At 48.9% G+C, this 216,041-nt stretch overlaps 9 protein-coding genes and 2 long non-coding RNA genes across 33 annotated transcripts; 3 read left to right on the top strand and 8 right to left on the bottom strand.

Moving 5' to 3' along the window:
- The first annotated feature begins 12,804 nt into the window (after positions 1-12,804).
- On the top strand, positions 12,805-33,668 carry RBPMS2 (RNA binding protein, mRNA processing factor 2). 4 transcript variants are annotated; one of them, XR_002118752.2, is made up of 9 exons: positions 12,807-13,144; positions 20,513-20,590; positions 21,257-21,295; positions 21,817-21,879; positions 22,632-22,782; positions 23,197-23,345; positions 25,863-26,025; positions 32,185-32,254; positions 32,478-33,668. XR_002118752.2 is itself a non-coding variant. In XM_010717154.3 (8 exons), the coding sequence occupies exons 1-7, from the start codon at positions 13,085-13,087 to the stop codon at positions 32,245-32,247; spliced, it is 603 nt and encodes a 200-aa protein (XP_010715456.1). In that variant the 5' UTR covers positions 12,807-13,084; the 3' UTR covers positions 32,248-32,254; positions 32,478-33,668. The 4 variants fall into 4 exon arrangements, 2 of the variants coding, with proteins under 2 accessions (XP_085089949.1, XP_010715456.1); XR_014885812.1 differs by having other exon boundaries at positions 25,863-26,030; XM_010717154.3 differs by lacking the exon at positions 25,863-26,025.
- Positions 33,669-37,069: 3,401 nt separating this feature from the next.
- On the bottom strand, positions 37,070-42,589 carry LOC146543521 (uncharacterized). The gene is made up of 3 exons (XR_014885951.1): positions 42,469-42,589; positions 39,459-39,681; positions 37,070-39,377 (listed from the first exon to the last, which is right to left on the bottom strand). It is a non-coding gene; the product is annotated as an uncharacterized LOC146543521 (long non-coding RNA).
- Positions 42,590-46,864: 4,275 nt separating this feature from the next.
- Positions 46,865-49,425, bottom strand: LOC109369559 (uncharacterized). Its single transcript, XR_004161004.2, has 2 exons — positions 49,063-49,425; positions 46,865-47,351 (listed from the first exon to the last, which is right to left on the bottom strand). It is a non-coding gene; the product is annotated as an uncharacterized LOC109369559 (long non-coding RNA).
- SORD (sorbitol dehydrogenase) lies at positions 48,319-65,038 on the top strand. Its single transcript, XM_085233503.1, has 9 exons — positions 48,319-48,677; positions 52,069-52,102; positions 52,806-52,970; positions 54,448-54,607; positions 56,477-56,595; positions 57,035-57,100; positions 62,763-62,938; positions 63,353-63,474; positions 64,083-65,038. Exons 1-9 carry the CDS (start codon positions 48,618-48,620, stop codon positions 64,246-64,248), a joined length of 1,068 nt encoding a protein of 355 aa, XP_085089629.1. The 5' UTR covers positions 48,319-48,617; the 3' UTR covers positions 64,249-65,038.
- Positions 65,039-65,423: 385 nt separating this feature from the next.
- Positions 65,424-92,504, bottom strand: DUOX2 (dual oxidase 2). 3 transcript variants are annotated; one of them, XM_019619299.3, is made up of 34 exons: positions 92,314-92,504; positions 82,802-82,893; positions 82,116-82,196; positions 81,062-81,226; positions 80,117-80,304; positions 78,944-79,145; positions 78,312-78,478; positions 78,179-78,239; positions 77,982-78,078; positions 77,764-77,851; positions 76,979-77,078; positions 76,551-76,714; positions 76,190-76,353; positions 75,902-76,020; positions 75,086-75,223; positions 74,870-74,983; positions 73,847-74,049; positions 73,550-73,735; positions 72,955-73,180; positions 72,228-72,321; positions 71,825-72,000; positions 71,581-71,647; positions 71,177-71,269; positions 70,222-70,400; positions 69,202-69,432; positions 68,935-69,034; positions 68,759-68,808; positions 68,550-68,677; positions 68,220-68,373; positions 67,426-67,658; positions 66,932-67,090; positions 66,614-66,769; positions 66,405-66,533; positions 65,424-66,156 (listed from the first exon to the last, which is right to left on the bottom strand). In XM_019619299.3, the coding sequence occupies exons 2-34, from the start codon at positions 82,863-82,865 to the stop codon at positions 66,034-66,036; spliced, it is 4,599 nt and encodes a 1,532-aa protein (XP_019474844.1). In that variant the 5' UTR covers positions 82,866-82,893; positions 92,314-92,504; the 3' UTR covers positions 65,424-66,033. The 3 variants fall into 3 exon arrangements, with proteins under 3 accessions (XP_019474844.1, XP_085089628.1, XP_010715457.1); XM_085233502.1 differs by lacking the exon at positions 92,314-92,504 and adding an exon at positions 86,925-87,173; XM_010717155.4 differs by lacking the exon at positions 92,314-92,504 and adding an exon at positions 85,428-85,449.
- Positions 87,000-99,233, top strand: DUOXA2 (dual oxidase maturation factor 2). Of its 3 annotated transcripts, XM_085233505.1 has the most exons (9): positions 87,000-87,066; positions 88,165-88,255; positions 89,496-89,794; positions 89,934-89,991; positions 92,685-92,819; positions 93,013-93,226; positions 96,177-96,231; positions 97,332-97,546; positions 97,997-98,194. In XM_085233505.1, exons 3-9 carry the CDS (start codon positions 89,648-89,650, stop codon positions 98,052-98,054), a joined length of 882 nt encoding a protein of 293 aa, XP_085089631.1. In that variant the 5' UTR covers positions 87,000-87,066; positions 88,165-88,255; positions 89,496-89,647; the 3' UTR covers positions 98,055-98,194. The 3 variants fall into 3 exon arrangements, with proteins under 3 accessions (XP_085089631.1, XP_085089630.1, XP_010715459.1); XM_085233504.1 differs by lacking the exon at positions 96,177-96,231 and having other exon boundaries at positions 87,003-87,066; positions 97,997-99,233; XM_010717157.4 differs by lacking the exon at positions 96,177-96,231 and having other exon boundaries at positions 87,050-87,190; positions 97,997-99,233.
- Positions 99,234-100,372: 1,139 nt separating this feature from the next.
- Positions 100,373-106,975, bottom strand: LOC100538640 (dual oxidase maturation factor 1). Its single transcript, XM_085233507.1, has 6 exons — positions 105,024-106,975; positions 104,153-104,210; positions 103,335-103,469; positions 102,985-103,198; positions 102,089-102,303; positions 100,373-101,449 (listed from the first exon to the last, which is right to left on the bottom strand). Exons 1-6 carry the CDS (start codon positions 105,168-105,170, stop codon positions 101,235-101,237), a joined length of 984 nt encoding a protein of 327 aa, XP_085089633.1. The 5' UTR covers positions 105,171-106,975; the 3' UTR covers positions 100,373-101,234.
- A 5,667-nt stretch (positions 106,976-112,642) lies between these two features.
- On the bottom strand, positions 112,643-115,954 carry NMB (neuromedin B). Of its 6 annotated transcripts, XR_002118754.2 has the most exons (5): positions 115,767-115,954; positions 115,104-115,306; positions 114,241-114,344; positions 114,003-114,091; positions 112,643-112,920 (listed from the first exon to the last, which is right to left on the bottom strand). XR_002118754.2 is itself a non-coding variant. In XM_003209298.5 (3 exons), exons 1-3 carry the CDS (start codon positions 115,900-115,902, stop codon positions 112,873-112,875), a joined length of 387 nt encoding a protein of 128 aa, XP_003209346.1. In that variant the 5' UTR covers positions 115,903-115,953; the 3' UTR covers positions 112,643-112,872. The 6 variants fall into 6 exon arrangements, 1 of the variants encoding a protein (XP_003209346.1); XR_014885940.1 differs by having other exon boundaries at positions 114,003-114,344; XR_014885939.1 differs by having other exon boundaries at positions 114,241-115,306; positions 115,767-115,953.
- A 10,359-nt stretch (positions 115,955-126,313) lies between these two features.
- Positions 126,314-135,687, bottom strand: SEC11A (SEC11 homolog A, signal peptidase complex subunit). The gene is made up of 6 exons (XM_085233846.1): positions 135,530-135,687; positions 135,338-135,447; positions 132,638-132,787; positions 128,188-128,307; positions 126,760-126,817; positions 126,314-126,606 (listed from the first exon to the last, which is right to left on the bottom strand). The coding sequence occupies exons 1-6, from the start codon at positions 135,578-135,580 to the stop codon at positions 126,556-126,558; spliced, it is 540 nt and encodes a 179-aa protein (XP_085089972.1). The 5' UTR covers positions 135,581-135,687; the 3' UTR covers positions 126,314-126,555.
- A 583-nt stretch (positions 135,688-136,270) lies between these two features.
- Positions 136,271-171,140, bottom strand: ZNF592 (zinc finger protein 592). Of its 3 annotated transcripts, XR_014885813.1 has the most exons (11): positions 171,010-171,140; positions 170,126-170,237; positions 164,148-166,495; positions 153,095-153,273; positions 149,223-149,399; positions 148,249-148,408; positions 144,115-144,393; positions 142,688-142,800; positions 140,367-140,508; positions 139,360-139,495; positions 137,926-138,072 (listed from the first exon to the last, which is right to left on the bottom strand). XR_014885813.1 is itself a non-coding variant. In XM_085233826.1 (10 exons), exons 3-10 carry the CDS (start codon positions 166,485-166,487, stop codon positions 137,548-137,550), a joined length of 3,909 nt encoding a protein of 1,302 aa, XP_085089952.1. In that variant the 5' UTR covers positions 166,488-166,495; positions 170,126-170,237; positions 171,010-171,137; the 3' UTR covers positions 136,271-137,547. The 3 variants fall into 3 exon arrangements, 2 of the variants coding, with proteins under 2 accessions (XP_085089952.1, XP_085089953.1); XM_085233826.1 differs by lacking the exon at positions 140,367-140,508 and having other exon boundaries at positions 136,271-138,072; positions 171,010-171,137; XM_085233827.1 differs by lacking the exons at positions 137,926-138,072; positions 139,360-139,495; positions 140,367-140,508 and adding an exon at positions 140,515-141,158.
- A 13,676-nt stretch (positions 171,141-184,816) lies between these two features.
- LOC104912747 (mucosa-associated lymphoid tissue lymphoma translocation protein 1-like) lies at positions 184,817-211,244 on the bottom strand. 9 transcript variants are annotated; one of them, XM_085233834.1, is made up of 16 exons: positions 210,274-210,334; positions 210,036-210,124; positions 209,186-209,304; positions 208,726-208,879; positions 207,814-208,034; positions 206,479-206,575; positions 203,316-203,342; positions 202,313-202,516; positions 197,402-197,579; positions 193,972-194,046; positions 193,232-193,359; positions 192,832-192,963; positions 192,539-192,690; positions 188,113-188,238; positions 187,463-187,577; positions 186,575-186,711 (listed from the first exon to the last, which is right to left on the bottom strand). In XM_085233834.1, the coding sequence occupies exons 2-15, from the start codon at positions 210,043-210,045 to the stop codon at positions 187,467-187,469; spliced, it is 1,734 nt and encodes a 577-aa protein (XP_085089960.1). In that variant the 5' UTR covers positions 210,046-210,124; positions 210,274-210,334; the 3' UTR covers positions 186,575-186,711; positions 187,463-187,466. The 9 variants fall into 9 exon arrangements, with proteins under 9 accessions (XP_085089957.1, XP_085089956.1, XP_085089958.1 ...); XM_085233831.1 differs by lacking the exons at positions 187,463-187,577; positions 210,274-210,334 and adding an exon at positions 211,099-211,244 and having other exon boundaries at positions 184,817-186,711; XM_085233830.1 differs by lacking the exon at positions 187,463-187,577 and having other exon boundaries at positions 184,817-186,711.
- Between the last annotated feature and the right edge of the window lie 4,797 nt (positions 211,245-216,041).

Below are 216,041 nucleotides of genomic sequence, written 5' to 3'. Positions count from 1 at the left end.
CATTCTGTGGGGTTTTTTTAAGGCGTTATTTAAATTACTTGTTAATTAAAATTAAAATTAAAATTAAAATTAAAAAGAATGCTAATTAAAATTGCATTCTTTATTTGAAACAGCCCCAGAAATCTCTGTTGGGCCTGCAGAGAGTAAGAAACCTCTTGTATTCTGGAGGGATAAAGTCTGTATTTCTTAGGTAGACTCCTTTTAAGGTAGATGATGAGCAGCTCTGGATTTTCACCTTGCAGAGAAGACCACAGACCCTTTCTGGGGCTGTCAGCGTGCAGAGCAAGCTGTAGTGCGTGTAACCCCGTGGGAGGCAGGAACATGCATGAAAAGGTTTTGGGGGAAGACCTCCACCTGCTGACAGTGCTCTGCCCAATGCAGCCCAGGACACCACTCACTACCTTGTCCCAAAGGCACATCACTGGACCTCGGTGTCCCCAGCACCCCGGTGTCCCCAGCACCCCGGGGCCATTTCTGCTTCCATCTGGGTGCCCCAGCACAGCTTTGGAGTTGTTCCTTCCCGGCAGGACTTCCCATTGCTCTTTGGTGAACTCTGTGATGTTACTGTTGCCCATTTCTCCATTTTTTGCCTTGTAGAGATGTCTGGGATGGTGCTGGGGGCTCCCCTGCCCACGTCCGCCTGACGTGCAGCTCCTGCCCCGCTGTGTGTGAGCGCTCTCCCTGGCGGGTTCTCTGCAGGGGTGTGTGCTGCACATTGTTTTCCAGCATTGTTAGGAGAGCAATGGGAATCTGGTGTGGATTTCTTAGCTTGGAACACATTCAGATGCCAAAACGTTTCATGCTGATTACCTAGCAGTTCTCCTTGTTCCAGGGAAGTGTTGTTTGAACAAAGCTTTGCACTGAAGAATGGAGAGAGGAAATAAAAGGAGGGGGAAGGAGGAAAAAGGCCTCCCAGGCTCTGCACAGCTTTGTTCCGCGTCAAAGACTCAAACACCTTTGTGGTGCAGGTGCATCAGGCACCAATGAGGAAACCGAAAGATTCTTCTTCAAGAGCCATGTCTGCAGTTATTCCCAGTGCCCTTGTCCTCCTGAGCATCCTGCAGTCCTTGGGGCTATGACTGCAAGCACTGACAAAACCCGAGCTTGGGAAAAATCTAAATATTTCCCAAGGAAGAACTTCAGGAAATACCCATCAAACAGCTGAGCAGGGGATTCCTGAGCAGGTTTCCTGTGCTTCTTTGAAATGCTGATAAAAAGCTTCGTGAGATACCTGCACGGAGGAATTTCCCAAACTGGGCACTGGGAGCTTCACACCACAGTGCACACATGGTGCTGGAGCTCCCACATGTGCTTGGCGTTTGGATAGTGATGTTAGACCTGCTGGAAACTGCGTAATGAAGTAATTATGGACTGCTAGCTGGTAGAAGGACACTGTGTGCTGTTGAAAGGACTCGTGAAGTTGCTCCAAGGGGCAGATGTCACTTGGATCCTTTGGATCCCAGCTCGTGTTTGCCTCTGCATGTCCTCAGCATGCAAACAGGGCTGAGGAAGCACCCTGTCTCTTCCTGTCCCTGGATGCAGGGATGGCAGCAGCATTGTGAGGGACCGGCAGCACCAAGATCTGCCTCCTGGTGTGACCCCAGGACGTGGCTTTGGGACAGAGCCAACATGCAGCCAGGCACCCTGCAATGCAGCAGGGTCATGGGATCCAGCCCTGGTGGTGGCAACGTGCAATCCTGCACATCTTCACTGAAATTTGGGTGCCCAGCCATCACTGCAGCACCTGTACACATCTGAGCTGGTGCTGGCTGCCAACTGAAGGGGTGGGCTCTTAGCGACTGGCAAAATATCCCGTGTGCTTTCCTTTTTTTTTTTTTTTTTTTTTTTTAATTACACTTGGAGCCTCTTCTGAACACTAAAACCTAAAAAATATTTGGGAACATATTAAAGTGCCACTTTTGGATCTCCCAGACTTTCTTTGCTTGTTTTTGAAGGAAGCTATTTACAAAGTCCTGCTTTTGGGTCCTTCCTTCCCCAGATCTCTGCTGGGCACTGCTGGTGCCTCCATCCCACCACGGGAGCCTTGGGCTGGGAACATAGCAGTGCCTGCCGCTGGGGAGGTAACGCCACGAACCAGCCTGTGCATCTCGCAGCCTCTAAAATATTTCCAAACCTTGTAAAACAAAACCCTTTCCAAACCAGCCCCTCGCAGTCCTTCCTGTCTCACAAAACCGCACCAATCTCCAGCCAGAGCGAGCCTTGGGGCTGCCCTGCTTCACGCACCCCGTCGCTTTTGTCCCTGCCTCGCATCTCCCCGCAGCCGGCTTCCGACGCCTCGCCTCACTCCCGCAGGCTGAGAGCAGCGTGGATTTCCTTCCAGCGTGACGGTTGGGGTCACTCTTTCCCAACGAGCGCTTTCCTCCCGGTGCAATCAGCTCAGCATCGCGTCCTGCTGACGCCCAGCCAGGATTTCAGGCTTTTGGGACTGCCTTCCCTGGGAAAAAAAAAAAAAAAAAAAAAAGTTATATCTTTGATTTTAAATAGCGGAAGCACGCGGGAGTACACTTTTTCATGTGGGTTCAGAAGTTTGCTAAAACATTCTAGGAGCTGCCTGGATTTCCATGAATCTGGATCCAGTGAGGGAGCTGTGATCTGTTTGCTGTGCAGCACTGTGCAGCTCACAAGGGCTGGATCCGTCTCCTTGCCTCCCACTGTGGCCTTTGTCACTGTCCCCTCCTGGGCACCCCAAAACCAGGGGAAAACTGCCTGCCACCTCCCTAGCTCTCTCCCCATCCTTTTGCTCTTCTCAGCCCCTTCCACCGTGCCCTTCACCCCATAACACCTCCCTGCTACAGCCCAGCCCAGCCAGGGAGAGGATTTGGTGCTGCTGCACTGTCAGCTCAGCCTTGGATCACCCTAAGACCAGGCTTGGTCCCATCCCTGGCAGCCGAGGGGATGGAGTCTGTGGGTCAGAGCATCCTTGGGGGTCTGGCTAAACTGTTATCCTGTGTGAAAGCCACCACAGGGCAGGCGAAACCACAGGGGAACTTCCTGACCCCACGGAAGAGGTGGAGGGAAAGTGGGGAGATGCCAGCGATGGGAACCGATAGCACGAGAAGGGGTCTGTGTGAAGCCCGATGTATTTTCCTGTGTTGCATGTCATGTCAGACCTGGAGATCCCATCCTCTGTGTGCTGAGAAAAGCTACCTGCGCTTATTTCCCTCCCCAGGTGAAGAGTTGCAGTGTTATCCATTAACCCGAGTTAGTCTTGTAACCATAGTGCTTGGCTGAATATTGCTTGAGGCCACGAACCTGAGCCTCGGGTCCCACTTTCCTGCAGCATTTTGGGGGCAAGCAGGACTGCGTGGGTCCTGGATGGATTCCTAGGGGCGACTGAGCCCCAGTGTGAGGACTTGGGGGCTGCACTGTGATTGATTTGGGACGTGGGACTGCTTCAGTGCTGAATGCTGTTGGCTTTTGGGGATGTAGCAGCACAACCTGGGGGAGCTCATAGTGCAGGGGACACATGAACACCCCAGTTGTCCCCACTTCGCCCTACCTGCTGCTGGCAAAGCCGCCCTTCCTTCTGCCTGGCCAAGCGGCCCAAACCAGACCCCGTTTAATTCAGCAAGTCATGAATTCATAATGCTTATTTACCACGCAGAGCCATGAATATTTGATGGCTCACTGAGGAAAAGCGGAGGGGCTGGCACGGAGCGTGGCTGGTACCGAAACAGGGATGGAAGGATGCAGCATCCCCCAACTGAGCCCTGCAAAGCTGGGCAGGCAGGGGCTGCAGTGCCGGGCCAGCAGCTGGAAGATGTCAGCTCGAGGGAGTCGGGCGCGGAGGGGGAACCACAGGCTGGAAGGGATGGAGGGGAATTCGGAGAGCGTGGGGGGCTCGGGCATCTCCAAGCTGTTGCAGCTGGCTGAGCCTGATGGGATGTGACGGCTCCAGCCGGGCGTGCAGCCACACTTGGGCTTGTCCTCGGGTCCTCGTCCCCATCGTGGGTGACGTGGCCCAAGGATGCTCCAGCAGCCCCCACCGTGTCGATAAGGCGGCCCTGAGCCAGCAGGGCTGCGATAGCACCCACTCCTCGAGTGACGTGTGGCTCCTCCCGCAATGCTAACACAAGCCAGGCCAGCCCAAGTGACAGGACAACCCTTTTAGGGTAGCAAGGACCCTGCTGGCTGGTGCTTTTATCTGTCCCTGGGGAATGCAGTGGCTGCACTGACAGCCATGCTGCCTGCCCTAGATTTTGCTGTTGGGGCCCCAAACCCATGCCTGTGGTCTCAGGGATCACACCAGACCTGGAAGAGAAACTGCAGGGATCTTCCCTAAGGGGGTGACCCAATGAACTTACAGCCCTTTTTTGGCTATGGTAATGGGAACAGCACAGAGCTGATTGGACCACAGCAGGAATTAAAGCCATTCTGGGGAGCAGAGAGAACATTCCGTGCTGTCTGAGAGACATTAGGGTACCAGCCTGTGTTGGGGTGCAGCATCTCAGTGCCCACAGCCCTTTGCATGCCCTCTACACTTCTCACTGGGGACGTGACTCCATTCGCACTGGTGGGGCTGCTATTGGGGCTGCAGCTTAGGGGATTTGAGAGCATGGCAGGCTCAAGCAGCTCTGCTGTGATTTACGACTGCAAATGTTGAGGAGCCTCCTGCAAAGGCCACGCTTCCTCCTGGCGCAGTGAGGACAGAGCAGATCGAGCCCAACTTCAGCGGGGTGACAATGTAGGAACAGAGGGACAGAGGTCAGGTGGGGCTGGTTTCAGTCCTCAGCACAGAGCTCTGAGCTCCCCAAATCAGGTGCATGCAGCACCAGGATGTGTCCCAGTGTCTGCCTTCACGCTGGTGCTGTTTCCCCTCACCCCCTCTCCCCAGCTGTAGTATTTCAGAAGGATTTGGGGATCAGCAAAGGGCATAACGGCGGCTTTGGCTTCTCCTGTTCAAGCATAATGCTGCTTGTTATTCTGATCAGCAGAATCTATCTATCAGCAGTTTTGACCAAATAAGTCAAGAGCATGGAAAGATCTCTGAGCAGCTTCTTGCCCCTCACTGCCAAGCCTGGGCCAGGGATGAGAGCCGTGTCCCCTCTGCTCAGCACGGGGAGTGGGGACAAAGGAGGATGTGCCCAGCACTACCCTTGTCTTGCCCCACTGCTCTGGGGGCTCTTCCTCCACCTCCTTGCTCCAGGAGTTAAAACCTTCCCTCCAGCCTGGCACTGCAGATGGAAAGTTTATATTTAGCCTTTTGTTTTTGCCAGCATCCCCCTTGAATTTAAATATCTCTGCCCCGTCCCTGGTGGTGACCCCGGATGTATTTATAGAGAGCTATCGTGTCCGTGCTCTGCGCTGAGCAAACCCAGCTCGCGCCATGCTCTCACAGCAGCGGCCTTTCCGAGGAGACCTCGAGGGCAGGAGGGAAGCAGCGGGGAGTCATTGCTTGGGGGCTGCTAGCTGGAGCAGTGCCAGGCTGCGGGGCTTCCTTGGGGGTGGGCACAGAGGGGCTGCTCCGACATAATCTGCTGTGTGAATTGCCATCATTAGGTTTCGGGGTGCGCGCTGCCAGCTGCATTTCTCTCAGGGCTGCCGTTTCATGTGTCCCCCTCTCTCCTTGTGAGTCATGTAGGGGAAACGTGCCACTGCTGTGAGCAGCACCCAAGGGTTAACCAGGAGCCCGCTGCCACCTCTCTCCCCCCAGCTCCCCCGCGGTGCCCGGCTCCGCTCTCACCCCGGAGGTCTGCACCGCTGCCGGCCTCCCTCCCATCCCAGCTCTTGACTATTTAAGGCAAATCTCCTCACCGGATTTTAAACAAAACCCGGCTCCTTTCACTCTCCTCGTTTTAAATAACTCGCCTGGCGTAAACATAACGAGGCACGAGCCTATAAATCAGCCGTTCCCAGGGCTCGCCTGGCAGGGCGCGTGCGTGCAAGGGGCTCGCTGGACCCCTGAGCTCTGGGTCTCAACCAGGGGCTTTTAGGGTTCCTTGGGGTGTAGGAAGAGAGATAACGGGGCTCCAGAGTGGGGAGGCGGCCATGTGGAAGCTGATGAGTTTATGGGGTTGCCAGCATTAGGGTAGAAAAACAAAGGTTGCAAAACAGTTTCCATCATAGCCCCTCACTTATGCTGAGGCTGGAATTTTCCAGGCCATATTCTCTTCCTGAAGATGGATTAGTCCTGGGAAGTTGGCATGTAAACACTTTTGGGTGGGAAGAAGGGGAAATGCAAGGTTGGAGCTGATGGGGAGCTGTGGATTGGGAGCAACCAGAGGGGTGGTGGGGATCTGTTACAATTACAGCTCTTGAAAGTGCTCACAGCATCTGCGATCAGTGATGCAATGGGTGTTTGCAGGAATGTGGGATGTGGGGAAATGCCTGGAACGCAGGCACCAGCACAGCAAGCAGTACAGGGTCAGTCCCATCAGCTGAAGCGATCGGTGCTCAGTGTTTATGTGCTGTGGTCAAAGCAGAGCAGAAGTAATTGCAGCTCATCTAGGAATCATCCTATGATATAACTCTTAGTTTTCTGCGGTTTCCAAGCTGTGCCAAGCATTAATCGTGAGCTGAGCTCCTTCGTGCTGGGTGTCCAACATACCGACATAAGCGGGTTCATCTAAACAGTCCAGTTTAAACAAGTCTGGCATTTCTGGGATGAAGGATTGGAAAGATGGATGGTTTGGTTTGCTGCCAAAGCTTGAAACACTGAGGGAGAGACTTGGGGTGCCCTGGGGACAGAGATGGGGATGTTCCCCTGATCTTGTTGGGAACACCCTGGCTTTGGCCAAGACATGGAGCCCACAAAAGCCCTGTAGCCGTGGCAAACATCTTCTGCACAGGGATGGCAATGGCACTGGTGGGAAGGTGCTGCCGTAGCGTTGGCTTTCCTGACTCCGGGAGGCCACCCACTCCAGCAGGATTGATAAAGCAGCTTCTTCTGAGGTGGTCATGCTTCATTTAGCTCTCATCCTCCCCTGACTCACTAATCCCTCGTTATCCACATGACAGAGGAGCAGCAAATAGCCCTTGGTGGGAGCGTCGGCTCCAGGAGGAGGGCAAGGTTCTGCACGGGGAATGGGAGGCTGGAGCTGTGAGGTCAAATCCATCAGTTCTGAATGTGCTTGGTGGGCTGATATCTCCCTCAGGACGGGGTGTAGAAAGTAGAGTGTGATTATTGAAGTGTCTTCAGCGATGCTCAGCATCCCCCAGCCCAACAAGACCTTACAGAACAGCAGCAAGGAGGAAAGCTGCGAGGGGGCTCCTCCCCTACCCTAGAGGCCACCAGCGGCATGTACACTGAGTTCAGGGATCCCATAGGAGCACCAAGAATCCTAAGGAAGGACATAATGAACAGAAAAGAGCTGATGAAGGGCTTTTCCAGGCCAGTGCTGCTGAGAAAGCACTGCATCCAGGCTGGAGCAGCAGCCATCCTGCATGCCCCATCCCATGAACCACGGAGCACTGTGGTGCCTGGGGAGCTGAGCGATGCCGCGTGCGCTGGGGCTGCTCGCTTGGGTTTTTGGCCATGTTTTGCAAGTCAGAAGGTCGTGTGTACATTGGCTGTGTTGCCAAGGATTCATCCACAACAAGTCCTTTTGTTTTGTTTTCCAAGGTCTCCAGCACATAAAAGGGCTGGATGTTAATTCCCTGCATGAACACGGGCTCTCTTTTTTTCTTGGAAGAGCTCTGGTTGTGCTTTCTGGGATGACCAGGGGACATATCACACGGCCCTTGCAGCTGCTTAATGGCAAATTTTGGGAGCGCTTCAGCTTTCTGTATGCTCCATGTATGCTCTGTTGGTTAGGGATGAAGGTGATGTAAGAGGATGGAGGACTGGAACTGATGGTCAGAGTTGGACCTGCTGCTGGGACATGCTCCATCCGCTGCGTCTCAAGGGCAGGGAGGGATCCTGATTCAAAGGTCCCAGCATGGTGACACCCAGCATGCTGACACCCAGCATGCTCCAACACACGAGGACAGCATGACACGGTGACACCTCCAGTGGCTCAGGTTGAGCCCTGTCCTGTCCCTCTGCTCCACATGAGCTGGAAGTGGCACAAGTGCCAGAGCTGGGCACAGGGAGGGCTGTCTCTGGGACCTTTCATAAGTAACCACAGGAAAGATTCCTGCTGCTTTATTCGCCCATAATTAATATGACAGTGCAAGCAATACATTATTCAACTAGCAGGATAGCAGTGTTGTTACTGCGCTGCACAAGCTCGGAAGTACACCGATTTTTTTGTGTGTATTTCATCTTCAAGGCAAAAAAAAAGAAAAAGAAGAGCTTTGGGGCAGACTAAAGCCAGATGAATTTCTTAGGTGAATAAACCGCAAAAGCCACGCAGTGTTTTGCACCGGGGGACTGCAGGCATGCTGCATCTGCAGTCCGTCAGGGAAAAGCCTGCGGGCTCGTTGTTTGTGCTCCTGGCTCCGGGAAGGCACTTCTGTTTGGTGCATTTTTTATTCAGATTTCCTAAACTTGAGCTCTCCTCACCCCTTTTTGGTCCGAAGCCCACTGGGCGGCTGTGGGACGTCACGGGGCGCGGCGAGCAGGGAATGGCCCCGGCTCTCAGCTCCGGCAGCGCTGCCAGGAGCCGCTCCGAAATGCCCATAAAAGCCGCTTTGCAGCGATCTGGTGCGTCTGAGCAAGCATTTGCACACACCTCCGAGCCCCTGTCTGTCTCAGTTAGCTTCAGCACGTCTCATGGGGCAAGGCAGAGCCGAAGAAGACGGGCAATGACGTGCGGGAAGGAATTAAAGTTTGAAAGCGCTCGGAGTAGCTGCTGCAGGCATGTGATGTCAGACGAGCCCTGGTGTCTCCCCATTGTGCTTTATGGGACACCCCAAATCCTGCGCTGTTAGAGCTGTCTGCATCCCGTCTTTTGCTACCCAGCTCCCCTCAAATCCCAGCCATCCTTGGTGCTGATTTTCCTCTTTAGTAGTGCCCCGGAGTCACTGGGATGCTGCAGGGAGGAGTACAATACCTGCACCTTGCTGATACCAAGCACCCCGAGCGCTGCCTTTGCACATCCTTCTGTTGCTCTGGAGCCTTTGTGTCACTTACAATGACCTTGAATCCAACAGGATTTGGGTCTCCGAAGGGGCAAGGCACTTTTGCTTATTGGCTTTGTGATGCTGGGTGCTCTGAGCCTCAGTTTTTCCATCTGTAAAATGGGTGTCACCATGATATATACATATTTTTTTTTATGTACTAGCTTGGGAAAGGAGATTCAGGGTTAACAGACCTGAAGAACCCTCAGGAATGGAACTTCTGGCATTCTCACAAACCCAGCTGCAGATGTGAAATGCCCATGTGTCAATACCTACGACGTGGAGGACTTGTGGGAGTGTGGCCACATGGTGCTCAGACCAAGCTGTGCAGAGAGCTGGGAGCTGCTCTTCAACTTTGTCACCACTGCCTGGGGACAGAGAGGTGGAAAGGGCTGTGGGACTGGGGTGAGTGCTGTGAGATGGAGATGGGAATGGGGGGTGGAGAAACTGCAAGAGGGTCACCAAGGACCTGGGCTGGGGTTGTTTGGCCAAACAGAGGTCCAAGGAGTCCATTAGCACTTACAGCTCCTAGACAAGTAGAAAGATAGTGGAGCTACGTGTCCTTCGGTAGGGGCAGATGAAATAAAGTGGGATTGTGGCCATAGATGGTGGCTTGCATGGCTGGGCTGGGTGTTAGGGAAGACTTCTTCCCTGCAGGAAGGTGGGAACCTGGAGAGGTGGTGGGGCTCCATGCCTGGGGGTTCTCGAGCCAGGACTGGCCTCATCCATCCTTGCTTACACTCTTACTGTGAGCAATATGTTGGATGGAAGGCTCTGGAGGTCCCTGCCCACTAACACCATATAACGCTATAATGGGTCTCCAGATGTTTGAATGTTGATCGATACTGAAAACAGCACCTAAACCCCAAAACGTCCTGCAGCTGCTGGCCAGAAAGATTTCTGAGAGCTGATGTGAAGTCCTGTAAACTGCCATTGGTGACTCCAGCAGTGCTTGCTCAGTGGTTTTGGAGATATGAGACTTCCCAGACAAGAGTGGGAGGAGGAGAAATTGGTGTTGGCGGTGAGCAGAGGAAAATCCATGTTGTGCCTGGAGGATGCACACTTTCCCATCACCGTCCCCCAAACACTTTGGAAATGACACGGGAACGTCCTCTCTGCTCTGGGACAAGTGCCAAGGCTCAGCTTCCAGATAAGCAGTGAGAAACAGCAAAACAGTACAGCACCTCCTCCAAAGTGCAGCCTGCATGTAGCTAGTTGGGGCTAGCAGGGATGCAAGGAAGCCCCTGCGACAGCCCTATGATCCCCAAAGGAAACTCTGCCTCCCTGCAGGCAGGTGGCTCTATGTTTTGTCTTGCAGACCCTTTTGGGTGCTGTCAGTGCTTGCAGCAAGCCAAGTGAGGTTTGTACCCACGTAGGAGATGGGAACGTGGATAAAAATGTTTGGGGAGAGGACCTCCACCTGCTGACAGTGCTCTGCCCAATGCAGCCCAGGACACCATTCACTACCTTGTCCCAAGGGCACACTGCTGGCCACGGTCTCCTTGGTGTCCCCAGTACCCCGGAGCCATTTCTGATTCCAGCTGGGTGCCTCAGCACGGCCTTGGGGGTTGTTCCTTCCCAGCTGCAGGACTGTGTGCTTCTTGCTGAACTCCATCAGGTTTCACCTTGATTTCTCAGCTGATTGCAACCTGTTTTTCACTAAAGTACTTAAGAAATACCTCCCCAGGACCTGCTCAGTGGTTATGAACACCTGACAGCCTTCACTCCCAAACCAGGCTGCAGAGGAGGATGCTGTTGGATGGGAGATGCTTTGTGGTGAAGAGTGCTGCTGTGAAAACATACTACATGGAGAAACTTGGTTTGAACCAAGGTCACCCTCTCAGATGCTGCAGCTAAAGCCACTCACTTCTGTGTGGAAGCAGGGACTGCAATACAGCCCAAAGAAAAAGCCCTCACTCTGAATCTCTGCTGGCATCACATTTTCACAGTTCTCTCCTATTTCTTCTCTGACTCCCACCTCATTGTGTCCTCTGCTTGCCATGGGCTCCATGTCTTCCTGATGCCCTCACACTGAGTTGCTGGAGGCTGGAAAAGCCCTTGTCCCACTGTGGCCCTGGCGCTGGGGTCAGGCTGGAGGCTCTTCTCTGAGTTTGCCAGGGCTGAGGTATCCCTGGTGTGAAAGATCTCAAGAAAATCAAACCACCCCCACCCCCATAAAACAACATTTAAAATAAGGTATTTGGTTTCTTAGTTAAAAAGTGCTTTTTCTTTTTCCCTTCCCAGAGGACAACAACCTGGCAGGGACTGGGCTCTCTGGCTTAGCAGCTCGTTATGCAGCCTTAGAAAAACAGCTGCCTTGCCACCATCCATATGAGAACCCAATGTGCAAATCCTCCATGCTGCGCACACACAGCCACAGCTGCTGCAGCCCCAACCTAGAAAGCAGGGTAATGCAATGCCAGTGCTCCCCTCACCTTATAGCTCCTGCAAAGACATGGTCAAGCTTTGCTTAATTTTGGGATCCACCTTAGTGCTGGTGCTGGATCCAGAGCTCCCTGGTCATACCAGAGTGGCTGAGTCCAGGGCAATTTGTTCCTAATATGAGCAGGTGGAGAAGCAGATTGGGATAGGGCTTGAGTAGGGCACCAAACCCAGGTGTGAGCGAAGGAGTCAGCTGTGATCACCCCCAGCCTCACTCACTTCATGACATACATGTGGGCAAAACGTCCCTGACCTACTGCAGATGTCCTGCTCATGGACTGAGTCCCATTTCAAACGGAAGTTTGGCTGTGTTGGGACAGCATGGTCTGAAGAGGAAGGAATGGGTCGTGGTGGGGAGATGGCCATGGGGGACGGGTCAAGGAGGAGATGCATGTGACTCACAGCATCCCCCCAAGGGCAGTCCCTGAGTTGGAGAGGGAAGGGAGTTGATGGCCATCAAAGACCCGCAGAGTGATCAAGGGACAGAAGCAGCTTCCCCATGAGGAGAAGCTGAGATCTGGGACTTCAGCCTGGGAAAGAGGAAGTGAAGGGCTGGGGGCACACATTGCCTTTCCAGCTTGGGGTGCCAGTTGGACCACGATGTTTTCCCTCTCTTTCACCCAACCTTGGGGCTGAGCAGGTAGACAGCACTGAGTATGATACCAGCTCAGATCCCACCGCCTATTTCATCGGGATGGGGCCAGTCCATGGAGCCGTGTGGACACGGAGAAGGGCAGAAAGTGGACACAGGGCTGCTCTCCCAGGGAACGAGGGGCTGCTGCCTTGGGGGATGCAGGAATGCTGCTCTGAAGGATGCAGGGATGCAGTTTTGAGGGATATGGGGATGTTGCTCAGAAAGATATGGGGATAACATTCCAGGGGATGAAGGGATACTGTTCTGAAGGATATGGGGATAACATTTTGGGGAATGAAGGGATGCTTTTCTGGGGGATATGGGGCTGCTGCCCTGGTGTACAGAGGCCACATCCGGAGCCCCAAGGGCTGAGGTGCAGCTTTCAGCGGGGGGTTTCGGCATTGCTGCCGCAGGGCTGTTGGGCTGCAGCCCTGAGGTTCCTGGAGCCCTCGGGGAGCCCACAGGAATCGCCCCCCGCTCTGTGGCCGCCGATCCCTTTAAGAAAGTTGAAGCCCGAAAGTTCACCAAAGTTGAGAAAGTTTTTCGTGGAAAGGGAGAGAAGAGAGAAAAAAAAAAAAAAAAAAAAGCACACACAAAAACCCCCCAAACCCACACGCATTAAAAAAAAATAAAACCCAACCCCACATCCCTCTGCCCCCCCGCGGGGGCGGGCCGGGCCGGGATTGGCGGCGGGCGGCCCGGGGGCGGCTCCGGGCGGGTGGGGCGGGGGCGGGCGGGTCCCGGCCCCGCTGCTCCGTGCGCGGCGGCGGCGGCACCGGGAGCGGCACCGGGAGCGGCGGGGGCCCCGCAGCTGCGGCTCGTTGCGCTCCGCTCCGCCCGGTTCTTAACGGCGGAGCCGAACCCCCCTCCCGGGACACCGCATGTGAGCCGGGAGGGCAGCTCCGCACCGCGCACCGGCACCGCACGGCACCCGCTCCCCGCTCGGAGCTGCTGTTTCACTCGCCTTCACACCCCCCGACCCCCACCATGAGTAACCTCAATAAGGACACCGAGCACACCAACGGCGGAGGAAACGTTGAGGAGGAGGTGGGAGCTCGTGGGACGCGTTGGGGAACGCGTTTTGGAGTACCGAGAGCCAGGCGTCGGGGCTCCTGAAGCACCGGAGTGCGGCACGTCGGGGCTTTGGGGTCCCGGGAGCAGGGACCTGGAGCGCCGAGGGCCCTGCGTCCAGGGAACCGGGGCTGTTGGGGTTTTGGAGTGCTGGAGACCCACGGTATCGAGGCTCAGGAGCCTTAAGAGCAGGGATGCAGAGCACTGAGGACCCGAGGGTTCCAGAGTCCTGAGAGCTGCAGCATTGAAGCCTCACGGTGTTGAGGCTCTGGAGCTGTGGGAGTGATGAGCCAAGGCGCTAGGGAGTTGGGACTTCTGGGGCTCTGGAGCTCTGTTAGTGGGGATCCAGAGCAGTGGAGACTCGAGGCAGCGAGGCTCAGGAGCACTGGGGACTTGGTGCCTTGAGGTTTGGAGCCCCAGGAGCTGTGACCTGAGATATCTGGGGTTCAGAGCATAGGGAATCAGGGGTTATGAAGGCTGCAGCACTGAAGACACAGAGTAAGAACGGGATTGGGATGCTGATGCATCTTTGGGCTGCAGAGCTGAGGTCCAGCTGTAAAAGCTGTAGGGCTGGGATGTCGGGAGTCCAGCACTGCAGCACAGTGTGCATTGGCATTATCCAAGGCTGGAAGTCTGACTACTGGCTGCAGTGTGGTGAGCTCTGGGTGATTTTGTAGTCTCATGAGTCAAGGACCTCATTCCCCTGGGGTTGGAGCGACTAGGCTCTGACGTCCAGATGCCAATATAGGTGATAGGGATAAACTTAAACTGTAGTGATGGCGGCTGCGCCAACAACCTAGCTGGGGCTGTGTGCCACCCTAGCCCCTATCCCCATCCTTTAGATGGTCATCATGAGACAGAGCACATGATGGGAGGGCTCCTGAGCGTCCCTGTGCTGCGGCCCACAGAACCATCCCATGACCCTTGGGGTGGTGGTGGTGCAGCAGGGTCACCTGCCCTCCTCCATCTTGGAGGAAAACGCAGCGTTTTGCTGCAGTCCTCCACGCCTGGCCCTGGGGAGCAGGAGATGCTCAGCCCCCTCCCCTCGCCCTCCTCCAGCACGCCGTGCGCTCATACCGCCGCAACATGGCGCCCGGGCTGGCTGCCCGCCGCCCACTGGGGCCGTACGGTCCCTGTGCGCCAGCTGCCTCTGGGCCAGCGTGTCCTCCATCCTGGGGACCTGGCTAATGGGGTGGAATGGATGGGCAGGTGTCGGCTGCGGTGTTCCTTCTGCTGTGCTGAGCGAAGCTGAGGTGACGCGATGTCACTCCGCTGGGAACGTGTCCCACCTCGGTGGGCGGCACTGGGAGGACGGCGGGTACTGGGGGCCGTGTGCTGTTTTCTGGGTGCGGGGAGGCTCAGCACCAGGGGGTTCCATGGGCTGTGAGTGCAGAGCTGCAGCTGTGTGCTCCAGTTATCTGCTGGCTGCTGTGGTGCTGCACCCTTATGGCGTTTGGGCAGTTCGGAGAGTGCGTTGCCTCCAGCATGATGCTCATTACCTGGAAAATGGGGCTCAAGGTCCGTGCCATGGGGTGCGGGGCTGGCTGAGTGACAGAGGTGTCCCCTACTCTGCACTGCACGCAGGGAGAGGGATGGCCCAGCCTACACTCTTAGATGTGCTGCATGGTGGTGGCTGGGGATGCTTGGAGGTGATTCTGGGGCCAGTGGGATGTCCCCATCCTGACTGCTTGGGTTCTGTAGTGGTCCTCTGTAGGACCCCACACAGGGCTGTTTTACCCAGCTGAGCAGGAGCTGTGCTTCTCTGCTGAGGATCCTGATGGTGGCGTGGGGACCAGGAATGACCTCATGTTCAGGGGACTTTGCCACATCCCAGCCAACCCAAATTCAAACTTTCACCCAGAGCTCCCATTGCTGGGTGTCAGTTCACTCCCCATTAGCAGTAGTTACGTTTAATTACTGAACTGAACTGTTCAACCCCAATGCAAGCAGGAAGGGTGCGCTGGGATATCTTCCTAAGCTGCGCAGAGAATAACACCAGATCCTAGAGCTGTAAATACCTTTTCTGCTTTTCACCTTCCTCCATGAGCCTACTTTGCTGCTTCCCTGAAGGGCACTGCGTGCCCCAGATATGGCGATCCGAAGCTCCCAAAATGAGCCTTTCCCTTTATCTAATCTTCAAGCCCCCACATCTCGCAGCCCCTTCCTGCCCAGTGACATGCTGAGCACAGGAATGCCTCTTACTCCTCTCTGGGTCGCTAATGGGAATGTTAAACAAACAGGGCCGACTGTCAGCCCCTGCTGTTCCTCACCAGACACCTCCCCAAAGCCGATCCCTCCCTACTTCTGCTATCTTCTGTTTAGTTTTCCAGGCAGCCGCCGATCTGCGTGACAGCACCCATCCTGAGGGGCACTGCTGGGTGCTGTGCACTCTCCTTGCTTTCTCCAGCAGCCCAAGGAGCTTGCTTGCTTACCATGCACCTTGTGGGTCCGTCCCATTGATGCAGAGGTGTTGGTCCTGCTCTGGTTGGGATTTGGAAGCCTGATGTTAAACCTTCCTCCCCCAGGAGGACACTGGAAAGGTCCTGGGAACTGCTGTGTTCCCAGGCTTCCTCTATCAATGGGGCTGCTCTTACCAGAGGGATGGGATGTGGGAGTCTGTCTCCTGGTGGCCCTTTAAATACACCCTAAGGAATGGCTTCCTTCTCCTTCCTTGCTTGTTCAAATCTATGTTTCTTAGACACCAATCTGAGTTGCTTTGAGCATCAGTATTCCAGCTGGTCTCCATGACACGAAAACTGTTCTTCCTTCTTGCCTGCTGGTCTAGTAAACAAGACCTGGCTTTGAAAGTGAGTTTCTCTCCTTGGCTAGCCACAGGAGCTATAGAACAGAGCTTTCCATAATGGAAAATGGTTTTAAGTGGTGCATGGTAAAGCTCTGAAGGACCCAAATCTAAGGCTTCCTTGCCAAGATGGATAAAATAGGAAGGATAGTCAGAGCATCTGGAATGCAGCTCTGAGAACTCCCGGCATTGCTAGAGGAATTGGCATTGTGTGAAGCCAAGTGTGACTCTTTGGATCTGGTAGAGAAAGCTTTTGGAGCAAGAAGATATTTTTGGGATTGTAGGTCTTGGCCATGTTAATCTTTGAGTCATGAAGATTGAGTGGTGGGATCACAGAGCTTCTGCCTGTCCTGGCTCTGAGTGCCCAGAGTAAAGGCTTCAGCTCAAAGCCTTCTCAGAGTGAGAGAGTGCTCAGCACCTTCTCTGTAGGAGCACTGTGCCCTATCTGGGAGCAAGGAGCCTTTTCCTGTCTGGGTATTGACCTCTGCTATGTGCCCTATAGGAGCAGATGTTGTCACTGTGAACACAGAGGCATGGTGTACGTGTGAGACCTTGGCTTCCCTTTGTGGTCAAAGCTGTTGTTCTGGGAGCTTGGCTCCCCATGCTCTCCTTGGGGGAGGATGGGCTTGCATCTGCCCTGCCCCTATCCTCTGGGCTGTACTGTGTGTGTGGGGTCTTGTGGGGAAGAGTGCCATGTGGTGCAGAGGGGAATTGTGGCTTGGTGCTGCTTAAAGTTGGCACTTAGGGTCTGTTTTTGTGTAGCACTGCGCTGTAGTTCTGTCTTGCCAGGAACTGGTCTAATGCAATGGTGGTTCAGTCTTGTGGTTGCTTGGCATCCTATCAGCGTCCTCAAAGGTGTGACTTGAAGTGACACTCATAACTAGTGTTACAGCAGAGAGCTGCTGCAAGCTTTCAGCTTGCCATTGCCTGGCTCGTGACCTTGGATGCAGATGAGGACCCGAGAGGATGGCATACCTGGGGAGGGTCCTGCAGCCAAACCCACATCCTACGCTCAGGGCAGAAATAGTAGGTGGGAACTCATCTCCCACCAGAGCAACAGCTGTGAAGCTGCCCCACTGGGATAAAAACTAGCAGAGCTTCCTCTGCCCCAGCCATGTCCTATTCTTGGGTGCTGCCCTGTTGTGCCAGGGCTTATCGGCACCCATGTGCTTCCTGCTGCTCCAGGCAGCTGCTGGTACCTCTCCCTCCTTCCCCCTTTGCTTGAGCTCCTTCCTGCCCCGACCACAGGAGCAAAAGCCCTGTAGGCCATCTGGAGTGGCCCCATTGGGTTTTTAGCTCAGGCAGTGGTGTTCCTGAGCCTTTCCTTCTCTGCAGCCACACTTTGCATACTTGGCTCCTCGCCTTTCCCATCCATGCCTTATAAGTCCTGGCTCCCGGGACTGCCTGCAGCCTTGCTGCATTCCAGCAGCCTCGTGTCAAGTGGCTGCATCCCGAGAGCTCTGATCTTTGGGGCACTGGGTGCCCAAGCAGAGTGCTAATGGGATGTGTTCCCATGGGAGCAGCTGTGGGGGCTATGGCGTGGCGGGACCCTTTGGGGACAGGTAGTGAACCTGACTGTGTAGAGCAGGGACCTGACTGACTTCGTAGGGTCTCAGCTTTGTGAGAGCAGGGGAGTAGGAAATGGATATCAAAGCTGCGTCCTACAAAAGGGGAGGCTGTGCCTTGTTCACTTGTGGGAGGATTCAGAGCAATCTCTTGACGAAAGCCTGGAGACCTCCCAGAGCAGCCTCGCAGGAGATGTGTGCTTGTGCCTTTGCATTTTTGACATAACTTGACCCTTGCCGAGCTGCAGGGCAGTATCTACGTGTTCTTATGACTCCCCTTCAAGCTTATATGAAGCAAATGTGGCCAGGAGATGTGGACCTGAAGCTTTGGTGCTGAGAACCCGGCTGTGCTCACACCAGATATCTCTTCTGGGGCGCGCAGCAGTGTAAGAAAGGCTTCAGAGCCACTGAGGATCGCAGCACTAATGGCTTCGTCCTTGTCCCTCCCTGCTTCTGCGTGGGAAGCTATGCTGGGATCCTCCCTCTTCAAGCGATGGCCTAGATGGTCCTGTCCATCCTGGCACAAATCCTGTTTTCCATGGCTCTCCTCCATCTCTGCCGGGTGTTTGCACCAGGGACATCCCCAGAGGGGGCTGGGACAGGGAAGGGAATATATACATCATCTATATAACTTTTTTTTTCTTGTCTTGTGGCTTTTTTAGCTGCCTCTGCGGGGAAGCTGAATGTTTAAGTGGATCTGGTGCTGAGTGGCAGGGAATTGAACTGGGGCAAATTGATGAAGGCAGAAGAGTGGAGGTCCTGGTGGTCTCTTGAAGGGTTTAAGGTTCTTGGAGAGCCCTGCAGAAGTTAACCCACTGGAAGATGCTTTCCCAGACCCCTTACTGTTTCTCTTCTATAATTGCTCTTTTTGTATGTAGGAGGTTGGCCTAAGGTCCCACCTCCTCCCCTAACAAGTTCTTCTGAGCCAGGACCTTTCTTAGTCTGTCTCATGCTCCTTGGGCACATACTGTTTGGAGATTCTGGCTGGTGGCACTGGGGATTGCCCAGGCTTTCTTGGGGTGATGCCTGTCCTTGCCAGCTGCTGTGGGTTGTCTGGAATCCCTATTTCTCGATCTGTGTGTTGTGACAAACTGTACTGGAGGCCAAGGGAAGCTTTTAAGCTTTGGAATAATGTCTCCTGTTCCTGTCCAGATGAGGACAGCATTAGGGGCTTGTTCCCTCTGACAAAGAGCTTTCCTGGACACCTGCATTGCTCTGTTCAGGCTGTTGTAAGGGCTTTGGGTAGCTGACTTTCTCCCTCCCCAAGCAATGGCATATCTTCCATTCTGTCATGCCTGTCGCAAGGACTTACTGAGCTGCACATCACGGGACCATTTAGAAACCCAACAGGGATGCAGATTTCTATCTGCTTGGAAGAAACATCCATTTCTGGGGCCTGAGCGCACTCAAATCCTGAAATATTGAAAAGGGATGGTGCTTTCACGTGGCTCAGGCACATGTGCCATTGCACTCCGTGCAATGTTTCCCTGCAAGAAATGGCTGTGTGTCTTCTGGGAATGCACAGCAGCCGTTCCACATAGCCCATGCTGAAGCCTGAAGTTGTCAAGGTGCTGGCTTCTGGCTGCCACTGCTTGCTCAGCTTGGACGTAAGATGGTTCTGGAGTGATGTGCTGTGGCATCAAATGAGGTGCTGGGCTTGGTGGGGAGGACATGAGGAGAGAATAAGGATGCTCAGTGCTTGTGTCCCATATATGCTGGCCTAGAGAAGGGCTCTGCATCCTAAAGGGGGTGGCAGCAGCCCACTGAGGTGCTCGCTGGGTGCTGGCAGTCCTTGATCCCTCCACATGAAGGGAATGAGGAGCAGAGCATCCAGGAATTTGTGATTTATGCCCATCCTATAGGGTTTAAGGTACCCCCTGAGCTGATGCGAAAAATCTCTCTGACCTGAGAGAGGAACGTGGGGGGGGCACTTGTTCCCTAATGGAAAGCAACAGAAACATTGTGTTTCTTCTCACTTGAGTGGGAAGAGAGATTTAATGAGGTGTCAGGTGCAACCCACTTTTCCTGAGGAAGGGGAGATGGCCAAGCAAGGCTAAAGTGTGGGTTCAGAATGCTTATGCCATGGAAGTGTGATAGGGATGTAAACTCCAGCCTGGAAGTGGGCTAGGAGATGGGCTCTGTGCTCCTGGTCCTGCTGTGTGTCCTTCCTAAGTGTATCTGGTATGATTTGGTGCCAGTGGGCATTTGGGTGTCCATGCTGTCCTTCTGTACTTCCAGTGTTCCATAGGCATGTTTGGGATTGGTTCAATGGGCGCCATGCTCAGGTGACTTGAAAGCAGTGAGTGAAGATTTCCATCTTGTTTCTAGAACCTTTTTTTTCTGTCTTCCCGTGCTTCTCACTCCTGGTCAAGCTGAGCTTGTTTTCTCCCAGTCCTTTTCAATGATGACTAGTGTTTTGGTGACCTCTGTAGCACATAACTTCCCATTCTAGCTCTATGATGACTTACAAGAAATCTTGGCAACTTCATCACTCTGCTTCCTATGGAAATAGGCTGGCAGCCAGCATCTCCCAGTGCAGGGAGAAGGTGGCTGTGATGGTCTTGCTGCTCAGCAGTGTTCTTCCCAGCCTTTAGCACTGGTTCATATTCCTAGCTATTTGTGTGCATTCTACCACTGTCTGTTGAAGTCATCTTCTGGTGTTGTGTTTGTGCTTCTGCGAAGGCATTTGGATTTGTTTGACTGTGGGGCTGCTGTCCATACCCTATTCAACCCAAGATCTTCTCCTGGAGCCTGAATCTTTTGTGAAGGTCTAAATCCCACTGTGGGAAGGAGAAAAGGCCTGACTGCATCTTGTCCAGGACAACACTCCTCTAACACAGGGAAGTGTTAGTGCCTGCAAGGCCACCATTGGTGCAGGATGTCCTAATCCCACTGTGCCTTGCTTCTGAACTGTGCTCTGTATTCCTACTGCAGTACTAAATATTTCCTTTCAGTAGACCTCGTTGACCTCTTTCCTAGGTACGGACACTGTTTGTCAGTGGCCTTCCTGTGGACATCAAACCCAGAGAGCTCTACCTACTCTTCCGACCATTCAAGGTAAGGAAGTCTTTGTGTTTTGTCTTTAGTGGAAAAGATGCTATCTTGTGGCCAGCCTTGCAGCAAAGCTCTCTGGTGGCAGGGAGCAAGAATGAAGTGAGGAGTTAAGCCTTCTGTTAAAACTTTGGGGAACCTGGGAGGTCTGGTCCTAATGTCTTGGAAGTCTTTCTGTAGTCTGCAGCATGTGTTGAGAGGAGGTTGGCTTTAAGCATTTAGGTAAGCTTGATGTACCTGGGCTAGGACGCATGTACTGATTAAATAATGTGGTACACATAAGTCAACCTGCTGTTGCTTCCATCTAGCTGTGGTGCAGGAAGAGGGCACGAGTGGCTCATCAAAATGAGCCTCTTCCCAAGAGCTCTCGTGTTCCTCACTTGAGCAGGATGCTCATCTTTTAATAGCTTGGCAAAGAGCTAGATTTCTTCCCAGAGAGGCAGAATAGGCTAGTTGAGATGGGATGCCTTCTCTGCTTTGTGATTGTCTTCTCTTTAGGTGGGAAAGAGTAAACTGGCAGCCTTAGAGATGGGTTAATAGATCTCCCTCTGCAAAGCCTGTCTTGTGTAGGGTTTGGTGCTGCAGGAGCTCCTGGAGCTGTTGCATCATGGCCAAGTTTTAGCTTGGCTCCTTCAGGAACCTGACGCTGTCTTGCTTTCTTCTCTTCTCTAGGGCTATGAAGGGTCACTGATCAAGCTAACATCAAAGCAGGTACCTTCTTTTTCTAGAGTTTGGGTATTTCTCCCTTCTGCTCGATGGGAAGTGGGAACAGATGCCATTTCACTATGTGCAGCATCACGTAGGCAGCTGGGTTCTGCTCATTGTGCCTGTCCTGGTAGCTGGAAGCTCTCAGTGTATGCTGGATGTCTCCTTATTGCCTGAGACTGGCTGGGGGTCATGGATGCTGGATAACAACAGGTCCTTCAGCCCTGCACCAGAGGTCCTGAGTCCCATTCTAGCAGCAGGTCTGCTTGTGGGCAAGGAGCACCTTTGCCAGAGGCTTTCAGGATGAGAAGTGCCTGCTATGTAGGAATAACGAAACTTTGGTGTGCTGGGAGAGGATAGAGCAGGAGTTAATGATCCAAGGCCCTTCAAGCTCTGCTTTGAAGGCACAATACAACTTTGCTTGGCCTCTTCTGCTTGCTGTTAGCTATCTGGAATAGAAAGGATGGCAGGGTAGGTAGTGGATCTAAAAGATATTTCTAAACTGAAATCATTGTTGTTTCTTGTAGCCAGTTGGTTTCGTGACCTTTGACAGCCGGGCTGGTGCTGAAGCAGCAAAGAATGCCTTAAATGTGAGTACTGTAGGTACTGGGAGGGCTGGGGGCCATACACACTGCTGTCACTTGGTCTGAGCACAAGTGATACTTGGCTTGTCCCTAGCATAGGAAGAGCCAAGGAGTCCCAGCCGTGCCCTCAAATGTGGTAGTTAACTGGTCATGCGGTTTCCCAGAAGCCAAGCAGGAGAGCTGGTCATATTTAAGGGTGCCATTAGTCTGGGTAAGTCCTTGTCCTGGCCTCTGACCTGCTAGGAGCTCTGCTGCCAGATGGAACCTGCTCCAGAAAGATGCAGTGTAGGGGAAGCAGCCTTCCCATGCTGCTGCTCCTGTGGCCAGAGCTGTCTGGTACAGCTGTCAGGTAACAGAATACATTTGCAGCACTTCTGACCTGCTGCAGAGCTCGCCTTGAGTCTCAGGGTGTGTGCTCATCCAACCCAGGCTGGTATAGGTGTAGAAGCACCACAGATAGGAAGCTCCAGAGCAGACAGAGCATCTTAGCTCCAACAGATGGATATTTCCTGACTACTGCCAGTAGCTGTCAGTGCTTTGCTGGCTGGTGAACTGCACATAAAGAGCAAAGCTGTGTCCCTTAATGTGGAAGCAGTGGGTCTTAGGTCAGCTAAATGGGGAAACGTAAGCATGAGGTGACAAACTGGGTATGTGACTGCAGAGTGATGGCCCTTGTTGGGTTTGTTACGTGAATAGCTGCAGGCAGCGCTGGGACAGGAAACCTCTCTGAGAGACTCCTTTGCTTTCTTCTGTCACAGGGCATCCGCTTTGACCCAGAGAACCCTCAGACCTTGCGGTTAGAGTTTGCTAAAGCCAACACAAAGATGGCCAAGAGCAAGCTGATGGCCACACCAAACCCCACCAATATCCACCCTGCCCTGGGCGCACACTTCATTGCACGGGACCCCTGTGAGTAAGCTGGGATGCAGCTTGAGGGCCAGCCTGGGAGGTACCTGGCACTGGGAATGCTGGTGGCAGGGCTTGGTGCAGCTGAGCCTACAGCCAGGGTGGGAAGGAAATCTGTGTCTTCTGGCTGATATCTGCCAGCAGGTGGGGGTTGCAGGAGAACAGCAGGCATCTGCTAAGGCTTCTGACCAACTCTGGAAGTGCTGAGGAAGCAGAGTGGTACCACTAAGGGCTTTAAATTATCTCTAGGTGCAAAGCAAGAAGGGACAGTGCAGTGCTGTGCCGTGCAGCCTTGGCATGCTTTGGTGATGTTCCTCTTAAGCCTCAGAGTTTTAACTTGGGAAATGCGGAGCCTGTCCCTGAAAGCAGGCAGTTGGTCCAGCTCTGAGCTCGCTGTCTCCTTGTCTCTTTGTCCAGATGACCTGACTGGAGCGGCTCTAATCCCGGCATCCCCAGAAGCATGGGCTCCCTACCCACTGTACACCACGGAGCTCACCCCCGCCATCCCCCATGCCGCCTTCACGTACCCAGCGGCTGCTGCTGCGGCCGCTGCTCTTCACGCTCAGGTGAGTCTCTCCCTTTGGCCCCTGCCGAGAGAGTCCTTCCCCTGGTGCTTCCTCCCTCGGGTCTCTGCTCGGCTGGTTCTCCCCTGGCCTCTGCACCTTGCTCCTGGGCAGAGCTCTTCCTGCTGCTCCAGGCCCTGTGCGGGCTGCAGGGCGAGTGGTGGAGCTGCTGGGTATGGAATAAATGGGAGACACGAGTGCAATTGAAGCTCTGCTGCTCCCCGACCCTGCAGCCCCAGCTTGTCTCATGGGTTGGGGGAAGGGAAGGGTTGGGGTGAGTGCTCAGCTTTTGTCTGGCATTGGTCCCCATTGCCAGAGAAGCTTTTTGTGTGTCTGCAGGGAGGATGTGCTACGTGCCAGCAACTATGACTATGAAACATGCTCCTTGAAGCAAAGGTGTTGGACCCTGTGGGTGCAGTGCAGCCACTTGCCATAGGCTATGGAGGTGCTGGTGGTGCATACTGCTGCCTGCTGTTGCAGGGGCTGTGCTCCCTGACAGCTGCAGGCATAGGGATACCTCTACTCGTCTGATACTGGAATCACAGTACGTGAAAGCATGATTTTCTTCTGAGGCCACCAACCCCTGCTAAGCATAACCACCCCCAAAATGACAAATGCAAAAAGAAAGCTGAAGTACAGGTTAGATCTGAATTCCATGTGAAAGTGCTTGTTTTGGAGCACTTGTGTAGGAGACCTACCCTACTTGATGTCACCAAGGGCTCTGCCTGCTTCACCTTCTGCTCCCATAGTAGTGGGGGGGCCAGGGCAGTGGGGCCCTTGGCTTTGTTCCCAGAGCATCAGGACCTAACTGCTTGGCTCTGCTTTTCCCTGCTTAGCCTGGGAGGAAGAAGAGCAATGTCCCATCCCCTTACCCACCTGGCTAACAGCTGAGTTGGCCCTTCAGCCTCTTCTTGCTCCTCCAAGTGTTTTGACCATAGCTGAATGGCTTCAAGCCAAGCTTGTGTCCAGATGCGATATAGAGGAGATGCAAGCTCCTCGCCTGCACAGACTTGTCCTCTGCTGCTTTTGTCCTGCTGGTGACCTAGCATTGGGCTGATGCTCCTGCAGGGTAGTTCTAGTGTTTCTAGTTCTGGTGTTCTAGGTACGCTGACCCTTCACTGGGTTACTTCCAATTTGAGAGTTGTGTGATGTTCTTCAGGAGTTAGTGATGGTGCCCACAGTTACAGGAGCATCTGAATGTGCTCCTGGGCAGCCCAGGAGAGCAGATGTCTGTGCTTCCCTTGTGTAGGGTGGTGGAGCCAAGGGCTGTTGCTGCCCCTAGTAGTAAGAACCAGGAATGCCCTCTCCATCCTGGCTGGGACTGCTGAAGAGTGTGGAACCATTACTGTGGTTCCTTCAAGGATGATCATCAGTGACTGTACAGGGACCCAGAGCAGCAGGATCAGACACCAGGACTTTATGGTGTGTAGGGTGGACAGAAGAAAAACTGCTCTCCCAGAATAAAGGAAGCCTTCAGTCAGATTCTCTCCATCTGGGTTTTTAGTTTAAGCCCTCCAGCTGGTAGGCTACTTGTGCTGGACAGGCAGCTTAACTCTCGGAGGACTTGTAGCCTGGAGAGAGACTCTGGCTCCAGAGAGATACTGGGAGGACATGGGATGCCCTGCCCAAGCAAGTCCCTAATGGGTGATGTTCCCATAAGCCATGGGAAGTCAGTGTGTCTCTTCTGAGCTGTGGCTCTGCTGAAGAAGAGTGGCTGGGCTGGCTGAGCAGTTACAGCTGCTCCTTGCTGCATTGTGCTTGAGTTGGCTGTGATCTCACAGGGAGACATTCTAGTGCAGCATACATTACCAATAAAGTTTTATGGGGTTAAACATTACTGAAGTTGGCAGCTTGGAGCTGCCTGATCTCTGGCTGGAGCCCTTTTCCTTGCAGAGCTGAGGCAGGGTGGAGTTAAGGCAGTGAGAGGTGACTTTTGCTCTCAAACTGGGCTAAAAGCTGTAACCTTGGTTTTGGTGTGCTGAGCCCTCATTCTCACTGGTAGGCTTGGCGGTGGTGGACACGCGAGCTGTTCTCTAGGACAGCGGTAGCTCCTCCTCCTGGGATTCTTCTTGGCTGGAGGATGTTCATAGGGATGGCTGTAGCAGCTCCACGAGCCATCAGCACTGCAGGGAGCATGTAGCTGAACGGACACCTTGGTGCAAAAGGTTAAAGCTTGAAGCACTCAGTCTCACAGCCCTGTGTTCAAGCCTGGTAGAAAGTAGGTGAGTAGGTGTCTGTCATGCTAGAGGGCTGGCAGGAGATGACAGGAGGCTGGTCTGACCTCAGCTCATTTGCCAGAAGCTCTCAGTGAGCCACTTGCAGAAGAGCAGGGTGACTGCTGAGCTGCTGTGCCATGGAGATGGGGTCCCTCCAGGCACCAGGCTGCCATAGGTGTGACTGTGACCTGAGCCGGCACTGCTAAAAGCCTCTACGTGTGGGGGATTCCACTGACTTTAAGACTGTCCCATGTGCCTTCCCTCCCTCCCACCCTCTCTCAAATCCCTCCTTTGATGTCCCTAGTGAACTCCAGCCATGATGCCAGCGCAGGCTAGCCCTGAAGCTCAGAGCTGTCCCTGGAGATGGGACACCCTAGTGATGCCTTATTGCAGCTAGTGGAGTGGCTGTGCTACAGCTCCATTCCTAGAAGTGTTAAGCATGACGGCAGCCCCGTTTGGAAAGACTGGTAAGGTAACCATCTCTCCTCCAAGATGCACCATGGGATTTGCAAGCTTCTGCCCATCTCTGTAGCCCATACTTCCTTGCCCACCCAGTGCATGGGCCTCACGCTACCCACCCACCAGAGCCTGGGGAATGAGATACCAGGCTTTCTTTCTAACCCACATCTCCAACTTGGCAGCACATGACATGGCGCACACAGCATGGCACCATCTTACATCAACTCCTCCCAGCTGAGCCAGGCTTGGCCAGGTCCTGCTGGTGGGAGGGGAGCAGCCCGGTTGAGCTGGGGCAGGGATGACCCTGCCACTTGGTGTGACAGAAACCTGGTTTCTCCCCATCCACAACCCTTCAAGGGTGACCAGAAATACACCTTGACCTCACTCCTAGCACACAATGGGGGAGGTGAGTGACGTGATAGCGATAGCACACAACTAAATTCTACCGGGCACGTTTAGACAACAGCACTTGGCGGTCACTTTATTCCAGAATTGCATATCGGGACAGACCCTGCCCTTAGTCATGGGTCTAAACTCACCTCTTTCTCTCCAGTTACTGGAAATGGAGCAAGTTCCTGCCTGGAGCTTGTCTTCTCTTTGCGGCCTGAAACCACAGCCAGGCTGCGGCTCTTGTGAGCTGTACTGAAGGGCATCTGACTGGGATGGAAGGGAGCAGTGTAGGAGACTGGGAGGTTGGGAAGAGGGAATGTGGGAGAATGGTTGCTATGTTCAGCTCTAAGCGAATAATTGAGTCTAGGATCGCTGCTTCTTGTGGTGGGTAGTGATACTGGGGAGAGAAATCATCAAAGATGGGGGCCCAGGTCTGCCTTTGTCCTTGGAAGACTCTGGGGTGCACAGATGTGCTGAGTTGGGAAGAGGGGGAATTGGTACAAGGATGGAAACCAGGATACAGTTTGTCTTGAGCCCTTTAGACGCGATGAAATGTTTCAACTAGCATCTGTGTGATTGAGTTGGACTGCATTGTGCCTCTGCTGTGAAACCGTGTGTTCTCTAAGCTAGGCTTTGGGTGTGCAGTAGGAGACAATGGGGCTCCTATCATGCTATCAGTGCACCTCTGTAAAGAGATGCTTCCAAGATGCCTCTGCACCCCTGAGGGCTGGACTTTCTTTGGGAATTGGGTAGAGGAGTGGATGAAGCTGGTGGTAGTCACTATATGGTACATGTAGGAGACCAGGCTGAGTAGCCAGGACCTAGAAGGCTGTGGCTGATGCTCCCAAGGCAGGGAGCAGATCATGGAATGGAAGCTTCCAGCTGCCATCTTGGTGGGTTGGCTGCCCAAGGTGCCCCCACAGTCTCCAGGCTGTTGTTAGCAGCAGAAACATGGTTTGAAGGGGCATCCTTTGGTGGAGAGGGGGTGAGGGCAGGATTCTGAATCTGGGATCAGCCAAGGGAGTGGAAGGAGCAGTCAAGCTCTGCTTCACGGTAAAGGCCAGCAGGACTCAAAGGCTTCCCAACACCAAGCTGAGGCAGAGCCCATCGATGGAAGGGGAGGTCAGTGTTCTGCCTAATTCTCCAACCTTTCCTTCTGGTGAGCTGCCTGAGCTTGCTTGAGACAGGCTGGATGTCTTTGAGCTGTGGAGTGGCTGGACATAAGGCTGGTGCCTACAGCTGTGACCTGCAGCTGGCCCTAAATAACTGGGAGTGCAGGGTGGGCTCAGATGCTATGTTCCCCTTCAAGAACTTGCCTCCTGTTGGGATGCTGCTGTTTGCTGGGGTGGGATCAGCTGGATGCCACTAACCTGGTAGTCTTGGAGCAGTGGACAGCCCAATGACCTGTAGGACCATGAGGATTCTGGCTCTGTGCAGCACTGAGTTTTGGCACAGCCTTGGGGTTCCATCTGCAAGATCTCCTGCACATCACATTGTGGTGGCTGATGGACCTTCCTGGGGTGGGAGGCTGGAAACAGCAGACTTGTGTGTTGTTGTAACTTGTTGCCTGTTCACTGGAGCTGTCACGTAAGACTCATCAGGATTTCAGGGCATATGTCCTTAGAAGTGTGAAGCATTCTCCAAGACTTCCATGTGGTGTTTGCCCAAGCTCCAGTAGCTTAGTGCTGGCACAGGCTGACCAAGGCAAACTCTCCCCAAGTGAGCTGTTTCTTGCTAGCAGAAAAAAGCAGATGTGAGATGCTCTCTGCTCCTTGGGGAGCACCCATTCTCCCAGCATCACTGGATGAGTGACTTGGACCAAGATGCCATCAGCAGCAACTTCCCACCTACAAGGTCTGTGAGCTGCCTCGAAGCTGAATGGTTCAAGGCACTGGATGCTTCCCAAAGTCCTCCTTCTGAGCAGTGGGAATGGATACAATCTTCTTCTGCGTGCTTACAGCATAGGATGTGCTGCTTTCTAGCTGGCTAGGGACTGCTTGCTTCAGCTCCACTGAGATCTCCTTGGTGCTGGGCTGAGCTACTTAGGTCTTGCACATTGTGCAAGGGTTTGCCTGTTTGCCTTCTCAGCTCAGGGCCCTGGAAGCAGGAGGCACAAGTGAGATGTTCTCAGTACCAGCAGCAGACATGTATCTAGAGAGTGCTGCTGGGTGATGGTAGTGCTTGTAGTATGCCTTCCTGTCTGACCTTTCCTGCTGTGGGTGTTGCTGCCATCTGCTGTGTTTCCAGCTTTGGAACATCCTGCTGGGGTCTTAACAGCTCCCAGAAACACAACAAAGGGCTGATTTGTCCTGCCCTGTATAGTAGGGAGGGCATTCTGACAGCAGGGAGGTAGCAGGACTTCCATACAGAAGGCAAGCAAGAAAAATGCAAGTTGACATCGGACTCCTTTCCAGCTGTGAGCTAATACAGCTCCAGAAGCAATGGTGTGTCTTCCAGTAAAAGCCTCTCTTGCTCTGCTTTCCCATCCCAGTTTTGGATAGCCCCATCCACTCTTTCTCCGCTCCCATCCTTGATGGTTGTATTGGCAGGACCTGCTGCCTTGCAGCCCACTAGAGACAGCCCTGCAGATCCTCCTGCCTAGCTGCATTCCTTCCAGGCAGCTCCAAGAGCAGCCTGCTCCCAGTGCCTGGGAAAAGCAAGGCATTTTGAGGGATGTTAAGATAATAATAGAAACTGGCATTGTCAAGGCTCTGTTTTCTTAAAGAGCATGTCAGCTTGGCTAGATGATCCCATTCTTCAGGAGGAAGATGGGATTTCTGTTGGCAAACAAAGGTGCTAGAAGCTTTGGAGTGCACATCTGGGGCAGAAGGTGGCTCCTGTGAGAAGAAGAGTTTGGGGACGTGGCTGGAGGCTGGGCTGGGTGCACGTGCCCCACTGCCTTGCCTGCTCACGCCAAGGACTGGATGCGTGGGATGGCGGCCGCTGCTGGGTTAAGAGCGTGGCCTTGTGAAGGAAGGGGGAGTTTCCTGTTGCTTCAGGGCAGGAGGAAACTGCTTCCAGCTGTCGAGGGGAGGGGTGCTGGATGGGGAGATGTGGCTGTGCTGAGCAAGCACCTCCCAGCTGTAGGGTTTGGATAGCTGGGATCCAGCCGCTCTGCATAGCTGATGGAACTGGCAGGGCTCTCCCTGTGGGAAGCATCAAAAGAAGGATCTCTGCTCTCCAGCTCTGCCTTGGGGCTGTTCAGTTTCTGGCTTCCCAGGTCTTGTGCTGGTGGAAGGAGGATGTGGCTGTCACAGGCAGCTGTGTTTTCTGGGAGGTGTGACCTTGGTGTCCCTTCCTGGCAGGAGGCTGCTGTCTCAAGGTCCTGGCACTTGCTGTCTGTGTTTTCATTATGAAGCCTCTGGCCTTTCTATCAGGTGACAGACCTCTCCTCCTTCCAGGGGCAAAGGAAGTAGGGTTAGAACAGGGATGTATTTAGCTTGGAGTACAGTGCTGAGGCCATCACTGGCTCTCAGTAAATGAGTTTTCAGCTCTGTCTTCTCTGAAGACCTGTGGGTGTCCTGTGGAGGTCTCGTGCATGGTAAGGACTGCCAGATGACTTTGCAGCAGGACTGCTGCTGCATGTATGACCCAATGTACTATAGAGCAGTGTGCGAGGTGCTTAGAGAACAGCCATCCATTGTTTCCTGGCATTGCCAGCTGCTATCTCACCCCAGAGTAGCCTTCCTGGTGGCTTAAATTTGAAGGGACCAGAGCGTTCTCTTCCCCACGCTGAACACCCCCAGCTCCTCAGCCCATCTCCATAGCAGAGGTGCTGCAGCCCTCGCAGCATCTCCGTGCCCTCCTCTGCCCCGCTCCAGCAGCTCCGCACCCTTCCTGTGCTGGGGGCCCCAGGCCTGGACGCAGCGCTGCAGCTGGGGCCTCACGAGGGCAGAGCAGAGGGGACAGTCCCCTCCCTGCCCGCTGCCACCCCTCTGTTGGTGCAGCCCAAGATGCCGTTGGCTTTCCGGGCCCCAGATGGACACTGCTGCCTCGTGCGTGGCTTTTCAGCCACCGCAGCCACCAAGTCCTTCTCCGCAGTGCTGCTCTCATGAGATCTTCTCACATCTGTGCTCATAGCTGGGATTGCCCCGACCCAAGTGCAGCACCCTCACTTGGCCTTGTTGAACCTCACTGGGTTCACATGGTCCCACTCTGTGAGCCCTTCCTTCTGTCGTATCCACTGTAGCATTCAGCTCAGTGCCATCAGCAAACTCCATGCCATCATCTGTGTTGCTGATGAAGATGCAAACAGCACCAGTTCTGAGACTAGACCCCTAGGGGACACCACTCATCACTAACTGGCTGCAACCACCCAACTTATTCCTTATCCACTGAATATGCCAGCCATCAAATCCATCTCTCTCCAACTTAAAGATGAGGATGTGGGGCAGGACCATGCCTAATGCCATGCAGAAGTCCAGATGGATGACATCTATTGCCTTCCCCTTGTCCTCCAATGATGTCTTGCCATCACAGAAGGCCACCATCTGGGTCAGGTTTGACCTGCCCTTAGCGAAGCCATGCTGGCTGTGTAGGATCACCTCTTCTGCTTGCATATGCCTTAACATTTCTTCCAGAAGGATTTGTTCCTTGACCTTCCTTGGCACAGAGGTGAAGCTCGCTGGCATGTAGTTCTCCAGATCTTTCTTTCTTCCTTCCTCACTTTCTTATAACTGGGAGTGATTCTCTCTTTCACCGGGGACTTCACCTGACAGCAGCAGCTTCTCAAATATGATGGAGAGCAACCTGGCATGTCTACTGCCTGCTTACAGCCTATGGCAAGGCCAGATGTTGATCATCGATGACATGACAGTAGTAGATAGCCACCTCCAAGTTGGATGAACCATGAAGCCTCTACTACCAAAGCGTTCATTTTAGTAGCTGTGTCTCTTTCTTCACTCCAAATGGGGCTCGCATTCAGGAAAACCTTGCCTGTTGTCCCTGTATAGCGCTTGATTTGGTTACCGTTCCTACATCTGCTTGTTTGTTCCTTCCTCGTGACAGAGCAGCACTGGGTGGTAGAGGTGTTTGGGGAAGCCTCCAAGTCCTGCTGGCTCATAGCTCTGCTGCTTGTCTCCATGGTATGGTTTGCCCCGAACCTCTTCTAATGGTTGTGTTAGTTTTTTAAAAAGCTCTTTGGGTCTTTTTTGTGTTGAAAGAGGTAGATTTTACTTGAGTCAAGTGGAAGAATTCTGGTTTAAGTGTGTTGGATTGTGGTGTCTCTTTTGTTGGCTGAGGGCAGACTGGCCACCATCTAGTAGTGATGGCTGCCTGGTGTGAGCCTCCTCTGCCCTGCCTGAGCCTGAATGGAGGAAAAGCTGTAAATATGGGATGTCTGGGAGAGTGTGAGTGTGACTGGGGGATCAGTTCCTCTTTCTATGCACCTCCAAAGTGACAAGCTTCACACACAGCCTGGATGGTGTTGGTCAATGTATTGTAGTGAGCTGGGTGTAAATTTCAATGCTGTCTGCTGGTTATGGAACGTACTTGGGATGGTGAGACAAGCCCTGGGATGGGGAGCTAGCTCCCTTCAGGTGTGTGGGATCCTTCTGCCCTTCTTAAGGGAGGACCTGTCCTGGTGAGCCTCAATCTGTACGCGCACCAGCCACCAGGGCTGGGTGGTGCCAGCACTTAGAGCGCTACTTTGGAGTATGTCCTGGTGCCTCCTTTCCAGTACTGGAGCTATCTCTGCTCACAGGTGGCCTAAAGGAGCTGGGCTCTGGTTGAAATAATCCTGGATCATGGACCTCTGGCGTGGCTTTCTTTTTTTCCAGATGCGCTGGTATCCTCCTTCTGAAGCTACCCAGCAAGGATGGAAGTCTCGTCAATTTTGTTAGTTTGTTAGTAAGTAACTAATTACTCCTGGAGCCTTGTCTTGTCTGTCCTTGGGCTCCCTGAGCTCCTGCGGGGGGAAGGATGGGAGCTGTTACCCACCCCATACACCTCATGTAGGATAAGGTTGGCTTTGCTTGGTGGGCAGTGGAATCAGATCCACCTTGGTGGGCACAGGGAGAGCAGGGTGGGCCACAGATCCTACCAGCCCTGCTCACTGTCCTCTTTTCCGCAGCATCTCTCCTGGGCTCCTGTTCCTCCTCCCTGCCTCTCCATGGAGGGACGTGCCAGGGATGATGGCTCCCACCTCTCACTTTGGTTTGCGGCCAGCGGACAAAGCGCCCGGCCCCGGCGCATCCCCCTCCGGACTGTGAAGCCGCCGCACACCGCCTCCATCCCTCCGTCCCTCCATCCATCTGTCCGTGCTGAGCTTTACCATCCGGCTGCGCCGACACCCGGCGAGGGCTCGGTCCTGAGCTCGGCTGAAGGAAACGAAAGGCAAATCGGGTTTTGCATGTTTTCTGGCATGAATTAAAACACTTAACTTGTGTATGTGTGAGTGTAAGTTTGTTTGTTCTAGCGTTTGTGTAACCGTTAGCAACAGGTCCTACAGACTGATCCATCGAGGTTTTCATCTTGCGTCGGTGAAGACTTGGCTCTGAGAAATACGAACTGTCCTTGCCTCACCCCTTCCCCACCTCTGCCCTCCCCCTTCCCAGTACAACCAGAAGAATTTGAAAAATGTTTTTTTCTTTTTCCTTTTTTTTTTTTTTTTTTTTTCCCCCCCTTTCCTCCAAGTACGATGCACTGGGTTTCTGTTCTCATCCATCCTCCGGTTTTAAAATCAGGGTTATTATATATATTTTTTTTTTTTTCAGACTTCTATATATAGAAAGGCTGTAAGCTATCTAACCTCTTTTATTTTTCTTCCCCTCTTTTTCCACATCCCTCTGATTGGAGAGAATCCAGTCCTGCCAAATAATCAGCCATCCTTATGGGAATACCGAACAAAAAAAAAAGTATGAGTATTTTTGTACCATGTGTAATAAGGAAATATTTATGCATCATAAAGAATTTCTTGTGTGTTTGTGTGCAATTAATTATTATTATTATTATTATTAAAAGAGAAATTGTAATCCTGTAAGATAAGTTAATGTTTAGTTAAAAGCTTGAAAAGAGAAGGGTTGTCTTCTGTACTAATGATTCAGTTAGGCATCGTAAATGAGAAATTGTGCAATTTTTGTTTTAGCATCTTATTGCTTGGTATTGAAGTGCTTTAAGTATTATATGACCATGGCTGTCTCGCTTGTAGTAAAAGATTTGAGAATAAGTTGCTCTATACTTGCTGATCCTATGAGAATGTGAAACTGGATAATATATGAAATGCAACAAAAGAAAAAAAATATATACCCAGAGGCTGCTGTGACTCTGCTGCTGTGTGCTGTGTTCTTGTGGGGCTGGAGGTGGCATGGGGCACCCCCCTGAGGAGGACGTGGGGCTCTTTGCCAGGAAGGCTCTCTGCTTTTGGGTGTTTTTCTTCCCTCCCCCCCACCTCCCCTGGGCCTGGGGTGGCCTCACATCCGTGCCAGCGCTGCTCCTTGTGCAGCAGACATGTCCATAGAAGGCAAAACGTGCTGGAGCTGCAGCGTGGCCCAGGTCCTTCATGGCTGCATGAGCAAGCAGCTGCAATACCCTCATCTATGCCTGCCCGTCCACCCCAGTACTGCGCCCTTGGGTGCTGCGTGTCCCATGGGGGTGGTGGTCTGGGCACAGCCAAGGGTTTGGGTCACCCTACATTCCCTATGGTGTGGGGTGAGAGCTGGCATAGGGTACAGCGGTGGGGCTGTGGGTCCTCTCCTTCCTGCCTGCTGTTCACTGAAGCAGAAACACCTCTGAGAGCATCCCCAGTGACGGGAGCGTGTGAGGTTTTAAATTATGGAGGAGAGCTTTTTTTGTTGTTGTTTAAAAAAACAACAACAACAAAACAAAAAAGAGGGCTTTAGCACATGCATTAACATGGCCAGGCGATGAATAATTGATGCTCAGCTCTATTAAGCTTTTACACCGGGAGCGGGCGCAGTGGAGCTGAAGTAGGTCACGTCTGCACTGAGGGTCCCTGCTGTTCCCCCAACCCAGTGCCACTGTGAGCAGCTGTAGTATAAAGGGTGCAGAGCCACGGTCCTGCTTTGACCCTGACCACCTCTGAGGGCTGATCATCACCATGCAAAGGGACTCCTGGGGGCAGGGAATGGCTGTGGGTGAGGTACCTATGTATCCATACGTCTATATTAACCATATATCTATCCAGTCATCCGTATCTACCAATAGATTTGTGTGTGTCTGTCTGTATATATGTACATCTCTCCTTGTAGGTGTCTGTAGATACATCTATTTCTAGAGGTACATCTGTAACTATATAGATATCTATGTACACGTCTATATCTATACATAGATATCTGTAGATAGATATGGATCCCAGCCCCTGTTTGGACAGGTTGGGCATGCAGCAAACAAGGGAAGCCAGCAGGAAACCCAGGTGCCAAAGTCAGTCCCTGCTTGAAATGGGAGTTGAAGGCCAGAAGACAAAGTGTTTAATGCCTGTCTTTCCCCAGGACCAGCTGGAGCACGGAGCTCAGAGATCTGGGCATCCCGTGAAGGCGAGGCTCCTTTGGTCCCACCAGGACCTTTGCAGGATCTGGGACCTTCATCCTATGCTTGCTTATGAAAGCAGTGCAGACAGCTTCTGCAGATGATTGAAATGGTTCCTGCAAAGCCCAGCAGCTTCCATCTGCTGGCCTGCGGCGGCAGCGCAGGCAGAAGGGCCTCTGCTGTGGCTCTCCCTCCCCAGAGCATCCCTTCTCTCTCAGGCTGAAGTCTTCCGTGGTTGAAGACGTGACCTCAGGCTGGAGGACAATTGTTGTGCATCTCCGAGGAGAGGACGGGTGGCTCCAACTTGAGCTCTGTGTTGCTTTTCCCAGTCCTGCTGGTGACCTCCTTTCCTCTGCAGAAAGGCCCTACCCAGGTGGCTGCCTGCAAAGCCAAACTCCATAGGAGTTTATACTGATCAGACCTCAGCAAATCCCTCTGATTTGCTATTATTCCCAGCTTCTGAAATGATTCCCCAATTCCACCTTCAGGCATTGGAAGCAGCAACCCAATATTCCAAAGAGGGAGCACAGAAAGACACAGGTGACATATAAAAGACACAGGTGTGATCCAAGTGTGTAGGGACAATTGCACCCTGCACAACAGGTGGAAGTTATTATATGGGGGAACTACCTCAGGTCAGAGCCTCAGGAAATAGAGGCTGCTCTGAACGAGGAAGCTCTTGCAGTATGCTTTCAGATGGACTGCACAGTACAGTGGGAAAGCCAGGAGGTGGCATCCAAGACCTGAGCACACAGATCCAGAATGGTTTCCCAAGCAGCAGCTTAGGAAGAGGTTACAGCTGGGGATAGCAGATGAAACACATCTGGATTTTGCTCTGCACCTTTCTCTTCACATTGGGAAAGGCACTTCAGACAAAGTCATTCTGTGTTAAGTTACTGGAGGGAGATCCCATTTTTTCATCAGCTATAGCATGCCCACAGAAAGACCCCACTGAATCCCAATGGGCTTGCTAAGAGGGTCTGGGCTTCCAGCAAGAGAGAATGAGGAGTGTGATGCTAACCATCCTGATATGGTATGGGTGAGGAAGCTACCAGCCTACAACAGTGTTGGGATGATGCAGCAGATGGCACTAGGAGACCAGCTCAGGAAGATCTGAGTTAGTCAGAATGCCTGGAGGGAGATGAAGCTATCTCTGGAATCGTAGAATCATAGAAATCATTAGGTTTGGAAAAGACCTCTAAGATCATCTAGTCCAACCATCCACCCACCACCAATACCGCCCACTAACCATGTCCCTCAATGCCACATCTACACATTTCTTGAACACTGCAGGGATGGTGACTCCACCACCTCCTTGGGCAGCCTGTGCAAATATCAGCCCAGTACAGACCCTAGAGCCACTGGGCAGGAGGCCCATTATTTCCTACACTCTCTGGGCACAGCAGACTGACTCTAAAGCTTTATCTGGTGGGCTTCATGCCACCATGATAGACACACTCCTTATAGCATCCTCTGGCTCCCAGGAGGGAGTGGAAACCTACTGGGAACCAAATCTCCCTGCCGCTTGCCCAAGAAAGAGAAGAGAAAGTGGAAGGAAATGAGTAAGCTTAGAGGGTTTGGGGTAGAAACATCTTGCGAATGGCCAGGAAGAGGTCACTCAGCCTACACATGGCACTGTTGATAGATGCCAGCTGATTCACTTGCTCTGGGAACAGGTTCTGGTGCTGCAGTTCGAAGCATCATTGTTAGCCAAAATCAACAAAAGCAGCACTGCTTCCACGTGCTTGGCTCGATAGGGCATCTAATGGTTTGATAGACACCCTGATAAGCACATCACTGCCTCCACCTACAAATGGAACAAAGTTATTCCTCAAGAAATAATGCATTTGTCACCCTCACCACCACCACCCTGCACCCCATAGCTGAGTCTCTATGGGGATGTTAATGAACAAAAGTATCTCCAATCCCAAGAGCTCATTTCTGCAAGGAAAACATTCCCAAGTAAATTACTGACGACAGGCCATGACTATCCTATTTCTGAATCAATCCTTGTGTTTGTGTCCCATCCACATCAAAATGCTGACAAGGACAAAAGGGGAAAATCTTATTACATTTTAATTTCATCGCCATATTTTAGGTTACCCTTCTGGTGGGCTGGGAATCAGTAATGGAATACTGATTTTCCATGGAAATTACCAGTTGTAACAACATCCTCTCTTTTATAAGTGTGGCTTTGGGGCAGCCAGGAGGAACTAGAGTAAACAATTTCTCTCGTGCAGACCAGCCTCAATGTGGTAGTATCTTTCTGAAATGCAAACTCTGGATTTTTTAACAGCTGCATCTTAAAATGGCCATCTCTTGGCTTGAGCCAAGTGCTGTGACATGGACATCTTGTGCCTCTAAAAAAGGCCTACTTGGAAATCCCAGGGACCACTGTCCTTGTTGTCTAAAAATATATTTGCCGTGGTTGAAGAATTAAAGATACCTTGGGAGGAAGCATGGAGTTCCCGTGATGGATTTAGTTTTATTAAACAGACACAGGAGAACCTATATCTTAAAAAAAAAACCTGGTCCCTTAAAAACTAATCCCTACTGAGAAAGGGGGGAATTTCCAGTTGGATATAAGTGAAAAAGATGACAGTGAGCTGCTGGACAGGGAGCAAAGTAATAGAGTGAGATTTCTAACCTTGAAGACTTTCAGTGCATGGCTGGAGAAGCTCTTGGGCACCCCATCTTAACTTGGAGCAGGAGGGTGGGTTAAGCCTTTCAGCCCTCACACTTTCTCTGATTCTTGCAATTTATGTGGACGTTGAATAGAAGAAGGGATATATCTGCTTAAGAAATTCACTCTGGCCACATTCAGTAGGAAGAGTCACTTATCACTTAATGCAAATAGCCAAACTTCTTTTTAACAGATCTTATTTCTTAGTGTTTGCTTCTCATCATGTGTACCCTTAAGAAAGCACTGTGCAAATGAAAAATGGAAGCTAGCAGCTTTTCGAAGGGTTTATGTTCTTAAAAAAAGATCATTACACATGCACACATCAACCCAAAGCCAGTAAGTACCTTTGGTGTCCAAGGAAAATATTCTGTGGTTAAGAGAAAGGTGATCTCCCGCAGATATTTGTTTGCATGTCAGATCAGAGTAAAGCTGCCATGCACGTGAGGATCTGATGTCATCCCAGTAGAATTTTTTTCATGGACAATAATGTATGTTGTTTCAGGCCCCTATTAAAATGTGTTTTAACCCTGTGGGGAAAAAATGATGTCAGCTGTCTTAAATCATTTTAATAATATTCTTTTAGGAAATCGTTAATATAGAGTGTATATCAGCACTGATGCTTTTGTGACCAGGATTGCTGGGAGCAAAGCCTGGGCTAAAGAACAAATCAGTGCTGTTGCACAGGAAAACAAGTAGAGAAATGCTACATGGGCAATCTGTTGCTAAATAAGTTCATTAAACTAATCCTGTAAAAAGACAAATATAGAAAAGTAAAAGCAAAAGCACTGAATGCATTTTCTTCATTATGTGCTGAAATCAAATTTCTCCTAATAATTGCACAAGGATCTCAAGCAGAGAGAAGAAGCTGAACTGGTTGCTCTGGCACGTTGCACAAGACCCAGGTCACACTCAACACACAGAAGTGGCTACTACAGATATCTTTCAGTGGAAAACCCATGAAACTAAAGGACTGGGTTTCATTTGCCCCAGAGGAGCACTGTGAGTGTTGCAGGTGATTCAGCGCGTTTCTGTGTCGCGTTGCCCAGCAGGTGGCCCAAAACAACCATTCATTTTCAGGCCAGCAAAAACAAGAGGCAACCCAGTCCAGCTTGAAGTAACACAAAGAAAATAAACCGCAAAGAAAACACAAAATCTCTGCTCCTGTCTTGGAGAGAAGCATCTCCTCCACCCATGGAGTCACACTGTGCCTTTCCCTTTGAGTCATATTTGCCCGCAGCAAAACTTGAATCCTCCTGTCTTCCTCAGCTGAAGTCTTTTGTATTCTTCCAGCAGTGGGGAGGGCCCTAGGCTGATTCATGGCTCTGAGATCTCATTTTCTTCCAACACAGCAGCTCATTTGCATTCTGAGATCCTTCCTCGCCTTGCCCCTTGCTCCTCCAGAAGCACATGGTTTCCCTTCCCCATCAGCTGCTTCCCAGCTAAGAAGCACAACCCTGGATATGTCTGTGTTCATCTGTTTAGGCAAGAAGCATTAGTGCATGAAGTCTTGAACGGAAAACAAAGCTTGTCCTGTGGCATTCCAGGTCCTATTGTTTGTGAAATCCTTTTTTATTGCCTGTTGCAATCTTCTTCCATCCCTCAGCTGGTGAACAGTATGCAGGGATCCAAATCTTCAAGTGGGGGTTCAGGGAGTGGAATCCTTCCCAGTGTTAGAGAAATGCAAGATCGAGACCTTCTGATGAGGCTGAATGTGTACAAGTCTATGAAGCTGGACATCGTGAAGGAACTGCTGTGGTCGTCAGGCCGCTCTCCATCATATCTGTCAGGAGAAGCCCCCAGTATCTGGAAAAAGGGAAATATTACTCCCATTTAGAAGAAAGAGAGGAAGAAAGATTTAGGGAACTATAGATCAGTGACACTCACCTCTGTGCCTGGGAAGATCATGGAACAGGTCCTCCTGGAAGACATGTTGAGGCGCATATGAGAAGAACAGGTGATTCAAGTCAGCCAGCACAGCTTCACCAAGGGAACGTTGTGCCTTACCCAGTCAGTGTCCTTCTGTGATGGCATCAGTGGAGAAAGGGAGGGCAACTGATGTGGTCTACCTGGACTTGTGCAAATCCACATCCATACACCACAACCTCATCTATAAATTGGAAAGATATGAACTATTCAGTGGGTAAGGAATTGGTTGGATGGTCGCAGCCAGAATGCTGGGGTCAATGGCTCAATGTCCAGCTGGAGGTGGTGACGAGCAGTGTCCCCCAGGGGTCCATCTCAGGATCTTCATCATCTTCATCATCTTCATCACTCTTCAGCATCTTCATCAGTGACACAGATGATGGGATTGAGTGCATCAGCAATTTGCTGATGACACCAACCTGAGCAGTGCAGTTGATACAACACAAGGAAGGGACACCATCTAGAGGGACCTGCACAGGCTTGAAAAGTGGTCACACATAACTAATGAGGTTCAACAAGGCCATGTGCTACACTTGGGTCATGGGTCCCCAGCACAAGAAAGATGTGGAACTGTTGGACTGTGTTCAGAGAAGTGCCACCAAGATAATCAGAGAGGTGAAGCATCTCTCCTATGAAGAAAGGCTGGGGGAGTTGGGGGTGTTCAGCCCAGAGAAGAGAAGGCTCCAGGAAGACATCATTGTGTCTTCCCATACTTAAAAGCAGCTTATAATTAGAAGGGAGACAGACTTTTTACACATTCTGATAGTGATAAGGGGAAATGGTTGTAAACTAAAAGAGGGGAGATTTAGATTTGATATTAGGAGGAAATTTTTCACTCAGAGAGTGGAGAGGCACTGGAACAGGTTGCTCAGAGCTGTGGATACCCCATCTCTGAAGATATTCAAGGCCAGGTTGGCTGGGGCCCTGGGCAGCCTTGATCTGGTGCCTGATTTAGAGGATGGCAGAGCAGCTGGAACTAGATGACCTATAATGTTCCTTCCAACCCAAGCCATTCTGTGATTCTGTGAAATCCAAGTGGATTCCTGGCAGGGAAATTAAAAAACATTTTTCTACACTAGAAAAAAAGAAATATATCTCAAGTTACAATTCTTTCAGAGGCTCACTGCAGGTTTTTAAAGCCAATTGCCAAAAGCAGCAGGAGCCACTGGCAATGTCATGAAGAATACAAAGCAGGATAGCTGAATCCAGACGTGCTTATTTTGGCTGAGATTTTAATCCTACTGTACTCGGGTCGAAAACTACATTTTCTCTGTCACCGATATTCATCCCAAAGAACATGAAAGGGCATTTCTAATCAGTACTACAAAACAAAAAACAAAAAACAAAAAACAAACAAACAAAAAAACAAAAAACAAAAAACCGGACAACATAATGTCAAAATATCAGAAAAGTACATTTCCCCCTAGATTATGGTCAGAGTTTTCTTCCCCTCCTGCATGGCTAATGTTATGAGAGTGCAGAAATTAGCAGGTCTAGCAAAGGAGTTGCATGGCCATGTCAAAATGGGTTGGCAATGCAAACTGTTAGTGATGATTAGCTTTTTAATGGCTGTGTCCATCAGTATGCTTGTGAGAAAGAGGTAATGATTGCTAGTTTGCTAGTTACAGTTACAGTGGTGATAAGCAGAGGTGGACTCTGTCACGATGGCCCACAGCCTTGCAAAAAGACGTGCCCAGAATTTAATTAGGAAACAGCAGCAACTTCCAACTCAGTCACTGCTTTAGAAGACAAGGAAATACATGAGTGAGCCAATTCTGAAATCTTCTAGTGTGTAAGCTATTTTGGAAGGATGAAGGGAATGAACAGGTCATATGTGGCATCCTAAAGCCCAACCAGTTACAAACAGCCTGCAAGTTAGAGCCAGATCCTTCTGGCCTCTTTCCATCTTTGCATCCAGGGATGTAAAAATTGGCCATCTGCCAAGGGTTAAAAGAGCAGTCTCCATCCTGTGTCATCAATCCATCACACAAGTTCTTTGCTAGGTTTCTCAAGCATCACCCTATTTCTTTCTAGGCCCTGGGCTTCTACTTCTTGCCAAGACATGCTGAAATTCTGAGTCGACTAAACCACTCAGGTGGATTTCAGATTTCCCAGCATCTCATGGGTATGCCTATGGGTGTAACCTAGAAGAGATCACTGTCCAGCTAAAGGGAATCAAAATAGCAAGGTTGGAACTGAAAAAGGACATGATGTGAAAGATGAGAATAAGCAAATCACACAGTGTTCTGTGTTGTCTGGGGGAAGCCTTGTAGATGGATGCCGTTGGATTGACCTCCAGGGCAAGGCTGGGAGTAGGATGCATCACCCTCCTTGTGTAGGAGTTCAGTTATGCAGCAGCAGAGGAGTCATAACCTATGGGTGCCTTCTGCCACTGAGAGGAATTTGGTAGCCCACACACTGCAAAAAGCTGAGCATTCATCAGTTAGAGTCTCACTTGCTTTACGATGTGTGCAGAAGGACTACCTTGTTTTCCAGCTTGTAATCCCATATCCTCTCCGGCTCTCTGCACTGCGGACCTTTAACATCCTAGCGTGCTAGGCTTTCCTTCCCAGCTCAATTCAGGCTGGTTTTCCTATGCTCAGTCTCCTCCTCCAGAAGCTGCTTTTCCATTGCACTCCTGAAGGAATGCCATTTGTACAGGGACCATGAGCTTGTTCTTCCAGCCACACCCAACTTTCAGTTGTTTGGCCCAAAAATGACGCTCCAGATCATGCCAGATTCTTATGGTATCAAGGTGAGTATGCAAGTCCTACATAACTTTCATGAAAGTAAATGTGTAGCCCTTGTCTGGAGCATAGGTTACAACCACTGCAGCCCACCCTAATCGTTAATGTAGCATTTGGTTAATCTTTTTCCTCCCTGGGAGAAGAGCAGAGAACTACAAGAATGTCTTTCTCCTGAAATTAACACCTGAAATTAACAGGTTGGAAAACCTTCCTGGAATACTTACTTTGCTGCTGGGCTCTCTACGTTTCCTGAAACACCACTGAAAAGGGAGTTGCTGTGCTGCCTGGATGTGGGAAAGGATGAAGAGGTAGAAGTGCCAGAACTCACAGGTTGAGTTAAAGACAGTTTACCAGGTAAATCAAAGCCACATTGTGCAAGCAAAGGAATTCATACACCACTTCCCATTGGTTGGCAGGTGTTCAGACCCAACGCTGGGCAGTATCCAGCTCTCTGCTCCTGGGGATGTTCATTGCACAGGCCACTTAGATTCCCCTCATCTGCTCACACTGCAGAGCTTATTTCTTTCCTCATCACCGTTTCCCTGGACATTTACCCAAGTGTACTCTGAATTTGTTTTGTTGATGTCTCAACCTATTTTGCCCATATGGCCAAAATATGGGTGTTCCACTGGGGCCAATACTTACTGTCCTGCTCATACTGGTCTCAGAACATGGATCCCCATGACAGATTATAAAGAAGAGCTTCACCTCTTGGGAAGAGGAAGTTATTCAGATCCTGTGAGATCCAGAATTCATTTCTAGCCCTGGGTGGCTGAATTTATTGCACATAGGTCACTTTGTTTAAGAAGATGTAACGTTAAAAAAAACTTTCCAGACAAATCTTGAGAGGCAGGGCAATAAACTGATACCTAGCTTCCCAGATGCGCTTGGTATTTTTATTTCCCTCTGTTTCCTCACCTATGTGGTTTGCAACTAATTCCACAGTACTTTGTTATATGAGACATGTTTAAATATGTGATTTTTTTAAAAATAGAATTTCTTTGTAATGGCATCATACTTCACCATGACTAGTGAAGGCATAGATTAGATGTAACTGCAAACCAAAGCAAACAATTGCCTCTGGCCCGGGGCCACTGGTGCTAAGGAAGGCCAGGTTCTTGCAGGGAGACACTGTGATGAATGGCCCAGAATGAGGAAGATACAAAATGCAAAATCTGCTCCCACAAACAGCCAATCTTGAAGTATTGATCCCTGATGATAAATACCTTGACTTTTTGTGTAGCCTGGATTCTCAGTGGAGAACGTGCTAACTTCCTTATACGTTATCCAAGTTCCATTGCTGTTCCTTACCACACTTACTATCTTCAGCACAGCATGGCCGAGGGTCTGCTCCTTGCCTTCAAAGCCTCCTTGTAGCTATTCCTTCTCTGAGTACTACTCTGAGTACTACTCTGCATCTCTCATCAAGCCATGTTTCTTTGGTGGTCTCATGTCCCGTACCTCCACTCCACTTGCTTGGAGCTTTCTGCTCCACCAGCCAGTCCTCAGAAATGAAAGCACTCACCCTAAAACCAGCCTCATCTCTCCTGCATGGATCATACTCAATTGCCTATGAAGACTTAATGACGATTTCAGAAAGGTTTGTGCCATGAGGATGGGAAAAGTTCTGAAAAGCATACAGGCAGCTTCTGCATCCTTTCACCATCAAAAGTCCCTTCTTAGGCAAAAAGATGATGACACAAACAGCCCAAAACTTAGGCTGTTGACTGTACTGCCAAGCCTGTGCCAAGCTGTTTCTCTCTGGGTACCTCCAAGTACCACATGGTGAGTCTCAAACCATTTGGGTGCCAATGGTATAAGAAAAGAAGTAGAAGATACTGAGGAAAGGTGCACAATAATCATGCTTATAGAGACACGTAGCTTCAGGGTGGTACACAAAGAAAGAGATGCACAAGAGAAGGAAAGGAATGTCATTGACTGCTTGGTTTTGGCTGTGCTTATGGAAGCAGGACTTTGAGTAAATCCTTCCAGAGGACATTGGACAGATTGGTCAACTGCAAAGTCCAGCAGAGGGTCACTAACATGGTTAAGGCTGGAGAACATGGCATATGAAGAAATGCTGAAGCAGCTGGGCTTGTTTCACCTGGAAAAGAGAAGGTTTCTGGGGAATGTTATTGCTGCCTTCAGTTACGAAGAGGCTGAATATAGAGAAGATAGAACCAGACTCTTCTCACTTCAGAGGTGCTCATAGAAAACACAACAAGTGATTGTTTGCTGAAATTGCACTAGAGACACACCAGTTGGACTTAAGGAATGAAGCACATGCACAGTGTAGCCATGGGACAGGCACAAAGATATGTTAAGGGATCATCAGCCACGAGGACATCACCAACCAGACTGGATAAGGCTTTGATCAACCTGATTAGGTTAACTCCACAGTTAACCCTGACTTAGACAGGAGCTGGAGAGAAGAACCACAGTTGGCCCCTCTAGGTTACATCAGTCGGTCTGTCATTGTATGATGCTAACTTCTGACACTGGCACTTCTTTGCCCCACTTCATCTTAATTCAGTAAACAAGACTCAGAAAGTTGTTACTCTGATGCATTGCAGAGGAGGATCTGGACAGAGGCCACTGGGTTCATAGGGCACGAACAACTTGACCACTCAATCTTGCAGGGTTAATATCAGAATTGAATTCATGCAGGAATTTCAGTAGGGGATTGTGTGGCCATAGCATGTGAGGGATCATGGATTAAACATTTGCCAATTAATCCAGGTGACTCTCCTGGATAAAGACTTGTAGCCCTAGAGTCACATTCTGAACAAGGCTCCCACCCTTAGCTCCCACACATGGTATTGAGGTGGGGGTCAATGGCTAGAGGAGACTTGGCATTTTCCTGTGTGAAAAAAATGACTGTGAAGTCAGTAAAACTGTACTTCAGAAAGGAGATTGGAGCAGTGAGTCACATACCTACCCATGTTGTTGCATGGGATTGATGTGACAATGTCAGAGCAAGCAAAGAAGCGGTACAAGAGTCTTTGAAATGCACTAGCGAACAGATCATGCCGTTTAGAAAGCTGTTTTGTAACTGCAGATGTCCCAAGAACATTTTGTTCTTCTAAGGTACTGAGAGCAGAGCCTGGGGTTTAAACCCCTCCTTAAACGTACCTGAGCCAGTACTTCAGCCACCAGGCACTGATGTAAATGCAGACAGATTTGCCACCACCCAGCAAATCTGGGTGAAGAGAGGTGTTTCTGGATACATGATGCAGGAGTTAGCTGTGAAGTAAAGTAGAGCTTCTCTGGGTTGCAGCCCTGCCTTGGACCCTTACATGCCACCAAATTACCTTGAGTGACTTCTGGGCAGTTTGGCCTCTGAGTCACTCACACTACTGTGTACACGGGCTTGCAGTACTCCAGGAAATGGCATAAAAAGAGTGGACAAATACCCCACTGTCAACAGAGGTTGGTGGTAAGTTCTGTATTTCTCAGACTAAACATGGAAACAAGGGACAGGATAGCCGCAGTGAGCAACACAAAAAGTACAGCCATCCCTCCCTGGACAAGAGGAAGTGCATGCCTCCACGCTCTTGAATATCTGATAAAAGATCTTCGGATGACTTTATCACAAGCAGATTGTGAATGATTAACTAAGCATCACTGTTGTGGGGAATATTAAATAAAATACAAATTGATGGGAGGATCCAAAGTGTGATACCCTTTAAGCATGAACAAGGAAGTGAGCAGATGAGGATTGATTCCAAAGAAACCATAAATTTAAGCTATGCAAATAACCACCAGTTTAGGAGATTTCTTATTAACTGAATTATGGAATCAATGGAGAAGGCAGAGTGAGTGGTGGCACGTAGGCACAGGGATAGACGAATATCCTGACTCAGAACAGAATGATGCAAAAAGTGATAACCTGCAATCACAAAGTCTCCCACAGTCTTGATGCAGTGAGATAAAACTATCCAAGGTCTTGATTGTGACCTTATGGCTCAGATGTTGTCACGGAAATCCCTTTCTCCAGGATGGAGGACAAGTATTTTCATGCTTTTTTAAAATACTTGTTTTTTGAAATGTTGTCTAAGATACTGGTGGATCTGAACACGTGTTTTAGCATTTTCTTCTCTAATCAGACAGAAATAGAATTGTTAGGCTGACATGTGCAAGAAGCTTGAGAGGAATCCTGTTGAGCATGACTGCACCTCCCAGGGAAACATGGAGATCTCTTCTGGGGTAAATAATAAGGGAAATGAAAGAAACTGCATTGAGTGTAAAACCTGCTTGAGTTGAAATGGTCCAGAAGGGTGTTTCAGAACTTGCAAAGAAGAAAAATGCATGCTGAGTTTGCCTGATAGAAGTAAACTGATTCACGGTCATGTCAGCAAGGCACCTATCCTCTCACCTAGTAGGGGAACAACAATCCCCATCATCGACTTTTTAGGTAAAAATATTTTTGTTGAGCTGATGTAAAGTGAAGCTGCTCTGGCAATACAGACTGTTTTGCACTATAAACTTAGAATTATGACATGACCTTCATAGTACTGCTACTACCATGCTTGAGGGAAATATGCGTACCCGTTGTGGTCAGAAGTCGTCGATGCCTACCAGCTTTCAACAAAAAAAAAAAGAAACAAAGAAACAACCAAGTCCTAAGTAGTTTTTATTTGGAGCTTGCTTTGGTTGGTGGTCAGAAGTTTGCCAGGTAGCAGTGAAAGGCAAATAACGAGAAATAGACCATGACATGAGCTTCAAAGCTTCTTTTAAACCAGGATTTCAGAGGAACTTTATAGCAGCTGGCCAAGACCTTGTGATATTTAAGGATTAGACCCACACTGGACAGCAAGTACTGTCAGAGAAAATACAGATGGAAAACATGAAGTGGAATCAGAAAAAAGCTGAAAAGAGGAGAGGAAAACGAAGCTGGAGTGCTGACAGCCATGGCAGGGAGGGGTGGAAGAGCTAAAGGGACGGGTTCTGCTTCAACAAAAAGCTGTTTGTCTGCACCAGCGCTGCCAAGGAACTGCCTTCCTTCACATCCTGCAGTGGGGCAGGGAGCAGAAGCTGTCCAGCCACATGGCTGTGCTGGCAAAGGGCATCGCTGCACCTTGAGAAGAGCCAGCACCACCAGTTCCTGCTGGAAGAAAAGAACAAACTTTCAGTCTGCTGGGTTATTCAAAGCACAGCTTAGGCTGCATGGAAATCATTAGCATCCCCAGACGTGCTTAATTCTGGGCAACTCCACTTACTCAGGGTTTTCCTTGAAAATCAGTGGGTAGAATCATAGAATCTCCAAAGTTGGAAAATATCTCCGAGATCATCCAGGCCAACTGTCCACCTACCGCCCGTATTTCCCCACTAACTCATGTCCCTCAGTACAACAGCTAAACATTTCTTGAACACACCATGGCCTGTGCTGGAGCACAGCTTGAAGGCTGGCTACAACATGTCCCAAAAAGGAGCCACAAGCAGGTGCCTCCAGCAAATAAGCACATTTAGGAGAAGACAGCCACTCACTGTCTTTCTGCAGTTTGCAGAAGTGCAAATACTGGGGCTTCATCAAGGGAGGAGTACTGCTGTGTAAACGCTGAGTAACACGTCCTGTCACGGCTTCCCTTGCACACGCTGCTTCCCCTGCCCCTGTAACCACAGGTCAGCTCCACTGATTCCACCCTGCCTCCAACAAACATCGCTGGGAACAACAGATACAGCTGACCCCGATGCAGAAACGTGTCAGCCCTTGCCTGCCTGCCAGGTAAAAAAAGGAAAGGAAGTTCAGAGGTACTCCCATTCATGCAAGCAAACAAATGCAGCAGGAAGAAGTAACAACATGAGGAGTTCACGGTATTTTTAAATGGTTCTGGCAACGCTGCACAACACATCCCGACTGGTTTGTTTTGTTTTTCAAAGGCAGAGTTTTTAAAGGCAGCCCAAGTTCGAAAACTCTCAGCTTCGGGCTGCTTGGGAACACTGGTGTGAATGATCCGGAGATCTCAGCCTGCAAAGGGTCTCAGACAGAACACACCCCTGCCTCCTCCAGGGCCTGAAATATCGAGCTCTTCCCTGGAGCCCATCTCCCCGCGGGGAAGCGGTGCGCAGACGCCGTGTGGCCGCAAGGCCCCAGGCCTGCCGCCCGCTGCCCGCACCGCGCGGCAGACGTTGCCGCGTTTACGTTGCGCTGAGCGAAGAGCGGGGACGGGGCCCGCAGTCCCCAGCCGGCCGCCCCCGGCTCCGCGGGCACCGTGAGGCCGGAGCGGGGCTGTCCGGCGGTGGGCCGGGCCGCTGCGGGGCCAGGGGGAGCGGGGCCTGCGGGGCGGCGCCGGGCCGGCCGGGGGCAGAGGGCGGCCCCGCGGCGGGGGGAGGCTTCGCCGTCGGCCCTTGGACCCGAGAGTAAAGCCGAGCCATGGCGGCGCCGGGGCAGAACCTGGCCGTGGTAGTGCACCGAGCTGGGGACCTGCGGCTGGTACGGGCCGGGGGTAGCGGGGGGAGCGGGAGGCAGACGGGAGAGCCGCGCCGCCGGCTGGGGTCGCCGAGAAAAGGCGTTCCCGGAAAGCGGCGGGTGCGGCTTAATGGTCGCTTAATGGCTGGGACGGAGCGCTGAGAGGGGCCGGCCGGGCCACGTGCGTCTGTCGGTCTGCCGCTGCGGTGCCGGCTTTCGAGCGGCGCCTCAAACCCGGCCGTGCCGGCCTCGTGCCGGGCGGCTGTCTGCGCTACGGGCCCGGCGGGAGAGCCGGCACCACTGGGCGGCCGTCGGACCTGCGGGACGTGCCGGGCTGGGATCGCGGCGGCGGTGCGGGCCGTTCCCGCACCGCACACGAGGCGCACGCCGAAGGCCGAGCTGCGCTCACCTGGTGTGAGTCCTGCGTGGCTCCCCGCCAGCTCGGCCCCATTGCGGCCACCGCCGCGAACGCAGACTGCCGCCCCACGTGAAAGGCCCTGGTGAGGAGCAGGCCGGTCCCTGTGGTTCAAAAGCACGTTCCCAGGGGCCTGTCGTTCAGGAAAAAGTGCACGAGGCTCGGGACAGCGGATGCCGGCTCATCCCATTTGTATTGCCGGTTTCCAATCCCACGGGCTGAAAGGGATCTGGGGGTCCTGGTAGATAGCAGCTGGACGTGAGGCAGCACTGTGGCCTCGCAGCCCAGGAAGCCAGCTCTATCTTGGCTGCATCCAAAGCAGCACAGCCAGCAGGGCGAGGGGATCTGCTCCTCTGCCGTGAGACCTCACCTGAGTGACAGGTCTACATCCGGATGGGGAGTCCTCAGCACAGGAGAGATATGGGGCTGTTGGAGAGTGTCCAGAGGAGGGCCACAGAAATGATCCAAGGGATGGAACACCCCCGTATGAGGACAGGCTGAAAGCTGGGGTTGTGCAGCATGGAGAAGAGTAGGCTGCAAGGTGACCTGCTAGCGGCCTTCAGTACCTAAAGGGGCTGTAAGGAAGAAGGGGACAGACTCTTTAGCAGGGTCTGTTGTAATAGGATGGGCGGAAATGGTTTCAAACTGCAAGAGGGGTGGATGTAAGGAGAAAGTGTTTTACAATAAGGATAGTGAGGTGCTGGAACGGGTTGCCCCATGCAAGTCCTCACCAGGGCCTTTCACGTGGGGCGGCAGTCTGGGCTCACGGCAATGGCCGCAATGGGGCCGAGCTGGCTGGGAGCCACACAGGACTCACACCAGGTGAGCGCCGCTCGGCCTTCGGCATGTGCCTCGTGTGCTGTGGTGGATGCTCTGTCCCAGGAGATACTCAAGGTCAGGCTGGACGGAGCTCTGAGCCCCTGATCTAGCTGTTCGTTGCAGGGGGGCTGGACTTCTGTATTTCTTTGCCCCAGTGCTCTCGTTGCAGTGCCCCACTGGTCATATTAAGAGTTTGAACAGGAAACTGAGCTTTTATGTGCATTATTGATGGGTAAAGTTAGGTGATATAATTCCCATGATAACCACAACCGTATTAACCTGTCTGCCATAGGGAGACTCACTGTGAATTCAGATTCTATGTTACATGAAAATTTATTGGCATATTTTTGTTAATTCTTCTTTCAATCTCGTACAGTTAGAGCAGCCTCCCATTTTCTGCCACTTTGAGGTAAACTGGTTTGTATCCTTCCTCTCTTAATATATCTTCTTTCACAGAAGAAAGTGTTGCATTTGCTTCACAGCCTCAGTCAGACCTATTGCTGTCTCTGGACTTCAGCACTGGACAGAACATCTGTCTAGAAATGTGGAGTCTTGGGTCATTATGTTTTTAACAAATCAAGCTGGAGGATTAGTTTTCCATTAAAGCATTTGTCATTTGACACAGCTGTTACTGAAAAGAAAAGGGAAAAAAAAATAGGTGTTTTTCTTTGGGCTAAGGAATCCCACCTACGCAATTTCAGCTGAAAATTGGCTTTGTTTTTATCTCTAGCCATTGACTAGAGACTGTCTGATTCCTTTGGGATAGCTGAGGCAGTCTGTACCTCTGATGTGTTACCAGACTGCACACATTAGACATTTTTTACATTAGGGCTTATGTCTAGATCAACTTCTTTAAAAACAGATGTTCTGTGCTGTGTCCTTGGTGGGACAGAGCTGCATCCCTCCCAAAATAAATGCCTTGCATTGACAGTTTCAGTCAGTGGACTTACACCACGCTTCACATTGCACTTCTATCCTGCTTCCCTTTGCCTCGCCCCACTGCATGTTCCCCAGCTCCCAGTTGTGATGCAGTACCCCTGTAATCAGCCTACAGGTTTGCGACCAGGGTTGTACAGATGAGCTTCAGGATTTCCATATCTGTTTTTGCACTCGTTAAATTTCATTTTGCTGCTGGAATTTTCTAGAAAATTTCCTTTTTTAAATTGAATTCGGAGATCTTTCATTGCTAACTAGATACTGAAGGCACTCTTGCAAAAAGATACTACCAGAGGTAAGCACTGCAAGGGGCAAACACCACCTGTGGGCTCACTGTTCTCTGATGTCCATCAAATGTTTCCTAGTAGCTGCTGTATTTAAACAGGAGCTCTGGGAACGGGAGATCTGCTCAGAGGACTCGTGCCCAGTCTTGACCTGTGGGCAAAGGGCTCTAGAGTGCATGAAAATTTGAGCAGCATGTGTGTTCTGCAGAGAGCAAGGTTAGCACAGCTTTGGTGAGGACTTCCTTAGAAGTGTGATCCTAGAGGTGGGCTTTTGGTGGATTTCTTATTGTTAATAGGAAAACAAATGTAACCTTCTCCCCTTTACTTTCTGAACATTGAGAAGAAATCTATGGCAGAGCATCTTTAGAGGTTCATGTGCCTTTTCTGTGTTCCTTGACCCCAAACTTCAGAGATGTTTGGAAGCACAGTGTGCAGGGGAGCAACATTGCATCATTCCATCTCAATGTTGTAAGATCCAACAAAATTCTTCCTTTGTCTTCTGGAGTATCTGGGAGAGATCAGTGAAGGCAGAAAGCTTGCAGACCATTTGGGAGGAAGGATGGCCTGTGGCCAACAGCCAGCACTTTGTGATGACTTTCAGAAGCCTGCACTTACTAGTCATATCATAAAGAGGAGTTCATGCCAATTGCAAGAAGAGAATGTGACTTTAAACGTGATTTACAGTGGCATTTACAAGTGATTTACACATTTAGTTATTGCTCTGTAGTAGGAATATTTTCTTTATAGTATAATCATAGAATCACAGAATCCTTGGAATTGGAAGGGACCTTTAAAGGTCATGTAGTCCAATTCCGTAAGGTGAACAGGGACATCCACAGCTCCATCCATTGCTCAGAGCCCTGTCCACCATGACCTTGAGTGTCTCCAGGAACAGGGCATCCACCACATCTCTGGGCAACAAGCACCTGAGTCTCTCTTGTCTTTTTCTGTTTGTCCACAGGAAGACCGTCCGATCCCAGAACCGGGTCCCAATGGTAGGTCTGGAGATGGCTGGTTCTGCCTGCCTCCTTTGTTGCTGTTTTCTTTTCTCATTCTCTTTTGTCACTCCATGATACTATAAATACTGTATGTATACTGTACAGCTAAGAAAGTATAAAATAATCTAAAAAAAGAACCTGCAGCTGAAATGGATAATGCTGTGTTCCCCTTTGAAAAGAAGAGTTGGAGCAGACACAGAAGTATCCAAGTATCTGGCGCTTTTTTGCATCCTATTTCATGTATTTCACATTACACTGCTCTTTGGACGGGCCAGAAGGTCTTACCAAATAGTAACAGGCTAGGTGTATGGGCTCATGGGAATTTGATTCACTGCTCTCTCCAGGGCTGAAATTATACCTTAGGCAGAAGGAGAAATTAAATGTTCTTGCTCTTTTGTGTTTGCTCCAGAAGTCAGCATGCCCCTCTTAGGTTGTATTAGCTTTCATTGACAGGGATCTCACCCTTTTTTAAGCTTTCCTGAGATGAAAATCCTTGTGTAGTTTTACATTTCAGCATGTCTCGTGAATGTGCCATCTGTCCTTAAAGCGTGTTGTGGCACATTTATTTAATTCCAGCAAATCTGGATATTTCAGAGCTGGTTTGACTGTGGTCATGGGACACAGAGACAATGATTGCGTCTCTTCCAGTGATAGAAAAGGTAAGTTTTTCTGCATGGAACCTTTTGTCCCTTTCTGGCAGAGGTCCTCCTGCGGATGCATTCTGTTGGGATCTGTGGTTCTGACGTTCACTACTGGCAGCATGGTCGAATTGGAGATTTTGTCGTGAAGGACCCCATGGTGTTGGGGCACGAAGCTTCCGGAACTGTCATCAAAGTGGGAGCGGGAGTGACACATCTGAAACCAGGTGATTAGAATCAAGTCTGTCTTTTGAGTTTTTTGTTTTCAATTCCTGAGAGTGCATTGATAACAGGCTGTGCTTTTCCATTGCAGTAATGCATCTGCTTTTATGAGTTGTGGGTCACCCTCCTCTAAAAATGCCACAGTGCTGTGCATCGCCCAACTTGACTGCAATGGTTTATGTTTTTCCTAGGAATATCTTGGTACCTTGTGTTACCTTGATCTGCTCTGTTTTAGTGCAGGTCATAATGCATGCTGATAAAAGATATCTTTAGAGAAAGCTGGAGAAGGCTTCCGAAACTACATGCATTACTCTTGCCAACAACCTGCTGTTAATGTTTCTTCAATATGTGTGTACATGAAGGAGCAAGTGGCCTCCTGCAATGGAGAGGGACATTGAAACAACTGTACGAGGTCTCATGTTGTGACCTCGGCAGTTTGCAGAAATGTCCTAGAAAATGGACTTAGCAGCAAACTTTGCCATTTGCTGATGACTGAGAGATAAGCAGAGTGGAGAGGACAAGAGGGAGGTAGCAGGGTGCCTGGGTGATGGGATGCAGATAAAATTCAGTGCAGATGAAGGAGGAAGAGAAATTGCTGTGGGTTGTGAAATGCAGAGAAACTGCATGCAGCCTAATTATCCCCAAAACTGAATGTAATGGGAGCCTGGGAGAACATTCAGCATATCCTGCCCCTCTCTTCCCTGGGCATTCCCTGCGTTCCATATCACAGCCATCACAGTGGGCTAGAACAGATCTTTGTTGTAATCCTTCCTTTCATTAGTCACTGTACCTGGTTAAGAGACTTTTGGTGGAGAGCTGAGAGAATTTAGCACCGACTGGCTTTCTCTGCCAAATAAAAAGAACTGTCTTCTGCCCCTTGTGTACTTGTAACATGGTCCCACCATTTTTTTCCCTTAGTCCATCCTGCCTTGTAAGTACATTTAAGTAATAATTTTTTGTTCTGCAGCACGTGTCTGTCCAGCCACCCAGACTATGCTGTCATTATCATCAAGCTATCTCTGTTCTCTGATATGTCCTGGTTGTCACCTTTGCACCTTGAATTACTTTCCAGCTTGATGACCAGCAGAGCTTTCCTGCTTTGTCTTAATTATTTCTTACTCTGATTGCTACAGATTTTGAATGAGATCTGATCAGTGTGGGACTGCTTAGGCTGAGGGCTGTCTTTTCATCTGTCGAGGCTGAATGCAGCTGGAGAGAGGTTTATATGTGACTGAGGCTCCATCTACTCTGAGGCTGTGCCTCTGAAACATCAGCTCTTTTCATCTAACTGTGAAGGTCTTGGTGAGGAGGCCTCTTTGAAGGAAGTGTTGGGAACTTGCCTGCTATGAGCAGTGTAATCTTTTTCAGCTAACATATGTCCCTCACGCTTCTACCGTGCCAGGGTTTCATGCTGTTCTGAGCTACCCATACTATGTGCCCACCTTTCCGTCTGAGTAACACACTCTGCTTTCACCCTGGCAGGTGATCGTGTGGCCATCGAGCCTGGTGTCCCAAGAGAAACAGATGACTTCTGCAAAACTGGCCGCTACAACCTGTCTCCAACCATCTTCTTCTGTGCAACACCTCCTGACGATGGGAACCTGTGCCGCTACTACAAGCACAGTGCCAGCTACTGCTACAAGTCAGTCCTGCACTCTGCAGAGAAACTTATGCTCCCTGCAGGGGGGTTAGGTGAAGCAATCACCCTTGGCCCTTTCGAGTATCACAGTGAGCGCTCTTTACTTGAACACAACAGGTTTTGTTGCTTTCTGATCCACGAATAGCGTGTAAAGGCTGGGACAGCAGCCACTTTGCCAAGGGTTTATCAGGCAGGTGTAGCTGTCCCCTCTGGCGCCAGACATCAACAGACGTTTCCTGCACATTTCCTACAATATCACTGCTGTTGTACCCTATAATTATTTCCTTTTCCTGCTTGCTCCCTGCTCTTGGAGCCTTTTCTGTTGTCCTTTTATATCCTTACCTTCTTACAGCTGTGCCTGCAGGTCTTTGATTCCAGTATTATTGCTGCTTTTCAGGAAGCACATCAATTGCTGACACTTTGCTCTGGCATTTGAAACAAAGACACCCCTGTTATAGCAGGGGTTTCTTTCTCAATCTGTGTGAAGCATGGACTTCCCCAGAGTTGATCTTTGGTGTCTGCAGAGGAAGCATTCAGGATAAATCGTTCTGAAGGAGACATCTGAATGCTTTTACTTCTCATGAGTGTCCTCAGGCAGGAAGGTCCTTTCAAATGGATCCCAAGCAGCTGCTAGCAGAATGAGATGCTGCTCTGTATGGACCTAACTTCTTGCTGTACAGACTTACTATCATTGATTTTCCGTTTCATTAAAATAACGTTTTCTGACGATATAAGTTCTTGCTGGGGAGATTGGCTGTTTTTTTTGTATTTATCTTATGTTAGGGAGAGGTCTGCTGTTTTCCCCAGTTTGAATATCTGGGGATGTTGCTTTGGTTAATTAATTTTTTTTTTGTTTAAACTATGAAACACAGCCTGGTTCTCCTGGGTTCAGATCAGCAGTGCCTTGGCCATGTGATGCAGAGGAGATTCCCTGGCGTGAAGTTGCTCTGTCAGCACAGATTTGCCAAGAAGAGCTGGTGGCAGAGCTCAGTGGGCATTTGCACATTTGGGCAATTATTGTCAGTCTTTCTGCAGGATGTGATGCCAGACTTTCAGGCATCCAAACTCTTGGAGTCAGCCCTTTGATGCCTCCTGGAGATAAGAGACATAGAGATGTCTTACAGCTGCCTTCCCACAACTGTCATTTCCGTTGCTTTGTCTTCATGGTGGCCTGGCTGAGCTCTGACCTTGAGCTTCCCAGTGCTGTCCCAGCACCTGCTGTCTGAGAGGCCACACTGGTGACTTTCTGAAAGTCTGGGATTTGTTTCTGTCAGCAGCACAGAAGGGATTCACCCTCCTTCTGCTTTTTTTTTTCCCAACAGTTTTGGTATCTGCCTAACGCTTCTGTTTCTGTCCAAAACGTGTTTGATACCCTCTGTAAACATCTGTCCTGTCTTCAGGGACCAGTCCACTTCATGCATCATATCCCGGGCATGATAAAGAGACTTGCTTCTGACTGCCTTTGCTTTCTGTGGAATCGCCATTGGCTTGTGCTAGGTAGCAAGGTGTTTCCTGAAGCATGGAGGAACTGGACTAGATGGTCTTTGAAGGTCCCTGTCATCTCAAAAGATTCCATGATTCTATGGAGCTACATGACTTGACCTAGATGAGGGGTCTGGGACTTCACTGATGGGTCCCAGGTGTAGGGCAACCTACAGATGGTGTGGATAAGTTTGTGGGTCTCTGTGTTGGTACTTAGGCAATACAGCCTCTTGAAATGCTTTTCAGTCCTGCATTTCTCATTTGAGAATGTACTTTGCAGTGGTTAATTAGACCCATGTTTAATCTTCAAGTATCACTTGAAGTGATCGCTTTCCTCGTCACTCTCATAAACATCCGTGGTTACCAGTGCCCTGTGTCTGACTCTTGCAGGCTTCCAGATAACATCACCTTTGAAGAAGGGGCCCTTATTGAGCCACTTTCAGTGGGAATCCACGCCTGCAGAAGAGCAGGAGTCACTCTGGGAAGCAAAGTCTTTGTAAGTGGCTCAGGTATGGTAGAACATCCTCAGTCCCTGGGTTCTCTGCCAACAGTGGCACAGAGGGGGATGGGCAGGGTGTAGGCTATGCTTCTAGACTCAGATGTAAGTGTGGGTCACTGGAGAGTTTTGGCAGTGCCAGGGGAGACCTTCAGGCTGTCCTTGCCCCTGCTGCACTATAGAGCTGCACGCTGGGAAGCTGGAATGCAAAGTACAAGGCACACTGTGCCAGCCAGTTCAAGGGAGCAAAGGACTGGGTAATGTTTTCATTGCAAAGTCCCTCGTGTAGCAGTAGCTGCCCTCCACATCTGCTCTTGCTGTGCTGAGATTGTGATGATGCTGTGATCTGAGAACTGCCCACCTGGTAGCACAGACAGAGTCCAGCTCTGGGCACACTCAAATCCTGCAGCTGGTGCTGACAGTTGTAAATTTTTCCTGCCCTTTGTACCTAGGACCAATTGGCCTTGTGAATGTGATTATAGCCAAGGTGATGGGTGCAGCAGCAGTGATAGTTACAGGTAAGTCTTTTCAATCCTTAGAAGCATGCTTTTTTCACGTGATACAACAAAAATGTCTAGTTCCTTGCTATAACTTCAAGGTCACTGCTTGGACACTTCGTGCGTGTCCCTGAATGCACTTGTAGTGTGCCTTTTTGGAGGGACTCCTAATCTTATTCTCCAGAACAGACAGGCTGGATCGCTGGGCTGAAGCCGGTGGAATGAGGTTCAACAGGACCAAGTGCCAGGTCCTGCACTTTGGCCACAGCAGCTCCAGGCAACACTGCAGGCTTGGGGCAGAGTGGCTGGAAGACTGTAGAGGAAGCAGACCTGGGTGTATTGGTCGGTGTTTGGCTGAACACGAGCCAACAGTGTGCCCAGATGGCCAAGAAGACCAATGGCATCCTGGCTTGGGTCAGGAAGTGTTGCCAGCAGGAGCAGGGAAGTAATTGTCCCTCTGGACTCAGCTCTGGTGAGCTGCACCTTGAGTGCTGCGTTCAGTGTTGGGCACCTCACTGCAAGAAAGACATTGAGTCTTTCTGCAGTGTGTCCAGAGAAGGGCAACAGAGCTGCAAGCTGAGCTGCACTGGAGCACAAGTGTTATGGAGAATGGCTGATGGAGCTGGGATGGGTCGTTTTGGAGAAGGAGGCTCAGGGCAGGCCTTATCACTATAACTATCTGAAGAGAGGTTGTAGTGAGCTGGGGATCAGCCTCTTCTCTTGCGTAAGTAGTGATAAGACAAATGGGAATGGCCTCAAGTTGTGCCAGGGGAGATTCAGGCTGGATGTTAGGAAATACTACTGCTCCAGAAGAGTGGTCAGGTGCTGGAATAGGCTGCCCAGGGAGGTGGTGGAGTCACCCACTGTGGAGGTGTTCAAGGAACGTTGTGACATTGTGTTGTGGGACATGGTTTAGTCGGAACTATTGGTGATAGATGGACAGATTGGTGATGGTGAAGGGCCTGGAGCATCTCCCCTATGAGGAAAGGCTGAGTGAACTGGGTCTGTTTAGCCTTGAGAAAAGAAGACTGAGAGGGGACCTGATCCAGGTTTATAAATATCTGAGGTGTGGCGGCCATAGTGGTGAGGCCAGTCTCTTTTCAGTAGTACGTGGAGACAGGACGAGGGGAAACGGACATCAGCTGCAGCACAGGAAGTTTCGCACGAATGTGCGTAAGAACTTCTTCACGGTGAGGTGACGGAGCACTGGAACAGGCTGCCCAGGGAGGTTGTGGAGTCTCCTTCTCTGCAGATATTCAAGTCTCGCCTGGACGCCTACCTGTGCGACCTGGTGTAGGGAACCTGCTTTGGCAGGGGGTTGGTCTCGATGATCTCTAGAGGTCCCTTCCAACCCCTACAATTCTGTGATTCTGTGATTCTGTGACAGTTGGACTGGATGAATTTGTAGGTCTTTTCCACCTTGGTGATTCTATGAATATTCTCTACCCTAATTAGAATCTATAGAGCATACAGGTTGCAACTGGTGCTTCTCTGCGAGGTTATATGACCAGACTAATTACACCTGCTTTCTAGCAGAGATAGATTGTGGAAGTGGGCTAGCTGCATTGCTTCAGGGGAATAAACTAGTGGCTAATGAGTGGTTATTGGATCAAGCCCTAGAAGCTTCCATTGGAATTTGAGCAGGTCTCTTGAGAAGAGGCAGTGTGTCTGCATGACAAGTGTTATAGTTGCAGATGTTCGTTTTGCTTTTGCTGCCTCTGTTTGCTGTTTGTTTTCTTTCTGTTTCTGTTTTGAGCTCTTCTGACCTCAGCTTTCAGGTTTTGGTTCATGTTGTGCCTTTGACTCACAGAACAAGGCGTCTTGATTATCAGATCTTCTCTTCCCTTAATGCTTATAAACATTGATTGTGTCTGCTTCTAATCTTTACCTTGATGGCAGGCAAACTCAATGTATTTTATTCTGTCCTTGATGCTTTTCTTGGACCTTTGCTCCAAGCAAACTGTTCTCCTTCCTCTTGTAGTTCTAGATGGTGGCCTGGACAAATTATTTTCATGGTCATTATGTGTCCAGCCACAATGTCCCTCTACAGTCTGTCTCGCTGCTTTTCTGCTAGGGAGTGCACTTTCCACTAATTACTGCTAGTGGCCAAAATGGCCTTTTCAGGAACCCTGCATTTCAGAAATCCTTGCCTACCTGCATCCTGGAGAAATACAGTCCAACATGTTTTTGTTTGGGTCTGGAAAACCTCTGAACATGGACATCCCGCCAAGCAGCAAGCAGAGGTTGCTAAAGTGTTCTGGACCAAAGCCCCAGCATGGTTCTTTCAGAAGGTTGTTGCTCCATCTCCCCACTTTGGACCAGGTTCTTTTGACTTCTTGGTTACTGTTTCTCAGTCTTCAAGTTAAGAGATAAAATTAAGGTTCCACCCTTTTGCTTTTCCGGAAGGATCCTTCAGTACTAGCTTGCGTCAAAAGCAAAGGCTGCTTATTGCCTTCCCCTCCCAAAATGCTCATACTGCCAAGTCAGGGGCCTTTTTTGCCCCACCCTGCAGAATGTGCTTGGTGGATGTAATCAATTCAGGCCTTAGATTTTGCTAAGTGTTGTCATCCAAGGATGATGGTTGCCATAACAGGAAGATCAGCTTGATCTCGTGTATCACACCCTTGCTGCAGAGCTGAGCTACTGCAGAGGTTGGTGGGTGACTCAGTCCATGGGTGGGGAAGAGACTGATGAGCTGGCAGGGATTGGTGAGGCTGAGGCTGATGGGTCACCCCAGTGCTCCAGCCCTGGCTCTGCTCCGAAGTGGTCTTCCCTGTAGCTCAGGGAGCTGCTGTCTGTAAACTAGAGGTCTGTATAGCATGTGCTCCAGGTGACCATAGGAAACTCTTGGTACCCGCTTTGTAGGGTGAGCAAGGCCTGGGTAACAATTCTGCCCTGTAAATATCTCCACATCCCCCACCTGGGGCTGAGATACTCAGAGACACCCATGTGGGTGCTGCCTGTAGCCAAATGTTTGTGCATGACATGAGCTGAGGAAAGGGTTCTGTTTGCCTTGTTGTCTCTGGGGATTTTGCTGTGCTTTTGGTGTCAGCTTTTGGAACTGTTTTTGGTGTTGGCTTTAGGAACCAATACCTGTGAGGTGACTGATCAACAAGGCCCTTTGGTCGTCTGCCACCAAATTCTTTGAGTTCATCTCACACAATTTTTATGATGCGTATGAAGAATTTTGTCTGCACAGCACATTGAAAGCTCATTGCTTTAAATGTTTGTTTTGGAAAACTATGCACAAATGTATAACTCACTAACACAGCTTTCCCTGAGTGGAGGAAGAACTCACCTCCTATGGCTGCTGTCATCACTGGAGCCGACAGATGTTGGAAAACTTCTGAAGGAGCTCCAGCACTGTAGCTAGAGACTGACACTCAGCTCTACCCTTCCCAAAAGCTCATGTGCACCAGAGCTTGGTTTTCCTACCAGCTATGACAGCTTACCTGATACAAAATATTGGTGCTTTTGATAACCTTCTGTCCTTAAAGACATGTAGAAAGCAGCCTTATACCCCAAGCAAGTGAAAACAGTGGTCGGATATTTCTATAAGAGCGTCTTGCCTTTTTCTGTCACTTAAAATATACTTGGCATTTTCTACCTAAGGGACATTATTTTAATTCCCTTGTGCTGTTTAAATCTCAAGTCCTGAGTGCTGGTGCCTCTGGAAACCCTGGAATTCAGAGTCAGGGAAGATGAATAACTAGAACAAGTTCAGCTCCTTTATGAAGGTTGATCAACATAGAACATGCGAGAGCTTCAAGAACATTTCCCAGTTAAACTGGCTTATAAGAAGCTTAAGTGTGATTTGATAACTTCTGTGGGATTAGAAATGTGAGATTGGTTACTTAGAGTGGCAGTGAGAACACTGATTATCTCTGTCTGGGAAGTGAAAATTAATTTCTGCCTGAAGGCAAGATGTGGCTCTGTAGTTCTTTAAGCGAGAATTTACTCCCAGGAGTTACGTGGGGTTCAGCCACAGTGAGGTTTAAAATCTAAACGACTTGGTCCTGCAAACTCACAAGTACTGGACAATACAGTAGCCTTCTGATTGGAGAACCTGTAAATCTGGCAGCCTTAGTAAATGTTTAACAGTGATTCACACAGGCCAAGTGCACCAGCATGTTACCAGAGGCCTGTCTGACTCTGATGTGTTGCTTCTCTTCCTGCGTTCCTCTCCTGTGCAAAGAGTTCCTTTGATGAGCAGATCAGGAAGCTGACACCAGCTGCAGAAGTGTGTGGTTTTCTCCATGGGTTTTGCTCCTGTACACTGAGGTTTGAGAGACACCAGCCATGCCAGGCAGAAGTGCTGCTTCGTTCTTGAAGTGCCTGAAGACTAGCAGCTTTTGTTGTTGGAGAAGTCCCTGAGTGCAGTTTGGTGCCAAGTGTGACTGTATGCTCTGCTGGAGGTGCTCTGAGCTTGGGAAGAATAGAGGTGACTCATGTCTCCTTAGTCTCACCTTTTCAGGTTTCCAGGGTGATATTGCACTGAGTTTCCAGCCTTGGCTTTTCCTCCTTCAGCAGCATTTTATAACCCTTTGTTTTTTCTTCTTGAAACTCCCCGCAGGCTTTCCTGGTGCTCATCTCTGGGTGTGCCTGCACCTGGCCATGAGCCCTTTTGCTGCTGGGATGGACATGTCCATCACCTGCCCTGGCAGTAGTGTCACGTTCCTTGCATGATGGGCAGGGCAGGCCCTCTGGCCTCACATCTTTCCAGCACTGGGGCTGATTCACAGCAGCTCACATCAGAGCAGTGGACTCACCAGTCCTCTCTCCTGTTCTCTGCCTTTGATCCAAACTTCTTTCCCAGTGCAAACACACAGGCCCCTGCAGATCACGGCTTTGGCAGGCAAAGAGATGATTTCTACCTGGAAATCATTGAATTGATGAGGTTGGACAAGACCTTCAAAATCACCAAGTCCAACCACACTGCCTTCTAGTTCATGTGCTTCTATCTCTTTCTTACCACAATTAAAAGTGTCCAGCTCTTCCTTTCTGGAGATGTCCCTGTCCTCAGTGGGGCTTGGGGTCATGTGGAAGACAGAGCACTAAGTGTCCATGATAGAAATCATGGACCAGAAGCACCTCTAGGTGCTGTCCATAGCAGGGTGATTTGTGGGCCATCAGGTTGCAAATCAAAGCCTCAGTCTGCAAGTGCCTTTGAAAGATATCGTTGGGGGTGTCAGTAATATTCAAGCACCTTAACTAATCCTAACCCACGGAAGGAGAATACAGAAGAAGTAAGTGTTGGGATTTTGTCTTACTGTAGGCTGCCTTTTGCCTTTTTCTTCACAGCTTCCTCTATTCTTCATTGCCTCCCCTAAAAATGAGCATGCTTCCTCCCTTCCTCCTCTCTGAAGCCTGTGTGAATTTGGGAGAGGGGATGCAAACCCTTTCCTGGCTGTGAGCAGTGAGCCCGTATTCAGGCCCCAACAACATGTGCTTCCATCAGCCTCCTTAGTGGCAGTCATCTGCTTGCATCAAGGCTGAGCAACCCTTTGGCCTGGGTGGGCTGCGGAAATTCTTGGGACTCATCTTGAGGCAGTTGACAGCTGGGCACTGAACAAGGTGGCTCTGCTTGTCAGATAGGGGCAGGAAGCAGACTGCACGCTCAGAGTCTTGCTCCCGCTGTGGTTTATGTGTCGAGCTGTTGTTGATGTGTTTTGTCCCTCCACAGATTTATCTGCCTCTCGCCTGCAGACTGCCAAGGAGGTGGGGGCAGATTTCACCATTCAGGTAAAGAATGAGACCCCACAGGAGCTGGCTGCCAAAGTGGAAAGTCTGCTTGGCTGCATGCCTGAGATAACTGTGGAGTGCACCGGAGTCCAAGCCTGCATCCAGGCCAGCATTTATGTGAGTACCAGTAGGTGAAAAAAAGCAGCTGTGGAGGGGATATTTTGCTCTTGTGAACTGAGTAATGGTAGGATGTGGAGAAGACACTTCCCTGAGGTTTGCAGTGAAATTCCAGGGGAGCGTCAGTCTTGTAGATGTTTTAAATGTTTCCTGCTGAGATCCAGAAGTAACTCTTGTACTCCTAAGCGCCAGTCATTTTCCAGAATGAGATTTAGATAACAAAATTCCTCAGAGATTTTCTAAATATTGCTTTTCAAGCCTTGTTTGTCACGTGTTTCACACTTAGGGTCTCCTGGCAGCATCCTGCCTCTCCCAACTCCTCCTCCGTCACAAGCAATCCGTCACAGCCACAAAGAGCACCTTTATTTTTAGATAGATGGCAAAATACGACATATCTGTGTGTCTTTTCTCCAGGCCACTCGTTCTGGAGGGACCCTGGTGCTGGTGGGGCTGGGCCCTGAGATGGTGACCGTGCCCATTGTGAACGCTGCGGTGCGGGAGGTGGATATCCGGGGGATATTCCGCTACTGCAACACGTGAGTCTCACCGCTGATGATGTCTCTGTGTCTCTCATCCCTGATGTCCTTCAGAAGACTTTTATTTGCTCTCGGCCCTTTGTGCTGGGAGATGCTAAGCAGCAGCTTTGGCACTCCACACTGTTGTGTGAAAAGCTGGGTGCATCTGCCTTCCTTACTGTTACGTGGTCTGTTTTGAGACAAAAGATTTGAGGAATCTTAATGCACACCCAGCCTTGCTGATGGTGCCTTTTCTCATCATGAAAGGAAACCTCATCGTTGTTCTTGCTGGAGGCCTGTGCTTGCGAGGATTACCAAGAGCTGTGCTTAGTTTTCATATTTTGCTGGAGCTGAGGGTATATCAGTAACCCATTTGAAGGTATATGTGCTTTCTATGGAGGACTGACCTGCACAGTTTGCAGAAAGGCAGGTCTTCAAGTGTTCTGAGAGCTGTCCTAGCCCTGAAGGCAGGAGAATCTCAGCTGTCCTCTTTGGTCTTGTTTTCTGAAAGATTGTGGGCAAAATTCCCTTGGTTGCCTGGGCTGAAGAAATTACTGTAATGAAGCCAGGTCCCTCTTTGCCCTTTCCTTGAGGCTCCAAGTTCTCACTTCCTGCTGTTTCCCTTGCAGGTGGCCTGTGGCCATTTCCTTGCTTGCATCCAAGCAGATCAACATCAAGCCCTTGGTTACACACCGCTTCCCCCTGGAAAAGGCTCTTGAGGCATTTGAGATCACAAAGAGGGGCGAAGGGGTAAAAGTCATGCTGAAATGTGACCCCACTGACCAGAACCCCTGAGACGCTGCGGTGCCCGGCCCTCTCCCCATTGCACTGCCTGCCTGAGATGCAAAGCATGAAGCCATGAGTGGCCGATGTATGGTTGTTGCATGTTTACACAGTCACCTTATGCAGGCAGTGTTTTGTAATAGAGCTGAGAAATCAAATGATAATGAGGGTGAATGGCACTGAGGGATACATGATTTTGCACATCCCACTGGGGATGCTCAGGGACTGTGGCAGCCTGTGGAACAAAACCTGTCCAGGGAGCATCTGAACATTCAGATTGTTCACCCCATGCTCTTCACAAACAGCAAACTGCAGGTCCTGAAAGCCCAGGACCTTTTTGGTTAAGCTGGGCTTGGAGACTAGTTGGGACCATCGCTTCTGTGTCATCCTCCCCCCAGTAGCTCCTGGTGGGGCAGAAAGGACTGCTGCAGGGCAGGCTGGAGTGTGTTTGAAGTAAGCTGCCCTGTCTCTGGCTGGGAAAGCAGATCCTGGTCTTTACATGGCTCCTGAGGTTTACATGGCTACTGGTGGGGGGCACAGCTTGCTTTTAGCATGGGGGGAAGCACAGCAGGGGAGCAGCAACACTAAGATAATACCACTGTGAATGAATTGTAACTTCTCTGGGATATCAGCCCTTCCTGCTGAATTAGTGAGCCATGAATGAGGTACTTGCGAAGGAGCAGCTTGCAGATAAAATCTAATCTTAGATTACAGTTGTATTAATTTTAATACTAGGAGATTACTCTGAGATCCCTTTCTTGGGCCGGTACTGGACTTCCCACAATAAATGCTACTTTTCCTCTGCGGTGTGTGGTGGATGGTTTGAAGGGGTCTGTGACTATTGGGCTGTGCTGTCTCTGGGCTTTTGTGCTGCTGGCCCTCACCAGGCTCAGTGACCCAAATGAAACTTTTCCCCAAGGCTCAGCCTCTGTTGGCACCCCCTAAACAAGGTCTTTCAGGGGAGCATTGGCACTGCAGGGTACAGGTTAGGGGGCTGTGCCCAGGCTCAGGTCCTTGTCTCTCCTGTCCTCAATCCTTCTGTATGATGAGTGCAGGGGAAACTCATTTCTGTTGAATGTATTTCCAGGTGGGATGGTGCAAATACTCTAATAGGAGCAACACCAGCATGATGCTACAAGTACTGCAAGTCTACAGGTGACTAAGACTCAGCACAGAAGGCAATAAAATGATTTAAAAATTCAGTCAGCTTTATTTATGCAAAGATAAAATCCTATTGCTCATTCACAGCCCAGGAGAGCAGCAGCCCAGCGATGCATAGCCAGGCATTAGTTAAACAGGCATAAATAATCCTTGATCAGAGGATAGTGATGCTGCTTAAAGAAGCCAGTGCAAACACAGGCCCTAAGCAGACCTGGGGGAGGCCCAGGTCACTAATGAGCAGGCACAAATTAGTGCATTTGAGAAGCTGAGCCCATTTGCAGGAGAAGAGAGCTTGCTGCCTCCACATGACCTGGTTCCTGGGTCTGTAGGCAAAGTGCTGTGAATTTGGGTTCTGTCACATTCCAAAAGTTGTTCAGAGCCAACCTCTGAGGTGCAGGATTATGGTGGCAGAGCTGGGTTTGAATCCAGCACTGGGTTTCCTGCACAGAGACACACAGGGCGTACCAGGAAGGCAGTGCTGGGCTCACAGTCACAGGTGCATTTCTTCAGGAATAGCAGCGGGTGGGAGCATGGGACCGTGACCACCCAAGGCCTGGTTTGCATGGATGCTGAGGTCAAGCACACCTTTCCCACAAAGACCGCAGCACACAGGAGTAAAACATTAGGGGAGCAGGGTCAGAAATTCTCATAGTGATGTGCAAAGTAGGCCTGGTCCTTCTTGTTCAGCTGCTGACAAGCCTTTTCCACACTCTTTGTCATCCCAGGCGGGCCACAGCTGAACACGCCAATCTTGTGCACCTGGGGAGGAGGGACCAAAAGGGTCAGCAGCAGTTTTCCCCCAGCCCAGCTGCTCATGGACATGGGCCTGAGGTTATCACCTCCCTGAGCAGCTACAGCAGCGTGGGGGTTTATGCCCTTCCTGCCCTCCTCTTACACCACCCAGGTTTCCAGGGCCTTGGGGAAAGGCTGGGACTGGGAATATCACTGTCCCTCCTGCTTGCATTTGGGTGCCCCCATCCCGTCCCCAGGCAGCTCTGTGGACTGACCTCAGGGTGCACCTCCTGCAGCGAGTCAAAGAAGGGTACGAATGGGGGGCGGCCAAAATGGGTGATGGAGCGCAGCCCCGTGAACAGACTCTTGTTCAGCACCTTCTGGAAGTGCCGCTCACAGATGTACTGCAAGAGAGACCCGTGTTTATCAGATAGGCCACAAAGCATGGCATCCGCTCCACAGCTGCTCTCGGCATGGGACTCACCAGCATGGTGGTGCGCAGGTCGAACTTCTCAGCCAGCTGTGTGATGTAGATGTGCACAGACACCAGCTCGTTCCTGTCTGTCTCCTCCACCTCGCGGATGATGTCGGCCAGCCACTCGAACTGCCGCTGCGTGCGCGTCACCCAGATGAAATAGATCTGTGGAAGTCAGGGATGAGGCTCAGCTTGGGACTAGGACCTCTGCACACATTCATGGGGCTCTTCCCTGTAAGGCTGTGGGGGATTTTACTGCCAAAGATGCCAACACCAGGTGAAGAGGTATCTCAAAAGGGCTCTTGCGCACTGGGTGTATCATCTTACCTTCTTACACATCAGCTTGGAGTTGATGGATGACTTGAAGACCAGGTCTTTGAGGATGGATGCAAAAGGTGTCACCCCGATGCCTCCTCCCACCAGCACTGACACCTCAAACTTGTGCCACTCCTGGTGGCCCTCCCCGAAGGGTCCATCCAGATAGAGCTAGAAAGGAGACAGCAATCAGTACAGCATCTACATCCTCCACTTGCCCAGGGATTGGTCACCTTCAGGGCTCACAGAATCACAGAATATGCCCAGTTAGAAGGGATCCATAAGGACAATTAAGCCTTACTTCTGGCTCTGCACAGGACCACCCAAAACCCAAAGCTTATATCATTGTCCAAACACTTTCGGAGCTCCAGCAGCTCAGGGCCATGTCTCTGCCCTGGGCAGCCCATTCTAAGCCCAGCACCCTTTGGTGCAGAACCTTTCCCTAATACCCAGCCTAACTCTCCCCTGCCAGCATTGCGAATCCCATCCCTGGAGGGACACCTCACCTTGGGCAGCTTGCCGATGACGGCCAGGCTCTCAGGGGAGTAGAGCTCCCGCAGGCGGGTGGTCCAGGGCCCCACGGCACGGATGTGCAGGCTCAGTGTGTCCTCGTGTGGGGCTGAGGTCAGTGTGAAGGGGTGGTACTCGGTGGTGCCCAGGGCCATGCAGGCAATGCGCACCCATTGCCCAGACTTGTAGTCAAAGTCCTGTGGCCTCTGGAACCGGAGGTGAGTGACACCTGGGGAGGGGGAGGGGACCCGGCTCTGAGCACCTGGTGGAGCTGCAGGTGTCTCTGTTCAGCGCAGTGAGTTGGACTGATGGCCTTCAAGGGACCCTTCCAATTCAAACAAGTCTATCATTCTATGACTTCATTTTTTCCTTTGTTAAATTGGAGAAGTCAATTGGTAGAAAGGCTTAAGGAAAGAGCATTCAAACTCTGCTAATAGTGGATGGGACAGCTTGAGAACAAACTGGAGAGGCTGGGGTATGGGTGGGATGGCCTGAGCTCTCTGCCTCAGTTTCCCTAGTTGTGAGGGAAACACAGTGCAGTGTGTTGCAAAAGCAGCAGAGGATCATGTGCAATAGGACATGGCTCCCTGTTGGAGGTACTGGAGCCACCAGCAAGCCAATTTCTGGGGCCACAGGTACCTGTCTACTACCTGGGTTGGAAACTGCCACCATGGAATACTCCATAAAACCCAGCCCTGGCACAGATGTTTTTCCTCCACCCCTGCAGCCTCCGTTCTCTTGTAAAGGGCCTGAGCTGACCTGGCACTGCACAACCAGAGGGATGCGGTACCTGATGGCAAGAGCTCGGCTTTCACCACGCTGATTTCCACCTTCTTCCTGCTCAGGCTGAGCAGCTTGTCTGCACCATAGATGAGAGCTGGGATGATGAAATAGATGTGGAAGCGGGGCTGCTGGACCAGAGCATAACTGCCATGGATGATAACCTGGACAAAGAAAGGGGACGGCCACCATCAGCACGGCACTTGACACAGCCATCACTGGGTCGGTGGCAGCTCAGCAGTAGCAGGGAGCTGGAACTGAGGCCACCAGGTCCCTAGGGACCTCTCATGTGGTTGCAGTCCACAGGCATCATCCCCCTCTCCCGTCCCGTGACCTCTACCAGCACATAGAGCAGCATGTAGAGATGGTGGGTGATCCAGAAGGCCTGGAAGCTGACACGGCGGAAATGGTGGGTGGCAAAGATGTACATCACGGCCAGAATGATGAGCAGCAGCACTCCTGTCATGCCTGTGAAAGGAAGGATTGGGAGAGCATCAGGGCTGCCCCACTGGGGCTCCGTTGGGGCTGGGCCCTGCTGTGTGTTCTTACCTGGAATGGTCTGGAAAAACCACCAGTAATACTTCTGAGGGAGCTGTGACCTAGAGGGACAAGAAATTGCCCCATGGCATTGCCAGCCCTGGGAGAAACCAAACTCTTGGCTTGCATTTCCATTCCTTTCTATGTCCAGGATGCTCTGCCTGGACTGCACTTTAAATTTCACCTACCCATCATTCATAAAGATGCTGGAAAAGAGGCAAGACAACACACTAAGAGGCATGACTGAAAAGATGTAGACGTTCACTATGTGACCTGCAGTGTGGAGCACTATCGGAGAGAAAAAGGGAGAGAAAAGCATTACCACTGCTGTGCATGGATGTGACCAAGGACGTGGCGATTCCTCATCTTCTCTGGTGTCTTCAAAGCTTCTCACCTTCTCCTGCCATGCCATGGCTGTCTGATCCTCTTGACCCACACCCCAGCAGCCCACCTACCTGAGAAAATCAGGGCTGCCAAGGCAATCCAGCGGTGGAAATCCACAGCAGCATCAAAGGGGATGTAGCAGTTGAGGAATGTCTCCCGCAGGACGGTGATGAGGTTGCGGCACATGGTGAGCAGGATGTAGGAGTACAGGAAGGAGATGCAGGCAGCCGATCCTCGTGAGATGATGATCCCCACAAAGGTGGTCTGTGCAATTCCAGTGCTGGGGGATGCAAAGGCATAGTCTGGTAGGGGAAGGAAGCAGAGTGGATGTCACGATGGGCTTAGTGATGGAGACCATGTCCCTTTCTGCTCCACAGGGACAGCCGCTTGCGTAACCGAGGAAATGTCATCCAGATGGGGTTGCATGGGAACAGAGGCATGATTTGCTGTGTCAGACCCTGGTATGCTGCTGCTGGGTGACACGGTGTCCTTGGACATCCAGGGAGGCGTTTGCTCTCCGTAGGGCATTTTGAATCTGCACCTTAGGTCCAGAGTTGGACATCTCAACGTAAGAGGTATAACAAACTACTGCAAGTCCAGCAAAATCCACCAGGACCGGTGAGAGTTGGGATACGTTATGTAGGGGAGAGGGTGAGGGAAATGGTCAGGCTGGAGGATAGTAGGAAGGGGGGGACCTTGTTGCTATCTGAAACCCTTTGGTGGGTTTTATGGATGAGACAAAGCCAAATTCTTTTTTGGAGCTGCATAGTGAAAGGATGAGAAGCAACTGCATGAGTTTCACAAAAGGAAATTCAAGTTAGACATAAAACAAGAACTCAGGGAAGATGATCACAAACACTGGCCCACACACAGTGAGGTGGTGACATCCCCAACTTCAGAGCTCCTCAGGCCTTCTCTGTACTTTAGCTTTGAAATTGCCTTTGCTCTGACCCTCCAGAGGTCTCATCTGACCTCAGTAATTCTACAGTTATTCCTCTCGAGGACCAGTGCCATTGTCCAAAGACCTTTTGCAGCATGCCCCATGCAATGGGCAGCTCCTCAAAAGCACATGGGGCTGCAGGGTCACTCACAGTATGCTCTCTCTACAAACAAGCCGGCGGTGATGGCAGAGAATAGGACCACACAGACGATGTGACGCCGGTAATTTTCAATGAAACGCTTGAACTCCTGGATCTTCTGCTGAACTTTGTTCTGCTGGTATTTCTTCCGTTGTGCTTCAGTGTATAGATGCAGCTGATACTGATTCGCCCTTGTGGAAAAAAAGAACAACAGATATAATCAACAGGGTCCTCCTGGTCTGTGTAGCGTGCTGCAGTGCCTAGATTTGGATCTTCCTCCCTGCACAGTGCTGCAACCAACTCTGCACACTCATTACTGCAGTGACCCACTGGGCACGGTGTCAGTGGGTGACCTCAGGTCACTGGCTGGTCTACCTGAAAGGCAACAGCAGCAGCTCAGCAGGTCATGTAAAAGATAATTTGCATTTTTATATTCAAACCTCCATAAACATCCCAGAATAGCAAAAGTTCTTGACATTGTTAAGGCAAACTGGGATATTATGAAAAATATATTACTCCTGGCCATAAAAACCAGCCATTTAACTGCTGCCTTGTGGAAGTATTTGCCAGTGACACAGCAGTGAGGACTGGAGCCTCTCTGGCAACGCCTGCAGGCAGCCCATGTGTGAATCAGCACAGTTCCAAGGGACTGTAATGCTCCTCTCTGTGGGTGAGGCATACAGCCCAAAATCCACTGTCATGGTCTCCAAAGTTGTCCACTTATTTATTTATTTATTTTTAAGAGAGACATCCATGTATCCCCAGCAGTAGAAGGAAAGCAGCCAGACCTGCACTGTCCTCACTGTAGGTGCTCAGCAGGGGCTTGGTTTGCCTACTGGGGCTGAGCATCTCCAGCAAATCTGCTCCTGCATCCCCTCCCCTATGCACTACTCTTCCCAGCAGCATCACTTGACCTATGTGATACACAGAGATGTGAGAAACCCAACAAGGGGATGAGCTTGCTTACTTTCTGCCTGGTCTCTTCTTCAGCTCATGCCCTTCTCGATCCATGCAGTGGGCCACCATGCCCTGGTTTGGGTCCTCCCCGTCTGAGATGGTTCTGCCAGAAAGAGGGAGAGACATACCGACTAAAGCTGTCCTTGTGGGTCAGTCAGCAGCAAGTTTGGCCTTTCCAAAATTTTCACCCCCATTCATGCTGCCCCATGGATGCTTTCCATCTCAGACTCAGCTGAGAAGCCAACCCACTCCTCCCTGCTTGCATGAACTCTAGCTGCTTGGTACAGTGGATGGATTCACTCCAAAAGCAAAGCATTTCAGGAGCATTTGCTGGAGAAGCTGAGGTGAAGGATGGATATGCCCAGCGGCAGAATGAGAAGAAAAAATGGCAACAGGACCAGTCAAAGCACTTACCCTCTGGGCTCTTTCTTGATGAAGGAGACACGATTGTGTACGTTTTGCTTGAACACCTCAGGGACGCCTTTCAGAAGCCAAAAGAACAAAATGGCCATTTACAGTGTAAGAGATGCAGTGGTGGTTGTTAGTTGGAGAGATTGATTTGGGATGGGACAAGATTTGGAAGCTATGAGTTAGATGCTACCCATCCCCTCCAGGCCAACAGAAGTGACCCAGAGCTCTCATCCACTCCCCCACTGACCCTTGATGCAGAGCTGGGTGAGACGAAGCTCGTTGTCATGGTCCCGAAGCATATAGTGGAAATCCTCCCATGTCAGCTCATGCCTGTCCTGAAACCCCGAGGCCTGGAACATGGACTCTGTCACCTGCTCCGCCTGCTCTCTTGACAAGCAGTTGTTGGATATCTCAATGAAGGACCTGGAGCAAGGAGGAGAGATGAGACCACAGTTTGAGTCCTTGCAATAACATGGGGTAGAGCCTCAGTCAAATTTCACAGTAGAAATGGGCTCCTGGTTGCGAGTGTTGAGCCCATAGGCTCTCATGTAGCTTCCTTGGGGACTGAAGCACTGAAGCTGTGAGCTGCTTGTGCAAACGCCTGTAACTGCAGACATCATGCAAATCACTACTGAGCTGAGGAGAAGTACCTGAGCATCCTCAAAAACTCCTCCTTGGAGAGAAACCCATTCTCATCAATGTCATACATCCTGAACATCAACTTGGACTTCTCCTCTGAGGACCCTGGTGGCACAGAAGAGAAAGTAAGAGCAAGATCCTACTTTCACCAGCACACTTGCTTTCAGACATGTCTTCAAGAGTCTGGACATGCACCAGTGAAGTCTCAACCAGTCCTGAAGAGAGTAAAATCACACTGCTACTCAGTCTGAACGGTAACCGAACTCATCTTCAGACCCTTGTGTTGCACTTCTGCTTGACTTTCTCAAGAGTGCAATGAAGAAATAGATATATATGCATTCTTTGTTGTGCATTATTGTGCAAACCCAGAACGTGGGTTTGCAAGCCAAGATTTTTTTCTGGGAGATGCAGTGATTGAATCTGGCATTCACCACCTCCATCTGCAAATTACTTTCTCCATGGTCATTTAGGGAGATGAAGCAGAGTTGTATATTGGAGGTGACAGTTCAGCAAATTGCTGCCTAAGATAGCTCCCCTCATGAACAGTCTCACAGAAAATATCACTACATCGTCTTTGCCTCACAACTCAAGCTGAGCTGTCATAAGTGAAAAGAATTTTAATTTAAATTTAATTTTAATCTACAGGTTGGCCTGTTGGATGGATCTTGTTTTTCACTCCAAGTCCAGAAACAGGACTTCAGGCAACAGGTGAAGACACCAACCGCCACCAGCTCCCACCTTTCATGAAGACCACCAAGATGTCCAGGAACTCCCTGAAGGAGATGTAGCCGTTGCCATCCTTGTCAGCCAGGGAGAACATGGAGTCCACAAACATGGAGTTGGCTTTGAGCCCAAGGGCCTCGGCAAACTCAGCCCTGCTCAGCTCACATGTCAGGGACTCCTTTGCTTTCTGCGAAGACTCAAAGTTGAGCTCTCCAGCATCAGTCTTGTTGATGTCCAGCATCTGCAGGTTGTGTCCCACAAAAGAAAACTCATGAGCACTGCTGGGACAGAAGGCTGGTGCTCACCTGCTCGACGTTTTGTGCAGAGATGTTAGCTCTTGGCATGGGACACCCCATGCTTCTCCTCCACATGATGGAAACCACAGTTCCATCATCCAAACATCTCTTCGCAACTCAAAACATTCATGCCACCACTACAAACTCCCTTTGTTTTCTACAAGGGAAAAAGTCCCTTGATCCTCAAATTATTGGCAGCTTCCTTGTGTGTGGTTTGCCATTTGCTATGGAGGCCAACAGCAGCATCATTCATTGCTCAGTCAGTACAGAAATACTTTCTCCAATGCATCAGAGCCTGCCACACTTCTGCATACCTGAGCAAACAGGTGCCTGAAGAAAGTCTCCAGAATTTGTTTTCTTTGCTCCTGGGTGACTGCTCGTTTCAGCAGGCTTTGCTCCTTCATCTCAGACACATGGAGCTCAAGGCAGCTCGTTTTCAAGAAATCTTGGAGCTTTCCAAGGAAGCTGCTCCTTTCTGCCTCCTCACTGAACAACAGCACCTGCAGAAGATCCCATCAAATGGCTGTGGGCAGCAGAGGCTCCAAATGGTGCAGTGTATGCAAGGATGGTGGAGGGCCCAGAGGAGGCTCTCTCCAGGCCATGGTGCTCACCAGGTCATACTCCTTGGGGCTCTTTAGCAGCAGAGCTTTGTTCCCTTTGTTGCTGGAGAGGATCACCTCCACCCTTTGCTGGGCTTTAAGGTTGACACTCCGGAGCACCAACCCTCTCCCATCCAGCACTTTGAGTACTTTATCAGCTTGGAGCTGGATGTAGACAAGGGAGCTGTCTGTCTTGGGACCGTGCCACTCCATTGCTGATGGGAAATAGCACAGCGTTTAGTTAGAAATATGTTCTTGTGCTTCTAATCAACCCCGCACCTCCTTCACCCCTGGGACTGATTGCATTGGGTTTGCAACAAGGGATGGAGAGCCTTCATTACTTCCCTGTCAATGCTGCACATAGCAGACGGGGCACAGAAAATACACTACAGGTCATCTGGGTTGCTGAAGTTTTCTATTGCATAGCCTGACTTTGCTGCAATAACTGTGTGATCACTGGTGCCATGGTACAAGCGTGTCTGAGTCTTAGCTGTGCCAGAGTTAAGCTCTCCCTCTCTCATCCAATTTCTGAAATTCATTCTAGTCTTGCATTTTATTTGGGCTTGATGATATTCTCTAACTGCTGACAACGTATCTGCTGAGAGACCAAACATACTAAGGGAAGAATTATCTCCCAGCCACAAAGCTCAAGATATGCAAGAATACAGAGCATAGAGCCAGAAGGCAAGATTTTTCCAGTGTCCAGAGCAAGGAGGTACAATCCCTGCCCTATCAGTGCAATTTTTTTCAGGTTAGGTATTATCTGGCTCACAGGATGACTTCAGTTGGAAGGAACCTCATGTTGCCCAAAGTGGGACTATCGGTTATGGCCAGACTGCTCAAGGCTTTATCCAGTCAGATCTCAGAGAGCATGGAGACGGCACCCTATCATCCTGGGGAAACATTTTCTTCTTCTATTCAATTTGGATATTAGCTCCAAGCCTGGTAAGTGTGACCTCCAGTGCTGACTGGTAATGTGCCCTGACTTCAGCAGCATCACCAGGCACCATCAAAGGATCGAAAATGGTACCTCACCGTGTATCGCCTCGCCAGTCACCTCCCTCCGCACGCTGGCCTTCTTCTTCTTCTGCAGCTTCTTGAAATCTCTCTTACGGAGAGTGGCAATGATCCAAGCAACAAAGAGACTCACTGAGGGCACATGGGAGAGAGAGGGCATGAGGTACCACAAAGTTCCTTTCCTGTGTTTTCTTTGATAGAAGAGGAGATAGGTAAACAATTGGAGAGGCAAACCTAAAGGCAAGCAGCACAGGACAATGATGATGATGCCAAAGCCTGCACCACTGCCTTCAAAGTAATCCAGCACGGTCATGGGTGTGCAGTTAGCCAGGAGTTGAGCTGTCAGCTGCTGGGGCTGGGGGCATGGGTCTCCTGCATTGGGGGAGACAGGCTGTGAGAGTCACGAGGCTTTTACCTTTCCAACCTCCATCATCTCCATGAACCTCCAGCTGAGATGCTGCTTGAAGTTCATTGCCAAGTAACCCAGGGAGCAATGCAAAACTGGAATGCTTGTGATCTTGAGGGACAAGCTTTGTTTTCAAGGCTGAACCTTGGCACAACACATCAAACCATGTGCAGAACTGGTCTCACATGCTCTGGGGAGCTCAACACCACCACCTCTCCCGTGGGATGGGCTGAGAAAGAACCCTTTGCAAGCCGAGGTTTGTAGCCTCTGCTTGTCTAGGCTGTAAACCCAGGGAGCAATTGCAAGAAGTGCATGTCAGAGGAACCAAAACGTCTTGCAAGGGCTGGAATGTGTGCCAGATAAAATTCTTTCAGGTCCTTCACATTTATTCTACTGACCTGTGTGCACATACATATAAAAGCAGATAAAGAACATGCTACTAAGGAGAGTGATACAATGTAGGATAGGCAGAGGCCAAGCCTTAACCCCAGAACATTCCAGGCCATCAAGAGCATTTTTGGTGCCTGGGCTGAAGCCCACTTTCAACATCACTGCTGCCCACCTTGTTTACAAACAGCCATTGCATTTCACATGTTCTGCATCCCTGTCCTGTGTTCCAGCTCAGTGCAGGATGGAACACTCACCCTCGCTCCAGACAAACACGTTGCTCTGCAGCTCTGCCTGCTGTGAGTAGGTGACTGCAGCCAGGACATCACGGAATGTGGTATTACGGATCTCCTCGGCCTCCTTCTCTGTGAACAGCCTGGTGAAATGATGTGGAGCCAAGTGGTCGTCCTAGGGTGCCACTGCTTAACCCCACAGACCTGGCCAGTAGCAGCTGGGGCTTACTCCCTACACTGTTTTATGAGCTAAGGGAGATGGAGGATGGCTTCTCCATCTCTGCTGTGTTATGAGGGGGAAGAGGCATTTACCCATTTCTGGTGTTCTCAAACCAGAACCTGTCACCATCACGCAGGCGCACAAACTGGTCCAGGATGATGGCACTGAAGAGGGGACTGTCACCTTCCAACATGCCTCCAGGGAGCAGCTCCAGCCGGGCCGTGTTGTTAGCGTACAGGGCAGCAACCTCCAGGGCCTGGGCAGAAAATCCTAGTGAGCCCCAGGAGCAAGGGATGTGGATTTCCCTGACACCCCGAGCCCATGGGCTGGGAGGGTGCTCAGCAAGGTGCTATGACCCCCTCCCTGCACTGCTGGAGAAGCCACCTACTGCTCGGACAGCCCCGAGGTGCTCCAACATGCATGGTTTCTGCACCCAAACCAGCTTCCCAGTACCTTTTGCTGAGAGTGTGGGGCGAAGTTTGTCCAGTCCTGCAGAGGCTCCAACCCGAATCGCTCCCGAGCCTGGTTGTAGGTGGGCAGGCCGAGGTCCCGCCCGCGCTGCAGCCAGCTGGCCACGTAGTCTGTGCGGGAGTACTTCAGAGGTCCGTACCAGTAATCTACAGGTGGAATCAAATCACCGTGATGCTATGGCAGAGCTAACATGGCAACCTCAACAGTCCTGGTGCCTGGCAGGCCTTGTCTCTGCCATAGGCCACGCTGAACATGGGGACCAGCGCCATGCTCTTGTGTGAAGGCCCCAGGGCTGTGATCAGTATGCCCTGCATGGGGCTGAGTCTGCTCCGAGTGTCCTGGGATCAGCCTCCCCACCTCGGCCCACACATGGCCCCACAATGTGCCAGCTGAGTGTAGGGAGTGCAGACCTTGGAGATCTTCCACCACGATGCTGTCTTCCTGTTCCGCAATCTGCGAGCTCATCCCCAGCAGGAGATCATCCACATCTTCCTGCTGCATCTCAGTGCTCTGAGGGAAGATGAGGTGGTTCCTCACAGACCAAAGGATGTAGGGAAGCCCCAACGCCCTGAACCCAGCACCCAAAGGACAAAGGGGACCTATGGGTCTTCCAGGTTCATCTCCTCTGTGTCACCTCAACCTTGAGGTCTGAGCCTGCTGAGCCAAAAGAAGGCATCTGCCTATGTCTGGATGAGGAGGATCTCACCCTCCTTGCTTACTCTGTCATACTCTGTGCCCAATTATCCTTTCACCCCCTGTCCTGTCCTCCATAATATAAAGCACTGAATGAAGCCTAGGCAGGGTAAGTCCACCATCAATCCAACCAGTGGATTTTTCTGGTCATGGCACATGTCCTCCTGCAGAGCGTTGGGGCACAAGACCAGAAGCTGTTAGCATGAAAGTGATCCTGCCACCACCACCAGAGCTGAACAGGACCCGGTATGGGTCAAGCTAGAAAATAACCCCAAAGAAGGGGATAAGAGGCAGAGCAGCTCCAGTCCAACTGTCCCACAGCAGTAACTGCTCTGCAGACTGTTTTGACTTTGAACCCAGAACAGATTCTGTCCTCACATCCCCGACCTCATCAGCTGAAGGGAAAATGGGTCCCTTCCCTTTGTGGGAAACGACTCCTCCCAAGGAAAAGACAGTCCATGGGGAAACAGAACTTCTACCACATGCTTGGAATCCTCCATACCTCTCTGCTCCAGTAGCTGTTGCAGAGCCGCACTGCTGGGAGTGGATCACTGGAGCTGGACGTATTTCGTAAATGGCAGCTGGGGTCCCTAAGACATCAGAGAAGGCTGGGCACTTAGACCCTGGCCAGGGCTGTTCCCAGGCTGGGGCCAAGCAGGGATTACCCCCAGCCAAGTCTCAAGATTGGGTGTCCCCATTTCAAGATCATGCTCCTCCTACCTCTTGTAGACACCTGGTGGCACCATGGTGGCAAGGAACATCCTTGCTACTGCCACAAACTCTGGTGAGAGACTGGGGTCCAGGTGCTGCTGGTAACCTGCAGGGAGGCAGTAATGGCTGAATCCAGCACTCAGGATGGAGGGAAAGGAGGCCCTGACTCCAAACTCCCTTGCCTCATTGCCCACTGTGACTCTCACCTGTGTATGTTTGAACAGGTGTCCCCAGCAGCGCCGGCAGCCACTCATACAGCACAATGCTCTGCGGCACAGGGAGCCAGGTCAGGGACAAGATCAGGGAGAACATTGGGGACCACAAGGTCCTGTCCCTCACCTGGAAGGTGGCAATGACTCTCTTGCGAGCGTGCTGGAAGATATCCTCATCAGACCAGCTAGGGTGATCGTTGGCCAGCTCTGCAGCCAGGTAGTTGTGGTATCGAAACCAAGCGATGCTTATGGCCTGCAGGAAGCGGTTCTCATTCCCCCAGGCATTCCCCAGGTCTGCAAGAGCCACCAGAGACATCAGAGGAGGATGGAGGCACCCATGCCTTCACTTCCTCCTCTCGCCCAGGAGCTTGGCATGTTTGTGGTTAAGTCCCTAGCTCCATTGGTTGAACCCCAGCCTCCCTTGCCCCCTGCTCTGTTCCCCTCACTGTTTCTCCCTGTGGATGTGAGCAAACAGGGAGCACGAGCCCAAAGCACAGAGCAGGGGTCGAGCAAGTAAGGAATTCAAAGCAAGCTGAGACGGTTTTTATTGTCTATATCCCCTTTCCCAACAGGAGATTGCCTTGAATCTGAGGCACGAGTACCTGCCAGCCTCTGGGAAATGACCCAATGCCTTCTGGGGACACAGTAAGTTCAGTTCACAGCACATCTTCCTCCTCCTCAGACTAGGATACTACCTTCTCTCCCACAGCTGGGGTGACCATGAGACAACCGCTAAGGAAGCTGCAGATAGTTCCTTACCATAGATCCCATGAGGGCCACCCTGTCCAGTGGATGGATCCAGAGCTTTCCACATGGGGACCTTCCCATCTGTCTCCCTGGGGACGTACCCTCCGGGTCCTGCTGCCAGCTGTCCGTTTGAGAAGTTCCGCAGGGCATCACTCCAGGAATGTGAAGGGCCATAGATGGAACTGCCATCCAGCCAGCCTGTCACCTCGTTGGTCTAGGATGAGCACAATGGGTGTCAAAAGGTGCAAGACATCTGAAAAGTCACATCCTGACCTGTCTGATCTTACAACCACCCCACCCCCTGTTTTACCAAGAATTATCAGGGTGCAAATACAAACACAGCCAATCCCCATGCAATCTGATGGACTAATTCCTGCAAGAATGCTTTATCTTTTGAAAGCATGCTGGAGTTTTCATTCTTCTGAGGCTTGAAACTGCTGAAAATGTGACCTGCTAATCTGGTCTCATCATGCTTTGTCATGTGAAAGATTCAGGGCAGGGCGGTTTTGCTTCAGCAATTTTGGTTGGGAAACACTCCAGAATGAAAAAAAATAAACCCACAGCACTTTGGAATGCATCCAGCACTGCAGAACATGGAGACATTTGTGGAAATCCAGAAGCTTTACAGCCTTATGACAGTACCAGCTCATTTTTGTGACACATTATTAAAGAGTTGCCTAAATTACGTCTTAATTACCGATCACCTAGAGTGGACTGAGTGTAGAAATCTGGTATTGAAACTCTTTACTCTCTCATTAAAAGGTTCTGGTTATCATTTGTTTCATCAGCCAGAGATTGCTCTTATCCAGTATCAGCAGACTTATCTATGCTAATTTTGATGCAATAAAAACTCCAACAGCCAAGGAAGTTTGAAAATTTCTCCTTTACACTTTCTCTTCTGCTCTCTTTAAAGCATACAAGACACTCAAATGTGCATTAAAATTAGGCAGATATAAAGTAACCAAATTTTCTTCTGGCCAAAAAAAGCGCTAATCTTGAGCAACCACAGTTATCGCTTCATGAAAACCAGTACCTTGCAGGTTGTGCTTTGGGTTCATTTGCACTTTGTTCCTGCAGGCACCTGAAAAAGTGCTGCCCTTTTCTTTGGAAATGCCATAAACCTGAACTCCAGATGAAGATGAATTTAGCTGAAAGAGGAAGGGTAAGGGAAATGCAATCTCCTACCTGTTCTCGGGGGCTATTGGGGCTCTGCCCTGTCTCCAGTGCCCAGCGGATACGCTGGAAGGGCAGGACAATATCTCCAGTGCCTGCAGGGTCAAACACGGGGTCCCCCTCTGGGATGTGGATGTTCAGGAACTCAGCAGGACAGCCAGGTTTCTCTGTCCCCAGGATGTCTGAGAGCACGTGGAAACCTGCCAGAGAGCCAAGCACGGGCAGTTGTTGGGTTGACTGTCACCAGCACCTGGAATAGATGATGCTCCAGGCACTCCTGGTTAGACCTCATGAGTAAGGAAAGAGTATTCAGGGACCAGGGTGGAGAAACTCAGCCAGCAGTTCAGAGACCATCTGCAGGCCACTATTTTACCAGGAGCAAGGCTCAGCTATTACTTCCCTGAACTCCCCCTTGCTGATGGCCTTCAAGACCAATAGTTGCTGCTGAGGCTGAGCTCAGTGACTCTTGGCCTGTTTGAGTTCTAGTGGGATGGGAAAATCTGCCTCCAGGGAGAAGCTAAATGGTACCACACCAACATCTACCCCTCCAATGGCTCATCTCAGCACTGAGCACCCTTATGAAACCATCTGGGGACCTATGAGAACTTTGAGCTGCATGAAACTAACTTGTCTCGATTTCTTTGACAAGTTTAGCCTGCTTCCTCAGTGAGCCAGCTCTTATCAGCTCTGTCAGTTGTTTTACAATCAAATAACTCTACTGCTAAAACAAATGAGGAAGTTTCTAAATGACAAATATCAGTATTTGTTAAGGATCACAAAAAATTCATGCCTAATTCATATGACAGATGGACAGCATTTTGATAGGACAACAAGCAAGGTTCTATCTTTAGGATGTGGGCTTGCTCTGAAGTGGTGGGTGTGAGGAGAGCTTTGATGTGCCATCTGGGGGCATGAAAAACAAATGTCTTCCCCCCCTTGGCAGTTTCCAGCTCTTACCAAAGAAGACAGCCAGCACAGTTGTGTTCCTCTGGGAGGGCAGCCCAGAAGGTCCCCGTGCCACTGCGTTGCTGAGTTGGCGGGCGTTGGGTACATGGGGCTCCTGCAGGGCCTGGTAGACACCGTCTGCGTAGTTGGCTGGCAGGAGACGCAGCAACCGGGAACCTGTGACACCAGAGCATGGGTCCAACGGCACCCAGCAGCAGGGAACACCCACACGTGTGAAGGTACAAGAAGAAAGAGAGAGGAGGGCACAGGCAGTTTTGGTACCAAGGCCAACTCCCAACATTTCTTGCAACACTGGGATCAGTCCTTATAAAATGAAGAGGGATCCTGTGTGGGCACGTTCCCTTCCTATTGTCCTTCTCCTCTCCCTCTGCAATCCCTTTGCTTTGTGCGAGAGCTCAGTGGTGTGCTGCATGTGGTAACTGGAGTGGTATCAAGCTGCCTGCGTTGACTATGCAATCGCGTGTTGTAAGTACGGGGATTGCTCGCACTGCGGGAAGCAGGAGGGAACAGCCAGAGGGCACAGAGACAAAGGATAAGATGAGAAACACCCTGACTTTGCTCCCAAAGTTGGTTTCAAAAGGCCCTCCTCCAGCATGGTGGTATTCATTTGCTGGAGAATCCTAAACGTGGGAGAAATCCTGAATTTGCTGGTTTCATTTTGGGCTAATTTTCTACAGGTTTGTCTCCAAAGATGTCTTTTTCCCAGCCCTGGGATCCCTGATCATCAGCGAAACACTGCCAGGAACAGCCATGTCCCCCCAACCTCAGACATTTTGAATGGCCCTACACTGCACAGCTCTGACCTGATCCAGCCCCAGCGCGGCCGACAGATGGTGTCTGGGGTGGGAAGGAAGAGTGGCAGGGCCACGACTCAGAGAGAAACCTGGGCTGCTTGGTTCCCTCACACTGCTCTACCAGGGCTGCCAGGTACATCTAGTGATCCACCTGGGCTCAGGCTCAAGTGGGAAAGGCTTTCTCTCTCAGTCCCCTTGTCAAAGTGTCACCTGTCCCCACCCACCGCTGCCATCCCAGCCCTGACACGCACCCACAGAGCCGCGGCTGTGGTGCTGCAGGTTGTTGTACCAGCCATCATAGCGCTGCACCTCCCAGCTGATGTTCTGGGCTCCTGAAAGAGACGAACCCACATGGTGAGCAGCAAAATAATGGATGGAAAGAGTGTTTCCATTATAAAATTATATTATACTGTTATGTTTTCCCCACATTCTTTCTGAAGCCTTCTGTACAAACAGGTATTTTGAGGAGTTCTGCCCTCTTTTGAGGAATAATCTATGAATGAAGTAGAAATTAATGCTTGGGATCCTGATGTTTCTAAATCAATGCATATGATTTCTGGCTCCCACCAGTCTGCCCTCAAATGATTTTCATTTTCTTCTCCTGTGTCAAAAGTTCTCCCTTACTTCCCACCACCTGGGGCTAGGCTCTCCTCTTTGCACTGTGTATAAACAATCAACCTGTACCAATAAGCATGCACCTCGTTTTACCTCTGTTACTGTTCATCATACTAGGAAGAAGCTCCATTTCCTGGTTACAAGCTGTGCACTCAGAGCAATGGAGGAGTCTCCAAGACTGTGGACTCCACAGACTCAGGACCTTGCTCCATTTTCTTATCTCCTCACAAAATGAATCATCTTGCCCCTGATAAAGTACCCCATGAAACTCTGTCGGATCCAGGCTCTACCCTTGGACACCTTTCCCAGAAACTGTTCTTACCACCCAAGGCCCATGACATCAGTAGAACCATCGTCAAACACGATGTCATCTCTGTGTGCTGCATTTGCCTCTGGGTCCTTGGAAGAAGCAATCTGCAAATAGAAAGGATGAGGAATGAGCTAGAGCTGGCTGCTCTAGGAGGCACCATCCTTGGAAGTATTTAAAAGATGTGTAGACAGTGCTCAGGAACATGGTTTAGTGGCAGACTTGGCAGTGCTGAATTAATAGATGGACTTGATCGCCTTAGAGGTCTTATCCAAACTAAATAATTCTGCGATCCTATGATCTACAGACCATACTGTCAGCTCCCTCTTGTGGTGTCTACTGCTGCCATCCATCAGCAGTACAACCCACTTCAGGCTGTAGGAAGGAAATAGGGTCCATACGGGGGCCCATGGCTCTGGGAATGCTCTGTCAGGAGATACCTCCAGGCCTGAGATGGCCCTTCTGCTGAAGCAGGACCAGGCAGCCCAACTGTAGGTTCACAATTCACCATTCACGGCACGAAGACTTTAAGCTCTGCCAACTCAGTTAATAGGAATAAGCCCGTCCTTACAGAAATAGACATTTAAACCAGTAGTTTCTCTGTACTCACATTGTCTTATCCAAACAAAACCAAGCATTGGACACAATGGGAACATCCATAGCATGCAGTCAGATGCCCCCAAATGTGCTAAATTTGCAATTAAAATCTCTGTGTCACTTCTCAGTTTATCTCCTTGCAAATGCTTGACGACATCCTTGGGACCAGTCTTTCTTGTCATGCCATACCATGTTACTTTATACAAAGACCCTGAATGCAGAGCAAATGTCATCAATGGGACATGAACCTTCAAATCCTCAGCAAACACCTGACTGAACAGAGGGATTCCCGGCCATAAACAGCAAAGGTTATATTTTTTTTTAAATCACAAATGATATAATTTGCTGCCACTGGCTTTCCATGCACAGGAATACCAAACTTGGATACGACTCCAAAATAGGGTTTTCCACTAAATACGATCTTTGCCCACTTGGCCCAGCATTATGGGCAACTAACAGCATTGTGGGTGAGTATTCAAAGGCTAACATCATTTTGGATGAGGTGCATTACCAGGAAATATAGAGATACACAGATTTCCCAGATTTTCCTACATTGCACCATGACAATTCAGCAAGTCCCTTTTAGCTTGGTTTGTTTTTTTGGTTGGTTGTTTTTTTTTTTGGGGGGGGGGGGGGGGAGGAGGTTGGGGTTGCTGTGGTTTTGGTTTTTTTTTTTTCCCCAATTGTTTGAAGCAAATCTTGAGAAACATTGGTTTCAGGAAGGCTGACACACTGTCAGCAGTTATGTGGGTTTTATTTTTGGCTTTTTGCTAATTGCAATGGGGGGTTTTCACTGATTATTATCAGTGGCACAATTATAATGCCTATGTCAGTAAGTATATTATCCACGCGCCTAATGAAGTGAGCTGAGATTTACCATTTGTAGTCACAGTTAGTTGAACTTGTGAAGTTGGATACCTGTTCCAGGTTGTGAACGCGGCACAGAAACCTGAATTATCGCACTTCCATCAGAGATTTCTGGAGTGCCAACAGTGGCAGAGCCCATTCACCATCACCACATGATTTGTCTCCTGCAGGATTTCTCTCCTGCTCACCCACAATGTACAGTCACAATCCTCACCAACAGCTGAAGGTTTCACCTTTAGGTGAAAATTGACCAATGTCAGAAAGTGTGGCATGAAGCCACAACCCAAAGTACAACACCGTAGGCACAGCATAGCACCTGTTCCCCTTACCCTTTCTTGTTCTCACCGGGTGTCAGCAGATAGTAATTTTGAGAATTCCTTCTGTTACTGAGCACATCTCCCATTTTATCAGCTAAGGGAGTTACTCTTGATTCACACAAGAGACAACAAGCTAGTTCTCATGCACTTCTCGTCTCTTATTGCCCAGTCCATCCCAGACTCTGGGGAGGCCTTGGAGATCTTCCAGACCTGGGCAGACCGAGTCAAGCCAGCATGATACAATCAGTGTGGCTGGCTTGCTCCAAGCAGTAGATTGGTCGATAGCATCCCGGACCATGCACTTTTTTCCATCAGTGTGAAACTTCTCTTTCCATTACCTTTATGCTTTCCCATGAATTATTATCATATCTGCAGTGTGTCTCTCCCAACCGCTTCTCTCTCTTTCCCAAGAACACTTCTTCATGGCAGAACTTGGACTTGTGGGCATGGGGGGCACTGACACATCTCCCATCTGTCAGACTTTCTCCAGCCATTGCTGGGAACTCCTTCAAAGGCAAGGCTGAGAGACATCAATCCCTACAGGATATCTTCAAGAAGGGGAAGATGCGCATCTAGGCTTGGGACCCCATGTCCAAAGAAGATGGATCTCCCAAGAGCAGTACTCAGCTGTCCCCACTAACTCCTTTCCCACACTTTCCTGGTATGGTCTCCATGAGTTGAGAATCAGTTGCCTGGCTTCTCTAGAAAGAGCCTCCTCTTTTCACATGTGCCTCCAAGCCTCCCAAACTCCTCAGTGGTTTCCCTGACGTAATGAAATTGAGATCAGCCTTGGAAGCCCATGGAGCAGCTTGTTGATTGAAAGATTTCCAGGTTTGGTTCCAAAGACTTGTAAAACGTACCAGAAAGTTTTCAAGGACTGATGAGCCCTCCAGGCTTTGCTGTTTTACAGATTCCCTGTGTCACCTTGGGAAAAGCACTTCCTCCATCTGTACCTAGTGGAAGCAAAGAGCAGCTTCCTCAGTTCTGTCTTCTCCCATCAGAGAGAAAATCTGTGGCCTAAAACTGAACTTTTACATCCCTCTGAGTATGTTGAAACCTTGATGCAGATAGCACAAGCATGTGGCTTCCCCCCACAGCTAGGAATCCAGCTCCACCTGATCTCAGCAGATTTGGCTCCCCCAGAGTCAGATCTTCATCCTCTAAACATTCCCAGAGCCCCTTCCAGAGCCAGGACTGTGAGGCCCATCAGCATCTTGGAGAAGTGGCAGCCGTGTGGCAGGGCTAAGTGTTACCATGTAGGTAAAGGAGAGCAAACTCAAGGCACCTGTGAAGCTTGGAGCCTGACCCCTATGGTCCCAGTTAGTCACAGATTCTTTTCTGGTTTTCCTCCTGTGCTGGTGGGATGGACTGAGGGACTGACACTTTCCCAGCTAGCCAGTCAGCACGGGTTTGGGATCAGGCTGCATCTCTCCAGCCTTGGATGTTATCCAGAAAACAAGAAAGCTGGGAACACATAGTGGATAACGTCCACACAGGGATTGGTCCCACCTGGGAACACCCTTGGGACCAGATGCCCCAGTGCCACCAGAGTGCACATGAGACATTCCCTCCTCAGGTGGGACATGAATCCCTTGGGGTTCCTACCTGCCTACCTATTGCCCCATGCTCACACAAGATACGGACGCATATAATCCAAACTCTATGCCCTGTGCCTACCCTATTCTATGGCTGCAAACCCTCACATATGGGATACCTGTGGCTCCACTGCACCACGCAGGAGGGAGACAAACCTGACCCCATCCCACTCTGCCCTCACGCAGATAGGGACACGCATGACCCTGACATTCCAAGTCCTCCATTCAGGCAGGGACACGAGCAGTTCCATCCTCCTCAGTGCCCCATGCAGGTGAGTGCTCCAAGCAGACCAGGGCATTAGCCCTAATCCCTTGGTTCCCCATGCAGAAAGGGACATGTAGCCCCACCTCACCATTCCCTAAGCGGGAAGGGACACCTCCTGGAGCTCAAGGAGATGGGGACCCATGGCCCCATCCCATCCTGTCCATCGAGTTGGCACAAAATGTTTGGCCCAATCCCTTCCATACACCGCACAAGCAGGAACACGCATAGTCCCCATCACACAATGCAAGCCCTCAATGCAAGAAGAGGCAGGAGTAGCACAACCCCTTGACCCTGCCACACCCCACAGACGAACAAGCAGAGCTCCGATCCCTCGGACTCCACACTGGACACGCGTGTCTCTCCCTGGCTCCGGCACCACTGCACCCCCCACACAGGCATGTCGCGAGTAGAACCGATCCCCAGCCCTCCACGCAGGCAGCGACCACCGACCCCCCCCGGCCCCCCACGCAGGGGAGGACCCGACCCGCGGCACTCACCTGCCCGGCGGCGCGGAGGACAGTGCGGCGGGGCGGGCCGTGCCGGTATTTACATAGGGCTCGGCGCCCGCCGCTGCCTATAAGAACGGTGCGCGGGACGGTGCCACCCGAGAGCCGCCGCCGCCGCCGCCGCCGCCAGCAGGTAGGTTGCTGGAAAGTGACCGCCGAGCCCCGCAGCCCCCTCTGGGGAGCACCGATCCGGCCCCAGCCCTTCTCGAGCTCCGAGGAGCAGGCGCTCCCCGTGCGGTTGTGCGGGTCCCGGCTAGGTGAGCGTGAGGAGGAAAGGATGAATCGCTATCCTAAATTCAGGTCTTTATCTCATTTCGACCCTCCTCCAAGGGTGGGAAAATAAAAAATGTCTCCACCCCTGAACTGCAGCACTAATTGCTCGGTTTCCAAGGGTGAGGGATGGCCCTTGGAAGTTTTAGTGGGAAATGCCGCTTTGTAGCCCTCAGCAACCCAATCTAGAATTGCTATTGACTCTGCTGCAAGGTTTGGGCTGGACTTCCAGCCTGACACATTCTATGGCAGGAAAATGTGATTTCTGTCAGTGGAAGCTGCTAAGGTTTCAACATCCTGCCTCCCTAGTACTTCTCCCTTGCCAGTACAGAACATTTTAAAATAAGATAAGCGTGTTTTTTAAATGTCAATTTCTACTAAATGACTGAACTCTTCCTTGAGGACGTCTTTTGACTTTTTGTCTCTGTATACTGTCAGAGGAGATGACAGGGCGTTGGGGCTGTATGCGTGCTTCTGCATTGGAGGATGCTTTCCAAGGTGCAGCAACTTCTGTTTCTTCTGCCCTGAGCTGCAGGTCCCAGTTTTCCACTTTCAAGCTGTGAAAATGTCAGGGAATTGGTCTTCTGTGCAGGGATTAAAGTGAGAATTGAGGTTGGGCTGGCAGCAACAGAAAGCACTGTTTCCCTGGGAACTCCCCCAAAAACTACTCTTAGAGTGTACAGGAAATGCAGGAACCCTTTGATACTGCCTGAAGGTTAAAAATAGATTAAAATGGGAACATTTTTCACGTTAGTGGGGTTTCAGTTCTTTCTTGCTGCTTGTGGTCTGATTATTTTGATTTGCAAAGGGTTGTGTTTTAGCGGGTGCAGTCAGGGAAAGCATTCCTTTCCTCCAGACACCTTTTGAAGTCAGGCCAAAGACAATGGGGAGAGGTGACATTCAAGCAATCAAGATTTGACTAACTGTAGTCTAAATGAGTTGTTTATTCCTGCTCTTACAGCCTCTTGGACTGTCTGTGGGCACGTTTGCTGGAACCCTGCGACTGGACTTCAACCTGATATTGGAACTCAGTTTCAGTTCCTCCTTGTCAGGTAATTCTAATAGCAGTGGTGCTGCAAGGCTGGCCATCTCTGTGCTTAGCTGTCCAGGGAAATATGTTGGAATAGTTACAGCGAAACAACGCAAGCTGAGCTTTATAAGTATGCTTGATGGCTCTGTTATGCTGGAACTGAGTGTCCAGATGAGAGCAGGAGCAGTTGCAAGCCAGGCAATCTCCCTGCAAAACCAAGTGTCTGTTAAATTGTTTGCTGTAATGGTCTCTGTTTCTTGACAGAGAGGAAACAAAGTATTGCTTTTATGGATTAAGAAGTGAATTCAGCTGCCCCCGAGAAATTGATTTAAGATCCTTAGTGTAATTCCCTTCCACTTCTGGGGATTTGAGACTCACACTTCTGTGGCTGAATTGCTTTGAGTTGGATCTTACCTAAAAATATGATAATTATTGTTTTCAGAAAATAAGAAAAAAATCAACTCCTCCATGCAGGGACAGAATGAAATTATATTTGATCATGAGTCATATTAGCTCTGGCATTCCCTGACTTCTGAAGACTTCCCAGGATAGTTACATACAGAGATGATATTAAATAAGGGAAATGAAAGGACAAAGCATGTAATCAGTTTTGGTAGAAAAGATCTAATCCAGAAATGGGGGAAGTCCAGTAATTACTAGGACTGAAGTGTTAGTGGGAGTTGAAAGTAATCAATGGGAATCGCACAGATCATCTGCTCTTGGTCTCGTGTAGCTCAGTCTGCTGCACCCTGAAGTTTATTCCTGACGCTTACATGCTCCAGTGCCTTGTGTTCTTGGACCCATAAACCAGGAGTGTACTTTGCAGATCCTGGGAGAAGCCTCTGAGGAGAGGGGGTGGAAATGGAGGTGGTGGTTTGCTCTGCTTGGTGTTGGTGCTGGGATAATTCTGCTTCTGTGAAGTCAACATTCTCGGTGAATCCTCGTCATTTTGAAGGAAGGCTGCACATGCCAGCTCAGAGGAGTGGTGCCTGCTGGCTTGCAGACTTCCTGGAAGGGCACACTGCAAAGCTGAAGGCCCTGGCCGCATCTGCTGGAGGGAAAGACCCAGCTCTGCCCGGGGAGGAGCTGCTCAGCAGCTTTCTGGGCTTGGGCTGCTCCCCACAGACAGCTGTTGTGGTTCCTCACACTGCCACAAACCCCTTGGACTGGCTAAGCACTGAGCGAGGCACCTCCTCTCCGCTGCTGAGGGCTTTGGGTACTCCTCTGCCAGGCAGTATTTCACTGGGCTTATATCCTTGCAGTGTCACACTTCCTTGACCTTCCGGAACAAGGAATCGAGGCCACCCTTCCGCAGCTGGTTCTTCTGGAGCTGAGCTGGAACTGGTGACGACAGACTGGAGAAGCCTGGGCCTGTGCTGTGACCACCTCTCTCACCATCTCCTGGAGGTGCAGAATGACCCTCTTTGATGGCATCTACCCCTTCTACCCACAGCAGAGGAAGAGCTTTGTGTTCGATGTCAGCACCATCATTGTGGTTATCGTCTTCCTGATGCTGGCTTCCACCTTCCTGCTCATCATCCCGGGCATCCGTGGACGGGCGGTGCGTGATCCTTCTCCCAGGGATATGCATCCATTCTCCGTGTTTTGGATGCCAGGGTGACCCCGGCTGGCTCAGGGTGAGGCAGGAGGAAAGCCAGGGGCTGTTCTCTGTGCCTGACATCCCATCTCTCTCCACACAGAGACTGTACTGGATGATCCGTGTTCTCTTCAGCTTGATGGTGGGAGTAATGATTGTTGGTAAGTGCTGCACACCCCTCTAAGGGCAGTTCTGAGAGTAAGATTTGGCCCTGGGGCAGGGTCTAGGTCCAGTAAGAGTGGTGGCTTGGCAGGAGCTGGTTCCCCTACCCCTGCTATGCAAAAGAGCAATGCAGCTCTCAGGTGGGCTCCTTTACCACTTGAACCATATCATCATAAAATCATTACGGTTGGAAAGATCACTAGGCTCATCTAGTCCAACCATCAACACATCCCCACCATGCTCACTAACCATGTCACATCTCCATGGTTCCTGAACACTTCCAGGGATGGTGACTCCACCACCTCCCTGGACAGTATGTTCCAGCGCAGTACCACTGTTTCAGAGAAGAAATTTTTCCTAATATCCAACCTGAACCTCCCCTGGTGCAACGTGAGGCCATCAACTCTCATTCTATCACTGTTACCTGGAAGAAAAGGCTGACCCACACTTCACTACAACCTCCTTTCAGGGAGTTGTGGGGAGTGATATGGTCTCCCCTGAACCATCCCAGCTCCCTCAGCCACTCCACATAACTCTTTTGCTCCAGACCCTTCACAGCTCTGCTGCTCTTCTTTGGACACACTCCAGGGCCTCAGTGTCTTTCTGACAGTGAGGGTCCCAACACTGAGCACAGCACTGGAGGTGCAGCCTCACCAGTGCTGGCTATAGGGGGGTGATCACCTTCCCGCTCTTGCTGGCTGCACACAAGCCAGAATGCTGTTGACCTTCTTGGCCACCTGGGCACACTGACAGCTCGTGTTCAGTTGAGGGTCAAACAACAGCCCCAGATCTTTTCCTCTGCACAGCTTGCCAGTCACTTTGCCCCAAGCCTGTAGCAATGCTTGGTGTTGTTATGGCCAAACACAGGACCCAGCCATTGGTCTTCTTGTAGCTCACCCCATTGGCCTCAGCCCATCAATGCAGCCTGTCCAGATCCCTCTGTAGGGCCTTCCTGCATCTAGGCAGATCTACAATTTCTCCCAACTTGGTGCCATCTGCAAACTTACTGAGGGTGCACTCAGTCCCCTCACCCAGATCAGTAATAAAGATATTAAACAAGGCTGACCCAATACTGATCCCAACACAAGGGCTGCCAGCACTTGACGTGCTTATGTGCACTTCTGAGTCTTTGCCTGTTCTAATGGCACTGAGGAGCCCACGTTTCTCCAGCTGCACAGCCCAGTGCCAAGGGAGCATGGATAAGGAGCTTGGACAGCAGCCAGACAAATTTAGAGCCTTGCAGTGATGTAGAGAGAGTAAGACAAAACAAAATATAGTCAGCATGGAAGTAGGCAGAGATGAAGGAGAGAATTTGATTGGGCAGAGAGCAGGAAATCTTCCATAATTAATGGCACTAATACTTGGAAACAGCAAGGTTCAGGCTGTGGGCATTTCAAATTTGGACAGAGCTGCAGGGTGTATGAGCAGCAGCTGCAGGAAGGGGAGGGAAGATGATGGGCAGGGAGAGCAACCAGTCCTGACCCTAAATCAAGGAAACTCTCCAGGAGCCCTCCAGGGGAAGGTTTTAAAGGCAGATAACAAAAAGCCACTTGGAGCAAGATGATGAGGCGCAACCTAAATGACAAGCCCTAGGTCAACTCGAGGATAGAAGTACGTAGCCAGACTGTGACTGGCCCCAGCACTCTGCTGCCTGACACATGGGTTGCAGGGCCTGGTCTGACTGCAGTGGTTACCCTCTGCTCGGAAATATCCAGGCACTGGGAGATGCTACCAGAAGTGCCAGGCTGCAGCTCATGGAGGGGTGGGGACAACAGCTTGCTCCACAGCCTGAACCAGTTCAGCCCTTGCTCAGCCCTGGAGAACCATCCAGCACTGCTCTCTGGACAAGGATGCAGCCAGGTGCTGCTTGGGTACGCAAGAGGAATTGATTGTTTTAAAGCCAGCATCAGGATTTCTGTTCAGAGGCAGCAGGGCACACTCAGTGCTGTAGCCAAGAAATGTCCCCTGAAGCTGCTGCCGGATCAGTGTTCTCACAAGTTGACCCAGCTTACATTCAGGCAGATTTGAAAGGTCTTGTTCAGCCTGAGGTTCAGTCCTCACCCTTAATTTCAGCTCACATAATTGCCAGAAAATTAAGTCCATCACAAAGTGAAAGTGTTTCAGAAAAGAAACGTTTTTTTTTTTTTCCATAAAAACATACAGCAGAAAGGATTCCAATTCTTCCTTCTCTCCCAGCTGATAAAGGTGGACCATCCTGCTCCACCATTTCTATGTGACAAAAAATCCAGTGGATTTTTATTATTAACTAACAGTGTGATCAGCTGCTTAACAAGGAGCTTAATAATGGCAATGAAACTCACCCTGCTGCTGAAGCTGAGGAATGGGCTCATTTCTGAGCCTGGTCCCCCGGGGCTGCAGTGCTTGCCATGGTGGGGAGTGCGTGGGGAAGTGCCGAAGAGGATGGACGAAATGGATTCAGGCTGTGGGGATCGGAGCTCCCTGCCTGCAGGACCGAGGGAGTGGATGCTGAACAAGAGGACAAGAGCTGTGCCAGGGCGTGGGGGCTGGTTGTGGCACGTTTTTGTGGCTGAGTCATCTCTCCTGCCCTTCTTACATTCCCTTGCAGTGTCTCAGTGGGAATGCACAGCTTGTACTTGCCCTGGGTCCATCCTGAGCTCAGTAAAGCCCTGGAGCAACCCCTCTTTAACCCTAATCAAACTTTTTCTGGCAGTTGTACAGTTCACAGGGGACTGGGAGAGCGGCTGGGTGACAGCCAACACCTCCTACAAATCCTTCAGCCTTGCTGTGGTGAATGTGGACATTGGGCTGCACATCGGCCTGGCAGGGGTGAACGTCACGCTGGTGGGTGAGTGCCATGTCCCTTTCTCTTCAGTCCCAACTGTGCAGAGACCATGGCTATAAGAGGTCTCCAAGAGCTTTTTCGATGGCCTTGGTTTTACAGGAGGCTTCTGGACAACCTCTTGTCATCAAGATGCTCCTGGCTGTCAGTGCTCATTCTACTGGGCTGCAGCAGGACCTTACTCCTCTTCCTCCGGCAGGAAACCCAGTGCATCAAGTCAACGAGACCATCAACTACAACGAGCACTTTGCCTGGAGCTTTGATGCAGACTACGACCACAGCTATAGCAAAAGTCTGGAGAAGGGGCTGCCCAGCCCCATCCTCTACGTGGCGGAGAAGTTCACCACACAAAGCCCCTGCAACGTGCACAGGCAGTACCGCATCTCCAGCCACTATGCATCAGCCAGTCTCTGGTGAGGCCTTCTCTGCAAGGACGTGGCCTTGCCCTTGGCCAGTCAGGGTGGTGGGCGGTGGGTGGCGATTGCAAGTTGCTATGAGGAGAGCCATGTGTGTGGAGGGCGCTCTCTGAGGTCTGCTTTCAGACCGCTGGCCCTGTGCAAGGAGATCTTGCTCCTGGACAACAGCTGAAGGCTTCCCTTGTAACCTAGCTCTTAAGGCAAATTCAGAGCTACTGCAAACAGCTTATTCTACATCTGCAAACACCTACTTCTACAGGTGCCATGTGCTGCTCTCTGTGGTCTGCCCTGCACCACGCTTAGGTGGGCAGGGAGCTGAGATGGTGTAGATATACAATCTGTGCTTTTGCTTTCTCGACATAGCAGTATGAGCATCTCCCTGCTCAGCCTGGGAGACCAGGGATCACTACAGCCTGCCCACAGAGCTTCTTGACCTCATGCAGTGCAACCAAGAGCCCAGATCTCTTTTCCCACTTGCAAATCCTCATATAGAGCATCCTAGTCCCTCTCTGTAACAGGTATGAAGCCCTGAAACCAGAGGGAGTGGTGAGTGATGATGACGTGGGAGCACTGCTGCCAAGCTTGCTTAAGGTGAGGCGGTCAGCTCCACGTTTGAAGACTGCCTCCTCCAAGAAAGAAAGGAGGGTGATAGTTGTAGGCGACTCTCTTCTGAGAGGAACAGAGGGTCCAATATGTCGGCCTGACCCTACCCGTAGGGAGGTGTGCTGCCTTCCTGCGGCCCGGGTCAGGGATATTTCTAGAAAACTCCCCAGCCTTATCCGCCCCTCTGATTATTATCCTTTATTGATAGTTCAGGCCAGCAGCGATGGGATCGTTAATAGAAGCCTGAGGATTATAACAGATGATTTTGGGAGACTGGGGAAGTTAGTTGATGGAGCGGGCATACAAGTAATGTTTGCCAGTATTCCCTTGGTGGCAGGGACAAACACTGTGATGACCAGGAAAAGCCATCTTATAAATGCACGGCTGAGAGGCTGGTGCAAGTGCAAAAATTTTGGATTCTTTGATCACAGGGCAGTATATTCGGCACCTGGCCCGAGGTCTGCTGATGGGAATTACCTGTCTCCAAAAGGGAGACGGATACTTGCCCAGGAGCTGGCTTGTAGACTTGTAGAGAGAGCTTTAAACTAGATAGGAAGGGGGAAGGGGATAAAGCCAGGCCTACTACAGATCAGCCTGGGGAAGTGGTGTTGGGATTAGGTGAGAGGCGAGGGGCTCAGCTGAGGTGCGTCTACACTAATGCACGCAGCATGGGCAACAAGCAAGAGTTGGAAGCCATTGTGCAGCAGGCAAACTATGACCTAGTTGCCATAATGGAAACGTGGTGGGATTGCTCCCATGACTGGAGCGCTGCAATGGATGGCTACAAACTCTTCAGGAAGGATAGGCAAGGAAGGCGGGGTGGCGGTGTGGCTCTCTACGTTAGGGAATGTTTTTATGCTACTTAGATTGTGACTGGGGACGATAACGTTGAATCCCTTTGGGTAAAGATCAGAGGAAGGGCTGACAAGACAGGCACCCTGGTGGGCGTCTGTTATAGACCTCCAAACCAGGATGAAGAGACAGATGAGGTATTCTATAAGCAGCTGGCATGAGCTGTACAGTTGCCTGCCCTTGTCCTCATGGGGGACTTTAACTTCCCTGACATATGCTGGGAGTACAGCACAGCACAGAAGAAGCAGTCTAGGAGGTTTCTGGAATGCATAGAGGATAACTTCCTGATGCAGCTGGCCAGAGAGCCCACGAGGGGAACTGCCCCACTAGACCTGCTGTTCACAAACAGGGAAGGTCTAGTGGGAGATGTGGAGGTTGGAGGCTCTCTTGGACAGAGTGACCAGGAAATGATAGATTTCTCGATTCATGGTGGAGCCTGGAGGGGGAATAGTAAAACTGCTGCCTTGGACTGCAGGAGGGCGGACTTTGAATTGTTCAAGAGACTAATAGGGGGAGTCCCCTGGCATTCAGTCTTAGCAAGTAAAGGGATCCAAGAGAGCTGGTTGCTCTTCAAGAAGGAAGTCTTAAGGGTGCAGGAGCAGGCAGTCCCCCTGAGCTGCAAAATGAGCCGGCGGGGAAGAAGACCGGCGTGGATGAATAGGGGGCTTTTCTTGAGGCTCCGAGAGAAAAAGAGAATCTACCGCCTGTGGAAAGAGGGACAGGCAACTCAGAATGAATAGAAGGATGTGTAGAGGTGAAATCAGAAAGGCAAAAGCCCAGCTTGAATTTAACCTGGTCGCTGGGGTGAAAAGGAATAAGAAACTCTTTTATAAATACATTAACAGTAAGAGGAGGACAAAGGAGAATATCCACTCTTTGCTGGATGAGGCTGGGAATGTGACCACTGAGGATAAAGAAAAGGAAAAGGAATGCCTTCTTTACGTCTGTCTTTAAAAGTCAGACCAGTTATCCTCAGGATACTCCTCTCTCTGACCTGGTAATCTCGGCTGGGGAGCACACTAACCCCCTGTGATTCTGGAAGAAACAGTCAGAGACCTACTACTCCAACTGGACTGCCACAAGTCTATGGGGGCCAGATGAGATCCACCCGAGAGTGCTGAGGGAGCTGGCGGAGGTGACAGCCGAGCCGCTTTTTATCATCTATCAGTGCTCCTTGTTGACTGGTGAGACTTGCCAGTGTGACTCCCATTTACAAGAAAGGTCGTAAGGAGGATCCAGGGAACTACAGGCCTGTTAGCCTGACCTCGGTGCCAGGGAAGGTTATGGAGCAGATTGTCTTGAGGGAGATCATGCAGCATGTGCGGGATGACCGGGGGACCAGGCTTAGCCAGCATGGGTTCATGAAGGGCAGGTCCTGTTTGACCAACCTGGTCTCATTCTATGATCTAGTGATCCATCTGGTGGATGAGGGAAAGACTGTTGATGTGGTCTACCTAGACTTCAGCAAAGCCTTTGACACTGTCTCCCACAGTATTCTCCTGCAGAAGCTGGCAGCCCGAGGCTTGGATGGGTACACTCTTGGCTGGGTAAGGAGCTGGCTGGAGGGCCGGGCTCAGAGAGTGGTGGTGAATGGAGTTAAGTCCAGCTGGTGACCGGTCATGAGTGGTGTTCCTCAGGGGTCAGTGCTGGGGCCTGTCCTCTTCAATATTTTTATTGATGACCTGGATGAGGGCACCCTCAGTAAATTCGCAGATGACACCAAATTGGCTGGAAGTGTGGATCTGCCTGGGGGTAGCGAGGCCATACAGAGGGATCTGGACAGGCTGGAGAGCTGGGCTGAAGCCAACAGGATGAGGTTTAACAAGACCAAATGCCGGGTCCTGCACTTCGGCCACAACAACCCCAGGCGACGCTACAGGCTTGGGGCGGTGTGGCTGGAGGACTGCGTAGAGGAAATGGACCTGGGGGTATTGATTGATGCTCGGCTGAACGTGAGCCGACAGTGTGCCCAGGTGGCCAAGAAGGCCAATGGCATCCTGGCTTGCATCAAAAACAGAGTTGCCAGCAGGAGCAGAGAGGTGATTGTTCCCCTGTACTCAGCTCTGGTGAGGCCGCACTTCGAGTACTGTGTCCAGTTTTGGGCCCCTCACTGCAAGAAAGGCACTGAGGCCCTGGAACATGTTCAAAGGAGGGCAACAAAGCTGGTGAGGGGTCTGGAACACAGGCCATATGAGGAGAGGCTGAAGGAGCTGGGAATGTTCAGCCTGGAGAAGAGGAGGCTCAGGGGAGACCTCATTGCTCTCTATAACTTCCTGAAGGGAGGTTGTAGTGAGCTGGGGGTCGGCCTCTTCTCTCGTGTCATTAGTGATAGGACCAGAGGGAATGGTTTCAAGCTACGGCAGGGGAGATTCAAGCTGGACATTAGGAAGTACTATTTTTCAGAAAGGGTGGTCAGGCACTGGAATGGACTGCCCAGGGAGGTGGTGGAGTCGCCGACCCTGGGGGTGTTCAAGGAAAGACTGGATGTTGTGTTGAGGGACATGGTTTAGTGGGAGCTATTGGTAATAGGTGAACGGTTGGACTGGATGATCTTTTAGGTCTTTTCCAACCTTGGTGATTCTATGATTCTATGATTCTAGTCAGTGGCACTTGCACATCTTGTCCATTGGTCTTCTCTTGTCTCTAGGGTGGCCTTTTGCACTTGGTTCATCTCCAACATGCTCTTCTCCACGCCTGTCCTAGTCTATGGAGGGTACATGATCCTGATCACAGGGGCCTTCATGATCTTCTCACTGCTCTCCTTCTCCACTGTGAGGAACTCCCTGGTGTGCCCAATCCAGTTTGGGACCACATCCCTGCAGATAGGCTATGGGGGATCTTTCTGGCTCACGCTAGCAGTTGGTAAGTACAACAAGTTATTTTAGGTCCACCACCATGTCCCCCCTGGATGTGCAAAAGCCCCAGGACTTTCTCTTCACCACTGGAGGTGAGGGAGCTTGGGACTGCAGCCCAGTTTAGGCTTACCCTGTGTCTTGACACAGCAGCTCCCAGCAGAGATATGGAGAGGGCTGGCAGAACTGGGAGAAGCATCACTGTCTTGAGGGTGATGGAGAGATTTTTAGCTCCTGAGTTGCAGCAGTCCAAAGAATTGGGGATGAACTGGCCGAGTTTTGAGTCTTGTTCTTGGATTTTATGGTGGTCAGCACAGCAGCTGAAACCACCTCATAGAGTAGGTGGCCATCTTCTGTAAGAGAAGGTGTCCTTTGGTTTGGGGCCATTGGAGTATGGATATGGGGTGGGAAATATGCTGATGTTTACAAGATTGCTCATGGAGAGCATGTTGTTTTCCAGGCTTGCTCTGTTTTGTGGCTGGGATCACTGTTGTTGCACTGCACTACTTCAACTCTGACCTACTGAAAACTTTCTTTGATCTCCATGAGGACAAAGCAGAGGACTATCGAGAGACGACTGAAGTGTACGTCAACCTGCAGTTCCTGAACAGTGTTCTGTCTCCTCCTCAAACCTCCAAACTTATCCCTAATGACATCTAGAAGAAAAGTTTTCCTACTCCTTACCTGAAGGTGGGCCTAAGAACACAGAGCACAGACTCTTCTTTATGTCTCTTGAGACTCGTCTATCCATCTAGTTGTCTTTGAAGAGTGCATAAGTCTACGTTAGGATGAGGACTTGCTCAGAACTACCTTTGCAATCCCTGATTGTCCTCTCCAGGACAAGGGCAGCTTTGCAGTGCGCCAACAGGCTGCAAGCAGTATAGCTCAGACCTCCAGCAACCTGAGCTGCACACTCACCTGTCTGAGGAGTTACTCCCGTTCCTGCTCTATGTCCTGCCACAGCTTGGTGCAGGGGGTTTCTGATGGCCAGTTCCCATACCAGTGGGTGAGATTTTCCATACTGGTAAGATTTCTCTTTGAGGATGCTCACTACTCCAACAGCCAGCAATCAAACACGCTTGGTCTTTCTTTCCCAAGCACTGACGTCTAGTGTAGACCTTCAGATGTTCCTAGGAAAGCCAGGCACAGACCCAAACTCCCTCAGGCTGGATGCTGCGTGAGCCAGAGTATAAAAGATGGCTACAAAATTAAAGATTGAGTAAACATACTGAGGAGCTCGCCAGGGGGAATGTGGTGATGTGATTATTTTCACTTTCAGACTTGGGTTTTATTCAATAAGACTTGTAGCCTAACACAGGCCAAAAAGATGCCATAGGAAAGACAGGAGAGAGGAGTGCAATTACACCCATTCTCTTGGATGGGCTCCATTCAAGTGGAGCACACTTGGGCTGGCTGGGCTTATCACAAAATGCAGCCTTGTGTCAGCCCTAGCCTGCCTGTAGCCACGGTGAAAAATTGAGAGCATCAAGTTGCATTATTACAAACAAAAGATGAACTCTGGCACTAAACCCACTGGCCCTGTGAGACTTGCATTGACACGTGCAAGGAGGTAGTCATATCTGGATGCTGAGGAAGGATTCTTGCTGTTTCATTAGGTTACTTTCTCCTTTCACATGATGTTTGCATTGCTTTGGTGTGATTTGTTGCTCGCAAGAATTATTGATATTAGTATTTTTTTACTGAAAACTACTTCTTGGAAATATTTGGGGCATTTTGTGGGGCTGACTTCTTCAGTGGGAGCTGTGGGGCTTGTCTGCAGGCAAATGCCTGTGAGTACCCACCAGTGGCATCCTTCCATGGAGTGGCTGCCCTGACGGAGGCACTCCCAGAAAAGATGAGATTCAGCATGGACAGTGATGCCTTTGAGAAACTTTGGGGTTGCATGGTCCCTGGGCTGTACTGCTGCAGGTCCTGCCTCTTCCACCCGTTGCAGATCCCAGTTTCCTGGCTGAGCCAAGATGCTGCTGGACAATGAGACACGAAGTAATTGCCAGCAAAGCATTGGCTCTCAGTCCAGGCTTTCTGATCCCATGCTATGCAGACCTGGCCTGTTGGACACAGGGAATCTGGCCAGACAACCTGTGCCAGTAAACTGAGCAAACACCACAAAATGTCCCTGAGGCTCTGCGAGGATCATGGTCCTCATGCCTGAAGGCTCACAGTGCCCTGGGACATGAGGTCACCACACCACTTAGCAGGCACCAGAGCTGCCCGCTGACCTGCTGCCAGGATGGGCTGCAAATGGGGGACACACTGGGAAAGGCAGAGGGCTGAATTTCTGTTCAATGGATAAAAGGCTTCTTTTTCACCTTGGATCTTCAGGCTGAAGCACCTCCTAGTAGATGCCATAAGGAATGTCCTAGTTGAAGTTTTGAAAATTCAAGGAGTTCCATTCTGACACATTTCTAAATGCCTTAAGGTCCTTGTTGAAGTGCTTTCCATCTGAAGAGAGATGAGACAAGTTACCATGCCTGAACATCCCTTCCCTTAAGGGTCCTGCACAATGGTCTTCTCTCTGCTGGTCTGGGGATTGCTATCATCAAGACTTCCTCATGTCCAGGGTCACTCCAACCTTCCCATATCCTGGTTGATTATTTGCTTGGAGATTCTCTGATACTCTACTTACCATTCACCCCTATTGCCTTGAGCTAATTAGCTACTGTCAGATGTCCCATGTGGGGCCACAACAACACTGTCACTTCTTCCCTTTCTTATGATCATCATATCAAAGGATCAGCATATCCCTAGCCTATGAGCACTCAGAGGGATTCTTTTAATGACATACAAGAGAAAGATCAGATCCAGCTTACTTTATTGAGACAGAAGGGACAATAAGTGAGTACAAAACAGAAAAATGTTGTTGCAAAGCCTGCACAGAGTTAAAGGGATACAAATCTGAAATACACACCCTGCATGACCAAGGTACCTGCTAGCCGCCAGCAGACAGGAGAAGTTGGCCACATCCACTGTGGTCTGTAGGATGACATATTTGTATGGTCCATAACAAGTGGGCAACTAAGCAGCATGAAACCAGGTACTTCCAGGTACTCTCCTCCTGCAGACTGTTTACAGACAGTGACTGGGGAACTGGGGCATGCACTTCCATCCCCTCTTCCTCCTCTCTTTCCCACCCATCAAAACATTTTATCTTCCTTCCAGAAGGCCACAAGAGTCTTGGTAAATCACATTTTGTGATCTTCAACTGATGTTTTTGCCTTTGACAATCTGATCTTTGACATCCCAGGAGCCTCCAAGATTTAGTATCTGATATCTGGGAGGTCTCTAGGGTTTGGTGTCTCTGACATCCAAGAATTCTGCAAGACTTGGTGCCTCCAACATTTAGGATTCCTCCAAGGTTTGGTACAACCAATATCCTGCTAATTTGTGGGATACCTTTCCAACCCATCCTTCACTCCAGACCAAGAGCAGGTGCTGAATACAGGGTATTTTAGTGCCCACAGCTCTGCTCTTTCTTCTCCACCTGTTGATGGGAAGAGCATTGTTGGGCAGAGTGGGCTTCTGGCGGACCTTTGGGGTGAGTGTGCTATTGAGTGTGTAGGGATTGCTTCTCCTTTGGTTCATACTTATATGTTTATTATATATATTTGATTTCTCTCCAGTTTATTTTGATTTAGCTTCCACGTCAAGGAGATCTCCAAGACTATGTTGTTTTTGCCTCATAGCTTGGTGGCTGTAACCTCACAGAGCTCACCCAGGGACACCATCAGTATATCCTGCTCAGAGGAACTGGACTCGGCTGGCAGGTGGGACTTGTCCCACCCATCTACATCTTCTCTCCTTCCCTCGTCCAGGTTGAAGACAAGCTTCAGTTTCTGCGGGTGCACAGAGTTGAGAACAATCACACCCAGCCCCAGCAGCAGGCAGAGCAGCCCTGAAACACACAGCATGGAGAGATGCATTGTTCCCAAATGTGCTCCATCCTCATCCAGCCACAGACTCAGAGATGGGGACCAAAGGGGATAAAGGCCAGTGGGATATGGCATCACATGGGAGGTCAAGAGAAGGGATTATTTCTGTTCCCAGTTTCCTACAGCACCTCCACAACTTGGCTATCTAGTACAAAAAGAAGTTAATAAGCTGTTGCAGAGGGCCCAGACAGTTAGGTCTAAAGCCCACCATGTATGGGGAATGGCTGGAGGAGGTAGGTTTGTTTAGCCAGGGAAGGAGAAGCCTTCAGGGGGACCTAATTGCCACCTTCTGCCAATGAGTGGAAAAGCCGTGGGACAAACCCTGAGAAGTGGAAGGGACCATCCATGGTTCTGAAAGGCAAAGGGTTGATGCATGGGTACATCAACTAGAAGCCTGAACAAGGCCCTGGACAACCTGATGAGGCTTTGACATTAATCCTGCTGCAGGAGAGATCCTGGAAAGTCCTTCCAGACCAAGTCTTTCCCTGATTTTATGACTCAAGACACAGATGATTTTGGTCACTCATATGAGAGTGGGTGAAGTACCGCTGAGGTATTATTACTGCAGGAATGGAGACCAAAAGCCCCAGCTAAGCACTCACCTGTTGTCAATGTCAGCCAAAAAGATCTGCCGTAATCTGTTTTCAGGGAGGCTGGCCCAAACTGGATGGGACACTTTGGGATGTTCCTCACCATGACAAAGAAGAGCAGTGAGAAAAGCATCAGCACGGCAGTGAGCAGGAACATGTAGCCACCATAAAGGAGGACAGGCATGGAGAAGAGCAGGATAGAAATGAGCCAGGTGCATAAGGCCATCCTACAAAAGGATCACAAAACTGAGCTGAAAGCACTGTACATGGGCATGTCAGTTCCTGTAGTGGTGAAGAGGGCTCTTCATACCTGGGGACATTCAGCACTGAACTACTTGAGACTCTGATATGTTTACTCTGCACAGGAGGCTCGAGTGGAGACCTCCAAAGGGCCCCTTTCAAATTGTATCTTTCTCTGACCCTGTAGTCCTTCATAACTGGCCAGCCCCAGGTGTTTCCTATCTATTCAAAGGGAAAAGGGCAGCCAAGGAGAATTCTGTTGGAAGAATCACATCGTGAGCCCTGCCCGCATCTGATTCGGCAGCTGTAGTGAGCACAGCTCTCAGCCTTGCCCTGTGCACAGGGCTTGGGCTTAGCTTACTGGGGAGGTGAGTCTAAGAAATTGTTCTGAATCCAAGAACAATAAGGCAGAATCATTTTAAATTGACGTCCTTGCCTTGAGATAACCAGCTTCTCAAGGACAGGGAGGTTTGGGCATGGCCTGTTATTTTTCTTGATCATGAAGAAGGAGACATGGGCTGGGCCAGGCCGCTGACACACCTGTGAGGAATGCCAAACCACTCTTCTCTGCAGCATCTTTCCCACGACCTCTGAGACATGTGGAGATGCTCTCAGACCTTTCTACCTACAGTGAGCAGAAGCAGAACTTACCCCTTGTTCCGCCTTACCACAGCGTAATGGATGCATAGCGGCTGGAGATGCGGTACTGCCTGTGCACGTTGCAGGGGCTTTGTGTGGTGAACTTCTCCGCCACGTAGAGGATGGGGCTGGGCAGCCCCTTCTCCAGACTTTTGCTATAGCTGTGGTCGTAGTCTGCATCAAAGCTCCAAGCAAAGTGCTCATTGTAGTTGATGGTCTCATTGACCTGATTCACTGGGTTTCCTGCCAGAGGAAGAGGAGTAAGGTCTTCTCCCAGCCTTGGAGGCAACTCCAAGATTTCCCAGTATGCATGCCCACTACCTGGATGGACAGTGGCCAAACTTGTGTCCGATTTCTTTGGGTTGTGATACACACTCACCCACCAGCGTGATGTTCACCCCTGCCAGGCCGATGTGCAGCCCAATGTCCACATTCACCACAGCAAGGCTGAAGGATTTGTAGGAGGTGTTGGCTGTCACCCAGCCGCTCTCCCAGTCCCTGGTGAACTGTATGGCTGTAAAGATAATGGGTTAACTATGTCTTGGTGAGCAGACATCTTAGGGACAATGTATGCTGGAAGGACATATGTGAGTGTTACCATGGCCCAAACAACATTCCGGATGCAAGGCCTGGTTTATAAGCAGGATTTTGAGCAGAGAAGCATGGTGCATGCATGTACCTCCGCCAACACCTACCCGTTTCCACAGGAGCCCCATTTGGGATTGTTTCTCCCCATGCTCAGCTCAGTTCCCAGCCCTAGAGGCAATGGGGCTTGTGAACACCTTCCAGGCACTGATGTTCTTCTAACTACAGCCAATTTGTCTGGGTCTCCTGGCAGACAGGAAACCAGTAGTGGTCCACCAACCTTTGGAGAGGAGGTGTCTGAGAGTCTGTGCTTCCTATCATTGCTAATCCAAGAAGCCTTTAGACATACGATTTGAATTTCAGGTAGTTCTGTGCGGAGCCAGTAGTTGGACTAGATGACCCTTGTGGGTCCTTCCACCTTGGGATATTCTATGATTCTATGATTGTCCTGTTGGGCTCAGATCCTGGGTTGTCTTCCCTGTGAGCTCATCTTGCAAGATGGACTCAGCTGTTCTTTTCATCCTCCCACCTTGCTCCTCCATGCTCTCCTTGTCTGTCCTTGCACTCCTTGTCCCCACCTGTCTCTGAGCACACTGAGACCCCCATACTCACTGAGGACCACTGCTCCAATGAAGAGGCTTGTCACCACCCGCAGGAGCCAGAAGAGCCGCTGCAAGTGGAAAGCAGAGTTAGGGACACACTCAGATTTTGTGATATGGAGCTCAGCTTTGATTGAGTCCCACCAGAAATAGATACCTCTCTCACTTGGGGAGCAACTCCGTGGGCTCCACAGGTGAGTAGGACAGGGGAAGGACCCATGGCTTGGGCATCCCTTCCATGTCATGGGCAGCATGGAAGCTGAGGCAGAGCAAGAAGGTCAGATTCATCCCATTTGAGAAAACCATGCCCATCCCCTTTCCGGGAAGGATATAGACACTCCCTTTAATAGTCCTGAGTTGAAGTTTCCACACTTATCCAAGCCTTATGTGTTTCCATGTGTTGGAAGCTGGCCACAGCTGGAAACAAAAGCAGTTTGGAGGTTTGCTGGGTGGGAAATGCCTTTCCAGCAGGCTCCTGGCAAGCAAGAGTGGTGGTGTAGGTCTAGGTGAGTTTGCCAGGTATCCTCAGAGGGCTCAGTAAGTGGTGCTGAGGCATGCACACTGCACACTGTTTTTTTGGGGATTCAGGAAGGTGGAGCAAGCCCTTTGTGCCTCACCCAGTGAAATCATTCAAGCTAATCTAGCCAAGAGTTTGCCAAGCTCAGATCTGAGCCGACTGTAAATTTGGGGTGGTGAAGTCTGGCCTCTCCAGCATGGGAGCTGGGCTGGAGCTCATCACTGTGTCTGAGATCCCTCAGACCCAGCCATCAGCAGGTCCCTGCCCCATAGGCACATTTGTTCCCCAGGCCTGCCGTAAATGCAGGGAAGGAGGTGGCACTCAGGCTCCATCCAACACAGGGCTGAGTTCCCCTCCCTCCACTTACCCCTTTGCCCCGGATGCCTGGCAGGATGATGATGGAAGTGACCAATGCAGAGAGGAAGACGGAGGCAATGATGGCCCAGGTGGTGTCGAAGGGGAAGCAAGCGTTGGTGCCAGGGTAGAAGGGGAAGGAGCCATCCCATAGAGTCATCCTGTTGCTTCAGGGGTGGAAATCAGCACTGAGAGCCTTCAGGAGCACACCACTGATGGATATACATCATCTGCCCATACTTCCTCTGACCCAGTCTGCCCCACAGAGCTATCTCCTACTCCTGTCCCAGGGTGTTGGGCACCACCACCGGTGCACACCTCCAAGGAGGGTGGGGGTTCAATGGTTTGTGCCAGTCCTTCTGAACGGCCATCCCACTCTCTTTGACTCTGTACAGGGGCAAGCACCTCAATCCCTCTCTACGAGCATCACCACCGTGAGCTGAAAGGCCCCTGGGAGCCCTCCCTTCTCTCCAGAGAACATCCAAACTGTGAGGATCTCTGTTGCAATGCCTGGATATGCCCTCAGGTTTGATTTGGCCAAGATGCTGACCAACGTCACCCCTATCTGTGAGAGACCAGTCAAGCAGAAACCCCCGCACCCCATGCAGTGCCTACCTCTGCTGTGGCCAATGTTGGAGCACCCACTGATCCTCTGGGCCAGTGGCTGCTCTGAGCTGCTGCCTTCACCGTCCCACGCTGCCTCCGGGGCTGCAGGCAAGAAGCCAGCCTGGCATGTTTCTTCCCGAATTTGTATGCTGTGTCCCGCCTCCTCCAACACTGCTGCCAAACCCCAGGACAGGCAGGATGCAAGGAGCAAAGGGATGGCGTGGCATCTTGTGGAACTGCAGAAGTGAGCAGTCCTGGGGGGCTTTGCCTTCTTTTCCTCCATTTTTCCCATTAAAAACCCAGCTTTGTTTTATTTTATTTTGTTTATGGTAGGAAGACACCAGGGCTGCCAAGCTCCTTGGGAAGGCCGCAAAGGCTTTCAAAGCCCCCATAACTGCCACTGTCCCCATAAAATGCATTATCCAGCAGCGCATCCTGGCTAGGGATGGCTACCACCACTGACAATGGACCAGACTCCATCTCCAGGGGAATTTTCCCAGTAAGGTCCCATCCAAACCTTTGGTTATGCAAGGTGACAGTGACACAAAAGTTGGATAGGGGATCAGCAAAGCCCAGCAGATCTCCAGTAAAGATTTATGCCCATCTCCTTGGTGCCAATGGTGCAGTTAGTGTCCAGGAGTCTCTCTGCCCCACTGGTTGTCTCCATTGCCCCTCAGTCCTGTTCTTGAGCATAGATACTTCATCTGGCATCAAGCTAGGGCTCTGTTGAGGTGGAGACAACCAACATCCCCCCACCCAACACCCTGTCACTGGAAGAGATCCGGGTGGCAGCGGGAAAGGCTTCCCATTGTCCAGCCCATGTGAAACCATAATGAGATTTTTCCATCATGGAGTGCCCACTGGATGAGAAAAGATGCATCTCATCTGCCACAGGGCACTGAAGTTGATGGGGATCCAAAGATGCTGCGGATCCAAAGATGGGGGAAAAGACCTGACATCTCAGCATGTGAGACCTGTAAAACAAGTTTGACTGAGAGGACAGAGCACAGCATGACTTCTCGCCCCTCCCTGTGACTGCTGCCTGGCTCAGGTCCTGACTGGCCTCCATCCTCAGCAGATTCATCCTAGCACTGTCCAATAGCCTGGTTTGGGGAACAGAGTGATCACACCTCCAACCTGTGTCATCCTACAGGTCGTATCCCTGCCCACCCACTTCCTGGGGAGTAATCCTGAAGACCTAGGGAGCAGCTTTGACCAAACACCCACCTCTTCCACCATTCCCAGCTCCTGCCAGGTGCACCTTCTGCCTGGCCTTACTGGCTTGGTACTGTCATTGTCCAGGGAGAGGAGAAATGCCTCAAATAAATATATCGCTCTTAAGGCTTCACTTTCTCTATCTCTATGATTACATTCCACATCCAGAAGTGTGATATACTAGGATCATTTCCTACCGGTCCATGAGCTGCAGATGCCCAGAATGTATACAGTAAAGCAAGCCAGCTTGGGTTGCTACATTTTTCATCTTAGTGCAAAACTCTGGAAGCAAGAGCATGATCCTGTGCAGGGCCAGAAGCGGAGCAGGTACCAATGCTCACATGCATGTCCTTGCCCTGGGAAAAGTCAACCACTGCACCAAGATCTTCCTGAGCAATTATTTTACTCTGAGGAGCACCGAGCATGAATTGAGGAAAGTGTCAAGGTTAGCAAGTCGGGTGAGGCATGGGGTCAGGAGAAGGCTGTCAGTGAGTAGTACCGCCATAAGGTCCTGCCATCCTCCTAGTGAGAACTGACACAGGAGGGACTTTAACTAGGCTGCCAGGAATACTTCATCCAGAAATTGTGTTGAGTATCCTGCATTCTGCTCCTTCCGGGAGCCATCAAAACACTGTAGGAGAGGAATGGGTCACCAATGGAACCTTCCGAGGTGCATGTCAGAAAGTCCATCATGCTTGGGGCTGCCTGATCATCACAAGGCCCAGTCCCATCCAGGCTCTCACATGCCCTTGGAGCTCCAGATCACAGAAACCTGGTTACTTTCCTTAATATCTCCATCCTTACCTGTGTCTTATCCCATGGGAACTGCAAACAGAACTCATATTGAGGAAGGTGTTGCCTTGAAGTAGATTTTACTGTCTCAGCTTGGAAAATCCCTTCCAGGGGTTCAGTTTGATGTTAGAAGAGGGAGTTGACCCCTCTGAAGCTTTTCTAGGTCTTGTTAATGATGCACTGTGTGATAATTAGCACTTTCATCGCAGGCTGCAATTTAGAGATAAGCTTTCTCTCTTAATCCCTGGTTTCAGAAGCCTGATTAAAGCAATACCCATTTTTCCATAGATGTCCTGTGTCTAACATCTCCACATCATCCTTGAAATAACGCACAGCGCTGTGCTACCCAAACTGGGATGAAAGTCTCTGAAGGTCTCTCTTCTGATGAAGGCCAACAGCATGCGGTGTAATAGGAAAACATGAATCTCTCTCTCCCAAGCAGTGGAAAGTCCTAAGGGCTGCTCCACTGGGAGCTTTGTTTGTCCTTATTAAGAGAAAGGAGTATCCTAAATTCACTTTCAAGAAGGATCTTACCGTACATGCCTGTGCCCATCACATGAGGAAGAAGCAATTCTGAACTACTGCTTTGATTGGCTTCCTGCAATGGGAAAACATCTCATTCTTGTAGAAACGATCTAAATACATCTTATAAAAAGCATCAATTATGCAGTAATTTGGCCAGCTCTACAGCTCCCAGTAAGGTCTCAGTACTGGGTGGTGAAGTCTGTGGCAGCTGAGTGAAGGCACTGGTGGAGCAGTTCCCAGAAAGCAGTGATCATCTGCTACGTCACATTTATCCTACTCATGATGCTTTATAAACAAGCTTGAAGCACCAATTCACCCCTCAATATTTTATTTCCCTTCTTGGTGCTTACCACCATATGTAGGTTAAGTGTGGAATAAATACATGAAAACTGGAAGTGACATCATGTCAGACCTCTCCTCTCTGTACATCATCACCCTGATGATTTTTGGGGTCTGATGTCAGAGTCCAGTTGCAGGAAGGCACTTACCTGGCTCTCTGGGGCTGGTTTTGTCTTGCTGTTCTAGATTCTTTTCCATCCATTGAAGCCTGAATGCTCAGGAACAAATGCTGCAAGTGCAGCCCATAGAAAGTTTTTGCAGGTCTGTAGATGGGTGGTTTGTCTTTCTAGCCTCTCTAGCCTAGAGTAGCAACACTTGGTGCACATAGGTCCAGGTGGACCTTCCCATAGAGCTATCAGGCCATATCAGCATGAGAGGAGCTCTGGAGAAGTGTGGGGGATGGCAAAGGTATTTAGAAACCTAATTCTTTCTTCCTGACAGCAAGCTGATTTCCTTTCTGCCTCCTTCTCCCCCTACTTCACTGCCTTGTTTATCTCCCGTGCAAGAGAGGGCACAAAACAATGCAGAGGAAGGAGCACAGCAACCTGAGCCCTGACACTTTTGCTGAGGGCGTAGGAGAGTCAGTCCTATCCAACTAAGTGAGCATGGCTGGGAGCACTTCACTAATCCTGGGACACTAATGACACCAAGTGGTAGCAGTGGACCTTCAACCATATCAGTCTGAGTCTGCTTCTCCTCACCAGGCTGTCCCACAACTGAAAGGAAACAAATGTCAGCAGAGAAGATGGTTTATCTCCCTTCCTCTGATCTTGCTTCACTTCCTTTTCCCATCTCTGCAGTCATGCCACGGCCACAGGGAAGTCCAGGAGATCTGCCACGATCACCATGAAGCCATCTGTGTTCTGAACTGATGCAGCTGCTGAGGGTCTCTGCAGGTTGAGGGCACCCCAGCAATCTGCCAAGTCAATGACCCCAAATATAGATCTGCTCATAGCATGCAGAAGCAGCTGGCAGGCTCTGGAGAATGTTGAGGCATGAGAGCTCCATACAGGAACATGGAGCAACAAGGGGACAAGTGCAAATCTGAAAAAAAACTCAACAGTTTACCAGTTTGTAATTTAAATTGAAGAGGGACTCGAGGCTTCAGCTTGAGTGGCTGCTTGGCAGAATGGGAGAAAGAATGAAACAGCTCAGCGATGGAGCTGCAGGTGCAGCACCAGGCTGTGCAGCCTTCAGCCCCAGAGGTTTTTAAGACCCAAATGGACAAATCCCTGAGCTGACCCTGCTATGAGCACGTGGGAAGACTACAAACACGCTCAGACCAGAAAAGCCATGGTCATGGGGACATGGCAGAGGTCTATTTGAGCTCTAAGAGCACCAAAGCGCACGGTTTTCTCCATGATGACCAGTCTTACACATAGCAGGGACACATCTTCATCTCCATCTTTACTCTGAGCTTGCTCAGCACCTGAATCAGTACTCAAACATTTATATTAATAAGTTAATTAATGAATTAAGTTAAATTCCCCAAATTGAGTTTGTTTTGCCTGTGACAGTAATTGCTAAATGACCTACTCATCTTTACCTCAGTGACTGGGGGAGACGGGCAGACTGCCAAGATGAGCAGTTCTTGCTAGATGGGTTAAAGAAGGAGGATCTTACTAAGGTGCTGCATGGCAGATTTCTTGTGTGACATCCAGAAATCTGTCTGCCTTCCCTCAAACCTCCCTGAGCAAGATGTAAGCTGGCAGACCCACAACATGGCACATCATAAGAAAGCTGAGCATCAGGTCAGAAATCCCATACAGCTGCCATTCCATCACACTGCCAGCTCTTAGGCATCTGGTCTGCTCCAGCATCAAATATGATAGGCTGTGCCATTATTTTTCTTGCTTATTATTAGTTTATAAGCCAAGGCTTTGCTACAGCTAACAGAAGCCAGACTGGGGGCTGCTCATCTCCCAGAACACAGCAACAAGTGTGTGGAGAAAATAAGTTGAAGAGAGGCACCTTCCTGGAAAACTTCCCCTTGGCTTGGTCCCACTCCTCTGAAGGTTGAAGGATCCTAGCACTGATCCAGGCATGGATCATGCCTTGGTACAACATGGCCTGCATGCACTTGGGAGAAAGGCTCTCCTCCCAGCGGGAGCTCAGAGCAGCCCCCTGCAGAGGTCAAGGCTGAACGCATTATCAGAAGGATGCAGGGGAGAGCTTGTGGCTTCACTCAAGGCACCTGGTATCAGATTTAGCTCTCCTTGGGGACATGCCTAGGGTAGCTGGAAGACAGTATATGAACAGCACTTTGAGAAGGTACAGAACCTTATTCTGAAATTTTTCCGCTTGTTTTCCAGCCTTCTGCACCTCTGAAGACAGTACACTCACCATTCTAAACACATCATTAGAAACAAGTTAATAAAAAGACAACCTGCCTTCTTCAGCTGTCCCAGAGGACTCTGGGGCCACACTTGTGCACACGACAGCCATGGGCACACATTGCAAGCACACCACATGGTCATCCTAAAGCAAGTACACTCCAACGAGGAGAGCTTATGGGATCATAGAATCACTCAGGTTGGAAAAGACCTTAAAAATCATCAAGTCCAACCACAACCTAACCACATGTACAGCCTAACTAACAGCCCTCTGCTAAATCGTGTCCCTGAGCACCACATCCAAATGGTTTTTAAGACATCCAGGGATGGTGACTCAACCACCTCCCTGAGGAGCCTCTTCCAGAGCTTAACAACCCTTTCTGTAAAGAAGTGTTTCCTGATATCCAACCTAAACTTACCCTGGTACAACTCAAGGCCATTTCCCCTCCTGTCCCCAGTGAGAAGAGACCAACCCCGCTCTGCTGCGATCACCTTTCAGCTATTGGAAGAGAGCCATAAGGTCTCTCCTCAGCCTCTCTTTCCCCAGACTAAACAGCCCCAGTTCCTTCAGTCTCTCCTCATAGGCCATATTCTCCAAGCCCTTCCCCAGCCTTGTTGCCCTTCTTTGGACCTGCTGCAGCACCTCCATGTCCTTTCTGTACTGAGGTGCCTAAAACAGAACACAGAACTCGAGATGAGGCCTCACCAGTACCAGATGACTTCCCTGGTCCTGCTCACCACACCATTCCTGATACAGACCAGGATGCCATTGGCCTTCTTGGCCACCCAGACACTCTGCTGGCTCATATTCCATCAACTGTCCATCAACACACTAAGGTCCCTTTCCAACAGGCAGCTTTCCAGCCACTCCTCCCCACACCTGTAGGGTTTCCTCACAACAAGCTGACAAATGCAGGACCTGACACTTGGCCCTATTGAAACTCAGAATTAACCCTGGCCCATCGATCCAGTCTATCCAGATCCCTCTGTAGTGCCTTTCTCCCCTCTGGCAGATCAACACTCCCTCCCAACTTGGTGGTGGGAGGGTGCTGCAAATTTACTGAGGGTGCACTCAATCCCCTTGTCAAGATTGTTAATAAAGATGTTGAATAGAAGCAGCCCCCCTACCAAGCCCTGGGGGACACCGCTCGTGACTGATTGCCAACTGGATTTGACTCCACTGACCACAACTCTTTGGGCCCAGCCATCCAGCCAGTGTTTCACCCAGCAGAGTGTATGCCCATCCAAACCATAGGCAACTAACTTCTTCATGAGGATGCTGTGAGGGACAGAGTGAAAAGCTTTACTGATGTCCAGGTTGACCACATTGACAGCTTCACCTTCATCCATTAAGCAGGTCACCTGGTCATAGAATGAAATCAGGTTTGTCAGACAGGATCTACCGTTTGTAAACCCATGCTGACTGGGTCTGATCCCCTGGTTGACCTTTAACTGGTCCATGATGGCTCCTGAGATTATCCGTTCCATTACCTTCCCCGGTACCGATAGGTCTGTAGCTACCAGGATCATCTTTCCAGCCCTTTTTGAAGATGGGCAACACATCCAGTGTCCACCAGGAATCCACAGTAGCCAGGACTGTCGAAGACCAATGAAGCATTACAGAGGATTGCTGCAGTAGCAAGTGCTGTAAGAACTTACCCACGTCTGTAATTTTGTTTTAGAACAAAAAGTGGGGCTGCAGGGAGCACAGCCTATCACCTCCTGCCTATGAGAAGCAGGAGCCTCCCTCCATTCTGCATTCTTCCTCCACAAGCCATGGGGTCTGCCTTTCCACTCTCAAGAAAAAGTCTGAGCTAGCATCTGCAAAGAGCTGGTTTTATTCACAGGGGCACATCAGACATCAAGGAAGCAGAAAACATACAGGAAATATACAGGGAGGATCTGCTTTTCATACAAGCAATCACTATTAACAGTATTACAGAAAAAATAAATAAAAGTGATGTTGCTACAGTAACCCACAAGGATGATGCTCTCCTTCATTTGCCATGCACAGCTTAGCCTGCCGACCTCATCCTTCACTGCTGCGCTTCTTCAGTTTGAAAAATACTTCTCCAGCACCTTTGTTAAAAGCCCAGTCTCCTACAAGAAAAAGCACAATGGTGAGCCACAACTCCCCTGTGCCACCTCAGCTGATATCACATACATAGGCTCGGCCCTGGGGTGGCACTGTGAAACCTCAACACACTGAGAGCCAAGCCCTGCCTCGTGCACATGGTTAAAAAGATGAAGAATCCCCATTTGCAGCCCTCTCCTGTTCTGTGAGACTTCTGCTATGACCTGCATGGAGTGGTGTGTGGGATCCTGCTTCGTGGAGGGACATTTTGAGACAAATCCCACCAGCAGCAGGCAGGACCAGCCCATGTGAAGCAAAGGATTTGTTTAATGTTTATAGGAGCCCACAGAAAGGGAGAATCAGTTTATGAATGATCAATGATACTGCCTCAATGTAAAAGGTCTGCTCAGTTTTTAACAGTAGTCTGCATTCCCTTGACAGTTACCCTGCAGCACAGCACAGCTCTTGTACTGAAGCACCAGAACAGCACTTGCGTGTTAGTTCTTGCCCCACTGACTAACAGGAAGGGAGAAGCATCTCTGCTTTTCTAAACTGCTTCAGGATGGAAGTGACAGACCCTGAGAAGAGGATGTACAGAGTTTCACAGCACAAAGCTGTTAAGCAGCTTCTTAGGCAGGTGGCAAACAACACACACACACCAGTTCAAGCTCAGGCTGGCTGCTGACCCCAGTTGTCCAACAACAGCCACAAGAAGGGAGAAAGCAGGAACAGCAGGAGGAATTTATGCTGCTGTCACGTCACCCCAACAAGAGCAAAAGAAGGTCCCACAGAGAAGTATAACGACAGCGCTCAAAGGCATCATGGAGAATTAATATCAACCAGCAGCTCAGAGGTATAGATGCTCAAGGGGTAGAGTGGTAGGAAAAAAAGGAGCAGGGAGGCAGAAGCTAGTCCAGAGGTGCTCGGGGTACCTGAAGGACAGAAACAGATCTAAGACCCAGCTGGGAGCACGTGCAGATTGAGGCAGGAGAGCTGTGAGGTTCTGGAAGGAACTGGTGTGAGGTAGGAGCCAACTGCCTGCCAGGCACCCAGGATGGGGTGCCACCTCACATCCAGGCACCAGATGGGCACTGGGTAGCTCACATACCAAAGGCTGATGTCCAGCACTGGGTTCTAGCTCTGGCTCCATCTCCGGCTGTATCTTCTGTCCCAAGGAGATCCTCAGTTTACCTAAATCTGATGAAATTTAATCAGGGAGGTCCTTGAGCATCAGTACCACTCAGGCTCACATCCCTGCAGCTCCACTCCACCTGTGCCTATCCCAAAAAGCAAACAGGAGCAAGCACTGCCTAATCAGTGCTTCTAGATGACAGAAGCAGCTTTACCTGTGTTCAGCTACTGAATGGCTCCTCAAGCATGGCAGCTCAGTGGGAGCGCACATAGGACACACCTATGAGGATTTCATCTCTTCTAGGGTCTCCATTACTTCCTGCTGTGAACAGAAAGTACAAGACACCAAGGAAACACACAAGAGGCAGCAAACGGGCAGAAACACACAGCCCAAGCAATTCCATCTCCACCTCCTGCGTGAGGATCTATGCATGCTTTGCTCCCAGGGGCTAGTTTCCCACTAGGAGCTGGGAAAGCCCTGAGGGAAAAGCCACATCAAGGAGCTAAAAAGAGGAAGGTGAGGATCTGCTGATGTGGTACAGGAACCCCAGCTGCAGACGAGGCATGCAACTGCTCCCAAATACCTGTTCTGCAGCAAAATAACACACCCTCACTTCTCTGCAGGCCAAACTAACAACATCACACGACCCCTCATGGCACCCTAACCATAGCAAAACAGCCCCAGAAAGGGGAATTAGAAGACTAAAACCTTTCTGCAGGACAGACTCTTCTTCCTGCACATACAGAGCAGTGTCTCTCTTGACCTTTCTCTACAAAGAGAGAGGGGGCAGGATTTGCACTCCTTGTCCTCACCACGGCTGGATAAACGGACAAGGCAGCTGCAGCAGCCAGCTACCCTCATTTCCATCAGAGGATCATCCAGATGCTCCTTAACAACCCCTAGGCTGGAGATCACCTCATCTCCTACTCAGCCCTCCAAACATCAGGACAACAAGCCCCTGTTATTCAGCTGGACACAATCCTAGAAAGAGCAGAACCTCCAGCAGCAGTGCAGGTGCTTCCATCTCCACCACCTCCCTGCTCCGGGCATCTCCCCTCCATACCAGCCAATATTCACCTCGTCAGTGAGATCGTATTTTCTTTGGTTCTCATCCAAAAGTCTTTCTTGCAAGAGGATTTTCAGGAGCTCCCGGGTAAGCAGTTCCACCACGTCCTCCAGCAAAGCTCTGAGCGAAGGGCCGAAAGCCATCGGCACGGCCGGCTGCCGCAGTTCATCCAGACGCGGGGTGCCGGGCACGCTCTTCTTCCCCATGAAGTGACCTGCAACACAGCGCCTTCGTATGCCTCACACGCCCGGCATCGGCGTGAGAACCAGGCTGTGACCTGCACCGCACGCTGACAACCTGACAAGAAGCAGCAAGCAAACCAACGCCTAGAAGAGCCCAGCAGCCCCGGGGCCTCGCTCAGGGAGCCCTCCTCCCGCCGATGGCATCTCTACGGCCGTAGGACCAGCGGCTCGGCGCCAGGAGCCGCAAAGAGAGCCGCGCCCCTCACCTCTGCCCGCAGGAGCGCCGGGCACAGCCGGAGCACCACGGCTCCCAGAGCGGCCATCCCTGCTCCGAAGGAACTGCGAGCTCCGTTTGCGAAAGGAGACCTCAGAAGACGGCTTGAGCGGAGCCCGCCCCAAGCGACCCTCACGGGACCGCCGTGCCAGTCCCGGCCCCGCAGCCTCAAGCACCGACCCTCGCCCCGGCCGCTCTGCCCCGCGGGCCCCCAGTACCTGTGGCCCAGAGGTTGCCGCGGGGGTTGACCTTGATCTTGGCCGCCTGGCTGCGGTGCTCGGTGAAGTCGAGGTGCACGGCGGGTCCCAGCGCAGCGCCGCACAGCAGCAGCAGGAGGCAGCACATCACCGCCATGGCCGCCCCCGCGGGACACACTCCCGCTTAGACCTGCCGCCGCTTCGATTTATATTGAGCGGGGGGGCGGGGACTCTTCAAGCCACGCCCCCTCCTCGAGCCGCCCCTGCCTGCTGCTTTCCTACCCTCCGCGTCCATTCAGGACGTCGCACAGTGCGGCGGGACACACAGGGACCGCCAGGGCCGCGTCACCGTCAGCTGCTGCACTGCGGCTTTGTCTATACTATTACCCCAAAAGAACCCCCAAAACGACCACAGTGCAGCCCAAAATGGCACCAGAGCAGTCCCCAAAAGGCCCAGACTACCCGCAGACAGTCTAGCTCCAACTGGCCCAAATGGCACCAAAATGACTCTGAAACAATCCCAAAATGGCACTAAATGATCCCAAAATAACCTCAAAGCAGCCTGAAATGGTGCCGAAATAATAACAGAGTGCCTTCCAGATGGACCACAGAGCACCAAAATAACCTCTAAAAACCACACAACGGCTCTGCGCAGAGCCATGGATTGCCAGGCACTGGGAACCCCTCCTCCTCCCACCCTCCCTGCACCCTTCACTTACCTCAGTTTTGGGATGGCCTTGGAAGACCCCGTCCTTAAACCTGCTGATCCTCTTGAGCTCCTTTGCCCTCAGAGCTGCTTCCCACAGGATGCCACCGACCCACTGCCCAAACACAACAACTTGCTCCTGTCAGGATCCTGATGACCGCCACTCCCTTATCACCACAGCCAAACCAGGCACAGAGCATCACGTTTCCAATCAGTTTGTCTTCTTCTACATGTCAGGATGAGGTCTGGTGAGGGTAAGCAGCACCATAAGCCAGCAGTGACCCACCAGACCTATTGGTGCCTTCAGGGCTCCTGCCCAACCCAAAGCTCTGCTTTACCAGGAGGTACAGGCTGCGGGGAGGAGAGTTTCCCTGGGAATAGGCACAGGGAAGACTGCTAGCAATATGCTTCTCAGGGTTTATTGCTGCTGGAGAGAAAAGATCTTGAAGCAATTCACTACTCCCTCAGCCTGGGGTAAAGTCTGAACTGCAAGCATAGCTTTAATGTTACAAGAGGGAAAAAAAAAAAAAAAAAAGTATAAAGCTTCATGCTCACAAGGTCCTCACAAATGCTGTGGGAAGGTTTCACCTATGTCAGATGACACGATGCCTGAGATTCCACCCTGATCTGATTTTCAGTATCTGGAGGACTGGATCTTGCTCTTGACACTGTGCCACCACACGCGAGTAACAGTGAGGATGAGCAAGATGATGGGTTACCGGTAGGATTAGGAAGGATGAAGTGATACCAATTACAGAGAGAGCAGAAGAAACGAGACCTAGGCAATTAACAGCACCTACTGAAGTGTGACAGGGTTAAGTCATGCTCCTGCCTGGCCCTACAATGCTCCTGGGAGATTAACAGAGAGGAGAAGGCAGCCCCAGGGACAGGACTGTCATCTTCCTAGCAGCAAGAACCAGGACAGCATTGAAAGCAGGTCAAAGTCTTTTGTTCTGATCTGATTGTAACTGGAAACACAACCAACCCGACACAGATCTTTCTTCTTTTTGACTGGCAGCTGCGGTTGTTTCTCTCTTCCAGGCTGTGATGAGAGACTGCAAGCCAGGCTGGGAACAGGTAAAGTGGGGAGCTTTTCTGTCACAGCCTTGTAACAAACAGTCAGAAGCTGAGGGTACACTGCTTTAATTGCTGGACACAGAGGCTTAGCTGGACAAAGGAGATTTAATTAACAAGGGCTCAAAACCCTGGTTTCAAGCTGGGGAAAAGCAACACAATAGCTGCTCAGGGACTTGATGCAGGCTGTGGGGTTTTATGGAAAGCAGGGTAATAGACCCAAGCCCACTGCTTGCTGAGCAGCACAGTTGGTGCTGAAGGAAGCTATATGGGCAAGGTTTGAGAATACCAGTTTTGTCCCCTGCAGCGGTCTTGTTAAAATTGAGTTCCCAACACCAAAACACAGATCCCAAATCCAAAACTCAGCACAGCTCACCCTCTTAAGCAGCATAATTACAGTCAAGCACAACTTCTAGTTGTATAATCAATGAACATACAGGTGTTATAATTATGAAATATGCCAGAGAGTTTGGCTAAGCAGTTATTATATCAATAGAGAATAGATGGAATGCTTACTGTTATCCCGGGCTTGCTATGAAACTTCAGAGGAGGGGATCTCCAGCAGAGATCCTTCCCCCCAGTAGTCAGCTTTTCAATGCCTCTAGGAGAGGTGCAGCCAGGCTCCACCCCTTCCTGCAGCACAGGTGAATTGCCTTCAGCTGTGCCTCCGTGGCTGACTCACTGCTCACCTCAGGTGATCAATCAGAGGTTCAGGCCATGATTCAGCAGTTCCCGTACACTAGTGAATGTTGTACAGGTGCTAAGCAGCCCCTGGGCAGGATGCTCAACAGACTGGGTCCACCCAGAGAGTGTTTTTCCACACCAGGGAATAACAACTGCAGTAGTGATCACACTACAGCCAAACTATTCCCTTCCTGAGCAGGCAAGAGTGCTGCTCCCTCCACTGTCACCCTGAGAATGAACAAACACGGCTTGAAAGGTGGCTGCATCAAAAGTGACCTTGCTTTCAAATGGAGACCGAATTTCCACTGGATTTTTTAATCCATATCTTCATTGCAAAAACATGATATTTCTAATTCAGGAAGAACAGCTGGCACCCACACTTGAAGTCTCCTCTTGGGAGAGGTTTAAAGACCCAAGTTCCAGCACCTGGGGCAGAAATTGTCACTACAATGCTCCTCCACAGCTTGCTCTCTGTAGCTCAGAAGTTCATCTTACTAACTGCTATTTCCCACCAAAGGAATCTTCCCAGTTAATATATTTTACAAAAGACATTACAAATTCTATTTTAGAAAATTGATTTTGCCAACAAAGGTCACCACACTAGCTTCTGCAGGTGGTACGGGAGAGTCGCCTGTCAGCCACCGAGTGCCTTGCAATGGAGCTGGGGAAGGATGGAGGTGACTCAGCATAGACTGGACTTCTGATAGACGGCTTTGCCCTCGAGGCAGTGTGCGTCTGCACAGAGCCCACAGTCCCCTTTCCTGGGGATTAACCCCTGGAGCTGGGCCAGAGCAGCCTGCAGCTGCCTCTCTGTTGCTGGATCCATTCCTTCCCACCTGCAGGAACCATTACTTCTCACCCAAAGCAGCCTAAAGGACCTTGGTATCTTTCAGCTTGAACTGCTGTTTTCCCCTGATGCCTCCAGTTGGAGGAAACTGCCATGGTATGTTCTACTCTCTATTTTTCCCTATTAATTCTCACTTGCAATTTATTTTCTCGATGACTACTGACCACTGAAATGACATTTTCATAGCACAATCTGTTACAACCCCAGTGTTCCAGATGGTAACACTTAACTCGGAACCCATTGTTTTATAAATAGAGTTAAAATTGTTTTTTTCCCCCGTGCACAATTTTGTATGTATGTACATTTGAATTTCATCATTTTTATTGCCTACTCTCTTTTCACAGTTGGCCTTCATCCACACCAACCCTGAAAAACTTAATATCAACACCAAACTTCAGCATTTGCCTTCTTTTGCAGATCATTTTTGAATGTGCTGAACACAATCTCTGCACAGTGTTTTCTGCTACAGAAACCGTTTCCTTCTACCTTTTAGCAAAAGATTTCTCCCAGTAAGGGCCTCCTCTTGTATTCCAGGTCTCCTTCCTCTCTTTAGGAGCCTTCTCGGAGGGCCCTTGTCAACTACCTTTGGGAAATGCAGCTGGATGATCCCAGCAGGATCACCTTGCCGACACACCTCCTGATTCCTTCAATAAGCTCCAAGCTTACTTGTAGATTAGGTCCTACTCCTTTCCAGCCTGTTGATCTGGTTTATAGCCTGCAGATCCCCACATTTCCACTCACCAGGAGTCCCTTGGTGCTTCTGGTGGGTGTTGCAGAGCAGGCAAATAGCTCAATGCTTTCAGGTCCGTGTCCCACACATCTCCATCCAGGCCTAGAGGTTTGTTGTTGTCCTCTCCTTCACTGGTTTCTTCTGCGAGTTCTCACACTCATGTTTCCGAGAGCCCACAGCAGCACCACAGGACACCTGGGATGTCTCCTTCCTTATCAGTGAGCAACTCCAGCCTGTGCAGGGCTGATGAGAGTACTAACAGACCTGTGAAACTATTAACAAATCCAAACGTACCTAAAAGCGAAGCAAAACAGATTTTCCTCTAGCTCTGCAATATAAACATGTCATACTCTGCACAGAGGGCTTTGCTAACACTGAGCGAAGAGCAGGCAAAGTTAACAGAGCAATCTGGAAATGCCGTGGTTCATAGGGCTTAAAACAAGGTCCATTTTGTTTCCTCACTATTGAATTATGCTTTGATACCTTGGCATTGACAGATGCATCTCCCAGGCGGTCTGGGAGGGACTCTGAGCTGCAGAGCTCCAGAAACACAGCACACATGCTTCCTAGCCCTGCAATATCCACTGGGCAGGAAAATGCATGCTCAAAACCAATGGCTCTAATAAAAAACAAAGAGGAAAGGTCTCAAACCCCCTGTGCGTCTCTTTCACAGAGCTCCTGGTGCCAATAAAACTCTTAGCAGCAGATAAGTTGCTTCAGCTTCTCCTTCACTGTTCCTCCAAAGCCAGGTCAAACTTAAAGACCTGTCATACGCCCCAGGGTCTGTTTTGATGCATTTGCCTCTTGTTTACAAAGATTGAATCCCTCTGTTACATTCATTCTTCCACGGGCAGCAATAGTTGTTTATAATAGATAAAATTTGAAATCTCACACATCTTGTTTTTCAATTTTCTTTTAAGCAGTAAACGAGTTGTGGTTTTCCCTGAGGTTTCCCACTCACTCCACAGCCGCTGGACACAGTACAAATAACAGCTTTGTAAGAAGACTTAGACTTGTGTTTTCTTGCAGGCAAATCCATGCCTAGATCAGAAGTGTCCCAACCAGAATTACATGGCAGAAAACTGATGTTCCTCTTTGAGTGAATTTAGGCTTAGAAAAATTAAATTGAAGTTCATTTTCTCCACATTATTTTTACTTCTGCCTCTCTGGAAACTGAAACCCTGCAAGGCTGGTTCTATAGGAGAAAGAGAAATTGGAGAGCAAAGGCGATAGCAAGATATTCAGCAGAGAGTGCTCCAAGAAGTGCTCTTAAATTATTAAAGAGAAGTAGCAGAAAAGTCAAGAGATGTGGGGGTAGGCAGAGAGAGCGGGAGCAAGAGAGCATGTTTGCGCCATCCTGGATCACACAGGGTGCATTTCTAATCTGTCCCTAATTAGACACCTCTGTGCAGTTTTGATTTCCCCCAGAGCTTGGGGAACTTTGCTAGATCAAACATTCAAAAGACCTATTAGAATTGAACACGTGTATGAACAGCCCCGTGAGCAGAAAGGGATGGAGGCACTGCAAGGGAGAGCAGAAGGCAAAAGAGGCAGGAAATTGCCTTAAGACGCAACATAGGTGCTGTTTCCCCAGAGCTAGGGTGGGTGGACCAGTCATCTTCAGGACATTGAGCAGTGCCAGGAACTGCTGACATGGATGGGAACTGAAGGTTGTGGCTGCCTGGCATCACCAGGGTGTACCTGGCAGTCAGAGGACCGGAACCAGGACACCTCCTCCTCTGATTCAGCCCCTGAGTCGCCCACACTGCTGGCCTTCAGTCGGGGTGCTCTGTGTTTCTCCTGCTGCAGCAGAGGAGACATCTCTGCCTAAGCCACCTCTCCTCCCTTGGCATCCCTGTTTAGCTCGTTCTGGGAGCTGTACGCTGGGTTTGCCATCATGTGTTTCTCCAGCAAGAAGTGGTCTTCTATCCAAGGATAACGCTTTGCCTTACAGCTTCTCCTTGGAAAACATGAGGTTGACATGTTCTGATTATAAAGGCAGTAAAACCACCATGAAATCATCCAGTTTATTAAGGAAAGCATGAGCCGATTGTCTTACAAACGCAGCCCCTAGAAACTCCCTGCTTAAGCAATATGCAGCAGCAGAGGAAAACAGGTAATGCTCACTGCTGTTTAACTGATGACTGTGCATTCAGGCATCATAAACACACAAAGACAGCCTTCATTTCAAAGAGCTTCAATTTTCAGCACGTTACTCCTCACAGCTCACCGCCCATCCATCATATTGCCTCTATGCCTTTGATGTGAAAAAAGAGTCAACCGTCAGAACTGTAGCAATGATCAGAAACACCCCAGCATTGCTTTGCTCTGAGGCGGCTCCTGCCCCTGCCGGAATCCGTGCACTGCAGAGCTGCGCCCTGAACTGCAGATGTCATCGAGCAGTAATTAGGCAATGACACTGTCTACCAGAAAATCTGCTGTGTTTGGCTGTAACCACAACAGAGTCTTAGCCCAGGCTGATTTTTTTCCCATTGTTTTTTCTTTTTTTTTCTTTATAAACCAGACCTTTCAACACCCACATGCTTTACAAATAAATCCCATTCCTGCTGCGACACAAAGGTCTCCATGTTTCCTAAGCCACCCTGAGATCCTTAAGCCTCAAAGGCTTTCCTGCAGCAGCTTCACCTTTAAAAAAAAGAACAAAACTGAAATAAAACACAAAGCCTCAGCCCATCTAAACAGCAAAACCCCTGGCTCTGTAGGAGCATGGCAGCACTCGCCAGACTTTTCAGCATTAGCAACCAGCTGAACCAGAGATCCTGCACGCTCCATAGCTTTTCTGCTCTGCAAAGCAGAATAAGAGTTAGGGAATGGAGCCAGCAGCATTCTTTGCCATCCTGCCCCCACGCTCCCAGTCAGCATCCTCTGCAGCCTCATCCCCAGCATCTTCCCTTCCCGCAGTGGCAGGAGAGGTGTTGGAGGGATGCAGAAGGGGATGTGGGAGGTAGCACAGGAGCTGGTGGGCATTGGAGCTGCAAGTGGATTTGCGGCATGAATCCTCACTCTTATTAGAGCCAACACCTCACTTCATGGCTGCAAAAACACAGATCCATGTTCTCAGCTACACCAAGCTTTGAAGAAGCAGAAGATGGCCTGTGGAGGTCATTTCCCAAATCACACCATGGCCCCAACAAGCACTAAAGCTGGGTTGGAACTACCCCACACTTTACCCAAAACATCCTTCATTTTTCAAACTCTTCCTGCTCATTTGTGGGTCACCATGCAAGAGCAAAGCTGGGAAAGATCTTCGTGTACCCAAAGCTGCAGTCTTCAGCCGCACTGACTGCTGACACCTGCTGCCAGCAGCCGGCATCGCCAGCGGGGGGACCGTGCTGCAGGCAGGACGGGTGCATCACCATTTCCAGACATCTAAAAGGACCGTTTCTCATCTCTTGGAGCTGGGGTTCAGCAGGTGCTTGTGGAGAGCTAATTCCTACATCCCATACAATCAGAATCCCTTTGTGTTTTACCCTCCCCCCCTTTTTTTTTTTTAATTAACTCAGTGACAGTAACACAACAGCTACTGCGAGGTGTGAAAGCGAGAGAGCCCAAAGAGCACCTGCAGCAATTCCAGCAAGTTTCCACTGAGAGGTGTTGATTAGCAGACTTCAGAAGAGCTTGACTCAGCCCCTTATATGATCCCAAGTTAAAATAAATTTTAATTAATGCACAGAACAATTCAAGACAAAGGCAAAGCAGGGAATGCAGACCCAGCATCAGTGCTACTTACAAATACAGAAATGTTGCTCTGATGTCCTTGGGAAGGTGCTCCATGTTGGCAGTAGCCCTCAAAGAGATTTTTGGTTTGGCTTTGACAAAACATCCCATCCCTCACTCCAATATTCTGACAAATTGTATCCAAATTCTCTTCTCGAATGCTCCAACAAAAGTGGCAAATGGCAGATACAAATTTTTATGACTGTTTTGTCTTACTAATTTAGGATTACTCAAAGAGCTGCAGGCCCAACGCTTATTGTTAGCAGCTGGACCTGTTTGTAGACTGTTTGCAAATACATTTTTTTTGCTTCACCTCACAACATCCTTCTCTCCAAATTGGGAAGATATGGGTGGACTGTTGAGTGGTTGCAGGATCAAGTCCAAAAAGTGGTGGTCAATGGTTCAATGCCCAGATGGAGATTGGTGATGAGTGGTGTCCCCCAGGGGTCAGTGCTGTACTGATACTCTAATATCTTCATCAATGACGCTGACAGGGAGGTCTGAGTGCACCCTCAACAAGTTTGCTGATGACACCAAGCTGTGGGGTGTGGTGACATGGTGACGCACCAGAGGGACAGGATGCCATCCAGAGGGATTTAGACAGGCTGAGCAGTGGGCCTGGGAGAACCTCACGAGGTTCAACAAATCCAAGTGCAAAGTCTGCTCCTGGGTCGAGGCAAACTTCACTAACAGTACAAGCTGGGGGATGAAAGGATTGAATGGAGCTCTGCCAATAAAGACCTGACGGTCCTGGTGGATGGCAGCTGGACATAAGCCAGCACTGTGCCCTCGTGGCCCAGAAAGCCAACCTTATCCTGGGCTGTATCAAAAGAAGCATGGCCAGCAGGATGAGGGAGGTGATCTTGTGCTTCTGCCCTGCACTGTGAGGCCTCACCTGGAGCACTACATCCAGATGGGGAGTCCTCAGTACTGGAGGAGAGAAGAGGAGGCTGCAAGGTGACCTGATAGCAGCCTGTCAGTATCAAAAGGGGAGCTACAGGAAAGAAAGGGAGACTTTTTAGCAGGGTCTGTGGTGATAGAACAAGGGGAAATTACTTCAAGCTCGAAGAGGGAAAATTTAGGTTAGATATAAGGAAAAAATCTTTTACAGTGAGGATGGTGAGGCGCTGGAACAGGTTGCCCAGTGTTGTGGTTGACGCCCCATCCCTGGAGACTTTCAAAGTAAGGCTGGATCAGACCCTAGGCAACCTGATCTAGCTGTGGATCCCTGTGCATTGCAGGGAAGTTGGATTAGATGGCCTTCAGAAGTCCCTTCTCAAAGGGAACAGACCTAAGGATTCTATGATTCTACTCAGGCAACAAACCATGCAGTTAAACCAACTGGCTCTGTTCAGGGACACTGTAGGTCAGCACAGCTGCTGAGTGTTAAACAAAATGGCCTCATGGACACAGCACCTCTATACATTGCACAAGTCTAACAAGGTATATATGCAAGAAACCAAAAATAGAACATAAATGAGATTTTGTCCTTGCCCTTCCAGACTGCTTTACCCTACACAAGAAAGGGTAACCCTACACAAGCTGAGTGTGTGACAGCAGTAATCATCTTCAATAATCCCTGTTGCTGGGCAATCTGGGAGCAGTCATGAAGAAGAGGGAATAGAGGATGCAGTGAAATGCAACTGATGTAACAAACAGTGGCCTTGAATTGCTGGTAGATTTTGCAAGATCAAGAGGAAAGCTGTCAATCCTGGGACAGCACAGGCAGGGATAGCTTGGCTCCTGCTGCCAAGCAACACAACCAGAGACAACTGCACAAGAAGGGTCAGGCAGCCTCAGCTGGAGACAGCAAAGACACCATGATCCCAATGCCTGTTCTTGTGAAGATCTGCCCTAATGAAGGGGAGGTAAAATCTTTCCACTAGTCAGCACAGACAGCATGAACGTAAGCTACAATGGTCACACAATCAGTAGAAGTGTGTAGAGGCAGATATTCCAGAGCTTCTGCCTTGTGTCTTAAATTCTCCTCTGACACCACCTCTATGCAAACAAGACCACTAACCAGACCAAGAAGCTCACAAAACAAGCTGTTGCATGTGGTGATGAGAGGCAGCTTCTTTAAAACCTCCGGGCAGTGGGAGTTTGAACAAAAAGTAGCTTCCACATGAGCTGTAAGATGTGGCCAACTAGGGGCACTCTGATCCTTTTTCCAAAATGGAAAAAAAAAAAAAAAAAAAAAAAAAAAAAAGCCAACAAAAAACATAACACAATTGCATCTACTAAATCATCCCTGCCAAACAGCTGTGGATGTTTCCCATCTCATATCTTCTATTAGCCAGGGCTGCACTGAATGTTTGTGTTCAAAATAATCCTTTGCCATCTTCTGCCCAAAACACCTTGCAGCCCTAAAGCAGATGATTTCAGTGTGATTTACAGGAACACAGAAATACTGAATGAATCTACAGCTCAGGACTGCTTACTCTTCAGAAAGAAAGGACAGGAGCAGCTGCTATTCTGTAAGGAGAGGATAAGTCAATTCACTGGGCTCTAGGAGTTCACTCGCAATGACAAAGTCTACCTCCTCCCCAGGGAAACTGGGCAATGAGGCTGGGCAATAATGAAAAATGTGGCAAGATGCTGGGCAAGATGTAAAATCTTTATTCCAGTTCTAAATTGTAAAAAAACCATCACCTCCACAGATCACCATTTGACAGTTCAGTCAACATGGGGAGAGGTCACATTTGCCCAGCAGAGGCACAGACTTAAAGGAAACAGTCCTGTAGGCACTTGGAGAGGAAGCTCAGCTTCAAAGTACAAACACTGAACAGTTTGGCATAAAGTTTTAATATAAAAAACCTCACTAAAAATGCTAAAATGTGACAAACCATTGGAAATACTGTGACAAACATTCGCCCGTAGGCAGTAAAAAAACAAAACAAACCCAAACTGGCAAGAAGCTTTGAAATGTACGTTTTCTTCTTCCTCCCGGCACATTGGACCATCATCTTCTACTTAAAATGTTCATCTACAAAATCCATGGAATCTTCACTACGTACTTCAGTGCAACAGGCTACTCTCGATGGACCAGCACAAACAAACCCAGTAGAAAGAGGACTGCATACTGTAAGACAAAGCAGAAGAGAAAAGAGTGCACACTCACGTCTAAAGATGCAGCAACAGGATCAGAAGTACTGGGCAAACAGTTCTGCCTGAGCATGCAAAGTTCTCACAGAGTAATTCTAGCTGGTGGGGGAGAAAATGAAAGAACTCTTACCTTAAATTTTGGGTAATCATTCATTAAGATGGTCACTATTCCAATGTAGGGCACAAATCTACAAGAATAAAAATTCTATTATTTAAAAAAAAATAAATTAAAAGAAGAGTATTCAAAGGTGCACACAACCTCTACTAGTATAACTGGTGATTTTTTCCTATGTCAGCATCAACCTTCTAGGTTCCTGGTGCTCAAGGCCCAGTGTTGCCTTGTGGCAATTTGACCTAATTCAGCAGTGCTAGGAAAAGATGATCTGCTTCAGCCAGTGCTTGCATCTTCAACCAGGCTGGCTTTCCTCTGAGAGCTACTGCAAAAGGAGTAGAGGCCTGTCCAGAAGGCACGTTCCTCTGCATCAAACAGCGAGAGTCAAATCGCTCATTATGCATGGCGTGCTGCAAGGGAATTCAACCAAATTAAACTGCCACCACCTGCACCTTTTTGCTTATCCTGCTTTCTCAGCTCCTTTCAGCACAGTGAACCTCCAGCCAGGTGCCAGCACGTTTCTAGCAGTAACCACTGGGAATAAAACACTGGTGTAATACCAGCTTATTCTCTTGAGAGGAAGGAAGTGGCAATCAGTACCCAGTTTGCAAAAAGTTGATTCAAAATAAGTGAATGGCTCTGGAGTTTCCTTGGGATAGACAAAATCAGCCTAGAAACAGTGTAGCTTGTAGGGTCCTTAGAAACTGCTATAGAGCAGAGCAAAATCTAAACGAGCCAAGAGTCAGCTATCTACTTCCAATTATTCTAACACTCTTCATGGTTAATTAAAGTGACATTCTTATGCATGATGTGGAATACAAAAAAATGCTTAATGGTAAGATTTTGTGTGTGTGTGTGATTATCAGGAAGATGAAGCTTAGATTACATTTGGGTACTTGAGCTGTCCTGTCTAATCGAAAAAAGATCCTCAGGAAGAAGTACAACTTCAACAAGAGGGAATCAAGCAAGCTGTGGAGATTGGACACTGGTGGTTGTTTCCTTCCACGAGAAAGGAATTATTGAGCAAGTAGGCTCTCAGGCCTCTAACAACCCTGATGATAACCTGCACTATAAGGCTTAAGAGCCTTATTGTGAACACAAGGGTTCCACATTAGAAATTCAGATCTCTCTTGCCTGGAAGGACTGTGAAATGCAAAAATAATTTTGACACATATTCTCATCGTGTCTTAATGCCAGAGCAGGCACTGCCTTTGCACTGGTGTCTGTTCAGCATCAAAATCTCATGATGCAGCTCACAGCTTGATGCCTTCACTTGGGCCAAGCTCAGAACGCAACTACACTTCTCTTTTAACTCTCCATGGTACCATTTGAAATACTTCCATGCAGGTCACAAAAACGCAGCGGGAAGCACATCAGGAGAGGGGGATTAACAAGCAGCATTGGGGAAGCAATACAAAAAGCTGCATCTTTCTCAACTCCACTTACCCTCTTGCTCGTCCTACTACGTCCTTCTTCTCCAGCCAGTGCTGCCCCCGTTTGTACAGCCCTCTGTCATCCACAGCATTATTGTCTCCCTTCGTCAAAAATTTGATGTCGCCATTTTGCCTGGCAAAGATAAGTCAGAAAGATAACTCAAAAAACTTGGTAAAAGCTGTCCTAGAATTAGCGTGTCGAGACTAACACAAAGATACTAGAAGCAAATACATCCTAGATGTTCAAGCAGGATGAAAGAGGGAAACTGTTGAATGCAGAGGAAAGAAGACTGTGTTTGGGAAAAAAATGCAAACAGAAGAATGAATTCTGTCCCCAGGCAAGCTTTCCTGCAGAGTTTAAGAACAGAACCAGCCCTTTCCAGTGAAGGTACAGCTACTGAGACTATGGATTTGACCTCTCGTGTCAATGCCCATCTTGCATTATACACGAATGTTGAGTTCTGGGGTCTGTACTACCATCCAAATTGGAGCGGGGCAGAGGAGGGCACGGAGATGCTGCGAGGGCTGCAGCACCTCTGCTATGGAGCTGGGGGTGTTCAGCCTGGGGAAGAGAAGGCTGCGGGGAGACCTCACTGCGGCCTTCCAGGACAGGAGGGGAGCTTATAAGCAGGAAGGGGACTGACTTTATATGGTCTGATGTGAAAGGGCAAGGAATGGCTTTGAATTAAAACACAGGAGTGTTTTAATTAGGTGAGATGTTAGGAAGAAATCTTCACTCAGAGGGTGCTGAGGCACCGGTACAGATTACCCAGAGAGGTTGCGGATGTCCCATCTCTGGGGGCATTCAAGGCCAGGTTGAATGGGATCCTGGGCAGCCTGATCTAGTGGCTGGCAACCCTGACATGGCAGAGGGGTTGGAACTAGGTGATCTTTAAAGTCCCCTCCAACTTAAGCCATTCTGTGATTCTATGAAAATGAGGCTCTGGGGTTAAAGCATACAGTTGTACTCAGTATTGGTCAGGAACAAGCTGAAACACAGAAATTATTAGGAAAGAGGGACAAAACAGATAAAACAATCCCTTATGACATGACATGAACTCAGGATGTGCCTACGTCTTGAATGCTTTGTACAGCTCTGAACCCTCTACATCCTTTTTGGAGAGAAGACCTGGCCAAGGTTCAGAAATGATTAATAAGGTCCGGAGCCACTTCTGTACAAAGAAAAGACCAAGGCTCTTCAGCCTGGAAACAACAGAACTGACAGGAGATAGGACAGCAGTTCCATGTAAGTGACACAGAGCTACAAACAGCTTTTCACTGCCTCTTCTCATACAACACCCAGATGCCACCAAGCAAAACCAGAGGTAACAGGTACAAACTGAACTATGTCTCAATGACAAAGTATTTTGGGTGGCAAAGAATGACATCAGTAAGTGACCAGATACCCACATCAAAATGAAAATGAGGCTATTAATACAGAATAACACTTCTTGCTCAAAACCATAATTTACAGAAAGCAGGGAAATTATCGCTGTACGTTCTCTTTAATCTTTAATCCTTTCATTCTCTTTAGTCTTTAATTTCTTCTAATTTAATCCTTCCTTTAACTAACTCTTCCTTAATTAGCTCATCAGAACCAGGATCCAGGAGTAGCTGAACTGTTGCTCTGACCTAGAAACAGTGCTGTCCTGCTCTGGCTTTACACATTGTGTTTTGCTCTCTTCTCCCTTCTCTAGGCATTTCCACCTGGCTGGATGGACAACTAGCAATGCTTGTTTCAAAGCAGCAGTCTGTGCCACTGCTTGGGGACTGGCCCAAGCAGTGGGCTGCCTCCCTGTGGTATCCGGAGGCAGATGCCAAGCAGGAGCATTCCTGTTGCTCAATCCTTTTGGCTTTCTCAGAGAAACAACAGGTCAAGTATTGTACAGGAAAGCACGCAGATCCTCAGAGCCCCTGCTGTTTTCATCATAGCCAAACAGCAATCTGTGTTACATGATAGAAGAGCCTTGGAAGGGAAAAGGAGGGAAAAAAATAGAACAGATGTCTCTTCAAAGCACATCTGGCTCACAGTATGGAAATGGCAAAACCCCAGCAGCTTACTTACAGAGTCTAGGAAAAGACAGAGATACCCAAAGACGCAGATAATGGAGTTTCATTTTTGAAGACTGACAGTGTAAGGAGCACACCATCATACTGAACTGTTTCCATGATGCATCATAAACCTGTGTGAGAAGCCCACAGCAGAGTTGCTCTGCTGTTTGAAAGGTGAAATGAAAACCAGCCTGGCTCTCCTGCACAACCACTGCGCCAGTTTGGATGGCAGACTGTTTTGTAATAAGGAGCGAACTCAATTTCATTCTGAACAATGAAGAAAAAGCTAGTAAGTAGAAAAAGCTTTTCTCATTGAAACAATATTGTTGTGAACTGAAGCCCCAGTTGCCACAAAACTGTGGACAACGGGGAATTCTGCTTTTCTTCATTTTGACATTCCTGTTAGCTTTCACAGAGTCTTTCCATGATCTTCATTCTCAGCCCATAAGCAAACTGGACTTCGGCCATCCAGAGGAAATTCCTGAATTCAGAATCACCACCAGAAAAATATTCTTCAACTAATGAGAGAAGCAAGATACCTCAAACTATGAGCTGCTTCCAGTGCTCAGCTTAGGTCACAGTACTCATTTTTTGGTTTCATCTTTACTAACATAAGGATCAAGTTTGGGTTTGTCTTTTTTTTTTTTTTTTTAATGCAATCAAAAATACTGAAGAATGACTTGACTTCACAAAATCTAGGATTGGTACTATGATTCCACTAAAAAAAAAAAAAAAAAAAAAAAAAAAAGCAGTGGATACCTAGTGTTGAGATAAAGCCAGGCAAAAAACAGGGTGAAGAATGTCTGGAGACAAATTGTTACACTGCGAGCATGTTTCCGCTCCTCCTTCAACAACTGGCTGAAAGCAGACAGAGAACACCCTGACTTTTCTTACCTTTTCAATCACCAGTCCAAGCAGCAGCACTGGAGCCCAGATGAGACTTTTGCATGCAACAGGGGAGAAGGAAAGTAGTGTTTCACTTAAAAGAGTTCCCAAGACATCTCAAAAAAGCGTGTGCACAGTGTTTGATAGCAGATTTACTGCCTATACCAACCTTCTTTTTAAAATCAAAGCTATCAAGAACAAACACTTTGAAAAACAACTAACCCGCAACAGGTTTTGGTGCAGAATCAATCTGTACAGCAAACAATCTGCTATGTCTACAACATTCTTGCAGTCAGGATTTCAGCTGAACTATTTATGTACATGAAGCTGGTGGAGCTTGAGTTGGGCCAGGAGGGCAGACTAGATGTTCCAACAGCTATGTCTGCCACAAATGCTTGAGAGAGAACCTCTATCCTTTCAACCTCATTGGTTCACAGCAACCCAGAGAAGTTGTGGATGCCCCACCCCTGGATGTGGTAAAGGCCAGGTTGGATGGGGCCCTGGGCAGCCTGGTCTACTATTAGATATGGAAGCTGACCACCCTGCCTGTGGCAGGGGGGTTGGAGCTTGTGATCTTTGAGGTCCTTCCCAACCCAAGCCAAGCTATTCTTTGATAACCCTTGAATGCCACCTTTACATATAATGCAAGTGATTCATTAAATCTAGAAACGGATCTCTGAGCCTTGGTACAGCTCCAGTTCATTCCTAATTTACTCAGCAAAAAGATGCTGGGACCCCATTCAAATGGGGTTACCCATTCAGCTCTTTTCTCAGCATGCCAGCTCTTCTGGCATGAAGAAACAGGGATTCAGTTCAAGGTTTAGCTTTCACTCACATCTCTCATAGGGCTGGATCTTATCTCCACCGACTGCTGGCCTTGAACAGTCCCAATTGCTTCAGAACAGACAAATAAGATGGCTCACAACAGAAGAGAAAGTCTTGCTTGGAAAACCAAACTGTTCAGTAATCAAGCCAGAATGACTGTTTTTTTCAATTCTTCAGACACACGCTCTGCTCAACATTTTGAATACAAATTGTACAAGGACAGTGCAGCCCATCTAGATACTCTGAATATAACGATGCTATAATGATTCCTACAGAGAAGAAAACTGTACAAAAAAACCCTTCCCCTGGTTAGGTCCCTCAAAATTTAAAATAGTGCACACTGTGCTGAAAACGCTCTTCATGCATAAAGTTCTACTGCAGTAGGCACTTAACACATCCACTGCAGCCATACCTAGAGGAGACAATGCAGCAAAGTTATGAGGCAATTTGGGATGGAAACGACAGGAGATGCTACGTGACAGAGTGAGTTCAGGATACTGGGACAGACTCCCCAGCCTGGGAACTCTGCAGCTGATCTTCATAAGGGGATAGATCTGGACTGTTGGAAACGTTGACGTTACTTCCTACAGCACTTGGATATCTCTTAAATGAAGTTCCACCCATTCACTTAACCAAGGAGATGAGGAAAAAGACAATTAATTCAACAATTGCAATAGAAGCCCCTCAAATTCTTAACATACTTCTCGTGAATTTTCAGGACACGATGGACTATAGGAATTTCCCTTCCTTCTATCCTAAAGACCACAATTTCTCCCACTCTGATTGGATCTTCAATTCGGTTCGTTAGGAACAGGAGATCTCCTCTGTGAAATGCAGGCTCCATGCTTCCACTGAAAAAGAGAAGAGGAGCAATTAAGCAATATTTAAACACTGAGAATCAGGCTTCAATGTTTATAGCCTTTTAAGAGAAAGCTTGCAGTGTCTTTAAAGAAGAATGCCTAAGATAATGGCACAGACTTGGAGGACAGGCATGTGTCTAACCCCTGTTCCATTTGGATTTTCTAATCCCTATACTAGCAGCAATTAAGATCAGTGCCAGCAGGGAGGTTAAAATCATACCAACAGGAAAATCATTATGCTCTCTTCCTCATAACACAGCTGGCAATGAGCAGCACCTTCTCTACAAGCACTGAATTCATTGTGCTATGCTGGCAGTACTGCAGTGGTGGGGAGGGAGCTTTTGCATTTTATTTTTTCACAGGTAGATAGATGGTCCTTGAGAACAAAGCGCTGAAAACACACGGGCTCTTATGTTCCCATCTGGAACAAACAGATGGGTGTGCTAAAAATTTGTTATTGTGATTCATCACATTGCTTAACTATCTCATTTCAGGCACTGCTATTCAAGCTGTTTTTCTCCTGTCTTGTAAATGGCAACTGTTATCAAATACTTAACCTTCCTAATTTCAAATAAATAATGCAATATAACAGGAAACAATGAACTTTCACTGTTTCATCTCAAGACTGTAGAGAAGCTGCTGTTCAGGAGATAAGAAGAGAGGATGTGACCTAAAACCCCGTGTCTTAATCACTGAAAAGAGCAGCACAAAACATCTCCCCTGAACTTCAAGGGATCAAGAGTGCCACTTGCTTCTAAGTCTTTTCTTTTTGAGCCTTGTTAAATGGCATGCAGTAATTAACACTGATGTAAAAATGCACTGAAAGTCCAAAGCAGCCACAGAAGAATAGGACACGTGTGATACCCACACAGCACCCGGCTGTGCCAGCACCCAGTCACTGCCCAAGAACTCCGCCAGGAGGAATCTGTCCCAGAAAGGAGGAGGACACAAGCAGGGCATACCATGAGTGGTACCCATGGCATCATGCTTTTGTGAGGCTACACACACCTGAAACATATCCAGTTATGGTGATATCCCTTATTTTTGGCCTGTAGGGAAATTGTTGGATCATGGCCTGAACCTCTGATTGACCACCTGAGCGGAGCTCTGAGTCAGCCGCAGGTGAAAGCAATTCAGCTGTGTGATCAGAAGGAGTGGAGCTTGGTTCCACCTCTCCTAGACCCCATTTAAGGGCTGACTGCCACTAAGGAAGGATCTCTCTCTGAAGATTGCTCCTTATGGAGTTTCTTGTGAGCCCACAACACTGGTGAGCATTTTCTGTTTATCTGTGATTATCTTCTCCAATGTCATAATCTTATTAGCCTAACTTCTCTGTATGCTTATTGATCATCCAATACTTTACAACATCTGTATACTTATTCATCTTACACGGCCACACGTGTATGAGGGTATGGCTGCAGCTCTCTTTCTCCTAGCTCACTAGAAGATCAGGAAAAGAAAATAAGTAGCTGTGAAAAATGCAGTTAATGGATACCAGTGAGGACACAACATAACGTGTAATAATGCTCATTGGTAGTGGCAAACCAGGTCCTACAAACAAACAAAAAAAAAAAAAACCTCTTCCCTGTAAGAATTTATTTGCTAGCATCTCAAAGACATCAATCTCATTAATTGTTCAATAATCAAGACTCGTTGCATTCTTCAACTACTCACACAGCAGCAACAAGAGAGGTGACCAGGAGGTAACTGTGCTGCAATGCTCTGCTGCTATGGCCTTTACAGTGCTGCAACCTCAGTGACAAGGTGAGCCCTGCCACAAACATGCAGTTCCGTGCAGCAGTGACACCCCAAGCAGTGTGTCCACCACTGGTGCCAGGCCTCCTGCTTCAAGGCCTTCCTTTCCCATGCTTCACCCACACTGCCAAGTGTTATTCCACGAGGTCTGACAGAACTCAAAAACACTTGGATTGAGCTCTTTGATGTCCTTTAGTTCCTCCTCTGTTCCTCCTCCAGGACCACCCCTGTAACATACATATTTGACAGCTGACAGAAACAGAAGATGCTATTTTTACACAGGGTGGTAAGTTTCGCCTTCCTGCTTCACAGAACCATCAAACAGCTGAGGTTGGAGGGGAGCCCTGGGTCCATCTGGCCCAGTCCTGCCCAGCACGGACACTCAGAGCAAGGTGCTCACATCCAGGTGGCTTCTGAACATCCCCACAGACAGAGGCTCCTCTGCCCACCTGGGCAGCCTGTACTGGCATTCCGTCCCCCGCGCTGTGCTGGCTGATGGTCAGCAGAACCTCCTGCTCTCCAGTGTGTGCCCGGCACCTCTTGTCCTGCCACCGGACCACTCAGCAGCGCCTGTCCCGTCCCTGCGGGCATTTCATCCTCTCCCCCGTCTTCCACTGAGACTGGAGATCCTTAGAGAGGCTTTGCCCCACCGGGACCTGGCAGCTGGGATGGACGCAGGGCCACGTCTCAAGAGAGCATCCTCCAGAGGGCCGGACACCCAGGCACCGCCGTCACCAAACCATGGCCGCGACCGTGCCCCAACCGCACCGCACCCACCGCCTTTACCTCAGCACCACCACGATGGGGCTCTCGCTGCCCGTCACCACCATCAGCCCCTTCCAGATCATGAGGGCGGACGAGACGATCATGCCGAAGTTCAGCACCTGGTAGTAGAGCTGGGGGGGAGGAGAAGGGGGCGGCGGGGTCAGGCTCGGCCGGGGTCTGCGTGCGCCCGGTTCCGCCCGCCCCGCCGCGCACCTGCCGCTTGTTCATGCGCCGCACATCGTCCAGAAAGTCCAGCGACAGCATCGCGGGCACCACGGCGGCGGCCCCGCGCCACTTCCGCTTCCGCCCGCGCGCTCGGCCGCTTCCGGCCCCGCCCCGCCCCGCCCCGCCCGGAGAAAGCGGGAGCGGCAGCGGAAGGGGGCCATGGAGCGGGGACGGAACGAACGGGGGGTGATGGTGGGAGGGGGACAGGAGGATCATGGGATCCCGGCCCTGCCGCGGGCTGCCCAGGGCCCGCCCGTGTCCTGGTCACCTCCAGGGATGGGACACCCGCAGCTCTGCGCAGCAGCGCCAGCGCTTCACCGCCTCTGTGCTCACAGTGTTCTCCTCACACCTCACCTCAGTGTCCTCTCAGTTTAAAGCCGTTCCCCCTCGTCCCGCCTACTGCTATCTGCCCGCGTACAGAGCCGCTCTCCCTCCTGTTTGTGAGCTCCCCTCCTGTCCTGGAAGGCCGCAGTGAGGTCTCCCCGCAGCCTTCTCTTCCCCAGGCTGAACACTCCCAGCTCCTCAGCCCGTCTCCTTGGCCCTCGTCCGGCCCTGCAGCCCCCCTCTGTTAACGCCGCCCCGTTGGAAGGGTCAGAAGATGACAGCAAGGAGATGCTGACAGGAAGAGATGGTGGGCAGGAGCCCCTGGGCTGTATCCCTATCCATGCCAGCTCCAGTCACCTCCAGTCCCATGACCTTCCCCTCGGCAAGCAAACACCGCACCAGGAGCACTGTTGGATGCTTTTATTTGAAATACTTTGAAGTAAACATTATAGCAAGGCACAAATGCCACTGCAGATTAAATAGATATGTGATGGCTTGGGAGTGCCCTCTGCTATTGTTACTCTACGTAGGCTACCTTGTAAAACATTCCCTAGGCTAATGTACACAGTATCAAAAAATACAAAGAGTCCAAACTGTTTGTATCAAAACACATTGAGACAAGAAAGTGAGCAATTCATATGCAATAAGATAAATAGTTTTTAAATTATTTAAACATTGTCATAGTAAACAATAACGAGCAGGATTCTGGCTCAACATAAAAAAAAAGTATAGAAGATAATTATATTATGTGAAATGTGTGTTTTGGGAGAACGATGAGGAAACGGCACGGATAGAGTCAATATGACTACATGGACATAAATGTCTCCAAAGGAATATGGAAAACTGAGGCAGGAGGACGGCAGCGTTGCCAATACGAAAGCGGCTTCCCGGCCCCACCAGTCTTGTGGGGACCCCCATCACCTCCCTGCCAGGACCCCACAAGCCCCGATGAGAAGTTCTTGTTGGGACCGTGATGCCCTTAATGCAGAGAGAAGTGCTGTACCCACCCACCTCCCTCTCACTGTGGTTGTGCTCTCCCAGAAAGGGGCTACAAAATTCTGTTTCAGGGTGATTAAGAATCACAATGCTTCATGAAATTACTTTTCGGAAAACATGACTGTTATTAAAGTAGTAAATTAAATGCAAGCTTGAGTACAACTCAGGCCTGTCCCTTAGACAGACAATTGTAGATTGGCCAGCATGGCCCTGACACACGTGCTTTGCTGAGACAGCATTATGAATTAAAATGAATGAAACAAAGACAAAAAGGGGAAAAGTAAGTCATAAATAGGAGGAGACAGAAAGGGAGATGGGGAAGGCAAGGCTGGGGCTGTGGGCAGAGGCTGAAGCAGTGCACTCAAAGGAGGAAAGCTCATCGTCAGAGAACTGCAGCTGCAGAAAGTGCTCCTTGATCCTCAGGAGCTGGACAAGCTCCAGGGAGGATTCTCGCCCTGCTTTCCCTTTTCAACTCTCTGAGCTGGCAGAGAGTTAGTGCTCAGGATGCAATGGCAGGGTATTTTTCTTTTCCAAATTTCCCTTACAAATGGAAGTTAACGGAAAGCAACGTCTATCCCAAGAAATCAGCAGAACATTTCAATGATTTGCCCCATCCCCACCCAGTATTTTGAGTAAAAACCCCAAAGAAAAAGCCCCAACAGAGCAAAAAGTTTTTTGTTTTGCTTCTAAGTCTTAACAGACTTTGAATGATTGTTCTGAGAAGTGCTACGAGGACCTTCCACGCCACACGTCTGCCTGTGCTCACAAAGAGCTGAGTCACTTTTGCACTCTTTGCATTCCAGACTTTCTTCTTCCACTATAGTGTTCATCTCGCCATTATACCCCTCGTGTCCGTTCTCATTCGTCTCTGCTCGTAGCTTCTCCCTCTCCTCCTCTCCCTCCTCCTGCTCCTCCTCACCCTCTTCTTCCTCCTCTTCCTCCTCATCTTTTACTTTGTGAACAATGAAGAGGTGTCTGTTCAGAGAGATTTGAGATGTGTAACACAAGCCGCAGAACAAGCACTGATACGTGGAGCTGTCTGTCTTGTGCTGAGGTATGTGCTCCTGAAACTCAGTACTGACGTCTGTTGCAAATCCACATTTTGCACATTTCCAATGCGCTTTCAGTTTTTTGGCCGGTGGTGCGTCTGAACCTGCAGTGGTCTCTGCCTGACCCAGCTCGTTCATCGTCATCCTCTTTGGAGATCTTGCCTTAAAAAATAAGATTAACAAGTTACTTCATTGTTTGAGCCCACAGAAGAATAATGCTAAATGCCACACGTACGCAAAGGCATCTGAGGGTGAATACACATAGGTATTTTGTTACAAATTAAACAGTGGCATGCCTAGGGGCTCCCCTTGCACTATCTTTCCTATTGATACCCAAACACCTCGAGGTTGCAGCAATGCCTACTCTGCCCTTTGTCACAATTTGCAGGATGTCAACTGCTGTCCTGCAAGGCAGATGGGAGCTCTGGGAGGAGCTGGCAAGGCTGAAAAACCACGGGAAGGAGAAGCTGAACTTTTTTCCCTCTACTTTTGTCTTTTTCTTCACGCCATCTCTCACTGCCTCATGCCCTCTACCGCATTGTCCTGCAGCACGATCTCCTCCTAGGAGGATGGCTCGATCACGTGTCCCTTTCTGTCATTTTGTTATCTCCCCATCCAGCAGCACTGCACAGCCTTTGTTTTGCATACAGTCTGGCTTGTATCTGAAACACAGCTAGAGCGGTGTGCAGCCAGCTCTCAGGTGCAGAGCTCTGCATGGGGGAAGCAGCCACCAGCTCACAGAATTCCAGATTTCCCTTTCTCCATGCCTGGGATCACTACACAAATACAAAATGGTCCTGGTTGCAATCCCTCAGTGCTACTGTACCGGTAACAGATAAATAGAAACAGATTTTCCTTATCACTTCTGTTTTTAAACTAACTGGAACAAGGAGCTCAACCTGCCAACCTTCCACTCCAAACCAACCCAAAACAACATCAGTTGAACCATCATGATTGTTGGAAAAAAATGGCACAGTCCCACTGAGGAGGAATGCAGTGCTTATATGTAACAGATCTAGTAGGAGTTAAACCAGAAACCTTTGTGTAAATAGTAACAAAAACACAAGGGAGAAAGCAGAAAAAATGTACCAGACTCTCATATCTCAAGGAAAGTGTGCAGTGATATGGGAGAATGAAGGTAAAAACAAACCCAAATTGGTTCTGGTTGCAAAATGGACTGAAAAAGGCCAGTAAACACAGGGCCATACGTTCAAAACCATCTTGAAAAATGCAAGACATGTCGCCACAGTGCTGCTGCAGCTCAGCTGCATTTTCAGGTCAGATCATGACACTGCTAGAAACAAACTAGATGGAGTTTGTAGAACAGGAGGGAAATCTGCCATATTCCAAAGCGAGGGGGATTTACTGCCACAAATACCACTCGTTTACTACCCCATGGACAGCTACTTGCCAGATACATCTATTTTTGAATGAAAATGTATGAGTTACTTCTGCTGTGTCTCTCTCTGAAGCTTTTGCTTTGGCCATCTGGGATAAGTCTGGGTTTTTGATGCCGTGCATGAGGCTGATGTGATTCTCCAGCATGAACGGCTGAGGAAATGTCTGATTTTCATCTGTGCAGTACCTTGGAAATAAATACAAAACAAAGAAAATTTATTAGAGGAAATGCCCGACTGTTCTTTCATCCAAACAGCTCTTCATTATGCACCAAACCAATAGGTGTCATAGGAGACAGAAGTTATCGAGTAATGTACTACTAGATTACCAAAAGAGACAGGAAATCACCATTTTACAAATAAAATATTATCCCTGCCAGAAATTCATAAAAGTTTACCGCAGTAAGGATGAACAAGAATGAAAGGAGGGCATGTATTATTTACAGTACAGCACTTAATAAATACAGGGATGACTGGAGATCAGGCCCGCTGTGATACACGCTGCAGAAGCACAAGGTAAGTAATCAAGATGAAAAAAGAACAGGAGAAAAGCAGCTTTCAGGAGAGCAATGCACAGAGAGACCTCATTTTGTGCGTAACGAGGAGGAGCCCTGCAGGTCCCACAACCAGTGCAGTATCACATCCACAGGACCTTGTTTATCATGGCACATTTGAAATTCTTGCAAAACCTCTGAACTTCCAGCCCATGTGGTCAAAAGCACTCACAAATGCATCATTTATGTGGAACTAAATACATTAAAACCCAGAAGGATTTAAAAGCTGCCAGAAACGACACTGAAGCTTCAAAAGGAGATGTGAAATGGAAGAGCCTGCTATTAACTTGCCCTCTCAGATGACCAAGGTCTACTGGAAATAAGCACCAGGTCTCACAGGAACATAAACCACCCCCTCTGTAGCACGGCCAGGTGCAAAGAGCACTTGGAAAGCAATCAGGAAAGCCAAGGTTGACTTTGTACTCTTCTGCTGACCGCCAGTGTGACGTAGGGAAGGTCCATGAGCTGGGCATCAACCCGACCAATGAGGCAAGGAACATCATACCTCTCTGCAATGCACAAATTGCAGCTGAAACACAGGCAGCAGGGGATGAAAAGCAGCAAATCGAGGGTGAAGCATATCTGGGAGACAAAGGTCTTTTTTAACAGGAGAGAAAAAGATTTCTACTGATCTTCCAGCTTCTCCACTAGATAGAAAAACAACGGTCAGTAATGATGTTAAAACACAGAGGTACTCACTATTTTTTTTTTTTTTTTAAACAGGAATTGCTTAGATGATAAATCAATATTTAATAATGATGGGATTTTTCTCCTTCAAGGTGGCAAGATGAGAGGTTATTAAGTGGAATTTATCAAAAATAAACATGCTGAAAATCAAGTGTTCCAGACAGTTCATACCTAAGACTGGGAAAATAAGAGCAAGGTCTGAGCACAATAATCGAGTGAATTATGAAAGAAAAATGCATAAAACATGAGGATGCCTTGCAATTTGTTCTAATTTGGAATTCTTTTTGTGTGAATAGCTAAAAGACGCTTTCCTAATTATACCAGTGACACACTTGACAGGAGAGAGCTTAAGCAAGTCCTCCATCACTGTTTTCACCCTATAAAGTTAATGCAAGGATGAGACTTAAGCAGGGCAGGGCAAGAAGGGGAAATCACAGCTCAAAATGTTAGAAGCAAGAGAGAGTAACTACAAATCAGCACACCTGGAGCCATAGAAATGCTGGACAATCGGGTCGGTGACAGATTTTACTCATGCTTCTGATCTTCAAGGGGAAATCCAGGAGTAGAGGGAGACACGAAGTTAAGGCACTGAGACTGATATTTGCAGGGTCTGTTAATAGGAAGGCTCAGTAATGAGACATGCTCAGGTCACCTAGCTGAAAGTAAGACCAACCAGAAGTCCTGAGATCCAAACAAAGAACAGCTGTTGGAGATACTGGCGCAAGTGTTTTAAAGAGAAGGCTTAATGTGAAGAGTACTGTAGTGAAAGACTCAGTGGAATATAATGATTAAAGAGAGCACAACCACTGTCCAATTAAAACCTCATCAGCAGATTTTGAGAAGGAGCAACTACAAGCTTGAGAATTAAACACAACCACAATTCACTGGAATTTGTTGCTCAGTTTTCTCTGCTGCAAATAATGCATGCCCATGAACACGTGGGTGAACTACAGATCCACAGCTGCATGCTGTTCTGGAAAGTAACAGAAAAACTGGATCCTAGGCTCTGTACAAACTAATGCACACCCCAGGACATTATTCCTACACAAATCCTCCTTCCCTGCTATTTTGATTCTGATACACCCCACTATGAAACCAACTGATCCAAAGAGAATAGTTTTATACAAACCAGGTGCACATAACTCCAACAACCCACAAAGCTAAAGCAAAATGAAACATACTGGGAACCAATGCTTCATCTCCTGCAGAGGGTGCAAGAAAAGGGAAGCTGAGAAATTCTGTCTGAAAAACGTGTCGGGAATTTGCTTCTATCAGTTGGTGATGATGCCAATAGTTCATCCATTTTCTCAAAGCTACCGTGGCTCACCACGTGGGCCACAGAACAGAGCACACTATGGATGTACACTTCAAAAAAGACTTGTAGTAATTTAAGTGCAAAAATCCATAGCACATTCCTCAGAAGCACTTGCATTCATACAAAATTTCAGCTGAACAAAAAAATCCCCTAACCTACATCACTGCAAACGTCCTTTCAAGCACAAACATGCTTGAATTCTGTTTTAAGAAGATGCCTCAGACTCTGAGACAGGAACTAAGCTTGCGTGATTGTTCAGCATATGACTTATTCTGCAACAGCAGATAAGAACAGTTGCAGGGGTATTTTTGTAAGCACTGGGCTTTGTCCTGAACTGACACTGTATTCTCAGCTAAAAATATGTTCACCAGCCAAGATTTTCATTCACTGCTGATTCATGCAGTTCATCTGGAGTCTCCAAATCCATTCTCCTACTTTGAGGAGCATCCTTCCAAGCAAATCCAGATTTTCTCCACTGCAGCTTGTGCAGACACTTCTGCCTGTGTAAAAGGTAGCAGGCAGGTCGGTCCAGTATTTTCTTGGCTGTTCCACAAGGCTGTGCAACATAAATGTCACGCTGGACCTGCAGCTCTCAAATCAAACTTTACCTTAAGTTTCCAAAAGGGCTTTGTGCAGTCCAACCCAAGGACTTATTTTAGCCACCACGTTGCTTACATCTAAAATATTTGTCTTCTCACTCTCCCTCAGCCATTTCTAGCCTGATGTAGAGATGAGCAGGCATGGATCTATTACAAAGGACTTCCAAACATGAAAGGTTAGCCTGTCATTGAGTATAAATTCAGAACGTGGTATTCAGTACATACCAGCAAGTGTAAACTTTCTTTGCTGTATCGTGATTGTTGCGGATGTGTCTACGCAGACTGTTGGAGGCATTAAAAGAGCGTTCACACTGTCGACAGGGGTATCTCTTCATAGCCTAGCAGAAGAACAGAAATATCTTTCAGTAACAGGGAGACAAAAAGGCACTGACTTCCTTATTCTGACTTTCCCCTGCTGCTCATCTGGACCTTACCTCATGGGTGCAAAACAACCCTCCTCCACTGATAAAGGCAACTGAAATTTTGGGGTTTCACTTGCATTCAGCCCAGCAGTTGGCTAATAACAGCACTTGTCTTATAAAACTAGTTAAGCCACATGCTTTTTTTTTTTTTTTTTTTTTAAGATAGGAATTGCATTAGATGCTTCTGCTGTGCGTTCATTTTGCTGCAGGACTCTGCAGAATTAACTCAGGGAGGGTCCATCCTCACCCAGGAGATGGCAAGACCCAGCGTGAAGTACAGCTTTCCTTTCCAAGCTCAGTGCAATAAAAGGGCAGTATGCTAGAGAGCATCATACAGTACCAGCTGTTACCCATTTAGATACCCACGTCTCCCCACCAAACTGCCCTGTAGCTAACTTTCTCCTTCTCCTGTTCTCCTTTGTACACCCTGCGTGCACTCCATTTAGAAGCATCTTAAACAAAGAATACATATTATGTATTGAACGGAAATATTTGGCAAATTTCCTCCTCCTCCTACAGAACTCAAATGGGAAAATTCAGCACTCTCATCCTGCCCAAATCTCCTTGATACTTAAATGCACAACCCACTGTTCCCCACACGAAGTTACCAGGCATCCAGGCCAATGAACCACATTTCCACAGTGTCTGCTCATGGGACTCAAGAAGGGTGACTCAGTGCATCAAACAAGAACTCCTGATGCCAAGGTACTGAGAAATCTGGCGCACACAACATCTTGGCCTATGGTCTGCCAGCAAGTAAGGATTAACTTGACAGAACTAGGTCAAGGCAAGACCTGAGCTGAATAAAACCAAAACATTGAGCATTTACAGTTCCTAGCAGTGATGGCTCTGTGCACTCCATATACCTGTTTATCTACCAAATAATGTCATTAAGAACTCTATGTCCTCCTGCAACTTTGTTTAGACCACCTGTTGGACCAGCAGCCGGTGAAGATAGGACTTTCCATCTACTTACTGAAATGAGCAGAGGAGAAAGCCTGCCATTAGATGCAGTGGGAGAAGGAACAATAAAACGAATAAGGTACGTAAGGTTGTAAGGCATATGACCAAGGACAAAAATCTGCCTTCTGCTCATACAGAAAGCATTCTGCTTTTACTCCTCAGTGATCTGGCAAACAGATTGTTTTTGCCTTAGATATTAATGATCATCAGATTCTTCAGCTAAAAATATCTCATTACCCAGCTGAAATGTTTTGTGCAAGTCCTTACCCTTCCGTGACTTCTCTTCATGTGGGACACATAGGTTTCCCGATCAGGGATCCACTGCGAACATTCCTTGCAAGTCCAACCAGTTCTTCTCAGCCTGGACTTGGATTCAGGATTGTGTCCTTCCACCCTCATGTCTCCCCTTGGCAGAGGTGAGTGGGAAGTCCCATTGGCTACCGACAGCTCCTTTGGTGGGTTATGAACCTGGTTCTTTGACATCTTCTCAGACTTCTGTCGAAAGCTTAAGAGCTCCTCAGGATTCTGGGGGACTCCATGAACACCCTGGAAAACAAAAATAACCGGAATCAAACATAACATTTATTTGTGATCTCTATTACACATCATAAATGACTATCACATTTAAATAGATAACACAAGCCCCCTCCAAACACTACATTAACATCTTGCCCCTGTGCATCCTCCCATTTCTTCTTGAAGCTGACCACAGCACTTCCCCCAGTAAGAGATATTCCCAAGAAACATGAAGCTTCTATTTATGTTTCCTGCATGACAACAGCAACTCCTCACTGCTGTCTGTTCAACATTTTGTATGAGCCATGAGCGCTCAAGTTAAAAAGGGAAGATGTAATGAGAGAGAAATGCTGTCATTATTTCAAGAACCTAAGCTTTAAAAACACGTTGCTTTGGAAAATGCTGAGTGAAACGTTTGCTGTTATCTTGGAGGCTCCAAAGTTGCTTGATCTTTGCTGAAGGTAAGAGAAGAGACAATCTCGCAGTTTCTCCAACCCTACCTTCCTTAACTCCACAACAACTACTGCTATTCACATTTTCAGAGTTAAAAGCCTTGCTCTTGACAAATAAAAGCAAGCACAAAGCCAGAAATCAGCCTTATACGGATCGTCTTCAGGCTCTTTGCTTGTTCAACAGGCCAGAATCCCTGTCCCCAAAAAAGTTATTTTAACAAAGAAAATTGAACATAAAGAAAATAATAAGAAATGAAGAGCTGTGGGAAAGCAAGAGCAAATAAAACAGCAACATACCAAAAAAAAAACCTCAAGACATTCCCCTAGGAACAACAATAGTTCATCCACACGAAAGGATAATTTAGAGGTTTAACTGTGCATAGTAATTAATAACGGGTAAAGTTTCAACACACGAAGGCCCCCAGGGCATTTGGAAGTCTTTCCTTTTGTTAGGCACTAAACAAACTTCAAAACACAAGGTCTGATCTGAAAAGCCTGTGCTTTGCACCTGAGCCAGCTGATGTCTGCAGAAGCTCTGACGCAATCACAGGGCACAGCATCACTAGCTATGCAGGGTAACACAAACACATCCCCTTTCTCCCCATCTGGAAATCTCAAGTGTTTTATAAGTAAAGAGTACATTATCACCCATTACTCCATGCCTTCTGTTATTACACCACTGGAATGAAAAAAATGGAGCACAGAAAGTGAGGTGACTTTCAGACAGCACCTCCTATAAACTCCGTATGGCATAAAGCAATGCCATCTGACAGGAAAAGAGATGGGTTAATGCAATTACCACCTTGCCACAGACAAAAAGCAGCCTTCTGTTACAATCTCAAAGACACATTGAGGGCCAAATACAGCCCAGCGATTAAAATACAAAAGTTCTGTTGTGCCAACATCAGCAGCCTGTGCACAAACTGCTGCAGACAAGTTCTTGGGGCTGACACCTGCAAATGAGCTGCAACAAGTTGGGTACTTCTGCTCAAGCCCAGCCATCAGCAGTGGGGCTTTGAAGGTCCCAGCCTTACTCTCAACTCTATTTTTCCAGCAATAATACAGGAAGATTACCAATCATCAGCTTTACAGGAGGGTTTCAAATTTTATTTCATTAATGCATGCAGAGCATTTCCAGATTTGCAAGTTAAAGGTATGGAGGGAAAGAGGAAAGTAGTAGTTTTGACTTATTCTCTTTTAGGAGCAAGCTACTGAACCTTCTGGCCTTTTAAGTAAAAACAAAACAAAGGCATTGATTAAAAAAATTATGTCACTGCTTTTTTCTAATCAAAGAGAAATACAGCTTGCATGTTCTTTCTTCCAAATGCAACCAGGAAATCTAAGAGGATTTTCACAGAAGTGTGGTTAGTGTGCACAGAAATATACTGACTGGAGCAAACAGAAAACACAGCGTTCACACATTATGAGACAATCAGATCTGCAGGCCCACAGACACAGTCTGCCAAGAACCTCCACCAAATGGGCAACCATAGGCTTTTCATATGTAGCACAGAACCATAGAAAAGGTTGGGTTGGAAGGGACCCTCAAGCCCATCCATTTCCACCCCTGCCACAGGCTGGCTGCCCCCAGACTGGGCTGCCCAGGGCCCACCTATGTCCTTGTCACTTCCAGAGATGGGGCACCCATCTGCAGCTCTGGACAGCAGTGCCAGCGCCTCACTGTCCTCTGAGTAAAGAATTTTCATATAATATCTAATCTAAATCTCCCCTCTTTTAGTTTTAAGTCATTCCCCCTTTGCCCTGTCACTATACTCCCAGGGTCTCTCAATAACCCCCAGCTCTCTCAGCCCATCTTCATAGCAGAGGTGCTCCAGACCTCTGAGCATCCTCGTGGCCGTCCTCTGGATTTGCACCAACAGCCCCACGTCATTCTTGTGCTGGGTGTCCAAGAGTTGAACAGAGTGCTGCAATGGGATCTCAGAAGAGCAGAGCAGAGGAGAATCGCCTCCCTCAACTTGCCAGCTATACTTCTGGGTGCAGCTGAAAATACAGTTAGTTGGCTTTCTGGGCTACGAGTGAACACTGCCAGCTCCTGTTGAGCCTTCCCTCCACCAGGATGCCCAAGTCCTCTCTCTGTAGGGCTGCTCTGTATCAACTTCCTACTCAGCTTGCATTTCTACTTGGCACTGTCCTTACCCAGGTTCAGGACCTTGCACCTGGCCTTGCTGAACCTCAAAGTTCTTGCAAGCCCACCTCTCAAGCCTGTTGAGGCCCTCTGGATGGCATCCCATCCCTCCAGGGTGCTGATCACATCACATTGCTTGGTGTTGTCAGCAAACTTACTGAGGGTGCACTCCAACCCACTGTCCATGTCACTGACAAATGATGTTAAATACCACTGGTCCCACTAATGACCCAGGAGGATCACCAGTCATCACTGCTCTGCACTTAGGCATTGAGCTGGTGACCTGAGTGCTCTATCTGTCAAATGCACGACTACTTTAGAGACCAGGATGTCACATAAGACACTGTCATATGCTTTGCACATCTCCACATGGATGACATAAATTGCTCTTCCCTTCTCTTCCAATGCTGTAACCATGTATAGAAGGCCACATTTACAGGCACAATTTGCTCTCAGCGAAGCCATTCTGTTTTCCATGTATGTTACCACACTCTGCAAGAGGATTTGCTCCATGATCTTGCTGGGCAATGTGAGAATGACTGCCCTATAGTCCCCTGGCTCATCCCTTTTTTTAATTGTTTAGAAACAGGGTTACATTTCCCCTTTTCCAGTCACTCAGAACTTCACTGAAGTGCCACATCTTCTCAAGTACAATGGGTAGTGGCTTAGAAACTTCACGTGACAGTACAACATAGCTACCTTCTGAAGGCTGGCACCTCCAGGGCAAACCCTTCTGTCTCAGTCACTCTCCTCTAGCAATCTCCTGTAGTTCTGCAGGTAAGTTCAGGGAAGCAGGTGTCAAACGCTCTGCTGCCTCTCTTGGAGGCAGCTGCTAAGGGGACAAAGAACCAAAGCCCTCCCTTTTTATGCCAGTATCCAGAAGAGGGGAGATCCAGCTTTTCTTACACAAATTCAGTAGTACTGTGGGCAGAGGACACTTCTTCCTGCCTCCCAAGCAAAGATAAAGCTCCCCCCAAAGCTTAATCACTTCCTTGAGTTTAATAAAGAACAGTTAACCATCAGAAAGATTTATCTGTAGAAAGTAAGCTTTTGTCACAAGGTTGAATTAGACAAGGAGGAGTAACCACCTGCAATATTATCAACTAATACAAAGTGCTCAACTGAAGTTTCCAGACAATACCATAAATTTTTGCAGTCTGTTTTTCTACTAATGTATTGCTCAAGAACATTCCATTTCTTCAACCAGTGTCCTTAAACAGTCAATGCAAACTCTCTTTGAACTCAGAAACTAGGACCTCATATCATTAAGTGGTGGGAGTTACCTACCTTAACGTGCTGCATTAACTGCTGTTTCTGCATATACACCAGCTGACACTGTGGACACTTAAACACGCCCACTAACAACTTGTTGGTATTCTGCTGGAAGTGCTCTTGGAGCAGCTTCTTCTTGTTAAAGACAGTCTCACAAGAACATTTGTAGATCACCCTGGAACAATTTAAAAAAGAAAACTCACTCTCTCTTCATTAGTTATCTTGAGGAGTCAGTGGAAGAGGTCATCTCAGCAACTTCGAAAAGGGATGGGCTTCTGATGAGGGCTGTGCTCTATCAATCTATTGCCAGCATACACCCACATGGAGCGCTCAACTATTATCTCAACTGGGAAAAACAAGAAAATGCCCCAGGCACACACCACAACTTGCTAAAAATAAGTTCACTTACATGCATATGCATAACTACCTAAGTGTGTGACAGTAAGTGCAGATGGATGGGAGCAGACTCGGAGCATACTTGCTATGTATTTCTTTCAGTTCCACCTTTCCATGGTCCCTCCCTTACAGCACACATTTTTGGCACTAGCTCAGGGCTCAGCAGGGAATGCTACAGAGCAGAAAAAACAAGAATTTCTCTCTAGTGATTTTTTCTGGGGCAATGTGGCACAGCACAACTCCCCCCTCACTTTGGAGGGCCAGAATCAGCAGTTACCCTGGGGCTACCTATCAGGAGGTCCCACTCCAGCTCGACCAAAAAGTGACAATTAAGATCTGTTTGCAGATGTTCCACCCTCCCCTGCCCAAACTCCTCTCCCCCCAACTGAGGAGGCAGGATTTGTATCAAAGAGAGCATGCCATGGTTAGGAACGGACCTCTGCCAGCAGACAAAGGGGCAGCTCTTCTGCAACTGGGACAGAAACAAACAACAGTAAAAAAAGGAAAGAAGAATAAACAACTGAGATAGAAAGTGGAGGCTGTTGTAGAGCTACGCAGCAAAGGAGAAGAGCAGATAATAACAAAATACTTACTGAGTAGTCTTGTGAGGCTCTGCTGGGTGCTGGCTGGTCACGTGAGCCATGGTGCTGTCTGCTGATTTGAAGGCCATTGGGCAAAAAGAACACTTGTGGAAGACTTCGCAGTGCTTCTCATGAATATGCACTTTCAGTAATGCCAGGGTCATGAAGACAACCCCACAGTGGATGCACCTAGGGGATGCAGAAGGAAAGAGCTGAATCAGAGCCGCAATACTGCTTCCAAGATCGATGTACCAATGGAAGGCAGCATGGCAGGACCATGCTACAGCAGGTCCTTGTTTAGTCTCTTCAGTAACAATGCAGAGGAATTGAACAGAACAATGCAAAGGAGGAATGTGATACAGGAATTCACCAGCTGGGCAAAACCCACGGATCAGCAAGGGAGCACATCTATAAAAGAAATCTACAGAGACCAAAACGATCCAGAAAGAAGGCGGCAAGATATACTACACAAAAATGCTGCCTCGTACCCCTGAAAGCCATTTCCATCACAGGTGCAAGTGAAGAACTGAAATAAATGTACCTGAAGAGCTGTCCAGGTAGTAACAAGCAGCAAAACAAATGTACTAATAAAAGAACATTCAGCCAGGAAATCTTCAGTAACCCTGCACCATACAATACCAAGCAGCAGACAATCATGACAGCAGCAAAGATGCTGAAAACAGCAATAGAAAGCAATTAAGCTCAATAAAGCCAGTAAGACACAGGTGTTGCCTGGATAGTGCTCATCTGGGAATGCTCCATGAGGAAAGATGGGAGGAAGAAGAGGTTGCAGGTAGAGCTAAAGGATTTCTTCCTGCAGCCCCAAACAAAGCCAGGGTGACCCAGCTGCTCCCTCTCTTCCCAACAGGCCTCTTCCAAGATAGCAACATCTGACTGAGGCCATCCTATATTTAACTTGAATACTTCTCTCAAGCACACAACCAACAGCTGAGCTCATGGGAAGCCACACACCAGCATGGAAAGAGCAAATGAGGCTCCATTTCCTTACCAGCACTCCTCTGGCCTGGGATTGGAATAGCTGTGAATAGAGACAGTTTCCCTCAGTGAGGCTGGAGTTAAGCTTTATGACTGTTTTTCCCTTCGTTCTGACGTTTGCTAGATTATCCTTCCCTCCAAACAAGCCTCCCGACAGCGCTTAGGAAACAAGTCTGCACTTTGAAGTTGTACTTCAAAAGCTCATTAGGCAGAAGCCAGCCCAGAGGAGACAAACCCTCTCCCTCAAAACACGCACAGAAACCTCCTTTCTTCATTTTCAAGAGAGAAGAAGTGATAACAGCCAGTGTCATCCTTGGGAAAACATAAAAATATTCTGCTGTGCCTTGGAGCCCAATCCTCAGCCTTGTGAGCTGGGGAGAGAGACTTCCATTAGGGTAGCACCAGGAACTCTGTTATCAGGAAGAATAAATCTCCAAGAGTAAATGGGAGAGAAAGCCCTAATCCTGGCAGGAAGATACAGATGGTACAACCAGGAATACTCAACAGGCTTCCCCCAGAAACACTTCTCAAATCAACAAGAGACAGCTCTGCATTACACTCCGTTTTGGCAAGCACTAAAGACTTCATAAAGATTTAGGGGATGAAATAATTACTAACTCAGGGTCAAATGATCACAAGTTAATTTAATTTACAGTAAATGGAAGTTTAAACAAAAGCCACTTTGTAATCAAGTATCTCAGTGCCAGAAAGATGAACTTCAATAAAGTAAACTAATTAGCAGAGCAAAGTGGATGGAGGATGTCAGAGGCTTGCCATGTAATTTCTGTAAATTGTGAATTCTGCTGTAAATCCAAGCACGAGGGGATAATTTGCAGGAGAAGACTCTAGAATAGCCTCAGGGCAGGGAAGGGTGCTGTATGAGTCTTGGAAAGAATCCTGTGAGAAAAGATAAGACTACATGATGTTGTCTTAACCCTCTGCGTATCTCTTATCCTGCCAGCATCCAGCTCCTGAACTCTCCAAACAGCAGCAAGCAGGAAAATGTGTGCCACGTGGTCAGTGGGGACCAGTGGGAAAGGTGGGGAGGTGACACTTGGAGCCTGGCAGCACTTCAGGCAGGCTTGTTAATTTTCACGTTAAAATGCAGAAGACCCTTCTCATCTGCAATGCAATCACTAGCCATGACCAAAACCTGAATTCAAACTTAATTGGACACGCTGGGATATCAGCAGAAAAGGAGACAGAACAAGGGCTGAACAGAAAAACAGCAAAATGTATGCATCAGAAATTCAAGGAAAGCGAAGACATATTGTAGAGAAGCAAGAGTTGAGCTGACACTGGGCAGGATTTCAAAGAAACCCTTGGCTTTTCAGCTCTGCAAGTAATGAAAAGGAAAGGAAAGAACAGAAGTTGCTATGTGACCATCAGACAGATGCCATGGATTATCTAGATTTGGTTCTACAACTTGAAATTATTTCTTCTGTTTTCAACAACTGTAATGATGCCAGTCTGGCAGTGGAGACAGGAAGGATGACAGGGATGGCACAGCCAGTGCTTCCCTATCTGGTGGGTTCAGTTGCCAAAGATGAGCACCAGCATACACAAATTAAAGAAGAGAAATGCAACTTTTGGAGAAGCTGGTAAAAGCTAGTAAACCCCTCGTAAGTACCATTCCTGAACTCTGCCTCGTTTCAGACATTCGTTAACGCTCCCAGCACAAAAAGCAAGTATCTGTTAGACATCTGTGGATGGATGGAAGCTGGTATTGCTGATAAGGATTAAGGAAGCATCATAAAGATTTATAATATCTGGAATTAATCATGCTTTAAAAAAATGCGAGGGCACACACTTCAGAAGCAGGACCATCCTCTGCTGTAGACTGAGAGCCCAACAACTAGGAGCAGAAGAGTAAGGACTAATGCTGAAAAGCACAAGTAACTGCATCAAAGCCAGGGCTCATTTTCTGACATCTTCTCCCATCCCTTTTTTTCAACATTCCTCCTTCTCCAAAATTAATTCCTTTTTCAAACAGCCACAGTATCACAGCTATTTGATTTGAAACGGAATTAATTCTTTGTTGTGGGCTATGCCTCCTCTAATCAGATCCACATAAAAAAAAAAAAAACTATCTGTATATAATTAAATTCAGAATCAGTTGGATATGTCTCTTTTCTCTGTGATTGAAAGAAACTGCCCTTGAAAACTTCGGTGTGATTTCAGAAGCAGCCACACAGTGCAGGCTTCCTCAATGGGCAGACATTTTAAAGAACAGCTCCGAGCGCAGGAATCGCCCTGTTTCCTGTACACGTCGTGGTACTTAACGGTAAACAGAGAAAAAGCTAAGGAATCCTAAAAGGTCACCTAGTCCATCACTCATCTCCCAGGTAAATCATCTGCATCTACACATAGAAAGCAGGAACAGCTTGTGGGGGAATGCAATGTCTTTTATTAAAGCAATCAATTTGGCTGCAGCAATGACAAGGCAAGCACACATACCACCACATCCAGAGCCTTGGGAGCCTTCCCCCACTCCTCTCAGCTCATAATAAGAGCTTGCAGATAAAATAACCTACAAAGTGCATCCCTCGGTCCGCAACAACTGACATACACTCAGTCCTCAGAGAGATATGGAAGATCAAGATCTGCAATCTTTTGGTTGTCAACAGCAGTCTTGAGGGGACCACCTGCGACCCGGAGGTAATGCCAGCACCTTTCAACTTAAAGCTGCCTCAAAATCATGTCTGCTCTCCGAAACCTCCCCTTAAATTCACTTAGTCATTTCCCATTTCAAATGAGCTTCATCCCACAGAAAACCACGCCGGTTCTGTTACATCCTCTTCAGTTTCTGCTTTAAGGAAAATTTCCAAAACCTGTATCCAGTTTCCCACTCTCTCCTGCCCCTTCAGCATTCAACTCTTCTCACAAACCTGAAGCCGACTTTGCGGGAGTAATGCAGGCAGTTCTCTCTGACGTGGGTTTGGAAATAGGCGGAGCGGCAGACAGCCCCACACTCGGGGCAGCAGTACGGCGACTTGTGAGCGTGGATCCTCTGGTGGGCGCAGTAGCTGCACTGGTTGGGCAGCATCATCTGGCACACCTGACACGTCTGATGGAAGAAAGGTTGCATTAATTAGTTACTCTCTACTTGACTCTTCCCAGCCCAGAAATCCTTCGGGTTTAGAGGAGCACCCAGCTTCTGCTCCTGCCCGCCTGCAAAGATGCAGTCACTACTTTCATTCCAGCAATGAGATGTTTGAGATGGAAAGTACCCCCAGACTGCATCTGAATCACCGAAAATCAGAAGAACCTCCCTGTCCTACAACTCAAAGCGCATACTGCTGAACTCGGCACAGAGCTGACAGATGGCAGCCTTCTCCCCAAAACCACATTTCTGCCTTCCACAGTATTTCTCCGAACCAGACTGAATCTCAGCTTCTGAGGAACACAAGCCACACGTGCAGCAATGTGCAGTGAGACATTCTTGATACTCAGGCATTACAAACGATGCAAAGATATTTTGTCTCCATTTCAGTGTCCTTTTTTTTTTTTTTCTCGTTGTTGGAAGGGCTGCACTTAACAGCAGTACAGATTTGCAGAAACCTCGTTTACTTGATACATAAAGTTTAGCACCACATCAGTATGTACATGGATAGCTGTAGCAGATACCTGTAGGAGCTAAAACTCTCCTCTGTCATCAGTAAATCCATGCACTCCACTGCTCCTAACACAACCATAAGAACAAGCTGCAGCAAGCAGCTAATGATGGGCTACCAAAGCGCAAAACTGAACTGCGTAATTTCTTCTGCACTGTCCAATATACTGCAAGTAACAGAAAACACCATTTATAATAAAACACAAAGCTAGAACACTAGAACAAATCCTCTGTGAGCAGAGGACAGATTAAAAAATTAGGCTCCAGAGAAGGAGGAAACTTTAGAACCTGCCAAGCAATCCAACAGCCTGAGGTGCTGCAGATTGAGTCTGAAGCAGGAAAGATCTCCGTAGGAGAGAAGAAACTGGCAACAAGAAACTGCTGCAGGACCCCCATGCACACCGATGGCAGGACAACGTCAGCCCTTCCCAAATGCTGGAGGAGCCCCTGATTCCAAAAGGAATGGCAGCAGCACTGAGCCATCATCTGAGCCCATAAATAGGAAATTAAAGCATCCCCGGGATCTCTGGGCAAGGAATATTTTGAGAGTGCTTTGGTCAGTAGTTAAAGGGTGAGCTACAATTAATTTAGAATTAATGTTCAAGGCAGTCTGAGCCATCATTGTCTTTTATGGCATTTTTTCCTAACTGATTTGTGCTGGGAAACAAAGCTTTTTGGCATGGTAGAAGAGGGCTTCTCAACTTTGATCCCTCCCAGTATTTAGAGCAGACTCAGCACAAACAGGAGGAGAAGGCACCTTTGCCCCTGTAGCAGAGCAAGAAATACTTTCTCACTAGATCCAAAAAACTGCCTCATCGAGGCTGGTTACATTTTGATTTTAGCTAGCAGGGGACATCAACACCAACTGTTAATTTCTTTAGGCTCTGCAAGAACCACACAATATGGGAACAAAAAGCTAGACACAGGGAGGATAAGGTGCAATTAATGCACTGTGTCTGTGGGTGCAGCTGGAGAAACACCTGCCCCAACACAGCGCTCCACAGGGGCATGGAACACTGAGCCTCTGTATTACAAGTAGGGGCTGCCACTAAGAACTGCGTGAAGAAGTGGCCGAGCAATATGACAGCAGGTTGTATTTACTTGTCTATGGAATCCAAGTGACGCACACAGGAAACAGCAGCCTTCATGGGATGCACCAAGTGACAGCCTGCCCGCTGAGCACTGCCATCACAAGGAACAGATCCCGTGCTTCTGCAAGAACAGCACAGTGCTCAGCAGCAATCACATCAAACAAATCAGATGTCAAGAATTAATACGATTTAAAAAAAACACCAAAACAACATCATCATCCTGGACACTGAGCAGCGTTTTCTCCTTTTACAACACTCCTGCTTTATAGAAGTTGTAACTTGGTTCCAGATGTCACATTTTTATCTCTGAGTTTTCCACGACTCTTCAAAGAAGTCTGGCAGCAATCTGAGACATTCATTAGTCAGTTATTTCTAAAGCATGTTACCAGGATATGATTTGAATTGTGTAATGTCTGTGTTTCTCACATGCTCCCATAACTTACACTTTAATCAAGAGTTATTTGCTGCAAGTTTTATATAGCTCTAGTTTGCCTGCCACACAGCACTCAGGCTTTTCTTCTTCCAGAAGTCACATTCACACAGACAGGAGAACATTCAGAAGCTCTGCCACTTCATTTTATTCCCATTTCTATTTATTAGCTTCTTCAGAAGGGGAAAAAAAAAAAAGCCAACAAAACCAACAGCAGCTGAAGCAAAGTGAAGCACAGAAAGCCGCGTTAGCCCAACCCTTCTGGCATGGAAAGCACAACCCCAGAGCCACAGAGGTGTTTGCGAATCACAGTCTGGAGTTAAGGCCCAGTTTTGCTCAGGAAAACGCCTGCAAAAAGATGACACCACTGACCTTCTGCTGCCCTAAAACAACTGCAGAAAGGACTCTGAGCCACAGCAGATCCATTTGTGTGTGCTCCCTTCCAGCCCAGCTGTGCACAGCATGCTAGAGCAGAAAGTCAGAGCAATCTCCCTTCTCACATGCAGGCATCACCATGAAACGCCCACAGCCAATTTTCTCGTTCAGCTGAAGCCTACACCCAGCTAGGGCAGGGTCCCCATTAGCACCCCACTGGAAGCTGAACCTGAGGCACAAAACCCTTTGCTTTCTCTTAGTGCTGATGCAAATTGAGAGGGACTCTAATTCAGTGCAAACAGAGATGATTTACACTAGTTTTAGATCCTCTTCACTGCTATAGAGAGTTAAGGGATGTGGACAAAAATCACATTTAAGAGATGTCCCCAGACCACAGAAGTCCTCCTTGACACAACCACCGCAGAGCTGCAGCACAGAACATGGAGCTGTGCTGACAGTAAGGCATGGAAGCTGGCCTGCAGAAGAGGAAAATCTGCAGGAGGCTAACAAAAAAAGTAAAAAAAAAAAAAAAAAAATAATTAAAAAAAAAAAAAAGGACTCAGAGTGAAACAAGAGGGAAACAGAAGTGATATTTTTGGAATGCAAATGTTTTAAAGAGCCCTTGTTCTTTATATATTCAAACCAAAATCCCCCACCAGAGGCATCTGCTTTAATACAGAAGAGGCACCCGAGTCATCCCAGTTACAGCACTGTAATGGAGATTAACAGGATGCTTCTACTCTAAAAAAAAAAAAAAAAAAATCAGCAAGGAATTAGTACTTCAAAAGTTCACCTTTAACTCTGCACTAGCTTTCCCTTAGTGTCACATTGGGACGAGGTGCAGCCTGCATCCTTCAGCACGTTCAGTGTGAAGCTGGGTGACACAGCTCTGGCAGCACAGCATTCAGCAATGTGCAGCCCCAGCACACCAGCTCTGCACCTCCTGCCCACCATCCACTGGCATAACGCTCTGTTGGCCCACTCTACAGCCAATCAAGCCATCCAGATTCCTGCATAGCTATTTTGGCTTGGATTATTTTGATAACCAGTGTGAGCAGAAATGCGGGCAGAGAATTTCTTCTGTGGGCTTCATGATAGCTAAGCTGTATATCCCTTCCCAAGGCTCTCTCTAAATAACTAAGTATCATTTCATTAGCATATTCAACATACAGATGAAAAAGAAAAAAAATATATATATAATAGAATTTTAGTTATTAGTTAAAAGAAAGATCTAGACCCAAACTGACACCTAAAACCAGTCAAGTAAGGGAACATGCATCAAGTCCAAGCCTAAGTATCTCATGTATAGACAATGCTGCATCAAATAAACTTAATTCTCAACTTTCTCAGTCTATAGCCCTCTCTCCTCACAACCTCAGCCGTAATTTTAAGAATTTCAGTTTCTATGTCATTTCTTTTGACCCACAAACCAATTGCCTACTGTCCCCCTTGTGTTGCAAAACCAGAACTCCCAGTTGCTAAGATAATCCCTTACTGAATGACGCTGGGCTTTCACATCCTCACTTTCCAATCACTTCTACAACCCCTAAGGTTACACAGCACATCTCCTCTCTCTTCTTATGATAGCCCTCCATCCTGCCCATCCATCAGCAGTGATGCCCATCAGTCTCTAAGCTCTGCTTTTTTTTCCTCACCCTGCACCTCCTTACACCTCACATCCTATCAAAGCTAGTATCACAGCTGTCCAAATGTCACTTCTGCTAGCATCTTTATCAATTACTTTGCTTTTTCACCAACTCCCTTCATACATGACCAGTTAAGGAGTTGCTAATACCAGCAACAAGAGTTCAGCCCTCCTTCCAGAAGGTAGATGTGCTCTTCTCCATCAAGAAAGGCATGGAGCACTTCTGCTGTGAGGAACAGCTGAGTGAGCTGCAACTTCAGCCTGGAAGAGGAGGCTCAGGGGAGTCTCAGCCATAAATACCTGCAGGAAGGGACAGAGAAGAAAGAGCCAGGCTCTTTACCATGGTGCCCAGTACCAGGACAAGAGGCACTGGACACAAATTGGACAGAGGAGGTGCCCTCTGACCATCAGGGAGCACTTCTCTGCCCATGTGGGTGATGGAGCACTGGCACAGGCTTCCTAGTGAGGTTGTGGAGTCTCTTCATTGGAGGCCTTCAAAAGCTAGGACATGGGCCTGGGCACCCTGCTCTGCAGTCCCTGGGGCAGGTTTGGCGAGCCAGCGGTCCCTTTCAAACTAAATGATTTATGACTCTTTCAAGCAGATTCTTGAAGAGGCCTAAGTCACCTCTCCTGCAAGTCCAGCAAGTTAGTCCTTCACCTTTCCCTTTGCCCTCAGGATCCTGAACTCTACCATCTCACAGATGCCACAGCCAGAGCTTCCTGCAGCCTTCACATTCCCACATTATTTATGATTATGAAATCCAAAGTGCCTTTCCTCACCAGCTCCTCTTTCTCTTGAGCCAGGGGATTGTCACCGATGCCCCCCAAGGAATTGGGTGGCTGCAGCCCCCCTTAAGGCCCAGGCCCTGCAAACGTGAGGCTACTTCTAACACTTGGTGCGGGGCCTGCTTGTTCTTCCAATCAACCTACAGCAAGGAGCCACTATCATATCATCCTTAGCAATCTTCCTGTTAATCTTAACCCACCACCGGGCAGAGCTTCACATGTTCCAGCTGCTTTCACAAAAGAAGACAACTCCTTCATTCTGTCTTGCCAGCCTGTCCTTCCAAAAGGGCCCATGTCCCTCCATCACAGGACTCCAGTCACTGGAGCCCTTCTTTCTGTTGCCAGAAGCCACCAGCTTACAGCCTTCCTCTTCTTCCCTAGCCTCTCCTCTTCATCCCAATGCACTGCTTTGACCTCAGGGCACCAAGTCTCACTCCTACTCTGTCATTTAATCTCTTTGTCTGCTTCCTTCCCTCAACATGCTTTCTTCATAACATCCTCCAGCCCTTTGCTTCCATAAAAAACAGGGAAAACATCCATATAAAACAAAAATCAGTACCTAAGGATTGCATTCATTGCCTTTGGTTTGGGAGATGGAGAAAGCAGTGCTTTACATCACCAGAGGCATTTTTATTGACTTTCAATCCTCTTGCTTTCCAAATTAAAACACGAGCATGCAGGAAAAAAAAAAAAGAGAAGAAGAAAAGAAGAAAAAACAACAGAGAAAATAGCAGAGATATGGCTGCTTTCTTACTTGCTCCTTTGCTGCTGGGAAATTACCATTGCAGCATGCGGTTTTACTAGCTTTTGGCAAGTTTTAGCCAATAAATTATAAAACATTGATTTAAGGGGGGGAAGGAACAAGAAACAAAAAAGGCAGCAATAAAATTGCTTTTAAGTAACTCCAGTGTAGGTGTTGCATAAACAGGATATGTCATTACTCAGTGAAAAATTCTTATTAGACAAATAAAAAGGCAAAAAAAAAAAAGAGGGGAAAGAACAAAAGCACAAAGGTGAAAGAAAAATCAGAGGTCCTTAGTTCACATTTTGTACTTCATTTTGTACTTATCTTGGCTACCTCAATGGATTTTGGGTGGTGAACTCACAAAAGAAAAACAATGTATATGAAACTTCTCTGGTTACCAGTTGATGATCTCAAGAGAATCAGAATGTACCTTGAATTTCTGCACACATTATTCTGTGATGTGAGTCTATTCTCACATCAGTGTCGCCCGTAGGTTTAAAAAGCTCTACTATTCAAACATCACACTGAATACACAGAGCAAGTGTGTGTGAAGCTGCTGTAAGGAAAAGCAAATCTAAACTGAGCACATCAGGAGCTGCATGATTTCTTTTTTCTTCATCTGGAGTTTGAGCTCAGTTCTGAACAGGTTACAACAGCTTTCTGATGCTGAACAGGCTACTTCTGGTGATCCCTGCAAGTAGAGAACTATTCATTTTTGAAGATATAATTCCTGTAAGAAAATAAGTGCCACAACCCTCACCTTAATATTATGCCTAATACGGTGCTGAAGGAGAGCCGTCATAATTTATCATATCTTTACTAAGCTGAACTCATAAAAGTCTTCTAATTTCCCCTCATAACATCGTAATTCCAATTCCTTGGTCATTTTTCATTTATTCTAGTTTATTTCTGATAAACACTGAACAGGGACCACAAATGAGGTCCCAACTGGTACTGCAGGTTAACCCAAATCCCTTGCACGATCATACCATTTTGGTCATCCAGAGTCTTCTTGAGACCAAACATCCTGATTCTCAATTGCTTCATCCTGTTCCTACTCTGTCTTCATGATCATCTAGGTCCTCCTGTAAAACATTCCCAGCTTTCCACAATAGCTTCTTATTTTGTTGGTTCAGCAAATTTTATCTACACATACACCAAAAATAAATTATAGAACATATGTATGAACAGCTTAATTTGGCATCACCTAGCATAAATTTAATTATATTTGCCTCAACAACAACAATAAAAACTTGCTCTCGAACATAACGCTGTAGTAGTAAGACCAAACAGATCTGAAATTACAAGAAACATCTGCCATAATCTTTTGAACATCTGGACCAACATAATATTTAAAGGCAGCATGACATCTGGTGAACAAAATCCAACCTACCAAATACTCGAGATACCATTTCTTGTAATTCTGCAAAAGAACAGCAGAACAGTAAACAGATCTCATCAAACTCATGAAAATTCCAAGTCTTACAAGTCTCCAAAAAAAGGTAAAGCGACTGTGATCCACCGATACGATCCACTCAAAACACATGATGTAATTACCAAAGGTCTAAAATATAACATTATGGTAAAGCTCTCCTCAATCATTGCTCTAAAGGTCTTTCCATTCCACCTTCCTAAGCATGGTCACCCTCTCTTCCTCATAGCTGCTCCTCATCTCCTCCTTCCTCTACTGTCCAGACCAAATTCATCCCCCCTCCTTCTTCCAAAAGAACTGGGATACGTTGAAGTCATTCCCATTTAGGCCCTTCCTAGAAAACTCATTTACCTGTTATCATCCCATTAACATGGACTTTACCCAAGGCCGATCAGAGAAATAATACAAAGTTTGTTCCAAACCACTGACAGGAACGAACAGTAAACTCAATCATCTTATTTCCCCTGTAAACAGACAGAGGAAGCACAAGTATGTCAAAGTAATTCACCAAGTGATGGTAAGAAATTCCGATTAAGGTGAGAAGTCTTAAGTATGGATAAATAGGATAAGTTTCCATGTGGAACAAAGCCAGCTTAAGCCATTCCCCCTCTCCAATCCAATCATTCCTGCCTCTCACTGCAGCTTGCTCACCCTTTGGTCATATCACTGCAACCTGGAACTGAGTAAATGAAAATACTGTCTTAAGAAAAAGTACAAGATTTATTTCTTCCAGTCAACCCTATTGGATAAGACACCTTCCAAACAAAGTGGCATCCCTGTTTTATGTTCTCTGGAAAGTGATTAAAAAAAAATAAAATTATTTTTGTACAGTTTTTTGGTTTGAGATAAAAGCACCATAACTGAGTACTTCAAAGCCTGATCACTTTCTCAGGTTTTGCTCACACTAGATGCACACATATCACAGTTAATATTAGAGATTTAGTATCATTAAAATAAAAAAATTAACCTAGCTTATCTTTCATGGGTAAGGGGTCTCCATCTTCTAGTACAGACTGAGGAGCTGCAAATACTCCACATTTACCCCTCATTGTCAGCCAACAGCACTCTTTCCCTTCTGCTTCCACCAACCCTGCTCAAGAATCCATCTTATTGCAATAATCCAGAAGCAGACATCAAAAAAAGTCACTGATGATAACCTTCAGGCAACAACCCAGTGGAGATCTGCTCTGCTACAACTGAAGTTGTAGCAATTTGTTATTTTTCAAAGCGTTTTAAAACATGCAAGCCAAAACACGGCTTTACTTTGAATTTATCAAGATTCTCCATCTCAGAACTCAGACGCAAACTCTTCTAGAGTTATCTTCTAGATAATTGGTCTGTTGAGATGTGGGGATGTGATTTGCATCTGAGGTTGTTCACAACTGTTAATACCACCTCTGTGTCCCAGTGGATTGCCCTGCAACAGAGACATGCTCCAGAACAAGCATGTGCATATGACTACGACTGTGCTGAATTTGCTTGAGTGAATGATATGAAATTTACGTTGGATTTATGCTTTTACATTACCTGCAAGAGGGGTAAGAACTTCACATGAATATTTCCTGTTTGATTGCCTAGGGAAGTGTTTGTGAAACTAGCTGCTCAAATATTGCCAGCTCCTATCAACATTCCTCTTTTCTTCTAACCGGAATGAAAGTTGTGACCTCAGAAATTTGCTTGACAATTTGGAAAAGCTGAGCATGGCACCCAGCTACTGCATATTCCTCCACCCCCCAACACCACCCAATTTCAGGACGTATTTGGTAGGAGAGAAGATACATAGAAAAAAGGTTCAGTACAATGCTGTAGTGAGAACACACCTGTGAGTTTAAGATAAAATAGGGAGGAAATGGCTTCGCAAGCTTTAATATTCCCTTTTTCTTTTTTATTCCCCAATAGTTACATTCAGAAAAATCCTTCAAAAATCATCTTGCATCTAGCAAACCTAACTCAAATCACAGAATCACAAGGTTGGAAAAGACGTGTAAGAGCATCTAGTCCAACTGTCTTTTCACTACCACTGCTACCACAAGCACTAAACCACATCTCACAGCTCCTCATCCAGACACCTCTTGAACGCTGCCAGGGACGGCAACTCCATGACCTCCCTGTGCAACCATTCCAGTGCCTGACCACTCTCTGAGAGAAAGTTTTTCCTTATGTCTAACCTAAACCTCCTCTGATACAACTTGTGGCCATTTCCCTGGGTTCTGTTTGTTGCCAGGGAGAAGAGGCCAAACCCTTCTTCACCGCAACCTCCCTTCAGGAAGTTGTAGAGTGCAACAAGGCCTCCTCTTCTCCAGACTGAACAATCCCAGCTCCCTCAGCCGCTCCTCATAAGACTTGTGCTCCAGACCCCTCACCAGCTTCGTTGCCCTTCTCTGGACACGCTCCAGGGCGTCAACATCTTTCCTGCAGCGAGGGGCCCAAAACTGAACACAATACTCGAGGTGCGGCCTCACCAGTGCTGAATACAAGGGGATGATCACCTCCCTGCTCCTGCTGGCCACACTATTTCTAATGCAAAGTAAAGGGCTTGGAGTCTTCTCTTGGTTAAGTTACAGAATAAATTATTAGACTAGTCTAGAAATACAACCAGACATTTCTCTACAAGGAGCTTTTGAATTGATAATCCCACAACAAAAATTAATTTTTTGTTAATTAATTAAAACAATAAATTTTTAATGCGACTGATTAACATTTTAGCTCACTTCAGAGCACTCAGTATCCCCTCACCTGAAAGTATTTAACTCCAGACTGCTGACATTTCCTAGAAATGCACCATAGTGCAAGAACAAGTGTTGATAGAGAGCAGTGCTCACTGGCCTGCCTCGGGTAAGAAACGTGATCATACCACACCAATCCCTTCCAGCCTTCCCATTTTTCACCACAGAAACCATTCAGCCATAATCTATTTTTGCTGCTACTGAATTTAAGTGAAAGATAAAGGACTGCTGTAAGCCCACACTAACGGCCTTGATACTCCTGGTTAACGAGCAAAGGGAGGCTCTGGAGGGTGCAGAACTACAGTGGCCACAGCAGAGACTGGTGGTCTTGGTACATAATGAAGAGCATCCCCTTCCTATTCATCAGCTGGATTTTCAGAGGGGACCCAGATCCATCTGCACTTCCAAGGGAATGCTTGGGAAGACGATAGAGGCCATAACAGTGCAGTATTCACTGGAGCAAGGAAGCCACCAATGGTGCTCGTGAGCCAATGAATGGATGCTTCTTACTGCAACACAGCACCAACTCATCCCTCTCCCGTCCAAAGGGAGAGAAAAAACACCAAAAATAGCCTCCCACCACACATACCATGCTGCCATCCTCTCAGCTAATCCTATATACATTTTACCAGTCTTAAAACAAAAACAGGACCCAGTGTTTGAAGTGTTACATGAAGACTTCGGTGCAGGTTCTAGTGAAGGGAAAATTCTGTTGTACCAGATTTCCTCCAGCCAATCTTAGAGCACAAAAACCTGCTTAAAGCACCATTTGGTATTCTTATACAACTCATTCATGGGATCTCTAATCTCCAACAACACTTTCCCTTAATGTTCAAGAGTCTCCACTGTCTCCCTACTGTCCTTTTCCTTTCATTCCCATAATAAAAGACACCCTTTTTGCTGGCATACAGTACAAAGAAGGCAAGCAAGCAATGCTGAAACATCTCTTCAGACGCACACACCTGGGCCCGCAGGTATCTCAAATGTTCCACCCAAGCACTTCTTTTAGACAATGCAACTCACTTGCTACTACCACGCCTAGAGGATACTGTCTTCAAATTTAGAGATTTAACTAATAACATTAAAATGATGACTTACCAGTCTCTCATTATCTTCAGAGGTTCTCTGGTAATGAGCTGCTAAAGCAACATAATCCTGCGCCTGCTTGTTACATTCTAAACACTTAAGTCCTTGACGGATTAGTCTCAGTGGGTCCGGGTAGAGAGGCAAGGCTGGCTGTGTGTTAGTAGAAATTCCTACCCCGTTTCCTGAAGTAGCATTGGGTTTACGTGAAGGAGAGGATAAGTGCAAAGTCTGAGGAGTAGAAGATGCTGAAGAGCTCGCAGAAGGTGAAAACATTTGGTCTAAGGAAATTGGCTTCATCACCAGCTGAGAACACTGCATGATAAAGCCTTTGCTCTTGTGATCTCTTGCATGTTTAAGCAAGCTACATTTATTAAAAAAAAGGAGCATAGTTGAACACTGAGTGCACATAACTTCAATATGAACGCTTCGCCTACTATAGTGTTGTGTCAGGCTTTTCTCTAAGGCAAACGAATCCCCACATTCCAGGCAACAGTACCCAGAGGCAGGTAAATTAATACTGGTGTCAGGTGGAGGGCTAAGGTTTGGAGTATATATTGGCACCGGATTGGCACTGTGTAGCACTTTGTTGAATGCCTCCACGATGACAGGAGCAGCTTTCTTTACTTGATGCACCAGTGGCACAGACATCTGTGTCACCTGAGGCTGATTTCGTCTCTGCACAGATGACTTCGCTGTAACAGAAGCAGCAACACTGTGGGGAACTAAATTGAGATTTGCCAAGTGCACAGCTTTGGGAAGGAGGCTGGAGGAGGTGGTCACGTTGGATGGCTGTACCACGATACCCTGCTGCTGGTGCTGCTTCTTGTTCAGCTGCTGCCCCGCAACGCCAACTTTTACGGCACCACCACCACAGTTTGGCAGCGGAGATAAAGACACAAGAGATGCGGTATTTGCAGCAACATCTGCTTTCAAGCCATCTGTGTAAGGGTTCACTATGTTTGACAGCTGGATAGCTACGGTAGCCCCATTTTTGGTTGAATTCTTGCTAGCCTCGCTTTCCATAGCTGCACTAGTGTCAGGGGAAGGGAAAGATTTGATAAATTCTTCAGCAGATGAGGTTTCCAGAGGTGATTCTTCCAAAGACTTGCCCAACTCATCACTTTCTGGCAAAATTCTAGTTACAGTTCTTTTAATTTCACCAGAGGATGTCTTGATAGTCTTGATTCTAACTTTGGGAATAGCTGGTGGAGAGCTGGCTGCCATGGAAGGAGAACCCTTCCCACTGCTGTCACTGCACACACTTCGAGGGCTCTCAGGCTGCTTGCTGGCCTTCCTCACCACTTCCAAGGGGCTCCGTGGACTCTTTGGTGACTTGGGCATTTTTGGACTTCCCTTTGTCCCATCTTTAAAAGGACCAGGTTCCTTTATAAGGTTTGGTTGATCGCCTTTGGGAACACATGCAACCTTTTTGGCCTGAAGAGCTACCAACGCAGCCACACAGGATGACAACTTTGAGTGAGTTGGCTTTAACCTCTGGCGAGGTGGTACTGATGAAGACAAGTTCAGTTCAGGCACAGACCCTTTATCTTCTCCTAAATTACTGTGAGGGAGCTCTCCAAACACCAAGCCTTCCCCAAGGAAGCTATTGGTATCTACCAAGTCCTTTCCTGACTCCACAAACCTCTCAGTTGCTTTGTCTTGCTCTCTCCTGCTCATTTCCAGCCTGCTCTCTGGCTGGAAGTGGATCTCCATCTTTTGTTCCTTTTTACAGTATTGATCAAACATGCTTAATTCGGGCTCTGGTACCTTCCTGAAGTGATCCAATACTGAAGCTCCTGTTGGCATATACATTGAAGGAGGTGGAAAATACGGAGTTTGAGCATGTTTGGGTTTATCACCAATACTATTCTCTTTGAATGTATCCTCTGGCTCAGGGCTTGAAATGGGGCTAAACTGACTAAAAGTTGGCAAAGGCTCTGACTTGGACTGGTCCAGTTTTTCAGAGTAACTTCTTGAGCTATCACCATTAATAAAAGTCGACTCAAACTTCCCATAATTATGTACCAAAGCATGAGCCTCTGATGGCAGATCTGACCCACGAAACCCATTGTGTAGCAGTCCAGTCCCAAGGTGATTCCCTTCCTTTTCCGCCTCAAAGGATTCCTGGCGACTTGTGTTCTTCACAATAACACTCACAACAGGAGCATCGGAGGGGGGCAAAGAGTGGGATAAGGACACGTTCTCATCTATGCAGATTCCTGATGACTTCAGGTGATTCTCGTTTTCCTCCCCAGCTGATGGAATGGTCTCCTTGGCATCGAGGCTAGTTGGATCAGGGATGTCAAAAGCAGCCAAGAGGTCATCAAAGTCTGGGGTTTTCATGTCCCCCATAGTGAAAGCTACAATTAAAAGCAAAATACTTTGTCAGGTATATTTCTCTCAAGAACAAACCTCGTAAGGTGTCAATGCAAGCAAGTCAAACATAAAAAACCACAAGTACCCTAAACATTAACACATCTAGGGACATCTGCTGCAGACACTTCAGCTTCCATTTCAATTGCTCCAAGACTGACTGCTTACACAAAAGATACCAGCTCTGTGGAGTCTAGCTTCCTTAGCACAAAGGTATTCAGGCCAAGAAAGCTCCCTAGGGAAGGGAAAATTGCATTCTGTCTTCTGCAGGCCCACCAACAGCTGGTATCAATTCAAGATGCAGCGACCAGGCTGTCTTCACACAATCAAAGGTCTCCCACTAGCTTTAGTTTTTAACTGCTGCCTCGTCCTCACCCTTGAGATGCAGAGGCAGTTGACAAGTGACAGGAGTTATACAAATCCTGTCTCACACAACTTGGCCCCTCCAGAGTTATTCAAGGCACTGCAGGAAAAGCAGTGGGAGACAGCAGCACTTCACCAACCCTGGTCCACCTGGTCCATCAAGTCCATGTAGACATGGACATTCTTTCACCCATACCTTATAGCTCCAAGAATAACTGTCATCATAAACCTCAACAAAAAAGATTCTGAAATGCATTACTGCATTTGTGGTTGTTTTAGGCTTTTTTTTTGGGGGGGGGGAGGGAGGAGGGAGGGAGAAAGAGAGGTGGGGTTGTATGTGAGTGGGGGAAGGTGTGCAGGGAGGGACGAGGAAGGAAAGGAGAGCTAAAAAGCAACAGTGACTGCTGATTTCTCAAGAGATTGTTGTATGTAAAGAATTCAGTCTTGCTTCAAGGAAGAAAGCAGGAAGTAAAGAGGTGAACCATAAGAAATAAGCCTGAAAGGTGAGATGACTTCCTACCCAGGGCAATTTAAATAATACAAGTCTACAGTAAATATTTCAGTTATATTACAGCTCAAAGCACTGTAAACCAAGCAGGGGTTATCTGAATCAGGAAGCAATCCTGATTAATTAAGTAATCCTCATTAATTAAGTAATGATGCCATCAGGCAAAACTGCCCATAGACAGAGCAAAGGATTGTATCCAAATCATAACAAGAAATGACGTTCCTAGACAGCTCTCCTCACAAGCCCTCCAGAAGGGATTGGGGCTTAAACACCAGCCACAGAGACCTGCGACAACAGTAATCAAGCTCTGAGCAGATCCATGATAAAAACTGACAGCACAGAATCACTTGCACATTTCATTACTATAAGGAATGCTGGATTTGCTTGCACATCTAACCAAAACATTGGTGCAATATATATAGACTTCCTGAACATCTAATAAGCTATTATTTTAAGACATTTCATTTTAAAATCGCATTTGTATGAGCTGATGTATACAGGGAGGAAAAAAGTCAAGGAGCACCAGTTCCTGCTTGGCAAGGAGACCCATAGCAACTCCTACCACACTCACTTGATTTGGGCTGCATCAGCACTGCCAAAGCCAGCAGCAAGTGTGGGAGATGGAAGGGGTAGCAAGAGCCCAAAAAAAGGGGGAGAGCTGGGAGCAGAGGTGAAGGCAGAGAGCAGAGCCTGGACAAGGCAGAGGGGAGAAAAGCAGCTGTTTGATACCTTCCCAAAAGGCTGGAATTCACTGATTTCAGACTGCCTTTTTTTTTTTTTTTTTTTTTTAAATAAACTCAGTCACAAATACAAAGTTCGTCAAACATCACTTGGAAACCAAACAAAATGTTCCCAGCACCAGCATTCTGCCAGGCGGAGTTACAATTTCTAGAAATGGGCCAGGAGAAATCACTACAGCAAAGAACAGGAAGGCATGCTGGTCCTAGAGCATTAGCTCAGTCATGCCTATAGACAAGCCTTGGAGGTGTTGCTTAGGTTAATCTACTCCAAAACACTCTATGGAGATTTACTTGGCTTAAAAGTGGCTTGCTGTGGTTTAGCTTAAACTTGTTCTCATTCTTAAATTAAACCACAAATATGAATGTCCATAGAGGGCTCTGCAGCAATTTACAAGTCACACTCCTTCAGCGAGGTAAGGCAACTGTGCCTTGAGTTAAGCCCCTGAAACCCAGAAGGTTATCAATCTGCTTCCAATCATCAGCAGCTGATAATGAGTTTAGAAACAGCATAGATTATTATAGTTGGCAAAGAGCATGGATCTGAAGCTTCCCTTTTCTTTGGGTGGAAAAACACACGCGAATTGGGCAAGAGCTAGGCATCGCTCAGCTGCTGAGATTTCTGGCACACACATCCCTACTTGAGGAAGACATTTCATTCTGTAACCATGAACACCCAAGTTTTATATGCTGAAAAAAAAAAAAAAAAAAAAAATCACCTTGCCAATCACTTTTAACCGTTCCTTTCTGACCCCTGCTTACCTAACTATGTCTCTGGATGAATTAGTATGTTAAAACACAAGACAAAACAAACCTGAGGTATCTGCAGCATTATGAAATAAGGTTTTCTTGGAAGAAACTCTGCATTTTCAGGCTCTGCATGCATCTTTGAGCCCATCAAGAGACTACTTTCTCTAAGCCTTTTCTTAGATAGAAAACAGAAGAAGTACACTGAAGAAATTCTGCCCAAACCTTCCACAAACTGGCTTGTGTGGAAAGCAGGACGTAAGGACTTCCATCCTTACTCCATCCTTCCATTGCTAAAGATTTGCCTTAAAAAACAAAGCTCGGAAGCCAGATTTCTCTCTCTATTCGCCTATACAAGACATGGATGTGCTCCAAGACTTGCAAAGCAATGGGACAGATCAGTAAAGCAAGCAATGACATAGGACTCACAGAAGAAACTACATATATTTCATTTCTTCAGGAGTCAGAGAACCTAGAGGTCTTCACACCATCCCAGAAATCTGTAAACTTGCTCTGGGTGCCACAGCAGAGCCCACGGCCTTCTGGTCCAGCCAAGTTTCAGAGAATGGCTTAGGTTGGAGGAGACCTCAAAGACCATCCAGTTCTAACCCCCCTGCCATAGGGAAGACAGCAAATTACTAGATCCAACCTGGCCTCGAGCACCTCCCAGGCTGAGGCATCTACAGCCTCTCAGAGCAGCCCATGCCAGGGCCTCACTGCCCTCTCACGGAAAAAACTTCCCCTGACATCTTACCTAAATCCTCCCTCTATTCCCCCCCGTCCTAACTCTACCTATTTCAAAAGCTGATATAGTCTCCCTATAAACACTGGAAGGCCGCAGTGAGGTCTCCCCGCAGCCTTCTCTTCCCCAGGCTGAACACCCCCAGCTCCTCAGCCCGTCTCCATAGCAGAGGTGCTGCAGCCCTCGCAGCATCTCCGTGCCCTCCTCTGCCCCGCTCCAGCAGCTCCGCACCCTTCCTGTGCTGGGGCCCCAGGCCTGGACGCAGCGCTGCAGCTGGGGCCTCACGAGGGCAGAGCAGAGGGGACAGTCCCCTCCCTGCCCGCTGCCACCCCTCTGTTGGTGCAGCCCAGGATGCCGTTGGCTTTCCGGGCCCCAGATGGACACTGCTGCCTCGTGCGTGGCTTTTCAGCCACCGCAGCCACCAAGTCCTTCTCCGCAGTGCTGCTCTCAAGGAGCTCTCCCAGTACACAGTACATAAGCTCAATCTCTCCACACACCCAGAGCCCCACATTGTACAGACCTTCTGCTCACAGTGCTATTCCTGTGGGCTTTGGGAGATCCGCAGCAGCTCCTCTACAGACTTCGCACCAACATGTAACATACTGCTCAAGGAGGAAGTTCAAGATTGCCACCTAATAGGAGAGCATGAAACTGCAATTACACCGAGGTTGTGCGCCTTGAAAGAATGCAATAAATATTTATAAAGCCACAAGACAACGGTTAGGTACAACGGAAGAGCTCTGCCAAAGGCTCCGTGGGCCGAAGGAAGGCAGAGATCTCCTGGAGGGGTGCGGGGAGCGCTGGGGATAGAGGAGGAGGCGCGGGGATGGGACGGAGGAGGCTGGACGCAGAGCGCCAGCTGGCATTAGGGGAGCGCGGCCGGCCAGGGGCTGTCAGAAGGAGACGGCCAGCCGTGGGGCCGCCGGCCCGGTTCCCACCCGCGCAGCGGAGCGCTCGCACAGGCGCCGAACTTTCCGCAGCCCTGCGGAGGAACGCGGCGCGGGGTCACGCGTGGCATTGCGCTACGACCCGCTCCGCCGCCCGCCCGCTGACAGCCGCCCCACGCGCGGGCCCGCCCGACACAAAGGCGCGGCCCCGGCCCGCCGCCCCCGCGCTGTCAGCCCGGCCCCGGCCCCGCGGCCGCACGTGGGCGGCCCCGCCGAAGTTTGTTCACCGCGGGCCTTCCGCCGCCGGGGCCGCTCCGAACAACCGGTGGCGCGGCCCGGAACCACCGCCGGCGGCGGGCGGAACGCGGGGCTCCGGCTGCCGGCGGAACGCGGGGCCGCCCTGCCTTGCCCTGCCCTGCCCTGCCCGCGGGGCGGCAGCACGCGGCGGCGGTGCCCGCGGGGAAGGCGGAGGGCGAGCGGCGGGGGGCGGGCCGGGGCGCGGCCGGGCGGCACTCACCCACGCGGCGCTCCTCGGCGGGCCCCGCCGCCGCCGCGGCCCCGCACAGGCCTCACCCCGCACCGGGCACCAACGGCCGCAACATGGCGGCGGCGGCGGCGGGCGGGGCCAGGGGCGGGGCCGGGGCGCGGCAGCACCGCCTCTCCCCGTTCCGCGCCGGGAGCCGCCGCCGCCGCCGCCCCCCCCGCGCGGCCTGGCCGGGAGAACGGGGCGGGCCGAGCGCGAGGAGTCCGCGGGGAGAGCTGGAGGTTCCCGTAAGCCAGAGCGGGCAGGGCGCGGAGGCCGGGCCTCAAAGAGGGTCTGACCGAGGAGCTGCCGCGCTGCCGTCTGCCGGCGCGTGGGCGCTGCTCCATCGCTGCGGTATTCAGGCACCGAGGCGCGGCGGATCCCGGGGTGGATGGGACCTGCGGGGCAGTGGCTTGCTTGCTGTCTATACACTGGAGAAAGGTGAAGTCGAAAGGCGGCTCATATAATTACTTACTCAGTGGATAAGATTTTTTTCACCCAGAGGGTGGTGAGGCAGTGGAACAGGTTGCCCAAGGAGGCTGTGGATGCCCCATCCCTGCAGGCATTCAAGGCCAGGCTGGATGTGGCTCTGGGCAGCCTGGGCTGCTGGTTGGTGACCTGCGCACAGCAGGGGGTTGGGACTGGATGAGCACTGTGGGCCTTTGCAACCCAGGCCATTCTGTGATTCCATGATATGAACAGGGGAATGGCCGCAGCTGGAGAGCTGAGCTCAGCAGCTTTATGTCCAGGCAGAGGTTGGTGATGAGTGGCGTCCCCCAGGGGTCTGTTTCAGAACTGGTGCTGTTCACATCTTCATCAGCAACACAAATGATGGCATTGAGTGCACCCTCACCACTTTGCTGCTGGCACTGAGCTGAGTGCTACGGTGGATACGACAGAAGGAAGGGATGCCATCCAGAGGGACCTGGGCGGGCTCACAGAGTGGGACCACGTGAACCCAGTGAGGTTCAACAAGGCCAAGTGAGGGTGCTGCACTTGGGTCGGGGCAATCCCAGCTATGAGCACAGATGTGAGAAGATCTCATGAGAGCAGCACTGCGGAGAAGGACTTGGTGGTTCTGACAACACATCTGGCAGCACTTTGCCATGACCCAGCTGTGGGCATCCCTATCTCTGCTTCTTGAGGTGCCTTGCATTTCTTTTTTCATGCAAAAAAACTGTATGCTCAGAAGGCCCACTGCTAATTAGTTCGTCTTAATTCTCTTCCAACTATCGTATCCCACAGTACCATTTATATCATTTTATTTATGACTGTTAGATTAGAGGATCTGGACTTCCCATCTTCATGCTTTCTTTTCACAAATGTAAGTAAGGTGTTAGATTTATTCTCCTGGTTCTCTGGAGCTTCTGTAGGATTCCTTGTTAATGATGTTAACTGATGTTAATTGCTCAGTGATTTTCTTAACTATAAAACACTTGGGTACACATTATTAATTCCTGCAGATAAAAATTAAAAAATAAAAAGAAGTTGATGGTAATGGCTTGTGATTGGTACTTTCTCTCACTGCTGATGTATTCTTAAGCACTGGTAAGGCCATGCCTGGACTGCTCCCCAGTGCGAGCCCAGCAAAAGGCAATGGAGATCATGCAGGAACTGGAGCCTGACTGCTGTGAGGAGGGGCTGTGCCTTCAACGTGGAATAGAGGAGGCTCAAGGGGATCTCATCCATGTCCATAGATGCCTGCAGGGAGGTGCAGGGAAGACAGAGCCAGGCTCCTGTCAGCTGTACCAGCACCAGGATTAGAGGTGCTGAGCATGAACTGGAGAGCAGGGGATGATAGTCCAAGAGGAAGGAAAGGACCAGAGAAGTTGTACAGAGAAAACACTTTCAAAATCACAACTAGTACCTGTATTTGTAGCACACCTCTGTGAAAAGCTACTTGTGAGCTGCAGGCTGTAACTGCTACGATAGACATTTCTCATGTGGTTATAAAGACCTGCCACAGTCCCAAACACGTTGTGGCTTGCAGGAAAGCCACTGTAATTTGAATGGTTGTGCTAATTAAGAAATATAATGCCAATGGGAATCTAGCTCTGCATCAAATGGCCAAGGAGAAACGGCAGCCTTTGAGTGCCTGGCTGGGAGGTAATTCCCCTCCACAAGTCAGTAGAAATGCAAAAAGGCTCAACAGATGCTGCAAGGAGCAGCGCCTTTGGGCATGGGCAATTTCCTGCCCAAGGGAACGACCCTTCCCACTGCAATGTGAGCTGGTTGGAGGGGGCAGGAAGAGGAGGAGGAATCGGGATGGGGTTTTTATAGCGCTCGGAGCATTCTCCCATCCCAGTTTTGTTAAATACGTGCAAGCATTGTGCAGCCATGCCTGAGATCCTTGCTTTCAACTTTTCGTCCTGTATGGGGCTGTTCGAACTTGCTTTTTAGCTGGGGGAAATGGGTTCTTCCCAGGTGCTGGCTGTGTCAGAGGGTGTGCGTATGTAGGCAGGCAAGCTGGCAAACATGGTGAGAGCGATTTTATTTATACATAACAAACGTAATAAAGTCCTGAGTGCTCATGCCTAGGCAACTGTCAGTTCTCAAATCAGCGATTAATTTGTTTCTGTCAAAGCTTGGTGCTACAGAGAATTACCTTGAGCTCGTTGCAAAACTCGCGTGTTACAAAACTGTAATTAATGTTTCAGAAACTCCAGGGAAGGTTTATTATTGGCAGGATGAGAATGAATCCCCAGACACAAACATTCTTCTAAGATAACAGCGTAGCCGTCGGCATTATCTGCACACACACACAAAAAGGGTGTAACTTAAATCTGACTAGTTAATTACACAGATATCATCTATATACATTTAAAACCACTTACACCTTTCACTCTGGCTCTTTGGACTCCCTGCCTCCAAGGGCATGCCCTCTGCATTGCTCCAAACAGACTTCCCCCCCCCATTGGCTTATTGGTACATAAGTCAAAGAGCCAACTTTGACTCTTCAACAAAGATCCCCCCATATGACCACTGATCCAACAACAACAGACATGGAAAATTTTGCTCTTGCAACGGTTCTATCCTTGCGTCCTTCTGGATGCCTATATCCATCCTTGCATCAGATTGAACAGAAGAAAGCTCTGTATCCCAGGGAATTTGGGAATTGCAGTGAGAACCCTAATTTGGTAAAATCCTTCAATTTTAGGATTAGAGAATAATTATTCTGTGCTCTGCTGTTCTTCTGGTTCCTGTTTGCTGGGGTTGGAGATGTGATGAGATCTGCTGGAAGGCTACTGGAATGGCATCACTGCAGCATTCCCCAACCAGCTTTCACTCATGGAACAGCAAATCCATTTTACTACACAATGGGAACTGGAGAAATAACTTCCAGAGAACCAGTTTTCTTCACTACAAAAGCTGCAGACTCCAGTGCAGTACAGACATGCTCCAAAGCCTGGGCAAGCAAGGTCCCTTGCACAATCCTCCATGCTGACAGCAGTGACCTGATTGCTAAGCAGGTTCAGAATGACCCCTTTCTCCTTGGCTTGGCTCCAGGTAGACTCACATCCACGCTCCAGGTTTCAGAGTGGTTGGAAGCAGGTAGCTGGGGCTAAAGGAGATTTTCAAGGTGTTTGTGCTGTTGAAGCAATTTTTCCTGTGCTTGCAGCCCTGGCTGGGGTGGCCAAGGGCCATCATGATTTCCTCGTGTTTCCCAGGGAGACACGAGGGGCGTATGCTCTTATCCCTTTGCATCCCTTGAGTAGTTGCCCTACTCAACCACTCTGTGAACTGGAGTGATCTGATCCAGACATCATAAGCCTCCCTGGAGAAGAAATTAAACCTCAGTACTTCCCTCACTGGCTTTCACATTGTCCCACATACATTTGTGTGGGCAAAAATGAGTGGAGTGGTTGGCATGCGAGTGGGAACCATCTGTTGGGGCAGAATCCCCAGCATGATCAAGCCATGGCCCACGTCACTCCTAAAAGCTCTCCTGAGCTTTGCTGGAAATTTTGACCAAAGCTTGAAAAACTACCAGAAGTCTTACTGTCCTTAATAGGCTGTAGCACCCTCACAGCCATTTCACTGTGGTTGTACCTCAAAAAGCAACCCCAAAAAACTTCAAGAAACTGCTTCACACAATCACAAAAAGAGATACAGATGTATGTATTGCTGGCATACGTGCTGGGTAAGGGGTGTATTTTGGGCTTGGGAGTGGCCTGTGGGTAAGAACCATATGTTGGGCAGCAATAGGGTGATTTAGTGTCACTCACAGACTGGGTTTTCTACATAAAGACCCCCCAGATCCTTTTCCTCTGCACAGCTTGCCAGCCTCTCTGCCCCAAGCCTGTAGCGATGCATGGGCTTGTGACCAAAGTGCAGGATCTGGTACGTGGTCTTGTTCAATTTCATCCCATTGGCCTCAGCCCCTTGATGCAGTTTGTCCAGATCCCTCTGTAGGGCCCTCCTGCCCTCACGCCCAGCAGTACTTTCTCCCAACTTGGATTACCACACTTGCATTCAGTCCCGCACATGCCGAGTGATCACTTTCAATATGATCTGCTCCATCCAGGCTGACAAGCCTGGAGTTCCCCGGGTCCTCCTTCCAACCTTTCTTGTAAATGGGTGTCTCATAGGCAGTCTCCTGTCTCTTTGGAGCTCTCCCACTGACCAGGACTGCTGACATATGATGAAGAGTGGCTTGGTGAGCACTTCCAACAGCTCCCTCAGCACCCTCAAGTGGGTCTCATCCAGCCCCACGGACTTGTGGCAAGCCAGCTGGAGCAGCAGGTTGCTGTTTCCTCCTGAATGGTGTGGGGGTCGTTCTGCTCCCTATTGCTGCCTTCCAGCTCAGGGGGCTGGGTTCCCTGAGGATAACTATTCTGACTGTTAAAGACAGAAGAGGGCATTGAGAACCTCTGCCTTTTTCTCATCTTCGGCGATAGTATTTCCCCCTGTGTCCAGCAGAGGATGGACATTCTCCTTGGCCCTCCTCTTGCTGTTAATATATTTGTAATAAATTTTTAATCATTTACTATGGTGGCCACATGAAGTCCTTGCTGAGCTTTTGCCTTTCTAATTTTCCCTCTGCGTACTCCAACAACATTCTTGTTTTCTACCTGAATTATCTGCCCCTTCTCCCATAATGCTGAGGTGAACCTACCACTTCTGGCATCATGTTTAAAATGCTAAAGTGGAAATCTCTTACAGAAGCAGGAGGCTGAGTATTTGTTGTTTTTGTTTTCGGAGCGTGCAGATGAAGAAAGATAGGAAACGACAAGAGTCCATGACAAACAGCCACAAACAGAAAAACAAACAAACAAACAAACAAACAACTGTAGGATTCGCCATGAAGAATTGTTATTAACATTTACACCTTAAAAACATTAGGGACCATGATGATAAGACATCACAGTACTAGCACAGTCAAAAGTCATCTGAAGATGAAGTTGTCTCCAGCAGACCTCCTTTAACCCCATTACTGTGGACATCAGAATATTTCATGTTCTTTTTTATCCTGTTAGGTACTCACCGGGCCATCAGGGCTCTCAGTGATGGGCTGCAGTGCTGTGACGTGTCACTGAAAGACATTTAAGGAGAGGACAAACAAATGCCTCTGGCCTTCAAGACACGATTTTCCAAAGGTTGAACTCACATTGACTCATAGCAGTGCAGCAGAGAGATGTGCTGCACACTCTAACTGCAGCCTACCAGAAGTGTTTCCTGCAAGAGAGAATTGTGGAGAGGAGCCAGGAATGAATAAGCAGCCTTATTTCATTGCTGGATTAAAGAAAACCAATGACCCTCTTCCTATGGGAGGGCTGAGTAGGACTCATTTAAACTTCGATTAAGAGAAAGAGTAAAGTTACGATGGGGTAGACAGAGTAAAATTATAATCTACGGCTCTGGAGTAGGAATGAAGCGAGCAATAAAGGAATTTGTGTGGGAGGTGGCAGGTTTCTCAGGTCTTCTCCTGAAGCATCTTGCCCTGTCACTATGCTACAGTTGACAAACTAAGCTGGAGGGGATTCTGGTGAATGCTCTTTCCATTGCCAAATCCCTTTTCCCTGTGACAACTCCTTCCAAACTGCATGGAGTTCTTTCTGAGCATCAGTTGCTAACAATACTTCTACCACCACTGCTACCCACAAAACCCCAAATTTACACTGCTCCCAGCACTACCTTATGGCCCAAAGACAAAGCACAGCAAGAAAGGTATGGAGTGGACAGTGGTCTTTTTTCTCACCTCTTTTTTTTCTGCATTTCTCTGCAGTAGCATCCAGGACAGAAGCAGGAGAGATGCATTATCCTACAGTCAGGCTTAGAGCTTGGTTTTAGAGCCAGATCCTGCAGAGACTGGGCCAGCAAAAAAGGATGCATATCACACAATACTTCAGGGAGGGAACAAATTTTCTTCCACCTTTTCTCCCAGCCTGCACTTTCCAGCATGATTTTTTATGTTCTCCATCACATCCTTAGTAGCACTGTCCCAAATCAGTGCCAAGAATGGACCCTCTAGGTCTTATAGAATCATAGAATCATAGAATGGCTTAGGTTGGAGGGGAACTTAAAGATCATCTCGTTCTAATCCTGCTGTCGTGGGCAGGGTTGTCAGCTACTAGGTCAGGCTGCCCAGAATGCCATCCAACCTGGCCTTGAATGACTCCAGGGATGGGGCATCCACAACCTCTCGGGGCAACATGTTCCAGTGCCTCAGCACTCCTGAGTGAAGAATTTCCTCCAAACATTTAACCTAAATATTTCCTGTTTTAGTTTAAAGCCACTCCCCCCTTTCCTATCTCTATCTGCCCATGTAAAAGATGGTCTTCCTCCTGTTTGTGAGCTCCCCTCCTGTCCTGGAAGGCCGCAGTGAGGTCTCCCCGCAGCCTTCTCTTCCCCAGGCTGAACACCCCCAGCTCCTCAGCCTGTCTCCATAGCAGAGGTGCTGCAGCCCTCGCAGCATTTCCGTGCCCTCCTCTGCCCCGCTCCAGCAGCTCCGCACCCTTCCTGTGCTGGGGGCCCCAGGCCTGGACGCAGCGCTGCAGCTGGGGCCTCACGAGGGCAGAGCAGAGGGGACAGTCCCCTCCCTGCCCGCTGCCACCCCTCTGTTGGTGCAGCCCAGGATGCCGTTGGCTTTCCGGGCCCCAGATGGACACTGCTGCCTCGTGCGTGGCTTTTCAGCCACCGCAGCCACCAAGTCCTTCTCCGCAGTGCTGCTCTCAAGGAATTCTTCTGCTGTCTGTGCTCATATCCAGGATTGCCCTGACCTAAGTGTATCACCCTCACTTGGCCTTGCTGAACCTCAGTAGATTCTCATATGCCCACTTTTTGAGCCTGTTCACTCTGGATGGCCCTCCTTCTTTTCACTGTGTCAGCTGTCCCACCCAGCTAGGTGTCATCAGCAAACTGCTGAGGGTGCACTCAATCCCACCATCTATATCATTGATAAAGATGAGGAAGAGCACTGGTCCCAAGAACTGCTCACCAAGTTTGACTTTATCCAACCCAATGTCCTCTTCCTGATGTCCCAAATGCGGCCATCCAGTAGGCAGCAGACCTCTTTAGAGAGCTTATCTGGGTGGCAGATGGGCACCTCGGTGTCTCTCAGCACAGAGCCTCCAGTTACTAAGATCCTTCGCCTTTTTTTAGTGACACTAAAAAAAACCAGTGACTCTGGTTCTCGGTTGGACCTTCTTAACGTGGTTGCCCCTTTCTGATTCCAAACCACTGTCCTTACCTTCATCTTCTATCCCCAGAGCTCTTATTTACTGGCTAGGGGGGACCTCAGGGGCAAGGGGGGTCTTCTCCTTCTACCCCAAGCAAAGACAAGGTTCCTAATTCTCTCCTCGTGCATATTTGCCTCCATCAGGTTGGAAGCCTTCTTATCTTCCTCTCATGGCTGGGACTTAAGAGAGGGCTGTCAGACTGCCTGTGTCACCACACAATACCAGGCAACAATCTCTCTGACTGCTGAATACATCTCAGCCTGGCAACTACCTCTCACAGTCTGGTCAGCTGCTTACCTACTTACCTACTAGCTTTCACAAGCAAGAGACACTTCATTCAAGGTGAACAAAGGAGTTGATGGCACATGGGCATCCAAAATTCACTGCAGTTTGAACTTAGGGTGGGGTTGCTTCCTGGACCACAGAACTGAGTTTATGGTTGCAGCTGTCAACTGCCTCGCTTCTATTTGGGATTCTGCTCACCAAGTTCGGTCCATAGTGTCTCCATGGCTTAAGGTGAGGCCAGAGTCAAGGTAATCCCACCAACAGTGCTGGTGTGATGGGTGACTGCACATGGGAACCCCTGAGAACTCTGTGGGTCTCAGCAGACTTGGAAGGGAATCCAGAGCTTCTGCTATGTCAGCAGTGCACAGGGAAATCATAGAATCATAAAATATCCTGAGTTGGAAAGGACTAACAAGAATCACAGAGTCTAAGGATTATTGCAAAGAAGTTGTGTTAGAAATTAAATTTCAGGTTTTTTCAATTGAATGCAGGTGCCAATGAGACTCTTATGAAAGACATATAGAAAGTGAAAAGATGAGAGTAACTCAGCAGCAGGGAGACTTTGGGGAACAATGTGGTGAATGATGTTATCAATTTAGCATGAATTTCAGTAGACAGGCTGATACTGCTGGAGGAAGTACAAACTCCTCTCTTGAGCTGTGTCTGCTTGTCCTGTGCACCTTCATCTGGGACCTTACCAAAAACACATTATGCGGATGCCACAGGTGTTGGAAAAAGAACTGTCCCCTGAAGCCTTCAAATGTCATCAAAGTGATCACCCAAACCAGAGCACAGCCTGTGAGCCCTGTTCATCCATCTCTGCAGCCATGGCCACGGTTGCCATGTCATGATGTGACCAGACTTCTCTGCGTGTATCCCACACTGTGACATTCTCCAGTATGGGAGGATTTGAATGACCTCACTGAAATGAGGTGTGAAAACCAGAGCTACTGTGTGGATTTGCATAGCCAACATGCAGCAGAAATCCCCATCTACAGTCAGAGGTCTGTCCTCCCAAAGCAGCTGCTCTTGGTTGCCTCTGACCTCTCAGGCACGATGCTCCAGTGACATCAGCAAAATAACTTTGAAAGAGATAATTACAGCTTTTAGCAACAGGATTTACAACTCGTATCTCTGCTGAACCCCTGTTTCTCTGCCCAGACCCTTTGCTGAATGCCGTAGCATCCAACATGCAGCGTCCAATTCTCTCCATCCTCTAACTCTGAAAGATGCAGTCCCGGCTGTTCTGATGTGCCCCTCTGCTCTCCAGGAACCACCTCATATTCCTCTCAAAGTCTGTTAACACACTTAGAATCATTGCTCCCAAAGTACTATTCTTCCCCACCTACCAGCTGTACCATGGGAGCCATAAGATAATTCTTTAGGAAAAGATATGAATCCTCATCCAACTGCTCTGGCAGCCCTTAGGGTATCAGCACAATGTCCATCCCCTGCCTCCAGTGGTGCAAAAGACACAGAATGACGTGAAGCCTTTGCTGGTGTGGGCAGAGAAGGGTATCTATCCCTGCACTGGCCACATTTTTGGTTTTATCTTTTCCTCATCAAAAATGAGCTTCCACAAGAGCATACAATGGCAGAAGACTGCAGCCAAACTGATTTCTGCAGCAATTTCTGTTGATTCCTCAAAGGATTTAGGGTGGAGGACCCTCTGGAAGTCCCCATGCCAACCTCCTGCTCAAAGCACTGCAAGGTTTGCGACTCCAGCTGTCACAGGAGTATCAGTGCACAGAAACACATCTATCAGCCTGTGCAGAAGTATGGGTTGGGGAAAACCCATCATTTCCTGATATTTCTGGGGCTAGAAATTATGGTAATTTATCTTGGTGCTCTGCTCTTCTCTGTTATCAGACTCCCAGGCCTCTGCTCCAGCAGAGATGCTTATGACAGTGCAGATCCATTTATCTTCTCCAGGAAGTTTCCCTCAAAAAGAACCCAAGGACCCTGCAGGTGAGCACCTGGAAAGACGCAGACATCTCAGATTCCCAGAGATAAAAACTGCCATTAAAAAGGCATAAACAAAGGGCATCATGAGCATTTTGCCACGTCTCCAAACTGGAGAGGAGGCAGAAATAACCTTTACACAGTCCCATTAGCATTTCCAGTGAAAACAACAGCATTATAGGAGGGAGAACAATGTATTTTCTTATCATCCAGAAAGGCCAAAGGTATTTATCTGATTTAATATTTTATAATTGATATTAAGCAACAGAAAGGATGTGACAGGCAGGCAGGAGACAGCTGTGGTGACATGGCAGAAACTGCCCTCTGCTTTTCCAGTAGTGTGTTGTCCAGGTCAGAGCACAGTTGCTCTTCTCTGCAGAAATCCCCACAGGAAAAAGGATTCCTCTCAAGCCCAGCTGTAGGGACCCACATCCAAAGGCAGGCTCCTCCACGCTCACCATGCTGCTACTTAGTGCTGTTACAGTGCCACTTCTCTGCAGGAGACAATGCTCCAACCTCTGCAGTCCAAAGGGAGGGAACATCTTCAGACTGCCTGTGGTCATCCATCCTCCCATTGCATGGCAGGTGCTGATGGGCGCCGGCCTAACTTCCATGTCCTCCATGGAGGGAAGAAGTGAGACAAAATGAAATACTATGGAGAAGAGATGCTGTGGATAGGCATAGATGAGCAAGAAAAGAGGCAGGAGCCTTGAAATTAGGTGGTGACACCCAGTGGGAAACAAGGCAGCCAGCACGTGTGTCAACATCCATTGGCACCCTGTTAGCATGGCATAGCACCCAGAGGAGCAGCAACTCTGGAGCAGAACACCTTCTCCATGCCTATCAACACTCAGTCTCATGGTTGTGGTCAGGTTGGGATTGATGAGACTTGTAGCTGTCCCTGGCTACAAGTACCCAGCTGAGCATTGGCCTTCCAGCAAAAGCACTGCAGTGGGTGCCAGGCATACTCATGTATGAGATCTACAACTACTTGCCTAAGTACCTCATGTTTTTTTTATCTCCATTAAAGAATAGAAATTAGGTCATTCGTTGCTGAAACATTCTGGAAAGTCATTACTGAAATCTCTCACTTGCTTCTTCCATCTGTTTATTTCTACCACTTAATAACACGTCTGTCTCATCAACCATTCCTGACACTGTGGCAAAAAAATCCAACTTGGCGAAGACAGCTTTATCAAAGAGATATTTGCTCATTGCTACTGTGTGACACCCCATCAGGGCTTCTTGTGTATACGCAGTCTGGACTGTAATTTCAAAGAGTGCCTTCCATTTCTTTGAGGAGGTGATATGACCAAGACATTTGAAGCTGTTGATTATTATGCAAAAGGTTATCCAAACTGTGAAGATAAGAAGCAACTTCACGCATTTCAAGGAGTCTCATTTGTTTGGCGATATGTTCTCTTCAATGTTACATGATCTCATTGGCCCAATTTCAAGTGATTAGTAACAACAGCAAAGCAGTCGCTGAAATAATCTTTGATAGAAGAGAGAACTTTGCAACCATATGAAGAGGCTGCGCTATCAGTCATTTTCTCAGCATTAACAAAGTTGGAGCCTGCAGGCTTCACCACACCACCACACCTGCTCCTTTGCTTTCCAAAGAGCTATCCAGGCAGTCTGCAGAAGGGGAACTTGATGGAATGCAGCTTGACCCTTTTAATTTGAGCAATCTTATGTTTATTGCCTTCATAATGGATGACCTCACTCACTCTTTTTATTTAAATCCATTCTCCTGACTTCATTACTGAACAATCTGCTTCCTGGGGAAGCATGGAACAACTGAATCTATACATAAGTTTAAAACCAGTTGAGCTGAAGCAATGCCCTTGTTTTCTTTTTATCTTATGTATTTTACGAGGATTGCTCCAAAAGTAATGTTTCCTGTTTTGTGATGTTTGACCACAGTGTCAGAGGCACACGTTGGTGCTACAGCAGTAGAGGCCGAACCTTTGCACCAGCATCCCGTAACACATTGTTGCTGCTGTGTGACACAGGGCAGCAGAGGGGTGGTCTGTCAGAATGGCGTTTCAAACACTGCTACGGTAGTAAAGATCAGAAAGTAGCATGAGATTGGCAGGTGGCATGGAGAGTTTCAGCTTGTCAGCTTGACAGTTGTAAGCTAGTTAACAACTGAGACCAAATCTTGAAGAATCTACTGCCAATGGAAGTGTGCCAGGTTTAGATATATGTGCCAGCCTACATATAGCACAATTCTTAGCTGCATACTGGGCCGGTGATTTTCCAGCCACTAATTAAAACAGACACAGTGGCATTTCCCTTAACTTGCACTGCCAGTTTGGGTGCGTTTCCTTGCTTTGTCAGAAACTGCCCAGCAACAGCCAAAGAGCAGAGTATTAGTCCCAGATACTACAGAACAAGCTGAGCACATCGGGCTGCTGGCCATGGTCCTTCCTCTCAGTGGTTTTCCATTAGCAGAGAGGAAATAAAAAAGTGAAGATTGAACCCCAAAATACCAAACATTTAGATATTACTGTTTTCATCATATTAATGTTTAAAGCTTCAGTTAACTTGGTGCATGTCAAAGACAGGGAAGTTATCACAGAATGGCCCAGGTTGGAAGGGACCTCTAGGATCACAAATCTCCAACCCCCAGCCACATGCAGGGCCACCAACCTCCACATTTAACACCAGCTCAGGCTGCCCAGCCCCCAGCCAATGAAGGAGCCTCAGCCTTCAATGGGTTTTGTAGTCCTTCTGGAAGCAACAATCTATTGGGGTGCTTTTCTTAGTAGGAGTAGCATAAAATAACACGAGCCTACCTGCACTGCCTAGCCATAGGATCTGTCCAGGCTTTGACTCCGTGAAGAAATGAAATGAAGTAACATCAAATTTCCAGGTTTCTAAGCTTGGAGGTATCATCCACTACTCTGCCACAGCCATACCATGAGCAGTGTCTGAAATGAGGGTGCATTCATGGAGATGGGTGCTCCTTCCTTCCTCCTGGAAGAGCCCAAGGACCGTCGCTGAAGACCAGACATGCATAGTCAAGAGAAGCACAGCTGTCTTGGGTAAGTTGTCCATTCCATGCTGGGTGATAGAAACAACAATTCAAGGGGAAATTACCTGCACTTAACATTTATCCCACCACAGGATTTCCTATGTGAGTTAGGGCAGTGAAGGCATAAACACCTTTATCCCTTCCTACAGTGAATCCAGGCCCAAGGAGGAGTCACCATCAAGCTATCACCTTAGTATCTGAGTGAACAGATGTAGTACCTCTTTGGGGGCAAGTGCAAAGCGCTGGCAGACCTGAAGAAGAAGCCAGCAAAATTCAGCTCCCAGTGGAGACAAAAATAGGTAGACTGGAAGGATCTTCAGGTTGCAGAGGCTGACTTCTAGCAGGACTGGTGCCAGGGCAGCAGGCTTTTGCAGTTCAGCTTTGCAAACGCTTGCCATCTCAGCAGAAACATAAGGTCAATTGAGGTACATGGAAATGTGGTGGTAGGGCTGGGTTTGGGTCTCCTGGAAGATGCAGAAATGCTGCTGAGAGGACAAGTCCTGTTTGGCAGTTGGGAACAGGAAGGAGACCTCCTAAGCCTGGCCCAGCCACCTCAGTGCCACTCTTTGCAGAGGAGATGGATAATTCACAATGAATGCTGGCATTATTTTATCTATACATTTCATCAGACATAATTTCAGCCTAATTAATGCCATTTGATCCATCTTCTAAATCCACACTTCAGTATACAGTCAGTTAAAAGAAACAATCCTCAGCCATAAAAGCCCAGAAGCTAGAGTTCAAAGCATAAACAGCATTGGAGCAATGTTAAATCACCCTGGCAATTAGGGGAAAAAACAAAAACTATTAACTTAGAGCCACATGAAACCATGCATCCAAAAACACCAGTAGTGTTTTATTTAGAAAAAAATACAGTCTTGCTATGAATTAGATTACTAATTACAGGAGATGACACTTGCTATAAGAGCCAGGGACATGTTTTGCCCCGGTGGTACAGAAGGGTGTGTATAATCCCTCCCAGATGCCTGCACAACAATTCCCACTGACCTGTCTTAAGTTTCTGCTGGTGTTGACTTAATCTTTGGTTCTCCCTTCAATTAGTTTATTATTTTCTGGTTAGGTTTTTCTATCAGTCCATCTAATTTAAACTACATATTGTATTATTATTTTTTTTGAGCTTTACGTTTTTTCCTAGGAGACTTTCTCAACTTCAGCCAGATGGGGCCTCTCCTCTTTCTCCTGGCTCTACTCACTCCGAGAATAAAAGCCTCCTCTGTTCTCTTTGGACTGGCTTCCAGCATCTGTAGGATGGTTTATCTGGAAGAAGCAGTTCATATTTTTCCATGCTGCAATAGACAGTCCCCACTGTGGAAAGACACACTGCTGAAGGAGAACGAAAACTTAGAAAATATTCACTCATTCCCTCTTTTAGAGCTCAGGAACTTTCCCCATCCCATCAACCTTGACTTCTCAAGGAGTCTTTGACCTCCAAGATGTAGGACGGAGATCTCACACCTCAGTGGGGTCACTGGCTTCCTTTACACTGTTGGATTGCCCTCCCCTGCAAAGCTCTGTCAAAACCATTACTCAACAACAATCAGAGGGGCAGGCAGGGAGGGGACTGCAGCTGCTCAGGCTGGCCCTCCTCACCCATGGCTCTCCCGGGATGACTGGTTCTCTACAGAAGGTAGTGCTTTGAGTTGCCTGCAGTGAATGCACATTGAGGCAGGCACTTTGGAAAAATAGCGGCACTAATAATGATTTTTTTTTTGAGGTTTTTCCTTCTCCACTCCGGTCTTTTCCGTCCCCTTCACATCGGGGATTCTGTGTCAGAGGAACTCAAGACCACATAGGATCTAACTCCATCTTATGCCCCCGTGTAACAGACTAGAAGGGGCATGCTTGCTTTTACGAGCAAGCAATTTTCTTGCCCAGAGTATAAATACATTCAGTAGAAATACATAAACACATAATTTAAAACCTGCTTTGACACACGCAAGGAGGGAAAACTCTCGTGCAACCCCAGGGGAAAGCTTACACACCGACCCAGTCTGATCTGAGTCCCTTGGTCACTCCTTGCGTCCCTTGCAAAAGTGGTAACAATCAGCAGTTGTGGGTTTTGAGACGGTGCCTGTGCTGTACTGCAGGACTGTAGTGTTTGTAGTGTGTGTTTCTCAAGACAGTTAATGCTGCAAATCCTGCTTTCAGGCACTTGCTTAGCAAACCCTGATTTGCAGAAAGTATCAGCCTGTGCCCTTGACTGTAAGCACTGGTGGGTGCCACCTGCCAATATTATGACTTGTCGAGAGGCCAGGTCCTCTGCCAGACGTGACAATGACACCTTGGCGATGTCTGCAGAAATTTCATTTTGACAGGGTGATCGCTAAGCCTGGAAAGCAGCTCAGTTCTGCTGCGTTAACATCTGAAGGCTGTGCATGCCAGCTCATGGAGTCAGGGGTGCTCTTGCCCTGGGCCAGCCCGCAGCAGGGCTGAGCAGAGCTCGCTCATGCTGCGCTCATCATTTTCCTCCGGCTCACTGCTGGACTTGGAGGGGTTGCTGCTGGGCAAGCTGCGACTAGTGCCTGTCCTCAGGGCCCCACTGGGGTCTGTCCGGGCTGGAGTGCTGTCATAGCTGGGCCGGGTGTAGTTCCTTCGGGTGAAAAACTGCCCCAGCAGCAATTTTGGGAGGATTTTCTGCAGGCTTTCACAAGTCCTCTGCTTTGTGCTCAGCTGGGTGTAATGCAAATCCAACTGCAGGACCACATCCATCTGGAAGGAAAGAACAAAGGACACAAAGTGAATTGGGCAGAAGAGCTGAAGCAGAGCTTTTTGCTCCGTCAGAACGCTCGATGGGCTCAGCTGCCATTCTGAAGGCTTACAGCCCCATGCTGTGGTGTGCCAGGGCAATGCTGCTGCCTCAGGAAGTAAGCTGCTATGTACATTTATGGCATCTACAGGCCTGAGCCACAATTTCTGAATTTCAGGACTTGTCCTGAGACTGGGCCACCTCACTGGAGACCTCACTGAATAGGTCACTGAGAGCACCGAGGCCTTGGGTTAGAGGAAATGCCATGACATCCACCCTGGTCATCATGTCCATCCTTGCCAAAGCACAGCACTGCACACACAAGAGGAAGGCATGCAAGGGCACAGATGTGAACCACTTAAAGGACATATGCCACAGTACAAAAAAAAAGACAGTTTCAAACAGCAGCACTCTGCAAAGATCCATTTGCAGTTATCTTTATAATATATGGTGAAAGATTCAGAAAATAACAGGCTTGTGGTAGCCACCCCCCTGAATATGGAGCCTTAGCATGGGGCTGTGCTCAAGATGCCTGGGTGTACAAAGCAGGGAGATGGTTCATGCAGCACAAAGGAGATTTTTCCTATATGCCTGGCAGGCAACAGGGTCCACCTCTCATATCAGCATTTAAAAGCTTGGGAAGGGCTCAAGGAAAGAACTCTGGAAACAATCAAGTGCTGAAAGAGCTGTCATATGCTGAGGCACGTATCCTACCTGGCTAATGCTGCTCACTGTAGGCAGATCCACACAGCAGCTCGAGAGCAATGTTCAGGGTGAGCCTGTGTGGAGCCCTGCAGATAAGCATCTGGCAAGACCCACTGGCTGGATGCTAGAGGAGAAAAAACTAAGGGAGAAACAAGGTGCATGCTGCTATTTGCAGAGAAAGGACTTGCTGGAAGAACCAAGCCAGGAGACTAGTAATAATGCCTCTCATGTGGTCTTTAAATAGTCTTTTGAAGAGTGCCAAGGAGGCAGTCTGGCTCAAGCTCAGTAGTACCACTCTGACAGCAGGAAATAATCTCTCCTGCTGCTCAAGTTCAAGTCCATCTCTCAGGCAAGCACAATGCTTATTGAGACATCCTTCATCCACAACATTTGGGCTACTCTGACCTCTGTGAGCCTGCCACAGGCAAGGAACAGCCTCTCTGGTCAGGCACTGGAAATAGAGAGTGAAGCAAGAGAAAAGCAAGCTTTTGTGCCCACCAACAAGCTCTGCTAACAAGCATCTGGGCATGGTGCTGACACCCCAGACGCTGAGCATCTTCTGCATGGAGCCAAGAGTTACACAGTCAGAGGTGGACAGCCAGCAGCAGTGGGAAGTACTGCTTCTGTGAGGCTGCAGGAAATTGCACTGTATACTCTACCTGAATTTTCTGTAGTCCACAGAGTTGGAAGACGCAGTCCAGCTCCTCCTGCTTGTAAACAGAGGTGAGCAGAGAATCCATTTGGTCTGGGTGGCTCTCTTCCAGATTGGCAACATCGTCCACTTCCTAGGTCAGGAAAACAAAGGAAATGTGAGGAAATCTCAGCATCTGCCTGGGCATGGAGACACAGCTGCCCATCAAACATGCTGCTTCTCTACACAGCAGTGCCCGGGCTGGCCTGTGCCCTTGACACTTGGTCTGGTGGCAATGTGGTATACCCTAACTGAAGTACTACAGAACGCAAGCAGCAGGAATACAGATTTTACACACTTATCTCAAGTAGATCAGTGGCAAAACCTAGCTGAACACCCTCTGAGGGCAGGAAATCTCTGTTATGGGATTTCCAGTCGTGTAGATAGCAGCAAAAGCCAGTACCACAATGATCTGTAGTGTAAGAGGCCTGTGGAGGAGGGAGTAAGGAGCTTCCCAAGGGCATAGATGGAGGGAGATCTGAGTTGTGCTGGGTAATGAGTTAGACCCTGTCATTTACAGAACTGTCATTTCCTGCCTAATTACTCAAATTTCTCCAGAACAGTTCCCTCTCTCTAAGATCCTCATCAGTAACACTTGTCTCCAAGAACATCCCCTGAACTGCAGCCTGCAGAAGGCCAAAGCAATTTGTTTCTGGCCAGAAGAATACTGGCAGTAGAAGCTAAAATGCTGAATCCTAAACGCTGGATTTGCAGGCATCAGAGTAGCTTTTGCCTGCAAGGCTGGAAGAATGGGAGTAAAAGTTGTTTATCCCACTGCTGCTGACCCAGCAGGTCCATTGGAGGGAGGCAGGCTGAAGAAAAGCATTTATCACTGTATAAAGCAAAGTCAAATTCCATCTCTATGCCTAGCAACTTGCTACTGGAAAGAAAAACTGGAAAGCATTTAGGATAGATCAGGGCAGCAAATGGACCTGGCAAAAAGGGAGGTGGATGTGCCAACAAAGGGTGGACACAGCTCATAGGGGGGTGGAGCAGCTGTCCTGCACAGGGAGTCTTTGGCCAGCCTGAACTGAAATGGGAGACAGACTGCAACGCAGAACACTTTCTGCAAACAAATACTGCCCTCTCCTGCCCTCTTCTTGCTTGGCTCATTGCATCAGATATCTGCTCCAAATCCCAAATGTGGATACTGTTATGCTGAGCCCAGCAGCTGGGTTAAACTAAACCTGCAGACAAAACAGAAGCACAAAGGAAGTCATCCTGGACGCCATTGATGCAGGCCTGCAAAAGGGTGCAGAATGCTCCTACAGCACCCAGCCTGCTCCATCTCACCTGATACTGCTGACCTTGTGCTGCAGTATGCACTTAGGTGAGGACAGGATGAGCATGCAGTCAGCACTGCCAGCCCTGCAACAGGAAAATCATCAACACTTTGAGTTAAAGGTGGTGCCTGTACTTTCAATAGCGTTAGGAAGGTGCCTGTTGAAGCTGGGGCTGGGCTGTGTCCCCTTTTTTCTCCTTGCAGTCACTGATGTGCAGTGGATCAGATGACTTTTAAGTGCCTCCTTTTGCAATTGCATTACCAGCCACTGTGAACCTTCAGAGATTAACATCACAGTTTGGTTCCAGCTAGCAGGGCAGGGCTCAGATCTGTTCTTGCACAAAACATTCTTCTCCTGAGTGTCTGTCTATTGGTTTGCAATTGGGCTGTGACGCCCTATTTTCATCCCAAGAAAAATTCAACATTATGGGTGTGACTAGCATGAATATAGCAATACTCCATTACAACATAAAACATGGTGCATGGGACGCCAGGCAGCACCAGGAATCTGGATTGGGTTAACCACATAGTGTCCCTGAATGGTACCAAGCCAGTCCCAAGAGCTGAATATCCCAAAGAGATGTGCTGCATCTCTCTGGCACAGACACGGGAAGGAAATGGTCCCAAACTCAGCACTCAGCAACACTGAGGAGAGCTCACACACATCTGGGAGCTCTTGTTGTAACCTCAGCAGTTTTCTGCCCTGCTTTGGTTGTCCAAAGCAGGCTGTGGACTGACCACAATGACCTGGTTGTTTCCCCCATTATGCACAGCATAACTACTGCTTACTCCCGTCCATGTCCAGACCTTGCATCTGCTAAGTAACAGCCTTGCTTGTCTTTCAGCACCTTGCACTGCTGTGCCACTTTATAGGAACCTGCAGGCGTTTATGGACATGGATTAAGTCCCCCTGAGCCTCCCCTTCTCCAGTCTTCAGCTCTCTCAGCCTCTCCTCGTAGAAGAGATGCTCCAAGTCCTTCAGTACCCCCATGGCACTTCGCTGGACACTCTCAGGTCTTTCTTGCTCAAGTTCAGGTACCTGCCCTGGCTGCCATGATAGAAAGCAGCCTCACAGTGACATCTGCTGGCTTCTTCAGCACTTGAGGGTGCATCCTGTCAGGTCCCACAGACTTGTGTATGTCTGAGATCAATTAGGAGCTCCCAACACACTCATGCAGGCCTCTCTGTCTTTGCCTGCTTTCCTGCTCACTGGGATCTCTGAGCCAAGAGGGAGATCCTTAAAAACCCACCAGCTCTCCTGGACCTCTCATCTCTCCAGGGTTGACACTCACAAAAACAAAAACAAAAAACAAAAAAACAAAAACAAAACAAAAAAAACTCTTGAAATCAGTGACCTTCAAGACAGTTATCTGGGCAAGGACTGACCTCATCTCAAGGAATCAATTAAAGTCTTGACATGTGTGATTCAAAGCTCCTTAGCTGACAGCAAGTTGTTATTCATATGTATCTGCACAGGGATGTGGTGGAGTCACTGTCCCTGGAGGAGTTAAGAACTGTGGATATGTGGCACTGGGGGACATGGTTTAGGGGCCATGGTGGGGGTGGAGTTGATAGCTGAACTAGATGATCTTAGAGGTCTTTTCCAAACTCAATGATTCTACAAAAATGGAAGGAATGTGACTGGGGAGGCCATTAGGTCAAACAGCTCCAGAGCAAGTGACTTGACTTCAAAATAAGGAGATCCAACAGAGAAAGTAGACATTCAGACAGTACAGATTAAAAAATGGGGATGCCTTAGATCTCCGCATAATTTATTTCAACTTATATCCTAAAATAGTCTTTCTCTCTGAGAACACTGTCTGTCAAATAAAATGCAAGATGAGGGACGGGAGAGAACGCCCACACTACAAAATTAAAGAAAATGGATCAGTGCTAGAAAACACCATTGTGATTATCTCTGACAAGCTTACTGCAAGCTCAGGCTCCCCACTTTTGTAGGCAGAACATGGCAAATGCAAAAATTGCCATAGCCTCAACCAAATATCTCCCTGGGCTCATTCCACAGGGCTTAAAACATACAGGAGCCAGGTGCCCTCTTACAGACAACCTCGCATCTCTGGGCTGGTCCCAAAGATGCGTAGAGTGGCCTTGCTGTAGGTGTCTAATGGAGCAGACCAACTGCAACCCAGAGCCAGGATGTGCTGCCATGTCAGCAAACACCACCGGAGGTCAGTGTGGGCTACCACTGCTGGGGAAAAGGACAAGGACGGGGGATCGATCCCACCTGCTCTCCTGGGTCCCTTTCTGGTCTGCCCCGAGTTTCTCCTGTGCCAGCCCTCTATGCAAAAGCAAGCATACGGGTCTCCTCTTCCCCACAAGCGCTGCTGCAGAGTGGATGTGCACACACATGCACACAATTTTCATGCATGTTAAGGGAGCTCACAAGGAGAAATGATGCTCTGGCTCGGTGGCAGGTAGGATCAAGCTCCAGACCTCCGCTGGATGCACTGCTCCACACCAGTGACAATAAGGTATCTGAGGGCAGTATCGCTCCACAAGCAACAAGGGCAGAAAGATCCAGTTACAGTCATGCTATCCTTCAGCAAAGGGACTACAGAAAACGAGGAAGACTGTTAGCAAAAAGGAGCAGCAAAGAGGATTAGATCCTTAGAGATAGTGCAGAGGCCACCAGAGCAGGAAAGATTCACGGAAGCTGGTATGGCTCAACACAGAACAAGTGCAGAGGATGTATTGTTGCATGGAGTTATTTTATAACAGTGGGTTAAAACAGCATCATTCAAAAAGCCAGATCTGTTTCCAAACACAGAAAATGGACAGGCTTTTCATATCAATCAGATTAAAGGCAATAATTCAATCAGGCAGGCCAGAAAGCACCCGAGAAAAAACTGGTTAAGGGCACCGAAACCGGTACTAAATCCTTTTCATAATGCATTAAAAGCAAGGCAGGCCACTGAGACGTGGAGGGAGCATTTATAAGGCACAGAGCACTTGCACAAAGTCAGTGACAGCATTAAGAGTGGAGGGGATCCTTCTGCAGCTTCAGCCCTCAGGTTCACTATGATCCCCCTCCCTTTGCTGCTGCAGCGGGAATCGAGGGGAACGGGCCCAGCATCCCCCACAAAGGACTCACAGTGGGCTGGCGGAGCATGAGCTGTGCATCAGTGACGTGGACTGGGAGGTCCTGCAGCTTGGCGCAGACAGACAGCACATTGGAGAAAAGCCGGTGGAAGCGAAGCTCTGCCTGCACCCCACAGGGGAACGTCACTGTTTCGCTTGGGGGCTCTGCAAGGCAAAGCAGAACAGGGTGAGAGGTCGGCTCCTGTGGGGGTCCCACTGCCACCTCCCTGCAGGCTGGTGCCTGTGAGGGGCACAGGATCCCTCTGCTCCCTCCTGCCTTGCCTGGCTGCTCCCCACACAACTCACCGTGGCTGCATCCCCAGCGCTCTGCAGCTGCTCCCATGGGGCAGATGGGGTCTGTTAGGGAACGGGCTTCCTTCAGAGTGTGCTTGATCTCCATCACCTGCTTCCCAGTGACCATGGGATCCCGGCCAAGGTCTGGAGGAGACATTTTAGTGGCACAAGTGTCACTCCAGGTTCCTTATTTAACATCCTGCCTTTCAGACCCTACATCAACATACTGGTCCATGCTGCCAGGTCACTAAAACCTTGTATGGGGTACAGCCTGCAACTTCATTTCTGGGAAGGAAAAATGGGGGTGCTGATCTTCCCTCTCTCCCTTGCTAGGATTTGGTTTCTGCTGATATTTTTTCTCACCCCTGCTAGGGAAATACATTTCTAGCTCTGGTACAAACCACTCCTTTACCTTCTAATACATCCTCCAGCATGTGCGTAACTTTCTTCTCCTGCAAAATATGTTTCTTCAAATATTTCATGAAGATCCCAGAGCTGAACTCCCCATCCTGCAACTCATAGGCTTCTGCATCTTCACTCCTGCAAGGGGAATGACTTGCCTTTACCTTTCTGAGACGGGAGGAAGTTCTGGAGGTGAGCCAGGGCTTGCTGACTCTATTCAGGCTGCGCCAGCTAAGTGTGAATTAGCCTCTCATGCAATGGTGCAAAGTGCTTGATATTAGCTCAGGAGAAGGTGGGAAGGGAATAGGATGGGAAAAAAGTAGAGAAAGGGGTCAGAGGAGGAGAGCACTGCTTCTTTTGCCAGCCTCAGTGGGTGACAGCAGCTGAACAGCCTACAGAACTAGAGTTGAGCAGTAAGCTCATCCTCATCTCAGGAGGTTCGAGATGTCATGCCTGAGGCACACATACTTTGGGAATCAGGTTCAGGCCTGGGAAAGGAGATGACAGGAGCTGACGTCGCCTTCACAAGTACCCTTTAACTGATGAACAGCTGCCACTGGCAACATTAGGAGGAAGAAAAGAAGTGTCTGAATAGGAAATACTAGAGATAAAAGGGTGAGAGATGGAGGAAAAATGGAGGAAACATGAGAAAGGCATTCTCAAGCTTCTAAAAGTCTCCAAGCATGAAGCTATGCAAATAGCCAGTATTTTTTCCTGTGTCATAGTGTGGGCACAGCAAAACACACTTACGTGGCATAGCCATAAACAGTATTGCCCCAGGGCTCCAGCGGCTGTACCTGGGAGAGGGCACACTCTGGGTTGTACCTGTAAGAGGAGATGAAGATACCAGTCAGTATTGAGAGCATTTATCAGAGCATGCCCGGAGTGCAGAGCCAGTGTGCTCCATGAAATTCACCTCTGTGGATGGCAATCAGAACAGACTTCATATAAAAAATAAACACTCGTGCTAGTAGGGCAGCAACAGACTAAAGCCAGGAATCCCAAGAACACAAAACTAGGGAGAAATGAGCAGTCAGGGCCACCTCTGACCTATCTGCACCAGTGATCTGCTCTCTACACAGCATATGAACCTAGAGCTGTGGTTGCAACCTTGCCTCCCCTCTCCTGAGGCTAATTTTTCACAAATTCAAGGGACTCAGAGGTGCGCACAGAAGCACAGCTTGTGGCTACAGTTTGACTGCCTGTCCCAAAGCTCCGGGGTGCCCCACAGTTCTCTTTTAGCCCATGGACATACCTTGTGCCCCAGGAAATTAAAGCTGATACATGGCCAGATGGGATCAGTATATGCAATTACATCTCAGAGCTCAATATTGGTTTTGACACCCTTGTCTAGATGTAGCTCAGTGAGCACCTAGATGGTGACCTGTTATTTCCAAGGTTGGGTATATCAGGAGTGACAGTCCTAGTTTCCACTAAAGCATATGTCATGGTAAAACTCATGGCAAGCCTTGCCTAGGAGCAAATCTGACTCCAGACAGACTGGAGAACATGGGGACTGGTTGCCTCTGAGATAGGAGACCTACACCAGTAATATGGATATGTTCCTGATTGCAAACAGAAAAGAGCACAGAGGTGGTGTTACTCAGTCCTATTCAATTCTAGAAGAGCTTGCTGGGGCTGAAGTTGGCACACCAAGAAGAGCAGAAGGGATCACTGCATTGCCAGCACTAGAAAGCTACCTACTACTGGTGCAACAGTCTGGAGATGTTTAATGGCAGCATTAATCTGGCTTGTGTAAATTTTCTAAAGATCATGAAAAGAGAAAATGTTGGAAAGGAGACATGCATCTAAATATGAACAGTGAACAGAGAGATTTATCTACCCCCTAGATGTTCCTAAATGAATGTAGAAATCTGGGATTCCAGGTCCAAGAAGAAATGAGAGATCAGATCTCCAAATAAGCTGAGGTACTGTTGTCTGCGTGCTGGAGACAATGACCTGAGGCTGGACCAACAGAGGTTGGTGCAAAGCTTTTGTGATGGCACCAGTAAAGCCATCTAGTGCGTGCAGTGGAAATAGGCCACAGTCCCCAGCCTTAGAAGAAGACAAAGTTCAGCAGGGCATTTCCAGACCGTGACCAAAGGCATGGAGATGTCTGATATCAGAGAGCATGGCAGAGCTCCAGTAAAGGTTCATTCAGACTGCATTCAGACTGCATTCATGCAGTTCAGTTCTCATCTGCATCCCAGGCAGAAGATGGTGTCCTTTTCCTGCCCTAAGCAGCACAACCAGAAGCTCTCATAAATCAGGGAATTCCTGGAAGAGGCAATCGCATCCTCCCAAAACCAGCACATGAATGTACTAGGTTACACGCATGCTCCACGTCCCTGATTCCTCCTGTGCTGAAGCTGAACATCTGCTACCACTTGGCAAAGGAGCCAGGCCTTTCTCATCTCCCTGGTATTTCTGATGCCAACATATGGGGAGAAGAGATACTTGGTGTGAAATCCTCCTTAGCACACACACTGCTCCTCCTGGTCTGTGCATGGCTGGGCAAGCCATGGAAAAGCAACAGCCACCTGCAATTCACAACAGCAATTTAACAAAAAGGACATTGGGAAAGGAGGCCCCAGGAGTCCTGTTTTACTGGGTGTTGTGAACACACACAACTATGAAATCCAAAGGCTTTGCTGAGCTGAAACAGTGACTTCTTAGAAAAACAAGCCCAAGCAGGGAGCTTCCACAGCTATCTGCTGTGTGCCCAGTGATAACACCTAGTGCACAAAGTGCTGTGCTTGCTGTGGGAAAGGGGAGGGAAAAAGTGTGAGACTGGGGGAGGAAGAGAGAAAAACAGCCACATAACATCAGAGTAGTTCTCACATCACACCCTGCTCCCAAAGTGCAGTAAAATTCACTGAGCACATCAATGGCCAGCAACACCAAGGAAGGAGGTATCAGCTCAAAACCATTTCATAGATTGTTGCTGTTCATGTTAGAATCCCCAGAGAGCCTCCATGTAGCAAAGCTGCCTCCCCATCACATACGCCAGCTATTTTCAGGCGCAACATTTGACATCTGGACAAGTTCCTGGGATAACCTCTGCCACCAGATCTGGCAGGAGCTGTGCTGATGATTCAGCAGATCTGCTCAGCAAGGGCTCTCAGCAGCCTTGGGACAGGGAACTAGAGCTCTCTCCTCCATGCAGCAGTAGTGAGTTGCAGAGGGAACACAGTGATGCTTCACTATGAGGCATATGGGGCAGGTATCAAAGGACAGCAAGCTCTATCACCATTGACAGTTCAGAGCTGCAGAAGGCAGGGTAACTCTCAGTGCAACTTAGAATAGCTTGTAAGCTATTCAAAGCTATGTTCCCACCTCTGCAGCTAAAAGATGCCAAAGAGTCTTTGATGGGCCTGGCAGCTCTTTCAAGACAGTGGTATCAAAAGTTGTCCTTCCATTGCTCAGTGCAGAACCACAGAAAGAAGACGGAGAATTTTCTTCCTTCAGCCTCCAGATTCTTCCTGTCCTGTAAGGAGGATAGGAAGCCCCTCTCAGGAGCCCCAAATAAATGAAACAATGACAACTTCTACTGGATAAGCCTAACTACCTCTGCTGAAATTGGGCAACTAGTAATTTTCTGCAGCTCACAAGCTTGCAGGATGGAAATCTGCAGGTCACAGGAGGATGATGGGCTTTCCACACTGAGAGAGGAAAAGCTGATCCCTGCCCTCAGCAGCAGCCTTGGTCCCACTTCACAATGTAACTTCAGAAGCCTTTAGAGAAGTAAAACCAAGTAGTATGGCTTGACATATTTTTCCTGTCGTGTCGCACTCTTCTCACTGAGATGGTAACAAAAACACAACAACACTCCAGGCAACCTGCTCAAATAGCCTGCATTTGGCAGGCTTTTTCATCTCCCTTCTCCCTAGCACATCTCAGGCAGGATCTGATGCTTACAAAGCTGTATCCTACACGTGACCAACTGGGCTTCCCAGGAGATCCTGCAAAACCTGACAGCCTTGCTGATTTCATGACACAGATATATAACCTTTCACAGAGACCTTGCCAGTGCAACAGAGGACGTGCTCTTGAAAATCCATAAGAACGTCTCACGTAGTTGTACAGGAACCCATTACTGATGAAGCTGGCAGCTGTTTCCCCAACCCCTTGAAATGCTATGCTCTGCCTGTCCCAGTGAGGAAGGAGGAAGAGCACCTACCATTTCCTGCAGGTGTCCAGCAGGATCAGGTTCAGGGCCGTCTGCTGCTGCTGCATCTTCTGAAGGATCCTCTGCACGCTGATGCAGTTCTCAGGGGCGTACAGTTGTGGAGCATCAACAGGGACCATGTAGTTCCTCCCCAGATGTTCATACCCATGCCCAGCATAGTAGAATATAGCTGGGAACATGGAGAGGAGAAGATGAGTCACGATGCAAGCTTGCAGGTCTGCAGCCAGCTCTCCACAGCCATCTCCTACCTCCTACCCTGTAGGGGTACTGGCTTGGGACACTTACACTAGGAGCATTTCTAGGCAGACAACTTGAGCTACCCTGACCTCAAAGACCTGACTTTTTTCAAATCCATGCCCTTCAGTGGAGCAGCCCTGAGAGGCTCTTTTGTATTTGTGGTTTCCAGCAGCTCTTTAAGAGACACCAAAGTCACCAGGTTTATAAGTTTGCTAATCCGTAATCATTTGTGCAACAACATCCAGGCTTGGCATCTACCAGGCTGAATACCACCTTTGAACAAATATTTGGCAAAGAAAAAAAAGATCTCTTTGCAAGAATGTGACAATAGACAAAGCATTTCACCCTGAGCAACAATACTTCAACAACATTTCAAAGAAGAAGCTGCTCAGCTACCTAGTTCAGGACAGATTCACAGAGGCTCAGATGATGGGAAATATTCTTTGGTTTTCAAAGGTCTGCTAGTATTTATATGTCTATGAGACAGTGAAAAATGAGACTGAGAAAAACAGAGAGAGATGTCCAGAACATGTGGACCATGTGCTTCAAAACCTCAAAACAGATACCAGCCCTGTAAGGTGGGAGAAGAGACAGACTCATCCAGGTGTCGGTGGCAAGTCCAACATCCAATGCCAATTTTGTTTAGGAGCACAAGAAACATAACAGTGGTTTCAGCATTCACAAGAGACAGTAACATGGGAACATCCATGCTGGAAAGCCAGCACAGATGAGCATGGCATGACCAAAGCTGGTGCTTCTCCAACCCCCACACGTGTTCAGTGAAGGGCTTTTCTTCTGCACAAGAACCCCTAGGTGGGCTGTAGCTTCCCAAAAAGAAGCTGTGTGTTGGTTTCCCAGCACTGATAGAACTGCGTGGGGGATGCTGCTGAAAGACAACTTGGGGAACTGAAATCTGTTAAAAATAGCTCTGTGAGGTGATGCAAGCAGTTGCACTACCGCAATTGAGGTACAGAGAAGAATGAGAGGTCAGAAATGAGAACAAAAGACTACAAGGCAAAAGTAGAAGAAATTCTTAAGTCAGATTCACTGCCAAAGCCCATGCTTCATTGAATAATCTCTCCTTTATTTTCTTCCACTCTTCCTGCCCCTGTAGTTTGCAAGAAACTCACATCTCTGCTGCTGGAAGGGATGCAGTGAATGGGACAGGAGTTGAAGGACTGAAAGCATGACCTCATCCCATGGAGTGAAACCATGACCTCATAGTAATGAGGCCTAAAGTCATCTTTCTTGAGTTTCCGTTCTCAGGGGACAATGGAAAGTTACTCAAATGGCTGTTCTCACAGGAACCCACGAGATTTGGGTTCCTCTTCTTAGGGATCAACAGCCAGAAACAGAGGGCTCAGATTTGCACAAGTTTTAAACTTTCATAACTAGCAAATCAAAGCCACAAAAGCTCCTCTGAGAATATAAAAGAGTATAAAATGGGAAGAACTGTGGAAAAATCAGATACAGATCTTTCAAGATTGGACCCTAAAATAGTCAAGCACTTCTGGCTTTTATCTCTCTGACACCATTTCTGAACTTATAATGGAGTTGATGACATACTATGCCTAAGAACATCACTGACACTTGGAAAGAACTGAAGTATTACAGAAAAACCCACAGAGAATCATTAAATTATCAAATCTCCTAACTTTGGGGACCTTGTTTTGCACCTTTGCTCCCTGTGCTATTTAAGCCACAGTGACTTGAGTTCAAACAGAAAGACAGGAACTTCACGAGCTGAACAATTTTGCTGCAAATCTCTTCTGGACTGAATTGCTCTTTCTGAACAGGAATGTCAACATTTTGCCCAGAGGGGAAAAGGCATTTTGTTTTTTTTCCCAAGTTACATTTCAACACTGCCCACATCTTGTGAGTCAAAAACTGATCAGAGACAAGCTTCCGAGTACCAAATTAAAAAGGGGAAGCTCCAGGCACTGCTTATAATACAGGAAATGTCAACATGCAGCTTAATTAACGCATGACGGCATGTTCCTAGTATTTCCCTTCTAAGTTTTTGCTTTTGTTGCATTTCCGACATTTTTGACTCAGAACTTTTTAGGACACTTGAAATAACAGCTGGGGAGATATCTTGTTTGTCTGATATCTTGTTTGGCCATATAATTAGATTACTCAGAGGATGTTTGGGTCCTTCAAAATGCACTGCTCTTTTTGTAAGAGGAGAGCTGGAGAAAAAGCAGTCAGATGAGCCACTGAAGTGAATCACAGAAGCTTCTGGATCACCTCAAACATCCAGGCATGCGATACCATTCTGCCTGAAATGAAACCTTTTTTTGCTCTGGGCTTGAGAAACCTGTGATGAGGTTGAGTAACAAAAAGCATGAAGTCCTGCACTCAGACCAGTCAACATTTTGGCTGGGGCTCAGCACTGGTTGAACAGTAATGCTAGAGATAAGGAAGAGGAAACACAGCAGCCACCCCGCTAAAGATGAGCCAGCACCTGGGAGCAGAGCTACCTTAGGAGACACGGGACTGGCAAAGCAAGGGAAGTTGTCAGCACCACCATTGACCTTAAGGAGACTCCACTTACATCCTATGTCCAGTTCTAGGGACTTCAGTTCAAGAAGCAAGAAAAAGGCCAGTAGAAACTACTCAGTTGTTGGGCTCCAAGGCCTGGAAGAAGGGGCTGGGCTGGGCATGTGGAGGTGAAGGGGGGGGGGGGGGTCTAAAAACAGCCTGCAGCTGCTGGAAAGGCAATTAGGAATTAAAGAGACAACAAAGCCCAACTCTCCTCATCAGCAAAGGCCATAATGGGGCAACACACTGCTGTCTCACCATCATCTGTGTGAGCTATGTCAAAACTGACTCTCTCAGTCAGTTTTAGGTGTTTATCCTGGAGCTACTGCCTTGAAAAAAATGGATATACAGTGTTTAGAAGGAGTTGCTAGCTTCCTCTAAACATGCATTTCTAATAAAAAGACAAGTTAATTTCAAGGATTTGTGCTTCACCTGGTTCTTTCAATCTCATGCAAAGAAAACAGGTGAAAAAATGCTAGAAGATGGATCAGTGAGAGGCAGCATCATTCAGAAGACCTGGGGCAATCAGCAGGCAGACAGACCCAACACTCCACCCTAGGTCTGGATGCCACCCAATTAGAGCAAACATCTTCCACTTGATCACACTGTGGGGACTGGCCCATGCCAAGGTTCACTGCTTCCAAATAACAGACTGCTCAGCTTAGAAAGCTGTAAAGAAAACCACTATTTGAGGCAGGCTATGCCAAGCAAACACTTGAGGCTTGTCAGGGTTCAGTAGCTCAGCTGTTTATGTTTTCCTTGCCAGTGCACAAAATCAATTTTGCCAGGAAGGATCAATGGCCACAAAAGCAGAAAAGCACTGGAAGTATAAATAAGGCATGACAGCACGAATGGTTTCCCATTCCCCAATCTTTTTCCTCTCCACTGCTTATGAAAACAGGGGAATTACCATGGAAAAAAAAACCCACACATTTGGTCTTCAGGCACTACATACAAGGTAGGATCGGCAGCGCCTTACACAGACGTGGAAGGAGCACAGCAGCTCCCCAGGGAATACTCTGGCTCAGGAGAGGAGACAAAACCTGAGACGAAAGGGGATTTCAGAGAGCAACCAGAAAAGGAATCTGCAAGTGAAGTCACAGGACTACGCTGTTGTCAGATGACACAGGGCTGGAGCAGCAACCACTGCCTGCTGCCTTTCTCTGCCAACTCAGCCTCCCTGAGTGAGTCAGTGCCTCTGGGAATGAGGGAGCTTTGCAGTATTTCACTCGGGGCCTCATCTCTATCCATTGCACAACTCCTAGCCTCACAGATGAAATTGGCCCTATGTTGACTTTTGCTGCCTCAATCCCTTGGCATGCCACTCAGCTGAGAGGGTGGTGAAGATAAGCTCAAAGCAGACTGTGCCTCATGCTGATGTTTCAAAGCATAAAAAAAAAACTACCAAAACCCAGCAAACATCTGCCAGGTGTTTTTAGAGTATCCATCATGCTGGAAGAATCTCAGAAATCCCAAGGAAGCTACTTTCACCACGAAATTCTGAACACCTGCTTTAAGACTCACAAGATGGGCTCTTTGGTTTTGTGTTTATGGAACACTTCCCCAGGAAGTTAAACTGCAAATGCCACCTGTCTACAGCTGGGAATATGTGCTTCTGCAAAAAGCCTGTCAGAGGTTCAAACATCAGGATTGAGAAATAAGTAAATTTTGGCCAACTGTAGCCAATCAGAGATCAAAAGGAGCTACTGACTTGACAAAGGAGTGCGTGGGGCAATCCACAACCAACCTCCTAAACTTTGTCATTTAAAGAAAAATGTAAACACCCTCTCCCATTCACCATCAGAAGCACTGGCTTCCCAAAACCCAAGCACAAAACCATGCTAATCGAGTCAGAGGTTAGCCACATGATGGAGAAAAACCTATTTTGCCTGCATGTAACCTGGCCCAAATTGAATGGTGTTTACCTGGGATTTCTGCCAAGCCTGGCACCACTGCAGACTGTGCTGCAGGGATACCCTAACCCACATAAAGAAAAGTGGGTTAGCAGAGCCCCTAACTTATTTATTATTGTTATTTTAACACAATAGCTGTTAGAGAAATTGCCAAATCTCTGCTCTTCCCTTTCTCTGACTGCTGCCACCTGTACATAAACTGCTGCCTTACCATAGACTCCTTTCTCCAGGAGCTGTAGGAACCGACTGACTGCTGCCACCATCTCAGCCTTGTTCAAGTCCAGGAGAGAAACAACTTGGAAGCCCAGCTGCTTCAGAAGAAGACTCAGCTCAAACACATCTGTGACGGGAGCCATCAGGTTTGGATGATGCTGGTAATGGTTGTTGCCCACTAAAAGTGCTAGCTTGCCTGTAGCTAACAGAAACAAGTGACAAACTTGTAAGTGCTCAGCAGGTAGCAAGGTCTAACTTCCTGTGGTTGGCATGAGGACAGGGGAAATCCTTTCTCACTTTTAGGAAGGAAGGTTAGGCCTGTCACAAGCCTGCAACGCCCTCCAGAAAGCCCTCAGCTTTTTCAACATTTGAATAAAATACACAAGGCATTATTTTGAAAGAAAGACCTGAAAAGTTTCCACTTGGGAAGCAAAACTCCAGGAGCAGCGGAGGATCAGCGTTACTGAGGATTTCTTGCACAGGTCCTGCCATGTTTGTCTCAAATACTGGTGGTGCCTGGGAGGGGAAAGCTCTGAGCTATAGCTTCAGAAGTACCTTTCCCCAAGGGAGAAAGGAAGGAAACTCCATCTCCTGCTTTCATTTTAACCCCCATTTTCCCTGTGGGAAAATCAGATTCATGGGTTTCAGCAACTGTGGGAGCAAGGAGCTTTGCTCTGATCCAAGGAGGTATTTCAAACAAGGAAAAGGTGTTGTGCAAAGCAGACTTCATTGTCATTTGGCAGACGTGGAGGCTGAGGTTGGGTTACTCATTAGGAATAATCTTACTCCACATGGTGAGACAGATGAGGTCTTGGCAGGGGACAAGACTCATCCTGTGCCTTACAGATCTGATCCAGAAAGCAAAGAGCCTGTGGCAGCATTGTCATAAAAGCTTGAAACGGCCTGGGCAGGAAAAACGCATCAATGCCCTCCCCTCCTATCTATTCTGGAGCTTGACTTTTAATTAAGGGAATAATTTCTCAAGAAAAGACAGTACTCACCAAATAGCTTCTCAGAGCGACAGGTGCCTGGAAAAGAAAGAGGGGAATGGTAAGTCTCTGTCCAGCATGCAGCATCCCTGCGCTAGATCCCATGGCAGGTCTGGAACCTGTTCCCATGGCCCCTGGCAATGCAAAGCTGGATCACACAGTGCATCTGCACCCCTTCTGCAACTGCAGAAGTAAAACAGGCTGCTCCTCAAGCATGTTTTTTGCCGCTTCCTTGTTAACCCTAGTCTGCTCATTTGAGGAGCCTATCTGTGTGGGCCTTTGGGATTTCTCTGAAATCCCATTTTGGCAGCTAAGGGGGACAGAAAGTGGTTGGGGATGAAGGCCAGGGCATGCCGGAGAGAAGAGTGGCTATGTGCAAGTGGCTGGGAAACAGAGCTGGGAGAAAGGGCAGGCAGGGGAAACAGAATGATTCCACGAAGAAACTCAGTCAACATAAGCTTCAAAATAGAGAGCTACTTCCTATGAGCAGGAAGGAAGCTGACTGTTTGCTCTTGGTGGTGATAATATTCCCAGCACCTTCAGCACCCTAGTTTGCCTTCTCCTGAATTTCAGCTGTTCCAGCTCAGAAAGGCCACTCCATTAGCTGACCTGCTGAAGAGCAGCAGGGCATCCATGCAGGAATCCCACCCCTGAGCGTTCCCAGCATGAAGCCTCTGAAAATCATCATTATCATGACAGATAGAGATCTTCATATTACAAAAACCAATCCAGCTCAGTGAAAAGCCTGAAACTTATATGAAAAAAAAGTAAGGGCATATTTTAATTGTGTAAATCTTACGGGTCTGGAAGACTTTAGCATCTGAATACACAGTAATGACTGTACTGCTAATTAAAGAATCATAGAATCTTTAAGGTTGGAAAAGACCTCTAAGATCATCTAGTCTAACTGTGGAGCCATCACCACCATGGCCACTAAACCAAGTCCCTCAGTGCCCCATCTCCACAGTTCCTGAACAATTCCAGGGATGGTGACTCCACCACTTCCCTGGACAGCATGTTCAGAGAAGAAATTTTTCCTAATATCCAACGTAAGCCTTCCCTAGTGTCATTTAAGGCTATTACCTCTCATCCTATCACTGTTACCCAGGAAAAGAGGCTGATCTCCACCTTGCCACAACCTGCTCTCAGGGTGTTGTACGGAGTGATAAGGTCTCCCCTGAGCCTCTTCCTCTCCAGATACCTCACTGCTCCATTGCCCTTCTCTGGACGCAGTTCAGGACCTCGATGTCTTTCTGGCAGTGAGGTGCCCAAATATGAACACTGGAGATGCAGCCTCACCGGTGCCAAATACAGAGGGACAATCACCTCCCTGTTCCTGCTGGCTGTGCTATTCCTGATACAAGCCAAGATGCCATTTGCCTTCTTGCCCAGCTGGGCACTCCACTGGCACATGTTCACATGGCTCTTGACTAACAACCCCAGATCCTTTTCCTCTGCATAGCTTGCCAGCCTCTCTGCCCCAAGCCTGTAGCAATGCATGGGCTTGTGACCAAAGTGCAGGATCTGGTACGTGGTCTTGTTCAACTTCATCCCATTGGCCTCAGTCCCTTGATGCAGTTTGTCCAGATCCCTCTGTAGGGCCCTCCTGCCCTCACGCCCAGCAGTACTTTCTCCCAACTTGGATTACCACACTTGCATTCAGTCCCGCACATGCCGAGTGATCACGTTCAATATGATCTGTTCCATGACCTTCCCCATACTGAGGTCAGGCTGACAGATCTGTGATTTCCCAAATCCTCTTTCCAACCTATCTAGTAGATGGGAGTCACACTGGTAGTCTCCTGTCTCCTGGGAGCTTCCCCATTGCTGACAGACAGTCCAAAGGAGCTTTATGAGCACTTCCAACAGCTCCCTCAGCACCCTCAAGTGGATCCCATCCGGCCCCATGGGTTTGTGACAGTCTAGGTACTGCAGTTCCAGGAATGCCTGGAAAGCCACCAGAACAAACCTGTTCGTCTTTTTTCTGTCTCTGACAGAGCTGCTTGTCTCATTTTAAAGCTATCCAGCTGTAACATTTGGAAACCAACTCAGTCTGTTCATGCTGTCTGTTACTCCTGGGCACTGCTTTACAAGTAGCAAAGAGGCAAGGAGAGTACACAAGGCTCTCAGATTATAGAGAACCAATATGCACCCTGGAGAGATTTTAATGCCAGTGAAAAACATTAGATGAAAAGCTTATGGCATAGAAAATTCTCTAGGTGGAGTAAAGAGCCCACAAAGCTACACTCGTCTCACAGCATCGCAAAGACACACAGCCAAAGTAGCTGTCACATTGGAGGCAGAGCATGCCCAAGGCTCCCGGGATCCATCTTCTCCCCAGGATCCATCAGGTTCCACAGCACACACAGCATCTGCCCTGGGCTGCCAGCCCAATGGACCTGAACCTTCCCAAAATAAACACCATCCTCTCCAGCACGATGCATCCAAGCAGATCGCTTCAACTCAGTGAGGCTGTAAATTCACCTTAATGAAGGACCCTGCTACACCTTGTTGGGGAATCTATTAAATCAGTAACTTGACAGGGCAAGAAAAGCTGCAATAGGCATCTGAGAGCACAGCCTAATGTGGCAGGTTTCCTACAGACTGCAGGGCACAGCAGCATTCAAAGCTGCACTGCAGTCTGGTGGGAAGACTGCTGTTTTTTTTTTCTTTTGCAGATGCCGCTTCCTTAACTATTTCTGAACCCTGTTATCAGGAATCACATTTATCACGGTGCTGACTGATGCCTGCGTCCCCAGCTCAGGGGTACACGTGCAGCTCTGCTGAGATCATCCAGTATATCCAGGGTGTGAATTTGTGCTCTGAAAGCTGTTCCCATGACAGCTGCTGCAGGATTGCCAGGACACTCCTGCATCTCTCAGATCCCCACTCCACTCCCATATTTGGCTCCCTGCAGAAGCGGTTTTTAAAACCAGTGGCATTCTTTTTTTCTTGTTACTAAGTCTGTTCAAGCTGGGGAGGGCTATGCGTTCTAGCTCTTCTAATCCCACAATCCTGAGCCCAGTTTCCCGTGCACAAAGTGAGCCCTAGGATAACATCTCAGCACTTCATCTACCAGCTTGGTATCTCCATGCAAGTTCACTAAAATTGTCTAATTTCCTTTCATGCCAGAAGATGATTTGCTGCAAAGCAGACATGGTTTAGCTCTGCTCACCTATGCGAATGTCCACTGCGTTGGTCCAGTGCTCTCCACGGCTGTTGGAGGCACAGCAGAGGTATGTGCCAGAGTCGCTGACTTTGGTTTGGGTGATCTAGACAGATCAAAAATTAAATTACATTATTTATGGTGACAGTTTTCTTCCAAAGAGCAAAAGTGCTTTGCCCAAATGCTCTCCTTTCTTTATCCACCAGCCCTGAAACTGTGTCACAGCCATACTCTGCCCCTGGGAGCCACTCAAGCAGGACAGCACGTGGCCAACACCAGAAGGTTCCCAATTTTCCTCCTGGGTGACATTTTCTAGATTTCTATCATGTAGTATGTTTCCCATTTGTATCCAACCCTCCTGAAGCAGCTCAAGAACCCCAGCAGTGCTGCTTGCAAAGACTTCTGTGGTTCTCCAGCCCAGCCTCCTACTCAGAGAGGAACTAAAGCCACAACTGTGTCAAGTCAGCTGCAGCTTTGTCAAGACAGGTCTTGAAAATCTCTAATGACAGAGATCTCACTGCCTCTCTGGGTATGTACTCCACTGCTGCACCATCTACCCATAAAGGAAGAATCTTTTCCAGAGCTTCCCTGGGAAAAGTGCTGTTTGAGACCATGGTCCCTCATAACACCATCTGAGAAGAGCTTGGCTCTCTTGCCTTTATTGCCCTTCAAGTGACATTCCAGGAAGAAAACTGCCTTTCTTGCAACAAGAAGACAGTGTTGACTTGCACTCAGCCAATGAACTACCATAAAATCAGACCTTTTGCTGACTCCATGACTCTCTCCTGCTGTGAATAACTGCTTTTCTTTCTAGCTTTCCTGCAGGCACACACCATTACCACAGCTTCATCACTCCACACCCACAACACCTTGCACATGTATACAATAGCTCTTCTTGTGCTGCTACAAGAAGGTATGAGAGGCCTGCTGAGAGCCCTTAATGCTGGCACATCTGTGAATCTCTTATTTCCTAGAGAAAAACATCCACAGCTTTTAAAGAATCCCATAAAACGTATTCCCTCTTCAACCCCAGTCCTTCAGTCAGGGCTATCAAAGTAACAAGGGGGATCTGTGCAGTGCAGGGAAATGGCTGAGCACAAGGCTCTTTCTCCAGGGCTGAAGAAAGGGGGAAGACAGGCAAAGAGAGACAGCTTTCTGCTGGCATTCACCTGACCATGCAGATCAAAGCACTCCTGAGCCTCTACATACAGATAAGAGCTAGACTGAAGGACTGTGTCATCCTCATATTGAGGACGACAACAGCATAAAATTTTCAGCAGTCTCTCCAAGGCTTCTGAAGCTCTCCCATGCACACCATCCCATTGGGCTTCTCCCATCACCCACCTCAGTAGCCAAAGTTTCTGAACCATCCCGAGGTAATGTTACCCAGAGTTTTTTTTTCTTCTGGTGTTCCAGCACGTTCCCGTTTCGGTACCACTGGTAGCTGGGGGCTGGGACCCCAACGGCAGCACACTGCAGCTGTAGTGGTTTTCCAACTTCCACCTTCTGGTCAGTGGGGTTGAGGATGATGACTGGTTCTCCTTGCCAGAGCTGAGGGAGCAATCCTGTGAAGTAGAGGCAAGGAATTAGTATTCCCTCTGTGAGGGGAGAAAACAATATTTATTTTTTTCTGTGCAGTCCACGTGTTTTGACAGAGAAGTAAACTTTTTCCACCCACACCAGGAGATGCCATTCCACAGGATGGCTGTGCTTACAGTGTCACCAATACACCTTTCTGACCCAGGAGGAGGGAATCCTTGAGAGCAATATATGACAGCATATGACACAACAAAGCACTGCCTCTTGCTTCCCAGTCCCAAATGTGCCTTGATTCCTGTCGATGCTTACTCTTTCCTGCTAAGGGTGCAGCCAACATGCTGAGGTCAGGCACACCCTAAGTTACTTTGCCCAGCTTTCAAATAGCCAGACTGCCTCATCCAGTCCCTCTGCCCTATGCAAACACCTAGCAGCAAACACCCAGTATAACTTCCCTCTGGTAAACCCATGGTGAGTGGTCAGCAGGGCAAGACGGTAAATACAAGCTGGGGTTGCCAGGATCATGACAGGGACCTGAAATAACTAGAGCATAGACACAGTGGTTTTGCTTAGATCCACATCACTGGAGCAGTTCTCCCATATAATGACTTGAGCTCAAAGGACACAATGCCCCAGAAACCAAAAAGGACCACTGGTGTGATATCCAGTAATGTCTGTGCAAAGCAGAGAACAGAGCAAAGCTAGAAGACATGTTTGTACCTCCGGCAACGTATGGATGAACCTCCACCTTCACCCAGTCAGAGAAGATCACATTTCTGTAGAGGTCATTAATTCTGCAAGTGTAGAGTTGGGTCTGCTGTGCAGTGATGGGCAAGTCTTGCTTGGTGGCACCAGGAATCTGGTAGCGGACAGACTACAGGGAAAACACAGGCAGTAGGCAGCAAGTCCCCCCATCACTGCTGGTAGCAGAAGGCACCAGCAAGCCCCTTTAAAGGCAGAAAAAGCTGGAATCCCTGATTGTGTCACCTCCTCACGTGGATATGGGGAGAAAGAAGGAGTGGAAACCCTTGGCAAGCATATCTGTACTACCACATCTCCTCTAATCTCTTCCAACCTCCCACTGCCCACCTGCACTGCTACAGAGGGCCAGCTCACCTCACTGCAGGGCATGGAGCTGGCCCAATGCAATGAGGAAAGTCACCCCTGCTCACAACATTACCTGGCACTGACAAAACCACTGGTACTGCAGTGAGGTGTGGGCCTCGGCTCTGCAGTGCAGAGTGAAGGAGTACCCAACAGGAACGGAGACAGAGACCGGCTGCTCGGTGATCACAATGGCTGTTGGGAAACAGGTGTGGGTTTGCAACACAAGCAAAGAGATGGACACCACTGGGGTGGCACTGAACGGGTCACAAAATCATAGAATCATGAAGGTTGGAAAAGACCTCAAAGATCATCTGGTCCAACCATCCACCTACCACCAGTATCTCCCACTAAACCACATCTCTAAGTACTACATCTGCACGGTTCCTGAACACCTCCAGGGATGATAACTCCACACCTCCCTGGGCTGCCTGTTCCAATGCACCACTGCTCTTTCAGGGAATACATTTTTCCTAATATCCAACCCGAACCTCCCCTGGTGCAACCTATGGCCATCACCTCTCATTCTCTCACTTAGGAGCAGAGGCCAACACCCACCTCGCCACAACCTCCCTTCAGGGAGTTACAGAGAGCAATGAGGTCTCCCCCGAGCCTCCTCCACACTGACCCATCCCAGATCCCCATAACAGTTGTGCTCCAGACCCCTCACAGCTTCGTTGCCCTTCCCTGGACACTCTTCAGGTCCTCGATGACCTTCTGGCAGTGAGGTGACCAACACCGATCACAGCACTGGAGTACATCGGGACGAGCACATACACCCCAGTCGGGTCGGGTCGCTCTTGCTCCTTCCGCGCATCACCGCTGCTGACGCGCCAGGCTCGTCCTCCCGCACGGCTCACGGAGAGCCGCCGAGCAGCGAGAGCCGGACGAGCACCACGAGAACCAAGGAGCCCGCCCCGGCTCACCTGTCTGCATCGCTCTACCGGCGCTCCGGCCGCCGTGCCTCGCTCGCTCCGGCCGCCCTCAGCCGGTGGCTCCCGGTCCCGCCGAGCACCTACGGAGGAGAAAGCGGCGGTCGGGGATCGTTAGGAGCCCCCGGCCCGCCCAGGTCCCGGGCAGCGTGGCGGAGCCCGAGCCTCTCGCTCTCCCCGCTCCCTCGCCGGCCGCCCCGGGCCGGGCCGCGCCGCAGTGCGGGGCTCTCACCTGGCGGCGGCGGCTGCGGGCCGCCATGGTCGCCTGCGGGGAGCCGCCGTCCTCGGGGAGCAGCGCCGGGCTCCGGCTCCCCGGGAGCCCGCGGGCCCTGCGGAGAGGCGGAGGCGCTCACCGGGGCTCGCCCTGCCGCGGGCCCCGTGCTCTTCCGGCTCGTCCTCGGGGCCGCTTGGACGTCTCCCCCTCGTGCCCGGGGACGGCGCCCGGATTCACCTGCCGTCGGCCCCGCCGCCCGGGGAAGGCCCCGCGGGCGCTCAGCGCCGCACTTCCGTGCCGCCGGGCCCGCCCCGTCGCCCCACTCCGAAAGCGAAACGGCCCGGCGACTCCGCCCGCGGCCGGGACCGCCTGTGCGGCCGGGCAGGGCCTGCTCCGCGGGGCTCCGGCGTGCCCGCGCCTGCCGCTGCCCTGTGCGTCCTCAACCCCGTGCCTGCGGGCGTCCGTAACGCGGCCCAGTGGCAGCCTCAGCCCTGTCCCCACGGCTGTTCCGAGCACTGTCCCTATGCTGTCCTTACCTCATCCCCTCAAGGGTCATCGCCCCATCCCCACAGCCGTCCTCACGGTCACCTCCGTGGCTGTCCTCGCCTCGTCTCCACAGCCATCCTCACCCCCGTGCTCGTAAGCATCCTCACCACTATCTCCATGGGTGTCCTCACCCCATCCCTGTGGGTTCCTCATTCTCATACCCACAGGAGTCCTGCTGGTGTCCCTGTGGGTGCCCCCACGCATCCCCACGACCATCCTTGCTCTCATGCCCATTCCCACAGCCCCCCTCTTCCTCATCCCTTCCCTTCATCCCTCACCTTCAGCCTCATTGCTCACCTCTGTCGGTGGGGCTGAAGCTCCAAGGCTCATGGTGGAGCCCCAGCTATGTTGTGCCCTTTCCCTTAGCTGGGAGAAGTGAGGTGAGCCCCAGCCCGAGGTGGTGACAACCTGTCAGGCTGCTTCCGCCAAGAAATCCCCTGCCAGCTGGGCTGGGCATCACGAGGGCTGCAGGGGAAGTGGCTCATGGCCAGCCCGCCCCACGGTTGCACAAGCCCCTTTGGGATGGCAGAAGAGTGACAGCTGGGGACAGCCTGCTCATGCAGCCCAGCTGCTGGAGCAGCACCATAAGCTCTGGAGCAGGTCCTAGCTGCGTGCTCCGAGTCATTTGATTTTCTACTCAAAGCCCAAAGTTAACCTTTGTGATATGAAGGAGAAGTGTGAAATCACTCCCCTGGTTCCTGAAATCTCCCTCACTGGATGCGGAAATGGATCTGAGGATTCATTAATAAGGCAGCGAATTGATTTAGGAGTTAATTTCAGAGAGGTCTTCTGGGAGCAGAACACTTATGCCTGTCGGATTTCTATCGCAAACAGTCCTTTATGCCGGGATGAGAGATCCTTTGAGCTCTTCTGGAGCTACAGCTTAATGAAATGAATTATGCTCGCACTCAGGCTGTGATTTTAGAAACAACACAGCAGTGAATGTAAGGATTCATTATCACTGCTCTGTGACTTCCATCTGCAGAGCACAAAAGGCATTGTATCCTCTGCCACCAGCATCTCAGATGAGGCCGCAAGTGTATCTGGGGCAATGAAATGATAAGAGTTCCCCAGCATTACATTTAATTTTGCTACGTGGCTCTATGGCACGTCCACGTCAGGGCTAGCTGCCCTTTCTTGTAGAAGGAAGGATGGTTGGAGTAGGTACCGAAGGGACAAGGAAGATGATGTGAGATTTATGGCCTTTATAAGAACAGACTCACTGAATCCATATTTATGACCTTTCAAAAGACCAGACCAAATGGAAAGGAGCAGGGGTCACAGCTGTTGGTCCACACAATTGGGGATGGAGAGAGCAGAAGGTGAAGAAGGAGCGACCATAATTCCCAAAGAACCTTACATTACTCTCTGATGTGAGCAAGCAGGGAACGTGACACAAAACTGATAGGGCTGAAGCAGGTCTGGGCTTAGGACCGGTGGGGACAAATTTCCACTCTTGTCTCTCCCTCCACACAGTTACCTTCAGCATTGGCATGGAAGGATGCAGACACCTCCAGATGACAAAGAGAAGCAGTTATGGCTGAGAGAAAAGGAATGGACAGGAGATATGCAATGGTACAAGGGGAACCACCTACATATGCTTCCCCAGGCAAGGGACACTGCTGAGCCATGCCACAGGGCTGGCAGAACTCAGCAGCGCTTAGTCTCCCACTCCCCAGTGCTTTTCTCTTAAAAGTGATGAGGGTGCAGACTGTAGAAAAAGCAGAAACCAGCACAGCTGATGGAGGATGGATCATTTTCTCTGTGCAGAATGCGACATTCATGCTCTGCTCCTGCAGAGGTGGCAATCTTTCACATGGCATTTGTGAGCAGAGGGGATTTGGGAAGAGGATGCTCAGCACAGTCACAGGTCCTTTGCTTCTGCTCACCTCCCCAGATGTCTCTAACAACACATAGACCTAGCACAGAATTCAGAGACGGTCCAGCCAAGCATTTTGAAATATACTCCTACATCCATAAATAAACATATTAATAGATTGCAAATGAAAGTCCTGTCTGAACGTTTTCCAGTAGTTCTGTCACATCTCTGATGTTGAATAGATACAAATGCAGTGCAGGTAGATAATAAAAATGATCATTAAATTAACCTCAACACTTTCCAGGACCTAAAGATGACACTTCTGCTTGATGCAGCATCTTTTCAATCCGCTATAGTCTGCTGCATTTCCATTATGTACCTTGTCAAAAGTCTGCCGTGCTTGTCCTCAGATCAATACAAGCTCTTCTACGTGAACATGTGGCCAAGACTATGTTTTGTTTTGTTTTTTTCTCCATGCCAGTGGTGTTTACTTGTTGACATTGCATTGGAGAGCAGGAAGAAGCTTGTTATTTAGAAAGGGAGGGACTTGTATTTATGTGTGCAGGATGGGAAAAGGAAGGGTTGCATGAGAGGAGTGAGAAAACATCTGTGACTTGCTGTGAATCAGCGCTGGATGTGCAGGCAGAGGACGAAAGCTTTGCTAACAAGAGTTGAAGCCTTGTGGCTGACTGGCTTAAACTTCAAAAACAAAATGGTGAGAGAGTAAGTTTCCAAATGGAGACAGAAGCAGAAGGCACTGTCACTGCAAACATGCTGTCAGCAGCATGCTGTCAAAGAAAGCTCTGTCTCAGCAGGGTAACTAGGCACAAGAACCAACTGAGAGCCTGAAAGGTCAGAAAAAAAGACATTCACCATGTGTCTGAGGGAAGGCTCAAACACTACAGCAGGATTCACCCAATCACACTCGATCTGGTAGATGCTAAGCCTGCTCTTGCCACCCAGTTTTCCCTACAGCAGTGGGGAGAGGAGCAGAAACACAGTGTGAATGGGGTGCAAAAGGAATCTCCGGAAATCTCTAGTCCAGACACTCAGTCCAGGCAGGACCTGAACCACTTGCTCAGCTGCTTGTCCCATCCACATGTAACCATCTCCACAGACAGAGATTCCCCACCTCCTGGTCTCTGTTGCACTGTTTGATCTCCCTGACAGGGCATTTTTTTTCTCTCCTGAAATCTGATCTGAATTTTCCTCACTGCAACTTACCCTTGTTGCCTGTTACTCTTTGTCTCTGGGATGTGGCTGGCTCTGTCTTGCTTGCACCCAGTGAGGTATTGCACACAGCAAGAAGGTCTCTATTTAGTCCTGTTATAAAGATTAAAGGTAGTTCTCCCAGCGTCTCCTTTTATGTCAGGTATGCCACAATGGGTCCTCCAAGAGCAAGTCTGATCTGGACGCTGACAAGCAACTAGATACATCCAAAGCTGGATTGCTTTGGACTAGTAGAACTTTTGCAAGCATGAAAACCTAAGTTGTCAATCCATTATACACTGACTCTGACAGGCCCGCAGGATCCAAGATGTTTTGTATGAAAGTAGAACAGACTTGGGGTCCTGGCTTTCAGTTTAGTGCTGTCTACCAAGCCCCACTCTGTTGGACTGCATTCTGGATTCCCCACAACCACTGTGTCCCTTTGCAACCTTCTCCCCAGCCTCATGCTCCACAGATTTCACTGACATTTCCTCTACATGGGCTTGGGAATCTGCTGAGTTTGACAACTTTCTTGGTGGGCATCAGGTTCTCCTCATACAAAGCTCTCCTTCCACTTCGTTTCCAAGGTTTGGTACACCACTGCCAACAAGTAACTGAGGTCTGGGCTGAGTTGTATCAGTTTGTATCTGCACGTCTGTGTTGTGGCCTTGTACCCTGGTGTCTCCCAGCACTTTTGGTGTTTTTTACATCCTTTCTGGGGCTCGCAGCTGATTTAGGCCTGTTTACTTCTCTCTTTCACATGCCACGCACACCAGTGTTGTGTTTCTATCACAAACCTCTAGAGCAGTAAGTCATCCATGGCATTCCAGCATGGGGCAACAGAGCAGGATCTTTTCAGCCCCAATCAACCAGTCAGCAGCCCCTGACCTGGTTCCTCTCAGGGGTGTCACAGGGCAGTCACCTATCTCATGGACTAGAGGTGGCACCAAGTAAGCAGAGAGGTAGGAGACTCCTTATGGGATGCAAGGGAGAAACATATGGGCTCTGTGCAAAACTTTGTATGGGATGCCTGGGGAGGAACCAAAGGCTGGGAAAGGGAGATATCAGGATGGTCTGAGAAGGGACAAGTGTAGGAAAACACAGGGTAGTAAGAGGATAAAAGGAGGTGGCTGCACCTAACCAGTGTAGTTTTGCCACAGCAGTGCAGTGTAGCCTAGGTTCTAATTAAATATCATTTCTAACCATGTGGTTTGGTAAGAAGCCCTCTGTTCTGTGTGGATGTGTGCAGCCACCACCTGCCTAGCTGCTTGTTGTCACAGACATTCTCTCTTCTCCTCCGGGAGAAAGCACAAAGCCCCACTGTTTGCCCGCTTGGGAGTTCTCTAGCACAGTCTCATCTCTTTTGCAGCAACACCTGCTGTTATTTTCTTCTTGCAGACTGCAGGCATACAGCCGTGGGCAGGCAGCCGATCCACAGTGAGGCTGCTCAATCCATCAGTCCTGCACGGAGCAATGCAGTGTCTCTGGCGATGTGCCTGCGGCATGCGATACAACAGCTTGACAGCAAGATGAAGGTGGAACACGAGGAAATTCAATTCTATTATGGGTTATGTTTTCATCTGGTATTAAATCACTCTCAGTAATCTTTTGTGATGTGTGCCCACCTCCCACAGCCCTGTTTTGTGCTGTCCTCTTCAGGGAGAATGAGTAACTGCCAGCACAGGGCTTTTCCTTGGGAATCCCGGAGAAAAACAGCTGCCAAGGGGGGAAAATGTTTGGGCTGTTCAGCCTGGAGAAGGTTCTAAGGAAACCTGAGAGCAGCCTGTCGCTAAAGTATCTAAAGGGGCTGTAAGAAAGGAGGAGACAGACTGTTTATCAGGGTCTATTGTGACAGGATGAGTGGAAGCGGTTTCAAAGTAGGAGAGGGCAGATTGAGGTTGGATATAAGAAGTTTTTGATACTAAGGGCAGCGGGGCAGTGGCACAGGGTGCCCAGAGAGGCGGTGGTGCCCCATCCCTGCAGACCCCCAGCCAGGCTGGGGCTCTGAGCACCTGATGTGCTGTGGGAGCCCCTGTGCACTGCAGGGAGTTGGACCACATGACCTTTAGAGGTCCTTTCCAACTCAAACGATCCTGTGGTCCTGAGAAATGCTCCTGGGGCTGACACTGGGATGTGACTGGTGCAATGGCACTGATAACGCTGCAGGCAAAGCTCTAACGCTGCACCTCTGGGGCAGAAGGCAATGTTACAG

Source organism: Meleagris gallopavo, chromosome 12, assembly GCF_905368555.1.
Source record: "Meleagris gallopavo chromosome 12, MGAL_WU_HG_1.1, whole genome shotgun sequence".
NCBI lineage: Eukaryota > Metazoa > Chordata > Aves > Galliformes > Phasianidae > Meleagris > Meleagris gallopavo.
This window is presented reverse-complemented; position numbering and strand designations above follow the sequence as displayed.

Excerpts from the sequence above, each read along its gene's own strand:
- RBPMS2 (XM_010717154.3), top strand. The coding sequence starts at position 13,085 with ATGAGTAACCTCAATAAGGACACCGAGCACACCAACGGCGGAGGAAAC. Across the intron at positions 20,591-21,256 it reads TACTCTTCCGACCATTCAAG|GGCTATGAAGGGTCACTGAT; the intron begins GTAAGGAAGTCT and ends TCTCTTCTCTAG. Across the intron at positions 21,296-21,816 it reads TCAAGCTAACATCAAAGCAG|CCAGTTGGTTTCGTGACCTT; the intron begins GTACCTTCTTTT and ends TGTTTCTTGTAG.
- SORD (XM_085233503.1), top strand. The coding sequence starts at position 48,618 with ATGGCGGCGCCGGGGCAGAACCTGGCCGTGGTAGTGCACCGAGCTGGG. Across the intron at positions 52,103-52,805 it reads CCCAGAACCGGGTCCCAATG|AGGTCCTCCTGCGGATGCAT; the intron begins GTAGGTCTGGAG and ends CCTTTCTGGCAG. Across the intron at positions 52,971-54,447 it reads AGTGACACATCTGAAACCAG|GTGATCGTGTGGCCATCGAG; the intron begins GTGATTAGAATC and ends TCACCCTGGCAG.
- DUOX2 (XM_019619299.3), bottom strand. The coding sequence starts at position 82,865 with ATGCAGCACACAGAGATGACATCGTGTTTGACGATGGTTCTACTGATG. Across the intron at positions 79,146-80,116 it reads CCAATAGCCCCCGAGAACAG|ACCAACGAGGTGACAGGCTG; the intron begins GTAGGAGATTGC and ends TGCTCATCCTAG. Across the intron at positions 72,322-72,954 it reads CTTGGTGGTCTTCATGAAAG|GGTCCTCAGAGGAGAAGTCC; the intron begins GTGGGAGCTGGT and ends CTGTGCCACCAG.
- DUOXA2 (XM_085233504.1), top strand. The coding sequence starts at position 89,648 with ATGACCCTCTTTGATGGCATCTACCCCTTCTACCCACAGCAGAGGAAG. Across the intron at positions 89,795-89,933 it reads CGGGCATCCGTGGACGGGCG|AGACTGTACTGGATGATCCG; the intron begins GTGCGTGATCCT and ends CTCTCCACACAG. Across the intron at positions 97,547-97,996 it reads CTGGCTCACGCTAGCAGTTG|GCTTGCTCTGTTTTGTGGCT; the intron begins GTAAGTACAACA and ends GTTGTTTTCCAG.
- LOC100538640 (XM_085233507.1), bottom strand. The coding sequence starts at position 105,170 with ATGACTCTATGGGATGGCTCCTTCCCCTTCTACCCTGGCACCAACGCT. Across the intron at positions 103,199-103,334 it reads GGTGAACATCACGCTGGTGG|GAAACCCAGTGAATCAGGTC; the intron begins GTGAGTGTGTAT and ends TTCCTCTGGCAG. Across the intron at positions 102,304-102,984 it reads TATGCATCCATTACGCTGTG|GATGGCCTTATGCACCTGGC; the intron begins GTAAGGCGGAAC and ends ATCCTTTTGTAG.
- NMB (XM_003209298.5), bottom strand. The coding sequence starts at position 115,902 with ATGGCGGTGATGTGCTGCCTCCTGCTGCTGCTGTGCGGCGCTGCGCTG. Across the intron at positions 115,307-115,766 it reads CGGCAACCTCTGGGCCACAG|GTCACTTCATGGGGAAGAAG; the intron begins GTACTGGGGGCC and ends GCTGTGTTGCAG. Across the intron at positions 112,921-115,103 it reads AATACGATCTCACTGACGAG|GAGACTGGGCTTTTAACAAA; the intron begins GTGAATATTGGC and ends TTTTTCTTGTAG.
- SEC11A (XM_085233846.1), bottom strand. The coding sequence starts at position 135,580 with ATGCTGTCGCTGGACTTTCTGGACGATGTGCGGCGCATGAACAAGCGG. Across the intron at positions 135,448-135,529 it reads GGCGCATGAACAAGCGGCAG|CTCTACTACCAGGTGCTGAA; the intron begins GTGCGCGGCGGG and ends CCTCCCCCCCAG. Across the intron at positions 128,308-132,637 it reads GTCCTGAAAATTCACGAGAA|GCAAAATGGCGACATCAAAT; the intron begins GTATGTTAAGAA and ends TATCTTTGCCAG.
- ZNF592 (XM_085233826.1), bottom strand. The coding sequence starts at position 166,487 with ATGGGGGACATGAAAACCCCAGACTTTGATGACCTCTTGGCTGCTTTT. Across the intron at positions 153,274-164,147 it reads CTGAAGATAATGAGAGACTG|ACGTGTCAGGTGTGCCAGAT; the intron begins GTAAGTCATCAT and ends TTCTTCCATCAG. Across the intron at positions 139,496-142,687 it reads AAGAAAGTTTACACTTGCTG|GTACTGCACAGATGAAAATC; the intron begins GTATGTACTGAA and ends TTTATTTCCAAG.
- LOC104912747 (XM_085233831.1), bottom strand. Across the intron at positions 208,035-208,725 it reads TCATCCATACGTTGCCGGAG|GATTGCTCCCTCAGCTCTGG; the intron begins GTACAAACATGT and ends TCTACTTCACAG. Across the intron at positions 193,360-193,971 it reads ACTGTTTATGGCTATGCCAC|GAGTGAAGATGCAGAAGCCT; the intron begins GTAAGTGTGTTT and ends TTCCCCTTGCAG.